General features: G+C 48.0%; 2 protein-coding genes across 2 annotated transcripts; one reads left to right on the top strand and one right to left on the bottom strand.

Moving 5' to 3' along the window:
* Positions 1-18,233: 18,233 nt before the first annotated feature.
* Positions 18,234-20,315, bottom strand: LOC125944834 (uncharacterized). The gene has a single exon (XM_049666206.1). The coding sequence runs from the start codon at positions 20,055-20,057 to the stop codon at positions 18,327-18,329; it is 1,731 nt and encodes a 576-aa protein (XP_049522163.1). The 5' UTR covers positions 20,058-20,315; the 3' UTR covers positions 18,234-18,326.
* Positions 20,316-88,261: 67,946 nt separating this feature from the next.
* On the top strand, positions 88,262-286,862 carry LOC119449029 (uncharacterized). Its single transcript, XM_049666616.1, has 10 exons — positions 88,262-88,384; positions 121,197-121,398; positions 161,972-162,075; positions 175,929-176,131; positions 180,464-180,793; positions 184,104-184,272; positions 234,715-234,792; positions 239,469-239,613; positions 253,493-253,762; positions 286,744-286,862. The coding sequence occupies exons 1-10, from the start codon at positions 88,262-88,264 to the stop codon at positions 286,860-286,862; spliced, it is 1,743 nt and encodes a 580-aa protein (XP_049522573.1).
* Positions 286,863-288,358: the final 1,496 nt, after the last annotated feature.

Here is a 288,358-nt window from a genome sequence, read left to right as displayed (position 1 = left end):
CCCTTCTATATTACTTCCGATCTTCTTGGCAGCGAGGGTTAACCCTGTGTGAGCAGCCAACCGAGGTTATTTCATATTCGGTTATAGTGGTGACGTACGGCTGGCGTCTGCAGGACCTGTGTTTACAGGCCCTGCAGCGTCCCCTTGTTGGGCTCCGTGGTGGGTGGCTGGCGTTGCTGCCGAAAAATCCATATATCCTTATGGCTAGTTCCTTCCCATCACTCCCTGATCGCCGTCTGAAACGAGGGCGCACCGAAGACGTGTTCCAGTTCTTTGGACAACAAAGACAAAACTTCCCACGATTCCATGTAAGTCACTCTGAAAAGCAGGAAAACAGGTACGAACAATCTCTCCTTTTCTAGTCTCTAAATGCCTAACTGAGGCTCTTGGGCCAGGTTATAAGGCATCAAGGATGGCCAGTGGTGATCTCCTCTTGGAGCTCCATGATCAGAAACAATACGAAAAGCTGCCTAATCTAGTGTCCTTTGGGGACATCCAAGTAACTGTAACCCCACACCGCACCATGAACACCACCCGCGGCGTTGTCTCAGACGACGATTTGTTGGAAATGACTGAAGCTGAACTCTTGGAGGGCTTAAGTGAGCAGAATGTCATCAAAGTTAAACGAATTAAAATGAGGCGTGACGGTAACTAAATCCAGACTAAGCACCTGATACTTTCAATTCAAGTGTTCTGCCCGAGTCCATCGAGGCCGGGTACATCAAACTTCATGTTAGGCCATATGTGCCAAATCCTCTGAGATGTTTTAAGTGCCAGCGATTTGGGCACAGCTCACAGAACTGCCGAGGTTGGCAAACTTGTGCGAAATGCAGTGCACACGAACACACTTCTGAATCTTGTGAAAACTCTCTCCACTGTGTAAACTGTGATGGGGAACACGCCGCATACTCGCGGTCCTGCCCATCCTGGAAAAAGGAAAAGGAAATTGTCACAATTAAAGTCAAACAAAACATTTCATTCAAAGAGGCATGTCGGCAGGAGTCCTACCTGCCAAAAACCAGCTTTGCCGAAGTGGTGCGTTAGGGGGCTGCGCCACAACGGCTTTCGGCGGCTGTCTGGCACACGCGTAGTGAGCCAGCGGTGACGCCATCCGCCCCCTTGGCGGCTGCAGCTAGTGCTGCTCCGCCATCTCAGAAGAAGGGGCCATCGACCTCCGGGCTGGTGGCCTCAAGGGTCTCGTCTCTTGAGACGAGGCCTTCAACGCGAGCAAACCGCTCTCAAGAGCGTGTGTCCAGCGCGCCGTAAGAGCCGATGGACACATCTTCTAGCCAGACGGCGCAGGCAGCGCCTAAGGAGCGTCGAGAATCTCTCGACCGCTCCAAAAAAGAGAAATCCCGCATTACAGGGCCTCTAAAAGGTTCTGTAAGCTAACTTTCTTTTCTTAAACACACAGCACAAAACTCTTTTTAATATGGGCACTCAAATAATTCATTGGAACGTCAGAGGTCTCCTTCAAAATTTGACGACGTTAAAGAACTCCTCCCCAAGTTTAGTCCCAGGGTGCTGCGTGTTCAAGAAACACACCTCAAACATACACAAACAAATTTCCTCCGACAATATGCTATTTTTCGCATAGACCGCGAGGACACTGTCGTATCATCCGGTGGTGTAGCTATCATAGTTGACAGAGTTGTTGCCTGCCGGGAAATAAAACTTCGTACGCCCCTAGAGGCAGTTGCTGTCCAAGGGGTGCTGTTTGACAAGCTAGTCACTATCAGCTCTATATACATCCCTGCCAGTTATCACCTTAACAAAACCAAATTTCAAAACTACATCGATGAACTTCCGGCTCCATACATAGTTGTCGGAGATTTGAACGCACACAACACATTGTGGGGAGACTCGCTGCGATGCGAGAGGTCGCCTAATCGAAAACTGTCTCTTTTCCTCAGGAGCATGTATACTCAATAAAAAAGAGCCAACGTACTACAGCGTGGCGCATAGTACATACTCCTCCATAGATTTAAGTATCGCGTCGTGTACACTAATGCCGTACCTGGAGTGGTCCGTTATCAAGAACCCTTTTGGGAGCGACCACTTCGCAATTATATTAAACTTAACAAGATGGATGCTCGCCACACATTCCCCGATGGAAAGTGGACACAGTTAACTGGGAACGTTTCCGAGAACTTACATATTTAAGCACGGACGATATTGCCTCCTTTAATATAGAAGACGCTGTGCTGTATATAACATGCTTTATAATTGACGCTGCCACGAAATGCATCCGTCAAACTAACGGACTTATGAATAAACGTCGCATCCCGTGGTGGAATGAAGAATGTAAACAAGCACGGAAAAATCAAAACAAAGCTTGGGGACGACTTCGCGACTCTCCAACTGCTGAAAATTTGATTAGCTTCAAGCAGACAAAATCCCAGGGTAGAAGGACACGCCGACGTGCTAAAAGAGACAGCTGGGAGAAGTACATCTCCGGTATAAATTCTTACACGGATGAGACAAAAGTGTGGAATCGAGTTAATAAATTAAAAGGCCGGGAGGTACACCCATTACCCTTAGTCAGTACCCATGGTGAGATCCTGAAAGACCAGGCAGATTGTTTGGGCGAACACTTTGAACATGTATCCAGTGCGTGCCATTACGCACAAACATTTCTCAGGTTCAAAGAACATGCAGAGCGAAAGCCCCTTGATCGAAAATGTTCACAAAATGAAGGTTACAACTGCCCATTCAGCCTAGTTGAACTTAAAGCTTCTCTTAGTTGCTGCAACAACTCGGCGCCAGGTGGCGATCGCGTCATGTATGAAATGATTAAGCACCTGCATCCAGAAGCGCTAAAAACACTCCTGTCTCTTTTTAATGCCATGTGGGCGGCTGGGTATATCCCGTCCTCGTGGAAGGAGGCTATAGCCATCCCCGTGCTTAAACAAGGCAAAGACCCGTCCCTAGCCAGCAGCTATAGGCCAATAGCGCTGACAAGCTGTCTGTGCAAACTGTTTGAAAAAATGATCAACAGGCGCTTAATCTGTTTCCTTGAAAATAACTAATTACTAGACCCCTTCCAATGTCGTTTCAGGGAACGTATGTCCACAACAGACCACCTTGTTCGCATTGAGTCTTATATTAGAGACGCTTTTATACATAAGCAGTTCTGTCTTTCAGTGTTCCTCGACCTAGAAAAAGCTTACGACACGACATGGCGCTACGGCATTCTCCGAGATCTCTCTGCGATGGGTGTCCGTGGCAACATGTTAAACACAATCGAAATTTATCTATCTAATCGCACATTCCGCGTAAGAGTGGGTAACGCTTTTTCTAAGTCATTCAGCCAAGACACCGGTGTGCCACAAGGGGGTGTGCTTAGTTGCACACTATTTATTGTAAAAATGCGTTCCCTGCACACAGTCATCCCACGCACTATGTTTTATTCTGTTTATGTCGACGATGTGCAAATAGCCTTCAAGTCATGCAATATTGCCATCTGCGAACGACAAGTGCAGCTGGGAATAAACAGATTGTCCAAATGGGCAGATGAGAACGGTTTTAAAGTAAACGCCCAGAAGAGCACTTGCGTACTCTTTACAAACAAAAGAGGCATAACGCCTGTCCCTAGTATACAAATCAAAGGAGATGGATGCACTCTCTGTGAGCAGCGAGCATAAGTTTCTAGGCATTATTTTAGAATCCAAGCTTACATTTATTCCTCATATTAAGTATCTGAGGGCAAAATGCCTGAAGACAATGAACCTTTTAAAGCTTCTGTCGCGTACGACTTGGGGTAGTGATCGAAAGTGTCTGCTTGACCTTTACAAAAGTATTGTCCGCTCACGCCTCGATTACGGAGCTATAATGTATAATTCCACAACGCCAAGTGCATTAAAAATACTAGACCCCGTTCACCATCTGGGTATCCGCCTCGCGACCGGTGCTTTCCGAACAAGTCCTATCCAGAGCCTCTATGTAGAGTCGAATCAGTGGTCACTCCATCTGCAGCGTTCATATAGCAGTTTCGCGTATTTTCTGACAGTACACGCAAACACTGAACATCCTTCTTATTCAACTATAAATGAGGTGACCGCTACCACACTCTTCCATAATCGACCGGCAGCGAGAAAGCCCTTCTCTTTGCGCGTGAGGAACCTCAGTGAGGAAATGGGTGTTCCAGTTCTTGAACATTGTCTTATGGTTCCAGCGAAACTGTTACCACCGTGGCAGTGGCAACTCATAGATTGCGATACATCATTTGTAGAGGTCACGAAAAACGCACCAGAGGCACACATTAAAATGCACTTCCTAGAGCTTCAATCCAAGTACTCATGCGCAGAGTTTTACACAGACGCTTCTAGGTCACATACCGGCGTGTCGTATGCAGCCGTCGGCCCATTCTTCTCGGAATCCGGTGTACTGCACCCGGAAACGAGTATCTTTACGGCTGAGGCCCATGCACTATTGTCGGCCGTGAACCATATAAGGAAATCGAAACTTCAAAAAGCAATTATATTTACAGATTTCTTAAGCGTCGTGAAAGCCCTGATGCCACTCTGCAAACACAAAAATCCTGTACTAACTGATCTCTATTCCATCCTATGCAGGGCGTATATAGCAAACCGGCATGTAATTGTATGCTGGGTGCCGGGTCATAGAGGCATTGAGGGTATTGTTCGAGCAGATCAAATGGCCACATCTGTTACATCTCAGGCTATTATTAACCCTACAACTGCTGTTCCTGCAACAGATTTGAAGCCTTTCCTGCGAAAGAAGCTGCAAAGCCACTGGCAACGCTTGTGGGACGCTGAAATAAATAATAAGCTTCACTTCATTAAACCACAGTTAGGTTTCTGGCCTCCCATAACGAAAACACGACGAACGGATGTCCTATTCTGTCGTCTCAGAATAGGACATACATATGGCACCCACAATTTTTTGCTTACTGGTGATGAACCACCAACCTGTGGTAGATGTGCTGAGAGGCTGACCGTCCTCCATGTCCTCGTGGAGTGCCGGGAAGCCGAAACAGAAAGAAAGGAATATTTTCCACAAGCGTACCAATATCATGTCCCGCTTCACCCCATTATGTTTCTTGGTGAAGAACCGCTTTTTAATGCCAGAGCAGTCGTCAAATTTTTGAACGATGTGGTCCTGCATGTTATTAGCCCAACTAGTTCGTAGCGCATCCTCTCTCCAGAGGATGCCGCTCTGATAGTAGTTTTTTATAGCACATGCCTCCAGGCCCTTGTGGTTCAAGGGCTCTGTTTAGGCAGTAGTGCTTCTTCCCAATTACTGCATTTTAAATACTTTAAATGTAGTATTCTTCTTTCTCAATGCATTATTCATTTCATAGTACACCTCATTAGTCATTGCCATGATTTTAGTACATGTATATTTTACGCACTATACAGCGATTATTTTAGGCCCCTTTACAGCCACGCCTCATCTACTTCTCAGAATTCATCGCTCCACTGCAAACTCAAAACACTGGCATGGCGCTCTTTGGCCATACTTGGCCCTTGCACCATTAAACACCATACATCATCAATGCTATCCATAAAAGTCTTTTCTGAGCTACTGAAATCTCTATGCACTGAGTTAGTACAAACATATTGTCTTCTAAGCATCTGCCTGGCCTGAACCCATTCTGTAGTTCCCCCAATACATCGTTTTTCTCCACCCACTTAGACAGTTCTAATTTTATGGCTTGCATTGCCATTCTATAAATCACCGACGTTACTGTAACTGGCCTGTACGAGCTCGTCTTATCCTTATCTTTTTCGCCTTTTTAGATGAGATTCATCTTGCTTTCACGCCATCCAACGGGAATTTTCTTTGTTCTAATCACTTGCTCTATGGCATTAGTCAGCAGTGCCTTGCTTTTTGGACCGAGGTTTTTGATTAGCTGTATTGGGATTTCATCGGGTCCTGCTGCCGTGTTGTTAGGGACATTTTCTGCTGCCTTTTTCCAATAAAAGCTTTCTATGCTAAATTTTGATCTCTCTGGCCTCTCCTGTTGCTGGATCTGTTGTCTGAACTATCGAGCGAGCGAGCGCCACCAACGCCATCTAGTGATCACTTCACGAACTAGACGAGGTGGCTACGACCAACGTTACTAGATTAGCTTGCTACGACGGAGGAGAGAGACTGACCCACGGCGTAAGAAGCTTCGCCCCTAAAGGAAAATGAACGTACAGTGCCACTTATCAGGCGGAGATTAGCTGTGTAAGAGCCGACACGGAATGATTCTACAAGATATTTCTTTCTCTAACATTGACTCAGGCAACTAGAACTATTTCAGTACTCGCGTGCACATAAATAGGTGTTATGACACGAGGTTTTACGGCGCGAATTTAAGCGGGACACAGCGAGATACACAAATAATACTCGTAACCAAATAGCCCTCCTTAGCTCCTTCAGCACAGATAGCGATAATGCGCAGCCGCAATATGACGGCGATACGGCCATTGTTGACCAAAAAAGCGAGAGCGTCAAACTACATACACTCGGCCACCAAATATTCCGGGAGGTGCGAGCGCGTGGCGAAGCGGTCCTCCTCTCCTTCTAGCGGCGCACCCCTGGTACACTGTACCCCTGGTGTTGAGACCGACGCTTACGCGCATGCGCGTCCTTCCGTGACTGCAAGCGTGCATGTTTCCGCTACGGTGGCTAGAAGTATTTCCGCGCTTGTTCCTTGGGCGCTGGCGATATCCGAGTTAGAGTGTACTAGAATAGACCATTGTCTAGTACACTCTAATCCGAGTGTAGCCGCTAGGTGCACTGTGGTGACTTCGACAGCCCGTGCCGCTGCGGCCGCTTTTTGTCGAAACACGAGCGCAGATATATATCGCCCGGTCCCAAACGCAACAAGTCATTTTTTTTCTACGCTGCACCTTTACATGGCCAATCTTCTTTCTTTTTAAGAACGGGACGTTCTCCCGCAGAACAGCGTGGCAGAGATCGAAATGAACCTAGTATACGGGCTGGCAAAGACAGCGCTGGCTTCTCGCCCATACGTATGCCTTTAGATGACAGGCGACACAAAAAAGTGCTGATCTCTGTCGTGTTTCGACAAAAAGCGGCCGCAGCGGCGCGGGCTGTCGCGCACCTCACGGCTACAGCGCACCTCACGGCTACACTCGGATATCGCCGGCGCACAAGGAACAAGCGCAGAAACATGCGCGCTTGCAGTCACGAAAGGTCGCGCATGAGCGCAAGCGTCGGTCTCGACACCAGGGGTAGTCACCCTACCAGGGGTGCGCCGCTATATAGAAGGAGAGGAGGACCGCTTCGCCACGCGCTCGCGCTCCCCGCAATATTTTGTGGCCGAGTGTACCACTTCAAATGAACCTAGAATTTCGACCGAGAAATGCCGTTGATAGCGCGCAAAGTTATCAAACATTTTCAGCGCTAGCTGCGCCGTTATACCGACGATATCGGTTTTTAGCTACGATCACAAGACAGCATGCACCGCTGTAGCCATCGCCTCAGCACGCGATTTTCTAAGTAATCCTTCTATATGCTTGATAAATTATCAGATAACGACAACTTTTTCACCTGTCTGAATTACCCGCAGGCAGAGCAGTCAGTGACGATGCGTCCAAGCAGCGGCAAATCTCGTAGAGCTAAACCTGTCAGAAAGAAAAAAGGCTGCCCAAACGAAAACCGAAGTTCGTTTATGAATATAAGCATATCCTTACCGCTCTTGGCTTGTCGTCGTCGAGCCCAGCGTGAACTGAAACCTAGAAATCAGCTGCATGAATAGTACGACATTGCTGGTCGACAAAGCAGACGGAAAGCCTCGCACGAGTGAGAGTTGAAACCGCGCAGAAAAACATGTGCGCCGGGCATGCCACCGCGTCGTCCGTCGAACCGGAAGCTGCCAGCAGACGGCACGCCCCACAATGATTTGCGATTGCTCGTTTTACTGGTCACCTATTGGTACAGTGGATAGAATGGGGAAGTGTGTTGAACGCGCCGGCTCGCGCGTGCCCCTTTAGGAGGAAACCGCCAGGTGGCGCTGACACACGCTTACATCGCAGGCGGGAGGCAAACGTGTAGAGCGAAGGGTCCTAGTGGTGGGGGGCTCCAACGTAGCGAGGGTTGAGGAGGGCGTCCTTACAAAAGTGAAGGCAGACGGGCGGGTGAGGGTGGAGGCCCAGTCAGGGAAGTGCATGGTTGATGCAATGGCAAAAGCTCAGAATGTGGTATGGGACAACATGGAGCACGAAAATCTGGTCGTTATCCAATCTCAACGATGTGCTGAAGGGAAGGAGCCAGAACCTAAACAGTCAGTTAGAGGTTGGGTTGCGTAAACTCAGAGCAGCAACTGCGAGTGTACATGTGACCATATGCACAATCCCAGAGGTCCAGGGCCAGGCTAGCGGGATGGAACGGAGTGCGATTGAGGCTAACGGGGTCATTAGGGGTCTGAGCCGACCCCTTAGGTACGGCGTAATGGACGTAAACCGGGAAGTGTACGAGTCTGGCTGCCACCCTTTTGCACAGGATGGCATTCACTACAGTGGTGCCACGGGCGGGAGGGTAGGCAGTAGGATAGGGTGCCAAGCTAGGGCTTTTTTGGGGGGGACCTAGAGCCCTAAGGCCACCAGTGTAGACGAAGACGGACCCAGAGAAGCCCCGAGATTTAAGAAACGTAGAATCGGTAGGAGAAGAAATAGACGTAAGCACCAGGGGCAAGGTTATTCTGACATAGGGTACATTAACATGCAAGGTGGCAGGAATAGGCTGAAGTGGGAGGAGATAGACGAGCAACTAAGGCAGGAAAAGCTGATGGTATACAGGTTCGTGGAGACACATATTAGGGACATGGAGCAACCACCCAGTAATCCTGACTATGCATGGGAATATTGCAATAGAACAGAGGGCAGCAGAAAAGGGGGTGGAATTGGTGCATTCATTCATAAAAGTATGAAATGACAAAGGGTCAAACAGGAATGCAAGGAGCATTTATGGCTAAAAGGGAAAGTTGCAGGAGAGCAGACACTCCTTGGCTTTGTATACCTGTGGACCGGAGCAAATGCCAAAGACGAAAAAAATGCTGGAATGCATATCAAGTGACATTAATGAGCTAGGAGGAGGGTGCGAGATTAGTATACTAGGAGATATGAACGCACACATAGATGACATGGACGGGTACACAGACTCAACAGGCAACATGATGCTGGATATGTGTGAAATGCATGACTTAGTTGTATGCAACAGTACTGAGAAGTGTGAAGGGCACATAACATGGGACGTAGGGAGCCTGCAGTCAACGATAGATTATGCACTAATGCCACATAGGATGCACGATAGACTAAATGCGATGAACATAGATGAATATGGCTCCAGAAGTCTAGGTAGTGATCACAAACGTATTAAGGTGAGTTTTAGAAGAGAAATGAAAGTAGGTAGGAGGCAAGATGAACAACCAGGTGGGGTATTTTACTCGGAAAAGCAGCTTGAAATAGCAACCCAACAAATTGAGGAAGTAATTTCAGAGGATACAAAAACAGAATGGACATATGCAACTTTAACAGGGCTATTTGAGCTAGAGCTTGCTAAGGTACGAGTCAGGTCAAAAGGGAACAGAAGACGTAAACCCAAGAGCTGGTGGGATGAGGAGGTTAAGATGGCCATAGAGAAACGTCAGGAAGCATCGAGGGAACACAAATATTCAAAGCGGAGGGGTCAACCAGAAGCTGATGTAGGCAGAAAATGGAATGAGTTCTTAAACTGTAGAAGGGAAGCATCCCATTTGATCAATGAGAAGATTAGAAGAAAGGGGAGCCAATGGTTTTCAGAAGTAAACAAAAAGGATAGAAAAGCAGAAAATAAATTTTGGAAACATCTCAACTCCTTGAGTAATAAGACTAGCCTAGAGCAGAGGTTTATAGTTACAGCTCAAGGTGTTCGGCTAGAGGGAGATGAGGCAATGGAACATATAAGAACAATGATGACAGAAAAATTAAAAGAACGAAACATATCATGTGCTCAATCAGGTGAGGATAGACTAGTTAGTGCAGTGGCTCCACTTGCACGAAGCGAGTGGGAAAGGGCAGAGAAGAGGGTTCCTAGTAGCACGTCGACAGGTCCTGATGGCATCCCAATTATGTTGAAAAAGACATTGGGCCCAAAATCTAAGAAAGCATTAAGAGAGGCAGTGAGCAAAATGTTAATGGACGGTAAAGCCCCCGACAGGTGGAGACTGAGCAGGATGAGCATGATATATAAGGGAAAGGGGGACAAAGCCGACATAAACAACTACCGTCCCATAACAGTGACGTCAGTAGTTTACAGGGTGGTTATGCAGATTATGAAGGACAGACTGCAGGCATGGGTGGAGAGCGAGGAGGTGCTGGGGGAACTACAAAATGGGTTCCGGAAGCAAAGAAGGTTAGAAGATAATCTGTTCTCATTGAGGCAGTGTATTGAAATAGCAGAAAAGGAACACAGGCCCCTATGGCTCGCATTTCTGGATATCAAGGGAGCCTATGACAGTGTAATCCAAAAGGATTTGTGGGACATACTGGGCACTCTAGATGTGGAAGATGGAGTAAGTAATCTTTTAAAAGATATCTCTAAAAGTAACAATGTGCTTATAAACTGGGAAAACAAGGTATCTGAACCTATAGAGATACAGCAGGGGCTTAGGCAGGGGTGCCCTCTGTCACCTCTGTTGTTCATGCTGTATTTACAAGGATTACAGAAAAAAATTTGAGAGGAGCGGACTTGGCTTCAACCTTTCCTTTTTCAAGCAAGGAGAATGGATTAAACAGTCATTACCAGGACTGATGTACGCGGATGACATTGTACTTATGGCTGACATCAAGGAAGACTTGCAGAGATTAATGGACATCTGTGGTAATGAGAGAGATAGCTTAGGTTTGAAGTTTAGTAAAGAAAAATCGGCAGTCGTGATTTTTAATGATAATCAGGGCAGCGAGCATAGGATACAGGAGGTTACGCTGGAGGTGGTGGATAAGTACAAACATCTTGGAGTGTGGATAAACAATGGGGCTGAGTACCTAACGGAACATGAAAAATATGTAACGGCTAAAGGTAGCAGAAATGCAGCTGTGATGAAAAATAGGGCACTGTGGAATTACGATAGGTACGAAGTGGTGAGAGGGATTTGGAAAGGGATAATGATGATGATGTGTGGTGTTTTATGGCGCAATGGCCAGGTATGGCCAAAGAGCGCCACGACAAGTGGTAATGTAATCGATGAGCTGTTATGACGCGGGCAATGAATTTCTCATGGTAGATGTGACATGGCTGTAAAGGGGCCTAAAAACTGTCGCTGTAAATGGCGTAAAACGTATAGGTAATAAAATAATGATAGTGACTGAAGTGGCGTATGCTATGAGTATGAAATGTGGAACAGGGTTGTGATAACATGTATTTAAAAATGAAAAGGTGATGCTTGCAAGGAGTAGCACAACAGCCTCACCAGGTACCTTGAGTACAAGGGGCCGGAGGCATGTGCTATAAACAAGGGTTGACATCGCAACAGCGTCCTCTCGCAGGAGGCCGTGTTACGAATTTCTTGGGCAGAATACATTGAGCGTACGAACATCATTTAAGAAGGATAAAACGGACTTCATGCCAAATAGCGGTTCTCTGCCTAGAAACATTGCTAGGTGAAGTGGTATACACTGCTTGTACGCTAAGGGGAAGTGTCTTTCTTCTCGGATTGTGTTTCACGGCATTCCATGAGGACATGCTGAACACTGAGTATTTCCCCACATCTACCACACAATGGATGTTCACCTCCAGTCAACAAAAAGCTATGTCTACCATAAGTGTGCCCTATTCTCAGACGACAGAATAGGACATCACTTCGTCTTGAGTTGGTCAGTGATGGCCAATACCCTAAATGTGGCTTAACCATGTGTGAGCGTATTAAGGATTTCAGCGTCCCACTTATGCTGCCAGTAGGTTCTAAGTTTGGTCCGCAAATATGGCTTTAGGTCTATAACTGGAACAGCTATGGATGTGCTGCAAGATTTTGTATCTAAGGAAGTGGCCATTCGGTCTGCTAGCACGTTACCTTCGATACCTTTGTGTCCAGGCACCCAGCATACCGTTACATGTTGGCCAGAGGCATAAATAGCACATAGGAGAGAGAAAAGATCTCCAATTACTGTATTTCTATGTTTCCAGAGTGACATCAATGTTTTAACAACGCTTAACGAGTCTGTATATATGACCGCCTTGTGTAGTTTTAAGTGCTTGATGTGCTTCGCAGCGCACCATAGTGCATACGCCGCTGCTGTAAAGATGCTTGTATGATGGTGAAGAACATCTGACTCCGAATAGGATGGGCCGACGGCTGCATAAGACACGCCGACATGCGATTTAGATGCATCTGTGTAGTATTCTGGGCACGAGTACTTATATTGTAACTCTAGAAAATGCATACGAATATGGGCCTCTGGAGCGTGCTTCGTTACCTCCACAAATGACGTGTCGCAGTCGATGATGTGCCACAACCACGGCGGTAACGGCTTAGCAGGAGCCATTAAGCGATTTTCAAAAAGCGGAACGTCCATATCTTCGCTCAGCCTCCTCACACGGAGCGAGAATGGCTCTCTCACTGCAGGCTTGTTATGAAAAAGTGTTGCAGAGGCCATATCGTTGATGGTAGGATAACAAGGATGGTATTTATCAGTATGTACTTTCAGAAAGTAGTTAAAAGTAGAATATGATCATTGTAGATCAAGGGACCATTCGTTCGATCCGACATAGAGACATTGAATAGGGCGAAAGCACCAGTGGCGAGGCGGATACCAAGATGATGCACAGGGTCCAGCATCTTGAGAGCACTGGGGGTAGCGGAGTGATACACTACTGCGCCGTAGTTTAACCGCGATCGTACAAGGCTTCCTGTAGAGGTTCATGAGGCATTTCCTGTCGCGACCCCACGTTGAGCGCGACAAAAGTTTAAGAATGTTCATTGTCTTTAAGCATTTGTTCTTAAGATACTTTATGTGTGGGATGAATGTCAGTTTTGAGTCGAGTATAACACCTAAGAATTTATGTTCAGTGTTGATTGGTATGTGTTGTCCGTGGAGCATAATATCAGGATCTTGTATTGAGCCTCTCTTTCTAGAGAAAAGTACACAGGAGCTGTTGAGGGGGTTTAGCTTAAAACCATTTTCATTTGCCCATTTTGAAACTTTGTTCAGTCCGAGCTGAACCTGACGCTCGCATATTGCAAGGTTACAAGACTTAAATCCTATCTCCACATCATCGGCATATACTGACTAAAACATAGAGGATGGTATGGCTTTGTGAAGGGAATTCATTTTCACAATGAAGAGGGTGAGCACGCCCCCTTGTGGCACACCAGTCTCTTGAGTGAAACTTCTGGACAGGACATTGCCCACTCTAACGCGGAATGTGCGGTTAGACAAGTAACTTTCTATCATGTTTAACATGTTGCCGCGTACACCGATTGCAGATAGGTCTCGAAGGATTCCGAATCGCCATGTTGTGTGATAGGCTTTCTCCAAGTCTAGAAATACAGCTAAAAAGAATTGTTTGTGTATATAAACGTCTCTAAAGTTTCCCTCAATGCGAACGAGGTGGTCTATTGTTGACCTACCTTCTCTGAAACCACATTGGAAGGGGTCAAGTAGATGGTTGCTTTCCAGATAATATATTAGACGCCGGTTCACCATTTTTTCATATAACTTCCACATACAGCTTGTTAGTGCTATTGGCCTATAGCTGCTGGCTAATGCAGGGTCCTTGCCTTGTTATAAATTGGGATGATAATGGCTTGTTTCCATGAGGATGGAATATGTCCAGATGACCACATGGTATTGTAAAGACACAGAAGCGTGTTTAATGTTTCTGAGTGCACGTTCTTGATAATTTCGTATATTATACGGTCACCACGTGGTGCTGAGTTGCTGCTGCAAGAACTGAGAGAAGCCTTGAGTTCTGCGAGACTAAACGGACGGTTGTAAGGCATTCTGTTGCGCACTTTCGTTTGAGGCGCTCCCGATCTGCGTGTTCCTTGAACTTTAAGAAAGTTGGCTCATAGTGGGATGTACTAGAAATCCTTTCAAAATGATCGCCCAGGAAATCGGCCTCATCTTTCATACTGTCACCTTTAGTGTTTACTAAGGGAAGTGGTTGTGTTTCCCGGCCTTTTAATTTGTTCACTCTGTTCCACACCTTACTCTCATCCTTGTAACAATTGATGCTACTTATGTACCTTTCCCAACTAGCCCGCTTAGCACGTCGATGTATTCTCCTGCCCTATGATTTTGCCTGCTTGAAATTAGTGAGATTCTCCGCAGTTGGAGAGTCGCGGAGCAGGCCCCAAGCTTTATTTTGTTTTAGGGGCGAAGCTCCTTAGGGTGTGGGTCTGTCCCTCCTCTGTAGTATGTAGTAGTAGTCGTCGTCGTAGTAGGTAGCCACGTCTACATTTATGAAAAAAATTCCGAAAGTTGTGTCCGTAGGGAGGAATCGAACCAGGGACCCCTCGCTTCCGAACGCGCGGCGCTAACCACTACGCCACGAAGCGCACATGGACACAGGCACCACGATGACAATAAATACCCAACATTAACGAAAGACTGCGCGTTTCTAACGCGTTTGTGCTAGCGCGTTACGGCCCGTGTAAGAAGCTGGTGTAAGACGCTGTGGCCTCTCCGCCTTACCCCCGTATTCATAAACGCTCCTCGACTTGATGATGATGATGAAAAAACTTTATTTAATTAACACGGAGGAAGCTTGAGGTGGCCCGGAGGGGGCCACCTCTCACACTCACTAGGTGGGCTCCTCATTACAGGAGCCCATTGGCGGCCGCCGCGGCTTGTGCTCGGTCGACCAGGGCCTTCTGACTCGCCAGGTCGGAGCAGCCGAGCAGGGCTGCCTCCCAGTCCTCCCGGGTCGGGTTTGGTTTTGGGGTGAGGTTCGGGGTTGATTTACATGCCCACACCATGTGGAAGATGTCCGAAGACTTCTCCGCACAATGCGGGCATTTTCCTGTACAGGCAGGATCAAAGTGCTTTAAAACTGCCGGGCACAGCAGTGTTTTGGTGTAAAGGCGGAGGAGTGTACGTTCCTCTGCCTTTGTAAGGCCCTTACAGGGCTTAGGATAAATTGCGTGGCCGAATTGGTATAGTTGAGTAATTTCTCGAAAAGTTAGGGCCGGATTGGGTTCGGGATCCATTTCGGAAGGGTCTGAAGGCGTTGCCCGGAGAGTGAGCGCGCGGGCAGCGGCGTCTGCCGTTTCGTTGCCTTCGAGGCCCATATGAGCAGGAGCCCATACGATCATTCGAGACGCGGGGGCCCCGAGGTAGTCACTGTTTTGAAGGATGCGAGACACAATGAGAGGAATGTACCCCTGTTCAATATTTCTGCAGGCCCCTCTCGAGTCGGTAATGATGACGCGCGAGTCCTGGTCTGCGGCAGCTAGCGCGATGGCAACTTCCTCCGCATGTGTTATGTCTTGAGCTCTGAATGTTAGGCCATTCACCGCGACGTTTTCATGGACGACTGCGGCCGTGTACCACCCCCCATGGTGAGGGCCGGAGGCGTCCACGTAGAAGATTCCATGTTTGTTCCCATAGTGGCGGGCCAGTGCCTCCGCCCGCGCAAGGCGCCTGCCACTGTGGTCGTCACGTGTCATGTTGGCCGGAAGAGGCCGCACGTGCAGGGCGTACCTCCAGACTTCGGGGATGCGTACGCGCTCTTCCGTCAGTGTTGGGTGCTGGATGTGAAGTCGGGCTAATAGGCGGCGTCCCGACGGCGTCTTTGAAAGTCTTGTATATTGATTTGTCAAGTGTGCCTCCCGGAGCTCCGCGAAAGTGTTTACCATCCCCAGGCCCATGAGGCGGTGGTTGGACGTGGTTATCGGGAGATCAAGGGCACGCTTGTACATCTTCCTGAGAATCACCTCGAGGGCGTTCTCGTCATACTTGCGCAGGTGGAGGTAAGGAGTCGAGTAGAGGACTCGACTGGTCACGAATGCATGCGCCAGCCGCAAGGCGTCTTTGCACCGTAACCCCCCGCCTTTGTTGGAAACCCGGCGGACCATCCGGCCCACCTGGTCCCCCACCTTACGCAATTTGGCTGTTGTTGTATCAACTCGTTTGTGTTTGTGGATAAAGAGACCAAGCACTCGAATCTCATCGTGTTCGGGTATCGGGCCGCTGGCCAGGAATAGCTCCATTTTGGTGGTGCACTTAGGCGACGGGCGAATGTGCACAAATTCGGATTTGAATGGGGAGCACTGAAGGCCGCAGCGGCGGGCGTAGACGTCCACGATCTCCGCCGCTTGCTGCAGGTTGGCCTCAATGTCTCCAACCGATCCGTGTTTGGCCCAGATGGTTATGTCGTCGGCGTACAGCGCGTGCTGGACGCCTTCGACCTTCGCCAGCTGAGCCGGAAGCTTCATCATGGCCAGATTAAAAAGTAACGGCGAGAGTACCGCGCCCTGTGGGGTACCTCTCGTTCCCAGTTGATAGGGGCCATGTTCTTCGTCTTGGATTCGGATGAAAGATTGTCGATCCGAGAGAAATTGCTTGACATACAGGAATGTGTTATGTCCACAGTTGGTCTGGGAGAGATGTTGCAGGATAATTTCGTGTGTGACATTGTCGAAAGCCCCCTTCAAGTCTAGGGCGAGTATAGCCTTATCGTTGAGGGGGTATTCGACAGGGTTGAGAATTTCTCGGTCGAGTTGAAGCAGAACATCCTGCGCGGACCGGTGCGGGCGGAAACCAAACATGGTGTCTGCGAATGCATTTTGGGTTTCTAGAAACCCAGACAGCCTGTCCCGCACCATGGTCTCCATCAGCTTTCCCGCACAAGACGTGAGTGAGATGGGGCGGAGGTTGTCTGTGTTTATGGCTTTGCCAGCTTTTGGAATGAAAGTTACCAGAGCGGTCTTCCATTCGATTGGGAGGGGTGCCTCACCAAGCCAGATCGAGTTGATGAAAGCGAGGAGGGTATCGTAGGTGGGGTCGGGAAGATTGGCAAGCAATTTCACGGTTATCTTGTCCCGTCCCGGTGCCGTTCCTCGTTTCATTTTAGCTAGGGCCGCCTTCAGGTCATGCAGCTGGAACGGCTGATCCAGCTCCGCGTTCTCTGAACCTGCATACGAGTACGCGGGCCCTCGGGGGTCCTGTTGAGTGCAAAGGTACTGGTCGCGTAGTTTGTACGCTAATTTTGAGGTATCTCCATCGAAGCTATGAATAGCTCGTTGGAGATGTTTTTGTGTCTCGGCGCGTGTTTGAGTCGGGTCAATTAGGGCGCGGAAGAGGCGCCACGTGCTCCGGCTAGACATTTGTCTGGCCGCCGTGTTACAGCGGTCCACCCAGTTCGAGTCGGCGAGCTGGGCCGCGTACTCTGCCGCTCGCTGGGTGAGCTCGGCAATGCGAATTTTGAGCTTTCTATTATGTTTTTGACGGCGCCATCTGCGGACGAGGCTGTGCCGCGCCTCCCAGAGGTGCAGAAGGTGGTTGTCTACCTCCGGCATTGCCTCCGAGAGTTTAATTTGGGTTTCCGTCGAACGAAGGTGTGTAACCAATTCTTGTGCCCACGCGTGGTATCCTTGTTCGCGGATAGAGGCCGAATTGATGTATGTTTGCCGGAACTTATTCCAGTCGGGGAGCCCAGCTTGTGCGTGTGGTCTTGCCAATGGTTTAGTCATTACGGTGGTAGTGATAAGGCAGTGGTCACTCCCGAGGGTTTCCTCGGTGTTGGCCCATTCTGCGTGTCTAATGTTTTTGGTAAAGGTAAGATCCGGACACGTATCCCGGGTCACGGAGTTACCCACCCGCGTTGGATATGCAGGGTCGGTGTGGAGAGTCAGGCCCAGCGTGGACGAAAGTTCCGCTAGCTTGCGTCCACGCTTCTCCTCACGCACGTACCCCCAGAGAGTACTGTGGGCGTTGAAATCGCCCACAATCATCAGGGGGTCCCTGCCGGCAGCCTTTAGAGCGCGGCTAAAGAGCGCTGCGAACGTTATATTTTTGAGTCTGGGGGAACAGTATATGTTGAGTATGTGGAGTGGTGCATCGTGTTTCTTGAGCGGAAGAAGTGTAACCATCACATGCGAATATTCAGTTTCAAGTTCCAAGTCGACTAGATTAGCTGTATAATTTTTATGCACACAGACGCAGGAAGAGGGGTCCTGCTGGAAGGTGATGTAGCTTGTAAGGGTGGCGCCGCTCCCTGGCTCCTGGAGGGCAACCACCGCCGGAAGCGAGTCGAGAGTTGAAAGGAAATGTCGGAGATTCGCCCGCTTCGCGCGGGACCGGAAGCCCCGACAGTTCCACTGGACAATGTGAACAGGGGTGGCCGAATTGTTTTTGGGGGAGCGCCTGATTTTAGGACGGCTCGCCATGGTCAGTTAGGCTGAGGTTGGGTTGTAGTGACGCTGCTCCGGAGCCAGCACTCACAAGGAGGGCGGAGTCCTCCATACCAGAGAGCGAGCAGCTGTCGTCATCATCTACCTCGGGGGTGCGTCTAGAAGTTTTGAGAGGGCGGCCGGATACGTCCTTGTAGGGACCGCCGGGCCTGCGCGAGGGGCGCGAGGAGTGCGCAATTTGTTGGGCAATCATCGCGGGAATTGTGTCTTGCAATTTTGAGATGGCGGTAACCATCATTGAGATTTGGTTTTCCAAGGCGGCGAATCGGGCGTCTATGGCCCCGAAACGGGCCTCGAAACGGGCGTCGAATGCGGCCTCCGCGCTTGTTGCCGCCTTCGGCTCCACGAGCTCACTTTCCATTACCTCAGTCGCGGGGAGGGAGGGAGGAGAAAGAGGCTGGTTAATTTTGGATTCTAATTCGTTAATTTTTTTTAGCAGCATCTCGTTTTGGGCCCTGAGTGTTGCTATTTGATCTTGCTCGGCGCTCCGCGCGCTTGGGAGGGGAGTAAGAGGGGGGGAAGAAGCAGCCCCGCCCGAATTGCTCACCTGGCGCCCGTTTTTGACGGCATTGACCCACGCCCCGGTTTTGCCGTGCGTCTCCGCCGCTCGTTTCTCCATGCCGCCGTGTGGTGGCAGCTGGTCGTTGGGTTGCCCAAGATGGCGGCTTTTGTTCTTGGGCGTCATTTTCTGTTTCCCGCTCTTTTTGGCGGCCGTCTTGGGTGTGCGGAATTTTGCCGCACAGTCGCGAGAGTTGGTGGCATGGGCACCACCGCACACAGAACAACGGGGAACACAGTTGTGAGGGGCCCGCACTCCCTCCACTAGCGGAGCATGGAGTCCGCAGAGTCCACACGTGTTCGGCTGCAGGTTCGGACATGCATCCCCGCGGTGCCCGACGGCCCCACACTGGCCGCAGGCGGGGATAGTTTTGTAATAGTTTTGCACAGAGACGACCATGTTGTCATAATGCACGTAACGGGGCTTCTCCTTACCCGCGAAGGTGATGCGTGCCTTGTTGGATGTTCCAAATTTTCGGATTTCCACGATGGTGCCAGCACGCCAGCACACTCGGTGTTGAAGAGTTTCCGTGGTGTCCGTGTTACGGACCACGATCACTCCGTGGCACGTGTTGCCGCCGTCTTGTCTCAAGTAACCGTGAAGTGGGACCGATCCCTTCTCGGTATTTACTGCAAAGTCCCCGATGAGCCGGTCGGCCGCCTCGATGTCCGGGGTATGCACGATGATGATGTTTTGGTCTCGCGATGGCAGAACGGAGGTGGCGCGGGCCCGTTCCGGCCCGAGGTACGCCGAGATGGCGGTGCCGTAGCCGGTTTCCGTGAACGCCTCGTGAAGAGAAACACGTTCTCTGGGCTTGATTACTATGACGTAGTCTTCGGGAGCAGGTTTGATCATTGGGCGCGGCTTCCACTTCGTGAACGCCTTGCCCTTGCGTCCCGTGGCGCGCGTCGCGGGAGCGTTCATGTTTCCGACCAATGAGCCGGCGGCCGGGGCGGCGCTGGACGCCGTCATCTTGGCTTTGTCCTGGGAGCGGCGTTCGGCCGCTTGAAGTAAAGCTTGACTCCGAATTTTCGGAAAAACCGTCGAATTTGCGTCACCGGTGGTGGGGACCGTGGTCCACGCCATCGCCTCAGGGTCGTACGCGCGCAATTGGAGCGCGGATTCCGCCATTTTGCCCTCGGAGGGCCGATTCCACCCGGCCGGGCGTCGGCGTCGCTAACGACGGCGCCGACGTGGTCGGTCGAAAAACGGCCGTAAATTTGGAGAAAATGGGCCCACCTGGAAGACTTTGGTATCCAGCTGTTCGGCTCGATGTTCCGGATCGCTCGATGCCAGTTTTGCCTGGGTAGGGTGATTTGGGCCGCGGGCCCAGCCGAAAATCGGCGGAGCCGACACAACACACGTTTGCTGGCGTCGCGCGCTCGCAGCGCCTCCTCTCCTCGACTTGAACTTGACTTGCCACCGCCTTGGGCAGCGCGTTCGAAACGCGTTGAAGGCGGTGGCAAGTCAAGTTCAAATCGAGAAGCGTTTATGAATACGGGGGTTATACTCTCTCAGCAGTCATGTGATGGCGTCGGCAAACGCGGTGCACGTTCCGGCATGTGTAAACGGCTGCGTAAGATGCTGTGGCATCTCCCCCTTACTAGAGAGTACTGCACGTTTTTAACGCGTTTGTGCTAGCGTCCCCATAAGCGGGAGATGGTGCAATTATAATGAAGGGCGCTGTTATAAAATAGTAATGACGTCACATATGGCGCGTGTCATTGGTGGAAGTCAATCGTTCGATTTAGTGCGGCGAGACGGGGCGAATTGCACGGAAGATTCACGGTTTACCGATGATTCCCTCCGGAGCTTCGCCCACTCATCATCATTCACCCCGTGAATATGCGGTGTTTTTTTTCTTCCGTGCCTCTTTACATTCCTCATGCCACCAAGGTATGGGGCGCTTATTAGCAAGTCCGTTAGTTTGTTTTGTGCATTTTTAATGATAAAACCTGTCAATGATAAATTGTTTGTCAATGATAAAACCTGTCAAATATTCCACCAGCTTCATCTATATTAAAAGAAACCAAATCATCCCATTGCAAGTACGTTATCTTTTGAAACAGTTCCCAGTTCGACGAGTCGGTTTTCCATCGGAGAACCTGTGGAGGGCAAGCCAGCTTGTTTTGTTAGATTTAAAACAATAGGGAAGTGGTCACTTCCGTAAGGGTTTTTTATGATCTTCCCGTCAAGGTATGGCATCAGAGTTGGAGAAGCTATGGTTAAATCTATTGCAGAGTATGTCTTATGTGTCGCGCTGTAGAAGGTGGGTTCTTTTTTATTCAGCAGAACCGCACCAGAACATAAAAGGAAGTCTTCTACAGTACGCCCTCTTGCGTCGCAGCGCAAGTCGCCCCACATCGTGTTATGGGCGTTCAGATCCCCTGTTAAAATGAATGGTTCAGGGAGCTGATTAACAAGTGTTTCATGTTATCTCAGTTGCAAACTATGTTCAGGTGGTACGTACAATGAACAGACTGTCACCAACCTGTCAAACAGTATTGCCCTAACTGCTACTGCCTCTAGATTTGTTTGAAGATGGAGGTGTTGGCAAGCAACTGATCTCTGCGTATAATGGCCACGCCGCCAGACGCGGTGTGACCATCATCGCGATCTTTGCGGAATAATGTATAGTGTGTCAGGAAACTTGTATTTGATGTTTTTAAGTGTGTTTCCTGAACACAGAACAGCCTAGGATTAAATTCTTGTATTATTTCCTTGATGTCGTCTAAGTTGTTTAGAATGCCACGGGCATTCCAATGAATAATTTGTACTGCCATCTTATTGAAGACAGGAGTGTTCTGTGTTTAGGTGTGTAGTGTCTTAGGTAACAGGACCGTCGCCCGGCCCTGTTATGGGTTTTTTGTTTGTTTTGGCGCGCTCGAGAGAGCCACGCCGGTTCTTCGGCACCAAAGGTGCCGGTGTTGTTTCCATCGCCTCCTGGGAGGCACTGGATGCCCGCACGTGCGGGCTGCTTGTTCATTTTTCAGACCTCGCCTGCTGAGGCTTGGTCTTGAGACCCGACGTACCTTGGGGTAGCGGGTCTCCGTGGCTGGGTCGGTGGAGCAGATTGGACTGCTGCCACCACTGGGGCGGGGGGCGCCACAGCTGACCGCTCGCTGTGCACGGGCCGGACAAGTGGTGGAGGCCGGTGCGACGCTGCCCCCTGACGCGTCGCATCGGCATACGTTGTGCTGTGGAATGGTGAGCACCTTTTACACGCTTCTTTGAAAGAGATGTTCTCGCGCACTTTGAGAGTGATAATTTCTTTTTCTTTTTTCCAGTTAGGACAGGATCTGGAGTAAGCTGGATGTTCACTATCACAATTTACACAGTGAGGTGTCTCTTCGCAGTTATCAGAGGCGTGACCTTGGACTCCACATTTCGCACATGTGAGTCTACCACGGCAGCTCTGCGAGCCATGGCCAAATCTTTGACATTGGAAACATCGTCTTGGATTAGGTATGTATGGTCTGACAGCTATCTTTGTATATCCGGTTTCTATTGTTTGTGGCAGATCGCAAGTGGCAAAAAAAGATCAGGTGTTTTGTAGCAATTTCTTTATTGTCTCGTCTGATAAGGATACGCTGTACGTTGGTTACATTTTGCTCTTTCCAGCCCTCCAATAGTTCGGTTTCGGACAAGTCAATAAGATCTGCACCAGACACTACTCTGCGTGCTGTATTCATAGAACGGTGAGGTGAAACGGTAACAGGAATGTCTCCAAATGCCACAAGCTTGTTGAGTTTATTGTGCTGCTCTTTATCACGGATCTCAAGCAGGAGGTCCCCGCTCGCCATTTTGGTGACCTTATAACCTGAGCCAAGATCGTCAGTCAAGCCTTTTGCGACTAGAAAAGGGCATACGATTCTTGTTGGTTTTTCGGTTTTTTAACTGTGAACAACTTGGCAACGGGGAAAAATTTCTCTCGGTTTGAATAAGCTTAATAGTTCTTCGGTGCGTCCTCTCTTGTGAGGGTGACGATGAAGTAAACGGGGAAATGCAGGCGTTCCCATAATGGTTTGGTTTATTTCGGCGGCAATGGCGGCCACCCACCACGGAGCCCAACTAGGGGACGCTGCAGCACTTAACGTGTAAGGCTGCAGGCGCCAGCCGTGCATTGGTGCTATAACCCAATATAAGATACCCAAGAGAGGGCACATACACAAGGTTAACCTAAGTCGCCTGTGAAAACTGGGAAGTGACGGAACAGAAGAGATGATAGGAGAGTAAAAGAAAGAAGACAGGAAAGCAAAAGGTTTGAGAGGGGGACTGGAAAAGACGACCACCGATTTCCCCCGGGTGGGTCAGTCCGGGGGTGCCGTCTACGTGAAGCCGAGGCCAAAGAGGTGTGTTGCCTCCGCTGAGGGGCCGTAAAGGTCCGAACACCCGGCATCGGCTCAACCCCCAGGATCCCCTTTTCCCCGGACACGGCTAAGCCGCGCAAAGCTACACGCGGGAGGGTCCAACCCTCATGTGCTCGGGTACGTGGTGTCGCAACGCACCAAACGCCTGCTTACGCAGACGCCCCGTGGGGAGTTTGGAAAGGGGTGATGGTCCCTAGTTTGAATTTCGGCAACGCGGTCCTGTGCATGAGATCAGAGGTTCGAGCTAGGTTGGAAGTTAAGCAGCGAGGGGTAGGTAGACTGGCTCTGGGAGCACACGGAAATACACCAAATCAGGGGGTACAGCGTGACATGGGATGGACGTCATTCGAGGGCAGGGAAGCCAGCAGCAAGATAGAATTTGAGGAGCGATTGAGAGAAATGGCAGAAAAATGGTAGGCAAGGAGAGTTTTCTGTTATTTGTACATGAGGAATGCTGACACAAAATGGGGGAAGCTGACCAGAAAATTGTCAATCAAATATTTGGACTGCAGGAGGGCTGCAAACCAGGAAACAACGGTTAGGAAAAAGGTTAAAGAAACAGAGGGGCCTGTGGAAAACAGGGATGCAGACGAAATCAGCTCTGGGAACATACAGAACTTTCAAGCAAGAAATTGCCAAAGAAAATATCTATGATAATTCTATGGGAAGCTATTTGTTGTTTGAAGCCAGGACGGCAGTATTGCGGACTAAGATGTACCGAGTCAAGTACCAAGGTATAGACACGTTGTGCTGTGCGTATGGAGAAGAGAAGGAAACGGCTGAACACCTCATACTTTTCTGTAAAGGCCTTAACCTTACAGTGAAAAGCAACGGGGCTGATTTTTTCAAAGCATTGGGGTTTAGGGACACTGAAGGCGAAATAGACTTTAAGCGACTAGAAATAACCAAACGGAGGTTATCTGATTGGTGGATAAAATCAAGGCAGGGGTGAAATTTCACCCACCACAAAGTACAAAATATGTTAATAGTCATGGCTAGGTGGCGTATGCCACCGCCCGATTTAAAGGGTTCAGCCTCATCCATCCATCCATCCACGTCGGCCGCGACGGCGGCTAGCAGCCGCTGTGCAAGCGCGCTGCGTGGAATGCGATCGTACGCGCGCACAGCCGAATATGCAATAACAAAAAAAGAAAGCTTCGTAATATATATTCTCGCTCATGCATGGCGGCAAATGGTGATGGATTGGCTATGCTAGCCATTTCGTAATTGAAAGGCACCAATCCGATTGAGCGCGCGTCGATGGTAGAATGTAGCTTGCTTTAGACGATTTACTCCGGCTGACACCTTATCGAACGCAAAGCAAGAAAATTCTCAGTGGTAACTCGGAAGCAAACATTTTATTTTTTTGACGTACTGTTTACGCAAACAACTAATTTTTGAAGAGTGGCTCACAATCCGTTTAAAACAAACCATTCTCCCTCATCGATTATTTTTTGCTACGCGACGCACCTGAGCTGGTGCTTCTTTTCTCACGAGAAAAAAAAATGTTTTAAATTGTTGACAAACAGTTCAAACAGAACGTTGTCAGCCTTATGTTATTCTCTGCTAAGTGACGCGACTGAGCTTCAGGTGCTTCTTTTCACGGGAAGACTCTCTCTTCCCTTCGTGTAGAAGGGAAAACGGATGACCAAAATAATTTTGTAACATGGTTGGTAACGCTGGGGCCATGCGGTGCACAGCCCAATATGACGTCGTTTTTCTGCAGACAGTAGACAAGCTCTTCCAAGCTGTCACTGTGCAGCTCGTTGTAACTGAGCCACATCGAAAACAGTGGTTTCAAGGGCGTCTATACAAATGAGAAGAGCTTCTCCGAAGGGTGAATGAGGCCCCCATTGACGCAGAACTTGGTGAACATCGCCACCTGTTCGATGGCTTTGCCGGTGGCAACAAGGAGCTCGTCAAAACATTTCTTGCACACAGACTACAGGGCACCCTGTCATGCAGAAGACTAGCCGCGAGTCGCTCATCTTTTCAGGGTTATCATGGTCGGGACACATAGCGGATTGAAAACGACAGACTAGTGGGCTAGTTGGTATGACATTATTTACACAGTAGCGCAGAAGCACACGGACGGCGAAAGAAACAGACGGGACACAGCGCTAAGAACTGAGTGTTTGTCGCATTAGGCGCCTTTGTCAGTTGAACTTGCTAGGTTGATTTGTTTGTGGCTCACAAACAAATCAACCTAGCATATATATATATATATATATATATATATATATACATATATATCTGCTCTCGTCCAATAAGCGCTCAGTTGCGCTGTGTTCCCGTCTGTTAGCGCTGTGTTCCGTCTGTTGCTTTCACCGTCCGTGTGCTTCTGCGCTATATACTGCGTAAATAAAGCATTGTGGACTTCTTTATCATGTGAGAAGCTTCTTCAGCCTTCCCACTATCCAGCAGTGCGTCCAGTTCATGTTCTGCATCCTCAATGCTGATGAGAAGTGTCAGAAGGCCATTTCACAGTTGCCACTGCTGGGAGCTTTGACCAAATCGTAGAAACTAAGACAGTTCACGGTGAGCAAAAATCAGGCAGCAGTACGATAGTAGCATCGAGACACGAAACAATGTTTTCGCACCATTAGTACACATATAGACTTGCTGCAGCAGAAAAAGAAACGAACGTAACTTTCTACAGATCAGGGTGGGCGGCGTCACTGACGCAGCAGAGCCGGCGCGACTCGCATCGGGCGACGTGGATGGATGGATGGATGGATGAGGCTGAATCCTTTAAACCGGGCGGTGGCATACGCCACCTAGCCATGACTATTAACATATTTTGTACTTTGTGGTAGGTGAAATTCACCCCTGCCTTGATTTTATCCACCAATCAGATAACCTCTGTTTGGTTATTTCTACCCGCTTAAAGTCTATTTTGCCTTCACTCTCCCTAAACCCCAATGCTTTGAAAAAATCAGCCCCGTTGCTTTGCACTGTAGGGTTAAGGCCTTTACAGAAAAGTATGAGGTGTTCAGCCGTGCCCTCTTCTTCTCCACACGCACAACACAACTTGTTTATACCTTGGTACTTGACTCGGTACATCTTAGTCCGCAATACTCCCGTCCTGGCTTCAAACAACAAAGAGCTTCCCCTAGAATTATCGTAGATATTTTCTTTGGCAATTTCTTGCTTGAAAGTTCGGTATGTTCCCAGTGCTGATTTCGTCTGCATCCCTGTTTTCCACAGACCCCTCTCTGTTTCCTTAACCTTTTTCTTAACCGCTGTTTCCTGGTTTGCACCCTTCCTGCAGTCCAAATATTTGATTGACATTTTTCTGGTCAGCTTCCTCCATTTTGTATCAACATTCCTCATGTACAAATAACTGAAAACTCTCCTTGCCCACCGCTTTTCTGCCATTTCTCTCAATCGCTCCTCAAATTCTATCTTGCTGCTGGCTTCCCTGCCCTCGAATGACGTCCATCCCATGTCACCCTGTTCCCCGTGATTTGGTGACGCGCGCGCTGTCGTTGACGTGTCAACAACAGCGCGCGCCCCCTCGCGGTTCCCTGCTGGCGGCTTCAATGCGCTCCATAGGCGCTGCCTGCCGCTCGGCACACTTCCCCATTCTAGCCACTGTACTAACTGTACTATTGGGGCTATAAGCGCCATTTTGTAAGCGTCACGCCTACGTCACGCCTCGAAGAAAATGGCGGAATGTCCAGAATAGCGGCTCTGGGCCGGTATTTTGTAGCGATGCCTTTCCGGTAATAATGCCTTTTCGCGCTTATCGTGCTTTGTCAGGGGTCAGAGCTCGCGTTATCAACGGGATCAGCCGGCCGTGAGCGGTGGATGATAAGGCTAGTGCAGAATGAGTCATAAGGCATCGCTAAAAACTCGCGGCCCTGTTTCGCGCGCAACGCTATCGATGATGTTCGGCCGCTTCTCAGCCAGACGGGTCGGGCTCAGTCACTTGCGTTTCACGAGATAGCGATGGGCTCTGTTTATACTCCGACGTAACGTCGACGCGCGCGCACGCTGGGCGCAGCGACGCTACGCTAGCAAACGCGAGCGCTCTATAGTCTGACGCGTTGCGCGACCGACGCAACCAGCGTCCGTCGGCGCGGCCCGGCGGCAGCATGCGCGAAATGCAGCATGCTGCATTTCGCGCCGACGACGTTACCCAGACTGCACCGCGTCCGTGTTTCTTTCCACGCGGCGCTCAGAGGCGGATTTGCGCCTTACGGGGCATCGCCGACGTGACGCGACGAAACGAACCCCGGCGCGCGCGCGCGTTGTGAACGCCGGAGTATAAAGGCTCTGTTTACTCCGACGTAACGTCGACGCGCGCACGCTGGGCACAGCGACGCTACGCTAGCAAAACGCGAGAGAGAGAGAGAAAATGACTTTATTGACATTAATCCGGCATGTAGGGGTGGATCAGGCCAGTAGGGCTCCATCAACCCCCTATCTCACTAGACCTCAGCGCGGACCGGTCCGGCGCTAGCTACTAGGAGTTGCCTCCGTTCGCTTTTGCCGGGCCAGGGCCGCGTCGAGCCGCTGGATGGCTTGGAGTTGCGCCTGATGGTCAGGCGAACTGATGTAGTGTTCCATGTCCGGTGGCAGAGAGTCCCGCACGGTTCCCCCCGCACACGCGTCACACCCCCACAGCACGTGGGCTAAGGTTGCCAGTTCTCGCGCACACACACTGCACGTAGCACTTTCAAACAGTCCGGGACACACGTGCCGGGCTAGGGCCGGCGTGAGTACTGTTCCAGTCTGTATCTGTCGTAAGAGGACCCCCTCACGTCGCCCTAGTCTCGGGTGAGGCCCAGGCAACGCTCGGCGGCCCTCTCGGTACCAAGCGAGGATTCCTCCGTAGTCCAGTAGCGGGTCCGGGTCCAGGAAGTCAGCCTCGTCCGCTTCCGAGGGGCGGGGGGGCGCCGCACGGTACGCGAGCTCACGCGCGACGACGTCCGCCTCCTCGTTTCGGTTGGCCGCTCCTCCTGGGATGACTCCGACGTGAGCCGGGAACCATCGTAGATAGGTTGTGGTTGACTTGGTCCTCGGCAACAGGCTCGCCGCCGGCGTCCCGACGCTCCCGCGGCCAAAGTTGGCGATGGCCGTGCGGGAGTCGCTCAGGATCGTGGTCGCCTCCGGTATGCCGCTCAGCGCCAGGGCGATGGCGGCTTCCTCCGCTTGCTCCGCAGACGTCGCTCGGACGCTGCAGGCGTTGAGTACTTTCCCGTCCGTGGCCCGGACAACCGCTGCCACGTACGTTTTCGGCTTGCGTTGGTGTTTGGCTGCGTCCACGTACACCGCCTTTGCGTCGTCGGCGTATGTTTCTGCCAGCGCTCTCGCCCTGGCCACCCTTCGCTCCTTGTTGCGGTCCGGGTGCACGTTGCGCGGGAGCGGCAGGACCACCAGGCGCCTTGCTACTTGCTTGCTCACCTCCTCCCGCTTCGGGGCTTCCTCCCAATAGGATTCGGCCCTTGGCGGGCGCAGGCCGACCCTCTGTAGGATCGCTCTTCCGGCTTTGGTTGTTGCGAGGCGAGTCAGCTGCGTCGTGCGCTGGGCCTCGCTCACCTCCTCCAGGGTATTATGCACTCCTAGTCGAGCCAGGGCATCGTTGCTCGTACTGGCGAGGAGGCCCAGCGCCGTCTTGTGGGCCTTCCTTATTGCAGCGTTGATTTTCTCCCGCTCGTGCCGCAGCCATCCGTGGAACGCGCCGACGTACGAGACGTGGCTCGTCACGAACGACTGCAGCAGTCGCAGGAGATTCGTCTCTCGCATCCCATGTCGTTTGGTGGAGATCTGCTTGACCAGGCGGGTCGCCACTCCCACCTTCGTTAGCAGCCGGCTCAGAGCGGTGTGGTTGCCGTTTCCCGCGTCGAAGTGCATGCCGAGTACTCTGATTCCTCGGACGTGCGGGATGGTGGTGCCGTCTTCGGTCCTCAGCGTGATGTTAGCCGCCTCCTTCTCCGTTGACTTGCGCCAGTGACCAGGAGGTGGCAATACCAGTAGCTCCGACTTCTGCGGAGAGCATCGGAGGCCTGTCCCCCGCAGGCAGTCTTCTATCTGCCAGATTGCCTCTTGCAGTGACTCCTCTATGTGGCCGGTCGTGCCTCCCGTCATCCACAATGTGATGTCATCTGCATATATTGTGTGCTGGACCTGCGGCAATCGGGCAAGGCGCTCGGCCACTGGTATCATGACTATATTAAAAGGAAAGGGGGAGATGACGGCCCCTTGCGGTGTGCCGACGCTGCCCAACCTTCGCTCCTCCAGCTGCAGGTGACCGACGTGGAGGCACGCCGTCCGATTCGAGAGAAAGGCCCGGATGTAATCGTACGTTCGCCGTCCCAGCCCGAGCCTCTCGACCTGTGCCAGGATTGCGGAGTGTAGCACGTTGTCAAAGCACTTTTGAGGTCGAGACCTAGGATCGCCCTGCAGTCGGTCTTGCTGGGGGACTCGAGCAGGTCGTGCTGGATCAGTAGCATTGCGTCCCTGAGTGCTCAGCCGGGCTCGAAAGCCCAGCATCGCCGCAGGGTACGCGTCGTGCTCTTCCATGTAACTCTGCCAACGGTTGTTTAGCACGTGCTCCAGCACCTTGCCCGCGCATGACGTCAGGGAGATCGGGCGGAGATTCTCAATACTGGGCGGCTTGTTGGGTTTAGGGATCAATATCGTTCGGGCGGTCCGCCACTGCTTGGGCAGCGTGCCGGAGCGCCAACAGTCGTTGTAGAAATTCGTAAGGGCCGTGATGGCCACGTCGCCAAGGTTTCGCAGGGTCTTATTTTGGATCAGTCCGGGCCGGCTGCCGACTTGCAGTTCAGCTCTTGCACCGCTCGGCGGACCTCCCATTCTTCTATATCCGCGTCGAGCGCGGGGTTGTCTGTGCCTTCGTAGTCCGGGTGGCGGACTTGTGCGGTGGCCGGGAGATATTGATCGATGAGGCGTTTGCCCACTTCGTCCTCGCCGTGTTCTTTGATTGCCGCGTGCAGGATCTGCGCCAGTCTGTGTTGCTGGAACGATTTGCTCTGCGTCTCGTCACGTAAGTGGCGGAGCAGCTTCCACGTACGGCTGGCGTGCAGCTGCCCGTCGGCTTCGTTACAGATGGCATGCCACTGCTGCACGCAGAGCTGCGTGCTGTATTTTTCGATTTCGCGGCCGAGGTGGGCGATGCGCTTGCGCAGTGTTCTGTTGTGCCGCATGCGCTTCCATCGGCGTTGCCGTGATTGTCGTGCCTCGATCAGGTGGGCCAGTCGAGGGTCCATAGTGGGGATCGATTCGTTCGTCTCCACTTCCGTGCTCACACGCGCCACCGCGTCTACCAGGCTGCGCGTCCACTTTTCGAGGTCCTCAATGGTGGGCGCAATCTCCTGCCGGCGGAAGGCGTTCCAATCCGTCAGCTTGTGCTTGCGAGTCGGGGCCTGCTTGCCCCGGACCCGCAGCGGCAATTCCACTTCTATGATGTAATGGTCACTTCCCAAGTTGAGCCCCGTGTTGCGCCAGCTCACCGGTCTGTCATCCGGGAGGTGCACGAAGGCGAGGTCGGGGGTGGTGTCCCTGGTTGCTGAAGTGCCAATTCGTGACGGCCGCTGCGGGTCCGAGAGCAGCTCAAATTCGGCCTCTTCAGCCTCGTCCAGTAGGCTCCGTCCTTTGGCAGTCGTGCGGGGGTAGCCCAGTTCCCTGTGGACGAGTTGAAGTCACCCGCCACGATGATCGGCATGTCGACGGCTTTTCGCCTGGCTTTCTGGAACAGCGTCCGGAACCGCTGGCTGCGGTGCTTCGGGTTGCTGTAGGCGTTCATCAGACAAACGGACTCTTGCGTCTTCTTACCGACCACGACTTCGGTCGCGCACAACTCCAGGGCCGTGTTGCCATCGAGGAAGCGGTCGAGCTTGATGAGGGTGATGCCCTTGCGTACAAAGGTGCAGACTCCCTGTGCCGCGCCCGTGTTGCTGGTGCGCGCGCTGGGGGGTGATGTGTGAACGTGGTAACCCGGGAGTTTCGGGGTCTCTTCCATATGTGTCTCTTGAATCATGATCACGTCAGGAGGCGCGGCCATGGATTGTACTTGTTGTTGTAGTAGGGCCTTGCGGCACCGGAGGCCGTTGGCGTTCCAGTGCCACACTCTGAGCTTGGCGTTGTTGGCGGCCTTATCCATGGCTGGGCGAGGCTACGGGCGACGTGTGGCTGCCGTGGCCGAGTTTCCCCATCTCCTCCTGCAGTAGTTGGACCATGAAATGTTTCATTTCCTCGAAGCCCGTGTTGATGCGGGCCTCCTCTCGGGCTTCGAGCTTTGCAAAGTCTGCCTTGACGTCGTTTTTGAAATTCTTCATGGCTGACGCCACGTTGTCGACCTTCTGTGAGATCTCTTTTGTGCACTTGTCTTGCCTGTTTAGGCGCGCGTTGATGTGTTTGAACCGGGCCCCGTAGTTAAGGCCGCCTTGGGTATCCGTGTCCCTAGAGTGAAGTGTCGAGATCGATGAGATGGATTCGGTCTCGTCGTCCCCGGTGTTCATGTTCAGGTGTTCGTCCTCGTCCGACTCGATCACCGAGCTACGGCGGGCCTTCTTCTGGCAAGGGGTCTTGCCTTGTTCCAACGATTGCGGCGATGGTGGTGGCGGTGGCATGACCGGCGTCCCCAGCGGGGTGAACGATGCCGTCTGCTGCGCCGTTCCCACACTCCATGGCGTATCTGATTGGTTTCCGTGCTGTTGCGAAGTGAATCTTGCAATCAGCTCCTTCTGCTGTTTCATAGTCTCCTGTTGTTGCTTCACCGTCTCCTGCAACAGCTTAATCGTGCTCTCGAGCTGCATCATTTTGGATGCAAGCGAGTTGTTCTGCGGCTTTCTCGCCGGCGTGCGCGAGCGCTGGCGCTCCTTCGCGTCTTTTCCGCCCTTGGCTCCGCCTCTGGCGATATCTGACCACAACTTCCGGCCGTCACGTGAGCGACTGCGCCGCCTATCGCGACTCTCCGAGCGTCCGCGGCTTGGGGACCGCCCTCGGCTCTTGCTGCGGCTCTTGCGCCGCCCCTCTTGTTTGCTCGGGGAGAGGTCGGGGAATTCGTCTTTTCTAGAAAATCTGGCCTTGCTCTGGCCAGACTTTCCCGCCTTTTCCGCCGCCATCTTGCGCTCGTGTTCGCGCTTCCGAAGCAAGAATGGCGTCTTGAACTTGTTCGCACAGTTTCCCGTGCCGGTGGGATGCGAGCCTCTGCACAGTTTGCAGCGAGGTTTGCAATCCTGCTCGTGATTTTCGCCGGGGTTTGCCTTCCCGCAGGCGAAGCAAACCACCACATTCGGTCGGGGGCACACGTCTCTCCGGTGGCCGACCTGTCCGCATGTTCTGCCACACTTCTTTGTGTTGGCGGTATAGCCGACACCTTATTAGCGCGCCGCAGTATTTAACGTAGGACGGGACTTTGTCCCCCTTAAAGAGCACGATCACTGCGTGCGAGTTTCCGATCCGGTGCGCTTCGAGCGCCGTACCGTTGTAGATATTTACAACTTTCGCTCGGATCATTTCAGGCGTTTCGCTGAGCGGGATGCCTCCGATTACGCCCTTCACCGTATTTTCGGGTGCCGCCGCGTAAGCGCACACTTCGTATGCTTGATTTCCAATCATGAGTGCATGGATGGCCGCGTAGCGGCTGACTCTCTCGCCTTCCGGCGTGCTGATCACGATAATGTTTTGTGCAACGTTTGGACAGATCGTGTCCCTCTGTATGTCTTCGAGACTTATTCTCGCCGCACCCGCAATCGCCTGCACGAGCTCCGGCATCATAATCTTGCCCACCAGCAGTCCCCCGCGGGGCCTGACTATCACCTTGCATTCGTCACGTGGCACGTGAGGCATGCGTGCCGTCTTCGCGAAGTTCGCGTTGACTTTCTTGATAATCTGGGCCCGGGTTGGCTGGGCTGCCTTCTTACCGGGCTGGGGTGCCGAAACTTGCTGCGGACTCTCGGCGTTGTTCAGAGTGGCTTCTTGCCTCGCTGAGTGGCGACCACCCAACCGGCGATGTTTTCTGGGGTCTCGTCGATCGGCGTTCCGGGGACGGCAACCACCATGCGTCCCGAGCTGCGGTCCAAAATGGGCTGCTGGTCCCGGGCCGGACTCGTATCCATGGCTGAGTGACCCGACGCCGACATTTCGCACGAAGCGGGGCCACCGGCGCGGTCCGATGCGGCCGAAGCCGTCGCTAAGCCTAGCTGGCCGGTTAGGCCTAGCTGGCTCGCCACTTTGTCCGGCGCAAAACAGGCGTAAAATCCGCAAAAATGGGCGGACTCACCAAAATTTGGGCTCTACGTGCTCCGGGTGTCAAGCCGAAACCGATCGTACCGTTTTGGACGGGCTGGGGTCGAATGGTCCTCCCAAAATTGGCCTCATCGACGGAGCCGACGCGAAGTACGTCCGCTCGCTCCAAACGCTCCGCCGCAAAACGCGAGCACACTATACTCTGACGCGCGGCGCGACCGACGCGACCAGCGTCCGTCGGCGCGGCCCGGCGGCAGCCGGCGCGAAATGCAACATGCTGCATTTCACGCCGACGACGTTACCCAGACTGCACCGCGTCAGCGTTTCTTTGTGAACGATGGCGGCGTGCAGTGAAGATGGAATTAGCGTGCCAGAAATTTCCGACAACCTCGTCGAGCGCTTTCTGGAGGCCGTCCGAAAGTTCCCGTGCATCTATGACACCAGGAAACTGGAGTATCGGGACGTGTTGAGAAAAGAAAATGCTTGGGAGGCGATTAGAGCTGAGTGTGGTCTTCCCACAGGTAAGCAAAGTTGTGTAGCGCAGAGAGCACGGTGGCAGAGAGCATGTCTTCCTTGCACGGAATTTGTTGTGAACGCAATGTTGGTTACCTCGGCGTTTCAGCTACTGACTGCCAAAAACTGTGGAAGCGGCTGCGCGACCGTTACACCAGAGAACAAAAAGCAATAGAGCTGACACAGAGGAGCGGCAGTGGCTTCGTTGCGCGAAAAACTTGGGAGTTCGCGCAGGCGATGGAGTTCTACAAGCAGTGTGGCCGTCCAAGGAAGTGAGTTTACTAAGTGTTTTTTTTTTTTTTTTTGGATAGAGGAAAGGTTGGTGCTATCTTCTGCAGGCCCTTGAGGAAGTGAGTTTATTTGGGACTCGTGTCTTTTATTTGCACTTGCTGTCTTTATCGGCTGAGATTTTGCTCTTTGTCGGCTGTGCTTTTTCGTCTTCGCGCACTTATGAACCAGATCAAGATTGTTTCGTGATGAGTTTGCGAACTGGAATCTTTAATTTTTGGAATTTATATCTAGCGAGACCTAGCGTTTAATGTATTGCACACTCGTGCCGCGCTGCAACCACTGCATCTGAAAAGCCCTCCGGTACAATGTATTGCAACGCCATGTGCTGCCATCTCTCCGAGAATGAGAGAAACCGGCCGAGCGACGATCCTGCCGGGCACGTTCGAAGAGGGCGCTCATTCCTTCGAGCTCGTTTTACTCGACGCGGCCAGTTAAGTTGCCCCTATTTATTTACCGCCTTGCTAAATGTTCTTGGTTTTTGTAATAGAATGAGTCAGGACTGTGCACGGCTCGTTTTGAGCGCAGCTGCTCTTGAGGCAAGCGCGTAACTTGTCTATGACTTCGGTGAATTGTTTTTGTGTACACTGTTTTGGACACCGCTGCCTACATCCACTGCTTACATCCAGGCTCTCTGTTCACGTCGTTACAAAGCGAGTCAGCAGCGTTTCTAATTTTCTTTGTATCAATGCCTTCCCGATAAGTTTAAAGGATGAGGATCTAAGGTAGATATTAAGTAAGTCCTCATATCAGGTGAATGGAAAGCTAGCCTCAGGTGCGTTATTTCAGTGTTGTGTTTGGTTATTTCGCTAGTTTCGCTGTTGTGTTTGGCGATTGCTGAAAGTTAGTCATTTCTCCTCGCGTTGTGTTCGCGTTCTGTTCTTCTCTTTTGTATTGTTCACGTGATGCTACGACATTGTTTTTTACTGTGTTGCGCGTGATGTTCTCTTGCAGTTTCTTTTTTCTTTCATGACAGTGAGTGAGTCGGTAATGATTTATTTTGGCGCAAATCATTTCGTGCAGCCAAACATTTCCCGTTTACGTAAGCACATTCGCGTGGCCTACCGTGAAATTTCTTACGCTACAGTGTCAGCGCCAAAGTGCGGAGTCCAGGTGCATCAAGCAGTAACTAGACGACTTTAGCTAGGGGCAGTGTTTTGTGAAGCATGATGATTGAAGTGTAGATGCCATTTAATGTTGATTTTTTATATGGAGTGCACAGCTTTCTCACGCTCACTAATTTTTCGTTCATTTAGAACTACGTGCAACTTGGAGCCACAACCATCAGGAGGAAATTGGTCTGACAGCAACGAATCCGGACAAAGTAATTTGAAGACATTGTGAACGCAATGACCGGGAAAATCTCACCGCCATCAGAGTTTTCGACCTATCCTGCTGCAGCATCTCCTAATGATCAAGTTTCCACGCAAGACACAACACGTGACAGTCAACAATTGCAAACAGCGTACAACACACAACAAAATAGTCAAGGACGCACACAGAGCACACGGAAACGCAAAGGGGACGCCTTAGATGAACAAATCGTTTCGCTGCTTGACAAAAAGATAACCGAAAATGAAGCTTTTGGCTTGTCAGTTGGGATGACCCTTGACAGGTGGCCTAAGCAAAAGCGGCGACCTGCAAGGCTAAAATAATGCAGGTCATTGCTGAACTTGATGATTAAGCTCACAAACATCACTTCTTCATCGTGTCTCATTAATTTATTTTTATTTTCAATGTGTTCACCGTGTTGAAATAAACACCAAAGTGCCTTCCCACTGGCTTTTTTTATTTTTGTTCTTCAGAGCTAAAGCTAAAACAACAACAATGCATTAACTGTGCAGCTTGCTATCTGTTATGCAAAAACTAAGTGAAAAGGAACAGCTCAGAAGCTCAAGCCAAATCATAGTGTATGCAAGATGCGTGGTAGCAAGGAAGGCACGCCATCGTGAGCCCAAAATGCCAAAGGCGTTTTCTTCACAGCGTCGTGCCCTTGAAAGCCGATAACTGAACACTTTCTTTTCGTCGTTCAGCAATGGTATGTGACCACTGCGAAAGATTGAACTGCAGTTCATATTAAATGCAGAGAAGAAGTTGAATAAAGAAAACAGTGTTAGAAGTAAACATTATTCAAAATAACAATTGTCAAAGTAATTCTTATAACGCTGAAGAGGTACAAGTTATGCAATACGTCTGAAAAAAGCAACAGCAAAACAAAAATACATATACATTTTTATACATATACACATACAAAAAGTGAAATATGAAATCAATTAATTCAGTCAAAAATTCATTAGCAGCGCCTGACAACCTTCAGCTGCCACGGCAATGAACCTTCTGCAGACATAAAATAGTCTGCTATTTCATCTCTCATTGCCATGGCACCTGAAGTTGGGCGGGTGGTGGATGATTGTGTCTGAGTACCAATTTGGGTTACACTATGGCGCCACTGTCCATCACGCACTGTGTCCCCACATTGCCTATCGCCATAATCATCAGGGAAATACGCAGTGTCTCTCATCAAAAATTGTGGAGGCACACTGCAGCCTTGATCATGTCGGTGGCTAGGTCTTCCTCACTTTCCACTGTGCCAAGGAAAACCCGCCATCGTGAAACTAAAATCCCAAAGGCATTTTCTACGCATCGGCGTGCCCTGGAGAGACGGTAGTTAAATACCTTGTTTTTTTTCGTCTAGTCCCCTCCCCGGATAGGGCCGCAGCAGGTAGGTGCGCAGCGGGAATGCTGCGTCGCCAATCAAGCAAAGTGGCCACTTCGTTGGAGATGTAGAAGGCAGCCCCAACTCTTTCTTCTCAAGCCTTTCCTCAAGTTTACTGCCTTGAAAAACTGCACCATCAGAAAATCGCCCTTGAGCTCCAATGTCCACTGTGATAAACCTGTAGCTGGCATCTGCTACAGCGAGCATAAGGAGTGAGTAAAATGCCTTATAGTTAAAGTTGTCAGATCCACTGAAGGCGGGGCACTTGATGGCGAAGTGCTTCCCATCAAGACTACCGACAGTATTAGGAAAGTTCCACTTCTCCTTGTATCTGCTGCTATTTTCAGCCACTTCTGCTCACTGGGTTGTGCCATCACACGTGGTGACAAGGATTCCCAAATCGCCGGCAGTGTTTCTTTCAATATGTTAGACACTGTTGAACCGTGCATTCGGTAGCTGATTGCAATATCTTGCACCGAGCCTCCTGTAGCCAGGAATCTGGAAATATTAATAAAAGAGTGTCCTAAAATAATGGTAAAATATTTTCATATCTCTGTTTGCACGGAATACAACTGGTACCAACAACGTAAGTTTCAAAGTGTGTGCCACGAGGAAGAGGCGCCATACAAACGCACATTTTAACAAGCCATCTCTTAGAAGTGCGCAAGGTTTGCAGGCAGGAAGCGAGTCGAACCGGAGGCCTCATTATTTGATACGCCCCCCCCCCCCCCCCTTCCGGCTGCATTTCCTTTTTGAATGGCCACCACGCTATTCCACTATACCGCATCAAGAATGTTAAATGGTCAGCTCCACCTCATAGCTTACAATTCGTGTGGCTCAACTTCTTGCAGGTGTGTTAAGATCAGCTAAATAAATGAAAATCACCTTGTACATTTTAAATTATACAGCCTACGTTCAGAGAACGATGTGCGAAAAAATCCAGAACAGCATTATACATTCACATCGTCTCGTCGCAGCATTTAATATCTAGGAAAATATGAATAGCATATAATTTACCCCAATGTCACCGCAAGCCTTTCTGCTGGCGAGATAGGCCTCCTGTGTGTTGGAGCATGGATGAGCTTTTCATACACAAGGCTCAACAGCTGATCAAACGATGCCTTTGTCATCCTGCGTTCAATAAGTGCATGAAAGTTTGGTATAACATATTTCAACGTGGTCTGACAACGCAATCCCGAAAGGAAAACCTGTGTTATCGAATTCGCATTCATTTACCTGAAGTACTTGAAGTGGTATTCAGAATCGCTTTGCCGTAGTTCCTGCACGAGGTGGTGGTACTCCCCGTACTCCGGGCGTCGGTCGAATATCTCTCTAATATAGAGGGACCTCTTCCTCTTGCGCCGCAGGCGATGAATCAACAAAGCGAGCAATATGTTCCATCGCGCGGGGTACGTCCACGCCATCGCAGAAAAAGATTGCGATCAAACGAGAAAGAGCACACAAAAAGACAACACGCGAGATTGGCGCGAACCTGCAACTAGAAATCGTTTCGAATGTAGGCGGCGCGGCGCTCTACTCATTACTGAGCATGCGCTGTTTTGGCTGCGGCCGCTACGTCGGGCCGCGTCGCGTTGGGCAGGCGGATTCGCGCCTGGCGTGGCCTCGCCGACGTGACGCGACGAAACGAACGCCGGCGCGCGCGCGCGTTGTGAACGTCGGAGTATAACAGAGCCCTAATAACGTGCATACATCCTCACTTGCGTTGTCATCGTCCACGGACGTTAAGAAGGCCACAGCTGCGCTTTCACTACGAGCGCAGCAAGCCGCCATTTTGCTTTCTGCGCACTGCCCCTACAGCGCGCAGTGCATTCTGGTCTAGCGGCAGCCGCGTGAAATAGAACATGTTCTATCTCCGCGCCGGCGGCGCTGAGCGCGCCAGACGCAGCTGGGCAGGCTACGCCGTGATGCCGGACTGTAGATTGTGCACTTTTCACCGGCGTTGCGTTGTTTGCAAGATATAAGCCCAGACCACACGTACGCTTGCAAACGCGCGCAAGCTCGCGTCCGCGCGCCCACGCATGCGCAGACGGTGCGGCACGGCTCGTACGCGTCGAAACGCGGCGCGATCTCGGTGATCAGCTCCTCTCAGTTATCGCGCGCCTGGGCTGCCTCGCGTCGGCGTGCCTGGCTACGCAGCGACGGCGCGGTACATTCAACTCTCAGTTAAGCAGAATTATACCATACAAGAAAGTGCTTCTTCTTCACTTTTTGTGCTGATCTAACAGCTCCAAAAAGATAACAATTGCGTTTATAGATATCGAAGCATTTTGAATCACTGCCAACAACGAAATACGAAGTGGCGTCTGTCAAGGTGTAAACAAGTGAGGCCAGTGAGCGCGCGCTGTCGCGCGTATTTGTGGATGCAAACCGCCATTCTACGCTAGGCGCGGCAACCGCAAGGCGCGTAGACGCGAGCTTACGCGCGTCCGCAAGCGTACGTGTAGTCTGGGCTATAGTCCGGCGTAACGCGCGCGCGCGGCTACGCGCGGCGCGGTTAAGCAACGCCGGTGAAAAGTGCACCATCTACAGTCCGGCGTCACGGCGTAGCCGGCGTGCCCAGCTGTGTCTGGCGCGCTCAGCGCCGCCGGCGCGGAGATAGAACATGTTCTATTTTCACGCGGCTGCCGCTAGACCAGAATGCACTGCGCGCTGTAGGGGGCAGTGGGCAGAAAGCAAATGGCGGCTTGCGGCGCTCGTAGTGTAGCCGGCGTGCCCAGCTGCGTCTGGCGCGCTCAGCGCCGCCGGCGCGGAGATAGAACATGTTCTATTTCACGCGGCCGCCGCTAGACCAGAATGCACTGCGCACTGTAGTCTGTAGGGGCAGCAGTTGGTTCTTTATTCTATGGGGGCAGCGGGCAGAAGGCGGAATGGCGGCTTGCGGCGCTCGTAGTGAAAACGCGGCTGTGGCTTTCTCAACGTCCGTGGACGATGACAGCGCAAGTGAGGATGTATGTACATGGTCCGCTTCCGCTTTTGACGTAGCCGACGCGAATCACGCGATCTTCTGGCTGGCAGGACAAGTTACCGCCATGCCGTGAAGGCAGTCAAACAGCACACGGAGCGAGAGCTGTGTATAAGGTAATTTTTTGTGTTTGCGTATGTAAAAAAATCACGATGTGCTTTCTTTTCGAACTTATGTTTATATTTTAAGTATGACTGGCCTCTAGACAAATATATATGTTGGTTGTCTGAAATAAAGTGTCTTGTCATGTCAAAAAAAAAAAAAAAAAAAGTGCGACCAACTCGGATGGCGCGGGCATATGCTGTCAGAAAGTGAGAATGCGCATGCGCCACGGAAATAGATGTTCGCGCGGCCGTTAAGTTGCGCTCCCACACATAGAGATGTCGCTAGCCACGCGCGTCGTGCGCGCCGCACTGTAGAGGAGGCAAATTTCTTCCACAGGCTGCCGTGGCTGGCGTAGCGTATCCGACTTCGCCTGCCGCGGCCTGGCGCGCCGAAAACGCTGGACCATATCTTCGTCCACCACCGGCGGCTTCCGCGCCCGGCGCCGAATTGGCTCCTCACCCATTCGCGCCTCGGTCACGTTCGACTGCGCCGACCCACAAAGCATTTCGCGCGAAGAAATAAAGGCGCCCACGCCGCTTCGCCCCTGCTTCGCCGACGATCGCAAACAGCCGTTCAAAGCGGCGCGCGGGCTTTGGATCGTTCTGCGCAAGCTCCGAAGATAAGAGCCAACGGCGTGCGCGTAGGAGATGGCGTTTCGGCTGGCGCAGCGCAACCGGCGTAGCGTGACTAGAGTGACCTAGAATATGGGAGTGTCCAAAGCGCCGCGCGAATGCATGGGAGGAGCGAGGACCTTTTTGTGTGAACTCCCGCGCCGCGGCGCTGCTGTACCGGACCCGTGGTACTCACCACGGGGGACCCGTGGTGAGTACCCACCACAAAGTACAAATATTCACCCGCGACAAACTACAAAATATGTTAATAGTCATGGCTAGGTGGCGTATGCCACCGCCCAGTTTAAAGGGTTCAGCCTCATCCATCCATCCATCCATCCATCCATCGTGGGCTTTCTCCGCTGCGGAAGCCGCGCCAAGGCGGCGGGCGTCTGCTACGAGCCTGATATTTTGGTTGATATTAGCCAACATCACAATAATTTGGGATATATTAAGTACCACGTCACCGCAAGGTAACACCTCAGTGACTCACCGCACAGACAACGCGTTTGCCGGCTGTGAATACGGGTACTTTGTCTATTTCCTTCTAGCTCGCTTGATCCGCGCTTACGCGGCTGTTTGAGTAACGCATTCTGCGCGCTTACTTCATTTAGTTATGCGTGGAATGAGCAACGTGAACGTGCTGCAGAAGAAAATAGGCTGGAGATCGCGATAATAACCAAGAGAACGTAGCAGATATGGTTTGCTCATGCTAACGCTTTTACACCCTATCGTTTCCTTTCTTTTATTTCATGCATTCGATTTGCTTTACAAGACTGCATCCCGCGTTCTGTTGTTTCTTTATTAAGGTGAAATCCTTAACTGGGCTCTTGGGAAGCGGAATGTGTCTGTTGGCCGATGCCGCAGTACCAAAAATAAATACAAACCGCGTAACTCTCGCGGGTCGTTCACTTGGTATATATACCAAAGTATAGTGTGGAAAGGCACAAATGTGTGACTAAGATGACTGATGGGTTATGGCATTAGTAACTTGACATACTTGCACTCACGTCACGATTAACGAGAACAATATGACGTGTGGTCATATGACGACGGCCAGAAATCCCTCTGCATGATGCTGTGGGTGTGACGATAAAAACGTGTTAAATGCCAATCTCGATCGCAACGTGTCGAACTTACCCATATATCAGGAAGAACTGAGAGCACAGGTAAAGGGTAATAATAGTAATGATAATTTCTGGAGTTTACACCCAAAAATCACAATATGGCTATGAGAGACGCCGCAGTGGAGGGCTCCGTTAATTTCGGCCACCTGGGGGTTCTTGAACGTGCTCCTAAATCTATGTACACGGATGTTTTATGCATTTCGCCTCCATCGAAATGTAAGCCGCCGTGGCCGGGAATCAAACCCGCGTCCTCGAGCTTAGCAGTACAACCTACCAAAGCCACTAAGCTATAGCACGGCGTGTATAGGTAAAGGGTACGCGAGAAATATACGCGGCAAAAAACAAGACAAACCAAAATAAATGAAACGCTAACAGTGCAATATTGTATACGTATGCCTCATTCCATAATTACGAGCAAGCGTCAGAAAACGAACATGATGGATTCCGTATGTGCAACTCGTATTTCACCTTCTTGTGTTGCAAGAGCGCAAACACTAAGCGAATTTTAACATGAAAGTAACTTTAGGAATATTTATTGCATATGCTCGCTGGTTCGTACACAGCAAATATACTTACTGATCAATAACTACGTACTTATATATAGTTACGTAATGAAAGAGGCAATAGATCACCAGAACATAAACTTTTCATTTTTGCTGTTATTGAAGGTAACTATTTTAGGGATATGTAGAATCAATAGCGATATTTGTTGTGCATCAAAGACAATAATTTTCAAGACGATTTTCCACTCAATATAATGCAAGCAAAAACATCGTCACGCGCCATGCATGCTTGTTAGTTCACGTAAAAAATCGCACGTTAGGCAATAACTATGACATTACAAGAAGTTAGATGTTGGTAATTTCAGAGAGTATTCACGGATTATTAAAACAAGGCTATTGCAGTAAGAACTTTTACATAACAAGTTAGTAAATGGCTAGGCCAGCAGTAGCTATCTGTTCATTTCAATGTAGAAAAAAATGTTTTTGTTTAGCTATATTGGCTGGATCGAATGGCTTTTCTTTCGAATGTCTGAATTTGAAAAAAAGCTTTGCTCACGGTGAACCTTCAGGTGCATCAAGCGCGAAGTTTCTATTGAAGAGATAGCGTACAGCAAGAATTGTTTGTGTACGCAATCTTTGAAGCGAAATAAGCCAACAATATTCCGGCGTTAGGTCCGTCTTTGGTCTTTCTCTTGCTTCCCTTGCACCTTCTCACTCTGCTCTGTTCATAATAAAATAATGTCGTGGCTAAAAATATTCGTATAATTACATATGCATATAGCTGTAAACCACTACTGACCGTGAGCGAAAAGCGCGTAATGGTGAGCGAAGCGGTCACTGCACGCACGTAAGTATTTCACTTGACTGCGCGAGTAATTTACTTTTTTTCGTTACTCTTATTCTTGCAAGCATGGTGCTATTGCCCGCGTACCCATCTTTTTTTACGTTCTTTCCTTGCGCGGGCTCATTTAGCGCGTTTCTGCGCAGGCACAGTTACCGTAATACCGTTCCCGAACTCTAGCACCGGAGCTAGGCCGCGCTCTGATGAGTTTGATACGTTAGTTTTTGCATTATCTTGCTGCCCAAGCACAAAGAAACGCTCAAAGATGGGTAAGCTCGATGCAGCACCACACTGTTGAAGTTAAATAGAGTTTAAGTGCTTTGCGTGGAAAATGAACGCAAAAAACTACAGAGCGTAGCAGACGACCCTCGCTTCCCGCGCGCTTCACGAGCGCGAAAAGCCCACGGGTCCGGAGCAGCAGCGGCGCGGCGCGGCAGTTCACAGAAAAAGGCCCTCGCCGGAGCCGGCGCTTTGGACACTCTCCCATATTCTAGGTCACTCTAGCGTGACTGGCCGCAAACGACGCTGGCCCACGCGCCCATAACGTCGGACTATAAACGGGCGTTAACGCGGCCTAGAGTGTGCGCTCATCATCACTGGTAGGTCACGTACGTTGTCTCAAGCTAGAAAGCAAGCGCGTACGTGGGCGCCAATATACGATGACTCATTCCGTTTCCCGACGACACGCATCCTAGGTAATGAAGCAGACGACAGCTTGTGCGCATGCATGCAGACGATGGAATAATCGTACGCTTTGAGCTAGGTGCTTTATTTTTACTGGGGAGTAAAACTGTTTTCCTTTATAAAGAACGCTAGGTTCAATGCCTACATTAGGCCTCATTCACAGAGTCGCCAAACGCTCCGTCACGTCACCGTCACGGCATCCGTTTTCGTCAGGGGAGAGGGTTCCGAAAGGGTTTCCGTCACCGTGCTGGCGACGCCGGCGAGCCGTTTTTGAGGGGAAAACGACTCGGAAACCCTCTCCTCTGACGAAAACGGATGCCGTGACGGTGACGTGACGGAGCGTTTGACGGCTCTGTGAATGACGCCTTACAGTTTCTTAGGCGAAACGTCAAATTTGCGTCACGTTACGAAAGCAAATCAGGGCCATCAGCGCCATTTTGTAAGCGTCGCGTCTACGTCACGCCTCGAAGAAAATGGCGGAATGTCCAGAATAGCGGCTCAGAGGCTCTATTCTCGACACGCATGGCGGCTGCACGACCACCATTATCCGCCATCTTGGCTGTCTCATTGGCTGTCCAGAGGTCACGTGTTTTGAAATTTGTGCCGGAAACGGAAGTTTTGCAAAATGCAATTTCGCGTTTTCACCAGAATGACGAAACGTGACGTGGACCTGCAAATTTTATCGACTAATACTCTTTTGTGGCGCTTGGTACCTATATTGCGACTTTATAGCGCTTTAAAAGAAAGTTGACGGTAGCGTGCAGAAGCCAGTGCAATGCATCTGCAATTCCGCGAATATGTGGCGGCGTTCCAAGATAGCCGGCATGTCAGCTTGCTCATTGGCTGAAGGCATATTCCGTGAAGAGCGTCACTGGAAGGGCTGTTTCGTAAACGTCAATTTGACGTTGCGTCACGTTGCGCTGGGGCCACCATTGCAGAGATTTTCCGCCATAATTTGTGGTGCGACGAGGCGGGCGAATTATGGTAATGAGCGGCCATATGCAATGACAGTCGAGAGGCATGCGTATCGCCGTATTTTCCTTGTCACTTGGGGCCATGAAAATATTTTGTTCACAACGCGTGCTCACAGCATTTGCATCGCTCTCGGGTGGGGTTTGCATTTGTGTTTTGAACCACCATTTTTATTAAAAAAACGTTTATTTGAAATAGTATTGGTTGAAACCAGCAAACTTTCTGCGACATTTTGCACTTTTCACTATTGCGTTTGTATCGTAATGAATATTAACGACTTTTCGCGTCATCAAAGGCTATGGCAACGGTGACCTTTTAATTTTTAAAAACAATTGCACGCAAGGCGGCGCCTTGAAGTTTCCTATCGCTATAGTGAGCTAGAATATACGCATATGTATTCTATATGCGTATATTGAATATATATTCTCTATGCGTATAGTGAACTAGTATACTCTAGTTCACTATACTCTCGCGGTGCGAGTAAGCAGTGAAGTGCACAAGAGATGGCAGTGCCGGCGCTTGCGTCGCGCAAGCGATTACCTGTGGCGCGCGCAACGCTATCGATGATATTCGGCCGCTTCTCAGCCTGACGAGTCGGGGTGAGTCACTTGCGTTTCACGAGATAGCGATAACGCGGCCTAGAGCGCGGGCTCATCACCACTGGCAGGTCGCGCATAGAATAACATACGGATTACAAGAGTGGCTACTCCTGCCTAAAAGCGGCCGAGCTACGCAGCTTCATGCCGCCCGCTAGAGGGCAACACAACACTCCCTGTCTCCAAGGGAACGCGCGTACTAGTTATCTACTTTAGTAACTTTTCTAGTGCACTATACGTGTACTTGTCAATGTGGCTGTAGACGTAGACGTTATTACAGTGTACTAGAAGTATGGGGTAGTGGGTTCAGGGAGCGCCCTCAAGCAAGGCTTCTCACATTGAAGGCGCGAGGTGGCGCCAGCAGAGCATGGGCTGTATGAAACTCGCGGTACGCGTTGCATCGCGGCCTGGAATCGTCGATCTGTATCTCTGTGCATGTCACGTAAGTAATTGCCGCCGCCCACAGGAATTGCCAGGCTTACTGGCTTTTGAACGACCACCACCTAACGCAGGAAACGCTGAGACTGCCAAGCGGCCTACATGGAACAGCCAATTTTCGAATGCGGCCCAGCACGGACTCGCGGCGTCGGTACATGTAATTTATTACTGGGGCGTACCACGAACAAACTGAGAAGATCCTATTTCAACTTTGTTTTTATACCGTTCCGTGCGTGATAACTGTTATCGCAAACGTGACAATTTTAAAGCTTCAACCATGTTCTGTAATTTTGTCGAAAGGTGCGGTCAGGATTTGTTAGAAACCGCCGAAGAAAAGTATTAGGTTAAGCTACATCGTTATGTTTCTCTTTCTGAATAAACCATTTTTATCATTCCCTGTAACTAACGATTCTTTAAGGTTCGCAAAGGCCTGGCGATGCGACCTTGTAGTTGCCTCCAGGTTCTCGTGCCGTCATAGATTTATATTGAGCTCCCTTGATGCATTGAGTTGTTAACGGATTTAACAAATTTCTCTGCCCTCAGAAGAAGTCAAAGCGCTGGCGTGGAAAAAAAATGGGCGTCTGCATGTTTTCTAAACATGGCTGAACGCAAAAAAAGACAACTTTCGAGAACAGAACAATTCTTTATTTGAAGCTATACAGGCGTTGCCAATTCTCAAATGTACATCATTCTATTCTGTTTATACAGCACTTCCTGGTATTCATGCACTGAACATAGGCTAGAGAAACAACTATGAGCACTTACTCATCTTTGCATGAAAGTTCTTTTTCCTATGTGCTTACCGTGACTCATTAAATCCTTTTACATAGAAGTGAAGCCTTGTCAGGACATAAAATATCACTATGCTGGCAGTAAGCACTTCGGAGTGCACGCTGCACCCTACACCATATGAAATCTGAGAGTTGCCCAACAGCATGACATCTACTATGCTGTTGCTACACAGAAGTACTGCGGATTGGGCAAGTTGGTGCATCGTATTCATGACTTCCTTCAGCGCAACTCAGTTTGAGTATGAAGGGAAAAAGGGACAGGTGACAGGGTGAGCGCTAACTTCCAACTGGTTTTTATTTCATGACCCTATTGCACATTATATAGCCAGTTGGAAGTTAGCGCTCACCCTGTCACCTGTCCCTTTTTCCCTTCATACTCAAACTGAGTTGCGCTAAAGGAAAGTCACGAATGTTGCTACACAGCTTTTCCTGACTGAAGAAAGTAGTGAACATATTCTCCAACTCTCTTACTGCTAAGAAACGCACACGTGACGGGTAAAGCAACCCTCCTTTGTCACAAATAGCAATGAACATATCGTCTTCGGCTATCTCATTGGGTCCTTGCAGAAGCAAGTTTTTGCATTCTACACAGTCATTGCGAGCAATAAATTTGCGCGCTACATAACCTGCCATGTAGTGGATGAGCCGGTCATCGCTCTTTTCTATCATGTAGCCACTCTGTTCAAAAGAAATACGATGTAGCTTGCGTTCTGCCAATGACAGGTTACCTGACTCGATGAGTTTATCAATGTCAGTTTCTGCAGTGTGAGCATCACAAGCATTGAGCAAGGAAACTGACTACCTCTTTAGTGTCAGCATAGCCTGAGCTTATTGAGTTCGCCAAATTGTAAAATGAGAGGCAATTCACGACAATCAAAAACTGGGTGGGCGTCGGGTGGTTGTCTGATCCGGAGGATTGTCTTACAATGCCGAAAAAGTTCTCTAAAGGATCCTGGCTTAAGCGAGACGTCATTAAATACTTGAAGCCTTGTGTGCCGAGGTAGTCCAATAGAGCAAGGGTGGCAGTAAGTGTGACCCTGAGACCGCCTGCCGTTGACACACTCAAGTATCCCCCTGCTCCATGTGCATGCTTCTCCCAGTGCGACAGATGCTGAAGGAAGTCCTTCATTCTCTGCACACTGCGGGAGCCTGGATGCTATGCTTGTGCTGTGAAGCGGGACGTCATTGTCCTAATGAGGCAGTTGACAGTTCTGAAACAAGTAAAAATGCACTTTATTGCACACATAGGACCAGGTTATGTCGTTGTTGCAATTCAGCATCAAAGAAGCAAAAGGGCAGGAGTGGAAGCACTCGTATGCATTCATCATCATGAAAGACCTATAGTTGGTGATTTTAATGTCGTCACTTGGCGTCGTCATTTTCCGGATGGAGCGACAGAGTCTTTCATTTATTACACAAACGGCGGCACCGTGTCCACAAGGGCAATAGTTGATACTCTCTCAACAGAAAAAGCAAGTACATTCGACGGAGAATTGTGAGGACTTGGACGCTGTGACGGTGGCGCAGTTCTTGCCTCATGAACTGCGGCGTTTAGTTTTCCTCTTCTGAAGGCATGGAACGACGACGCATTGGGGAGAGAGAGAGCGCCGACGTGGTGACGGAGATCGTCGGTCGAAGGACGCATGACGATCAGGAGCTCTGGGAGGTGATCCTGGAGTGTAGCGGAGCGGTGGCTGGTCGGCATAGCGAGTCGTTGGTTCATAGCCGTATGAGACGGCCAACGGCATGCGGCGGCGACAGTAGCGAGCGATATGTCCGGGGCGGCCACAGGACAAGCAAATTGGTTTGTCGTCAGGAGTACGCCAAGGGTTAGCGGCCATGGGGCCAGCGCAAGGGGCGCGGGGTGGAGTCTGCGTGTGCAATGGTTGAACGCGGTGTGAAAGCAGGGTGCGTTCGAGGCCGTGCGACGACGTCGGCGTACGTGAGAGGAGCAGCTACAGGATGTGACTGAGAGGACACTGGCATAGCGTCGGCAATTTCGGCTTCGATGGCCTGCCGAATAGCGGGTGCTGGGGCTGTTGCTGAGGCAAACTGCACCAGTGAGAGCTGCCGAGCTACTTCCTCGCGTATGAACGCCTGGAGCTGTGGCAGCAGTGTTGACTGGTCCGAGTGGACGGCCAGGCCTGGGAGGCTGTCGTCGTTAGTAACCAGGCGACGAGTCAGGCCCGGTGTTTTCCGGAGTTCATCGTAGCCTGACACAGTTTGATGAGCTCCGCTACGCTGGTCGGGTTTTTTGCAAGAAGCATCTGAAAGACGTCATCGTCAATGCCTTTCATGATGTGCTTGATACTGTCGGATTCGGGCATCGAGGCATTGACGCGCTTCGAGAGGTCGGAGAACGTCCTCAATGTAGCTTGTGAACGACTCGCCCGGCTGCTGAGCGCGTTGGCGCAACCGCTGTTCTGCGCGCAACTGGCGCACGGCGGGGCGTCCGAACACATCTATGAGGGCGGCCTTGAATGCGGACCAGTTGGAAAAATCTTTCTCGTGGTTTTTAAACCACAGATGAGCCACATTTGAAAGGTAGAAGAGGACATTGTTCAGTTTAGCGGTGTCATCCCATCGGTTGTGGACGCTTACCCTATCGTAAGTCGATAGCCAGTCCTCCACATCACTGTCGTCGGTGCCGCTGAAGACCACCGGATCCCTCAGGTAAGGCACCCCGGAGCAGATGACGGGTGGAGGGGGCGTGGACGGAGGGGCCGTGGATGGCGGGGCCGTAGATGGCGGGGCCGTGGACGGTGGGGGCGTGGTTGCGTCTTCGGGCATAGCGGGACGAAGCGTACGGGGACGGAGTTCCAGGATGGAAGCTTGGCAGGTCGTACCCCGCACCTCCACCAATTGAAATGAGGTTTATTGTTACAGGCGTAGACGCAGATTCTTCGGCTATCTGGCACAGAACGGGCGGCTAAACAGTTACGTCGGGCAGCGCTCTTAGCGGTGACTTCGGCGTCGTCTTTTGCGGAGCGATCACGATGCTGCTACTGTTGGCGGTGGCATCATCTGCAGAGCATGTTGCACGTCTTCTTCATTACAGAGATTACACAAGAAACAAACGAAGACAAACGTGCTGTAACAACCCGCCGCACCCAACCACGCCGTACAGATTGTAAAAAAGTATTCCACCAGCAGTTTGTGGTGTTGGTTGTCTAACGTCAATTGTGGTGGTGGCGCTTGTTTCAGCTTCGCTATAGTACATCCAGTTTCACAGGGTGGAATGGAGGTGGAATATTTTTTTAACTTCGTACCTGAAGAATGCAATTGTTGGATCAATGTCGCCCCATGACGATTCCAACTTCTCCTTGTAGAAGCGTAGGCCATTGATGACACGGTTCCCAAATAGTTGGAATGTGAGTGGTCACCTCATTTTCTCAAACCCGTTTGGTTGCAAGTGCGCATATGTCAGGCCAGGCATTGCCTTCAGATAACATGGCTTGAGTCGAGCTTGAAGGCCCGTCTTACAGGTTCGATAGAAACCTGAAATGTTACAATAGTACAAAAACATATTGATTAGTCCATTACAAGGAAAACTTGGGCTGTGAAAAATGTCAGAGTACACTACAGCCTTTTTAAGGTTTGGTGCCAGAAGTGCACTTCGTCACGGTTGGACACTTACCATGCCACCTTCAGTGTTCAGTGGACCTTTCAGAAGAGAATTTCTCAGGCACTTCAATAAATGGGGGAAGTCTGATAAGAAATACAGCTGCCTAGACGATCAACAGGGTGTTGTCGGCTGCACGTAATCTTCCCATTCTTGACACCGACTCCCAATATGTTCCACATGCGGCGATTAAATGATGCTCGGGTCACACGCAATGAAATCAACTACAAGGCCATGGTGTCGGCAAGATTGTGGCTTCTATAAGTATTTTAGCAAGCACTTCAGCCTTAGCATTGCCACTAGTGGCAAAAGCACCAATACCTGCGTCCATTTGCCAGCAAACGGCACAAACATTATGACTATCCCATGGTCACAAGGAAGTCCTGTCCATCAGCTGTAAAAGGGCCGATGTCAACGAATGCCTCAATACGCCAGACAGAATCTGAACATTTAGGTGCTCCGACAATTTAATTCTTTAACCATGTGGCCAGCATGTAGCTCGAAGTACTCATGTGCTGTGTTTTTTGCTTTAGTTGGTGAGCACTTTGTCGCTGAACCCAAATGTGCCTTTGTACGCCCTCAAATAGCGGCTTCAGGGTATCTTGCTTGGGCAGGGATATAAATATTATGTTCGGACATGTTTCATATAATTCGGACTCTTCATTTTCATGAAGATACACTCTAGTATCCAAGCCTTGCTGTATACGTTTCCCTTGCTGCTCTTCCTTTTTGCTGCTGAGAACATTGCCTTACACATTCTGTTGTTTAGGGTCAAGGGCTGAAATCTCTGCCTCAAGTACTTCCTCTGGCTTAAGGGCCTTTTCCTTTTGCATCTTTCTCAGCTGATCTTTCAGATCCCTCACTCGTGATGACATCCTCCGGTTTCTTTGTCGTGCACAACGCAGCTTCTGTGCTGTATTCAGCGGTTTCTAGCCAGCTGATCGTCTCCAGCCATGAGAAACGCGTCAGCGGGACCTTTCTGAGGTAACGGCAGCACACGCATGCTTGTCCTGCAAAGTACAGTAAAATAGAGCAAGACCACAGCGTTTGCGTTCCTAAAGAATTATACATGCATAGCACTGTGACTAATTTCGAAGCAACACTTCCATAATAGTATTATAGTTAGGAAAGTTACATACCTTCTGATGGCTCTTTTCCGGCACACCGTTTACTAAAGTATGTGCCCTCGTGGACTGTCACCTGAACTTCGAGTCCTTTCGTTAGGCTGTTTTTGGTATCATGCTAGTTTGCAATGCATCTCTGCAGAGGCGATATGAGTCCAGCTTTTGAAGTAGTAGGTTCCTTCTTCACAGCTGGCGATACGTCTTGCTTCGACCAAGTGGCCGCATAGGTGCGCGCTATATGCGACACCAGGTCCGTCGCCCTGCGAAAGCACCACCACCTCTCTGACTACATTTTGATTTTCCTATTTTTAACTTGCAATAAACGGTCCCATTGTGATAAGTCATGTGATAGCAGCTCCAGTGTAGTGAAGGAACATCCAGCTTCGCAAGATCGTCCTGTACAGACGTTTCGCTGTCTGCTTGAGAATCTGGCGTGGCCGTCGACACGCTCGCCTGCCTGTCAACCAGACTCGCACTTAAAGGTCGTTTTCGCTTCAACGGCCAAATACTTGCGCTTTTCCTTTTCCTCCTCGGGGGCCTCTGAAGCGGCCCTTTCTTGGATAGATAGCTCGGCGTCTTCGGAAGCCAAGTTGGCACTGCGTTGGGCAGCAATTCCGGCTTTCCTCGAGGATGCGGACCTCTTTCGCCATTAATGATGTGCACAAAGTCTCTTGTAATACATGACGGGTTCGAAATGCAAGTCACAGACGGAGCAGTTTCGTCTAATGTTTTGTCCTTTCGATGTAGGTTCCGTTCCCATTGTTTTCGTAGATTTTCATCCTTCGGCACCGCGAACAGTGACGGCTGCTCGCCTTTCGTCCATTGGTATCGCTGTCTTAACCCTTGGGAGCGAAGCAATGACGTTGACGCCTGCGGCCAGGCATTGCATCTGTCGTACCCCTTTTACAGCGAAGAAAACGTGGTTGCTTCTTTCGGCAAGCGATGTCAGAGAGCGCAGCAGCACAGAACAGCGACGCAAACAAAGCAAAAGCAACGCGCTGCCCGCCGTGCCGGGAATGTCGAGCTTACAACCCACGCTACTGCAGCGCCACCGCATACATCCGGGATCTGTCAACGCTCGCCGCTTCACGCCATCGTATGGCGCGAGCCCTCTCCTGAACCCACTACCCCATACTTCTAGTACACTGTAACGTTATCAACGGGATCAGCCGGCCATGAGCAGTGGATGATAAGACTAGTATATAGAATAAAGCCACATCGCTGCAAAATCTCGGCCATGGTGTGATCAGGCAAGGCGACGCTACAAAAGATGTGCGATAACGTTTGCGTGGTCCTTGCTGGGTTCGTCTGCCAGAACTTCTGTCTGCTTGGCTGATGCTGGTAAGAAGGACTTCATTGCGTTCTTTTTTTCCCTTCATTACTTTGCAAATTGCTTATGTATTTGTCACTTCAGCCATAACTTGACATTTATCGCATTGTGCTGTTCAGCGCAGATAACTTTCTTGTGCTCTTCACTTCGCGCATGATGTTCATGTATTGCTTCACATTATGTAAGAAATAGCAATTTGGAATGCTGCGCAGCACGTTTGCGAGAAAATCGTTTCTTGGCGCGAGAAAGTGAGTCGGCACACGGCGGTATACGTAGTCTGAATTCAATGCACGTGTGTACAATTGTGTGAAAGAATGCAGTTATGCATAGGATCGTTATTCGTGGCGTGCGCAGATTGCTTGAAGCCTTTTTTACGGGCGCAATTAGAGAGAACTTGCGAATTGAGAATATTGTAAGATGTAGCTACGACGTATTCCGAATAAACACTCCTGCCTCAGTAGCGCATGCATGGCACGGAAGGTCGCTTTTTTTTTAGCTGCGACAATTGCACGGGACGCTTTTCGCGAAAGGGCGATCTGAAGTGCGTAGGTGAAAAGTTGTGCGAAGGCGGGAGGAAGACATAACCAATATTTTTTTTCAGGTCATGCCGTCCGTAGTCAAGAACTACGGGAATTACTGCTGTGTTGCGTGGTGCAGTAACAACGACAGGACAGGGAGAGAGCGTGGTTGGCTGACAACTGCAGTGAGCAGCCTTCATTCCTTGTTTGCTATGCAGCCCGAACTACCACCTAATAAGAAGGTTAGGTTTCAAAGGACGAGCGTTTTTTCCTCTTTAATGCTAATGCTGTCTGCTGCAGTTCTACTGTTCTGTGGGGTTTTTCGTAATATCGCCTGTTTATTCCTTTTGTGAAATTTATTCTCACATATGGCACCTGTATTGACATGTCTTGCACTTTGCAGTGCAACCATATTTCTGTACTTGCGTTCATCGAACGTTGCGAAAAAAAGTGTGCATGTGCTACTAAGAATACGACTTGAAAATAAATGTTTCGTCTCTTCCAACACTTGTCATGTTTATTTAAAATGTCTGCATAAAATGTCTGCACACAGTGGCATCGTGTGCCTGCTGCTCTGGCGGTACAGCTTACACGAAGCTACTCGATGCATGCAAGCCACGCGTTAAAAAAATCGAAATATAGCCTCCGGGACGAGTACTCTCACGGAAGTGATCTTGGAGGCCGCGTAATTTTTCTAATCACCAGAAGATAGCCTTCGAGTTAACTTTCCTGCGGTCACAAACTCTGAGTCTGTGTAGATTCCACACACCCGCTAGGCGCGCTGCGAACCAAAATCGGCCGCAGGGGCCTATGGAAGTGTCCTCTCTTATCCTTACGTTACTCTATGGGTCGCGTATGTTGTCTCAAGCTAGAAAGCAAGCGCGTGGGCGCCAATATACGATGACTCATTCCGTTTCCCGACGACACGCATCCTAGCTAATGAAGGAGACGACAGCTTGTGCTCATGCAGACGACGGAAGCGAGAAACGATTTGGATGGAATATCGTACGCTTTGAGCTAGCTGCTTTATTTTTACTGGGGAAGAAAACTGTTTTGCTTTACCAAGAACGCTAGGTTCAATGCCTACATTACAGTTCCGTAGGCGAAACGTCAAATTTGCGTCACGTTACGAAAGCAAATCGCGGCCATCAGCGCCATTTTGTAAGCGTCGCGTCTACGTCACGCCTCGATGAAAATTGCGGAATGTCCAGAATAGCAGCTCAGATGCTCTCTATATTATTAACAGCACAAAGACGTACAGACTTCACGGTGGACATGTACTTAAGTGTTATGCTAACGCTCGCAGTCTCGAAGCTGCTGCTAGAGTGTCCTGTTGATAATATAAAGTCTCTCGCCGTGCTTTCCCTTTCCGTGGAGCCCGTTGACGCGTAAAGGCCGATGCCGGTCCCGAAGGGTCGGCTGACGGCTGGACGACGCACCATGGGCACCACATCATCATGGGATTTGCAGCTGCAGTAGCGACGGTAGCAGACACAGCCATAGTAGCCGTGCAACAGCTCTCGCTACTGCTCTCACCTCCGGCAGTAGGCTGATCGTGGCAGTGGCCCGGGAAGGCGACCACTTCGCCTGGTTCCCTGGACCAGTTGTCGAGCAGGAACACAGGCCCTTGAGGCTCCCTGGTGTTGTATTTAGAATACAGAGAATGATGCATCCGATGCCTGAACATCATCTTCTTTATTTTGTGTCCCCGCGCCACCATCCTCATCTTCTTTCCTATACAACATTTTCCCGGTCAACAAAAAAAAAAAAACACAAAAAAAAACTATCGCTTGCGTAACGCATAGTCCCTGAACTTCAATGGAGTTCTTTTAACTCGTGCGCTCTTCCGTGGGGGTTGGCCGGTCATTCTGTCCTGCAGTGAAGACGGCTGAGTACTTGAGTCACTGCTGGCTTGTGCTGCTATTTCTTGCCGTGACGTAGATGGACAGTCAGCATGTTGTTCACTCACAGGAAATGCACTACCTTGAAGAGACTCGTCAGGTAGTGTAGAGTCCATTCTAGAATACCAGGTCGATTGCCTGTGAACTTCTCCGCAGCTTCAGGGTGCATCGCTTGAAATTTGGAAGCTTTCCACACTCGACCGTCATCCAAAAGAAATGAAGCTGGCCCTCGTTGCTCAATAATCTGCTTCGGTTTCGAAAAGCGCGAAGATATTTTCCCGTGAACTGACGACTTTCTCACGCGGACGTAGTCGCCGACGACGCAAAGTGTCTTGTCCGGGCTCCGCGACGGCAGTCTGTGTAAAGTTTGGAAGATGCTTGGTTTTGTCTGACACGTTGGCGCAGCCATTTCATCGCTTGTGCTGGATTTTCGTGAAATGAAGAATCCGGTAATCCAACAATGCTTAAGCGTGTTCGTGGCAGTCGTCCGTGCAGCAAAACGGCGGGTGCAACTCCCGTTGTGGCGTGAGGTGTGCAACGGTAGACCCCCAAATAGTCTGTCACGGCGACACGGATATCACGCCGCTCGTATACTGCCATCTGGACAACAGATTTGAGGACTCTGTTGAACCTTTCTACAAGCCCGTTTGCTTGCGGGTGATAAACAGAAGAAAAGCAATGGCGTATGCCACGTTCCTGAAGGAATTCTTCAAATTCAGCCGAGCTGAACTGCGGTCCGTGGTCGGAAACTATTTCACTCGGGTAGCCTTCACGAGAAAACACTTGTAGCAGAAAGTTCTTGACTGTCGCCGTAGAAACTTGTCTTGAAAAGAAACTTCTGGCCATTTGCTGTGATAATCAATAAGCGTCACTGCATAACGGCATTTGATGGGAGCTTGCTCAATGGGCCAATAATATCAATGGCAATCTTCTCCCAAGGGTTGTCAGGGAAAGCTATTGGTTGCATAGGTGCTACGGTTGGCCGTGCTGATTTGTCACATGACTGGCAAACACACATGTTTTAACCAGTTGTTCCACGTGGTTATCCATTCGAGGCCACCAGTACAACTCTCGCAAACGGCTTTTCGTACGACTGATCTCCGGGTGTGATTCGTGTGCGACTTCCATCAAACGACGAGTAAGGGTACCTGGAACTACGATCCTGTCACCACGGTAAAGCAAGTCGTGTACAATGGATAGTTCTGCACGTACATGAAATATGGCATTAGCTCCGCTTCCAGAGATTTTTTATCCGGCCAAGAGGACAAAACAAAGTCCATGACTTTTGCGATTGTACTGTCAGATGCACTCTCCGCTTGTAATTCTGCAATGGTTAACATCGGAGAAAGAAGGCAAACAAACTCATCTTCGGCAACCTCATTGGTTTCTCCTTGCAAAGGCAGTAGAGAGAGCGCATCAGCCACCACATTATCGCTTCCCTTACGGTACTCTACGGTGTAGTTGTAACAAAGAAGTCGCGCTGACCAACGTGAAATTCGCAATGGCCGATGTCCAACACCTTTGGTTGACAGCAAGGTGACAAAGCACTGTGGTCGGTTCGCAAGACAAAGGGGCGACCCCAAAGGTACACGTGCCAATGTTCACAGGCCCAAACACATGCTAAGGCTTCACGTTCGCCTGCAGAGTACTTCCTCTCTTGTGGGCTCAAGGTACGGGAGGCAAAGGCAACCGTCTGTAGAATTCCCTTGTTATCCTGTTGCAGCACAGCGCCCAGTCCATACCCGGAGGCATCGGTCGTGACGATGGTGGGTAGGTTCGGGTCAAAGAAATGTAGAACCTTGCAAGTTGTCAGCAGTGATTTCAAACGAACGAAACTCTCTTCGGCAGCTGGCGTCCAAGCAAATGGCTCGTTGCCTCGAAGCAATGCCCGTAAAGGTTCCACAACATCCGAAAAATGGGGAACGAACTTGGAATAAAATCCCGCCAGACCAAGCAGGGAACGAAGTTCATTGATGTTTGAAGGCGCCGGAGCTTCTTTCATCGCTTGGATAGATGACGCTAGTGGAAAGAGTCCTTTGCCGTTCACAACATGTCCCAGAAACGTTAGTTCCGTGACGTCGAAAACGCACTTCTGGTTGAGTTTCAGGCCCGCTTTAGAAAGTCGTTGCAAAACGATGCGAAGATTTGAAAGATAGTCTTCTCGAGAACGACCATATACGATAATGTCGTCGATGTAGAAAAGTACACCTTTGCACCCTTTCAGTATGAAATGCATCATCTTTTGAAATGCTGATGGGGCTGAAGCCAAACCGAAACATACTCTCTTAAAACGAAAAAGCCCGTCGTGCGTGATGAAGGTAGTCAGATCACGACTCTCAGGATCGAGCTCTAGTTGATGGTAGGCAGACGCCAAATCCAGTTTCGAGAATCGCTTGGCGCCAGCTAAGCTGTGCAGCAGCTCGTCTGTCTGTGGTAGTGGAAAGCTTTCAACAATTATAGCTTTATTGGGCTCTCGCAGATCAACACACATTCGTATTGAACCATCCTTCTTGCGAACAACCACTATAGGAGAAACCCACTGAGAGGCGTCAACGCGCTCGATTATGTCTTGGGCTTCAAGTTTCTGCAATTCAGCCGACACTTGTTCCCGAAGGGTAAACGGCAGCCGTCGTAGCTTGCTGGCAACGGGTGGCACGGAATCACGAACCTTAACTTTGTGTTTGAATCCTTTGGCAAGTCCGAGCTGTTTGTCAAAGAGGTGTTCATACTCTGAACGTAGCTCAGCTGGTAATGTAGGAGTGCTGGAGGCTAATGCAAGGCACTGAAGCGATTTACCTTCAATATTCATCTGTAGTGCCGCAATGGCGTCTAAGCCCAGTACAGTGGTGCCTTCAGATACCACATACAGAAGAATACAAGCAGTTCTGTCTTGGAACGCAGCTGAAGCGACAAAACATCCTCGAACTCTTATCTTGGACTTGGAGTAGTCGAAAAGCTGCACTGAGGTAGGTTTCAAAGGGTAAGAGCTTGCAAAAAACTGGTGATAGAGTTCTTCAGTCAGGATAGTGACAGAAGATCCCGTATCAACTAGAAACGAGATAGGGTGACCTTCCACAGCGACGGATGCGTAAATGCCATGCTTGTTTCCATTGACAACACAAACTGTTTTTCCGCTACTCTGGGAGCTAGCGTCGTCGTCGTCATCAACTTGTCGAACTTCAGCTGAATATCCAGACGACCTACACATAAAATCTAAGTGGCCAATCTTCTCGCAGCGACGACATCTGCGCTTGCGGGCCTTACATGCAGGACTGTTTGCAAGATGATCAGTCGCTCCACAACGATAGCAAGCTCGAAGGTTCGTGGCACCTTGTACGGGATGCTCAGATGCTTTGGCTTTGCACTTATTACAAGTTGTGCGTTCATTTGGTTGTTCAGAAGACCGAGAAGAGCTTTGCGCGGTTTTAACGTGATGAACTGAAGCCTCGTCGCAAAATTCCTATAGCATGACTCACGGCTTCTTCGTACTGATTAGCAATTGTTATAGCTCGTGAGAGCGTCAGTGACGCGAGCCCTCAAAAAGTAATCGCTCACGTAAATGATGATTCGTCGTTTCGAGACAAACTGATCTCGTAGCATCTCATCAGCGAGGCTTCCGAAATTACAGTCTGCAATGAGGATTTGTAAAGCAGAGACGTTATTCTTCCGCTGTCTCACCTGCATGCTGAGCACGGCGACTGAAACGTTGTCGAGCCACGATGACGTTGACTGAACGCTTGAAATGATCCGAAAGCAGGGCGATTGCAGAGTCATATGCGTCATTCGTCGACCGTGTCACCTGTGCTCGAAGGACTAGTAGCGGGAGCAGAGCCAGACTGCAAGTCCGCTGGCTTTCAGTGTAGAGAAGATCCGCTGCCCTCCATACCAAGGCATGTGAGCAGGATAGCTTTCGGCGTTCGGCTGGAAGCTCTGAAGCTCCAGAAGCCACCATGTACGTCTGAAAGGCCTGCTTCCACTGGTCCCATGGGACAGCCGGATGACCAGGCGAAGGCAGGAAAGGCGTGGCGGTTGCAATCCGGAATGCTCATTGTGGGATGCAGCAGGAATAACACCAGGACTGTTGCACTTGCATGGGTTGAAATCTCGTCGCAATATGTTGTATTTAGAATACAGAGGAATGATAATCCGATGCACTGAACATCATTCTTTATTTGTGTCCCCGCGCCACCATCCCATCTCTTTTCCTATACAACACCTGGACGGTTCCCCCTCGCCTGGCTCCCTGGACCAGTGCCCACCAGGAACGCAGGTCACTGGCATCCGAGAACGAGTTGTCCCGTTAGCCTGGCTCCCTGGACCGGTTGCCAAGCAGGAACACAGGTCCTTTGCATCCGAGAACGGCGTAGTGGGCGATCTGGGTTCTCTGGACCTGGCGAGAACCCAGATCGAGAACCTGGCTTGCTTGCTTGCTTGATCCTCATCCATGGCGCTTACCCACTGCGGGGGATTGGCCAAGAAGCCGGCGGTTAAAGGTTAAACGGAAGGGGGAGACGAAAAAAATGTAAAAAAAAACTAGACGAAAAAGGAATCAGGTGAAGTATAGTGTTTATGATAATTTGGACAGAGATTTACAGGGCAGAGACAGAATTAAAATGACTGTAATTGTATATAAACAGCAAAAAATTTTTGGTGGTATTAGAATAATTTCGAACCAGCAATTAGTGATTTAATGAGTTATACAATTATTTATTTCGAGAATTAACTGGGTAGTCTTTTTTGTCACAGATATAGTCACAGAGGGCCACGCAGATGTTCCTGTGGCTAAAGCCCATTGAAGAAGCCCCGAAGGAGAGGATATTTTGAGTAGTTAGAGAAATACCCAATTTACGGAATGAAAATTCGAATTTCTTCCTCTGATTCCTAAAGCAACGACAAAATAATAGAAGTGGTCAATGTTTCGGGTTCCTGGCAGGTAGGACACAGAGGGGACGGTGCCAGACCAGAGCTCTGTAGGTAAAATTTAATGGTGGGATTCGGCAGCGTAATTTTGTTATGGAGATTCCTAATTTACGTGTGGGACACCATTTATTGTCCCACGAAAAGGACAAATGATTAAATTCCGACATTTGTATTTTCAGTTTTGTAGAATCTTGTAATAGGAAAATTTCTAAACCTAGCCGCAGTGACATAAGCCGAACTAGCATGACAGACATAACTGGTCCATCAAGAGATATCCGCACAAGTGTGTCAGCCATTTCGTTTAAGAATATACCACGATGACCTGGAACCCACACCAATCGTACCAGACGTAAGTTAGGAGGGGTTAACAATTTAATGTATTGGTTACAATAGTGTTTGCAGATGAAGTGAGCGATGTACATACTGACAGTGAATCAGTCAGTATAACCACTGTTGGGTAATTTGAAGGAAGTTTCCGCAGAGCTAAGGTAATCGCTGCTAGTTCAGCCAAAATATGGGTGTGAAATCCGGAAGGCGTACTGCATAAAACCAGGATAGTGATTCGGAGAAAATACCCACACCCGCTTTCTCTTCATTCATTGACGCGTCAGTCGCGATCACGTGATTTATTCCTAGTTGCGTTATATGATCTTGTAATGCCGTTTAAGTATGTATGGGCAGGAGTTTGGCATTCGATGGAAATATAATCAAATTCATCATTAATTAGGTAAGGGTTTGTCTGAGCAAGCGATCTCGCGTATATTAACATTTACTGGATCGAGCTCAGCTTGTACAAACAAAACTTGAGGTCGAAGTAGCGGGACCAATGCTATCGAAAAATGCCCTCATTTCCCTAATGAATACAAATTGTGATCTTCTCAAAGAAGATGCATAAATGTTAAATTATGTTTTTACCGTTAGAATGCGGAATCTGCAGGGAAGTGTAGGCAGTCGTGCTTCTTGATTAAAACATTGTTAGCTACAAATTTTGGCAAACCGAGACAATTCCGAATTGCCTCCCGCTCTAGAAGAACCAGGGGGTCAATTTTGTACGCTGGCCCACCAGAGAATAGCACGCACCCAAATTCCAACATCGGACGAACATACATACGATAAATCATCATTAAAGTGTCTCTGCGTAGCCCAGAGCGATGTCGGCCAAGTTTGCTTAGCATGCCAACCGCATGTGTCGCCCTAGATTTAACATGATCAATGTGATTTCGCCAGCTCAGGTTGTGTCGTATATTACACCGAGATATTTGATAACGTCAACTTGCGGAATAATTTCCTGATATATTGGAGAGAGATATTAATTGGCACATTAATGGAAACACAATCAAGGCGCTTTTGTTAACATTGAGCGACATTCGAATATTCGCAAACCAGGCTCCAAGTGTTCCCAAGTATGACTGTAGTGTACCCTGTAATGAGTGAATATCACTCGCAGACGCAAAGAATGCTATGTCACGCATAGACATATACTTGTACACTATCACACAACGGGATTGAACTTAGTAAAATGTTAAACAAAATAGGAGAAAGACAGATCCCTGGGGAACTCCTCTTGTTTGACTATATTTTGTCACCAAGCCACGCTGAGAACAATAAAATTTCCTATCCTTTAAATTCATGTATCCATTTAAAATATATCGAGGGAAATCCATGCTATTTAAACGTTTAGGAGTATGACATGTTCTACACTATTATGGCTTTAGCTAAATCAAGGGTCACTAAAGCTGCATACTGCCACCTGTGCCGTGCAAGTTTAATGCGTTCCTGCAAGTTTAATGCGTCGATAATCTCGTGCGCAATCACTATTCCACCATGGACAACCAATGCGCTCTTTGTTGATGATACTACAAATTCAGATTTTTTAATAGTACCCTTCAAAATTGCACAAGGCTCATCGCTTTAATATCTGTTTCCATATCTGTTCTAGAAGCAAAGTTGACTTAAATTATTTTTAAATTTTAAATAGTCCACGAATGTATGCGTATGCTATTTAAAGAAATGAGGGGGTTGTTAATATCAATGACAATCGGACGGTGTCACTACTAGTGGCGGCATCAACCACAGTCCAAGAAGCAATGGAAATGCCTGAGCTAGCAAATGTCAAATATAGGACAGATCGTGACTGCGAACGCACGAAAGTGGCAACCTTAGCATTTAAACATGTAAAATTTTTAACATTAGCCCAATCCCATAAACGTTTTCCAGATGAGTCTGTGCGAAAGCCCCATGACACATGATGTGAGTTGAAGTCACCCGTAAGCAATATGTTCTTTTTGCAGTATGTTACTGCGACATCAAGTGGGCGACGTTTTGCACTCCAGCGGGAAAGTAGGAGTTAATTAGAGAGAGCAGGGCGCAACCCGGAATAGTTATTTCTAATATTAAGATTTCACATTCGGATGATTGGGTATGATGCGAAATTTTTGCTTTATGACAGAATTCAGACGAAATGAAAAAAACTCCTCCACCTCGGGAAGGTCTATCCAATCGAAAACACTTGTAATTGTTCAATGAAAGTCTTGGTCAGCGGACAAGCGTTTCTTGTAATAGTATAACGTCTGGCGATTGTTGGAGATTAAATATAATAAATCTGTAGTTGCAGAAAGTATTGATCGGCAGTTCCACTGCAGTATCCTTAGGCACCCTATGTTGACGGTAGACAAGCAGCCGCAACTGCTTGGTCCAGGACTGCCTTTTAGAAAGTCAGTCCTCGTAAGTGATTCTTTCACACACTTTTTTTGTTTTGGAGTTAGGAGAACGAGGCATTTTGTTGTTAGGCGATCTTGTGCGTTTAAGAACTCGAGTGTCCATATCTACATCTCGATTGCCTAGAGAGTCTGAATCGGAATGGCATCATGATCAACCTGAGCGGAAGTCGAAGGACGTACTGAATGCACACGTTAGGAGGAAGAGGTGTCTGATAGTTAGGTGATGTTGCAAGTAAGACGGCCGTGTTTGTGCACTGTTTGTTAGTGTCTGAGATATCCAGCCATTGCGTTGGTATTACTGTAGTCAAGATTCAGAAAGATTTAGCAAAATTTTTCTAATGCCTTTTCCATCGCTTTTTATTGCTGCTGTAATTGCCTGGGGCAGTGACTGATCCATGCCGAATGACGACGGACTGTACACCCTCATAACTCTGGGTCCTGCTCTGAATTTCTTCAGAGCTTCTCGACGAGAGCACCGTCGCCTGTCCATTATTTCAATTACCTGGATTTCTTGTATCTGGCAGGGCAGTTGGAGTAGTCTGCAGCATGATTCGCATTGCATAAACAGCATGACTGCTCCTGAGACGTGCAATCGTTGGCATCATGTTCTTCTCCGCATAATCGGCATCGAGCACTTGAACGACAGGCATTAGCGCTGTGTCCGTACCGGTAGCACTTGAGACATTGTAGTGGTCGTGGAGCTAAGGATTCAACCCTGTAGATTAATGGCCATGCCTTTATCTTTGATGGGCAAGCCGTCCCAGCAAATGTCGCTATGATTGTTTCTGTAGGACCCTCTTATTGTCTACAAGTCTGGTACAGCGGTACACGGAAACTACACCTGCTGCAGAAAATAGCTCTAGGATTTCTGGTGGAGTTAAGCTTATGTCCACACCGCGGACTAGGCCTTTGCAGCAACTAGATGAGGAGGGATGAAAGATCTCACCGGCTGCGTGGCAAAGTTCGTGCATTTGAGTAGATCCTGTACACAGGTCTGGTCTGGTGAACAGCAAAGGATTCCCCCACGTCCAAACTGCCTGACCTCGATGATTTGCTGAAAGAGAGAGATAGCTCGAAGTTCTGATTGAATAGCCTTGGGGTTCTTCATACGGATAATTCCTCCATTGTTAGGTACCAAAGCCACAGGAACGCTGCTGGCTCCACTGCGAAGAAACCATTCCATCGGTAGATCCTGAGGGGGAATAGAAGCAGACCAGAGGGTATCCTTCTGGCTGGTGCTGAGACAGACATCACCTTATCAATAACCACCACTGTCTCTCAAGGGGAGAAAAACAAAACAATAAAGGATAAGAAAAGTAACCGCCGGCTACTTGTCAGCAAACCCAGATGAGGATCGGATCAGCGCACACCAGGGCAGCGTCCTTCGAACTGGGACGATCACCGAGCGGCCACCCAGCTCCGGCCGACAGCGCAGAACGCTTCTCCTTCAACGCCGAGCAGCTCAGACCACGCGCCACGCGAGCACACCACTTCGTCATCGCCCCCGCACGGCGAACACGGCAATGTCTTTTTTTGTTTTTCGCACGCTTCCGTACATATCATGACAACCCCCGGTTTTAAGAAAGTTGTTCAAACTATTCAAATGGGGAAGAAGGCGAAAACCAAGGCCAACGTGCTGCGCGAAGGTCCACTTTCAAAACGAGTTCACTACATCTACAACTATTCTTTTAAAAGCGAAGTCAGTAAATATCTTCTTGCTCTTCAACACTCCAAAGGTTAAAAATTTAAACTCTAAGGTAATATACGCTTGTTAGCTCAGTGATTAAAACACGGCTAAGGTAATCCGCTCGAACGTTATCCGACCCTTTTATGTAATCAACGGCAAAGGAGTACTCTTGCAAGAGTAAGCTCCATCGCAGAGCTCTGTTGTGGAGATGTTTGGCGGACTGCACGTATTGCAAAGGGTGATCGTCGGATTGTATGACAAATTGTTGCCGTACAAGTACAAATCAAATTTTTGTACTGCCCATACAAGTGCCAAGCATTCCCGTTCAATGGTGCAATACCTTGTTCCTCGAGGCAACAGGTTGCTGCTAGCGTAGGCAACAGGATGCAAGACCTGACCCTTTCTTAGCTGGAGCACTACGGCACCTAGACTAGTGCTTGCGACATCGGTGCGGAGGGCAAATTTCTTTCTCGTATTGGGTGCTTGTAAAATGGGAGCGTCGCCAAGCTTATTCTTCAGAATGGTGAAAGCTTGCTCTTGAGTCGGTCCCCAAGCAAGCAGTTGTTCCGTCCTTTCCGTGTGAGATCAGTCAAATGCTTGGTGATCTCAGCATAGTTAGGGATGAATTTCCTGTAATAGCCAGTTAGACCTAGCGTCGTAGGTCTTTTGACTGCGAGAATCTTGTCTAGGGTCCTTCCGAACAGGTTCAACTTTACCGTCTCCTATTCGATGTCCCAGGAAAAAGATGGTCTGCTCTCCTATCTCACAACTTGCTGCGTTTGATCGTTAACTTGGCCTGTTGGATTCACTCAAACACACGCCGCAGAGTGACCAAATGCTCATTCCGCGTATTGTAGCAATGACAACATCGTCGAAATAGTGGTGAACATTTTCTAGATCACCAAGAACGGCTCGCATGAGGCGTGCGAAAACAGCCGGAGCTGTCTTGAAAACAGCATGAATACAAAGTGATACAGGCCAGATATACTGGAAAATGCTGTTTTTTCTCGACTGTCCACAAACATGGGCACCTGCAAATAGCCTTTGGTAAAATCAAATTTTGAGAAAAACTTGCACTGACCAGCAAGGGCAAGAACCACGTCGATGCGCGGTATGGGCTCACTGTCAGCAGTCAAGGTCTCATTAAGCTCCCAGAAGTCTTTACATAAACGATCGTATTGTCTGGTTTCTGACAACTACGATGGGAGCGTGATAGGGTGACTGAGACTTTTCTATGACGTCCAATTTTTGCATTTCTTGTACTTCTTTCTCGACGCTTTCCCGTAAAGCTAGCGGGATAGGATACTGCGAAACATGGATTGGCCTATGAGCGTCAAGCGTAGTACGCACTGGACGAGTTCAGTCTTTCGTGGTAGGTCAGAAAAGATATTCTTAAATTATTCAAACAAGTCAAGCACCTCTGAACGTTGTTCAGCACTTAGCTTCGTAGATAACTTCTCATCAGCCGCCGTCTGTGTACGGAAGAGACTAGGGGCGCTGGCTCTAATGGGAACCTTCTTCGCTTAAAGGGCAACTCCGTCGATTTTTGATCATGTCAAGCTAATAAATATTTAGGTTCCCGAGACCCTCCTGTGACGCGCCTGATAGGAGAATTGTTCTGCAAATTCGAAAATAATTTTCAATAAGCAAAAAAGCGCAAAAACGAAACCGAAACCTGACCAACCAGCCGAGCGAACCTCTGCGTATGACGTCACCCCGGCGGGGAAGGCACTCAACGCATGCCGGTCTCGCCCGCGGGGCGAACGAAACCGGCGAAGAGCAGACGCTCAGCTCATTCGTGACCGCGCCGGACCTTCGGAGACCTTCGGGTGACATTGTAAGCTGCACCACCCCATTCGGATCTGTCAAAGAGCGACATATTTATGATTCGGACGAATTCATTAGCCACGAATCGCCGTCCGCATTCGACCCGCCACCACTAGAGCCAGCGCCCATGCGCAACATATTGCGCTGGCAACATGAAGACCAAGGGTAGCCCTAAACACTGATTGTGATACGTGCTGCTTGCTATGTTACGTGTTTTACCAATCTCAGGGAACCACTTCAAATGCTCAATGTGGAGCACGATTTTCCGCATTTGTATCCCGCAAGAACGCCGCTGACAGTCCAAAGCACCGACCGGTGCATTTATTTACATCGGCAAGTACAGCGACCACTCGTCGTTCGCTTTAGATAGCCGCTCATCGTGACATCAATGAATGTCAGAAACATATCAAAACACGCAGATTTGTGCATGTAAGCACCGGTTACATCACTCTGGGTCGCGCTGATATGAGCGACCACACACCTTCGAAAATAGCGAGCGGGAGAACTTAGTATAGGGGAGCGTTGTTGTGCAACCTGCTTATCATTCTTCGTATTCTCGCCATGCACACAATTAGTGTTTCCGTAAAGTAGACACAGAATAGGACATTGCGCGTACGATCGTTCATTTAGAGAACGCATAGTTTTCTCGCGGAAACGCCGATGCCGTGAAGTATGACATCGTTGGCAGCTGAACGAGACGGTTGTTTACGCATGCTGTATCGAAGGGGCCTCCGCTTGCTGCCCATTTGGATAGGAGGCAGACAGTGCACCTCGTAAGCTAAATAATGAGTCAGCATAAGAATGAGTAAAAATACACCCATGGATACCCGTAGTCACATTTCCTTTAGGGAAGCGCCGGCCATTGCGACTGGCCGCATTTGAGAACGGCAACGTATACTTATGTTGATTGAGCGTCGTGTCGTCGTTTCTAGCTTTTTGCGTGTGCACTGTACAAAATGAGGAATGGTTTATTCCAAATCCGTATGGTCAAAAACTGCACTACAGAAGCAGCTTTCTTCATCCTAATGGCTTAATTAGCTTCATATCAGTCGCTCAGGTCCCCCATCAGCAGACGCACGAACTGTGATAGGCTTATCCTCGGCTGAACGCGATCGGCATCGGCTCAAACTGTGTTTGCGGATGGCGAGGGCTGAAATTCGTGCAGCCAACAACGCAACACCGCTTGCCACCCCCCATTACTTGCCCGTCTACAGGGAACGCAATTTCTCGCGACAGCAACATCTCGCGCCAAGCGCTAGCTCACGATTGTCGACTCCTGCACGCTCTCGTCCACGGTGGTGCTCTCGTCGCTGTCGTCTGCATGATCCCGGTATGCTCTGCGTGGTACACTCCTGACGTCATACACAACGTGGCCTGTAACTGAGGGGGAGGTAAGGTAAGGTGTTCGAGGCAATAAATTAAATTCGATAGTAAAAAATCTGCGCAACTCTCAAGCCTGCCTTTTTTAGGACATGCCGGAAGTGTTCAGAGGTACATACCCAGCGAATTTCATCGCTATCCCTTGACATCGAAAAATCGCCGGAGTTGCCCTTTTAACGGCTCCTCATTTGCTTCCGACAGGCCTTGGTCGATCTCGGTTATAAAAGAGACCTGCTGCACTGGTAAAGGTTCGCGTTCCTCATATTTCTTGAGCATATTGATATGAATATTTTTCGTTTTCCACTCATGTTCAAACATAGTCGACCTCGTTCTTCCGTTCGATGACTTCAAGTGGACCCTTCCATTGCATTAGCAATTTGTTGAAATCAGTCGGCAGTAGAAGAAGTACTTTATCGCCAACGTTTAACTTGCGAGGGCGGCTCTTCCGGTCAAAGTAGGTTTTTTGCTTTGCGCGTGCCTTCTCCAACTCGTCATGGGCGAGTTTGCATGTCTCCTCAAGGCGATTTCGAAGATCGACAAGATAGGTGTAGATTGTACGAGTTTCGCCGTCGATATCTTCATTGGTCCACAGTTCCTTGAGCACCGTCAGTGGTCCTCGTACGTGTCGACCATAAATCGACTGAAAAGGCGAGAAGCATGGGTTTGCTTGCGGCACCTCTCTGTAGGCGAAGAGCAGTGGAGCAAGGTACCTGTCCCATGACCGAGGTTTGTCCTGGCACATCCTCTTCAGCATGGTCTTCAGGGTCCCGTTGAACTTCTCAACGAGCCCATTGCCATGGCATGATAGGGTGTCGTTCGAAGAAACCTGATGGCGAGTAGACGGCCCACCTCTTCCACGATTTCCGCTGTGAAACTTGCTCCTTGGTTGCTTACGATCCCTCTCGGTAGACCAATGCGAAAAAAAATCTCAATCATTCCCTCTGCCACGTGCACAGCATCAATTGCAGTGAGAACAAAGGCATCCGCTTATCGGGTGGCAAAATCTATGAGGGTGAGAATTTAACGGTTGTCACGGTCCGATTTCGGTGAGAAAGGACCGATTAAATCGACCGCAACGCGCTCAAAAGGTGTACGTATGATAGGCAGTTGCCCAGACGCGCAACACCAATTTGCCTTTTGGTGTTGTTCGTTGGCACTTATCGCAGGACTTGACGAAACGTTTCACGTCGCCATGCAGGTCCGGCCAGTAAAAATCCGCCAAGACTCGATCTGTCGTGCGCCGATGCCTTGGTGTCCGGCCGTAAGACTTTCGTGCGTGACTTGAAGGATAGGTTTTCTAAACACCTTCGGCACGACGAGCTGGTTAAATGTCCTGCCGGTAGCAAGAGAGAACTGTCGGTAGACCGTAGAGAAGCCCACCTTTTTAAGGAACGAGTAGCAGTGGCCTTTTGGTGACTTTCTGTCAACTTCAGCAAACAGATATTTCAACGTTTTGTCTTTCTGCGATTCCTCTGCTATTGATGTTTGGTAACGTCGCACCACTTTATCTTTGGTACACACAATGGAGTCGTCTTATCCTCTTGTGGCTTGACCATGGCGGAAACATAGTGAGGGTGCTCCACTAAACTCCAGTTTTTGCACACTCGAGTTTAGCGGCACAGTGTCTCTTTCATCGACTGAAGCGTGCTTCCAGTTAATATCTGGCTCGTGAGGTCCTCTGACACCGGGTGGGTTTCCGTGCAAAAGATCATAAAGCGGCTTGTTCATACATAAGGCTGTGATTTCTCCAGTAAAGTACGGTGCATTAACGTGGTGTTTGGCCTCTGGTACAACAATTACAGAGCGATCGATAAGCAGGACTCTGCTACTCTTTCCGGTCATACGCTGCTCGCGAACTAAGTCTCTTCGGATAATTGCAGTATTGCTGCCCGTATCACGAAGAACCCTAATTGTTCGACCGAGCACTTGTCCTTGCTTGCCCTTGCTCTCTATTGGCATTCCTCGAGTGAGGAAAAACGGGTTTCTTTCATCCGGTCTTTTATGGAAAGTGTCACGACTTTTCCCTTTCTTGTGTTTTCCAGTTTGGTCACACAAAGGAATATCATAGCGGTTTTCGTTGACCGCGCAGGCTGAACTTTTCTCTTTATGCGCCTTCGTGCTCCAGCAGTCGTCGTTCTTGTGACCAACCTCCCCACAGAACTTGCACTTCGTCATTTCTTTAGCTGGGTTGCGACATTCGAGCTTGATGCCCCAGGAGCTTGCAAAGCACACACCTTGGTGGCTGTTTTCTTGGAGCGTCGGTGGGATTCCTAGTGAAGTCTTTTGCGTCCTCCGAAATCTTCCCGAGATTCGATAAGTTCCGAGCTTCAATGAACCGATCAGCCGCATCAGCTAGCTCTTGGAGTGACTTGCATTCTCGTTCCTTCAGGAACATAGTAAGCTTTGGATGGCAACACCGGATAAACTGTTCGGCGACCATGTGGTCTCGAAGGCTGTCGAACGTTCTGGACACGTTAGCCATGTCAAACCAGTGGTCGAAGTACCCTGAAAACCTAGCAGCTAACTGTCTTCCGGTTTCTCCATCCTCTGCCCGTGCCTTGCAAACTTTCTCTTGGTAACCTTGCGCAGTGAATCGAAACCTCTGCAGCAATGCTTTCTTTACTTTCTCGTAGTCTAAATAATCAGCAGCACTCATACGGCCAACTACTGTTAGCGCTTCAACACTCAAACACATGCTAACAGCTAATGCCCACTTCTCTTGTGGCCAATCTTGTCCTGTTGCTACGCGCGCGAACCTTTGCAAGTATGCATGCAAATCATCGCGTCGCTCATCAAACAATGGAAGAAACTTTTGCGGGTTGAGAACTGAAGAGGCGCCACTCGGAAGAGGCATCGAATCAGTGTTGATTCTTGCGGATTCACATTTCATTTCTTAATACCTTGTGGCTGGCGCAGCATGGCCGTTGTCGCTTTTGCGCCATTAAACCTGAATTAACTAACTTTGAGCTCCTTATAGCTTCAATTTGAGCTCAATTATTTGTCGAGTTCTTTCGTCTGATTCCTTACTTGCTTCTCTCTCAGCAGCTCGTTCCGCTCTTTGTTTTGCCTGTTCGTTCTCAATCCACGTACGCAATTCCACACCTCCCCGTAGGGGTTTCTGCGTAAGCAGGCGTTTGGTGTGTTGCGACACCACGGACCCGAGCACATGAAGGTTGGACCGTCCCACGTTTAACCTTGCGTGGCTTAGCCGTGTCCGGGGAAAATGGGATCCTGGGGGTTGAGTCAATGCAGAGTGCCTGGACCTTTATGGCCCCTCGGTGGAGGCAACACACCCCTTTGGCCTCTGCTTCACGTAGACGGCACCCCTGGGCTGACCCACGCAGGTGCGAAATCGGCGGTCGCCTTTTCCTATCCCCTCTCCAAGCTTTTGCTTTTCTATCTCCTTTCTTTTGCTATCCTATCATCTTTTCTGCCACTTCCTAATTTTCATAGGCGGCTTGGGTTAACCTTGTGTATGTGCCCTCCCTTGGGTATAATAGTGGTAATGTACGGTTGGCGCCTGCAGCCTTACGCGTTGAGCGCTGCAGCGTCCCCTAGTTGGGCTCCGTGGTGGGTGGCCGCCATTGCTGCCGAAATTAATTAAAATACTATGGGAACACCAGCTTTTCCCCGCATACTTGATCGTCATCCTCTAAAGAAGGGACGCACCGATGAACTTAGCCTATCTTTCAACCGACTAAAAGAAAACTATCCAAAATACCATGTTGTAGACAGTGAGAACTCTGAAAAACCGTCCAGATCTATTTCTCCATTCATAGTTGCTAACTCTTTGACCAAGTTTTAGGATCAGGTTATAAAGTAATTAAAATGGCTAGCGGATACCTTCTTCTTGAAGTCCATCAGAAACATCAATATGAGGAACTCGGCAGTCTTGTGACGTTTGGCAACACACCAATTTCTATATCCCCACACCGATCGATGAATAGCTCACGCGGAGTTGAATCAGAAGCAGACCTCCTAGAATTACCGGAAGTCGAACTCCTAGAAGGATGGAAAGATCAAAATGTTCCCAATGTAAAGCGTATTATCATCAGACGGGACATTAAAGAAATCCCCACCAAACATCTTGTCCTCACATTTGGATCTAGCGTTCTGCTGATCCACGTAAACCATCGAAACAGGATACATTAAGTTAACTCTCCGACCATAACTCTCTAGCCCTAGACGGTGCTTCCAATGCCAAAGATTTGGCCATGGCTCGCAGAGCTGTCGTGGTCAAATAATTTGTGCAAGGTGTGGAGTCCAGGGCCACGCCTCCGACAACTGTAGTGGCACTCCTCACTGTGTGAACTGCAGTGGTGACCACGCATCCTACTCACGTTCCTATCCGAACTGGAAAAAATAAAAGGACATAATCACCCTAAAAGTAAAAGAAAATATTTCTTTCAAGGAAGCCCGTAAGAGGTGCTCACTTTTCCACAGCACACCTTATGCTGATGCAGCGCGTCGGGGGGCAGCGTCGCAGCGGCCATTGCCACCTGCGCAGCCCGCACGCAGCGAGCTGTCACTTGTGGCCCCTGCCCCCGGGGTGGTAGGAGCTAAGCCTATTCCACCCAACCAGCAAACAGGCCCGGTTACCCTAGGGTTGCCTGCACCGCAACAGTCCTTGGCGGCAGCCTGCGCTTCGCTTAGCGAACCCGCAGGACCGCCAGCAGCTCCCACGGTGGGTGCAGTCTAGGCTGCCTCACCATCTCCGGCCCCTGCTGGCGTGGCAACAGCCGGTGCAGCTCAGGACCAAAGGCAGCCCCATCGACCTCCGGGCTGGTGGGCGCAAAGGTCTCGTCCTTCGCGGCAAAACTTTCTCGCGAAATTTCTCGCTCGCAAGAGCGCGTGTCCGGCGCCTCACAAGAGGCAATGGCCACTACACCCATCCCGACGGCGCACCAAGCGCCTAAGGAGCGGCGACGCTCCCTCGACTGCTTCAGAAAGGACAAATCCCGCGTTACAGGGCCTGGAAATGGCTCTGTAATTTGAAGCAACACTTCTTTTTTTAGTATACACAGCACCAATTTACTTTCAGTATGGATACACAAATCATACAATGGAACGTCAGAGGCTTTCTTAGGAACCTCGATGATGTGCAAGAATTTTTTCACGAACACAATCCAAAAGTGCTGTGTGTACAGGAAACTCACTTAAAATCGGAACATACAAACTTTCTACGACATTATGTAACGTTTCGTAAAGGCCGCCATGATGCTTTTGCATCTTGAGGCGGTGTTGCCATTATAATTCACAAAAGCATAGCATATCAACGTTTAAAGCTGCAAACGTCACTTGAAGCAGTGGCAGTTCGACTGGTTCTAAACAAACTCGTCACCATTTGCTCGCTTTACATACCCCCACATTATCACTTACACAAACATAAATTTCAGTCCTTTATAGACGAATTGCCAGAACCTTATTTTGTTCTTGGGGATCTCAACGCACGCAGCGGCCTGTGGGGCGACTCTCGCATCGATGCGCGAGGCCGTCTAATCGGAGGCTTTCTTTTCTCATCCGGTGCATGTCTGCTAAACAAAAAAGAACCTACATATTAATGTCATTGCAAACAAAACTTTTTCTTGTATAGATCTCAGCATAGCTTCTCGATCCATATTACCTGAACTTGAATGGGAAGTTATAAACAACCCTTACGGGAGCGACCATTTCCCAATACTGCTGAGAGCAACAAGACAATACGAATCTCCACCACATGCTCCCCGGTGGAAGGTCGATGCAGCGGACTGGGAGAAATTACAAACACTTACCAGTACGATCTCGTGGACTGTCTTCGCTCGGAATTGATGGTGCCGTCGAGTATTTTTCTAACTTTATTATTGATGCAGAATCTAAGTGTACCTCCCAAACAAGCGGACTTTCTAGCAAACGCCGTGTTCCGTGGTGGAATGAACAATGCCGGAACGCGCGTAGGCAGCAGAACAAAGCATGGAGGCAGCTTCGCGATTCTCCTACTGCTGAAAACCTTGTCAATTTCAAGAAAATCAAGTCACAAGGTAGGAGAAGGCGCAGACAAGCCAGGAGAGACAGCTGGCAAATACGCTTATCAAGTATCAACTCATACATAAGGCCAATGTTTGGAACAGGGTCAATAGAGTAAGAGGACGACAAACACATCCGCCTCCTCTGGTACACATGCAGGGAGACAGCCAGAGGACCAAGCGAACCACCTGCATGGGTGCACATTTTGAACATGTGTCCAGTTCATCGCACTATTCTCCAGCATTTACAAGATACATAGCAGCAATAGCAAAACAAAAACTACACCGAAAGAGCGCCGGGAACGAGCCATAAACCTACCTTTCTCTCTAGCACAGCTGCATGCATCACTCACCTGTTGCAACCAATCTGCCCCAGGTTGCAACCAAATGTTGAAAAACCTGCCCTCTGAAACGAAGAAAACCCTTCTCTGTCTGTGTAACTATATGGACCTCCGGCGAGATCCCCTCTGTCTGGAAAGAGGCCATATAGATCCCTATCCTGAAGCAGGGCAATGATCCATCGTCGGTATCCAGTTATCGGCCCATAGCTCTAACAAGCTGCATCTGCAAAGTCTTCGAGAAAATGATAAACCGGCGTCTGATACATTTCCTAGAATCAAACAAGCTGCTTGATCCATAACAGTGTGGGTTTCGCGATGGCCGATCCACCATTGACCATCTGATACGCATAGAGGCTCAGATTCATGAGGCTTTTGTCCACAAGCAATTCTTCTTGTCTGTTTTGCTCGATATGGAAAAAGCATACGACACCACGTGGCGGTTCGGAATACTGAGAGACCTCGCGCACTTTGGAATACGTGGCAATATGCTGAATATTAAAGTTACCTATCCAACCGCAGATTCCGTGTTTGTGTGGGTAATGCCCTATCAAGACGATATGTGCAGAACACTGGAGTAGCACACGGTGGTGTGCTTAGTTGCACCCTCTTTATTGTAAAAATGAACTATCTACGTCTGTACATCCCACGCAACATATTTTATTCAGTATATGCCGACGATGTACAGACAGGGTTAACCTCATGTAACCTTGCAATCTGTGAGCGGCAGGTACAGCTTGGTCTTAACAAACTGTCTAAGTGGGCAGGCGAGAATCGGTTTAGGCTTAACCCACAGAAGTCCACATGCGTCCACAGAAGTCCACGGTTCCATTATATATCACTCCGCGACGCCGAGCGCCTTAAAAATGTCCCTGTCCACCATCTGGGCATCCACCTTTCTACGGGTGCTTTCAGAAGAAGCCCCGTAGAAAGCATCTAAGCTGAATCGAATGAATGGTCGCTCTAGCTGCAGAGAAGTACTTATCTTTTGGTTATTTCCTAAAAGTAAACTCAAGGAATACACACCCTACCTACATAACTATAAACCACCTGTCCAGTGCCCAAAGCTTTCAGAACCGGCCTTCCGTGAGAAAGCCCTACGCACTGCGAGTAAGAAGTCTTGCCGAAGAAATGGATGTGTCGCTCCACGAGCACGATGTCATGCCTCCTCCTGTACAGCTGCCGCCATAGCAGTCGCAGCTGATTGACTGTGATCCGCCCTTCGTTGGTGTTACAAAGCATGAGCCGGTCGCACATATCCTTATGCACTTTTGAAGTTGCAGCACAAATACTCTTGTGCAGAATATTTTACTGACTATTCGCGTGAGTATTCGCGGGCTTCCTTCACATTCGGAAAAACACATTTATGTAGCACGTATTGAGCAAGAGAAAGCTGTATCGGGGGTTTTTCATGTTGCTCTACAATCTTCTCATTGACACTTTGATAATTAGGACAGTACTTCTAAAGTTAGATAATTAATTAAAATTAATTAAATCTCAGTAACGAAAAAATTACTGGCGGCTACTCCACTGTACTGGAAACAATACGCACTAGGTTGGCTTCGCGTAACGCCGTTTCTCTTTTTTTAAATCGTGCTGCTTGATAGCTCGGACACCCTGTATATTCACAGTCAGCCAGGTTACCCTTTGTGATGATTTGCATCATCGAGCACATAACACCATTGCTTGGCGCTGTTTGGCCATTACTGGCCCTTGCGCCATGAAACACCACATACTATCATCGCAACCCAACGGGTGTAAACTTTTTTAGAGTGTTGGCGTTGAAGCAAGAGGCAACACGAAGGTGAATTCGATCGCTGCTTAGGGTACTACCTTGAAAGCGATTGTCTTACGGGACGGACGCACGGACGGTTTTTCTCGTTGTGTAAGCATAGAAATGCTTACGCACTTAAAATGACCGACAGACCAGAGTTGTTTCAAGTGGCAAAGACCATACGTCTGCTGAAAGCGCCAAAACCGGGTACACAACCTAACTTCTACTGCTTCTGTTGCACTTTCACCAATAAAGGGACGTGGCGGTGAAATAGCTTCTAGTACTAATTTGCAGCCTTTGGCGCCCTTCCAAAACCTCGTGCTAGCCAGTCACACTATTTCCAAGTTACCAGCAACGTGAAAACACAACTCAGCATACGATCTTGCCACGCACGCGGCCGCCGTATCTTTCCGTTGCCCCAGAGAAGCGCGCGACGCAGTGAAGTGGACCTACGGGCCGGCGCCCAGGGGCGCGGTGGTCGCTCAGCATAAAAACAATTTGCTCGCCTAAACCAAAGATTACTCAAATTAAGCATTCAGAAATACATCTCTTTTCTATACCATTCCAAATGAATTCGAGCATGCATTTTCACTTGGACCGCATCACCATTCTACATGTGCCTGAACGCGAGGCATTTCGGATATTATTCAATGTTTGCGCCTCTTCCACTTCCAAACTAATCGCCCGTCATCTTCAATACTTGTTTTACACATTTACTACCAGTTATCCAGCCACGTGACGCAGTTGTATTGGGTCGGTAAATCTTGCAGAGTTTTGCAAAAAATAGTCAGATGTGGTACAGAACTGCAGTATTGCTTCGCCAGAAAGAACATATTGAGACAATGTAGCGGCCGCCAATGGGAAAGAATAGGAAATTGCAATTATTTTTCTAGGAACCAGCAGCTTCTTAACCTGCTTCCTGTAGTATTTTGCGGGTGTTTTTTTTTTTTGCAACTTCGGTTTTGCCTGCCACGGCAATATTGAAGTCGATGTAAGAGACAGTAGAAACATTTTCTAGCAAAAATAGTCTACGAGGTCAAATAGTGTATCAAAATGATTGACCACACATTTTTGGAATAGAATCGAACAGGGTCGAGCGCAATATCTGGGACGCTTGGAGTGGAATGACCATTTACGCCCGTCCTGTTTTCGTTCCAGTCATCATCTTGCCTCGCACTGCCGCCCTCAGATTGTTGCACTTATGCGCGGGGTTGTTGCAAAGTGAAAACTATAACGTTGCATAACGAGCACTCCCAATCTATAAAAAAGACTACTCAACGTCTGTTGTATGTCTCTGGCGTTTAACCGCATGCGTTTACACCACGCCTAATCGAAACTTCAGTCGACCCATTCATTCTCGAACAGTATCATCGTCACATGTCGAGGAACACTGATTGGCAGGCCAGCTGCTCTCTCGGGAGGACCACAAGCTGTGCTTTTCCGCGAACCTGACAGCTGCCGCATCACGTACTACACTAAAGTCGAGTACAACTTTAGAAGGCAGCGGCATTTGCCCCTCAAAGGTGATTGCACACGAGCCTCCACCAAGGGGGGCGCACACTAGACTGACGTCATCAGCAGGACGGCCGGTGACCCCGCCAATGGAGAACAAGGCAGCCCGCGCTTGGAACTGGGCCGAGTCGCATCAGCGGGACTATTTTTTTAGTCGCGGAGGCAATCGGCGGCCGCGTTTTGGTCATCTGGGCGGGGCTTCTCTTGCCTTCTTAAGTTGTACCGGACATCGTGCACAGCCTTCGCTCTACTTGCTGCTTAGCCGACTCCGCGACTAGCACACTGGTAAGAGACCTTTTTTGATGCCTATTTCAAACATGTAGGTGCTCAAATGTACTGCGGAAATTATTTAAGCCGATCTTTACGAAAGCGTGGGGACCTGGTGTGATAAGCTATACGTTCTTCGGCTGCGCAATGGGTCACCGTTTCGCTTGCCAGACGCGGCGGCGGCATTCCGATTGGTTCAGAATGGAAAAACGCTCATGCCAGTGATCCTTCGCGCCAGGCTAAACAACTTCGTACGGTCAACCAGCTGCCCACTAATTAAATTCTTACTGTCTCTGGGTTTGCGATAGCACATTCATCCGAATCCCTTGGATAATGCTGATTAAAACACGGGGTTGTTATTTCTAGCAACATCAAATAAATATCGAGGGTCGCGAAAAAAAGGGTACTGGCGGCCTGCTCGTGGTCAAGTCGATGATTTTACTCTACCTTATATAGGAAATATGCGTGTCACGCAACCGTCACGTTCGCGCGTATGGTTAAAACACCGTCCGAGAAGTCCGCACAAAGCTAAGCTTTGATATCATTGTCAATGCTTAGACCTTTGGGACGAAACGCCCAAATGTTTCTGTCACGCACCTTCGTGAATGTTACCGGCATTATATTTCTATAGCCTGATAAATGAAAACAATTTCAGTGTTTGTCAAACAATGTATGAGAAGTTGTAGTGATCTCTCCCAACTGAAACATTCTGTATGCACTCGAATAAATCCACGTTCCGTGTTCCCGTTACGTTACAATGTCAAATGAAACAAGTAAGTTTCGTTCTACTTTCCTTGGTGTCATCTTCTGTTGGTTTCATATGATTGTGACTAACAAACATCGGGCCCCTTGGCTTCCCTTGTTCATTACATATCTAGAGTCTGGACTCCGGTAGCTTTGATGCCTTCCGGCAACATACGAGGGTTCATTGGCCAGATGCCTTCTCCTATGTTCACGTCCTAAGTGACGCCATCTGCAAAAAAGAAAAGGATGTTCTACATGTGCCGCCATGGCCATGAGCCGTGGCACTGGCTAGCATTCGCAGGCCTAGATCTATAGTGCGCACACACTAAAACCCCGGAGAGTGGATATAAAAACGTCGCGGCGCTAGATCAACTGGTAAGAGCATCGCACTCGTAAAGCGAAGGCGTGGATTCAGTTCCCGCCTGCGGCAACTTGTATTTTCGCCCACTTTCATTTCCGTCTATTAATCATTTCTGAATTTCATATAAAGCAAATAGAGTGCCCTATGATTTGCTTGGTTTCATGGTCGATTAGAATATACGATTGCGATTAAGAAAAATCGGGTCCTTCAGGGCTCCTTATTTGTTATTTGTTTCCCGTACGCTTCTTTGCAAATTACACGGAATTTATACTGAAGCCATTTATATTCATTAAGAAATGTACGCAAAGCATACATAATAATGGGAATGACATACGGAAAGTTCCGGTAGGGTACAATTACCTCTGCTGCTTTAGAGCCAACTCGTCAGCAACGGAATATAGCTATAAGTACCTATGAGTACCTTTATACAGAGGGGCATCATAAACCACGCTGGTAACAAGGTTTCACTTTCTTAACAAAGGCCCCGGGTGTGGTGTAGGTTATTACTTGAGGGATGGGTGAATACTGCAGTGAAGGGTGGATTATATGGCAGCCTTGAAATGATGTGCATGAGAGTGGTGTACGGCGTCGGTGAAAAGGTAATTCTAGTTTCAGGCAGTGCTCACAAAAAAAGGACTGAAGTTTCGAGAACTTGCGTGCAATTCTAAGAACAGTGAAGAAAAAAAATCGCAGTTTCGCCTGAAGGGGAAGTAAAGAAAGCTAAACCAAGGCTCGTCGTTGCTCTGATAACGTCCCACCCAGAACGTTGGCGTGATAAGGGGCGCCGGCGTTGCAGGCGTCGCATCTTTACGGTGCACGAGCTGACACCGAGTCGGCGTTCATCGGCGCCCAATGAAAGAATTTGATAAAGCTCTCTTGACTGCCTGCTTCGCTTATGTGAGTGTATGAACGACGGCGTGGTAAACACGCAGCTACTGAATAGGAACGCTAATGTGTGTGCGCACAACGACCATGCCAGCAGAGCAAGCCAGTACTCTGCCATAGCGCTAGCAGAGCCGAGTGAGCGAAGCGTAACGGTGCGCCCTCTTGGCTTTACGGCTGTTGCACCCAAACATACAGCACCTTTGTGGATAATCTAGGAGTGGGCCGCGTATGTTCCTCGATACCGAGATAGCGCGACGGCTGTGCCAACGGTAATGGCGCAAAGGCACCTCGATTGTCCATGTAATGGATATCGCAATAAAGGTGGCTAAATATGGTCGTAAAAGCGTTACTATCCCACGTCCTTTTCGTAAGATCTTACAATTGCAAAAATAAGTTCAGTGGATGTAATAAGATTGCAAAGTTTGGCGATGTGACGAACAAACCTGGAGCCCAATAATATTCTTAAGTTCAAATGCTTAGCAAAATGTATGTCGATGAAAGTGATATACAGGTATCACTTTACGTATTGATCGAATCTGTCAAAAATTGCAAGGATTGCTAGAGTATGTGTGAATATTGGCGCCATAAGGGAATGACTAATGTTCAGTTGGGTGCGTCTAATATATCAGCTGGTCACTGCAGCTGGCGTTTGACGGTGACCCGTGGCAGGAGATGAAAACCGACGGAAGGCATTAACACAAACCACAACTATTTGCAGCGTGTGTTCAATCCTTTGTTTCATTGTTCCCTGCATCGTTTTACCGTTCAAAACCATGTTGCAGGAACTAGCCCAGCCTCGCACGCCGCTGCAGCTGTTTAGGCGGATGCGGACGCTATACTTGATGTCGTTGCTGTCTGGTAAACTTTTGTGACGCCTGCCGAGTAAATAGGTGACCGGTCAAACGAGAAATCGCAGGGAAATGTGGGGCGCGCCGTCTGCTGGCAGCTTCCGGTTCGACGGACGACGCGCCCGTCGCGGCGGCATGCCTGACGCCCATATTTTTCTGCGCGGTTTCGACTGTCGATCGCGCGAAGCTTTCCGCCCTCTTTGTCGACCAGCAATGTCGTACCAATCATGCAGCTCATTTCTAGGTTTCAGTTCACTCTGGGCGCGACGATGACAAGCCAAGAAAGGCAAGGATATGCTTTTATTCATAAACCAACTCTGGTTTTTGTTTCGGCCGCCTTTTTGTTTCTGACAGGTTTAGTTCTACGACACTTGCCGTTGCTTGGGCGCACCGTCACTGATTGTTCTGCCTGCGGGTCAGTCAGACAGGTGAAAAAGTTTTCTTTATCCTATAATTTATCAAGCGCATACAAGCATTACTTAGAAAATCGTGTGCTGAGGCGATGGCTACAGCGGTCTGGTAAATGCATGCTGCTTTGTGATCGTAGCTAAAAGCCGATATCGTCGGTATAACGGCGCAGCTAGCGCTGAAAATGTTCGATAACTTTGCACGCTGTCAACGGCATTTCTCGGTCGAAACTCTAGGTTCATTTGAAGTGGTACGTAGTTAGACGTTTTTGCTTTTTTTTTGTCAACAATGACCCTATCGCCGACGTATAACGGCTGCGCATTATCTATATCTGTGTGGAAGGAGCTAAAGTGGACTAGTTGGTTACGAGTATTATGTATCTCGCTGTGTCCCGCTTAAATTCGCGCCGTAAAACCATGTTTCATGATACCTCTCTATGTAGTACATGCGAGTACTGGAATAGTTCTGGTTGCCCGAGTCAATGTTACAGAAAGAAATATCTTGGGGAATCATTCCGTGTCAGCCCTTACACAGGTAATCGCCGCCTGATAAGTGGCACTGTAAGTTCATTTTCTTTTTGTTCAAGGATGGCCTCTGCCTTGTTACAGTTTTGGGAGTCGCAGCCATGACTATGATGTTTGTGCTCAGCTGACTTAGCAAGGGATGCTGCAAGGTAGTAGTTACATGTGTTTACCTTTAACGCTTGAATTTGAGCAGCCAACGGCTGAACAGCCGACCATGGTTTTGCTAGGCACCTGCAATCGGGTAATCTTCGAGTGTGACAAAGCCGGACTGCAAACGCATCAATAGGCTTCAACGGCGAAGTGGTGGCGGTGGCTGCGCTGCCTCGAACCAGAAACAGCGAGCAGACGACGCATCCTAGAATCCCTCGCTCTTTTACGGGTCACCTATTGTTGCCACCATAATTGGGAAAGCCACCAGAGGTCGTAGTTAAAAAATTAAATTATGGGGTTTTACATGGAAAAACCACGATCTGATTATGAGGCACGCCGTAGTGGGGGATTTCGGAAACTTGGACCACCTGGGGTTCTGTAAGTGCACCTAAATCTAAGTACACGGGTGTTTTCGCATTTCGCCCCGGCCGCCGTGGTCGGGATTCGATCCTGCGACCTCTTGCTCAGCAGCCCAATACCATAGCCACTGAGCAACCACGGCGGGTGCCCCAGAGGTCATAGTGTGATTGCTCTTGTTCATAACATTTTCGCATAATCCAAATCACTGTACTTGTGATCGGTGGCGGGTCAGTAATTGTTGCCGACACAAGCGCATGTTTAAACTCCGTTGTTACATTTTACCTGTTCGTTGAATGCAACTTCAATCTGTGCTCTCATATTGGTGGTGTTTTGGAGCATTCTACTGCTTTATTTCCTACTATTCGTCTAATATGTCCTTTTCTCGAGTAGGAACAACAGGATTCATGTGAGTGCAAGGTGGGTTATTATTTGAAAAGCGCGGCACATTTCCGCCAGCGGATGGTGTTCCGCCGCTGAGCACGAGGGTTCAGTTTACACTGTGGCGACCACATTTTGATGGGGGAGGCACGTAAAAAAACGCGGGTGTACCTTGCACTGGGTGCATGTTAGGTTGGATGGAGGTCGGTCGAAATTGTTTTCCAGGAACTGATATGAAGCACGCCGCAGCGGGGGACTCTGGAATACTTTTCGACTACCTGGGAGTCGTTAACGTGTACACAATGCACGTTCCCAATGTGACGGGTTCGGGCCACCACGTCGACGGCTTAAACGCTGTTTCACATGCTGCGACTGACGCGAAAAAAAAAATCGGTGCAGTCGCACGCGTCGCAATGCGATCAGACGGTTGCGATTTCAACAATGCGGCTGGTGCGACGCCCAGGGTTGCTTGCTGCCAAATTTTGTGGCATGCGCCGCATAATTTTTCAAATGCAATGAAAAAATCTGCATTACGATATTATTGACCAGCCTTTATTTAGAGCAAATTAATACGCGTGTTTTGTACATCAAAAACTCTTCGACGTTTAAATTTGTTTTCGGAATGCGCAACAGCGGTTCCTGAAGTTCAGTGCCAGGAGACATGGCGGCCGTAAACAGCTGTGCGCAGTCGGTCGCTCAGCACTGTGTGTTGTCTTGTGTGCCTTCTGTGTCCGTGTCGTTCTGCCTCGGCTACGACAGATTGCAAGAGGACATATGAACAAGCCCATATAGCTATCCTCATCGCATATATAGTATTTGGAATTCGGCTGCAGCGAAATCATGTCAGCGCAGACAGACCCTCGCGCTACCCGCGTGACTATAGCATCACCTTCTGAAGAAATGATGTGTGTATACTGATGGTAGCTGCGCATGAGCGGTCTCTGCACCTAGCCCTATTCTCGCACCAAACTTGGCAGCGAGCACCAACCCAAAAGCTCACGTCTACCACTGAAGGAAGCCGCAAATTATCTGTGTGTCATTACTGAACGTGCAATGGAATTTGTTTTGTGAAGTTCAATATTAGCATAACCTGGTTTGTCCATCGCGGCGCGTGTGCTGTAATTATGTATAGTAGTCCTCTCTGAATATTTATAAAGCCGTAAAAGCCAACGCCACAAATTTGTTAGGAGCGGCAGTCACTTGTGTATGTCGTCGTTGTTGTTACCTCAAAACAAGGCTCGTACGCACGAGGGGGATCGGCCACGCTGGACTGATTCCAAAGTGCACCCAACTAGAGAGAGACAGAATTTATTTGAAAGGCAGAGAGATCGGCCTCAGCGAGCGTGCTCTGGCCTGCTACTCTGCACAGAGGGAAAAGGAAAGGGACAAAAAAGAGTGATGAAAGCTGATGATGAGGACCGGAAGAAGGTATGCACATATACACCAACACAGTTTTTTCCTTAAAGTCTTGCATCTAGTCTGGTGCTCTTCAGGTAGTCCAGAGCAGCCCTTGTAGCTATTGATGCTACTGTACAGTCACACATTGCGAAAAAAATATTACTTTCGGACATTGTTCGCCTGCCAATGCCTGCTAGAGTTGAAACCAGCATCTTCCGCTGTGATGCGTAGAGAGGGAAGTCGCAAAACCGATGTTGGAGGGTCTCCGACACTTGGCAACGTTCACAGCTCGGGCTTTCCGTACGGCCAATCAGATGTGCATAACGTCGAGTGAAGGCAACGCCCAGGCGAATACGACTTTAGCAGGGAGGCGAAAGGTCCTGTCACAGTCTATTTCCCGCAGGCGCCTGCACCGTTAGTCTGGTTCAGCCCAGTAATGTGCTGCGCAATCTCGAAAGGGCGTAGTCAACAAAGAGTTTATATCGCTCCACGAGTAAGGAATATTTACTTCCACGGCTGAAGGAACAGCGGTTCTTGCTTCCGCATCAGCTAGCTCGTTGCCGGCCAAGCCGCAGTGACCAGGTACCGGGTACATTGGAAGATAATTGAGCAAGATAAAATATTTGTAGGATGTCTAACGCTAGCATGTAATATTGGCCTCTCCTCGAGAGCGAATCAATAGCTTGCAGCGCTGATCTTGCGTCAGTAATAATACTCCATGTACGTGGTGTCAGGTAGGAGACAAAGAAGACAGCTTCCCGTATTGCGACAAGCTCTGCATTTGTTGAGGACGATTAGTGGTCCAAGCACCCAACAAAATACCAGAAGGGGTGAACGCTAGTATTCAAAACGAAGCAATAGGCAACTGAAAGATCGCACATATTTGGAGAGAGCCTATATATAAACTTAGCGGGAAATTTTCAAAAATAAAATAAAGTACGTAGCATCATAGCATTCCAACAGACATGGGTGTCGTCCACTTAGCCGTGCTGTGTTTCGCGCTATTAGTATAATGTGAATCTGTATCAAAAAGCCTAAATAAATATGCTGCAGTACGTAACGCGGCGGCGTAGCCCGATGGCAAACATTAAATACGTTATGAGTACATTTCTTTGTTTAATAATAACAAAGTAGAGCGCTAGAATTTTGCATTCGCAGTGGCAGGCGTAAAGTAGGAAGCTATCGTAACTATCGGCCAATCTCGTTGACAGGCTTGTGCTTCTACCTGCTTCAGCGCATTATCCTAAAGTGGGGCTGAAAACTCCAGATTACCGATAAATCTATGCAACTGGAGCAGATGTTATTGTTCCTTCACTAGAAATTAAAGAAAGCATTCCAATCTCTTAAGCTAGTCATGTACGTACTTAACCTCTATTAGACCAATGTTGGATCATACTAATAGGAGACATTTCAAACTAGATTATTCGACAAAAATAAGAAAGTGCAAGGAAAGCGTCAAGGTACAATCTGGCATTCCCGAACAGATTGTATTGCAACATTTTATGCCTACGTGAATTGCTTCTTGAATTAAACCAATGCTCAATACAGGGGAACCTGATTCCTTGCTGTTGAAAAGCTGCTTTAATGTCAACAACATGCTACATATTGATCTGAGGGAAAGTGTTAAGCATTGACAATATCTACTAGCTTTTATATGAGCTTTCTTCATGAACAACAATGGAATAAACATGTTTACCTTTCCAAGTTTCAGAATTCAAACATCGTGAATTGCTTAAGCAGATTACATTAAATTTTTAATATACAGGCAATAAAATGTGGGCCTACGTACAAGTACAGACTGAACACACTTGAGTAGTAGAGTGGCCGGCTGCGGAATGCAACAGCTTTCGTAGCTGCTACCTCGAGGCAACTGCTAGGTTCCACGCATGTGTCTCGTATAGCTCATACACGCAGGGGCGTCTGCGTCAGGTGTTGGGTATGTTGCGACACCACGTACACGCGCACATGGGCTTGGACCCTCCCGCGTGTAGTCGTCACTGCCTCCCTCTCCACCACATTTGAGGTGGTGTCGTCGGTCGACATCGACACCTTCGCCTCAGAACAGCGCAAGGATCCTTGGGTGGCCTCTCTGTTGCATCTCCTTTATGGCTCGCCTGCATCTCCCAGCTCCCGTTCCCTGCGTTAAAAAAATTAAATTATGGGGTTTTACGTGCCAAACCATGATCTGATTATGAGGCACGCCGTAGTGGGGGACTCCGGAAATTTGGACCACCTGGGGTTCTTTAACGTGCACCTAAATCTAAGTACACGGGCGTTTTTGCATTTTGCCCCCCTGGAAATGCGGCCACCGTGGCCGGGATTCGATCCCGCGACCTCGTGCTCAGCAGCCCAACACCATAGCTACTGAGCAACCACGGCGGGTCGCTCCCTGCACCGCCAAGCTGCCCATTTTTCTGTCCGGGATAACCTCTTGTATCGACGCAACTACCAGCCCGATGATCGCAAGTGGCTCCTAGTTATCCCGAGGACTTTGCGTTCCGCCATGTGCGCGTCTTTCCATACCGACCCGCAATGTGAACACGCAGGCGTTTTGAAGATGTATGAGCGCCTGCAGCACGATTACTACTGGCGAGGAATGTTTAACTTTGTCCAAAAGTTTGTCCGCTCGTGCCCGCAATGCCAAAGCCGCAAATCCTCGCCTCATTCAGCCCACGGTTTATTACAGCCGCTACCGTGACCTGCTCGTGCCTTCGACCATGTGGGAATTGACCTGTACGGGCCGCTACCGCTAACACCTGCTAGAAAACGATGGATTATTGCCGCAGTTGATCACCTTACACGCTATGCTGAAACCGCCGCTCTAACTGTAGCCACCGCCAGTGACGTTGCATCCTTTCTGCTCCATCGCTTCATTCCTGGTCATGGTCCACATCGGGAACTGCTGAGCGATAGAGGCCGTTTGTTTTCGTCGCAGGTGGTTGAAGCTCTGCTTGCTCAATGCCGCGTTGTTCACCAGACCACCACGGCGTACCATCCTCAAACTAAGGGGCTTACGGAGCGTTTCAATCGAACCCTTGATGACATGCTCGCCATGTACGTTTCATCGGATCATACAAACTGGGACATCATCCTCCCATTTCTCACGTACGCATACAATATGGCTACACAAAGTACTACGGGATTTTCCCCATACATTCTCCTCTAGGGTCGCCATCGTTCCCATACCATCGATACGGTTTTACCTTATCAACCAGACGCGTCAGAACGTGCTCCTGTTTCAGCGGTTTCTTGATACGCCGAGGAATGCCGTCAATTATCCCGAAATTTCACCTCCGAAGACCAACAACGACAAAAAGGCAATCGTGATGGCGACGCTACGAACCCGAAATTCGCTACAGGCACACTTGCCTCGTTGTCCGTGCCTTGTACCACGCCTGGGCTTTCGGCACTCGGCTTTCGGCAAAACTTCTCTCGAAGTATGACGGACCATACCGCATCGTCGAGCGCACCTCCCCGGTCAACTATGTCATAGGGCCGCTTACACCGACATCCGGCAAACGCCACCGTAGACGGGATGTTGTCCGCGTTCACCGCCTGAAGCAATACTAGGACCCGCTCGTCTCCACGTCGTAAAGTCGCCACGATGGCACCGCCTTTGCACCGGAGGTAATTGTAATGAAGAAGAAGTGCACATGGACAAGGCCAGCCAGATCGTCTGTTCGATGACTGCAGTGCAACCAGTGGGCCAGCCGGATCACCAGTGCTTAACATGAGTGTAAGCCGCTCGGGCAACCGCCTGTTCCTGCTCTGCGTCACCTGACTTCTCGTTTACGAACAGACGCTACCACCTGAACAGTTTAATACACCCCTTTACAGGGAGAATAAACTGATACGGAGGCGGGGCCCGTGACGTAAGCCTGACATGGTCCCTCGGTGCCGGAGTAGACAGGGAAAGCAACGTCGCTTGGCAGATGCTAAGCGAGGCAACGGGAAAGAGGGTCGAAGTTGATCCAGCAGTCCATGTTGGAGAGACCAGTATAGCAACGCTACGTCTCAATTGCTCCGTTCTCCTGTAATAAAGAACCTATTTGATAGGTTCCAGTGCTAAAACGTTCCCCAGACGACACCATACAACTACCAGTATATAATGAAAATTTCCTGTGAAGCCTGGTGAGAGACCGATTTAACAGCTTCGATGTTACGAGCATTCTATGTGTAAGCCAGAGCAGAAAACGTTTACTACTGGAGGTGTTCTGCGAGTACTGACAAATCTGTGGCTTACAATGCAAAGCTGAAGGCAAGGTTCTCAGCATGGGAGAGCCTAAAACAGTACTAAAGTTGTGAGGGTGGCAAAAGCAGAAATGAGATTGTTCACTTTAGAATAAGGTAAGAAACTGACGCCATGAAATATTTATGCTGGTGGCTCGTGGCGAATTGGCAAAATAAAATGAATGCCAATACAAGTAGATGTAGTGGAGCCGCCATAAATTGATCTGCGGTAATAATATAAAATGTGTTTCTGTATGAAATATGGCGAAATGCATGAGTCAATATAAATGATGATAAAAAGCTATGTAGTGATGGGTTCCATATACATTTCTTTATTGCCTAGGGTGATTGCGTCGACCCTAACCTCGGATATGAAGATTCGCATTGAAGATAACGTTATCTACTCGCCCTACCCAAACTCTGAAATTCCGGTCTGCTCTTTCTACACACTGGCAAGACAGAGACTGCTTGTGGATCCCGACAACATTGCTCTGGTAAGCATGCCGTTCTCTTCTTTTTTATATTATCGAGTAATATCCGCAGTTCTGCTCCTCTCAATGGCCTAGTGTATACGTGCAAAATAAAATGTAGACACCGTTAAGGTATAGCGATATCGCAGTGTTCTAGGGAAAAACGAAAGAAGGTATAAGTTACGATAACTCACAAGCGGAGGTACCAAAACTTCTGCAGCAGGTGTGATTTTACCAAATTCCCCTACCCACTAAAGTAGATTCGCCTAAGTGCGGCAACATGGCAACTTGTTGATTACCTGCGTTGAAGGTAACCATATTCGGGTCAGCCTACTGAAGGCAGGGCAATACACAAGCACAGCTCTATAGGCCAGCGTTAGGATAGGCATAGGTTACAAAATTGGAAACACTTTCACCGTGGTCAACGCCTGCATGACGCTCCTTCGGGGCCAGCCTAGCCCGCACACTCTTCAGAGCAACGACGAAAGAAGGCAACAGACAGCTACACTCGGAAGGAAAGACGAAGGTTATAGAAGGACGAAACGCCCTTTAGCACATCAAACAGAGCCCGGTTAAGAAGCACCAACGATAGGACAAGCGATAGAAATGAAAATGTGCGAAAGTGAATAAATGAATCAATCAATCAGTCTTTCATTTTCTCTAAAATAGAGAAGGAGACAGGACTAAAAGCTCGCAAGCTTGACAGAAGTCCTGCCCACCTTTCAACTTAGCAGTACAGCAGACCAACGACAAAAGGTACTTTTTCACACAAACAAACAAAAAAACGCTAGGTAAGAAACAGCGCTATTCATTACGATAAAAAAATAGCAACATCGCTATGGGAAAGAAAGAAACATTTTATAAATGCATGCGGTATCATCACATAAACTTGTTCAGAAAAAATTGTTTAATAGCCATATTTGAATGCTCTAAAGGGTTAAACATTTCTAGATTTAACTTATTTAATAACACTGGCAGAGTATAAGCGATAGATTACTCGGTGTAATGTGCTGTAGGTGTCAGAACTAACAACATTTTTTTATGTCTGGTCTGCGGAATTTGGGTGTTTTTGCAAGTTCTGCCAGATGACCAATATGATTTTCCTCATTTCGTGAAGAGGATTTGAAGCTCATTAAAAGTCTGTAATTGTATAAAACAGAGACTGGTAATTTTTCATATTTTGAAAACGGTCACGTATTGGGAAACAGTAAGGCACACCAGCAATGCATCTCACAGCACTTTTTTGACGAAGGTGCAACTTGGACAAATTAGTGATACCCGTAGTACCCCAGACGGTACTACAATATTGTAAGAGAGAGAGAATGAAATAGTTATAAACCAGCAGCTTAACTTTAGCAGGAAAAATATCGCGCAGGTGCGACATAACACCGACTGCTGAAGATATTTTTGATCTTATATAATCAACGTGATCATTCCAAGTCAAGTGTTTAGAAAATATGACGCCAAGGATTCTGACAGAATCTACTATCTCTACAAGATCATGGCTTAAGTATACATTGAGCGGCCTGGATATTGCCTTCCCTTTTGGAAAGTATAATACTATATTTGTCTTTTTTTAGAATTGATCTTCAGACTATTTGCGTTCGCCCATTTATTCAACGCATCTAGTGTTCTACTTGCGTTCTCTTCGATATCACTTCCCGATTTCTCGGATAACACTGAAGTGTCATCAGCATCAGACATAAGTTTACTGTCAGTTGCACAATGCGCAATATCATTTAGATAAACTATGAACAAGAGCGGCCCCAAAATGCTTCCCTGAGGGACTCCTGCACTAATGTGTTGTGTTGAAGAGATGGATTTTTTTTAAATCTACATATTGTGCTCTATGTGAGAGGTAGGACTTCATAAGCTCTTGGGCTTTACCGCGGACACCGTAGGATTCAAGTTGATTTAGCAGAATTCCCTGGTTTATTAAATCAAAAGCTTTGGTAAAGTCTATGTATATTCGTGCAACTATTGCCTTAATTTGAAACGTTTCTATTACTATTTCTTTTTTAGTTATTAATGCTGTTTATGTGGATATCAGATATTAATGCTGTTTATGTGCATATCAATATCATATTATAAATGTGTGTGATAGCCGGGCATATGAAATGCAGAACATGTTTAATGGGCGCTATTTGAAGGCCACTTGCATCTACTGACTTACTATCTTTTATAGCAATCAGGCACGAGAAAACTTCTGCGCAGTTGGCGGGACCAAAGAAAAGTGATGTTGGACTGCTGCCTCCTTTTGTCGTGTCATGAGAACTCTCGACGCTTTCCAGAGAGGGCCCCACATACCTGTTGGGACCTCCACCGTTAGGAAGGCTGGGGCGGCTCGCGAGTATGGAAAACAAACATGGCGCAATAATAAACGTATCGTTCATTCTCTTGTAAAACCTGAAGTCTCTGGGTCTTCCTCCAACCCCTCGACAAACACGACATGGTGGCAGCGGTGAACAAGAGGTCGCCTAGCACCCGTTGAGAGCCACGAAACGACCAACATGCCAGACGCAAGGGAAAACGACGCTCAACAAGCAGCTGCAGCGGGCCGGCAAAATGGCGCGAACTTTTTCAACCCGTTCGCTGTCTAACTGCCGAGAAGTTGGATTTCCGAGACCCAAATGACTGGAAACGTTGGGTCGCAAGGTGGGAACACTATCGCATTGTGTTTGGACTTCACCTTCGTGATGTAGAAACACAGGTGAACACGTCCGTAAACGCGATGGGTAAGGAAGCCGAAGACGTATTGGTGTCACTAAGCCTGACAGCCGCCGACCTCGCGAACTGCGCCACAGTGAAAAGCATGTTCGAGGGACACTTCATACCGTGCTCAAACGTCATTTTCGAGAGGGCCAAGTTCAATCGCCGAAAGCAGAAAGCGAACGAGTCGGTCGAATCGTTTATCACAGACCTGCACAAGCTCGCGGAAACGTGTGAATACGGTTCACTGAAAGACGATCTCATTCGTGACCGGTTGGTTGTAGCACTTTTGGACCTCGGTCTAATGGAAAAGCTGCAACTAGACTCGAAACTCACACTTCAGTCGGCAATGAAAAATTGCACGGAACTCCGAAATCGTGAAAAAGCAACAGAACGAGCTACGCGACAGAACGGAACACGGTGCTGCGGTCGAGGAGCTGCGACGGTCACAAGAACGCCGGAACCATGGAGGCGCGCAGCGGAAACCAGCAAAAAAAATATGAGGTTTCACGCGCCAAAACCACGATCTGATTATGAGGCACGCCGTAGTGGGGGACTCCGGAAATTTGGACCACCTGGGGTTCTTTAACGTGCACCTAAATCTAAGTACACGGGTCAACCAACCTCCAGCGGTGCACTTCGCGGGACGAAATTTGAGCAAGTGGTGCGGCAGTACACAGCAGCACTCCAAGAAGCAGTGTCCAGCCTTCGGAAAACTGTGCAACAACTGTGGGAAAACTGGTCACTGTGCAACAGTATGCTTGTCGGGACGCTAGCAACCGACAGGGTAAAGGGCGTTTGGGTCCAGCACCAGGAAATTAGGGACAGTAAACGCGGAGGAAGTGGCTCTTGGTGAGGTCAGCGAGGCAGACACTCTCGAACATTGGTTCATCATTGCACTTGTGAACAGTCGTCCTGTTCGGTTCAAAGTCGACACAGGAGCAGACGTGAGTGCAATACCTGCTTCGCAGTATGACAGCCTCCGCATGCAGACTCTGAAAACTCCCGACAAAAGACTTTTCAGACCTAGCAGAACACCCATCAAAACAAAGGGAATGTTGATGCAACAATTGCATGGCAAGGCAAGTCTGTTCAGCAACAGGTTTTTGTAGTGGAAGGCTTGCAAACAGCTCTATTGGGACGACCAGCCTCTCGTGCCAGTGCTCTCGACATACTGTTACAGCTGGAGGCAGTTGAGGCCAACAAACAAACCGCAGCAAGAACCATGGTGTCCCCCAAGGCAAGACCAGAGTTCTGCCAACTCTTCACAGGACTTGGTAAAATGAAAACTGTCAACAAGGTGACACTCAAAGCAAATTCTACGCCTTATGCAGTGGCAACGCCTCGACGAGTGGCTGTTCCACTCCAGCCTAAAGTCGAACAAGAACTACAGAGAAGGAAGGATCTGGGAGTGATCCAGCAGGTTTACCATGTGACACCCTGGGTGCACCTATGGTCATTGCATTGAAACAGAATGGAGAGATCAGAATCTGCATTGACTACACTGAATTGAACCGCCAGCTGATCCGGGAAAGGGTCATCATGCCTACAGTTGAAGAAAACTTGGCGAAGCTGGCCAATGCAAAAGTTTTCAGAAAGCTCGATGCTAATTGTGGCTACTGGCAGACACCCCTCGCACCAGAGTCCCAGGACTTGACCACATGTTCACGCCGTTTGGGAGATTTCAGTTCCTGCGATTACCTTTTGGCATTGCGACAGCGCCAGAGTTCTTTCAGCGAGAAATGCTTCGAATTCTTAAAGGACTCCCTGGAATACATGTCACCAGGACGATGTCGTCGTTGGTTTTGGGAAGAACCAGGCGGAGCACAACGCAAACCTCACAGCACTGCTTCAGAGTCTCAAGGACGCAGGAATGACTCTAAATTCATGCAAGTGTGAATTCAGAAAAAGAAGAGTCAAGTTTCTCGCGCGCATCTTTAATGAAGCGGGCATCGCTGCTGACCAGGAGAAAACTGAAGCCATCAGAAAGATGCCAGCACCAGAGAACACCACCGAGCTCAGGTCGTTCCTGGGCATGGTCAACCAGCTGGCGAAATTTCTCCCGGGACTGGCCGAGAAGACAAAACCATTGCGAGAGCTGCTGCTGGATAAAGCTGTTTCGGTTTGGCACCAGACTCAACGCGAAGCCTTCGACCCGGTCAAGGATGACCTGACGACAACACCAGTGTTGTGCTACTACGATCCACAAAGGCATCTGACGATATCAGCTGATGCCTCCTCCTATGGCTTCGGGGCTGTTCTGCTCCAAACAAATGACGATGGCAAGCGGCAGCCAGTGGCATACCCTTCCAGGGCAATGACACCGACAGAGCAAAAGTATGCTCAGGTGGAGAAGGAGGCACTTGCCATAACATGGGCATGTAAACGCTTCAGGATGTATGTGCTCGGTCTGCAGTTCAGCATAGAGACTGATCACAAACCCTTGGTGCCTTTGTTCTCAACAAAACGCAATAACGAAATGACACCTCGACTGCAGCGATTTCGCATGCGTGTGCTTCAGTATGACTTCACGATTTCACACATACCAGGAAAGGACATGCACACAGTTGATGTCTTGTCACGTAAATCGCTTCAGTTCTCCGGGAAACACCTTGCAACCGTCATAGAAGATTATGAACTTCTGAACATTGAGCAGCTGCCAGCATCAACTGAGATGCTGAACAGGATCAAGGTCGAGCTGCAAAAAGATGCAACGACATCACTGGTCATGCACCACTGCATTATCAAATGGCCAAAAAACAGAAATGCTGGCACCTTAGGTGCGCAAGTATGCAAGTGTGGCTGATGAACTGTCTGTCGTACAGGGACTCCTACTTCGGGGCACAAGGATAGTCTTTCCCCCTTCATTACGTAAAGAAGTTCTGCAGCGACTACACACAGGACACCAAGGCGTTGTGAGATGCCGAGCAAGAGCACGGGAGTCTTCGTGGTGGCCAGCAATCAGCCAGGACATTGAAACGTACGTGAGTAGATGCCCAACCTGCACAATGCACCGTCCTGTGGCAAATGAACAGTTGCTTCAGACACTGCTCCCAGAACGCCCGTGGCAAGTGGTCGGCACAGACTTGTTCCACCACGAATGGAGGAACTACATAGTAGCTGTTGACTACTACTCAAGATTTTTTGAACTGGAAGGGTTTTGTGGAACACAAACCAAACATGTTGTGAAGTTCCTTAGTAATTTGTTCGCTGCTATGGCATTCCGGACATTTTGAGGTCCGACAATGGCCCGCAGTACAGCTCACTCGAGTTCCTGCAATTTATGAGCAGTTGGGGTGTAAGACATGTGACCTCCAGCCCACATTACGCGCAAAGCAATGGCGAAGCTGAGAGAGCTGTCCAGACTGCCAAGAACATCATCCGCAAATCCACAAATGTTGCGGAAGGCCTTCTTGCCCACAGAGCTACACTTGGACCCGAGGGTTACTCGCCAGCTGAGCTTCTCATGGGCCGCAAGCTCAAAACAAACGTTCCTACTCTGCCTGGAACACTTGAGCCCAAGTGGGAATACCAGAATCAGTTCTGGCAAAAGAATGCGGTCATTCATGAGCGAGAAGCCAAACACTACAACAGGAGGCGTAGAACAAGAGACAGGCCACCGCTACAGCCAGGTACAGTTGTCCAAATCAGACATGGGAGCCAACAACAACGAACCATCGTTGGAGTTTCAAATTCACCGAGATCTTATGTTGTGCAAACGGCCAAAGGAAGCGTTCGTCACACAAAAGCACATCTGCAAGAGGTACCAGAAGTTGCACCATCGAACCAAGCAGGAACGGGCTAGTCAGAAGAAGCCAACCACACCACCCGCAGTGGGCTAGCCATTAAACCACCGCCACGCCTGAACCTATGAGCAAGCTGAGGGCTTGTCTTTTCAAAAGGGGAAGGTGTCGTGTCATGAGAAATCTCGACACTTTCCAGAGAGGGCGCCACATACCTGTTGGGACCCCCACCGCTAGGAAAGCTGAGACGGCTAAAGTCGGGTCGCGAGGATGGAAGACAAACATGGCGTAATAATAAACGTATCTTTCGTTCTCTTGTAAAACATGACGTCTCTCGGTCTTCCTCCGACTCCTCGACAGCACGACACCTTTCATGAATTCAATGTAATTTTGGTCGTTATTTATTTTACATTGAGAAGCTTGTTGAATCAAAAAAGTTGATAAAAGTGTCAGCTAAGCAATTGCCAGAAATTGGCTTTCCCTCATGCTTGCTGAAAGTTATCCAGAGTATCAGGAGTATTTGGCTTCAATAAGGAATTCAATTTCCGCCAAATAACATCCGATCGTTGTTCAGTCGCACTCCAAAATATATTTATAAAGCAAGCATTCCGAGCCCTCTTGAGCTTCGATGTAAGATTATTTCTGTACTTCTTGAATCGGTGAAACAAGTTTTCATCCTTCGATTTTAGGAATTGTGCGTACAAGCTATTCTTATGCTTAACCATTACGAGTAACTCAGACGTCATCCAGGGTGTTCGCGCCCTTGATGGCGTGGTCACTTTGTTCAGTGGAAAGTGTGCGTCATAGATGCTCTTAAATGAGCCCGGTTAAGAAGAATCAACGATAGCTCAAGCGAGAGAAATGAAAATGAGCGGAAGTCACTGCTATAGCTCAAATTGCCACCTTCAAGTCTACATGTGATTAGATTATTCACTTTCTTAGGTGTTTTCTTTATCGATCCCGTTCCTAAGCTTAGGTAGATTTTTTTTACAGCGAAGCTGTTAAGGGCTCACTCTTCGATGGTCGCGTCCGGCAATTGAAAAAATATCGCCGCATATCCGCGAAGTGAATGGTGATGAGTGGGCGAAGCACCGGGGATCATTCGGTAAACCATAGCTACGGACAATAGAGAAAGAGAGCGCGCGTCGGGAACGAACGCCCTTGTGCACCGCAGCGTACCTACCGGTCGCCGTGCAAACTAGAGCTACGGACAATGGACAACGAGGGACAAGGCTCGGCCCTAAGGTGCTTCGCCCCACCAAAATTAGCAGTGGCTTTGCTCGGCTATGCCAGGATATACGTAGCGTGGGCTAAGTCGGCCACATCGTTCAGAACCGGTAGACCTGGTGGCATGGGCGGGCTACGATACCCATTGCTAACGCTAAAGAGTGGAATCTTCTGCTTAACGAGAAAGTTCTTGCACGTTGTACAAACCCGCGCCACGGTTTCACCCCACTCAAGCGGCGCCTCTAAACTCAACGTCTCACGCATGGCACTACTTACCGGCGTCAAGTCTTTTATGTGCCACAGTGTGCCACACACGTCGCACACAGGGGCGCATCCAGGTTTTTTCTGAGGGGAGGGGGGTCAGCTTCTCTCAATGATGATGATGATGATAGTAGCCTTTCTTATTTACCGAAATTCACCGTTTCTGCTCACGATAAACCCGCGTTTTATACGGCTAGAGCAACACCTGTAGCCCACCGTGGTGGCTCAGACAGCGTTGCGCTGCTGAGCACGAGATCGCGGGATTCGCGGCGGTCGCATTTCGATGGCAAAAACGCCCGTGTGCTTGGCACACGGTCGCATTTCGATGCAAAAACGCCCGTGTGCTTGGGTTGTAGTGCACGTTAAAGAACCCCAGGTGGTCAAAATTAATCCGGAGCCCTCCACTACGGCGTGCCTCATAATCAGAACTCATTTTGGCACGTAAAACCCCAGAAAGAAGAAGACCTGTAGCGAAACCAGATATCGGTTTTTCCGAGCTTATAGGAAAAGGACGTTACCCAATACAGCCAGGTGCTTGGCGGCTGTGCCTGATAATACCGGGTGTTCAAAACTAAGCTTTATGGTTTTCTTAAAATTAGGCACTGGGAGGCACACGAAGACCACCTGTGCAAATAAGTTATGTGGTCTGGGGGCACAAAGTGAGATGATAATTATCGCTGTGAGCAGCCCAATTAACTAAAATTGAACAATTATTTTTTTAGACGGCAGTAAGTGGGTATGTTTGTATTGAAAACTTAGAGGCTGTCGTGTTTATTACTGCAGTAAATAAAAGTTAATTATTCAATGTTAGTCAATTCGACTGCTAACAGCGATAATTATGATCTCACTTTGTGCCCCCGTGGCCGCATGACTTATTTGCGCAGGTGGTCTTCACGTGCCTCCCAGTGCCTAATTTTAAGAAAACCATAAAGCTTAATTTTGAACACCTGGTATATCTAGCCTGTATTCTTTCTTAAAATAAAATTTGGGATGATCTGTTGCAGGTTCGTTATAAATGCGTAAGCACGGGTCCGTCTTTGTAGTTCTGTTGGGACACCTTGTTTTATTTAAGGAGATTCTATGTGTTCGGCTGAGACACCTTCGTTTGCTTTGGAGCTCCAACGCGGCAACCACTACGCTGGTTGTTTACAATATGCGAATCACCGCGTATGAAGACTCACGACGCCACCTACAAGAAGAACGATGCGGCGTAGTAGCCGAGAGCGCGAGCCAGCGTCTTCATGTTTTGTTTCTCACGCGACGCCATGCTTTTACACAAGGCGCGCATCTGCTCCCGTTTCTCTAACCACGCGACGCCATCCTAGGCCCGAGCGCTGGCGTTGGCCGTCACGCTCCCCCACTTCGCAGCCGCTGCTCGAGGCTTCGCCCTGCTCCGCAAAAACGCCCACTCAGATAAACGGATCCGGCGGCTTTAACCCTACTATGCCTTATGTACGGCAATAAAACTGCGAAGTTACAATGAAAAACTTGTAGCGTACTGCGCTCGTACTGGATATTGTCAACGTGTAACTGTGATCACAATGAGTGCTACAGTTTAAAAAAAAAGTTGCCCATGCGTAGTTCTTGTTACCCCAAGGGGCAACTAAGTTGATCAGGCGCGAAGGCACTCGCGCGGACATCGACGTGCTTGGCAAAAGGGACGTCTCCTCGTTCATTCGACGCAACCGAAGGGATGAGTAAGGCACCGCCGGCGCCAGGAGGTCGAGGTGTTAATGAGAAAAAATAACTACGGCAACATCGCAACACCACACCCCGACGGAATACAACTAAGCTTGTGAGCGAGCTAGCTTTACTTCCACATGGCTGATATCACTGGTACTCGCGAAAAATACTTTTGAAGAATGCTGGTGGCCATATTTTTTTTGCGACAGGGCCGTCCCCCTGTCAACGAGGGGGCGATGCGGAAATCTGAGGGGGGGGGGGGGGTCAGGACATCCGGACATCCCCCCTGGATCCGCGCCTGGTCGCACACATATCCAAACGGATTCTTTACGAAGTCCGTCTCGAAGGTCCGAGTCGCACTGGCGCTTTCGCCAAGTTCCACCGTATAGTCAGTCAATCGACGAGCCTCGACGTCATCGATGGCGTCTTGTTGTTGCTGCTGCTGAGATGGTCGGGCACGTCGCTCAGCCTCCTGGTGAGGCCGCTTTGCTAGACGTTCCTCCATTTGCTCCGGTGTGTCCGCAGCATGTTTAGCCTTCTTCTGTTCGTTCTTCCTACGCTCAACCGCTAATTGCCAGGCAGCTACTTCGGGATTCGATGAATTAAGCTTCTCCGCTCTTCTGCGCCCCTAAGCAGCAATTTCACTCTCCTTTTCCATGGCTATACCACACTGGCAAATGATCAAACGCCGGGCAAATGCCTGGCGCGCCAGCTGTGCGCCGTGTAACGTCACTGCTCCTCGCGCATGCGCAGCACGTCTCTCCAGGAGTCACGTGAAACTGCTCAACCTCGGCTCGTGTAGCTCACGCTACAAAAACTCTCATTGGCCGTATGCTGTAGGTGCGAGTGAAAGCGCGCGGGGCCGAGAGACGCGCGCTTTCACGGGGCGCGAACGCACGGCGGAGAGCAAACGCGACTTATGTGCGAGTGAAAGCGCGCGAGGGCGAGGGACGCGAGCTATCACGGGAAACGAACGCACGGCGGAGAGCAAACGCGACTTCCCAGTGAAAGGGGAGTGGTGGGCGAGGAGGGCATCGAGGCACCCTTCACTGTGCGTGTGCGTGCCCGCTCTCCCTACCCACTGCGGCGTATGCGCGCAGCCCTGCGGGCGATACGCAATACATTTTTAGGGGCGAAGCTCCTTATAGCGGCACCTGTTCGTCCCCGTCGTAGTAGGTAGCCACGTCTAGTTTTATGAATTGCTCAATAGATGGCGTTGTGTGTCCGTATATGTATGTATACCCATATATACATATATATGTATACGTATAGTATAACCGGAAGCCGACTTCCGCTTCCGGTTCCACTTCCGGTTCCGCTTCCGGCTTCCGGAGAACGCTTCCGGCGTTTGATGAAAAAAAAGTTCCGAAAGTTGTGTCCGTAGCGCGGAATCGAACCAGGGACCCCTCGCTTCCGAACGCGCGGCGCTAACCACTACGCCACGAAGCGCACATAGACACATGCACTACGATGGCAATATATACCCAACATTAACGAAAGGCCGCGTTTCTAGCGCGTTTCTCACGCGTTTGTGCTAGCGCGTTACGGCACGTGTAAGAAGCTGGTGTAAGACGCTGTGGCCTCTCCACCTTACCTTCAACGCGTTTCGAACGCGCTGCCCAAGACCGTGGCAAGTCAAGTTCAAGTCGAGGAGCGTTTATGAATACGGGGGGTATACTCTCTCAGCAGTCATGTGATGGCGTCGGCAAACGCGGTGCACGTGCCGGCATGTGTAAATGGCTGCGTAAGACGCTGTGGTTGCTCCCCCTTACTAGAGAGTACTGCACGTTTCTAACGCGTTTGTGCTATCGTCCCCTTAAGCGGGAGATCCGATGATTCCCTCCGGTGCTTCGCCCACTCATCATCATTCACCCCGTGGATATGCTGTGATTTTTCTCTCTACTCTGTCACTATCTCTCCTTCACCCCTTCCCTGTACAGCGCTGTTGAGGTGCCCTCCCCCGAGAGGCAGTTACGGCGCTGTACTTTTCTCCTATTTCTAAGAATCACTCACACACAGCCCCGCGGGCCTCTGCTGCCTGTGCCGCAGACTCTCTCTGGGCTCTCACCCGCCTCTCCCCTAAGGGCACGTTCACAATGGGGAATTCGGCGTCTACAGCGAACGGATTTCTCCTGCCGCCGAAATTCGCGTCGTTCATACTGCTAGCCTACCGCGCCGCCGGAACGGTGGCCAGACGCCTTGTGGCGTCGCAGACCCTACCCCGCAGCAGCATGGAACGTTGACAGGCGTTTCACTCTGCTGCATCTAGTTTTCATACTCGGTGATAGAAACAGTGATTTTGTCAACAAAATGTAGTCAACTAAATGGAGAAAGCGTGACAGAAACGATGCGAACGACGCAACAAAGACGGTGCGTCGAGCAGACGACAGCTACTCAGCCTGTGAGTTCGCCTCAGCCTATGGGCGCTTGCCAAGGCGTTCGCTGGACTCACTCCGCCTTTCTATACACTCTATTGAAACTACGCACTTATCTCCTCTCGTGTAGAGTTGGCATGTTTTTATTTTGTGGCTCTTCGTCACTGCTTGCAACGACGATGATGCTAAGCCTGCTGGCATACACCTTGCTGGCGATGCACGACGCGTAGAATCATTCGCCAAAGCAACGACGCCAGCGGTGGCGGGGGGTTCTTCCTGCAAGACCGCGAGAAGCTGGGTCACGCCACTTTGTCAGGTCACGTTGTGCTTCACATGGTGCTTGTCGAAAACGATGGGGTGGGCACGCACCTATTCGATGAGCATTTCCGATGTCGCGACGAGCCTTGAAGACTGCGACATGACGAGCGCGTCGGACTTGGCCGCCATCTTTCGAATTTCTCACTCGCACTCCGATTGGCCCGCGGTGAGGGAATCCGGCGGCAGCTGCCGCAAAAATCGGTCCAGGAGTGATCGGCGCGGAAAGGGCTATTCCGGTGGATCTCGCCGCCGCCGAACTGGGTTCCGCGCCGCTCCAGACGCCGAATGTCTCAGTGTGAACGCGCCCTTACAGTGTCGACAACGGCGTTGAGCCGTTAATTCACGTAGCCAGCGTTTTGAGAGCGGTTGTGTGCGGTCACACTAACAACGCGCACAACTGTTGTCGACGGCGGCGGCGTTTTGCCCGTGTTCGCACCGAACGCGCGCGGCGTTGGTGACGTGTGTATGAAAAACGTGCCAATCTTTGCCGTACACCCTATGGCGGTGTACCGTATCGACCATAAGGCCATGGTCCCTGTGGTCACTAAATAAATTAAAACCACCGGATCATGTCTATTTCTCATTCTTTAATAGTTCAAATAACCAATTACACCATTACATCTTAATAGTCATAATTGGAAATACATAATTCCGACCTTAGTACAGCTTCGCTGGTCTTCCATCTCCACCCCAGTGGAAGGACTGACAGTTTTTTTTTTTTTTGAGCAACTTATCTGCGGCTAGATGGGTGTTTAAAAAACAGCGTGGAGATCCTTCTCGTGCAGAAGTTGCACTAGTCGCTTAGTGAACTTATCGTCCTTCGTCCAACGTCCATAAGCGTCGGTTTGACCCATTCTTAGCCTGGTCGCTCTAAGTGTCCTCTGTCCAGTCAGCCTCCTCCTTGAGCAGAGCCACGAGAGGTGGTAAATATCCGCTGTAGATGCTAGAGCAGCACAATTTGTACAGTTCGCGGGGAGTTTAGATGTTGGATAGCAGGCCCAGGTGACGCGATGTGTATTGGTTGCCCCAGCCCGCAGTTCTTGAAGAGATACTTTCTTCACCAGAAAAAGTTACAGAGAAGGGAGCAGACACTCGTAGGCATTAAGTGCGCGGGTCCCTACGGCGAAGTGATTTCGTTCTTAAGAGGGTATAAGTTGGGATTTCCAGCGCAGAAATATAGTGCGCGCATCTGTCTGTTAGGTCGCTGTGCTGGTTCTACGTCCGTGTAGCCAGCGTACATTGAAAATGTATAAAAAGGCCTGTGAAGATTGCGTATGTCTTCACCAATTTGTGACCTCTTGCCAGTGAATCCAACTCGCGGGATTTCTCCCTAGATCTGGTGTTGTTGGCAGAAACTTAAGTATTTGGCGTCTGTATTGTAATATCTAGTGTTTTCGAAAACATTTTGAGAGCTGTTCCCAGCAATGGATCCATGAACTTTGGACCGTAATTTTATTTTGTCAATTTCCACAATTTAGCCCTTCGTCGTTGACTGGGACGTCGTTGTCATCACCGGGATGAGCCACATGGCGCGACGGTTATGATAAGAAACCAAGAATGAACCGTTACAAAACGCAGCCTCTGCAATGGTGCAGGCGTGAATACCAGCCATTTGGAAAACGAAAATAGCTGGTGACTCATTCACATTTTCTTTCTGCCTCTTGTCAAGCACTGCTCTGGACGGAAAGCAACATATGATCACTTTGTCTCACCGGTCAAAGCTAATTTTAAATCCTAAACGCTCTCTGGAAGCCAACGAAGAACGATGTTAGCGGGCTGAAACAGACGTCGTAACCTATAACAAATTTACATAATCTAAGTTTGCATTCCGTCAAAAGTGTTTCTTCAAACCGAAATAAATACAAACAGGCAGCAGACATCAGCGAATCCTTCTAGACTGAACTCATTTACTACGATAACAGCAAAATTACACAGTTAACACAATCTCATTTTCGCTTACCTGCTTTAAAAAGAAAGAAAACGTGGCAGAACTCATCTCACGATTAATGTCGACATTACAGTGATTAGCAATGAAGCAATGTAGCGTCACACTGTATTGCCGCCGCCCAAACTCGCCATGTATGAGGCGTGTATGCAGTCGGGCGGCGGAGTCTTCTTCCTCTTCAAGCTCCCGCTGCTGCTTGTGGCAGTGGCCAGTTCGGCTCATGTACACTTAGTACAGCTGAGCAAAATCTCGTAAATTACTTCTGGGGCACAGCAGATGAACGCGATAAAATGCAATGCTAAGGGCATATATACTCGCTCAATCCGCCCGTGCGCTCCGCACGCCTCCGCTCTCTCGCGGACTGGGGCGGTAGGCCGAAAGGCGGATCATGTCGAAAAAGTCGGTGTACGCTGCATCCGCACGAGCGGATTGCATGCGCACTCCGATTGGACGACGCGCTCTGTTGACAGCTGAAAACCATTGGGCGGAGCAAAGTGTTCAAGGTTGGCAACTATACCTTTGACAGCAGACGACACTGGCACATTTTTGCAGATGGGACTTCAAACTTACGCGTCACGGTGAAAATGCGACTCTCGGCTGTCACATTCTGTTCTGCAGCCGCATGTGTTGCACTGGCGCCGTCATCCTTGTTCGAAACTACCTTTGACCGCAGATGACACTGGCATACTTTTGCAGATGCGGCTTCAAGTTTCCGCGTCACGGCGAAAATGCGACTCTAGGCTGTCACATTCTGTTCTGCAGCCGCATGTGTTGCATTGGCGCCGTCATCGTTGTTCGAAACACCGCACAATCATCCTATCTGCGCCACCTTTTAGAAATGTATTGCAATCGCCTCATGTCGCAACATGGGACGTATTCTAAGATGATCACTGTCAGTGCGCGCTGCATTGGCTTGTTGAGCAAAACCTCTCGAATCATTCAACGTGCCGCGTTCTACGTACGTTACGCGAAAGCAATAATATCGCCGAGTGATTCGACCTAAATCCCCGTGTTCGGTGCGATGGCGCCGTTTCTGTAGTGCTAGTGACAGTTTGCAAGAACACGGAACACACGCACAACTATCGCGGAATACAGCTGCGTAGGTCGACAAGACAGCCCTCCTTACTATTCAGCACGCGTGTGAGGCTCCGAGTACACCTTGCTGATATGCTTGCATTTGCTTGTTCATGCTTTTTTTTTCACTCTGCCAATTTTAAGAGTGTGCTTAAAGCACTGGAATGCATGAAATGCCTTTTCCTTTTTTTTCATATATAAAACCACCAAAGACGAAGTGCGGCATTAAACCTGCCTCTTAGAAATTGAATACTTGCTGCTTGTAAGGATTCCAAACAAAATAAAACCTTAGAAGATGTGCTCAGTCATGAATGAAGTTCTCACCGTGTGTAAAAAGGTTGTGCATGAGTGCTTAACTTTACGCAGCGAAGAATTGAAGGTTAAGCAGCAATTGTACAATTCATTATGACTGGCATAAAAGCAATATGTACGTATATAGTGGTCATCTTATGCAGACACATACTCATGAGATGTTTTCAAGCAGAATATTTATTTGAAAGCAAATAAAAAAATGAATTTGTATTGCTGATAAGACAACTTATTTCGAGTGAAATCAAATAATTACATTCTTTGTTGTCAGCTTGGGTGGCCAATCTGTTGCCCCTTTACTACTTAGAGAGAGAGAGAAAGCTCTTTATTGAAAATGCAGAGTGTTCATTCAGCAAGCATATTTTCGCCTACATGCTACTCGGCAGCGAATAGGACTAAGGAGAAGTATGGCCCTAGAAAAGGGTAAGCAGAAGAAAAATGAAAAAAAAAATGCAGCTCGGGTCATGTTATCAGCAGCAGAGTAAGTGTTCGAGGTGATGAAGGTAGTCGGCCAATGCAAAAGAAAATAAGATCACAGTCTTGATGAGACGATGTGCGTGTCTTAGTTTAGACAGCAAACCTCAATACATTAAAGCAATAAGTCTAGGGCTTTGTGCTGTTTTGATGGGCAAGGCCAGGAACCCAACACCCATGTCAATTTGAGAGGCCTTGGTCGAGCTTTTCCATGTTCATTTTATCTTGGTGTCGCTCGTCTCTTTAAGCTGGGCACTCAAGCAAGATGTGCTCTAGAGATTGTACGGCGCCACTTGTAGTTCTCACAACATGGCTTTGTGGACTGGCCATTGCAAAAAAGACTGTTCATGTATGCAACATTCAGTTGAAGCCGGTGAAACAGGGTCTCCAGATGCCGTGGTAGACATTGTGGTAGCCTTGATTAGAGTTATGTGTTAATGTTGAACAAAAACTTGCAATCGCCTGAAGTTGAAGACCTGCGCTGTTCACCGAGTACATATCGCTTCGCCATAGCTGAAGCCTCACTTTTAGTGAAAAACACTTTTATAAATTTTATGTGATCATGTCCTTTGCGGGCTAGCTAATCCGCTTTTTCATTACTTATTATACTGCAAGTATACCTAATTCAGCATTTGCACAATGTAAAACACATTACCAAAGTGGACAAAAATTAAGCAGTACAATAATAGGCATGCTCCCCGTCTCAGCCAAGGCAGCAAAGATGATAGACTTGAAACCATTTGATACTGTCAGCATCAAACATGCGTGTTCTATTTCAATCACTCTATATATGAAAAAAAAGTTCACACAGGATTCATATGATAAGCTCTACTCGCGTTATTTTACTGAGTTGGGCATTAGCTACACGTTGTCTATGTATTTATGCAGCAACAATCTAGCTAGCAGATGCACCGCCAGATTTTAGGAAAATTAAAAAATACAGACCATAACAAACAGCTGGCCAGTACCTGTACTTTGTTTGACAGCAAACAAAGATCATTAGGTGACTTAGCTTCACAGTGAGCTCAGTGATCGCTCGTGATGTGAAAAGGTTGATGTAGTAAGTGGTTTTTTTGTCTTTCCTAATTAGTAGCTGCTTTAACATGCACATGACAATGAAATGAAGGCTCATATGACGGAAAACAGGCCCGTACAAAAAGTAAGGAAACATTTATTGCCATTTTTTATTTTCATAACAAACCAACGAATAGTTCCTTTGGTTCATCTTTGTGAATAATGCGCGAGGTGTTCTGCATAAAACTGCAAGATTGCTGTGCTCTATTATCTATCTATTCACAATTCAAGTAGCGAAATGAATGGTACCCCTATGAGCACCGTGAAAAAGATCACTGAAATTTGCAGTCAGGAGGCCACAGTGACTCAGCCTCTGTACCAAACGTAAAATTGGTCCAGAAGAGAACAATACTGGTGAATTGGGTATGCATTCACGTGTACTATTCAAATCTGTACATCACAAGTAATCTTTGATTCCTTGCTGCATGGCTCACCATTGTACAGACTTTATTACAGCGCTGTGTGTAGTAAAATAACTTGACAGATCAAAGCTGTGGGTTTTCAGTACACTGAAAGCACCTTTGAATGTGGCTTAGGTAATATAATACTCCTACATATGGGTCAGCTTAGTATCAGTCGATTTCTTTACTAGTTGTTCACTGTTGCGCCTGAACTATACGGTGCCACCAGGCACTGCTGTATTCCTGCAGGCACGCCAGAACAGGTTGGCTATGCACAAACCTCCCTTTCCATCGCGCTTAAATTAAGGTGCAGCAGATTTGCTGGCAGAATGTGCTCATCAGCATAACTGCCTAGCATTAAAAAAAGCGTTTTAAATGTAAGGGTGGATGCTCAGCTTTGCTGGCGTGACATTTTACATTTATAGTACAAAACCACATCATTGAACCTGCAGGACACCACACAAATACTCGTGTTGTGACTTCTCAGTCATAATACAAGTAGTTTCCTGAGGTTTTCTCTGTGGTTTTTAGCTGTAAACATGTGAAGCAACGTGTAAATTCGAAACTTTATTAAGTAAACTGAGAGACCATGCAATGCACCATGGCACTGCACGAAAAGCAATATAACACTCAGGTGTACATAACTTAAAGTTTAAAAATTTAATATGTTTAAAGTAAACACCCAACATAGCACTTGTCTGCTCTTTACAAGCAAAAGAAGCGTAACGCCAGTACAAGCATTGCTGTTAGTCGAGATAAGCTCTCTATGAGCAGTGAACAGAAATTCCTAGCAATCATTTTAAACTCTAACCTTAAGTTAATTCATCAATTATCTGAGGGTAAAATGCCTTAAGTGAACGAACGGTTTAAAACTTCTGTCGCGCACAAATTGGCATAGTGTAGGACATGCATCATGAACTTGCTTAAACATCTTATCAGCTAACACCTTGACTACGGTGCTATTATCTATAATTCCGCAACAGCAATCACATTAACAATTCTAGACACTGTTCGCAATCTAGGCATCCGCCTCGAAACCGGTGCGTTCAGAACAAGTCCAATACAGAGCCTCTACGTATTGACCCTTACGCGGCGCTGCCGTTGGCGCTGCCATGTTTGATCACATGGTGACGAGTCCATTGCTTGCCACAGGTGCCTCAGTTGTCTCCGCGTTTACAATGCAAGCGCGTGGCGCCCGTGCGGCGCAGCAAACCTCCGTTTCGACACATATCGTAGACGTAGGCTTTGAGCACGACACGAAGGACATGCATGTGCTTTCAGAGCTCATTACACCTTGTCCAAACGGCGCGAGTAGCGTATACGGCGCTTGTACTAAAAGCGGGGCTACAAATGTATTCCACGCTGTCCAACCTTTCGGCATGCGAATTAAATCGGGCTTCTTTCTTTATTTGGCAAACATTTTGAAGCAGCGGCTTGTCATGTTTCTGACTCAGTGAAGTTCCTCGGTTCCTCCATGCGGCCATATCTTTTTTCAGCCTAGTCGCTCGTGGGTGTGCTCTGCTGCAATTGATTTGTTCTTGCTGCGCACAAAGCTTGGAATGTAAATGTTCTGTACTTTGCAGTAGCTTGTAGCAAAGACCTATTATCGCTAGTCTCTCGCCTACTCTGTGGACCGTCACGAAACGTTGAGCTTCAAACATTCGTGTCTTGTCGATGTAGTCGCCGTCACTCATGCTTCGGCACATTGATTCAAGTGTTTGCCCATTCATTTATTATTGATACGTTGGCGATAGGGTGGGCGTAAGTTTGCGTGCGAGTAGGCATGGATGTGTGTAGATAACGTGCGAAAAGCTTACTCTGCCAGTAAGTGGCGCTACTTCCTTTTGTAACGAGCGGTACTCCTTAAGTGCCAACGTTCCGGAGTTGGAGTCCTTTCTTTGGAGGTTAGCTATACACCTCTGGCGGATTAATTATATTTTTTGATCCTCGAGGAAAGCCGTGCATCGCGAAGGGCGGAAACACAGGCAGTCCTTATGTAGCAGCGGCGACACAGGTTGATTCCATTCCTTTATATGTGAATCACTATTTTTGCACCGAACTACCGCACACGTCTTCCATTTATCGTTACATATTTTGCAGCATGAATTGGGCACAGTGAATGAGCGAACACCCAGTTTGCATTTCCGACAGCTGATCGCACCGTAGCAGGGGTGCTATGCAGGATGTCCCGAGTTAGGCGAAACTCGGGATCTTCACGAGCTCTGGCGACGCCCCAAGATGAAAGAACTAATGGTAACAAGACAAAGTTTGCCCGTCGGCACACCTCCAGTTTCATTGGTTTATCTAGATTCGCTCTGAGTGGCCATCATCCCTTGGGCGTTGCCATATGGGCGGTCGACAAACTGGGGCTCACGTGATCATACGGTCGGTGCATGGTCGTGCATTCTTTCACTTGTTTGTCGTTCCACCGAGTGCATTAGAGGCACAAGCAAGTTATCAAATAAATGCATTTAGTACAATGATAGTCACATTACCGTAGGGTATAGGTGTTTTAAAGTTTACAAGTTGTACACTGAATGTGTATTAGACTAATGTGTAGTTTAATCGTTTCGCGTTATACCACGAGGGCACGCTCGCCCTCCTCTTTCTTCCTCTGGATTGGATTGGCGCGGCTCGCTACGTGCTTGCGCTAGCATTTTCGAGCACAGATTGGTGTGCGCTTTGTTTTCGCACTGGGCTTTGAACAGATCGCTCGTTGATCTTTCTCTTTCCTCCGGATTGAATTGGTGCGGCTCGCTACGTGCTTGCGGAGCTCCCATTTCCGAGCACAGATTGGTGTGCGCCTGATTAATTACACTGGGCTTTCAACAGATCGCTCGTTGCCCGCGCTAAAGTAAGGCTGCGAGACGAAGGGAGCGTCGGCTAGCGCAGAAGTGCTTTGCCGCGCGCTTACCGTGTAAGCACTCAGGAATGTCGGAAAACACTCATGCAAGGATGAAAAAAAAATTCTCCTTTATTTTCTTTTACATTGTGACGCACCTTCATACTGGCTAGCGCCGAGCGATGGCTTCTAACAACGGCAGGAAAGAGTCTTTATACTGGGTAGCCCCAGCAATCCGTGGCTTCTAACAAACGCAAGAAAGGGTCTTTGCAGCGCACGTGGCCGTTGAGTGCCACCACATTCATCCCAGGTGGGACTCCAGCATCAGTGCAGTTACTCTGTACCCACTGCTGACAAGGTGGCGCTTCACTTTTTGACAATAACTTTCTATTTTTTGCGTGTGAACGCCCGTGTTGGTTTCCACAAAGTGCACGCTGTGTTAAACTGTCTCCCAATGCAGATTGAGGTATAGCCCCGTTAACATCCACTAAATTTGGGATACAGTTGTATGCGGCCAATTCGTCACTATGAATAATGGTCCCCGGTTGAACATTGGCTGCAATAATGGCACCTAGAGTCGCCGCCTTTCGTTGGTCGAACTTGAAAAGTAGCAGCACCCCTCAGGTCGCGCAGACCATGCCGAAGACCCATGGACCACCATCTTTAACACCACCGTAATTTTGGCGGCTCGGCGGAACGTTGTCGCCCGTCATTAGGCGGCCTCTATTGCACTTTTGCTCACCGCGAAGAAGGCACTCGTCAATTTGCGCTGTCTTCCCAGGGCCACCGAGTGGAGCTCGCGCCAGCAGCTCGTCCCTCGCGACCTTACGGGGGTAGCTCCTCCAGTCGGCGATGGCGTGCTCCGATAGAGGAAACAAGTCTATGGTCTCTTTCAACATCTATATGTCTACGCTTTTGCTCACGCAGTATGTGAGCCAAATCATTTGCCGCCTGGAGAGGTGGTCGTTCGGACGGCTGAGGCGGTCCGTGTTGGCGCAGTAACTTCCTTCGCCTCTCTGCCCGTGCACTGCAGCGGTACCGTGTACCTGCGAAAGCTGATTTCAGCACCTGTTGCACCGGAAGGCAGCCCGGCGTCCATTCTGAATTTTCCAATATAATGTGACTACTTCACCTGCGCAGGTTGGTTGGTCCGGGTTGAACCCCAGGTGCTCGCACGTGCTCCAGTAGTCCGATGACGACGCCGGACCTGGCCTGGGGCTGGGGCGCGGTGGACGAGCTTGCTTGAAACAGGAGAGAGCCGAAGCGATCGCACGAACTATTCCTCCGCAGCCTAGTCACACCAGTCTGCGCTGGGAAAGCATCATTTGCCCGCCACCCTATCTCCGCAGACGACGGCCTTCGCCTAACTCGTCACACAGCCAGCGCACTCACGTTTTGGAAAGGCAAAAATGACGCTGAAACTCTACGTCGGACATGTAGGTGAACGGGTCCAGATGGTCATATTGACGCTTGCTGCCGCTGGATGCGATTACACAGGCTGCTGTTGCCGCCACCATGTTCCCGAGTTTAACTCGAGGGGGGTTTCGCGATGTACGAGTTTGGCCCGAGTTCGCGTGTCAATCAAAACCATACGTCACGCCCCGCGCGAGGCATGTAACTCTTGTGCGTGCGCCCGCCACGGTTGGGCCACGCCCAACTTATTTTCCGGCAACAGCGACGTGGTGCGGAACTGAGAGGCATCAACAATCTTGACCGCCGACGGAAAATACGCACAGCACACTGTCATCGGTGATGTACTGAGAACCACTATCAAAAACAAAGCGGCGACTTTCGCTGGCTTATGCATATATTGTCACGCGCTAAGGCAAGATCAATCAACAGTACTAGCAGCCAGACCCGAAGAATGCCAGACACGAAAAGACGGTTCTCCAGCTGGCGCGGGATCTTCGACTTCGTCGTCTTCTTCGCCGTTCTTGCTGGGCACGCAATGCTGATCGTTTGCTGGCTCAAAACACCAGGTGGCATTATTCCCCCTCCCAATGAAGCATCGACTCGATGCTCAACCACAAGACGTACACGGAAAGTACATAAATTAGGTAAGACACACACAAAAAAAATGGAAACGCGCTAGCCCACATACGGACATGAACACGAGGCGAAAAATGCGTTCTGTGGTCGGGAACAAAAAAACAATCGCTTCGCAGTTTTTCGGAGGACGTCGCGACTACAGCAAAAAAAGAAAAAAAGTTTGTTCACCACTACACTGTATGAACATCACCGTGTGAAATACGGCTTGAGGCGGACGACATGTACAATCTCTGGGCGTGGTAATCGGCGCTTGGGTGATGACAGGTCTCCGTCTGGAATCACTTCATAGTTCACGTCACTGACACGCCTTAATACTCTGTACGGTCCGAAGTACTTGCTCAGGAGTTTCTCGCTGAGGCCTCGCCGTCTAATGGGGGTCCAAACCCAAACTTGGTCACCGGGCTCATAGGTAAGTTGTCGATGGTGGAGATTGTACCTTATTGCATCTGTACACTGCTGCTGTCTTATGTGCACACGGGCCAGTTGACGTGCTTCCTCGGCGCGCTGAATGTACTCCTCGACGTCAGGGGCTAACTGGTCGGGCTGATCGATGTCGTCATACGGAATCATGGCGTCGAGCATAGTTTGAACATCTCGACCATAAACGAGGCGAAACGGCGTGAATCGTGTAGTTTCCTGCGTGGAAGTGTTGTACGCAAACGTTACGTACGGCAGGATTTCGTCCCACGTTTTGTGCTGCACATCCACGTACATAGAGATCATGTCTGCCAGTGTTCTGTTTAGTCTTTCTGTCAAGCCGTTAGTCTGAGGGTGGTATGCGGTGGCCTTTCGATGACTCGTGTAACTCAACTTAAAGATGTCGTCCAGAAGCTTCGCCGTAAACGCCGTCCCTCGGTCAGTGATGATGAATGACGGTGCGCCATGCCGAAGCACAATGTGATGCATAAAAAACTGCGCAACCTCAGATGCTATCCCGCGTGGTAGTGCCTTCGTCTCAGCGTAACGCGTCAAGTAATCGGTTGCTACAATGATCCTCTTATTGCCGGAGGAAGACAAGGGAAATGGGCCAAGAAGGTCCATTCCAACTTGATCAAACGGCGTACGCGGGGGGTCGATGGGTTGTAGAAGGCCTGCAGGCTTGAAGGGTGGTGACTTGCGGCGCTGGCATTCACGACATCCTTTCACGTAGCGTTTGACGCAAGCAGTCAGTCTAGGCCAGTAGTACAGTTGTCGTACCCTGTCCAGAGTCCTTGAGTAGCCCAAGTGACCAGATGTCGGCTCGTCGTGGCAGGCTAATAGGATGTCGTCGCGAAGGTCTTGAGGCACTACTAGAAGATGTGGTTTGTCGCCGGCACCTGTGTTTCTTTTGTATAAGATGCCCTCTCGTAGGCAAAATGACGACAACCGTCGCGAAATAGGGCGAGGAATGGACGCGATGTCGCCTTCTAAGTGATCGATGATGGGCCTTAACTCAGCGTCCGATCGCTGTTTAGCGAGCAGATCCGGACGGCTGAGGGCTCCCAGGAAGGCGTTGTCATCTTCCTCGTCAGGATTCTGGGATTCAACAGGTGCTCGTGATAGCGTGTCAGCATCTTCATGTTTTCTGCCAGACTTGTATACGATGGTGATGTTAAATTCCTGGAGTCGCAGACTCCAACGTGCCAATCGTCCAGAAGGGTCTCGGAGGTTGGCCAACCAGCACAAAGCGTGATGATCGGTCACAACTTTAAATGGCCGCCCGTAGAGATACGGCCTAAACTTTGTAGTAGCCCAAATGACCGCGAGGCACTCCTTCTCTGTGGTGGAATAATTGGACTCGGCGCGTGACAGAGTGCGGCTCGCGTAAGCTATAACTCGTTCAGTCCCGTCTTGCCTTTGCACCAGGATAGCTCCGAGACCAATATTGCTGGCGTCAGTGCGTACTTCTGTGTCAGCGTCCTCATCGAAATGACCGAGCACGGGAGGAGAAGACAATCGACGTTGTAGCTCGGCAAAGGCGGTCTGTTGTTCATCAGTCCAGAGGAATGGCGAGTCATCACGCGTAAGGCGAAATAGCGGCTCTGCAATCTTCGAAAAATTTTCAATGAAGCGTCGATAATATGCGCACAAGCCCAAAAATCGTCTGACACTTTTCTTGTCGGTTGGAGCTGGAAAAGCAGCTACGGCAGCAGTCTTCTCGGGATCGGGCCGAACACCTGCTGCGCTCACGACGTGACCGAGAAACTTCAGTTCCTCGTAACCGAAATGGCATTTCTCTGGCTTGAGGGTAAGGTCAGCCGATCGAATGGCTTCGAGTACGTTCCGAAGGCGTCGAAGGTGCTCGTCAAAAGATTCCGAAAAGACAACGACATCATCGAGATAGACGAGGCAGCTTTTCCATTTGAGGTCAGCGAGAACGGTATCCATCATTCGCTGGAATGTGGCTGGAGCGGAACAGAGGCCGAAAGGAAGTACTCTAGAGAGAGAGAGAGAAAAAGGTAAAGGAAAGACAGGGAGGTTAACCAGAGGTTATCTCCGGTTGGCTACCCTGTACCGGGGGAGGGGTAAAGGGATGCGAAAGGAGAGAGAGAGAAAAATAAGTGAAAATAAAGAATAAACAAAAAGGAAGGAAACAACAAAATCACACACGCACACAAAACAGAACTGTTTCTGTGGGCACTGTCATGAAGTCCGCGAAGGCGTTCGCGTGTTGCATTGTCTGAACGTTCCGTCCTAAGTAACACAATGCAGAGTCACAATTTGTCATTGAGTCCGGTGTCTTTCAAGTAACGCAGCAGTGCCTTCAGGGCGGCTCGCGCCGTTGTTTGTGTAGGCCAGTTTCCAAGGATGTTCTTTTCTGTTATTGGTCGTTTGCCCAGTTGATCTATTGTCGCTGAGAGAGCTGCTCTCTGCGGGTTGAAACGAGGGCACTCACAAAGAAGGTGTGCGATTGTTTCGTTACACCCGCAGGATTCACAAAGTGGGCTATTGGCCATTCCGATACGAAAGGAGTACGCATTTGAAAATGCTACTCCAAGCCATAGACGGATTAGAAGTGTGCAGTCCCGTCGTGGAAGGTCGAATGGAATACGAAGCTGTAAATTAGGGTCCAGGGCATGAAGGCGTGCACTTGTGAAATCGGAGGAATTCCATTGCATCAATGTTAGTTCACGCGCAAGCGCGGAAAGTTTTTTCGCTGCGTCGGCTCTCGAAAGAGGAATGGCAACGCAGTTGACAGCGTCATGAGCAGATCGGGCCGCTGCGTCCGCTCGATCATTGCCATGTATGCCACAGTGACTAGGCAACCACTGATATATTATATTGTGCCCTTCATCAATTATGCGATGGTGTACTTGTCTTATCTCTGCGACGAGCTGCTCATGTGATCCATGGCGCAGTACTGAGAGTAAACTCTGTAGGGCTGCCTTGGAGTCACAGAAGATTGACCATGGATGGGGTGGTTCCTCCAGAATGAAATGAAGAGCCGCACGGAGGGCTACCAGTTCAGCAGCTGTTGTTGATGAGACATGTGACGTCTTTAGCTGCATCTTGACGGATCTTGCTGGAATCACCACTGCGGCAGCTGAACTTGTAGGTGTGACTGAGCCATCGACATAAACATGTACGCGGGCACTGTGAACCTCATGTAAAAGTCCTAACGTGGCCTGTTTCAGGGCAGATGACGGCATGTGAGCTTTCTTTGTGATTCCTGGGATGGTGAGGCGTATGTCAGGTTTGTGCAGGCACCATAACGGTGAGGATGGTCTTGCTGCAGGCATGTAGTTCGATGGCAACGAGGTATGATTGGCTGCAATTATACGACTGAAAGTTGTGTGTGGCCTTTCTGTAAGTAAAGATGCAAGATGGTGGGAAGGTAGTCGGGCAACGTGCCGAATATGCGCCCTGAGGGCGTCGGTGGCTAAGTACGTTGTTATTGGGTGGTCTCGCGCAAAGACAATCGTTGCCGCCGTAGACGCACACTTCGGGAGACCGAGACACGTCCTTAGGGCTTGAGCTTGTAGTCCCTGGAGTACACGCAGGTTTGTTTTGCAGGTGTTGCCTAGCACCGGGAGGCTGTATCTTGCGAAACCGAGGAATAAGGCACAATAAAGCTGCAGCATTGACCGCACCGATGTGCCCCATGATTTTCCACCGAGGAATTTAAGGAGGTGTGTTATGGTCGTTAACCTCTTCTTTAGGTATGAAACGTGCGGGCTCCATGAAAGGTCGCGGTCGATAATTACCCCTAAAAAGCGGTGTTTCCGTGCGTTTGCAATTGTTTGCCCATTGACACTTACAGAGTAAGGCCTCATTGCCTTCCGAGTGAATGTAACAAGGCAGCATTTCTCTGAAGACAGCTCCAAGTTCTGTTTTCGTAAGTACAGTGATGTTAACGTAGCTGCCTTTTGTAGCCTTGCTCGTACCTGCAGTCGTGTTACAGCAGACGCCCAGATGCAGATATCGTCAGCATAGATTGATATTCCAACGGTGTTGGGCAAGCATCTGACTAGGCCAACGAGCACTAAGTTGAATAGTGTCGGGCTCAACACCCCACCTTGTGGTACTCCACGGAATGTTTGGTAGTGAGTCGTGGCGCCATCCTCGGTCATCACGAAGAAATGTCTGTCGGTCAGATAGCTGCATAGCCACTGAAAAGTGCGGCCACCAATTCCGGCTGCAATCAGAGCCTCTATAATGGCATAATGTGCTACGTTATCGTAGGCGCCTTTTATGTCAAGGAACAATGCCGCAGTGAGTCGTTTCAGACGTTTTTGATGTTGAACAAATGTGACCAAATCGATGACATTGTCTCTAAATTCGTAAAGGCCGTCCGGAGTCACAAAGGCAGTTTTCTCGCGGTCCCGCTCATCTATTTCAATTTGCCAGTAGCCACTTTTCAGATCGATAGAGGAGAAATACTTCGCGCGCCTCAGCCTGTCCAGAGAATCGTCGACACGAGGCAACGGGTATACGTCTTTCTTTGTGACGTTGTTTAGCTTCCGGTAGTCAACACAAAACCGATGCGTGCCATCTTTCTTTTTAACAAGCACGACAGGCGACGACCAGGGACTGCATGAAGGCTGTATTACGCCGTCTTGAAGCATTTCCTTCACCTGCGTTTGAATGGCATGTCGTTCGGTCGGGGAAACACGATAAGGCTGCTGCCGTATGGGGTGCGCGTCGTCATAGGTGATGATACGGTGTTTAGTAATCGACGTTTGACGTATCTTCGACGACCGTGCAAAGCAAGAGTGGAATTCGAGCAACAGGTCACGCAGGGGTTGTTTGTTGTCTTCAGAAAGCGTTGCACTAATGTCGACGTTGCTTAGAGGTGCTTTAGTAGTGCCGATTGCCTGGGAAGCAAAACATTCAGTGACGTCGGCGATCGGGTCGGCGTAGGCGATGACAGTACCAGGGAAAAGGTGGCGGTGTTCGTAGCTGAAGTTCGTGACAAGAACGTCACAGTGACCATCATGGAGATCAATAAGGCTTCTTGCTACGCAAACACCTTGAGAAAGCAGGAGAGAGTGATTGCTTTCTGCGACCGCTTCACCGTGTAAGAGTCTGTCACATGCCACTTGAACCACGATACTTGCACGCGGTGGTAGCGTGACAGCGTCGTCGATGACACGAAGAGGTGCTCGAGCGTGGATGGTGTTGGTCGTCGCAGCGGCGCTCTTTGTCGAGAAAGTGACGAGGCGTTGTCGAATGTCGATGATAGCTCCGTGCTCCCTGAGAAAGTCCATGCCGGTGATTAGGTCACGAGAACACTGAGGGAGAATGCTCAAGCTGGCAACAAACGTAGAGCCGCGAATCTGTATTCGTGCCGTGCACATGCCGAGTGGTGTGACGATGTGCCCGCCAGCTGTACGAACTGGCGTTTGATTCCAAGGCGTCGTCACTTTCTTCAGAAGGGTGGCCAGTTTTTCGCTGATTATCGAATAATCTGCTCCAGTGTCCACTAAAGCAGTCACGTCACGACCGTCGAGCAATACAGGAATGTCCAAGGAAATTCGTCGTCTGTAATCAGCAGGTACTGTCGTCGTCGATGTATCGTCGGGTCGCGTACGGGTCAGCAGGGGTCCTTGAGTACGTCCAGACAGAGCGGCCTCGCCCCCGAAGGCCGCTGTGGTTAGTTTTCCCGGCGCGGACTGGGCGACCGACCCTGCACCACGCTCGAATACGTACGGCGAGTCGGAGAAAATCGCCGCGGCGAAGGGGAGCGTGACTGGTGTCGAGCTGATGAGGATCCGCGCTGCTGGGCAACGTATTCTTCAATCGCAGGAGGACGCTGGCCGAACCTAGGTCGCGGCGAGTTTGCCGAGAATCCGCGTAATCCGAGCTCTCGATAAGAGCACTGTCGGTAGACATGCCCAGCTTCACCACAGTGAAAGCAAAGCGGACGGCGATCAGGTGCCCGCCACACGTCTGATTTCCTTGGGGCCTGTCGGTGGTCGTGGTAATAAGAGGTCGCTTGGTCGGACTGTAGTATGGCCGGAGACGCGGTCCGAAGCGGGAAGGAAGGTGGGGCAGGTTGCCGCAAAGCTTGCGAATATGACATACGGGTGCTGTCAGTTCTTAGCGGTTGAGCGTCTGTGCTGAAGGGTGGTTCTCTTAACGCATGATGCACTTCGTCACGGACAACGCTGGACAAAGAGCTGAGCGTCGGCTGTGAGGGTACCGACAGTTTCTGCAGTTCTTCGCAGATAACGGACCGGATGAGCTCTCGAAAGAAATCGACGTGGCCCCCGAGAGCTCCGAAGAAGTCCGTAGGTGAGGCAGCGTTCACTTGGCGTTCGTATGATGGTGCCCGCTGCCGAAGAGTCTGTTCCATGGTGACGGCCTCGGAAAGAAATTCTGACACAGTCTTTGGAGGACTGCGCACGAGACCGCCGAACAGCTGCTCTTTCACTCCGCGCATCAGGTACCGCACCTTCTTTTCTTCCGACATGCTGGGGTCGGCTCGTCGAAAGAGACGTGTCATGTCCTCGACGTACATTGCGACACCTTCATTCGGCATTTGTATACGGGACTGGAGATCACGCTCAGCTCGTTCTCGGCGATCAGGGCTCGCATACGTCTCAAAAAGACGGCGTTTGAATTCTTCCCAAGAAGTTAGGGCATCTGCACGGTTCTCATACCAAACACGTGCGCCATCGTTAAGGCTGAAATATACGTTTTTCAGTTTGTCTGCATCGTTCCACTTGTTGTACGAGGCAACACGTTCATAGTGCACCAGCCAATCTTCAACATCCTCATGCATGGCACCGTGGAAAGGATTCGGCGTTCGCGGACTAAGTAGCGTGCAATGAATCGGCGTAGTGCCTTCCATACCGGTTGGGGTGGTCGGAGCTGCCATTGTCTCTGGGAGGAGTCCAAACTCAGGGGCTTGTCCACGGATCCTTCTGCTGGCGCGGTGTACAGGCGTAACCACCGGTACAGGACTGGAGCTCCTGCTGCTCGGAGGGGTTTGGTGCATAGATTAGATTACCCCGCACCTCCACCAGTTTGTCACGCGCTAAGGCAAGATCAATCAACAGTACTAGCAGCCAGACCCGAAGAATGCCAGACACGAAAAGACGGTTCTCCAGCTGGCGCGGGATCTTCGACTTCGTCGTCTTCTTCGCCGTTCTTGCTGGGCACGCAATGCTGATCGTTTGCTGGCTCAAAACACCAGGTGGCAATGTCTTCTTAGGCTGTGATGGCCCCACAACATGGTTCATTGTCTGCATTGTAGCGACGTAGCGCACAGCAAATAATTATCGGCAAGTCACTGTAGCTGCTTGCAAGGCGTCGATGAGCCGTGGTGGATGACGATGCTGAGCAGTGCGTAGTTTTCCAACGTCAAGGTATCGCAGCTGTAGTCTGAGATGGCTGCTCTGTCATCGGTGATGTATCGGATCCGCAGTGTCGCAAACACGGTCAGCGCCGAGAAACGCTCGCTTTTTTAAACCCAGTGCGTTGGCATTTCTCCATCACAAGCACGGCATACTAAATAGTTGCAACCCCTTCCTGCGTTAGAAGTTTAATTTCCTAACTGCACACAGGAGCCATAACTCGCCAAAATGCGATTGCTGCGCTGTCGTTACCGTATCCATCTGCGATCGCTGTTAGCTCAACAGCTGAGGCAATCGGCAAGCACATTGGAGAGAACCACTCAAACTCTGCGTATACATGCGAATGGAGGCACCTTCACTGGGCAAGCGATGACAAGCGGTGAATTGTGTCACTGGGCAGGGCGCTCTTCTTTGCAATGCATCGCGGAGGCTTCCCGCACGCAGATAAACGGGCGCATTTTCACTGTGCTGCGTCACTACGGACCCTAGAATACCGCACAGCCATTTTGCAGTGACAGCCGTTGCTCCTGTCGTTTCAGTTGGTAAAGCGGCGGCCTTAATAGCCGCCTCAGTGAAGCACCTGCGGTGAACAACAATGCCGTAGCGCTGCGTTGCCATTCCCCTAATAGTCAGGGAATGGAACGATGATTGTCATGACTGACTTTAACAAGTATTAGAGTGCCTCGATGCGCGCGGCCCGGCATCAAGGCACCCTATAAAGGATAGCACTGCAGCGCCCCTGGCGACTGCTCACCGTATGAACTCCCTCGTGCGTGCGACCCTCTACAATGTATCCGCTTGTAAGCTTTCGCATCACTGTCGCCACTCGCGACAAAAAAGTGCAAAGTTTAATAATTCGCTCGATCTCTGTTTGTCATCAAACATTTCTAGCATTCCAAAGGAAAAACAGATACTTCAAGAAATAAAGTGTTTCTTATTTTATTTGTTGTATTTTAACGTAATCGATTGAGGGAAAGTGTAGGCGCAACAATGCACCGCATGTGCCCTGTTCGCATTCGATGGAGGATAGAAAGATAATGCTCGAAAGAGGAGGCACGCCCTCTACGCGCCCTAGAAAGGCGTGGCAAGTGCCTCACGGCAAGTGTGCACATAGGCAGCGGTACAGTCATGGTATTGCTAAATGGTGATAATACGTTGATAACAATACGCGGCGCGGCGCTGGCGCGTTTTGCTGTGCAGTCTTGTGTGCTTGAAGCACGGAATCACTGTGCCGCGCAGGGTGCGCTCATGTTGTCATACGCGGCTTTATCTCGACATTTCTTTTTGCCTGCTGTTCTTCCACGTTCCTTGCTATCTCCGTTCACTGACTGCCATCGAGAAAACTCGGGTGAAACTCGTGCGAACGAGAAACTCGGCGCATCCTGCATAGCACCCCAGGACAGAAGCAGTAATGGTTTCGTATTCGTGCGCATTCGCTGAGGCCACGTATGGGGCATCACCGCGCCATACGTGCCATCACTGCGCGAAAGCTCTATCTTTCATTATCAAAAGACGGGCACTACATGAGGATATGCTCGATTGCGTCGGCGTAATCACAAAAGTTGCACGAGGCATTGTCCATCATGCCTACGCAGAAACACTAGGCGTTCGTAAAAGCGCGGCGCCCAGTCACAAATGGCAAAAAGTATGTTGTTTCGCATCGACATAGACCAGGCGGTAGTCCAAAGTGCAATAGCGAGTCAAGAGAGTGCAGTCGCAAGCTGGCATTTACTGCAGAATTCTAATGCATTGAAATTTTAGTGCCTCGCGACGAGAGGCGCAGTTGCCATGCTGGCTGCATCACGATCTGAAAATTATTCATTGGCTTTCAAGGGAAACTTAAGATAAATATAATAATAAATCACAGGTGAACTCCACGTAAGAATTTTAGCGCGGTCTATTATAATTCTTTGCGAGTGTGGCGGTATAGAGGGAGACAAGAATGTGCTCATAAAATTCAATAGCGCTGCACACCAACGTTTTACCGATATCAAAAGCTGGCCTATGCAACAAGTATAAATGCTCGGACAGTGGCGTAATACGGGGCAAATGTTGGTGTTTTATTTCGTTATTTCTTGGGGTGAGGATTGGGGGTTTGTGGAACTTGATTTCAATGAAAGCCAAAAGCGAAACCTTTTTTCTTTTTTTTTTACTTGAGCATCGTATGCGTCAGATAAGTAAGTGAAACTGAGCAAACCACCTCAACGCTTAAGGAGCAGCCGCACTCGTGGTAGCTTAGTGGCTATGGCGTTGTTACACGAGGTCACGAGTTCATCCCTGGCCGCGGTAGCCGCATTTCGATGTGGGAGAAAGACAAAAACGCTGGTGTGCTTTAGGCACAAGTCAAACAACCTCAGGTGGTCAAAATTAATCTGGAGTCTGCAACTATACGGCCAGCCTCGCAACCAGATCGTAGTTTCGGCACGTCAAATCTCAGAAATAAATTTTTCATGAGGGGAAGTGCTATGGCCTAAAATAGAAGTGCCCGAATGGCCGGAAAGAGCCATGGCTTTCACGAAGTCAAGATTGCGCTCAGGTTCACAGCACGTTTGCTTGTGCTGTGTATACTTGCAGTTTAGTGATGTCATCAGCCTCACACGTGCTGAGATGCTGGCGGCCATGGAACGCTACGCCGTGGGTTTCCGGCAGCATGGCGTGCTTTCGGGAGACCGTATCTGCATTCACCTGGACAATAGCGTGGAAAATCTGTTAGCTATGCATGGCTGTGTCCTAGCGGGAGCTACCATTGTCTTGGCCAAGACGTCGCTCACCGAAGGTAAGTAGCGAAATTATTCGGCATAAAGTTTCAGTGTATGGCTTTCACTAGAGCGTTGCTTCTAAAAAGACCTTCATGAGAAGGGTCTGAAAGTGTTTTTGGAAATTGAATTGGTGATGGGCACAGAGAGGAGCGCTTGTACGAAAATTAAATACTGTGATAAATTGCCAGTATTGCCCGAACGGCGAAACGTGAAAAGCGACAGCAAAGCTTAGTGTAGCGCACTAGATCCTTACTCGGTGTTCTAACAATACCCGCAAACGAAATGTTGGCGCGACGCAACACACGAGACAGCTGCTGCAGTGCAGCATAAACACCACGTACAGAGATACCAGGCATCTCAAAACGTTGTCGCGATGTGGAATGCCGGCAGCGGCGTTACAAGCGTCGCACCTCGATGACACACGAGATGGGACAACCGGAAGGCCGTTTATCAGAGCCCAATGATAAGAATTTGGCTTGGTATGCATATAGCTCATCGAGAAAGTTAATGTGTGCGCGCACAACACGCACAACGTACATGTAGTAGTAGCCATGGCGTTGCGCTACTAAGAACGAGGGCGCGGAATCGAATCCCGGCTACGGCGGCCGCATTTCGATAGGGATGAAATGAAAAAAAACGCCCTTGTACCATGCATTGTGGGCACGTCAATGAATCCCAGCTGGTCAGAATTATTCCGGCGTCCCTCACTACGGCGTTCCTCATAATCAAATTGTGGTTTTGGCACGTAAAACCCAGGACATCATTTTAATCTTCTGTATAAGCGGTGTGTTCTCAGTTCAGGCTAAACCACCCCATATAAGCGTATTTCCAAGCGGTAGCGAGCGTGACAAAACGTGGTCATGGCTGCATGCCGCAAATGAGGAAACGCAAGCTTATATGGAACCCTACCAAATTGGCACCAAAACCCCGCCGCCAAACCGGTGTGGTAGTGTAACGAAGCTAAAGCGGCAAGGAGCGGAGAGGGATATGCTATCTACGCTAATGTGTGAGGTCTCAAAAGAGAGAGAGAGAGAGAAAAGAAAATGCAGCAGATCCAACGTGCCCTATTGGAATCTACCACATACAGCGAATTTTTCCGTAAATGCATAAGGAGTGCTGGAACACGTGTTTGTGTTTATTCAATGAAAGTGCAAAGTGAACCGAATGCTTTCATCAGGTATTTTGTGGAAGAAATTCAATGCCTTTAAACGAACCACATATGTGTACTAAAACGATTAATCACATGTGTTTGTAGTGGCCACGTTGGTGTTTTAGATCTGAAGTAGGAGCAAAACTTTCTGCGCCATTTGTTTGGGGTGCCCGACATCCCCTCGGAGGCGCACACGCGACTGTCCACGCGGTTGCAAGGAGGCGCAATGCATGAGCAACGTGAGGCCATCTCCTCCGGTGCCCTCTCTCCTATATCATCGCTGCCTCTTGCCCTCTCCACTAGCGACCAACGACTCGCATGCGCAGGCCTGCTTCCCCGCTCTACCTTCCGCTGCTGCAGGCGAAATATATGTGAGCCGCCGTCCCGCAGCCGAGTGTAAGCTATGCGGCGAGAACGCACAAGCAGCAGCAGCAGCGGCAGGCGACAGCCAGGGTCAGCAAGACAGTCGCAGGGGGGTTCGCAAAGAAATCTTCGCTTTAAAGAGCGAAAGACGAAAGGAGAGGTAGAATAGATTAATAAAAAAAAAGCTGTCGCCTGTGTACGTTGCTTTGAGCGATCATGGGATGGCAGAGAACAGGAAGAGAAGAATTTACTGGCTGGGGGGAGGACCAAAAACATGGTGTGTGCTGCCGGAAGAGCCGATTCTTTTACGGGAAATTACCGTCATTTCTATCTACCGGCAACATTATGTGATTTTATTCGCGTGGTAGATGAATCTGGCCACGTCGATGAACGCTCTTAGTGTTCTTCACTTCAAACGATATTAACGGAAATCGCAACAAGTCAGCGCAACTTTGACAACTAGTTACAGTGCGACGACCCCACTAGGTCGATCAGCGGCGGCGGGCCGGTATCAGGCGGGCGCAGCTGTTCGCTCTGCACAGCTGTGAGCCAGTGTCTATACGCCAAGTCGATATTTATTAAGCTCAGCGTATCCGAAGCACACGCCTAGTTTCCGGCATTGCATTACTGTGAGCCAGCAGGTAACGAATCTCGACGATTTAAATATTTGTGCATCCAATAATGCGGACACGCGCACCGAAGTTTTAGCGTGTGAATTATCTATAGTTACAGGCTTTTAGTTCCGTTTCCTCTTTTCTCCAATAGCATTATTGGTCGTGACTTTTCTTTCTTACGTAGCCAGGTGACCTAATCGTGGGAATTTCAGCCGCGAACTTTTTCTTTGTGCTTGCATTTTGTTGCGCCGGCAGTAAGCCCATGTAGCGTTATAACCATGAAATCTTCAATTTCTTTTATTGCCGCCGTTTACTTTGAGAAAAGAATTCATTGCATTTAGTACTCGAAGTTTGTCGAAGGACAGCAATGTTTTGAACTATTTGTTTGTGTGTTACCCACATTCCTCTCAAAAGTCCGGGCATTTGCGTAGCCTTCCCCCTTCCTTGATAGTGCGTCGAGTTGACTAGAATTTAAAGCCAACATTGGCCCATAGCATGCGTTGACGCGCAAATAATCATTTAACTCCGACGACGCAGTGGCTCCGAGGTGTCCGTTTGCGCTAGAAGCAGAATTTGCCCACAGCATGTCTTGTAGATGAGCAGTGCACTCGTTACTTGTAGAAAAGGCAAAGTTCTGTGCTACTGGCAAACTTTCAATAGTGCAGTATCTCATCTAACAGCGTAACAGATTCAAGCTTATTTGCTGGCTGAGAAATCAGTGGTTTTCAATACTTTTCTAGTCTCCTAGCGCAGTCTAAAAGGAGTGTTGCACAGATAAAAAAAACTACGAGAAAATTTGGGGCAGCTTTACACTAGTGGTACGAAGACTGGGCAAACAGCGAAGCTGGCGACCCCACCTAGCTTTATCTCGGTTTGGCCAAGTTTTTGCGAGCTTATGCTTCGAGATTAGGCCACGTTTTGTGCAAGATCACTCGGGAATCGACAGGTCAAGGAGCAACGAACACTCTGTCATTAAAGTATCGGGAGGCTTCTGGACGCTCAAACGTTTTTGCTCGGTTTCGCGGACTCGTAACTCCGGATCTTCTGCGAATCGCCGACGTTTCGCCGCCCCTTCGGCGGCACAATACTTGGGATCGGACCGAAGTCGCCTCACTCGCTCTCGAGTAGCGGCGCGGCGGCTTTCGCGCGCGCTTCTTTGGGAGTGACGTTCTTCTCCGGCCGCCCCATGTTCGCGGCGATGTGCTCCGCGCGGCTTTTGTGTCGCCGTGACGGCGACGCAGAACTATATGTCCCGTGGGTCGGCGCAGTGACGTCACTGCTTAGCTCCACCTCGACGCAGCCACGGCAACCACTCCGCACGGCGCGGTGGCGCCATGGCTCGGCAAAGCTAAGGCGAAGCGATGCGGTGCGCGCGATGACATCACGGCTCACGCAGCTGTGGCGAGGCTCTGCGCGGTCGGCGCAGCTGGGGCTAAGCGTTGCTAGGAGACGCATGGTGACGTCATCGCCAGGCGGAGGTGAGCGTGACATGCTGCTGAGGGCTCGCGCTGCCGGCGTGGTTGCCTACAACGACGGCGGCCTCGACACCGGCTCTTCCGAGCGCGAAAGCAGGGAGGACTCCAGCAATGCGACGTCGGGCGGCGAAGGTGGTCACCATCTGGACGTGCCATCGCGACTCTCAAGCTGCTAGCAAATTCAAGTGCAAATTTAGCGAGCCAGCAACACCAGCGCAGTGCTACGCGATAACGGAACTACTGAAACTTGAAAACGCGCGCGGCGCAGGGTCGAGCGAAAACGAAACCTTTTGACCGCCCGCGTCGTTATCAAGTGTAACGCCAATAAGGTATATTTTCTAATAATCTAATAGAAGCAGACAAGTAGCATTTTCTTGCGTCTTATAATCCCACGAAATAATCTTTTTAATACGAGTGGTTGAGTACTAGTGACCATTTTTTTGAGGAGTGCCTTCGTCATCGGGTAAGTACTGGAATGTCCCTGGGGGGTCTTTTATCGTGTCCTGCATTTAACTGCATTTCTCGATTACTAAAGCTCTGTTCGCGATTATATTGACCCCTTAGACGTTCTAGAGCATTGTTATATCACTTGAGCTAGACTTGACTTTAGTGTCCCTTTAAACAGCTTCGCTAGTTCACAGGGGTATGTGCCATTGCGATTGGCTCCTTTCTGCACTACCACCAGGATCGGCCACATTTCGGCGTTACACCTGACGGCAAACGCCCAGGTTAAACAGATTCGCTGTTAAAAAAGAAACAATATAACAAGAAGATGGATATAAAGCTTTTCTGATAATCTGCAACGTTGATTTTCAGACATGTGTTGCCAACGAGCACCAAAATAGGCCTAAAGAACATCTTTCGTAACAGCTTATAATTCTCCAATGATAAATTTCTACAAATTCTTCTCACGGTGAAATGATTTTTTTTTCATAACGGAATAACGCTTGAGACGGCAACACTAATAGCAACGCTGCCAAATACAGCAAAACCACCAGTTTTCCAGAGCAGATATAGAGTGGACCACAGGTCCGGCATGCAAAACATTATGCTTATGATGAAGCACAAGAAGAAAAAAAAGCTGTTATTTTGTCAGCACAATTGTGGGGTGGGGTTGAGCAAGCGACACGTATTTACAAAATTGCTCACGTGCATATGGCATGTAAACACGCACGAGCTGTAATATCATCACCGGTGAACTAACATTCGAGAGCCCTCTCACTCATTTGGGCTCATTTCTCGAGAGTGGGTGAGTGGGAATAGAATTTTGTACAGGGGAATGGACATGCACTAGTGCCAAGGAGCGTGATTTTATGTGAGCACTATAGTTTTTCAGATGTATTTTATTACGTGAAAGGCAGAAGTAAAATGGAAGGTAAAGAATATCTATGAATAGATGAGACAATATGCTGATGCATTGCTTTCAAACGTCGCTGCAACAATGCTCGTGCACGTCTAAGTCTTTGTGGACGGGAGCCCATCTCCCTGTGTTAAGATGTTCTCGAGTTAGTTTATGCGAATGGACGTGAGTGCAGATGAATGCAATGCCATCAAGTGTGAGGGACATCAGGAGTGGCCCTGAGTGAATGAAGCTGCCGTTGCACTTCCCTCCTTTCACGATATCTCATTCCCATTGGCGCTGTGCGCAACTCCCCATTGGACGCATAGTCACTTGAGCAGCACGGACAATGCGGACCGCTTTATCGCGCCGCATAGCTCAGTTTCCTCTTACGGTGACCTGCTACATCAAAGAAGGGTCCCCCAGCGAGCCGCACTTCGCAGTCTTAGGTGCATAATGAGGCGAATTCAACAAATAATTTCAAGCTAAATAGTTCGGCTTACATGGCTATTTCGAAAGGTTGATACAAGAAACTAGAAATTCATGACGGTTTACTTTAGCTTTTGCATATAATAATGTGCAGTAATGCTTGTAAAAAGTTATGCAGAAACTTCACTGGAGTTCTCTAAGTATACAAAAGCACACACCTAAATTTCAGTTGGGAAACCCTCACCCACCTCCAAATTTTAAGTTGGCCTACTCCCAAGTTTAAGTTGGCCCACCCCAAATGTCTAGTTATCGCACCCCCAAATTTCAAGTTGGGGCACCACAAGACTTAAGTTCACCCACCTGCAAATTGCAAGTTAGCCAACCCACAGATTTAAAAGTGGCTCATCCCTAATTTCAAGTTGGCCCAGCTTCAAATTTCAAGTTGGCCCACCTCCAAATTTAAGTTGACCCACCCCAAATTTCAAGTAGATCAACGGAGTGTCCAGCAAGATCTGGACAGTGGTTCTCTCCCCCGACATGGTGAAATTAAGCACAGTGGATATTGGTGTTCTAGCCACACCACGATGGTCGCAGTCACAAAATATATCTGATGGTCTTCTCGCAGTATCAGAAGTTTGCGGTAAACATTGATACGTGTCTCGCGTGAAATCATTTTGTTATTGATCCCCCCCCCCCAGGGGCGTCTGTGTCAGCAGACGTTTCATGTTTCCCTACGCCACGTACCCGAGCACATGAGGGTTGGTCCCTGCCGCGTGTAACGGTAAGCGGCTTAGCCGTCTCCAGGGAAAACAATGTTTAGACCTTTATCGCGCCTCGGCGGAGGCAAAACATCTCTTTGGCCTTGGCTTCACGTAGACGGCACCCCCGGAATGACCCAAATGGGGGAAATCGGTATTTGCCTTTTCCTGTCTCTTTTTCTAACCTTCGTTTTTCGCTCTTATTTTCGATCTTTCCTGTCTTCCTTTTACTTCCTATCTTCCGAGCAGCAAGAGTTAACCTTCCGAGGAACAACCAACCATGGCTGTGCATATTTGGTTATAGGGAAAACGTAGAGTTGGCGTCCGCAAGAACTTCATTTAGCAGCGGAGCGAAGGAGGTATACCGAAGGAGCTACAACGCTAACTTAAATGGCCGCCTCATCGCGTAGTTTAGATCAAGGATTGTAATTGTGCTATCTGCCACAGGCTACTTTTAAAGATTTGGTGCAGCTAAAATGAAACACCCTGTATACACTAACACAGTGGTTTTCTTAAAGCTTTGCGTCTAGTCCGGTGGTCTTCAAGTAGTCCAGGGCAGCCCTTGTTGCTATGGACGCTACTGTGCAGTCACACATGGCGGACAAAATATTACTTTCGGACAATGTTCGCCTGTCAATGCCTGCTATCTTCGAAGCCAACATTCCGCTGTGATGCGTAGAGAGGGCAGTCTCAAAACAGATGTTGGAGAGTCTCCGACACTTGACAGCGTTCACAGTTCGGGCTATCCGTACGGCCAATCAGATGTGCATAGCGTCGAGTGAAGGCTACGGCCAGGCGAATGCGGTGTAGCATGCTTGCTTGGCATCGCGTGACTTCAGCTGGGAGGCAAGAAGTCCTGTCACAGTATTTCCAGCAGGCTCAACCAGTCCATGGCCTGGTTGAGCCCAGTAATATGCTGCGCAATCTCGCATGAGCGTAGTCAACAAAGAGTTTATATCGCTCCGCTAGTAAGGAATCTTTACTTCAACGGCTCTCGGAATAGCGGTTCTTGCTTCCGCATCAGCTAGCTCGTTGCCGTCTAAGCCGCAGTGACCAGGTACCCATTGGAAGGTAATTGCGAGACCGTTTCTCTGAGCAAGATCACATATTTGTAGGATGTTTAACGCTAGCATGTAAGATTGGCCTCTCCTCGAGAGAGAATCCGATAGCTTGCAGTGTTGATCTTGCGTCAAAAAGAATAGTCCATTTACGTGGTGTCAGGAAGGCGACAAAACGGACAGCTTCCCGTATTGCGACAAGCTCTGCAGCTGTTGAGGACGATTTGTGTTCCAATTTGTGTTGGCTGGATGTGTCCAGCTGAGGGATCACAAAGGCCGCGGTCGGGGAGCATGAGGTAACCGATCCTTCTGTGTATATGTGCACAGAGCCGTCGCAAAGCCCTGCCAAATGGGCCAAGGTGAGTTGTTTAAGACCAGTGGAAGGGATACGCGACTTCTTCGAAATCCCAGGTATGTTAAGGCGCACGTTTGGTCTATGCAGTATCCACGGCGGCACTTCAGAGATGATGGTAGGTGCGAAGTCTGAGGGTATGATATGCCTGCGAGTAGTGAGACATCGTGAGTAGGTGCAGCTTGGGTGGTTTTCTAGAATTGAAGACAAGGGGTGGTGTGTGTGTCGAGTCAGCAGTCGGAGGTGAACTCGAAGTGGCTGACATGACATGTAAACTTCACTTGGATAGGCCCATGATTCCTCTATAGTGCCGGAAGTCGATGCACACCGCGGCAGGGCTAGGCATGTTCGTAGAGCTTGGGCGTGAGGGCTTTCTAATGAGCGAAGACAAGTTATACGTATATTGGAAAGCACAGGCATGCTGTATCGTAGGTAGCTCACAAACAACGCCTGATATAGCTGCAAAAGACTTTTTCTGAGGGGCCCCACCTAAGTCCAGCTATAACACGAAGAACGTGTATAAAACTAGACAGTAGTTTAGTTCGTAGTGCACTGACATGCTTCGGCCAAGATAGGCTGCGGTCAATGACGACACCTAAGTATCTACAGAGTGTGAAAGCAGGGATCACGGCTCCGTCAACGAATATCGGATACCGTGTCATTGATTTCCTTTTAAACGCCATTGCAGCACATTTTGCTGTGGAAAGTTGCAGGCCTTGATGGCGCTATTTTGATGTTATGTCTGTGGCCCGTTGTAGTCTTGCACGTATTTGCGGACGCGTTACTCCAGATGCCCATATGCATATATTGTACGCGTATATGCTTCCAAACACAACAACTGAGGTATTTTCTTCGCGTTATCATCGCTCGCGTACTTGTACATCAACTGCAGAAATGGAAGCTTGCGCTGTCGCCCGCATTCCGGTGCGCGTGTGGTTGAAGCCAGCGAACGAGCAGGTTGGCAGATAAAAAAAGGACGCGCGTGCGCATTACGCGCTCTCGAACTTAGGCGCACAGCCGTCAGACGGCGCGGCGATGCAGTTTAGTCGCCGCTCTCGTGGTCTCTAGAATTTTGCACTCGACTGTACAGTGTTGTGAACGTTGTTCTAGTGCTCCCTTAAGCGATCACTAAAGCACCTGCCGGTCTGTCCAACATATTAACTCTGCACACTCAAACTCGTTAAACGAGGTATTATAAATTTATTCCTTGTTAATAGCCTCAAGAATCATGCCCGCACGCGATGCAACAGTTTTGCCGCACAGGTTGGTCGCCTTTCTTGTGCTGGATACCCTATGGCCTTAATTTCTGCCATAGCAGAACAGCATCTGAAGCGCACCAAATGTGATGAGCCCGCTCAGTCACGGTGCCAACCGCATGAAAAGCCCGGTTTGCAATGCTCCTGTATATTCATGATGGCTCCCAACGGCTACAAAAGATTGGGCAGCGTGCAGGAATCACTGTGGTTTTCTCAGCCCCGGAAAAGCTGACAAGGCTCTGTAAACGTGTCACTGCGCCTACATCACTTCAGTTTTATTGCGATAGCAATTATATGGACACTCCTAACGCGTTGTGCCGTCGCGGTGAGGTTCCGTATAAAGTCCAAGGCGATAAAATCGTCACCGCGCGCCGTACGCAGTGTGTGCGACTGAAAGCTTACAAGGGTGAGCCGGCAATCGCGGCTCCATCTAGCGCACGCCAGGGAGGGAGGCAAGCCATGGGGGCGGGGTGACGGAGAGGGAAAGAGGGAGGGGGGTGCACTCTGCTCCATCGACTGCCGCTGACAGCGCAGGCGCCGTAGCGATCTGTAATTTGGGCGCAAAGCACGCCCGCGCGGGCCTCATCTTCAAACAGATTTGCGTTGGGGACAAAGTGCGTACGTCGAGTGCCGGTGGCTTCGTATGCCCTGTGCTTTTGACGTTTAGTTCGCGTTGAAGCGAGACGAGAGACAGCGCGAAGGTCAATTTACCCGCTGCTGCTGGCGCGCTTTCTCACTCCGGCGTTTCACAGCGAGTTTCCATGGCCATCGAGCAACGTGAGTTCATGTTTACCTGTGCGCGTGTGACACTGTGCTTGTCTGTTTAGTTAGTAAGCGAATGTTTAATACTTCATACGGCCGATTAAAATACTATCCGTGCTTCACCACCTGCGTCACGTGTTCAAGCCTATCTAGGCGAACAGTCCGAACACATTTTTTTCGTTTTTGCCTGCGAACAAGGCCCCCGTATGGGAGCCAAGACGTTCTTTTCTGTTAAATCCGTACTTTGGTCGGCGTAGCGCCCCGAGGGTTTTCTACCCTTCACAATAATTCATGAGTGAAGCAAAGCACAGTGCCATAAGAGGCGAAAATTCTCTAAAGCCCCGGCAACTATGTCTTCCTATGTGTCCTACTTTATAAAAATAATAGTAAAGTCATTCACATATTATAAAAATGCTAGCTCTCCCGTAATCGAAAGTACATGTAACCATGAAATGGCTACCATATGGCGTCTTTTACTGCCTGTGGTGCCACCGCCTTCAACCGTTTTTATTATTCCAATAGTGCAGCGCGCTCAGCGTCTGTCGCTACTTTTTCTTCTTGTCGTGGACCGCTCGTGACCCACGGACCGCTGGCTTCAAAAGAGCACAGGCAACCCTGTCTCAGCGCCAAAAGATGAATGGTGTCCTCTAATCTGTGTTTTTATCGTCGCTATTTGAAATGACAAATGAAACTTCAGCGTACTAAAAGTTACAACTTGAGTGATATTGTGAACAAACATTAGAAAGAAATTGAAAGCAATATTTTTTGTAACTTGTTTGGGAAGTAACTAGCTTATGTAATGAAGTCCTGTACAAAGGGTTGGGGACCAGAGACCGCATTTTCTTAACTTTTGAATGGTTGCCCGGATGATCTCGTTTTGTTCTCGCGACGATGTCTGGATGTTCTTGTTTGAGTGTCCTGATGCTCTCGTTTTAGTGCCTGGATATTTTCGCATGAGTGCCCGGATAACAGCTCTGGCTTTTGACTCAAGGTCACTTGAAGGTCGCCGACAAAGGGAGCTAAAATCATTTGATGCTTAAAACTCGTATCGCTCTTCCACTCTGTAAGACCGAGGCAAGGGCGTGGTCAACAATTGATAGCAGAATATTACATGAGATGGGAGCGACACATGAACCGATGCAAATTCATTTGCTCAGCAGGTAGAATGTGTTGTCATATCAAAAAAGTAGAGTTCAAATCAAATTCTGATGCTGATCTGGTGCTGCCAGGAATCCTTTTCACTGACAACTATAAATAGCATATTAGCTTTTAGAGCTTTTTCCCGCAGGTATATGGTGCATGTTATGCTTTCAGCAATGAACACGCTCGCCCACCTGTGCCCACGCGTCTGTTACACGCCGTTGTGGATGGAGTTGGAAGACGCTCAAGCTTCGCCTCTAAAAGTGGAACGCGATAGCATTCAAAGATCCCTCACTGCTTCTCACGCTTCCCGGCAACTGCAGCTTATGTAACCGTAATGTTTACCGGGGAACGCTTGCGGCGAATGCTATGCGCGAAGGCGAGCTTTCCGATAGAAACTCGGCCTCTTGCGTGGGCCGATCCCGGTGGTGTGCACAGCTGCGCCCAAAAAGAATTACATCATTTTCAGGTTTCTGGTATTGTTTCTCACTTTTAATATTTAGGTATGAGAAGCTTTAACATAAAAGGCATGCGCTGTGGGTGTTTTGTTTCATGACATTTGTTTGTGGATTGTCATTCTCAAAATTCCGAGGAATAACTTTTCCATGAATGCAAGACAAGGTTTGAGCAACATTAATGATAGAATGGTGTGGCATACCTAAATATATTTGGAGGGCCTGCGTGGTTGGGGATGATTTTCTCGGCGCGGGCGCCAAAGCCGACACCAACGCCGGATTTTCTGCGACAGGGGGCCCTTAACCCTATCGCATTCATATTCGTAGTCCCACAGTACAATGTGTCTCACAATCAGATCGTGGTTTCGGCACGTAAAACACGAGAATTGAGTTTTAATCTGTTATATTCGGAAAACAGCAGACGGCTGAGGCAAAACGTTCTGCTGATTGCCACCGTAGGTGTGGTATATCGTATACCTCTGTCTTCTGGTAAGTCCTTCAGAGGACAAACTGGCCGATGCGCGAATGACCGTGCACTGGAACACGATTTATGAGTCAGAAATAAAGAAGCTGCGCATTTGCCCGTGCACTGTGATTCCTGCAGATGTGGGCCGCTCTTCTCACGCATACATAATATATAAAAACGTAACAACACGATTGCGAGAGAAATATCTTTCCCCATTAACAACAACGCAGATAATGGTAATTAGTGACACATCTGTAGCTTTGTTTCATTCAGAAGCCGCCTTGTTGGAACTTGCAACATGAAACAAATATCTGTTTTCTTTCTTTTTTCAGCTGTGACGCTGCGGTTCCGCGCATTTCTTCAGATTCTGGTGCAGTATAGGCACCCTACGCGCAAGCATTCCGTACCAACCGCTCCGCCAGATCAGCAGCCTAGCGAGCGGGGCAATCACATCTTGCAGGAAATGTTGCGCATTCACGATGCCCTCTAGGCAGCGTTTCTTACGATGCAAGCCCCCGTTTCCACGTTGTCCAGGTATAGGTGCCTACCACAACAGCATCCCCGCAGGGGCGTCTGCGCAAGCAGGCGTTTGGTGAGTTGCGCCACCACGTACCCGAGCACATGGGGGTTGGACCCTCCCGCGTGTAGCCGTGCGCGGCTTAGCCGTGTCTGGGGAAAGGGGGATCCTGGGGGTTGAGCCGATGCCGGGTATTTTGGACCTTTAAGGCCCCCCGGCGGAGGCAACACACCTCTTCGGCGTCTGCTTCACATAGACGGCACCCCTGGGCTGACCCACCCAGGGGAAATCGGCAGTTGCCTTTTCCTGTCCTTCTCTTAAATCTTCGTCTTTCTCTCTCACTTTCAATCTATCCTGTCTTCTTTTCACTTCCTTTTACTTCCGTTTTCCCAGGCAGCTAGGGTTAACCTTGTGTGGGTAGCCAACCTTGGATATTCCATATTTGGTTATAGTAGTGGCGTACAGCTGGCGTTTGCAGGACCAATCTTTTCCAGGTATTGCAGCGTCCCCTAGTTGGGCTCCATAGTGGGTCGCTGGCGTTTCATGCGGTTGGCTGGAGCATTGCCAACCGCATGAAAAGCCCGGTTTGCAATGCTCCTGTATATTCATGATGGCTCCCAACGGCTACAAAAGATTGGGCAGCGTGCAGGAATCACTGTGGTTTTCTCAGCCCCGGAAAAGCTGACAAGGCTCTGTAAACGTGTCACTGCGCCTACATCACTTCAGTTTTATTGCGATAGCAATTATATGGACACTCCTAACGCATTGTGCCGTCGCGGTGAGGTTCCGTATAAAGTCCAAGGCGATAAAATCGTCACCGCGCGCCGTACGCAGTGTGTGCGACTGAAAGCTTACAAGGGTGAGCTGGCAATCGCGGCTCCATCTAGCGCACGCCAGGGAGGGAGGCAAGCCATGGGGGCGGGGCGACGGAGAGGGAAAGAGGGAGGGGGGTGCACTCTGCTCCATCGACTGCCGCTGACAGCGCAGGCGCCGTAGCGATCTGTAATTTGGGCGCAAAGCACGCCCGCGCGGGCCTCATCTTCAAACAGATTTGCGTTGGGGACAAAGTGCGTGCGTCGAGTGCCGGTGGCTTCGTATGCCCGGTGCTTTTGACGTTTAGTTCGCGTTGAAGCGAGACGAGAGACAGCGCGAAGGTCAATTTACCCGCTGCTGCTGGCGCGCTTTCTCACTCCGGCGTTTCACAGCGAGTTTCCATGGCCATCGAGCAACGTGAGTTCATGTTTACCTGTGCGCGTGTGACACTGTGCTTGTCTGTTTAGTTAGTAAGCGAATGTTTAATACTTCATACGGCCGATTAAAATACTATCCGTGCTTCACCACCTGCGTCACGTGTTCAAGCCTATCTAGGCGAACAGTCCGAACACATTTTTTTCGTTTTTGCCTGCGAACAAGGCCCCCGTATGGGAGCCAAGACGTTCTTTTCTGTTAAATCCGTACTTTGGTCGGCGTAGCGCCCCGAGGGTTTTCTACCCTTCACAATAATTCATGAGTGAAGCAAAGCACAGTGCCATAAGAGGCGAAAATTCTCTAAAGCCCCGGCAACTATGTCTTCCTATGTGTCCTACTTTATAAAAATAATAGTAAAGTCATTCACATATTATAAAATGCTAGCTCTCCCGTAATCGAAAGTACATGTAACCATGAAATGGCTACCATATGGCGTCTTTTACTGCCTGTGGTGCCACCGCCTTCAACCGTTTTTCTTATTCCAATAGTGCAGCGCGCTCAGCGTCTGTCGCTACTTTTTCTTCTTGTCGTGGACCGCTCGTGACCCACGGACCGCTGGCTTCAAAAGAGCACAGGCAACCCTGTCTCAGCGCCAAAAGATGAATGGTGTCCTCTAATCTGTGTTTTTATCGTCGCTATTTGAAATGACAAATGAAACTTCAGCGTACTAAAAGTTACAACTTGAGTGATATTGTGAACAAACATTAGAAAGAAATTGAAAGCAATATTTTTTGTAACTTGTTTGGCAAGTAACTAGCTTATGTAATGAAGTCCTGTACAAAGGGTTGGGGACCAGAGACCGCATTTTCTTAACTTTTGAATGGTTGCCCGGATGATCTCGTTTTGTTCTCGCGACGATGTCTGGATGTTCTTGTTTGAGTGCCCTGATGCTCTCGTTTTAGTGCCTGGATATTTTCGCATGAGTGCCCGGATAACAGCTCTGGCTTTTGACTCAAGGTCACTTGAAGGTCGCCGACAAAGGGAGCTAAAATCATTTGATGCTTAAAACTCGTATCGCTCTTCCACTCTGTAAGACCGAGGCAAGGGCGTGGTCAACAATTGATAACAGAATATTACATGAGATGGGAGCGACACATGAACCGATGCAAATTCATTTGCTCAGCAGGTAGAATGTGTTGTCATATCAAAAAAGTAGAGTTCAAATCAAATTCTGATGCTGATCTGGTGCTGCCAGGAATCCTTTTCACTGACAACTATAAATAGCATATGAGCTTTTAGAGCTTTTTCCCGCAGGTATATGGTGCATGTTATGCTTTCAGCAATGAACACACGCTCGCCCACCTGTGCCCACGCGTCTGTTACACGCCGTTGTGGATGGAGTTGGAAGACGCTCAAGCTTCGCCTCTAAAAGTGGAACGCGATAGCATTCAAAGATCCCTCACTGCTTCTCACGCTTCCCGGCAACTGCAGCTTATGTAACCGTAATGTTTACCGGGGAACGCTTGCGGCGAATGCTATGCGCGAAGGCGAGCTTTCCGATAGAAACTCGGCCTCTTGCGTGGGCCGATCCCGGTGGTGTGCACAGCTGCGCCCAAAAAGAATTACATCATTTTCAGGTTTCTGGTATTGTTTCTCACTTTTAATATTTAGGTATGAGAAGCTTTAACATAAAAGGCATGCGCTGTGGGTGTTTTGTTTCATGACATTTGTTTGTGGATTGTCATTCTCAAAATTCCGAGGAATAACTTTTCCATGAATGCAAGACAAGGTTTGAGCAACATTAATGATAGAATGGTGTGGCATACCTAAATATATTTGGAGGGCCTGCGTGGTTGGGGATGATTTTCTCGGCGCGGGCGCCAAAGCCGACACCAACGCCGGATTTTCTGCGACAGGGGGCCCTTAACCCTATCGCATTCATATTCGTAGTCCCACAGTACAATGTGTCTCTCAATCAGATCGTGGTTTCGGCACGTAAAACACGAGAATTGAGTTTTAATCTGTTATATTCGGAAAACAGCAGACGGCTGAGGCAAAACGTTCTGCTGATTGCCACCGTAGGTGTGGTATATCGTATACCTCTGTCTTCTGGTAAGTCCTTCAGAGGACAAACTGGCCGATGCGCGAATGACCGTGCACTGGAACACGATTTATGAGTCAGAAATAAAGAAGCTGCGCATTTGCCCGTGCACTGTGATTCCTGCAGATGTGGGCCGCTCTTCTCACGCATACATAATATATAAAAACGTAACAACACGATTGCGAGAGAAATATCTTTCCCCATTAACAACAACGCAGATAATGGTAATTAGTGACACATCTGTAGCTTTGTTTCATTCAGAAGCCGCCTTGTTGGAACTTGCAACATGAAACAAATATCTGTTTTCTTTCTTTTTTCAGCTGTGACGCTGCGGTTCCGCGCATTTCTTCAGATTCTGGTGCAGTATAGGCACCCTACGCGCAAGCATTCCGTACCAACCGCTCCGCCAGATCAGCAGCCTAGCGAGCGGGGCAATCACATCTTGCAGGAAATGTTGCGCATTCACGATGCCCTCTAGGCAGCGTTTCTTACGATGCAAGCCCCCGTTTCCACGTTGTCCAGGTATAGGTGCCTACCACAACAGCATCCCCGCAGGGGCGTCTGCGCAAGCAGGCGTTTGGTGAGTTGCGCCACCACGTACCCGAGCACATGGGGGTTGGACCCTCCCGCGTGTAGCCGTGCGCGGCTTAGCCGTGTCTGGGGAAAGGGGGATCCTGGGGGTTGAGCCGATGCCGGGTATTTTGGACCTTTAAGGCCCCCCGGCGGAGGCAACACACCTCTTCGGCGTCTGCTTCACATAGACGGCACCCCTGGGCTGACCCACCCAGGGGAAATCGGCAGTTGCCTTTTCCTGTCCTTCTCTTAAATCTTCGTCTTTCTCTCTCACTTTCAATCTATCCTGTCTTCTTTTCACTTCCTTTTACTTCCGTTTTCCCAGGCAGCTAGGGTTAACCTTGTGTGGGTAGCCAACCTTGGATATTCCATATTTGGTTATAGTAGTGGCGTACAGCTGGCGTTTGCAGGACCAATCTTTTCCAGGTATTGCAGCGTCCCCTAGTTGGGCTCCATAGTGGGTCGCTGGCGTTTCATGCGGTTGGCTGGAGCATTGCCAACCGCATGAAAAGCCCGGTTTGCAATGCTCCTGTATATTCATGATGGCTCCCAACGGCTACAAAAGATTGGGCAGCGTGCAGGAATCACTGTGGTTTTCTCAGCCCCGGAAAAGCTGACAAGGCTCTGTAAACGTGTCACTGCGCCTACATCACTTCAGTTTTATTGCGATAGCAATTATATGGACACTCCTAACGCATTGTGCCGTCGCGGTGAGGTTCCGTATAAAGTCCAAGGCGATAAAATCGTCACCGCGCGCCGTACGCAGTGTGTGCGACTGAAAGCTTACAAGGGTGAGCTGGCAATCGCGGCTCCATCTAGCGCACGCCAGGGAGGGAGGCAAGCCATGGGGGCGGGGCGACGGAGAGGGAAAGAGGGAGGGGGGTGCACTCTGCTCCATCGACTGCCGCTGACAGCGCAGGCGCCGTAGCGATCTGTAATTTGGGCGCAAAGCACGCCCGCGCGGGCCTCATCTTCAAACAGATTTGCGTTGGGGACAAAGTGCGTGCGTCGAGTGCCGGTGGCTTCGTATGCCCGGTGCTTTTGACGTTTAGTTCGCGTTGAAGCGAGACGAGAGACAGCGCGAAGGTCAATTTACCCGCTGCTGCTGGCGCGCTTTCTCACTCCGGCGTTTCACAGCGAGTTTCCATGGCCATCGAGCAACGTGAGTTCATGTTTACCTGTGCGCGTGTGACACTGTGCTTGTCTGTTTAGTTAGTAAGCGAATGTTTAATACTTCATACGGCCGATTAAAATACTATCCGTGCTTCACCACCTGCGTCACGTGTTCAAGCCTATCTAGGCGAACAGTCCGAACACATTTTTTTCGTTTTTGCCTGCGAACAAGGCCCCCGTATGGGAGCCAAGACGTTCTTTTCTGTTAAATCCGTACTTTGGTCGGCGTAGCGCCCCGAGGGTTTTCTACCCTTCACAATAATTCATGAGTGAAGCAAAGCACAGTGCCATAAGAGGCGAAAATTCTCTAAAGCCCCGGCAACTATGTCTTCCTATGTGTCCTACTTTATAAAAATAATAGTAAAGTCATTCACATATTATAAAAATGCTAGCTCTCCCGTAATCGAAAGTACATGTAACCATGAAATGGCTACCATATGGCGTCTTTTACTGCCTGTGGTGCCACCGCCTTCAACCGTTTTTCTTATTCCAATAGTGCAGCGCGCTCAGCGTCTGTCGCTACTTTTTCTTCTTGTCGTGGACCGCTCGTGACCCACGGACCGCTGGCTTCAAAAGAGCACAGGCAACCCTGTCTCAGCGCCAAAAGATGAATGGTGTCCTCTAATCTGTGTTTTTATCGTCGCTATTTGAAATGACAAATGAAACTTCAGCGTACTAAAAGTTACAACTTGAGTGATATTGTGAACAAACATTAGAAAGAAATTGAAAGCAATATTTTTTGTAACTTGTTTGGCAAGTAACTAGCTTATGTAATGAAGTCCTGTACAAAGGGTTGGGGACCAGAGACCGCATTTTCTTAACTTTTGAATGGTTGCCCGGATGATCTCGTTTTGTTCTCGCGACGATGTCTGGATGTTCTTGTTTGAGTGCCCTGATGCTCTCGTTTTAGTGCCTGGATATTTTCGCATGAGTGCCCGGATAACAGCTCTGGCTTTTGACTCAAGGTCACTTGAAGGTCGCCGACAAAGGGAGCTAAAATCATTTGATGCTTAAAACTCGTATCGCTCTTCCACTCTGTAAGACCGAGGCAAGGGCGTGGTCAACAATTGATAACAGAATATTACATGAGATGGGAGCGACACATGAACCGATGCAAATTCATTTGCTCAGCAGGTAGAATGTGTTGTCATATCAAAAAAGTAGAGTTCAAATCAAATTCTGATGCTGATCTGGTGCTGCCAGGAATCCTTTTCACTGACAACTATAAATAGCATATGAGCTTTTAGAGCTTTTTCCCGCAGGTATATGGTGCATGTTATGCTTTCAGCAATGAACACACGCTCGCCCACCTGTGCCCACGCGTCTGTTACACGCCGTTGTGGATGGAGTTGGAAGACGCTCAAGCTTCGCCTCTAAAAGTGGAACGCGATAGCATTCAAAGATCCCTCACTGCTTCTCACGCTTCCCGGCAACTGCAGCTTATGTAACCGTAATGTTTACCGGGGAACGCTTGCGGCGAATGCTATGCGCGAAGGCGAGCTTTCCGATAGAAACTCGGCCTCTTGCGTGGGCCGATCCCGGTGGTGTGCACAGCTGCGCCCAAAAAGAATTACATCATTTTCAGGTTTCTGGTATTGTTTCTCACTTTTAATATTTAGGTATGAGAAGCTTTAACATAAAAGGCATGCGCTGTGGGTGTTTTGTTTCATGACATTTGTTTGTGGATTGTCATTCTCAAAATTCCGAGGAATAACTTTTCCATGAATGCAAGACAAGGTTTGAGCAACATTAATGATAGAATGGTGTGGCATACCTAAATATATTTGGAGGGCCTGCGTGGTTGGGGATGATTTTCTCGGCGCGGGCGCCAAAGCCGACACCAACGCCGGATTTTCTGCGACAGGGGGCCCTTAACCCTATCGCATTCATATTCGTAGTCCCACAGTACAATGTGTCTCTCAATCAGATCGTGGTTTCGGCACGTAAAACACGAGAATTGAGTTTTAATCTGTTATATTCGGAAAACAGCAGACGGCTGAGGCAAAACGTTCTGCTGATTGCCACCGTAGGTGTGGTATATCGTATACCTCTGTCTTCTGGTAAGTCCTTCAGAGGACAAACTGGCCGATGCGCGAATGACCGTGCACTGGAACACGATTTATGAGTCAGAAATAAAGAAGCTGCGCATTTGCCCGTGCACTGTGATTCCTGCAGATGTGGGCCGCTCTTCTCACGCATACATAATATATAAAAACGTAACAACACGATTGCGAGAGAAATATCTTTCCCCATTAACAACAACGCAGATAATGGTAATTAGTGACACATCTGTAGCTTTGTTTCATTCAGAAGCCGCCTTGTTGGAACTTGCAACATGAAACAAATATCTGTTTTCTTTCTTTTTTCAGCTGTGACGCTGCGGTTCCGCGCATTTCTTCAGATTCTGGTGCAGTATAGGCACCCTACGCGCAAGCATTCCGTACCAACCGCTCCGCCAGATCAGCAGCCTAGCGAGCGGGGCAATCACATCTTGCAGGAAATGTTGCGCATTCACGATGCCCTCTAGGCAGCGTTTCTTACGATGCAAGCCCCCGTTTCCACGTTGTCCAGGTATAGGTGCCTACCACAACAGCATCCCCGCAGGGGCGTCTGCGCAAGCAGGCGTTTGGTGAGTTGCGCCACCACGTACCCGAGCACATGGGGGTTGGACCCTCCCGCGTGTAGCCGTGCGCGGCTTAGCCGTGTCTGGGGAAAGGGGGATCCTGGGGGTTGAGCCGATGCCGGGTATTTTGGACCTTTAAGGCCCCCCGGCGGAGGCAACACACCTCTTCGGCGTCTGCTTCACATAGACGGCACCCCTGGGCTGACCCACCCAGGGGAAATCGGCAGTTGCCTTTTCCTGTCCTTCTCTTAAATCTTCGTCTTTCTCTCTCACTTTCAATCTATCCTGTCTTCTTTTCACTTCCTTTTACTTCCGTTTTCCCAGGCAGCTAGGGTTAACCTTGTGTGGGTAGCCAACCTTGGATATTCTATATTTGGTTATAGTAGTGGCGTACAGCTGGCGTTTGCAGGACCAATCTTTTCCAGGTATTGCAGCGTCCCCTAGTTGGGCTCCATAGTGGGTCGCTGGCGTTTCATGCGGTTGGCTGGAGCATTGCCAACCACATGAAAAGCCCGGTTTGCAATGCTCCTGTATATTCATGATGGCTCCCAACGGCTACAAAAGATTGGGCAGCGTGCAGGAATCACTGTGGTTTTCTCAGCCCCGGAAAAGCTGACAAGGCTGTGTAAACGTGTCACTGCGCCTACATCACTTCAGTTTTATTGCGATAGCAATTATATGGACACTCCTAACGCATTGTGCCGTCGCGGTGAGGTTCCGTATAAAGTCCAAGGCGATAAAATCGTCACCGCGCGCCGTACGCAGTGTGTGCGACTGAAAGCTTACAAGGGTGAGCCGGCAATCGCGGCTCCATCTAGCGCACGCCAGGGAGGGAGGCAAGCCATGGGGGCGGGGCGACGGAGAGGGAAAGAGGGAGGGGGGTGCACTCTGCTCCATCGACTGCCGCTGACAGCGCAGGCGCCGTAGCGATCTGTAATTTGGGCGCAAAGCACGCCCGCGCGGGCCTCATCTTCAAACAGATTGGCGTTGGGGACAAAGTGCGTGCGTCGAGTGCCGGTGGCTTCGTATGCCCGGTGCTTTTGACGTTTAGTTCGCGTTGAAGCGAGACGAGAGACAGCGCGAAGGTCAATTTACCCGCTGCTGCTGGCGCGCTTTCTCACTCCGGCGTTTCACAGCGAGTTTCCATGGCCATCGAGCAACGTGAGTTCATGTTTACCTGTGCGCGTGTGACACTGTGCTTGTCTGTTTAGTTAGTAAGCGAATGTTTAATACTTCATACGGCCGATTAAAATACTATCCGTGCTTCACCACCTGCGTCACGTGTTCAAGCCTATCTAGGCGAACAGTCCGAACACATTTTTTTCGTTTTTGCCTGCGAACAAGGCCCCCGTATGGGAGCCAAGACGTTCTTTTCTGTTAAATCCGTACTTTGGTCGGCGTAGCGCCCCGAGGGTTTTCTACCCTTCACAATAATTCATGAGTGAAGCAAAGCACAGTGCCATAAGAGGCGAAAATTCTCTAAAGCCCCGGCAACTATGTCTTCCTATGTGTCCTACTTTATAAAAATAATAGTAAAGTCATTCACATATTATAAAAATGCTAGCTCTCCCGTAATCGAAAGTACATGTAACCATGAAATGGCTACCATATGGCGTCTTTTACTGCCTGTGGTGCCACCGCCTTCAACCGTTTTTCTTATTCCAACAGTGCAGCGCGCTCAGCGTCTGTCGCTACTTTTTCTTCTTGTCGTGGACCGCTCGTGACCCACGGACCGCTGGCTTCAAAAGAGCACAGGCAACCCTGTCTCAGCGCCAAAAGATGAATGGTGTCCTCTAATCTGTGTTTTTTATCGTCGCTATTTGAAATGACAAATGAAACTTCAGCGTACTAAAAGTTACAACTTGAGTGATATTGTGAACAAACATTAGAAAAAAATTGAAAGCAATATTTTTTGTAACTTGTTTGGGAAGTAACTAGCTTATGTAATGAAGTCCTGTACAAAGGGTTGGGGACCAGAGACCGCATTTTCTTAACTTTTGAATGGTTGCCCGGATGATCTCGTTTTGTTCTCGCGACGATGTCTGGATGTTCTTGTTTGAGTGCCCTGATGCTCTCGTTTTAGTGCCTGGATATTTTCGCATGAGTGCCCGGATAACAGCTCTGGCTTTTGACTCAAGGTCACTTGAAGGTCGCCGACAAAGGGAGCTAAAATCATTTGATGCTTAAAACTCGTATCGCTCTTCCACTCTGTAGACCGAGGCAAGGGCGTGGTCAACAATTGATAACAGAATATTACATGAGATGGGAGCGACACATGAACCGATGCAAATTCATTTGCTCAGCAGGTAGAATGTGTTGTCATATCAAAAAAGTAGAGTTCAAATCAAATTCTGATGCTGATCTGGTGCTGCCAGGAATCCTTTTCACTGACAACTATAAATAGCATATTAGCTTTTAGAGCTTTTTCCCGCAGGTATATGGTGCATGTTATGCTTTCAGCAATGAACACGCTTCGCCCACCTGTGCCCACGCGTCTGTTACACGCCGTTGTGGATGGAGTTGGAAGACGCTCAAGCTTCGCCTCTAAAAGTGGAACGCGATAGCATTCAAAGATCCCTCACTGCTTCTCACGCTTCCCGGCAACTGCAGCTTATGTAACCGTAATGTTTACCGGGGAACGCTTGCGGCGAATGCTATGCGCGAAGGCGAGCTTTCCGATAGAAACTCGGCCTCTTGCGTGGGCCGATCCCGGTGGTGTGCACAGCTGCGCCCAAAAAGAATTACATCATTTTCAGGTTTCTGGTATTGTTTCTCACTTTTAATATTTAGGTATGAGAAGCTTTAACATAAAAGGCATGCGCTGTGGGTGTTTTGTTTCATGACATTTGTTTGTGGATTGTCATTCTCAAAATTCCGAGGAATAAATTTGCCATGAATGCAAGACAAGGTTTGAGCAACATTAATGATAGAATGGTGTGGCATACCTAAATATATTTGGAGGGCCTGCGTGGTTGGGGATGATTTTCTCGGCGCGGGCGCCAAAGCCGACACCAACGCCGGATTTTCTGCGACAGGGGGCCCTTAACCCTATCGCATTCATATTCGTAGTCCCACAGTACAATGTGTCTCACAATCAGATCGTGGTTTCGGCACGTAAAACACGAGAATTGAGTTTTAATCTGTTATATTCGGAAAACAGCAGACGGTTGAGGCAAAACGTTCTGCTGATTGCCACCGTAGGTGTGGTATATCGTATACCTCTGTCTTCTGGTAAGTCCTTCAGAGGACAAACTGGCCGATGCGCGAATGACCGTGCACTGGAACACGATTTATGAGTCAGAAATAAAGAAGCTGCGCATTTGCCCGTGCACTGTGATTCCTGCAGATGTGGGCCGCTCTTCTCACGCATACATAATATATAAAAACGTAACAACACGATTGCGAGAGAAATATCTTTCCCCATTAACAACAACGCAGATAATGGTAATTAGTGACACATCTGTAGCTTTGTTTCATTCAGAAGCCGCCTTGTTGGAACTTGCAACATGAACAAATATCTGTTTTCTTTCTTTTTTCAGCTGTGACGCTGCGGTTCCGCGCATTTCTTCAGATTCTGGTGCAGTATAGGCACCCTACGCGCAAGCATTCCGTACCAACCGCTCCGCCAGATCAGCAGCCTAGCGAGCGGGGCAATCACATCTTGCAGGAAATGTTGCGCATTCACGATGCCCTCTAGGCAGCGTTTCTTACGATGCAAGCCCCCGTTTCCACGTTGTCCAGGTATAGGTGCCTACCACAACAGCATCCCCGCAGGGGCGTCTGCGCAAGCAGGCGTTTGGTGAGTTGCGCCACCACGTACCCGAGCACATGGGGGTTGGACCCTCCCGCGTGTAGCCGTGCGCGGCTTAGCCGTGTCTGGGGAAAGGGGGATCCTGGGGGTTGAGCCGATGCCGGGTATTTTGGACCTTTAAGGCCCCCCGGCGGAGGCAACACACCTCTTCGCGTCTGCTTCACATAGACGGCACCCCTGGGCTGACCCACCCAGGGGAAATCGGCAGTTGCCTTTTCCTGTCCTTCTCTTAAATCTTCGTCTTTCTCTCTCACTTTCAATCTATCCTGTCTTCTTTTCACTTCCTTTTACTTCCGTTTTCCCAGGCAGCTAGGGTTAACCTTGTGTGGGTAGCCAACCTTGGATATTCCATATATTGGTTATAGTAGTGGCGTACAGCTGGCGTTTGCAGGACCAATCTTTTCCAGGTATTGCAGCGTCCCCTAGTTGGGCTCCATAGTGGGTCGCTGGCGTTTCATGCGGTTGGCTGGAGCATTGCCAACCGCATGAAAAGCCCGGTTTGCAATGCTCCTGTATATTCATGATGGCTCCCAACGGCTACAAAAGATTGGGCAGCGTGCAGGAATCACTGTGGTTTTCTCAGCCCCGGAAAAGCTGACAAGGCTCTGTAAACGTGTCACTGCGCCTACATCACTTCAGTTTTATTGCGATAGCAATTATATGGACACTCCTAACGCATTGTGCCGTCGCGGTGAGGTTCCGTATAAAGTCCAAGGCGATAAAATCGTCACCGCGCGCCGTACGCAGTGTGTGCGACTGAAAGCTTACAAGGGTGAGCCGGCAATCGCGGCTCCATCTAGCGCACGCCAGGGAGGGAGGCAAGCCATGGGGGCGGGGCGACGGAGAGGGAAAGAGGGAGGGGGGTGCACTCTGCTCCATCGACTGCCGCTGACAGCGCAGGCGCCGTAGCGATCTGTAATTTGGGCGCAAAGCATGCCCGCGCGGGCCTCTTCTTCAAACAGATTTGCGTTGGGGACAAAGTGCGTGCGTCGAGTGCCGGTGGCTTCGTATGCCCTGTGCTTTTGACGTTTAGTTCGCGTTGAAGCGAGACGAGAGACAGCGCGAAGGTCAATTTACCCGCTGCTGCTGGCGCGCTTTCTCACTCCGGCGTTTCACAGCGAGTTTCCATGGCCATCGAGCAACGTGAGTTCATGTTTACCTGTGCGCGTGTGACACTGTGCTTGTCTGTTTAGTTAGTAAGCGAATGTTTAATACTTCATACGGCCGATTAAAATACTATCCGTGCTTCACCACCTGCGTCACGTGTTCAAGCCTATCTAGGCGAACAGTCCGAACACATTTTTTTCGTTTTTGCCTGCGAACAAGGCCCCCGTATGGGAGCCAAGACGTTCTTTTTTGTTAAATCCGTACTTTGGTCGGCGTAGCGCCCCGAGGGTTTTCTACCCTTCACAATAATTCATGAGTGAAGCAAAGCACAGTGCCATAAGAGGCGAAAATTCTCTAAAGCCCCGGCAACTATGTCTTCCTATGTGTCCTACTTTATAAAAATAATAGTAAAGTCATTCACATATTATAAAAATGCTAGCTCTCCCGTAATCGAAAGTACATGTAACCATGAAATGGCTACCATATGGCGTCTTTTACTGCCTGTGGTGCCACCGCCTTCAATCGTTTTTCTTATTCCAACAGTGCAGCGCGCTCAGCGTCTGTCGCTACTTTTTCTTCTTGTCGTGGACCGCTCGTGACCCACGGACCGCTGGCTTCAAAAGAGCACAGGCAACCCTGTCTCAGCGCCAAAAGATGAATGGTGTCCTCTAATCTGTGTTTTTATCGTCGCTATTTGAAATGACAAATGAAACTTCAGCGTACTAAAAGTTACAACTTGAGTGATATTGTGAACAAACATTAGAAAGAAATTGAAAGCAATATTTTTTGTAACTTGTTTGGCAAGTAACTAGCTTATGTAATGAAGTCCTGTACAAAGGGTTGGGGACCAGAGACCGCATTTTCTTAACTTTTGAATGGTTGCCCGGATGATCTCGTTTTGTTCTCGCGACGATGTCTGGATGTTCTTGTTTGAGTGCCCTGATGCTCTCGTTTTAGTGCCTGGATATTTTCGCATGAGTGCCCGGATAACAGCTCTGGCTTTTGACTCAAGGTCACTTGAAGGTCGCCGACAAAGGGAGCTAAAATCATTTGATGCTTAAAACTCGTATCGCTCTTCCACTCTGTAAGACCGAGGCAAGGGCGTGGTCAACAATTGATAACAGAATATTACATGAGATGGGAGCGACACATGAACCGATGCAAATTCATTTGCTCAGCAGGTAGAATGTGTTGTCATATCAAAAAAGTAGAGTTCAAATCAAATTCTGATGCTGATCTGGTGCTGCCAGGAATCCTTTTCACTGACAACTATAAATAACATATTAGCTTTTAGAGCTTTTTCCCGCAGGTATATGGTGCATGTTATGCTTTCAGCAATGAACACGCTCGCCCACCTGTGCCCACGCGTCTGTTACACGCCGTTGTGGATGGAGTTGGAAGACGCTCAAGCTTCGCCTCTAAAAGTGGAACGCGATAGCATTCAAAGATCCCTCACTGCTTCTCACGCTTCCCGGCAACTGCAGCTTATGTAACCGTAATGTTTACCGGGGAACGCTTGCGGCGAATGCTATGCGCGAAGGCGAGCTTTCCGATAGAAACTCGGCCTCTTGCGTGGGCCGATCCCGGTGGTGTGCACAGCTGCGCCCAAAAAGAATTACATCATTTTCAGGTTTCTGGTATTGTTTCTCACTTTTAATATTTAGGTATGAGAAGCTTTAACATAAAAGGCATGCGCTGTGGGTGTTTTGTTTCATGACATTTGTTTGTGGATTGTCATTCTCAAAATTCCGAGGAATAACTTTGCCATGAATGCAAGACAAGGTTTGAGCAACGTTAATGATAGAATGGTGTGGCATACCTAAATATATTTGGAGGGCCTGCGTGGTTGGGGATGATTTTCTCGGCGCGGGCGCCAAAGCCGACACCAACGCCGGATTTTCTGCGACAGGGGGCCCTTAACCCTATCGCATTCATATTCGTAGTCCCACAGTACAATGTGTCTCACAATCAGATCGTGGTTTCGGCACGTAAAACACGAGAATTGAGTTTTAATCTGTTATATTCGGAAAACAGCAGACGGTTGAGGCAAAACGTTGTGCTGATTGCCACCGTAGGTGTGGTATATCGTATACCTCTGTCTTCTGGTAAGTCCTTCAGAGGACAAACTGGCCGATGCGCGAATGACCGTGCACTGGAACACGATTTATGAGTCAGAAATAAAGAAGCTGCGCATTTGCCCGTGCACTGTGATTCCTGCAGATGTGGGCCGCTCTTCTCACGCATACATAATATATAAAAACGTAACAACACGATTGCGAGAGAAATATCTTTCCCCATTAACAACAACGCAGATAATGGTAATTAGTGACACATCTGTAGCTTTGTTTCATTCAGAAGCCGCCTTGTTGGAACTTGCAACATGAAACAAATATCTGTTTTCTTTCTTTTTTCAGCTGTGACGCTGCGGTTCCGCGCATTTCTTCAGATTCTGGTGCAGTATAGGCACCCTACGCGCAAGCATTCTTTACCAACCGCTCCGCCAGATCAGCAGCCTAGCGAGCGGGGCAATCACATCTTGCAGGAAATGTTGCGCATTCACGATGCCCTCTAGGCAGCGTTTCTTACGATGCAAGACCCCGTTTCCACGTTGTCCAGGTATAGGTGCCTACCACAACAGCATCCCCGCAGGGGCGTCTGCGCAAGCAGGCGTTTGGTGAGTTGCGCCACCACGTACCCGAGCACATGGGGGTTGGACCCTCCCGCGTGTAGCCGTGCGCGGCTTAGCCGTGTCTGGGGAAAGGGGGATCCTGGGGGTTGAGCCGATGCCGGGTATTTTGGACCTTTAAGGCCCCCTGGCGGAGGCAACACACCTCTTCGGCGTCTGCTTCACATAGACGGCACCCCTGGGCTGACCCACCCAGGGGAAATCGGCAGTTGCCTTTTCCTGTCCTTCTCTTAAATCTTCGTCTTTCTCTCTCACTTTCAATCTATCCTGTCTTCTTTTCACTTCCTTTTACTTCCGTTTTCCCAGGCAGCTAGGGTTAACCTTGTGTGGGTAGCCAACCTTGGATATTCCATATTTGGTTATAGTAGTGGCGTACAGCTGGCGTTTGCAGGACCAATCTTTTCCGGGTATTGCAGCGTCCCCTAGTTGGGCTCCATAGTGGGTCGCTGGCGCTGCTGCCGAATATTCACCTATACTTATGGCAAGTTCTTTTCCCCCACTCACTGATCGCCGTCTGAAACGAGGGCGCACCGAAGATGTTTTCCAGTTTTTTGGACGTCAAACACAGAACTTTCTTGGATTTCATGCGATCCACTCAGAAAAAACAGACACATCAGTACAAACAATCTCACCTTTCCTTGTGTCAAAGACTCGGACTGATATTTTTGGACCAGGCTATAAAGCATCCAGGAAGGCAAGCGGGGATCTCCTCTTGGAGCTCCGTGATCTGAAACAATACGAGAAACTGCCCAATCTAGTGTCATTTGGACATGCCCGACTAACAGTAACCCCACACCGTACCATGAATACCACCCGTGGCGCTGTCTCAGATGATGACCTGTTGCAGCTGAGTGAGGCTGAACTCCTCGAGGGTTTCAGTGACCAGAATGTCATCAATGTGAAACGGATTAAAATGAGGCGGGATGGCAAAGAACTCCAGACCAAGCACTTAATACTTACATTCAATTCAAGTGTTCTGCCCGAGTCTATCGAGGCCGGGTACATCAAACTTCGTGTAAGGCCATACGTGCCAAATCCTTTGAGATGTTTTAAGTGCCAGCGGTTCGGCCATAGTTCCCAGAACTGCCGAGGCCGCCAAACTTGTGCAAAATGCAGTGCTCCTGAACATTCATCCGAGTCTTGCGAAAGCTATCTACATTGTGTTAACTGTAATGGAGACCTCGACGCCTACTCGCGGTCGTGCCCATCCTGGAAAAAATAAAAATAAATAGTAACTATTAAAGTAAAGGAAAACATAACTTTCAAAGAGGCACGCAGGCGGGTATCGTACCTGCCGAAAACCAGCTTTGCCAAAGTGGTGCGTCAGGGGGCAGCGCCACAACGGCTTCCGGCGGCTGTCTGGCACACGCATAGTGAGCCGGCGGTGACGCCATCCGCCCCCTCGGCGGCTGCAGCTAGCGCTGCTCCGCCATCTCAGAACAAGGGGCCATCGACCTTCGGGCTGGTGGCCTCCAAGGTCCCGTCCCTCAAGACGAGGCCTTCACGTCAAACTAACCGCTCGCAAGAGCGTGTGTCCAGCGCGTCGCAAGATGCAATGGACACAACAACCGGCCAGACGGCGCCACCAGCGCCTAAGTAGCGGCGCAATTCTATCGATCGCTCCAAAAAAATGTCACAGTTTCGCCCTAAGGGCGAAGCAATGAATGCGATAGCAACACAGCAATGTCATACGAAGTAAGGTGAGCGGCCTTGGTAGCAATATGAATTGTAGTAAACATGAGCTGATTAAGTAAGCAGGTGTGCTGCGGCGTAAGTAGACCGACATGAAGAGAGACTCGATGACCACGAGAAGGCGCGCGTGAAACGGTGGTGTTGATGAGAAGCGCTTACCGTGGGCAGCGCGTGCGAAGGGACACACCTGTAGTGCTGCACTGCCGATGTGGGCAGCATTGCATGTGTAGCGTGCGTTGGAAAATGTGGCCCGACTATTACTAACTGAATGAACAAGCGTGGTGTGAGCGCGCACAAACAAACATGAATAGATCACACTGAATGACTGCAGCCAACGACTGTCAAAACGCTGGCAGCGCAACGTACCTTCGCCCGCTGCGGTCTATCAACGGAAACTGAGCGGCATAAAGGTCAGAGCCGTGTGGAGATAAGAGACGGTGCGGTCGAACGAACGAAGAGCGCGGTTGTTGAAAGCGTAGAAGTGCCCCCCCCCCCCCCCCCCTATGCTCCCTCCGGCGCTGGCTTCCCGCTTCCTGGCTTGCGCGTGGGAGAGATAAGAGACTGTGCGGACGAGCGACGAGCGCGGTTGTTGGCAGAGAAGTGCCCCCCCCCTGCTCCCTCCGGCGCTGGCTTTCCGCTTCCTTGCTTGCGCGTGGGAGATTGAGTGCGTTCGCTCTCCGTGACAGCGCGCGTCCCCCCACGCTTCCGCTGGGGCATACGGCGCGCGGCGAAGATTTTATCTATACGGAACCTCACGGCGACGGCGACGGCGACGGCGACGACGACGGCGACGGCGACGGCGACGCCGACGGCAGAAATCCGGTTGAAGTGTCCATATAATTGCTATCGCAATAAAAAGAAAAATCTCGTGTCACGCCGCCTGGAAAAGGCCCGTGAGCCAACATGGCATTCTTGAACATACAGCTTAAAACACTATTCAAATGGTCACCCAAATCCTACAATGGAATGTGAGAGGACTTCACCATAACCTCGACGAGATCACAGAACTCCTCCATAAATATAAGCCAAAAGTTCTGTGTGTTCAGGAAACGCATTTAAAACCCCAACAAACAAACTTCCTCAGACATTATGCTATCTTCCGGAGGGACCGTGACGACGCTGTCACCCCGTCCGGTGGAGTAGCAATAATAGTAGATAAGTCTGTTGCTTGTCATAACCTTTCTCTTCAGACGTCCCTTGAGGCGGTATCTGTGCGAGCAATTCTCTATAAAAAAATTAGTAGCCATCTGTTGCATTTACATACCGCCTCATCACCAACTTAGCAAAACAGAGTTCTACAAGCTGACTGACCAGCTCCCGGAGCCCTATATTATAACCGGTGATTTTAACGCTCACAGTACTTTGTGGGGAGACTCCCGGTGTGATGCCAGGGGTCGACTTATTGAAAACCTTTATTGCGATAGCAATTATATGGACACTTCAACCGGATTTCTGCCGTCGGCGTCGTCGTCGCCGTCGCCGTCGCCGTGAGGTTCCGTATAGATAAAATCTTCGCCGCGCGCCGTATGCCCCAGAGGCAGCGTGCGGGGACGCGCGCTATCACGGAGAGCGAACGCACTCAATCTCCCACGCGCAAGCAAGGAAGCGGAAAGCCAGCGCCGGAGGGAGCAGGGGGGGGGGGGGGGCACTTCTCTGCCAACAACAACAACCGCGCTCGTCGCCCGTCCGCACAGTCTCTTATCTCTCCCACGCGCAAGCAAGGAAGCGGGAAGCCAGCGCCGCCGGAAAGAGCGGGGGGGGGGGGGGGGGGGGGGGGGGGGGGGGGGGGGGGGCGCACTTCTACGCTGCCAAGAACCGCGCTCGTCGTTCGTTCGACCGCACCGTCTCTTATCTCCACACGGCTCTGACCTTTATGCGCCGTCCATTCGCTGCTCAGTTTCCGTTGAAACGATAGACCGCACGTACCTTCGCCCGCTGCTGCGGCGTATATATGCGCTTGCTGCCAGCGTTTTGACAGTCGTTGTCTGCAGTCATTCAGTGTGATCTATTCATGTTTGTTTGTGCGCGCTCACACCACGCTTGTTCAATCAGTTAGTAATAGTCGGGCCACATTTTCCAACGCACGCTACGCATGCAATGCTACCCGGGTCGGCAGTGCAGCACTACAGGTGTGTCCCTTCGCACGCGCTGCCCACGGGAAGCGCTTCTCATCAACACCACCGTTTCACAAGCGCCTTCTCGTGGTCATCGAGTCTCTCCATGTCGGTCTACTTGCGCCGCAGCACACCTGCTTACTTAATCAGCTCATGTTTACTACAATTCATATTGCTACCAAAGCCACTCACCTTACTTCGTATGACATTGCTGTGTTGCTATCGCATTCATTGCTTCGCCCTCAGGGCGAAACTGTGACATTTTTTGGTAACATCTGGTGTGTGCCTCTTTAATAAAAAAGAGCCCACGTATTATAATATCCACAATAATTCATATTCTTCTATAGATTTAGCGATTGGCACTGCGAGCCTCCTTCCTTACATAGACTGGAATGTTGTCAAGAACCCATTTGGGAGCGACCACTTTCCTGTAATGCTTAACTTAATACAGGAACATGATAGTCCACCCCACGCCCCCGTTGGAAAATACCGTCCGCTGATTGGAAAAGTTTTAAAGAGTCAACATACTTATCAGAAGATTTTATGAACAATTTTAATATTGAAGACGCAGTAGCGTATTTTACTGGTTTTATAATCGACGCAGCGAAAAAATTCATACCACAAACAAAAGGTCTCTCAGGTAAAAGACAGGTCCCCTGGTGGAATGAGGAGTGCCGACTGGCACGAAAGAAACAGAACAGAGCGTGGGGTGTACTCCATCGCTCCCCGACTGCGGAAAATCTCATAGAATTTAAACTGGCAAAATCACAGGGAAGACGGACGCGGCGACAAGCAAAGAGGGTGGGAGAGCTTTCTGTCTGGCATAACATCTTACACACAAGAGTCTAAAGTATGGAATGGCCTTAGAAGGCTAAAGGGGCAGGAAACCCACCCATTACCGCTTGTCAATGAACAAGGGAACGGCTTGGAGGGCCAGGCGAATGCTCTCGGTGAACACTTTGAGCGTGTGTCGAGCTCGACCCAGTACTCCGAATCATTTCTTAAGCACAAACAGATAGCTGAACGCAAGGCACTCGACCGCAAGTGCACAAAGAACAACGCTTATAACCTTCCTTTTAGTATCGCTGAGTTAAAAGCTTCTTTGAACATGTGTGAAAGCTCTGCCCCGGGGGCCGACAGAATCATGTATGACATGATTAAAAACCTCCACACAGACACATTAAGTACGCTCCTAGTACTTTTTAATAAAATTTTTACTGCCGGGTACCTTCCAGCTGCATGGAAAGAAGCTGTTGTTATTTCAGTTCTGAAGCAGGGTAAAGATCCCTCCTCTGTAACAAGCTACCGCCCAATAGCGCTTACGAGTTGCCTTTGTAAGCTTTTCGAAAAGATGGTTAATCGCCGTCTTATACATTTTCTGGAATCGAACAAACTGCTTGATGCGTGCAAGTGTGGCTTTAGGGAAGGCCGGTCGACGACTGACCATCTCGTACGCATTGAGGGCATTATTCGTGATGCCTTCATTCGTAAACAATTCTTTCTATCGGTATTCCTCGATATGGAAAAAGCATACGATACTACCTGGCGTTACGGAATATTAAGAGACCTTTCCGAAATGGGAATCCGTGGAAACATGTTTAGCTTAATTGAAAGCTACCTTTCTAACCGGACATTCCATGTTAGAATTGGAAACATTTTGTCTAGGCAATTTGTCCAGGAAACTGGAGTGCCTCAGGGTGGCGTCCTTAGTTGCACCCTTTTTATTGTCAAAATGAATTCATTGCGCTCCTGTATTCCGCGAAGTTTATTTTATTGCGCATATGTTGATGACGTGCAGATAGGATTCAAGCCTTGTAACCTGTCCATCTTTGAGCGACAAGTTCAGCTAGGCGTGAACAAACTGTCTAAGTGGGCTAATGAGAATGGATTTAAGCTCAATCCCCAAAAGAGCTCCTGTGTCCTGTTTACACGAAAAAGATGCTTGGTCCCAGAGCCCATTATTAAACTCCATGGAGAACGCGTTCCTGTGAATACAGAACACAAATTCTTAGGCGTCATACTAGATTCAAAGCTTACCTGTATTTCTCACATAAAGCACATTAAAGGTAAATGCCTAAGAACGCTAAATATCCTTAAAATCCTGTCGCACACAACGTGGGGTAGTAACAGGAAGTGCCTCATGACTCTGCACAAAAGCCTTATATGGTCGCGGTTAGACTATGGTGCTATAGTCTACCAATCCGCTTCACCCAGCGCTCTGAAGATGCTAGATCCTGTGCACCATCTAGGTATCCGCCTCGCGACCGGTGCCTTCAGAACAAGTCCCATACAGAGCCTGTATGTAGAATCAGATGTGTGGTCTCTTGAACTGCAGAGGACATACTCTAGTTTCTTATACTTTCTGAAAGTAAGTTCCAACTGTGAACATCCATGCTATTCAACGATAAACGATACAACGTCTAGTATACTTTTTCAAAACCGACCTTCAGTGAGACAGCCCTTTTCACTGCGTGTAAGGAAACTGAGTGAGGACATGGGTATTCCGCTCCCTACACATGTAATAATGGCTCCAGCAAAGCCGCTTTCGCCATGGCTGTGGCAGGAGATAGTCTGCGACTTGTCATTTGAAGAGATCACTAAACACGCTTCAGAAGTACACATTCGTATGCACTTCCTTGAGCTCCAGAGCAAGTACTCTTGCCCACAATTCTACACAGACGCATCGAAGACACACTCCGGCGTCTCATATGCAGCTGCTGGTCCATCATTTTCAGAATCCGACGTCCTGCACCGCGAAACCAGCATCTTCACTGCAGAAGCCTATGCAGTGATGGCGGCTGTGAAACATATTAGAAAAGCACGCCTTCCAAAAGCGATTATATTCACAGACTCCCTAAGTGTAGTGAAAGCTTTAAAATCACTACAGAAATGCAAAAATCCTATAATAAATGACCTTTACGCGCTGCTATGCACAACCTATATGTCTAACCAACATGTTGTATTATGCTGGGTGCCTGGGCACAGAGGCATCGAGGGAAATGTGCTAGTAGATGAAATGGCAAAAGCCATGGTAACGAAAGTTAGCAGTTTCTCCATAGCAGTCCCAGCCACAGACCTAAAGCCATTCCTTCGTAAAAAGCTCAGGAGCCATTGGCAACACTTGTGGGATACCGAAACCTTGAATAAGCTGCATGCAATCAAACCCCAGTTAGGGAATTGGTCGCCACTATCCAAATCACGACGATGTGATGTGCTCTTTTGCCGACTGAGAATAGGGCACACCTATGGTACCCATTCTTATCTTTTAACTGGTGCTGAACCTCCTAGCTGTGGTAGATGTGGCGAGAGGCTGACCGTCCTCCACGTCTTGGTGGAGTGTCGGGAAGCGGAACCTGAACGAAAAAAGCATTTTCCTCAAGCTTACCAGCAGTGTATCCCCCTTCATCCCGCACTATTTCTTGGCGCAGAACCACTCTTCGGGTCTAAAGCGGTGCTTAATTTCTTAAACGATGTTGTGTTGCACGTTATTAGCCCAAGAGATTCCTAGCACGCCCTCACTATAGAGGGTGCAGCTGCGATAGTAGTACTGTAAGGCACAAGCCTCTGGGCCCTTGCGCTCAAGGGCACTGGTGAGGCAGCTGTGCCATTGGGTTGTCAAATTTTATTGTATTATTCAGACATAGAGTATGTTTTATGATCATAGCCCATATCACTTGTCATTCTCATTATTTTAGTGTCTATATATTTTACGCCGTTTACATCGTAGGTTTTAGGCCCCTATACAGCCCATGTGCAATCACCATCTGCCATTTACCACTTCATGGACTGCTTCATACTACCTTTCTTGGCGCTCTTTGGTCATCCCTGGCCCTTGCGCCAATAAAATCCATACATCATCATCATCATTACCACAACAGCATATGCCGTATTATGACCAGTCTGCAGTGCGCGTATGGTGTCTGGGCAGGCACGCGCTCCATACTGACAGAGGCCGTATGCTTTCGAATACTGACGTTGACTGGCCAATTGTGTTGCTTATCAAGTTCCAGCAAGCATAGAGTTAAACCAAGGCATTAAACAGGCGCGCGTCTGTTGCTGCTCAAAAAATAGCTTCGTTTCCGTGGTAGCCCAAGTGGCTGGCGTTGGTAGATCTTGTACGAAGCTGAAACAGAAGCAACGTCATCTGGCCAGCGCCTGGTCCTGTATAGATAGACAATTTTTAAAGCTAATAAAAATAGTTGGTGTTAGAGTACGTGGCACACGGAACAGCCGACAAAAACTCTAGACCCAGAGAAGCGTTTATTAGCGTCCGCCTCCGCCCAGAACGTCCAAGAACGCAGGCTCTTTCCTTCGAACGCGCTCACGCGCTCCCTGGTCCGATCCTTGTCCTCTTCTTTCTTGTAAGAAGAACGCGGGAAATTCAACACATTCCCGGCCCCGAAGTGCGGTCATGCCTGTAGTTCAAGCGGAAACAGTCTTTGGATGGCCCTTGTCGTCACGAGGCCGTCTTGTCGCTTTATCTTGCAAGAGCGAACGTGTCCATCTTCTCCTGCGTAGACTTCAATCACCCTTGCGAGTTGCCACATTTGGCGTGGAAGGTTTTCCGCATGTACAAGTACAACGTCGCCTTCTTTAACACTGTTCTTGCTCCGTGTGTCACAGAAGTGTGCAGATCTAAGTTGGAGCAAGTACTCTTTGGTCCATCGTTTCCAAAAGTTTTCCGTCAGGCGCCTCAAGTGCCCAGAAATATGATTGTTGACAGTTTGTTCTTTGGCGAGCTGGTCCTGAAGCGATTCCACTAGCTCGACGAGCCTTGCGCGCATGTCTGAGCTCTTCTGAAGTTCCTCCTTCAGCCGACTTCCCTCGGCAGCGCTGTGCTGCAAGGACTCTTGCAAGGCTACCATATAGTTGCTCCCAGTGAAGCCAGCTTCTGCTTCTCCTCTGTCGTCACACTCATGTGTCGCGCAAATTGCTGACGCAGGCTATTGAGTGTGGCATCACTGCTGTCTTGTTCTTTCTGGCTCTGCTCGGCCTGAATCAGCAGATCAGCGTTGGCCGAGATAAGGGACCGGTACTGGTCCAAAATATCTTCCCTCTCTCGATCCCTTGTACGCAGGAGCTCTTCTATTTTGGCCACTTTCATCACATACTCCTGGATTTGAAGTTCAAATTCTTTCTTCTGTGGTACAGCATTCTCCAAGTCAGATACCATGTTCTTGTGCTCTTTCGCCACAAGTGTAAAGTTCTCATGAAGCCTCTGGTTTACTTGCAGGAGGTGGGAATGGGACTCGGCTCCTGATGCAGCTTCTGTTTCCAACTCTCTCACTCGACATGTGAGTCTCACGACATCACTCTCCTTGCTGTTTAGGTTGTCTTGCAGCTTGTCAATGTGTGATTCTGTAGCTCGGCATGTGAAGTGGGCAGTCTGTGTATCTTTATCCTTTTCCTTGAGTTTTTCAGTGAGCAGGGCAATCTGGCGAGCCTGGCTGTCCCTCTCCACAAGCAAGTGATCATGCTGCTTGGACAGGTTCTCCACTGTGGCTGTCAGCTTGTCGACTTCCCTCTGGAGCAACTCCAGCCGAATCAACAACTGCTTATCTTCTGCAGACGGTTGGCTTGCTTGCAGATTCATGACTCGTGAGTTGACTGGCTTTGACGACATGTGCTCGGTGCTCCCTTGAAAGATCCATCCGAACTTTGAGTTCATAGCGATGAGTGTTTCCTCGTTTCCCGGTCTGGAGAGTTCACCTGTCATCACCGCCCACATCTGGTCTGAGCCAATTAGTACACTTACTCCGTTTTCTCTTTCAATAGACGGGTGGATCAGTTCATCGGCGATATCGTGGCCGGTTCCTTTGAAGGATGTGACGAACGAAGGAGTCATCGTGTTGGCTGATATGTCTCGGCTAATGTGGGGTATCTCGATGGCTCTCAATGCCACTTCAACGTCGGAATGCTGACTTCGGAGGTGAAGCTCGACGATGCGAAATCTTTTCGGTGTGCAACTGCTCACACTGGCGAAAGTGTTTATTGCTATGGTATCAAAGCCAAGACACCTCAACTTTAACCGCCTTGAAAGAGATTCTGTTACGAACGTACGTTCACTTCCTCCATCGAACACGCCTCTGATGTAACGGCATGAATAATCTGTCACTGCCCATGCTCGGAAAGTCTGTAGGAGCACGCACGTCAAAGTGTCACTTCTTTCGTTGCTCTTAGTTGTAGCTGCGCATAAAGTCGTACTGCTGCTTTTCACGTCTTCATGGGCCTTTCTGTTTAGTTTGTCTGGGTCGCAAATACTAGACGCATGACGACCTCTGCAGCCGGAGCACGCAATTCTCCGTCTGCAATCCTTTGCACGGTGGCCTTTAAGGGTGCATCGAAAGCACCGCATGTCGGCGGTGAGAAGTTTCTTCTTCTCTGACAGCGATAGGTCTGTACGGCAAGACTCCGTCAAATGCTGCGTTGACTTGCAGAAAATGCAGCCCGTATCCGGCGGTGTTTTTGAAGCTTGGTTATGAAGCACTGATGACGTTGGGATCGCACTGTCAAACTGGCGGTTCTTATTGTCTCTAGGATGAGTCGCCTCGTCGTATACTTTTTTCTCCCCAAAGTCACTCTTTTCAAGGCTTTCCAGTTCAATAGAGACGAACTGCAGCAGTCGCTCTAGCTCCGTGGCTTGCTGAACGTTGTCATTGGCGGAACTTGCAGCTTGTGTAGCGCAAGATCTGTGATACGCTACGACAATGTCATGTGGCAGTGCCCTGAGCAGAACGTCGCATAGCATCGACGAGAAAGACGACTTGCTCACGCCAAGCGCCTCTAGTCCCCGCGTGTTAATGAGCACCTGGTCGTACAACTTGCGAAGTTTCGTTACTTCATTAGAAGAACGCACAGGAGTGAGCCTTCGAAGCCTTGAGAAATACTCCTGCTCCAATCGCTTTTTGTCCCCGAAACGTCTTTTTAGCATGTCCAAGGCGTCAACGTAACACGCTTCGGTGGTAGGCAGCCCCGCGATAGCTGTCGCCGCGTCTCCTTTCAGAAATAACCTCAGGTAGTTGAATTTGTCGGTAGCTGTAAGAGTTCCATTCTGGTTGATGATCTGGTCGAATTGCTCCCTGAACGCGTTCCATTTGCTCAGATCACCGTCGAAAGCATTAATTACCAGCTTCGGCAACTTGACTCCTGGTCTTTCAGAATGCCCCGTGGCCACCGGCATGTCGCGAACCTCGACTGGCGATGACAATGAAGTGGTTTCGGACTGCTGGCGGCGTTTGCTCTGGAGCTCGGCTAAGATGCGGGTCGCGTTGTCCTCATACTCAATTACGGTTGTGTAATCCGCCTCGAATGCCTCTTCACTTATGTGGCTTTCTAATTCATCATTGATCTTCTTCAATTCATCGTTATTGGTCTTGAGCCGCTCGTAAATACAGTCGATCTGTCGCAATGTCGCGGCATTGTTTTCTAGCACTGCACTTGCCTCTTGAATGATCCTGGTGTTTTGGGCCCTCCTTGTGGCTCGCTTCAACTTGAGCTTATCCATGGCGGTCCGCTGATCCGTATACCTCCGTGGTTCGTAGCAGTGGTTCCAGTCGGTAGCCACCAGCGAAGTCCCTTGACGGTAGCTCCCGGCTGTCGCCTCCCGGGTTTTTCGGCACCAAATGTTAGAGTACGTGGCACACGGAACAGCCGACAAAAACTCTAGACCCAGAGAAGCGTTTATTAGCGTCCGCCTGCGCCCAGAACGTCCAAGAACGCAGGCTCTTTCCTTCGAACGCGCTCACGCGCTCCCTGGTCCGATCCTTGTCCTCTTCTTTCTTGTAAGAAGAACGCGGGAAATTCAACAGTTGGTAGTAGCGCTCGTCCTGTGCTCTTCGTCTCTGTACGTGGCAATGTGCGCCCCTCTTCTTATAGTTGTGCACACGCGTTGCTGCAATGTTACTTCCACGCCGTTTCTGCTCAAAGAGCACTGCAAAAGCTATGCGGTGACGTGCAACAGCCAGGAGAGGCGCTCTCTCCGTCCGATGGAAAGTTAAGAAGTGCTGCGACTCGGGCCAGTTAGTTGTACGTTCCTTGTTATCTATATGTTAGGCTTTTGGTTTTGACAAACGAAGATGAATACATGAGCCAACCATTCCTAAATCTAAGCACGAGTGAAATCCAACTAATGTGTACCAGCGAAAAAAAAAATAAGCGCAGGCGATGCGTACGCTTGATGCCTGGGGTAAGGGTTCTTCCGTTACTTACGTATTCATATAAATGTAAAGCTAACGTGTCCGAAATAATACAGTTGCGAGTTTACGCTCCTGTCTGTATCCTGTCGGTGTTCAGTGTTCCTAAACAGCGCGGCAAGTAACTAACGATGGAAAGGTCTTACCCGGACGTTTGTCTTATTTACGGCTTGATATTTTCTCTATGATATGATGTAATAGTAGAGGTTCACGCCTTTATAGGTTGCACGGGTCTGGTCGCTCGAGAATGAAGAATATTATCGCAAAATGTGTAACAATATATGGCACAACTATATCACACACAAACACACACACACAAAAAGAAATACGGTAAGTCAGCGATAACACAAAGCTCACGAGTCCGGGAACCCACAGAAGACAAACATGTGTAACGCACAGTTACATATGTAAGCAGAAGTACTTCGAAGTGTGTCAGCACATATGCAGAATTTCACCGTTACACAGCCGAGTGAAATAAAATTCTTCATACCATATATATATATATATATATATATATATATATATATATATATATATATACAGACGAGTATGTAGACCGTAAGTAAAACGATACATACCATATTACGTAAACCTTTTGACAACATACCAAGCTTCGACTTACATGACAGGTATACTTTCGTAGGACACTAAAATTTAGTATACACATGAGATCCTGTTTTCTGTGACAGCTTTTCAAGCGACATGCTTTTTTTTTGTCTGAAGCCCCGCTGTTGGCCATTAGCCAAGTATTTTTTAATCAAAATTCCACACTGTCTCGCTGAACTGTGGACGGTTGGCACCCTTAGTCGGCGCCCCTTTTGTGGCCCTGAAGAGGAAGTGTTCAAGTAAATAATTTCGAAATTGCTTTTAGGTGTCCGTTGTTACCTTGCATGGGCGATGATCGCTGGCGAGACTGTCGTATCAATAAATGCGCCGGTTTTCCAAATAAAGAGCCTTGCAAATACAGCACTCTTCCTGTTTCGCTCCCACCAGCAAATTGCTCTGATTTTTGAACATTTAGCTGTACCGCAGCAGCAACAAGAACCTCTATTGTTTTATTTTGCACCGCAATCACAATGCAGCCGCCGTACCCAGCACTTCTTAGCCGATGAACAATTACGGCAGCTTGCTTGTAAACGCAACATTGTTGGACCAAACTACTGAACACGGGGTTGCTGGCATACTTGTTCTTGCAGGAGAACTACGCTACCAGGCAGAAGACGGTGATTGCACGCATATCATCACTGGCGAGAAATATGCCGTGAAAGTCAAGGCAGTAGCTGCAAGCTTGAACATGAAGGTAAGCAGCCACGTCTACGCGCGCTTGCTGAGAGTTCTTATTTTCGGAACATGTGCATAAATGTCCCTCTATTATTTATGAATTAGAACCAATAATTTAATTAGGCGGAATGCGAAATATAGTCTGAGTATTTCCAAGCGATGACAAACAACATTACTTTGGTTCTGTGCAGCTACGTAGCATTTGCATATTTTTAAAGTTTGGCCCAAGTTAACTGAAACAGCCTTTATAGGAATGGCACCCATACGCTTGCGTGTAACTCGCGTTCACGAAGTGAAACTTCACTAACTTTTTTCTTGGTTTTCATTGTTCCTTATTGCTTCTAAAGCTACTAATCATCTACATTAAAGCTATCAAAGCGATTAAAGCTCTAATTTCGCAAATTACGCATTTTTGTGCAGATAGAAGGAATTGCACTTTTCGCGTCCCAGACCGATCTTGCTCGGGCACTCGCCAAAGAATGTGTACGCATTAATAATCCGAACGCCAAAGAAACAATTTCATTCTGATACTATTTGTACCTTAACATTTAATGTTAGCACTAATCCCAGCTTACTGCCAAGTGCTCGCACCCCGGGGCGTCTGCGCAAGCAGGCGTTTGGTGGGTTGCGACACCACGGACCCGAGCACACGGGGGTTGGACCCTCCCTCGCGTAACCATGCGTGGCTTAGCCGTGTCTGGGGAAAGGGGGATCCTGGAGGCTGAGCTAATGCTGGGTGTTTGGACCTTTAAGGCCCCCCGGCGGAGGCAACACACCTCTTCGGCCTCTAGCTGCTTCACATAGACGGCACCTCCAGACTGACCCACCTGGAGGAAATCGGCAGCCGCCTTTTCCTGTCCCCGTCTACAATCTTTTGTCTTTCTCTCTCACTTTTCCATCTGTCCTGTCCTGTCGTCTAGTCACTTCTTCTCACATCCGAATTTCTCAGCGGCAAGGGTTAACCTGGTGTAGCTATCCAACCTTGCGTATTTTATATTAGGTTATAGCGGCGAGGCTGGCGTCTGCAAGCATTCCATCCTTGTAGCGTCCCCTTGTTGGGCTCAGTGGTGGGTGGCTACTATCGCCGCCGAATTTGGCAATTTTATATGGCAAATCCTTTTCCCCCCCTTCCTGATCGCTCCCTGGAAAGGGGGCGCACCGATGACACTTTCAACTTTTTCATGAAACCCAAAGAAATATTTCCCAAGTACCATGTCATTCTTAGCCAACACGAATCGAAGACAGTCCGTACTATTTCTCCATTTGTTGTAGCAAATTGCCTGACGGGAGCAATCGGCCCAGGTTACAAAGTAACTAAGATGGGAAGCGGAGACCTTCTTCTGGAAGTGCGTGATAAGCCCCAGTATAACAAATTGTCGAAACTTGTTGCATTTGGTGACATCCCCGTCTCAGTAGGCCCCCACAGGTCAATGAACACTGTACGCGGTGTTATCTCTGATGACGACCTCCTAGAACTAAGTGAAAGCGAGCTGTTGGATGGATGGCAAGACCAAAACGTAGTAAAGGTTCAAAGAATTAAGTTAAGGGGTGACGACAAGGAAATTCCCACAAAGCATGTAATTATTACGTTTGGAACAAGTGACCTTCCAGGTTCAATCGAGACCGGATATTGTAAGCTGCGTGTACGACCGTACATACCCAATCCGCGCCGATGCTTCAAGTGTCAGCGTTTCGGACATGGGTCTCAGAGCAGCGGAGGGCGCGCTACTTGTGCAAAATGTGCTTCTAAAGAACACGCCTCAGACAACTGCACTTCCACAACCCATTGTGCCAACTGTGACGGAGACCACCCCGCCTATTCGCGATCGTGCCCGTCATGGAAGAAAGAAAAAGAAATAATACAACTCAAAGTCAAGCTAAACATTTCCTGCCCAGAGGCGCGCAAGCGTTTTTCTGCCCACAAGTAGTCCAGTCCTTCGTACACCGATGTGGCGTGCTGGGGGGCAGCGTCACATCCTGCGGCGGCCGCCCGAGTCACACGGAGTGTGACGGCGGTTACGCCATCAGCTCCCCTGGCAGGAGCAGCCAGTGCTGTTCCGCCCATTACAACGCCGGGCCAGCAGTCCTCCGGCCCTGCCGGTCCCAGGGCAGACCGGCCCCAAAACCCCCCTAGTGTGCCCGCGAAGCGGGCAGCATACAGCGCCTCTGTCGAGGCAATCGATGCAAGCATCACTACTCCGGCGTCCCAGGCTCCGAAGGAACGGCGTAGCTCCGTGGAGTGCGTCGGGAGAAAAGAAAAATCCCGTATCACGGGGCCTGGAAAGGTCTCGTGAGCCACCTTATTTCCTCTTGACACACACCCAAAAACACTTCCAATATGGCTACACAGATCATGCATTGGAATGTGAGAGGTCTACTCCACAATCTGGATGACATAAAGGAACTCCTACGCAAGTTTAATCCACGAGTGCTTGGTGTGCAAGAGACACACCTCAACCATACACAAACTTTCTGCGACAATACGCCATTTACCGTAAGGACCGCAACGATGCTTTTGTCTCATCGGGCGGTGTCGCCATAATAGTTGATAAGTGTGTCGCCTGTCAGCATGTGCAGCTGCAAACGCCCCTTGAGGCAGTTGCAGTCAGAGCAGTGCTTTTATTGCGATAGCAATTATATGGACAATTCAAACGGATTTCTGCCGTCGGCGTCGCCGTCGCCGTGTGGTTCCCTATAGATAAAATCTTCGCCACGCGCCGTATACCGGAGCGGAAGCGTGCGGGGACGCGCGCTATCACGGAGAGCGAACGCACTCAATCTCCCACGCGCAAGCAAGGAAGCCGGAAGCCACCGCCGGAGGAAGCGGGGGGGGGGGGAGGGGGGCACTTCTACTCTGCCAACAACCGCGCTCGTCGCTCGTGCGCACCGTCTCTTATCTCCACACGGCTCTGACCTTTATGCGCCGTGCATTCGCCGCTCAGTTTCCGTTGTAGCGATAGACCGCACGTACCTTGGCGCCCGCAGCGGCGTATGCGCTCGCTGCCAGCGTTTTGACAGTCGTTGTCTGCAGTCATTCAGTGTGTCATCTATTCATGTTTGTTTGTGCGCGCTCACACCACGCTTGTTCATTCAGTTAGTAATAGTCGGGCCACATTTTCCAACGCACGCTACACATGCAATGCTGCCCGGATCGGCAGTGCAGCGCTACAGGTGTGTCCCTTCGCACGCGCTGCCCACGGGAAGCGCTTCTCATAAACACCACCGTTTCACACGCGCCTTCTCGTCGTCATCGAGTCTCTCTTCATGTCGGTCTACTTACGCCGCAGCACACCTGCTTACTTAATCAGCTCATGTTTACTACAATTCATATTGCTACCAAAACCGCTCACCTTACTTCGTATGACATTGCTGTGTTGCTATCGCATTCATTGCTTCACCCTTAGGGCGAAACTGTGACATTTTTTAGTAAACTGCTGACAATTACATCTTTATACATCGCGCCCAGCTATCAACTCTCGAAAGCAGAATTTGAAAGCCTTATGGCACAACTTCTGGAGCCATATATTCTCGTTGGAGACCTAAATACGCATAATTCCCTGTGGGGTGACTCTCGATGTGATGCCAGAGGGCGCCTGATAGAAAACTTCTTGTTATCTACAGGGTCATGTTTATTAAATAAGAAAGAACCAACATTCTACAGTGCCGGAAACAAAACCTTTTCATACATAGATTTAAGCATTGCATCGAGTACAGTCGTGCCATACTTGGAAGAATGGAAGGTGGTTAAGGATCTATACGGGAGCGACCATTTTTCAATTATCTTAAGATTAACAAAACAGGACGAATGCTCACCACATGTGCCCCAGTGGAAAGTCGACTCAGCGGACTGGCAGCGATACTGAGCCCTTACATATTTGACCTGGGATAACATTGGTATGCTAAGTATTGACGATGCAGTTGCATATTTAACAGCATTTATTGTGGATTCACCGTCAATATGTATACCGCAAACAAATGGATCGCCTTCTAAACGATGTGTTCCCTGGTGGAACGATGAATGTAGGGAAGCGCGAAATAAACAAAATAAGGCTTGGATTAACCTCCGTGACTCGCCGACTGCAGAACACCTCATCCTCTTCAAGAAAATAAAGTCGGAAGGTAGAAGAACGCGTCGCGGTGCCAAAAGGGAAAGCTGGCAGAAATACATCTCCAGCATTAATTCTTATACAGACAAAAGGAAAGTCTGGAACAGGGTTAAGAAATTAGAAGGCCGCGAAACCCATCCTCTACCTTTAGTAAACACACAAGGAGACACACTTGAGGACCAGGCTGATTGTCTAGGAGCACATTTCGAGCACATTTCCAGTACATCCCATTACACAGATACATTCCTAAGATACCAGCGACAAGCAGAGCGACAACCTCTGGGTCGGAAAGGCACAGCCAATGAAGCATACAATCGTCCATTTAGCATGGCGGAGTTTCAGGCTTCACTCAAGTGTTGTAACAAGTGTGCTCCAGGAAGTGATAGAATACTTTACGAAATGATAAAACACTTACACCATGAAACCCACAGAACATTACTGTCACTCTAACTCCATGTTATCTGCCGGCTACATTCCGTCCGCCTGGAAAGAAGCAATCGTAATTCCTATTCTCAAAGAAGGCAAGGACCCTTCCTCGGCCAGTAACTATAGGCCAATAGGTCTGACAAGTTGTATATGCAAACTCTTTGAAAAAAATGATTAACAGGCGCCTCATCCATTTTCTTGAAAGCAACAAAATACTAGATCCCTTACAATGCGGTTTCAGGGAAGGTAGATCCACAATAGATCACCTCGTCCGCATCGAGACCAATATCCGTGATGCCTTTGTAGACAAACAGTTTTTCTTATCAGTATTTTTAGACATGGAGAAGGCATGCGACACAACTTGGCGTTTTGGAATTCTCCGTGACCTGGCTGGAATGGGAGTCCGAGGCAATTTGTTAAATGTGATTCAGAGCTACCTGTCTGATCGCACGTTCTGTGTTAGAGTTGGTAACGTCCTGTCTCGACAATTCACGCAGGAGGCTGGTGTACCACAGGGTGGTTTGCTGAGCTGTACTTTATTTTTTCTCAAAATAAACTCGCTCCAAACTGTCATACCACGTACAATGTTTTATTCTGTATATGTGGATGACATCCAAATGGGTTTCAAATCATGTAATCTTAGTATCTGCGAGCGACAAGTACAGCTTGCCTTAAATAGTCTAAGTGGGCGGACGAGAATGGTTTCAAGCTAAACCCGCGAAAAAGTACATGCGTACTCTTCTCCAACAAGAAATGTGTACTACCAGACCCCGCTATAGACCTTCATGAAGAACGACTATCTATAAGCTCCGAACATAAATTCTTAGGTATAATCTTAGACAATAAACTAACCTTTATTTCCCATCTGAAGTACCTTAAAGCGAAGTGCCTCAAGACTATGAACTTATTCAAGCTCCTGTCGCGCACATCCTGGGGAAGCGACAGCAGATGCCTCCTAAGCTTGTATAAAAGTCTAATATGGTCACGCCTTGACTACGGAGCCATAGTCTATAATTCTGCTACACCTAGTGCTTTGAAAATGTTAGATACTATCCACCACTTGGGTATCCGCCTTGCTACAGGCGCCTTCAGGACAAGTCCTGTACAAAGCCTGTACGTTGAATGTAATGAATGGTCTCTACACTTCCAAAGGACATCTCCTACGCCTTGAAGGCGAAATCAGATGTATATCATCCGTGACATTCAATTGCTCGCGATTTGTCCACGACCAGGCTGTTCCATAACTGCCCAGCCACTAGGCCTCCTCTGTCCCTCCGGTTGGAAGCACTGTCCGAAGAAACAGACGTCCCTCTTCTGGAGAATGTCCTAATGGTTCCTACTCGGCTTCCACCGCCTTGGGAGTGGCAGACTATCGAATGTGACATCTCTTTCGTAGAAATATCAAAAGGAGCACCTGAGGCACATATACATTCACATTTCCTTGAGCTTCAGGAGAAATATTCCTGTGCTGAGTTTTATACAGACGCTTCAAAGTCTCCTGCTGGTGTTGCTTACGCAGCTCTAGGACCATGGCTATCCATGTAATATCCGGTACACTTAACCCATATACCAGTATTTTTACGGCTGACGCATACGCGATCCTCTCTGCAGTAAAACACATAACGCAAACAAATCTCACTAGGGCTACTGTGTTCACGGACTCATTGAGCGTAGTACGAGCCCTAATGAGTTTACGAAAACATAAAAACACTGTCTTTAACGAACTCTGTGCATTGCTATGCTCAGCTTATATGGGCAAACAGTAATCATCCTATGCTGGGTACCTGGACACAGTGGTATAAAATGCAACGAAGATGCTGACGAGAACGCTACCTCGATAGCTTTTAGCGACACTGACATGAACATACCCATTCCGGCCACAGACATTAAACCATACTTACGGCATAAGGTAAAGAAGCACTGGCAGAAAGAGTTGGATACCCAGGTATCCAATAAACTGCACTTGATCAAACCTAAATTAGGGCACTGGATATCCGAAAAAACAGCACGATACAAAGAAGTGCTCCTTTGTCGATTAAGAATAGGTCACAACTTCGGCACCCACTCTTACCTATTGACTGGAAGTGATCATCATGTCGAAGGGATGCACTTTTTATTTTGTCATAAATCATTGTCATTATATTTTACGCAGTTTAAAGCGACCCGTCCTTAGGCCTCTTTACAGCCACACTACATTTACATTTGTAACTGAATTCAATGCCTTCATTTATAATACATAAACAATTCATTACCATTTGTCATGGCGCTCTTTGGCCATAGTTGGCAATTGCGCCTAGAGCACTGCACGGGCCGATTTTTACGTTGGGCTGCCCGCCCGAGCCCGATCAAAACTTTTATGGCGAGACCCGGGCCCGGCCCGGGCCCGGAAATAATTTACGTTACCCGCCCGGCACGGCCCGCCACCCCTTTACCTTAGGCCCGAGCCCGGCCCGAGCCCGACTCGAAACCGGCCCAAACCCGGCCCGAGACCGAAAAATAATGTTTTTCAGTGTTGAGACGCCCGAGAATAACTCGCTGCACGTTACATGCACACCACCAGAAAGCCCGAGCCCGGCCCGGGCCCGCGTAAAAAAAACCCGAGCCCGGCCCGGGCCTGGGTCAAAAAGCACACGCCGTGCCTGAGCCCGGCCCGAGCCCGTGAAAAAAACTGTTCTACCCGGCCCGGCCCGTGGGCCGGGCCGGGCCCGGTAGAACAGTTTTTAGAACAGGGCCGGGTAGAACAGAACCCGGGCTTTTGGGCAAGCCCGAGCCCGTGCAGTGCTCTAATTGCGCCATTAAACGCCACACATCAGATCTGCCATGTGCTCGCAGATGACAATAAGACGTTGTCCCAGTTCGTCTACTATAAATGTTTGCCAGAACGCGATCAGCCTCCTATATAATGAGCCGAAATCCTGTGACAGCCAAGAATTATTGAACTGACGACTGCAGCGTGCTTCAATAAAACATTACCAGGTGCACTTTCAGCCTTCATTCAGCCTGTGAACACGTAAGTATGCAATTTTTTCACATCCTAACATTTTACACCAAATGTATATCTGTCAATATTTGACTGTCATCTACATGCCAAATACTGGGGTCATTTATTTCAGATATGTTAGCAGGGACCACGTAGATTAACACTGTCATCTACCGGTAACATTATTTCGGCAGTTCACCAGTTTTGACAATGTTTTTTTCTTGCATGGTTTAAATTCACTAGCACTTGGATTACAGCTCCAAGCGCCCTACATAAGGCATATAGGCACATGGATTAAATTAGCAGGAGCGCGGCATATTTGTGCTTGCACTGGGATTAAATATCTTGGCCCTAGGATTAAATGTTTGGCCCTTGGAACAAATATTGTGGCGTTCAGATTATTTATTCGGCCCTCGCTTTATTTCATCAGGCACTTGGGTTAAAGTGAGCAGGAAAACATGTTGGCGGTGGGCAATGAACGCGCCGCTCAAATCGGTTGCGCGAGTGCAAGGGCGTCAGCGGAGAGTATAGAAACATCGTGAAAAACGCAACGAAGACTATTCGTTTTAAAACGGGAGACATAACCGAAGAAATCAATACGGTTTATTAAAGAAATGATGCGGGGGCTTGACCGCGTATATTTTTTGCAATGGGAATATTTCGGCAGCGTTTTTGTTTTTTCGCGTGATTCGCGAAACAGCGAACCTGGGCGCATTTTCCGAAAGTGCGCGTGAACTGTTCATCTTATTACTCGTGATGATGATAACCTATTTTCGCGCATCTCGGACTTACGGCCGTCAGTGCGCGTTGCATAGCGCAGCTTGCAACACTGACACCGCGTTCCACCGTGTTGCAATGCCGACAACGCGTTCCAGCAGACCCGCTCCGGTAATGCGTGTCTCTCTCTCTCGCTCTCATAGCGCGCAAAACGTCTTCACCTCGCACAGCACGAGCGTGCTAACGAGCCAGTTGTGGACGAAGACGACTACGCTCGAACGCAATCATATCAAGCGCATAAATGCATGTTCTGCAAGCGTGGCCATTTGTACCACGCTTGAGCCATTTGTGGCTAGTAACATGCGTTAATGGCATCGCGAAACAGAAACTTGTCGACAAAGGCGAGCTGCTGGTGAAGGGCCTGATGTGTCTTGTCATAGACCAATATCAAGATGAAGCTTCTTTGGCTTCCCCCACACCTCGAACAGAGACGGATTGTTGAAGCGCTAGAACCTTATGGAACAGTGCAGTCTATCACGAGAGAAATGTGCCGGTGTGACGGCATGGAGGGCTGGCAAATTTCTAATCGCGACGTGGCGTTTACACTGAAGGATGGAGTCTCTGCCAGTAATCTGCCTCACCTATTGAAAATATACGGACACCAGTGCCTCGTCTTGGTTCCTGGCCGACCACCACTTTGCCTACGGCGCAACAGTCGGGCATATCCGGCGACAATGTAGGATACCACGCTGCAGTAACTGTCACCACTCCGGTCACATTTCAGATGCATGCATCGGAACCTACGCTGACAAGCTTCGTGGAAATAGACCAGCTGAGGATGAGACCATCACCGATCAATGTAATGGATGTGAGTGAGGTTGTGGATGCAACCGGTGAAACACCCGCTGAAGCTCATCGACAGGAAGAGACAAAGCCTTCATCGGCTGACGATAGCATTAGCCCGAAGCCTGCCGCTGTGGAGGATACTAAGTTGCCTGACGACGAATCAACTATGTCATGGGCAGAATTGCCACCAGTTCAAGACCGCCCGCTATTAGTGGAATCTGGATCGATGTGTGAGGCTACTAAGAAGCGTCCAGCACCAGCTGACAACCCATCGCCTGCGGGAAAGGAGGCCCGGGTTGCCAAGTGTGTCAAAGTTGACAAAACCGCTCCGGGGAACGCCTGCTCCCGCAGATGTCTCTTTTGTTGAAGTGCAGCAAAAGGTTGCCAGTGCATCACCTCATCAAGAAATGAGTGATGCACCCCTAGAGCAGCGTGTAAACGCTGCACCAAAATAGGTAATCATGGCGGGCGCTCTTCTCTTCCACTTTAGTACTTTAAATGTCCGTGGCTTACGCAGTAAGCGACGGCAAGTTCAACTCCTTCGTTTGCTACGCAATGGGAAATTAGATATTGCTGCTATCGAAGAAACAAAGATTTAATCCGATGAAAGCAGAGAAGTAGCTCTAACTCCATTTCTATCTGACTATGATGTTTGTGTAAGCCATGCAATTGGAGTTTCCGCTGGTTGTATGTTATTCGTTAGAAGACAATTACAATGTGATGTGCTGCATTTGTTTACAGATAGGGAAGGGCGCATAATATGGTGTGACATTGATATCAGTGGTATTAGCTTTAGATTTGTGTGTGTTTATGCCCCGAACAAGCTACGTGAACGAGAGTGTTTCTTTTTATCTCTAGAACATCATTTCTCTACAGATCGTGCATTGGTCCTTTTGGAGACTTTAATTGTGTATGTGATGTGCAAGATCGTACGTCATTGAAGCTGAGACGTGATCCAGGTAGTGATACGTTGCAACGTCTGATGTGTGATTATCAGCTTGTGGACATTGGGGAACATGAAAAAGCAGAGTGTCGCTACACGCATGTCCAAGGTACCTCGCATGCAAGGCTTGATCGAATTTACGTTTCGCTTAGCGCCCTATCTCTTATTCATGGTTACACTGTGCACCCGGTGTTCTTTAGTGACCATTGCCTAGTCTCAGTATCTTTTGGTAGCCGTCGACACCAAAGCCGGCGTATGTGCTTGCAGTTGTGGAAATTTAATAACCAACTACTGTCGCGTGAGTGCTTCCTGAAGCGTGTTACTGAGCTTATAGCTCATCTGTCATGCCGCAAGGACTTGCCTCTTTTTGCTGTGTGGAAATTAATCAAGCAGGAAGGTAAAATGATAGCTATCGAAGAATCATTAATATCGGCCTTTGCAAAAAAGAATAATTATAAAGAATTGTATAGACTTCTGAGTGAGTTACTTGAGCTTGAATGTCTACATCCGGGTGAATATATTGGTGATATTCAAAATACCAAGGCGCAGTTACACGCTTTGTACACAGAAAAATACAGAGCTGCACTAGTGCGTGCGCGAGCACAGCGTTTTCTGGAAGAACAGCCATGCAGTAGGTCCCTGGGTGATAAGCGCCGACACGCGCTGTCTAAACAAATTCTAGATATAGAGTATGGTGGAATCGTTGTTAATGAGCCGGCCGTAATAACTAAAGCGTTTTTTGAACATTACCAAAAATTTTTTCGTAGCCATAAGGCATTAGATACGGGTGTGTTTGCCACCAGATTTGTATGGTTGCTGCCCCAGTCAAATCAGGACGATTATGATTATACAAATGATAACATTGATATTAATGAGATAACTGCATGCATAGATTCATTAGGTAAAGGCAAGGCGTACGGCCCGGAGGGCCTTACTGCGGAATTTTAACAGTGTTTTCGTTCCCTGTTGTCCCCATTATTACTTCACGTGTACCGTGAGTCCTTGGAGGTAGGGTACCTACCTGCCACAATGTAGGAAGGGCACACTGTCCTCATAGCCAAAAGCAATGATGAAACTAAATCGCAAAAATTGGACGGATACCAGCCTATTTCCTTATGCAATGTGGATTATAAATTTTTGTGCAAAAGTATTAGCTAACCGTTTACAAGTCGTCATAAGATCTGTGGTAGGTGAACATCAAACATGTGGCATCAGAGGTCGGTCCATTCAGACCAACATTCATGTTGCGAGATCAGTGCTAGAGTGTGTAGCTGAGGGGATTGGACAGGTAGCAATGCTACAGCTAGATCTGGCTAAGGCGTTCGACAGGGTGAATCACTCGTTCCTGTTTAGTGTACTCGAGCGTATAAATATAGGATCGCAGCTCCTTAAAGGTGTCAAAATATTTTATGCTAATGGCTCAACGAGGTTGATAGTGAATGGCTCTCTCTCCGATCCGATTAGGCTTTTATCATCAATAAGACAAGGATTCCCTTTGTCACCGCTTCTCTTCTGCCTCTATTTGGAGCCACTTTGTATGAGCATCCTGAAAGAAAATTTCCAAGGGTTTAAACTGCCGTCGAGTGAGATTCAGGTTCTTGCATATGCAGATGACGTAGCCTTCTTTTCCACTGATAAAAAGAGTGTAAAGACTGCTCTTGCAATTACAGAAGAATTTTGTGCGGCTTCTGGCACTAGCATTAACTTTGTAGAAAGTTCAGGTTTTTGGTTTGGACTATGGGCCACAATGCCATCACATTACGCAGGCATTCAATGGAGAAAAGATCTGCGCTATTTAGGTGTACAGTATAGAAATAGCAACAGTCATTGGTCGGGAGAAGTAGGAAAAATTCAAAGTAAATTCACGGCGAGGACGGAATTTGTCAATGTTCAGTCGTGCTGAAGTGTGCAACGTGTTCATAGTTTCCCGTCTCATGTATGTGCTGCAAGTACTGTACTGCTCAAGTCTTCGCATTCAGGCACTGCATCGCGTATTTGCAACATTTATTTGGAGCTCGAGTTGCGAATCGATGCGGCGCGATAATCTGTTCGTCCCTCTCGAACGAGGTAGTCTAGGATTAGTCCATCTCGTCGCCAGGCAAATTGTTTCTCACCTGTTTTTCTTTCGAGACAGTGACCATCCTTTTTTGCGTGAAATGTTACAGCTCCAATTAGATCATCTTCCTGATATAGTAGTGTCATCAGATGCCAAAGATGTCACACAGACTCCTTTGGGCTTTCTCAAGGAGGTTGTTGATTCGTTCCTTTTCTTGAAAGTTAGATTCAGTCATTCAGTACAGCTTCACTGCGAGTCAAAAAGCAATTTCTGCTGCACTGGTGGATTCGATTTTCCCAGATTCTTTGTATCGTGCACCTTATTTAAATCGGCCTTATCAGGATGTACTTAGGCGGGTCCGTAAAATGTGTATACCTCCTGGAGCTAAAACAATTTTCTTTAAATTGCATACGGAAACACTTCCTGTCAAAACCTGGTTGAGCGCGAGGGGCTGCTTAGTACCGCGGTTCACGAACTGTCGACTGTGTCCACTTGCCGAAACCATATATCACTGTTTTATAGACTGTACGGATGCTATATTTTTCTGGGACAGTCTCCAACGGACGCTTAAAAAGGACATTGACATCACTACATACGCAATTAGGTTTCAACGTTTAAGATGACTGGCGGTCCTGCCTATGACATGTTCATAGTACTGGGTTTGTATAGCCTATTGTGAGCTAGAATGTGTGATCGCCATGCCGAAAGCCCGCGATATACAAGATCATTCTTTCAAAAAAGTGCAGCTTATGTAAGAAGTGTGTACGCTGCGCAGGAACCTCCGCCTGACTGGATACACTTGTCGGGCGCATGTGTGTGTTTGCCCGAATTTTAAGTGTGTAGCTATGTCCGCACTGGAATATACCTTCAGTTTTATTTTCCATGTATTAAAGAAAAAAGTGGCTCTATAGCGTAGTGCTTACGACGCTCGCCTTTGGACCGGTGGTACGCGGGTTTGAATCCCGCCTCGGCAAGAAAGTTTTATTTCTTGATAGTTTCTTGATACGAACCACAAATTACGCTGGCTTAAACAGCTTCGCTGTTAAAAATTCATAAGCTATTCCACTATGTGAAGTTGGATGACCCGCGAAGCTGTTTACCGCACGGCACAGAGGTGACAGAGAATGTTGAACAAAGATACAAACATATTTATTGTCCTGATCGGTGGTCAGCGCGACGATAGGTACACACAGACATTAGCGTATCTCCTCTGTTATTGAATCTGTCCGTCACGTAAGACAATAATTAGCTGATACCCCCTTAAGCAATGGCTCATTCCCCAAGACTATATGCCAAAGTGTTTTTATCACTTATATATTCGCGAGAAGCGAATATTCGACATGAAATAGTAAATTCGATGTGAATCAAATGCGAATCTAATGCGAATCGAATCGAAGTGACTATTCGGTTTTTATTCGATATGTCTGATTGCCGGCATAGAGCGGTATTTAGCGCATTTTCGTTGTGGAGGTGACACGTCCCTGCATGCAGCATTATTATGTGGTCTTCATCAGCTGGATTACTCTGAGTGTTGGCCGCAGAGACAAGTAATCTTGCCTTTTTCCTGGACAGATCGAGTTTTGTTTCTCTTTGCTCATTGTTACGACTGCACCTTGGATCAGCGGTGGCGGTAATCGGGGCAAAAATGGCATTCCAGCAGCAATTCCTGCAAATGGCCAGCGAAAGGAGTCTTGTAATGATAGCTGCAAGATATATTCCCGGCGTTAGAGTGTCGCGGCTCTAAGTCTAACTTGTTTTCGATGCCTTACATACGCGAAACGTTCGCAAATCTTCGCAGGCCCTCTTCTGCATGGGTCGTACCACTGGCTTCGTGAATGCTTCCGAGTTTTCGCAGCTGGACGAGCATGACTTCCGCGAGTGTCCCATTGCCGACCCTCGTAGCGCCGTTCTAGCTGTGTGCTACACGTCGGGAACCACGGGGATGCCGAAGGGCGCTGAGATCACGCACTACAATTACGTGGCCTGCTACTACATGATGAGGTAAGGGACGCAGCTGTACTTAAAACAGGGAACCGGCCTATTTGTGTACATGCCGGCAGAAAATAATGACTAACCTTATTTTTAGGGTCTGTTCAATTTTATTCATTTCTTATGCTCCGTTCAACAGAGTGGGCCACCTCTGCAAAAGTTGGGACGCTACATTGGTCGAGCGAATAAGGAGAGAATGAAATAATGCAAAATGTTCGGAATGTGTACAAATACGGATCCAGATTTCAAATTAAAGGGTGTGTTGAGCCTGCTGGCAAGTTATTGTAGCGGTTTCTGTTATGGTAAATAAAGAGAGGGGCGTTATACCGAACTTTACAAAAAATAACGGAACCCATCTGACGACGACTGTCAACGGTAATGCAATTAGAACCCAATAAACGTAACGACGCACCGTATTGCTGAGTTCACGTTTATTTAAAAGCTGTAGTGGTCATACTGAGCCTTCTGTCAATTCGACTATATGCGACGTACACTGTCTCCGGTATCAGCCCACTTTGTTATTGCACTCGCTTGGCAAGGCTGCCCATCCGCCCGCATGTCGGCATAACGAAGACTGCGAGGACCACGAAGCGACGACGATGAAGGAATGACGTCGTGGGAAGGGCGAAGGCGGTATGACAACGACAGCATGGCTCAATGCGATTACAATTCTGAAATAGTAACGATAGTATGACAACTACGGCATGAGGACAACGGGATCACGACGACTGCATGTCGACGATTGCGTAACGAAGACGGTACGACAATATGACAGCGAATGTACGGCGACTGTATGACGACAACGCAATGAGGAGAATCACATGACAGCCGTGGGATGGCGACCTGTGTATGAGGACGATGTCGTGACGAGAGTCGGAGGACGAGGATGGAGTGAACACGATGACACGAAACGACGGTATCACGATGACGGCAAGAATCTATGGATTTGGACAGGCCGCCAATGAAAACTGAATTAGGAAACATTTAACACGCGAACCCTTTCGAGTGAGGCTACCTGAGCAGGGCTCTGTGAGGAATTATCAGGCATTGACTGGGATCTTATTAGCCTTAGTGAGGTTACACTAACTGTTGAGCGTATACAGTTCTGACTAAAGGCCACGTCCTCTGCTACAAAGGTCTTTCAGATAAGGGACAATACAGGGTGCAACCTCTAATCTGTAAGGACATAGAGGGCAACATTGATGAATTCTACAACATCAATGAGACTATAGCAGTCGGCGCAATAAAGCTGCACAGGAGGTATAGAATGAAGGTAGTGCAAGCCCACGCCCCAACCTCCAGTCACGATGATAAAGAAATAGAACAGTTTTACGAAGATGTTGAATTAGCAATGAGAAAGGTGCAAACTCAGTATACTGTAGTCATGGACGACTTCTATGCAAAAGTGGTGCGAAAAACAGGCTGGGCAACAAGCAATTGGCAACTACGGCCTCGATTTTAGGAACACTAGAGGAGAGATGTTAGTAGAATTCGCGGAAATAAATAGGTACCGAATACTGAATACCTTCTTCAGGAAGCGCAGTAGTAGGAAGTGGAACTGGGAAAGCCCTATAGAAAAACAAACAAAGTAAATAGATTTCATCTCTCTGTCGATCCCAGCATACTGTAGAATGTCGAGGTGTTAGATAAGGTAAAGTTCAATGACCGTAGGCTAGTGAGGGCTAGGATGTCGCTCAATTTAAAGAGAGAAATAGTAAAATTAGTCAAAAAGAAACAGGCCAACCTAGACGCAGAAAAAGCAGACGAATTCAGGCTGGTGATCTTAAACAGGTATACATCTTTAAAACACAAAGTTGAAGATACCATAGAGGTCATGAATGCAATCCCCACCTAGGCTGACCTCAGAAGCAGCAATTGAAGTGGGAGGTAAGACACCAAGGCAACCAGTAGGTAAGCTCTCCGAAGTAACACAGGACCTAATAAAGAAACGACAAAACATGAAAGTGTCAAACTCGCGAGACCAGATATAATCCGCTGAACTGTCAAAACTGATCAACAAGAAGAAAGTAAAGGATATTCTAAATTATAACATGGAAAATATTGAGAAAGCAGTACAATATGGCTGCAGCATGAAATCAGTGAGAAGTAAACTTGGCATAGGCTAAGGCAAGATCTATGCAGTGAAAGTAATGTCTTCAGCAATTTCGATGATATTGTTGCAGGAAGAAAGCACGCCCACGAGGGTAGAGGAATGTATATTTACAAGCGAAGTATATGGCCTTCAGGCAACGGCCAGAGTCTTCGTCTTCCTCTCGTTGGTGTCCCCTTCTTCTTTCCCTTCACCGTAACATCACCCTCCCGGTGGGGTTAGCTCCGTCCTGGTGCAGGTGATAGAGCGTCGTTTAATGGGGGGACATAGGGCATGAGTCTGGCGACGTGAACAACATCGCTGGTGACGTTGGGAGGCACTGAAGGCTGACCGACTGAGGCGATCTCGTATGTCACGTCGGACAGCTGTCGTAAGATCTGGTAGGGACCAGAATGGACCTCCACCAAATTGCTACAGGAAGAATTACAGGAATTTTTACAGGCCCACGAGTATAGAAGAATGCATATTTACAAGCAACGTATATGGCGTTCAGGCAACGGCCAGAGTCTTCGTCTTCCTCTCGTTAGTGTCCCCTTTTCTTTCCCTTCACTGTAACAATGTAGTAAAAGGAGTAGAATAATTCTATATTGACCTATACAGTACCCAGAGCAGCCACGGTATTTTTATTTCGCTTAATGAGGAACAAGATACAGAGGTTTCCTTCTATAACTAGCGATGAAGTTAGAAGGGCCTTGCAAGAGATGACCCGGGGCAAACTGCAGCAAAAAAATTGAATAGTCTATTTAATGAAAGATGGAGGATATATTATGCTGGAAAAGCTTGCGACCCTTTATACGCAATGCCTCACGACTTATGGTGTGGCACAGAGTTGGCAGAATGCCAACATTATACTAATCCATTAGAAATGATAGGTTAAAGAATTGAATCACAGGCACATTAGGTTGCTTTCAGTATTGTATAAAATATTCACCAAGCCAATTTCCTATAGAATCAGGGAAACAGTTGACTTCAATCAACCAAGAGAAGAGGCTGGCTTCGGGAAGGGATATTCTGCAATGGATCACATCCATGTCATCAATCAGGTAATCGAGAAATTTGCGGAGTACAATCAATCTCTCTATATGGCTTTCATAGATTATGAAAAGGAATTTGCTTCAGTAGAGGTACCAGCAGTCATATAGCCATTGTCTAATCAAGGAGTACCAGAGGCATACGTGAACATTTTGGCAAATATCTACAAACATTCCACAGCTACCTTGGTTCCCCACAATAAAAGTAGAAACTTACCTATCAAGAAAGGGGTCAAGCAAGGAGACACAATCTCACCAATGCTATCCACTGCATTAGAAGTATTCAAGTTCTTAGACTGGGAAGGCTTAGGAGTGAGGATCGACTCACATATTTATAGCAGAAACATTTTTTCAGTATAATTAGGTATGGCGCTTGTAGTGATTATTGCAAAAAATACACAGCCTATCACGGATAATTAGCGTCAGTTTGAAACACAGCGTCACTAATTGACCACGCTCTAGTTTAGGGTAGCAGTTTTTAAATCGAAGCTATCTTTGACGCTTCCCCTGGGTTTGGCGTTCATCGTCGTTTCTTTTCCTAGTAGAACTAGACAAGTAGCCTTTCAATATCTTCAAAGCCTCACTGGAAACAAGCTTATCAAGAATGAATCGCTGCTATATGTCTGGCTTTCAAAAAACGCTAAATCAGTGGTGATGTTTTTGCGCGCGGTTAGAGCGAAGGGCAGACTGGGACTCTGTGACAAGCAACGAGCGAGTGTATTCGAGCGTCACCGGCCGACCACGGCGGAATAAATGGTGATGTTTGATTGATGTGAGTCCAGTACCATCGCTCGCGTAACAACACTCGGCTAGGACATGGTAGCAGCGGTGTAGTGAATCACACAGAAGACATGAATCGACCAAGCATTCAGCCTCCACGCATTAATCAGCTTTTAGCATGCCCGACGAAAGGAAAGGCGACGCCATACAAAGGGCCGCCGCAGCGCAGCAGCGAAATAGCGAGAACTTCAATCCTTTCGCCGTCGAGCTGCCCAAGAAGCTTGTTTTCTGGGACCAAGCGGATTGGAAGCACTGGAGTTCTAGATGGGAACGTTACCGACTTGTGTCTTCATTGCGTCTCCGTGACGAAGCAATGCAAGTAAACACGTTTTTATATGTCTTGGCAAAGGCGGCTGAAGATATCTTGCCGTCACTGAAGTTGACAGGCGCTGAAATGGCGAACTATGCTACTCCTAAACGCAGGTTCGAGGAGCCTTGCATACCATGCATGAACATAATCTACGAGAGGACAATCTGCAACTGTCGTGTTCAACAACCCAGCGAGCCGATCCATGCGCTCATCACGGACCTGCACAAACTGGCAGATACTTGCGAATACGGCGAACTCAAGGACGAGCTCATGCGCGACCGTCTCGTTAAGGGCGTCTGGCTCAGCGAGAAGATACAGCTGGATCCCAAGATGACAGTGCAGTCAGCGACGAAAATGGCGCGGAACTTCAAAGTAGTGAAGCAGCAACAAACGAAGATTCGCCGCAAGGCACACTCGACCGTTGCTGTCGACGAGATCAGAAAGTTAGGCCACGGAATGAGCAGCCATAAACAAACAAAAACACTGTCTCGAGCGCCTCTGGGTCAAAGCCTCGTGGAAAGGAAAGACGTTGAACGCTGTCGGTGGTGAGGAGGAGCTCGCAATCACAGGAACGCGCAGTGCCCAGCCACGGGCAAGATATGCAACAACTGTGGGATGAAAGGCCACTACGCAGTAGTCTGCCTCTCAAGTGCACGCAACGGTGACACGCTAAACCGTTCGTCCGAGCGAAGACAGTGCATGGAAGAAGTGCATCTCGGTGAGGTTCGAAGCACGACGACCAAAGAGCCATAGAGAGTGAAAGCAAAGTTGAACGGCACAACTCTCGTGTTCAAAGTTGACACAGGCGTCGACGTCACGGCAGTGACACTGACAAATCAATACAATCAGACAAATCAAGTGTCAATCGCCGCGGCAGGCGACTTCACAGTCATGATAGAATGGCGGCACACAAGAGTGCAAGAGAAGGTCTTTGTGATCGAAAGGCTGAGAGAATATCTTCTAAGTCGTCCAGCAATAGAGTCACTGGGCATTGTGCAGCGGCCGCTGGAGCTTGCAGAAACACAAGAGAGTGGCGTCTCGGACATTCTAGCCCAGTACCCTAAGCGGACGTCAGGACTTGCACAGATGGTGACCATGTACCACATCAAAATAATCAGCAAGGCTAAGCCCTATGCAGTAACCCAAGGCGGGTGCCTCTTCCTCTGATTCCTCTCGTCAAGACAGAACTCAAAATGATAGAAGACGTTTGTGGCATACAAAAGGTGGAACAAGCACCTGAGTGGTGCTAACCTATGGTGGTAGCTAGGAACAGGAACAGCGAACTGAGGATATATGTTCACTAAAGCCAGCTAAACCAGCAGATTGTTTGTGAACGCAAACTTACGCCTATAGTCGATGAATGTCTTGCCAAACTAGCCGGGGCAAAAGTATTCAGCCGCTTAGAGGCGCGTGCAGGCTACTGTCAAGTTCCTCTCTCCAAGTGAGTTTACAACATTCATTACTCTATTTGGACGGTTCTAGTTACGCAGACTGCCATTGGCACATCTGCGGCACCCGAATTCTACCATAGTGAGGTGCCCAGAGTCCTAGAGGGACTAGACGGACTGACATGCAGGCAAGATGACATCATCGTGCCTGACGGAACATGATGCAAGGTCGCTATAACGTAAAATGATTCCAAACTGTTTATTCCAATTTCCGCAAATAGCCTGCACGGTTGGTGAAAACATTTTCGGGCCACTCCCAACTTCACCTGTTTGTCACGCGAAGTCAGGAAAACCGCGACAGCTCCCCATCTGATATAACGTGTACACACTGATTATTCATGATTAAACCGCACAAAAGAAAAATAATCATTCCTGATTCGACGCATTTTCACCATTAGCCCTCCGCTATTGGTTCAATGTTGTCTGGCTACGTGGGCCCACTTCGCCTGTCACGCGACGTCACAAAACCACGAAAACTCACCACGTCGAAGTGACGTGTACGCAAAAAATTCATTAATATGCCGAACAAAACTGAATTTTTTTGTGAATAGCCACAGACTGCCCCGTTCCGAAAGGAGTAGAAGATGGCTGCCAGCCGTCGCTCAGGCCCTCGCTACTCGCACCTGCCGGTGAGCATGTATTTATTTACGCATGATGAACCTTTTTGCGTGGTAGTAAAACGTTATCGAGCCATTTCGGCATGCATACGACATCGCTCTGCCAACTCTTCCTTGCCGAGGATCCGTTTTAGCGGCATTCTTATCCTTCCGTTGCACGCCACCGCGATTTTCAACCAGCCACCGCAAGCTAAGTAAGGCGAAGCGGACCAATCGGAGAAGGCGGCACCATCCTCTTCATACGGTTATCTATTTTCAATGTGCTGGCTCGGCCCCATCGAAACCCTCTCCACTAGAGCGTGCTCCTCACCTCTTTTCAGCCAATTAGATAAGAAAAACCGCTGAGTGTAGACAATGTTATTGGCTTTGAAAGCGAACAAAGGTGACCTCCTATAAACGAGGAGAGTGTTTGATTGGGTTGTTCAGACAACGCTGCGGGTCACCATCCGATGCTTGCGTCGGTGGTCACGTAAATTTGACGTCAGAAATTTGAAATCAAAACAGTTTGGAATCCTTTTACATTATAGCACCCCAAATCTTCACAAAGTGCTGAGTCGGCTTGCAAAGGCAGGCGTCACGTTCAACATCAACAAATGTGCATTTCAACACAGTGAGGTCAAGTTTCTAGGACACATAAGCCATTGGGAGACCTCATGCGCGCAGATGTTGAGTGGTACTGCGGCGCGGCACAACAACAAAGCTTTGAGGTTGTGAAGCAGGCGCTAAATGCAACACCAGTTCTCGTGCGTTACGACACAAGATGGCCACACACGCTGTCAGTAGATGCATCGTCCTATGGCTTAGGTGTAATTCTCCTCCAGAAGTCACAAGAAAGACTGCTACCAGTCGCATATGCATCACGTTCACTGTCGGAGACGGAACCGAGGTATGCACTAATCGAGAAGGAAGCCGTAGACATCACTTGGGCATGTGAGCATGCACTACCGCAACTACCTTCTTGGATCATCATTTAACATCGAAACACATCACAAGCCCCTGGTTCCTCTGCTGACAAGCAAGCGCATGGATGAACCGAGTCCGAGATTCCAGCGTTTTCGCATGCGCCTTCTTCTCATGGCAGTTGAACGGGGGATTTGCCATTGTTATAGAGGACAACGCTAAACCACGCTGAAGCATTACCAGTTACTGGTAATCTCGGTGTTTCCTCCTCACCTAATACGTGCGGGTGCATGCCAACGTTTCCTTCGAAGCAGAAATGGTGAACTGAGGCTCAGTGCTCGCACTTGCGCACCCGATTGATTGATTTCTTTTATAGATCTGACTACTCTTCATCTATGGGCTTCATCTAAGTGCCATTTATGAGCCATAATTCAGTCAGCGTATGCGAGATTTTCGATATACTCAAATTCGCTATAGCTTATTTTTGCGAAGTAGTGTATGAAGTTCTGGTATTTGAAGCTTCGTGAACAACTGCTGGTTAAAATAAGCATAAATCCCAGCAATTCCACTATTGTGCAACCGCTCTCCATTTAGGTGTTGGTTATGGTGTAGATTGCTTTCATAAAAACGACCATCTGTGAATCAGAAAGAAATATGCAGTGCTAGGTAAAGACCATTCAGACGGTTACTTAAGCCTTGAAATTTGTACAAACACCAATTTATTTATTTTTGGCGGGGAAAAGAGGGCACGGTTCTGGCTACAAGGCTCAGTGCCGATCTTCACGCAGGGGACATGTACCATGGGGTGAAGGAGACGTCCTTTTTGACACAATGCCGATTACAAATGTGTCGGGTATGGCTTTCGCTATGGCAGCTTTGCTGGATGGCACTTGTTGTGCTGTCGTGTCGGCCAAGCTGACTCCTACAGAAATCCTGGACTCTGTCGACAAGTACAAGGTACAAAGTTTTTTCAACATCTTCTTAACGAAGCACTAAATTCTCAGTTTGCATCACTTTGGTGTGCCATCAAATTGTTGCCTTCTGAATGGGCGGGAAGTTGAACTTGTTGGTACATATTTATTTCTGTAGTTCTCAAAAGACGCAAAAGCTGAGACAAGGCCGGGAAACAAAGCTGTTATGCTGTCTGCTATCGTACCTTTATTGACGCTGCCTTTATGTATTCACATAGATTTTAAGTTTTTTCAAGTTTTTTGTAAGAAATAAGAAACAAGCCGATCAAGAAATAAAGCACATGTAAGTAGGCAAAGGAAATGTGCCTACTCACATGAAGTAAGTAGTGAAGCAACGGTTTTGCGCACATCAGTGAGAGAAAAATGAAGTGTCATATGCTGTGGAGGCATTTCGGTCCAACAAAAGAATCAAGAAACAGATACTACGCCGAAATTATTTTCCGGAATTGAGGTTTTAATAGAAAAGGGCCAGTGAGAGCAAATTTATGCGCGCAACTACTACCCACGCCTGCTTCCCAAGAATTCGTTACCTTGCGCTTACTTGAAATTAAACGTTTATCATCCACTGCGAAGAAAATGAGAACCGCTGAAGATAAGGGGGGGGGGGGGGGAGGTATTCGGGGGAGTGTTGTTGTGGGTCCTTCCAATCTTCGCGCAGTGGTCTCCACGGTGAAGTTCACTGTGACGTGGGGGCGTAGTTGTAGTGTTATTATGTGTTTTTATATATAAAAGGATAGTGAAGGCAAATATAGGGAAGGAAATTTATGACTGACTGCAGTAAATATCGTGCAGACTGCTAACACCTGAAGAGAGGTCAGCAGTGGGGTCCTATCTTCCTGGTCTTTTATTCTCCTGTATTATTCGTAGGAGCCCTATAGCCGCATGATGATACCAATCAAGTTTCGTTCCGTTTTATTGCGATAGCAATTATATGGACACTCCAAGCACATTTCTTCTGTCGCCGTGATGTTCCGTATAAAGTGCAATGGCGATAAAATGGTCGCCGCGCGCCGTACGCTATGTGTGCGAGTGAAAGCCTACGAGGGTGAGCCGGCAATCGCGGGTCAGTGTAGCGCACGCGAGGGAGGAAGGAAGGCCGGAAGCGCGCGGTCGTCTTTCGCGCGCGCAGAAAGGGGACGAGGCGACGGAGAGGGAGGCGACGGGGTACGTTCTGTTCCTTCGGCTGCTGCTCACAGCGCGGGCGCGCGGGCGCCGTATCTTGAAGCGATCTGCGATGTGGGCGAAGTGCGCGCCCGCGCGGGCCTCATCTTCGAAGGGATTTGCGATGGGGACAAAGTGCATTCGCCGAGTGCCGGTAGCTTCATATGCGCTGTGCTTTTGGCGTTTAGTTCGCGTTGAAGCGAGACGAGAGACAGCGCGAAGGTCAATTTGCCCGCTGCTGCTGGCGCGCTTTCGCACTCTGACGTTTTCACAGCGAGTTTCCGGGTCATCGAGTGAGATGTTATCATGTTTACCTGTGCGCGCGTGACACCGTGCTTGTCTATTTAGTTATAGTCGGATACAACTTTAGAAGACAGTGGCATTTGCCGCTCAAAGGCGGATGCATACCAGCCGACACCAATAGGCGCGCACTTCAGGTGACGTCATGAGCCGGACGGCCGGTGTCCCCGCCGACGGAGAACATGCCTAACATGGCCGCCCTCGCTTCGAACTGGGCCGAGTCGCGTCAGCTCTGTGCGTCTCCCTTCGGCAGAGTGAATTGAATTGTTTGTGGTGGTCTGTCATGCCGGAAATATTATTGTGAGCTTACGATGCACAATTTGTGCCGCGTGCGTTTGTTCTGAGCCGTGAGCCGGCGAAGAAAGATTGCAGCGAACATCGGTGACGCTGCGCTGCGCTTCGTGTGGAAACAGGATCCCGCGGCGACATACCGCTGCAAATAAGCATCGTACGTGTTTGTTCCGTGGTGTTTTCTTTTGCTCCTAAGTGAAGTTACGACGACGAGAGTTCGCCAAACTCTGGTGCCTACTGTGAGCGGCGGGTGTGTTTGTGTACTGTGCCCCTGCGTTTCTCGTCGGACGTGGTGAAGTGATGGAGCAAAACCATAATCAGGATAAATGAGAAAAGCGTGCGCGGATGAAACCAACCTGCGTGTTTCTCAACAGAAAAGATTTGTGAAAGCAACCTCCAACACAAAGATTCTTTGCTGCCAGCTCAGCGTACAAACGACCGATCGTTGGCAGCAGTGTGATGAGATAGCCGAGCGTCTAGCAGCGTCGTTCGAGTGTTGTGTAGCACCGTCGATTGATTGCTTTCCACCAATGCTAACAATCAGTGACTAACACGCGCTGCTTGAGCGAATGTCATTGGATTGTTAACGGTCAGGCTTTTGGAAGCAGTGTTTGTTTCCTTAATGTCAGCCTGAATGCTAATATAAAATTATGACTGATACACTGGTGCCGTTGCTAGGGAGCTTGGCATGAATTCGCGTCGCTGTGTGGCTTAGAACTCTTCGCTCACTGCACGCGCCAGCTGTAGAAAGCCTGCTGTGACAGAATCGCGCATAAGTTGTGCTGCCAGCGCTCGACTTGCTTTCCCACAACACAGCTTTGCGCTTTGTCGTGATATGTCGCTACTAAAAAATTTCTATGACAGTGAAGGCAACAGAGCCAATATGTACATTTAAAAAAAAGTACGACAAAGTAGGCACAGCTGCTTGTGAACTGACTCCTAATAGTTCTACTCGCGTCTGCGTTAAATGTGTGTGCATGTTTTCTTGTGCGTTTATGTATATTTGTTATTTTGCCCTTTTTTGTATTTTTGATCTTAGTTTTCGTGCTCGCGTTTGTGTTCATGTGTGTGAATATGTGAGTTCTTCCGTGCGTGTATGTATTTATTCCTATTTCTATCCTTTTATCTTTGCTTTTGTTCTTGTAAGCATGCTGCAGCCACGACTTTCTTTACAATTCCATTAACTAGTCTCATTCAAAGCACCAAGTCCAGTGAATAGCAGGGCTGGCCTCTTCGATGTCATTAAAGCGATTCTCTCTTGTCTACCTTGCCTCCTGAGTCTGTCACCTTGCTTTGTTTTCTCCTACTATTCTGACCTTGCTTATTGCGCTGTTGCCGCAACGTGATTAACCAACTTGAACCGAAGAAAGTTCTATCAGCTGTGACAACAGAAACATTGACAGTTACAAAATGTTAAAAGCATCACGTGGCTTGCACAGTTACTTCGTCTCTTACCGCTGTTAATGTGTTTATGCATCAGTGCATACGGTAGCTTGCCAGAAGTGCACATGAAAGGGTGCCATATTGTGAAACAGCACGTTGCGATGTTGCTGCATTCAGTCTTAATAAACAGATGGTTTTGCTGCCCGTCAAATGTTGTGGTACACATATATAACACTGTGCAGTGGGGTATCATTTCCTGTCTTGACGCTTTCATCATTACAAATGCATTTTTCTAGTGGATGGAGTCCAGCAAAGCAGTGCTGTGAGAGCTTTTGCAACTTTCACCATTTATTACTTCCCCAATTTCACTGTCTGAATCTGTCCGTCACTTTGCCTACGGCTTGCAATGAACAAAGTGACTCACTAAAACACGTTCAACTTTATTGAGCATTTTTCCGGTACGTAAATATGACAAAAAATTCTAGCAAAGTTAATCACGTTAATAACTGTGCTTGCATTCGCATTACTTGCTCGAGTCGGATTACTAAATTGAAAATTGGCTATGACAACACTTCAATTTTCAGTGCAGACTGCTAACGGAGCCATAAAGCGTGCTCCGACTCTTGCTATTTCACTATGGGGTGCGTCAAACTCGACGGTGGCTGCCTGAATGAGCATTTTGGGCCTCACTAAGCTAATGATGTCTTATATTTGTTCTCTTATTCGCATTACTTGTGTGAGCCAGATAACAAAATAAACATTGCAACCACATGAATGTGCTTTGGCATTCAAGCTTCTGAGAGTGGCTGTCACTTTCGTGTTGTCTGCTGCTATTTCACCACCACTCGCTATGACATAACTGTGATTACCAGTGCAGACTAGAGCACTGCACGGGCTCGGGCTTACCCGAAAGCCCGGGCCCGGCCCGGCCCGTGGGCCGGGCCGGGTAGAGCAGTTTTTTCACGGGCTCGGGCCGGGCCCGGCTCAGGTTTTTTGACGCGGGCCCGGGCCGGGCTCGGGCTTTCTGCGAGTTATTCTCGGGCTTCTCAACTCTGAAAAACATGTATTTTTCGGTCTCGGGCCGGGTTCGGGCCGGTTTCGAGCCGGGCTCGGGCCGGGCTCGGGCTTAAGGTAAAGGGGTGGCGGGCCGGGCCGGGTGGGTAACATAGATTATTTCCGGGCCCGGGCCGGGCCCGGGTCTCGCCATAAATGTTTTGATCGGGCTCGGGCGGGCCGCCCAATTTAAAAACGGGCCCGGGCCGGGCCCGGGCCGCAAAAATCGGCCCTTGCAGTGCACTAAAGCAGACTGCAAACAGAACCATAAAGCGTGCTCTGACTTCTGCTATTTCACTATGGGGCGCGTCAAACGCGACGGTGGCTGCCTGAATGACCATTTTGGGCCTCACTTAGCTAATGCTGTCTTATATTTGTTCTCTTATTCGCATTACTTGTGTGAGCCAGATAACAAAATCAACAATGCAACCACATGAATGTGCTTTGGCATTCGAGCTGCTGACAGTGGCTGTCAGTTTCGTGCTGTTTGCTGTTATTTCACCACCACTCACTATGACATGACTGATTTCCGGTGCGGACTGCTAACAGAACCATAAAGCGTGCTCTGACTAATGCTATTTCACTATGGGGCGCGTCAAACTCGACGGTGGCTGCCTGAATCAGCATTTTGGGCCTCACTTAGCTAATGATGTCTTATATTTGTTCTCTTATTCGCATTACTTGTGTGAGCCAGATAACAAAATAAACAATGCAACCACATGAATGTGCTTTGGCATTCAAGCTGCTGACAGTGGCTGTCAGTTTCGTGTTGTCTGCTGCTATTTCACCACCACTCGCTATGACATGACTGTGATTTGCAGTGCAGACTGCTAACAGAACCATAAAGCGTGCTCTGACTACTGCTATTTCACTATGGGGCGCGTCAAATTCGACGGTGGCTGCCCGAATGAGCATTTTGAGCCCACCAACGATAACCAGGGTTAACAATAGTGTTTCAATTCAGATATGCCAGCATTTAAATGTGTTTCTATGCCACTTCTTAAATCGAGCACAATGTGTGCAGGTCGTTGCTTATCAGAATTGAGCTTCTATTATAAGGAATATGCCATAAATGGAACTGCTTAATTATTTGAGAGGTCACGGAATGGATGGTTGGCTGTTGCGAACCCACCGGCAAAATTTTGATAGCCGTAATAAGGGCTCTTCTTTTGTTAATAAGAAGCCTTTATGCTTCGTCGAGTGGCTCAATGCCAGAAAGCTCGCAGTCGGAGTCGCTTTCTTCAGTGTCACCTTCACCCAGCTGGATGATGATGGGTTGAATGTGCTCACTCGCAGACGTGTAAAGTCTGAACTTTGCCTCCAAGTCCATCGCATGCTGAATGCTCTTCCTCCAGTCTTCCGCCGTAACCTGCTTTATTTTCTCCCTCAAGATGACGTCAGCCGTGGACAGCTTGAAGTCTCTGTTGTCCGCAGCGATGCCATTTTTGACCTTGGCCCACACAAGCTCAATGGGATTAAATTCGCAGTGGTACGGCGGGAGCCTGAGTACAATGCAATCGGCCCTTATAGCTGTGTTGTCTACGATGTAGCTCAGAAAGCGTGACTTTACATGCTTCTTTATCATCCTTTCACCGTAGGTGATGTTCTTGCTTGTGAGCCACTCCTGTATCTTTTCCTTCTTCCAGGCCGTCGTCGGCAATTTCTCTTCTCGCCGGCTATGGTAAGGTGCATTGTCTAAAACAATGACGCTACCAGCTGGCAACTTCTGCAGAACGTCATTGAACCAGCCCTCAAAGCGATTGCCATCCATTTCTTCGTGGTAGTCGCCTGTCTTTTGGCCTCTGAATACATCCTCGCTGCCGTCGACGAAACCATCCTCGCTGCCGATGTGCGTCACGATCAGGCGCTGACCTTTCCCAGAAGGTTGTTTTAGACCCGTCGTCAGGCCATTTGCTCGAGCGAACAGGCGTCCGCGCTTCTGCACCACGGTGTCTGTCCACACGATCGACCGAGTGTGTCCCGCCGTCACCCATGTCTCGTCCAGGTAGAGGATCTTTCGGCCTTCCGCCCGGTAGCGCTCCACGTCACGGAGGTAGCGATTCCGCCAATTGGTGATGTCATCCCGGTCGATAAGCAGCGAGTTGCGGCTTCTCTTTTCCTGCTTGAAGCCGACCTCGGCAAGCAGGCGACGCACAGTACACCGCCTTAGTGATGGGAGTTACATACGCTCCGAGAACTCGGTAGTTATCTTCTCGACCGTCGGTATCTCGTTGCGGCGAAACAAATCGTGCACACATGACCTCAGCGCGCACAACGTGAAGCTGTCAAACTTCGCGCTGCGTCTTCTCTTCTCCGAATTGCGCGGGCGCTTTCGCGAGGGCGTCGTCAGTTTGCCACCCGAAAAATGCGAAGCTTTAACTTCCTCGCTCACCCTGAAGACAGTCCTTTCGCTGACACCGAGCATGTCGGCGACAAACTTGCTCGTGTCCTCCACGCTGCGTTCAGGCTGCCTGTTACGCCAAAACGTGTAGCAGTGGAAGATCATGTTGCGTGAATCGCTGTTCAGGATGTGGCCGCTCTTGTTCTTGCCGAGGCTCCTTGGTGGTGGGGCCATCGAGACGACACAAGGCTCGTTCGGCAACAAAGGATCGCGTTCCGATGTCACCTCGCTGGGCTCCATGGCTGAAAACTGGCACGGAATGCCGCACGCGATCGTGCGCGAACTCACGAGATCGCAGGTTCACAACCGCGAAAAAAAAGAAAAAAAATATTAATTAAAAATAAGCCCAACACATTATGAAAATAAGGTTGTGCAAACACACAAAAAGTATATATGAATCTTATGCTATTAAGCCAGCGACTACTACGCCCGGTGCCGTCGATCTTGCTCCGTAGCAGACGACGCACAGCGTTGTAGAAGGCACGGAGTTATTTTTTTCCGCACATGCGATCCGGCATGTGCGGTAGCATTTCCATCATTATAGTTTTACCAAACCACTCGTCAAGATACACAAATCTTCTTTATACCGACAAATACGCGTTTTAGAAGCAGTCACAATTTTTTGAGCGGGACTATTTCTTGAGTCGCGGAGGAATTGGCTGCTGCGCTTCGGTCAACTGGGCGGGGCCTCCTCCTGTCTTCTAAAGTTCTACCCGACTATAGTAAGCGAATGTTTACAACTTTATAGGGCCCATTAAACTATCCTTGCTTCGTATAGCTCTCTACTAATTAGCTATCGCAATCGATGATTCGCCTTTCGGGCGAAACTGCAACTTTTTGTTGAAATACCAAGTGTACTTACTCTGAATTTCTGGATTTCTCCATGTGGAGTTGTGGCGTTGCTTAGTGCTTCTCGAAAACATTGTTATTCTCTGAGAGTGCTGTCTCTTGGGAGAGTTGGAATTGCACACTGGAATGGGTTGCACTTTCATGACACGGACACAGTGAGGCACAGAGACAAACAAACGGGAGCGCTCTAGTCTCCGCCATTTATTGACAATTGTTGTCTTCGTATATATATATTGTGGGACGACGCCCGGGACGAAGGAAGAGCTCTTCTATTGTCACACAGCGCGAGACAGCCCACGTACACCAACCCGACACAATGATGATGATTATGAGGATGGGTATGTACACATGAAGACACAGTTAGCGCTCACACTAACTTCCCCCCCTTACGAAAGCGGCCGGTAAGGCAGCGAGTCCGAAACGGTCGGAACGCCGAAGATACGGCTTCAGGCGAGAGACGTGAGCAATTTCAGTGCTGCGGCAACGGCGGTCAGTAACCAAGGTAACAGGAGCTACGCGATAGTTCACGGCAGATGTTCTTTCAAGCACGGTATATGGGCCGCGATACCTGTGAATAAAGGTTTCACAGAGCCCTGGCACTCGAGCAGGTGTCCACAGGAGCACTTCGTCGCCTGGTCGGAACGAAATGACACGACGGGTCGCATCACAACGGACTCTTGTCTTGAATGGTCGTGGTGTGGGCTCGCGCAATTTCGCGGCAGTGGGCGACGCGGGCGGCGAACTGCTCTGGTAGAGATGTGGATGGAACAGAAGGCGTAGAGAGAAAGGTGGTGTCCAAAACAAAAGACGGTGCACGGCCGTACACGAGGAAAAAGGGGCTCTAGTTTGTTGTGCGTTGAACGGCCGTATTATATGCAAACGTGACGAAAGGAAGTATAGTGTACCAGTTTGTGTGGTCGGGTTTCATATACATGGAGATCATGTCGGACAAAGTTCGATGGAAACGCTCGGTAAAACCATTGGTCTGGGGGTGGCATGCAGAGGTGGCCTTATGAATGGTGTTTGAGGCTTGCAGGACTTCAGCAAGAACATGGTCACTTAGAAGAACACGGTCACTTAGAAGAACACGAGGCGCACCGTGGCGTAAGATAATGGCTTGCAGGACAAACTCGGCGACCTCAGAGGCCCCACCAGAAGGAAGAGCTGCCGTCTCAGCGTAGCGAGTGAGATGGTCCACGGCGGTGACAATCCAGCGGTGACCCGCGGTTGTAAGCGGAAGGGGTCCGTATAAGTCGATGCCCACGAATTCAAAAGGAACGGACGGGCACGGCAATGGTTGTAAAGGGCCGGCGGGAAGAGAGGTTGAACGTTTTCGATGTTGGTATGACGTACACGAACTTACGTACTTGGCAACACTAGTAGACAGGCCAGGCCATAAACAGCGAGTCTTAATGCGGGCGTAGGTCTTATGAAATCCTAAGTGGCCAGCCGTTGCGTCGTCGTGAAAAGCTTGTAAAATTTGCAGTCGAAGTGAGCGAGGGACGACTGGAACCCATCGGTGACCGGTAGGGTGGTAAACTTGCCGCAATAATGAGCCATCATGAAGTTTAAACCGTGCCAGTTGTCTTAAGCGGCTGTTGGGAGGACGGGATAAGCCAGTGAGGCGGTCGATAATTGTGCGGCAGCACGTATCTGCACGTTGGAGGGAGGCGAGGTCTTCTGCGGACAGAATGTCGACCCAGGTCACGAAACGTACCGGGGCCATGGTTGTGGTCGGTTGGCTGGGCGGTGCCAAACGGAGGGAAGGTGAGACAGGGGCATTTGGTGACAGCGGGCAACGAGATAAAGCGTCAGCATCTTGATGTTGCCTGCCAGACCTATATGTGACAGTGTAGTCGTACTCTTGCAAACGCAGAACCCAACGGCCGAGGGGTCCGGACAGATTCAGGGAGGACAACCAACACAGAGCATGGTGGTCAGTCACAATTGTGAATTGGCGGCCATATAAATAAATAGGGGCGAAACCTTTGTATGGACCATACGATGGCGAGACATTCCTGTTCGGTGATGGTATAGTTTCGCTCAGCAGGAGAAAGAGTACGACTCGCGTAGGCCACGACTTGCTCTTCAGACGCGTGATTCCGCTGCAGCACGACAGCGCCTATTCCATGCCCACTTGCGTCAGTGTGGAGGATAGTAGAGGCTGTGGGATCAAAGTGACGAAGCACTGGTCCTGATGTGAGACATCGCTTGAGGGTCTGAAAGGCGGATTCGCATTCATCCGTCCAGGTAAAGGGTGTGGTCGTGGTCAGGAGTTTATGCAGAGGAGCTGCGATAGTCGCGAAGACACGGACAAAGCGGCGGAAGTACGACGCTAATCCGAGAAAGCTGCGAAGGTCTTTAGGTGTGGTTGGTGTTGGGAAATGCTGTACAGCAGCGACCTTGTCGCGGCCTGGCTCAATGCCGTGCTTGCTGACCACGTGGCCTAATACATTGATGCTGTGGCTCGCAAATCGACACTTCTTAGTATTGAGCCGGAGACCGGCCTTGGCTAGACACGTGAGAACGTCGTCTAAACGTTCTAGGTGCTGGGGGAAGCTGGACGAAAAGATGACAATGTCGTCCAGGTAACATAGGCAGGTTTTCCATTTGAGGCCGCGTGGTACGGTGTCGATCATTCGTTCAAATGTGGCTGGCGCATTGCACAGACCAAAAGGCATTACGTTGAATTCGAAAAGGCCATCAGGTGTTGCAAACGCCGTCTTCTCTTTCTCGGGCTCATGCATCGGGATCTCTCAATATCCAGAACGCAAGTCGAGGCTCGAAAAGTGTTCGGCACCTTGTAAGGTATCCAAAGCATCGTCAATACATCCTTACCGGTAATTTTGTTTAGTGCCCTATAATCGACGCAAAAGCGTACTGAACCGTCCTTTTTTTAACTAGGACAACAGGGTACATCCAAGGGCTTTGCTGAAGGCCTTATAACGTTCCGTGCGAGCATGTCGTTGACTTGGTCTTCTATAACTTTCCGTTCAGCAGACGATACACAGTAAGGGCGGCGACGAATGATGCGGGATCCGTCGGTTTCGATGTGATGAGTGGCCACGGTCGTTTTACTCAAGCCATCCGAACACACGTCAAAGCAAGGTTGGTGTTTCCTTAAGATGGTCAGCAAGGCATCAGTCTGAGTTGGGCTCAGATCTGAACTCACAGTGGCCCTGAGAGCACTGGGTGAATCGTCCGTGGGCGTACACTCGGCGAAGGAGGAAACAGGCGAAGCAGTGACGACACATACTGGTGCTGCGTCGATAAGCATGGCAACAGTGGACCCCTCCGGCAGCAGAAGTGGCTCTGACGGCGTGTTGTAGGCGGTCAGACTGGCGCAGCCGCGTGAGAAACGCACTAGACATGAAGCGATGACGATTCCCAGAAAAATGCAGCGCTGAGAAGGGGAAACCACTGCGTCACCGTCGATATTTTCGCTAGATCTAATGGTGAGAATGCGGGCTTGGCTGGGTGGCAGAACAAAATCTGCCGCTGTGACAAGGAGGGGCGGCGAGGAATCGGCAGCGTCACAGAGCTCGTTGTCCGTAATATGTATAAGTGGCTGTCCGCACGAAATGACAGCAGATGTAGCTGACAAGATATCCCAGCCTAAGATGATCGGATGAGCGCACGACGGAAGCACAGCAAACTGTATATGATGGCGAATTCCGTCGATGAGGACACGAGCAGTACACTGTCTGGTAGGGTAAATCGGACTGTCATTGGCGCCACATAAGACCGGACCAACATAGGAGTTTGCACTTTTCGTAGACGGAAGCATAGTGCGCGATGAATAACAGAAATGGCGGCGCCAGTGTCAATAAGAGCGTCGACAGAAACACCTTCCACACAAACAGCGAGTAAATTAGTCGGGCGAGCAGGAGGAATTGGGACAGTTCGCAAACAAGCAGTTTCTCCGCCAAAAACTGCAGCGTCTAGTTTTCCGGATGGTTGTCGAAGGAAGTGGAGGCAGGACGCAGGGGCGATGAAGTGCGGCGGAACGGAGACGGGGAACGACGACGGGGTGAGCGAGAAGACCGGGACATGTTTTGGGACAACGAAGGTGAGGGCGAGCGACGTGACGAGGATATATAGGGTCCTGGAACGTAGGCGTCCGATCTGGGCACATAGTCTCTCTCATAGGCGGAATAGCCACGTCGTTCATCATGCTGGCGCCGGCGGCAGAAACGAGGGTTATGACCGCCACAGTAGAAACATACTGGGCGGGAAGGGCGCCAGGTAGAATCCTATGGTTGCACGGGGGCCTTCGCTGCTATCGAGGCCAGGTAGTCGCAGACAACGGTGGCAGGTGCAGATGGAACTGAGACCGCAGGCCGCGAAGCAATCTCGGCGTAAAGGGGTGCACAAACAGGCGCAGGGGACCGGGCATTTGTGACACTGCATGGATGCCAGTTCTTCTTTGATGATCTCGCGCAAATTGGGAGGAGGAGCGCGCAGAGACGCAATGGCAGTGTTGGCTGGACCATGGCCGTGAAGCTCATCTCACACAATGATGCGGATGAGCGCTCGCAACTCGTCGTTGTCAATAAGGTGAGCTTCGCAGGAGGCACGTGCAAGACGAAAGGCGCAGATCGTGGCAAGGCGTTGGCATGTCGTGATGATGTCAGTAACTGAGGCAATGGAGTTGATGCCCTTCAGGATATGGCGGATACGTTCCTCTTCGGGCATGTCACTCTGAGCGCGACGGCAGAGAGCCAGAACGTCTTCAATGTAAGAGGCATAAGATTCGTTGGCTCCCTGGGTGCGGGTAGCGAGCTTCTGTTTCACTACTTCGGAGCGCCCAGCAGATGTGCCAAATATGTGTCGCAGCTGCGCAGTAAATGCTGGCCAATCAGGGAAGTCGCGCTCATGGTTTAAAAACCAAGTTTGGGCGACCTGCCTTAGGTAGAATGCAACGTTGCGGAGCTTGTTTGACCCGTCCCAATGGTTGCATGCGCTCACCCTGTCGTACTGTTCAAGCCAGTCTTCCACGTCTACGCCGCGAAGGCCAGAAAAAACCTGAGGGTCGCGTTGCGGTGCGGTGACGCACCAAATAGGCCCAGGTGGCGGAGCCGAGGTGGTAGCAGCAGTGGATGCGGTGCTTTGTGCCATGACTGGTGTTGGCGAGCACAACCGTCGACCAGAGCGGAGCTCCAGGGGTGACCGGTAGAACAAGAGGATGAGGATATCAACGCACGCTCCACCACTTGTGAGACGACGCCCAGGACGAAGGAAGAACTCTTCTATTGTCACACAGCGCGAGACAGCCCACGAACACCAACCCGACAAAATGATGATGATTATGAGGATGGGTATATACACATGAAGACGATGATGAACTACACAGTTAGCGCTCACAATATATATATATATATATATATATATATATATATATATTATAAGGGTGTTTATTAGATGGCACTTAAAGCAGCACAAGAGCGACAGTCCAAAAAGCGCAGCACGGACTCTCCGCACGAGCGGCGCTCGAGAGCCGAAGAAAACGACCCACTAGAAGGCGCTGGAGCGGACGACCCGCTTCAGAGTGCCAACGCTTCGCTACAATTACCCCGGGTGTGAAAAGGGAGCCGCCCGGTGACTTACAGGTTGTCACCATGAGTGGGTCATGGTATATCTTGAGGCGCTCCACATTGACGACGTCGCGCCCTCGACGGCGCATGTCCGAAGATGGTTCAACAGGTTCGATAAGGTAATTTACTGGAGAAGTGCGTTCGACGACACGGTAGGGGCCTTCGTATTTGGGCAGGAGTTTCGAAGAGAGTCCAGTTGCGGTGGTAGGGACTATGCGCCAGACGAGTGCCCCAGGGGAAAACGTGGGCGCAGAAGTGGTGCTGTCACCGCGGATGCTCTTCTGCCGCTCTTGTTCGTTTGCAGTAAAGATCCGGGCAAGGTCGCGACACTCTTCAGCATGTCTGGCTGTGGCAGATATAGGCGTATACTCAGACGTGTCTGGCCTGTATGGAAGGATCGTGTCGATCGTGTGCGACGGGTGGCGGCCGTACAATAAGAACGGTGAGAAGCCAGTAGTACTCTGAGGGGCGGTATTGTAGGCGTAGGTGACGAAGGGCAGAATGGCATCCCAATTTGTGTGGTCGGCGGCGATGTACGTACATTGAGAGCATGTCGCCTAGTGTGCGGTTAAATCGCTCTGTGAGACCGTTTGTCTGTGGGTGGTAAGAAGTAGTTTTGCGGTGAACGACGTGACACTCTTTGAGAATGGCTTCGACGGCTTCCGACAAGAAGACACGGCCTCGGTCACTGAATAGCTCCTGGGGTGGACCGTGTCGTAGTATGAATCGGTGGAGCAGGAAAGAGGCAACATCTCGTGCTGTAGCCGCTGGAAGGGCGGCTGTTTCGGCGTATTGCGTGAGATGGTCAACAGCGACGATGGCCCAGCGGTTACCAGCCGACGTCAGAGGAAGAGGTCCGTATAAATCGATGTCAATGCGCCCAAACGGCCGGTTAGGACAAGGTAAAGGTTGTAGACCTGCTGGCGAGAGGTTCGGCGAAGACTTCCGGCGCTGACAATCGAGGCAGGAGCGAACACATTTCTGCACGTACCGGTACATTCCCCTCCAAAAGTACCGTTGTCGAATTCGGTGGTAAGTTTTGTATGCCCCAGAGTGTGCACACTGCGGATCACAGTGGAACAATTCACATATTTGAGAACGGAGACTGCGGGGTACTACCAGTAACCACTGGCGGCTGTCGGCGCTGTAATTGCGTCGGTGAAGTAGCTCGTCGCGAATGGCGAAATGGTGGGCTTGACGACGCAATGTGCGAGTGGGTGGTGTGGCCGACGGATCAGTGAGCAAGTCTATCAGCGCGACAATCCATTGGTCCTTGCGCTGTTCTGTAGCGATGGTGTGAAGGTCGATGGAAGAAACGGCCAGTTGAGTTCCGGAGCAGAGGGCGTTGTCATTGGGTAAGGGGGAGCGCGAGAGGGCGTCGGCGTCGGCATGTTGGCGTTCGTTGCGGTATAGCACGCGGATGTCGTAGTCTTGCAGACGAAGTGCCCAACGGGCGAGACGGCCTGAGGGATCCATGAATGACGACAGCCAGCAGAGTGCATGGTGGTCAGTAACGACATCGAACGGGCGGCCATACAAATAAGGGCGAAACTTCGTAAGGGCCCAGATGATCGCCGTGCATTCTTTTTCGGAGACGGTGTAGTTGGCCTTGGCTTTAGTAAGCGTATGACTTGCGTACGCCACGACATATTCAGGAAACCCTGACTTGCGCTGTGCAAGGCAGCGCCAAGGCCAACACCGCTGGCGTCCGTGTGTATCTCTGTAGGGGCCGTAGGGTCGTAGTGGTGTAGTATGGGCGGAGACGTCAACAAACGACGGAGCTTTGCGAACGCGTCCTCGCACACTGACGACCACGAGTCGAGGGGCCCCTTACTGCCAAGGAGCTTCGTCAGTGGCGATATAATAGTGGCGAAGTTTCGAATGAAACGTCGAAAGTAGGAACATAGACCTACGAAACTGCGCAGTTCTTTGACGGACGTAGGTCTGGGGAACTCGGCTACGGCCCGAAGCTTGGCTGGATCTGGGAGAATGCCATCCTTGGACACGACGTAGCCCAGTATTGTCAGCTGCCGTGCTGCAAATCGGCACTTCTTTAGGTTCAACTGTAGGACGGCGTTGCTCAAACGCGTCATAACTTGCCGGAGGCGTTGAAGATGCGTGGAGGAGTCCGGAGCGAAAAAGACGACGTCGTCGAGGTAGCACAAGCACGTGTGCCATTTCAGGTTGCGCAAGACGGTATCCACCATGCGCTCGAAGGTCGCGGGCGCATTACACAGTCCGAACGGCATGACGTTGAATTCGTACAAGCCATCGGGCGTGACGAAGGCTGTCTTCGGTCGAGCGTCCTCAGCGAGAGGGACTTGTTAGTACCCTGAGCGCAAATCGAGCGATGAAAAGAATTCAGCTCCTTGGAGGCTGTCAATCGCGTCGTCTATTCGTGGCAGCGGATAGACGTCCTTGCGGGTTATCTTGTTGAGCCGTCAGTAGTCCACACAGAACCGTGCGGAACCGTCCGTCTTCGCAACAAGAACGACCGGAAACGCCCAGGGACTGTTTGATGGTCGAATAACATCCCGTCGAAGCATGTCGTCGACTTGCTCGTTAATTACACGACGCTCTGCAGGAGAGACGCGATATGGACGTTGCCGCATTGGCGGTTGGGAGCCAGTGTCGATGCCATGCGTGACAGTGGACGTGCGGCCCAGGGAGGTCTGCGCGACATCGAAAGATGGGCGAAATTTTTCCAACAGGCACAGAAGCTGTGAACGCTGGACCGGCGTAAGGTTTTCATCGATGGAGGAGCCAAATACATCTTCGGGCGATGAATCCGAACTTCGAAACAACACTGAGTGTACAGGAGCTGGGCCAGTGTGTGTCATCGGGTGCGTCGACAACTTGTGCGTCTTCGAGGGGTTGCACTCTGCCGAGACATTCCCCTCGCAGCAATGTGACAGTATATGGGGATGGATTGCTAACAAAAATAGCGCTGTCACCGTGAGTGATGCACTGTCGCAAACGGCACCAACAATCCTTTCTTACTGCGAATGCGGTCAGATGGCGAAAGGAGTGCAATTGCGTCGCGGAGACCGTCGCAGTACACTGACACAGCCGCTGACGCGTTCGGAGGCACTTGGGTATCATCTGTGACGAATATCTTGTGCGAAAGCGATGGCCTGTCTGCCGGCGTCATCTCTGAGAATAGCGAGAGTTCTATTTCGGCGGGTGTGCAATGAATGACGGCGTTGTGGCGGGAGAGAAAATCCCATCCCAGGAGGATGTCGTGCGAGCATGCAGGAATGATGATGAATTCGACGGCATACATGTCGTCCCGAATGACGACGCGAGCTGTGCATACTGCTGTTGGGTGAATATTTTGGGCGCTAGCCGTACGAAGGGATAGCCCCGAAAGTTGCGTCGTCACTTTTCGTAGGAAACGGCTAAGTTTGGCGTCCATAACGGATACGGCGGCTCCAGTGTCAATAAGGGCAGATGCGCGAACACCGTCTACAAACACGTCTATTATGTTCGATGGTCTCTCCTGAGCGCTTTCACAGTTCGATAGCGTCGCAGCCCTTGCCTCGTGGGCTGCGACGACTAGTTTTCCCGATCTCGTGCGACCTGACGTGGCCGCATCGGCGACAATGAGCGACGTCGTGGAGACGGCGAACGGTGGGTAGAATGAGCTGGGCGGAACGTCGGTGACACAGGCCGCGGTGGTTCGTAATTAGGGCGGCTGAGCTGGCTCGTGAGTGGTGATGCGACTCGAGGCGACTGCACGCTATTGCAAAAACGTGCAACATGGCCGGCGTAACCACACGCAAAGCATATGGGACGGTTGTCGGAAATGCGCCAACGGTTTGCCGGAGAGGGTCCCACCCATGGTTCATGACGCGATAGACGTAGCGGCTGCTGGTATGGCTGCATGGTGGGCTGCAGACGGAGCCTAGTGACATCGGCGTACGTAGGCGGCACAAGCGCTTCGAACGACCGAGGTCCAGCGACGGCTTCGGCGTAACTAAACGGAGCAGCCGCAGTGATTGGTTGGGCTGGCCTGGCGACAACTTGAGCGTAGCTAAGTGACGCTGGTGCCGGAGGGCGCTGGTGATATTCGGGCATGACTTCGGCGATTTCCTGCTCAATCACTCGGCGGAGGGGAGGCGGGAGTGGGGTTGATGGCTGTTCCACATGCTGCGGGTGAGCAAAGGGCAGCAGAGAGAGCTGGCGTGCAATTTCTTCGCGCAGAAATGTCTTCATTTCTGCCATCAAGGTGGCGTGGTCAGAAACGGTTGACAATCCAGCGAGATCTGCGTCCCGTGCTGGCGGCCGACGGGTCAACGACCCCTGCCGGCGTAGCTCCTCATAACTCTGGCACAGAGTTATTAGCTCTGCCACCGTGCGAGGATTTTTGGCGAGGAGCATGGTGAAGGCGTCGTCGTCGATGCCCTTCATGACATGTTTGATCTTATCCAACTCGGACATGGTCGCGTTTGTTTTCTTGCACGAGTCTAGAATGTCCTCTATGTAACTGGTGAAAGATTCCCCGGCCTGCTGAGCGCGTTCGCGCAAACGCCATTCTGCTTGCAGCTTACGAACAGCAGGGCGGCCAAACACGTCGATAATGGCAGTCTCCAAAGCGGACCAGGTCGGGAAATCGGATTCGTGGTTGTTGCACCACAGACTTGCTAAGCCCGCCAGGTAAAAGACAAGGTTGCTCAATTTGGCTGCCTCGTCCCATTTGTTGGGTACAATGACGCGCTCGTAGATAGCGAGCCAGTCCTCCACGTCGATGCCATCCGCGCCAGTGAAAATAGGTGGGTCGCGTTGACGAGGGACACCGGGACAGGCGGGGGGTGCGGGGGGAGGCGTTTGCTGGGAGGTGTCTTGCGGCATTACAGATGGTAAAGCACGCGATCGAAACTCCAAGGGTATCGAAGGGGTTTCGGACCGGTTTTGAGGGTACAGTACTCTCCACCAAATTATAAGGGTGTTTATTAGACGGCACTTAAAGCAGCACAAGCGCGACAGTCCAAAAAGCGCAACACGGACTCTCAGCACGAGCGGCGCTCGAGACCCGAAGAAAACGACACACTAGAAGGCGCTGGAGCGGACGAACCACTTCAGAGTTCTAACTCTTCGCTACAATATATATATATATATATATATATATATATATATATATATATATAATCGAAAGCCACGTGATGCTTCATGTCCCACTGAGGGATTAAAAAAGCTTTCTTTGTCTGACAGCACTATCGAGTGACGCATTTCGCCCCTTCGCTGATTATGGTTCTCGGCTCTATAATTTCCGGCGTACATTTATGTTCGTGGTAGCCTATCATGCAGCAGTTTGAAAATATTGGTGAGTAACCACAGTCATTGCAATGTGTGGACAGGTGCCATTGTTATTCAGTTTATGCACTACAATTTCTGTGTTGAAGACCAGAATCTGCGTCGCACAACACGTTCTAGCATCATCACAATTAGTGAGACAGATATGTCCCTCCACGCCGAAAAAGTGAAATAAAAGAACTACAACAGTAACGTTAACACGTAAGACTATCCACCGAAAGGCGCCGGTGAATCTTTATGCGTAAAAACGTATTCACGAAAAAATATGAAATTTTCGGGTGGAAATAAAAGACGGAAACGCGGAAATCTACATGTAAAGAATATAGCAAATAAGGAAGCATGTACAGCCGTTTTACGTTATAGAGAATACGTAGCAGTAGCGAGCAAAGGCTAGTGTACTGCAGTTACCTCGTAGTGCATCCTAAACGTTTAACATCCTTATGGGTGAATAAGGGCGATCACATTTTTCGAGTCCGAGACAACACCTCTAGCTTACTCTTTTTTCGTAATGTAAGATGTTTGCAAAATAAAACACCTCATATCTATATTTTCGGAGGTTCTATGATTTTTTGAACAATAATGTCGTTAAGGAACCTAATATAACGTTATTTGAATATATTGTATTATTATTGCAATAGCGTTATACGGACAAAAACTGGGCCGCCAGCGTTGTACCCACGATTGTAAGATATGCTTATCGCCGGAGGTAGTGTATGATCGAAGGCTGTATAGGCCGATCAAGACATGGATAAGCTGAACAAGAAACCTGGCGTACACTGTAAAAAATTTCCGTCAATATACGGAGGATTTCCGTCATTATACGGAAAAATTGCAGTAAGAATACGGAAAATATCTCATTTTCAGAAATACAGCAAAATTTCCGTTAAAATACGGAAAGTGCTCCCCGTTTTCAGTTTTACGGACATTTTTCCGTAATAAATACGGAAAAATTGCAGTAAGAATACGGAAAGTATCTCATTTTCGGAAATACAGCAAAATTTCCGTTAAAATACGGAAAGTGCTCCCCGTTTTAAGCTTTACGGTCATTTTTCCGTAATAATACGGTGACTACACTGTTCTGTACGAAACAGACAGAATTCCGTATTTTTGTTATGCGATAATCCGTATTTTTGCAAGGAAAACTATACACGCTGTCTGCGTGAACGCTTGTACTCACAAAGTTTCCTCTAAGAATATTTTATTGCAATGCAAATGGCGCCTGTGTTTGTACTGACGTTTATTTGGTGTCAGCACTATATATATATATATATATATATATATATATATATATATATATATATATATATATAAGTTTTAGTGAACGAAGAGCGGTGGCCATACATGACAACGTAAACAAACCTGCGCCGTTCAGGTGCTGGTGCATTGGCAATTACATTGGTGCGCTATGCAAAAATTGTGCGCACTCTAAATCAGTACCGAAACGCAGTATAATGACCACGATTGCGTTTACATTTAACAAGAAATGGCCGCGAAAAGAACTGGCGGCCTATAAATCCAAGTACGGCGGCTATAGATGAAATTTTAGACGGAGAGAAAGAATTAACTCAGGAGTGGAAGGGTTTTACTGAACTGTACAGTATTTGGTTTCAATCGCCCCATAGTATTTGCAAAATATCTCATCTCTGTCAACTGCCATTCATTGACACACCCCCATTACGCATATTCTGCACTGTTCAATTGTTGACAGTGTTGTCAATTTTTGCGGTAAGATGTAATCGCAAGCATTCATTCTTATTTATTTATTTAGATACCCTAAGGGCCCACAGGGGCATTACATAGGGGGGGGGGGGGGGGGACATAAAGCAGAACACAAGTTTCACAAATGAAGGAGCATCGCAGGTGGTAAATACAGCACTTTGGGGTACAGCAAGTCGTGAAACATATTAACAAGGTAAATATTCTTACAAAATTCACACTCAACGAAGCAAGAACAAAATAGCGAAAGCGACTAAGTGCTCTGGGAGAGAAAAATGTTACTAAAAGTGCTAGGATTGTAAATGCGTTAGTAATGCTGAATAAATTAAGGAAGACCGTGTGTTATCGTGGCAATTCTGGAGGGTAACTGATTCTATTCTTTTATTGATAAGGTTAACGGCGAATTGTTGGACTTTTCCGTCCGGGCAAAGATAGGGTTAACTTTGTAGGCATGATCGATGCGATGTGATGTATGAGGTGACGGTAAAATGTGTGACCGGGCAAATGATGTGTTGCTGTGATACAGTGTGTGAAAAAAGCATAATCTGGCGAATTTTCTGCGCAGTGCGAGTGGCAGCATGTTGAGTGTTTGCATCAAAGATGAAACGCTTTGAAATCGGGAGTAGGATGACACGATGAATCGCGCTGTTTTATTCTGGACGGCTTCGAGTAGATTGGTAAGGGCGATCTGGTAGGGATGCCAAATGACTGATGCATATTCCAGGGAGGGACGCACGAAGAAAGTGTACGCTTGAAGCCTGGTGTCCCTGTCGGCCAGATGCAAGCATCCCTTCAGAAAGCCAAGTTTCTTTTGCGCTTTAGTTGTGATATATTTTACATGGTCAGTCCATGTTAAGCTAGAATTTATGTAGACACCGAGGTATTTAGCCGATGTAACCGAGTTTACTATGCTATTGTTTAAAATATAAGTATTAGTTTGAGACTTTGGAACGGAAGTGAAGTTCAGGTGATTGGTCTTTTCTGTGTTAATTTGCATCTGCCATTTGCAGCACCATTCCGTTAGTTTATTAAGGTCAGATTGCAGTGTTATAATGTCGTTAGGGCTAGCCATATATCTCTCTGTAAATCACACAATCATCGGCAAAAAGGCGAACTGTTGAATTAATCTTTAATGCTATGTCATTAATGTATATCATCATGTATCATTTAGCGCTTCATCTTGAAACAAGACCGGCGAGCGCACACTTTCTTGTACGGAATTCTGCTGTACAATAACAGATGGGCGCATTGTGAGTGAAGAACAGAAACGATGGATGGTTAGGCTGCTTGACTCTCGGCATGTTTGAATGGGCAAAGTTCCGAATTTGTCGCTGTGTGGTGTATGTTTATGTGCTCGTCATCTGCCGTCATAGCGCGGGTATACTTGCGCGGAATGTGTTTCACTCGGCTGCAAAACTTTGCACGCTGCGGCATCGAACACGCACCAATACGTGTGCAAACTACGGGAAGGTGATCGAAGATGAGGGATATAGCACTGTGTGTACTGTCAAAAGGAAAGAAAGAAAGAAAAAGAAAAAAAACACCCTGTCCCGAGTTGGCATAATGATTCAACCTTTATTTCTTCTTTAACCCGACATGTAACACCATTTATTACATGAGCTTTATCCGTGGGTAAAAGTAATGGCACAACTCATTATTTGCCCGTTCATTACATGCACCAGCCAGTCCAAATTAACACTATACTAGAGCTTATTGACGCATCGCATTACACTCTAGCACGGCATTGCAACGCTCACCGGACTCTCGTCTGGTTGACTTCTCTGCCTTTCTCTCCTTGCTTTCTCTATCTCTTTGTATACAATGTATACAATGCCCTGTCGCAGAGAAAGCGATCTCCTCTTCCAGAGTTCAATTATTTGTCAAGCAATCATTTTACTCTTCCAACAACTACTGCATAAATGGGAAAACGAATCCGATTTTGTTTTGTTCTCCGCGCTCCCAGCACCAGGTGGAACCACGCGCGGCGCTTCCGATCTCGGAGGATGTAACAAGACGAGCGGTTGACGAAGCTGCATTGTGTAGCCAGCCGGTTTATCTTTTTATGTTGTACAGTTTGTTAGTTTACCGTAAATATGTCTTGATTTGTACTCAAGAGTGGAGCAAGGCCCTATGGAACAGAGATTGACGCATCGTGAGCGAAGAACAGACGCGATGGATGGTTAGGCTGCTTGACTCTCGGCTGTATGACTCTCGGCATGTTAGGACTGGCAAAGTTCCGAATTTGTCGCGGTGTGGTGTACGCTTCTGTGCTCGTCAAGTGCCGTCAGAGCGCGGGGATGTTTGAACGGAATGTGTCCCTTCGTCTACAAAACTCTGCACGCTGCGGCATCGAAGTCCTGTGTACGGGTGCACGTATGCGCTTGGATACGGGATAGCCTGCCCTCAACGGATGTTCAACAGTAGTGTACGCACGCTGCGCGTACGCGTACGTATGAGGTAAGCCCGTTGTAATTCTATTTGTTCGGTTTGCATAGTGTAGCTGTTTAGATGATGTGTGGTAAGCTGGCGTCGCGAACAGAACTATTTGTTTTTCAAAAGGCCAGTAAACAGCGTCACAGGGCAAAAATGGCGCGTGAATGGGAAAAATGATCACATAATTTCACATCGATCTCCTTGGTAGCGCGATCGAAATTTTTTGTGTGGCGCGTGTAACCTATTGCTCATGCGCGTTAAAAACTTAGAATAAGAGTGCATTCAGTTGCGCACATAATTCCTATTGACGCTTGTACTGTCACTATACGTGCGATAGTTGCCTCCTTGTTTGCATGCATTTTCATTCTAGTTACAAAAAAAAACAATTGTTAGCTCTGGGGCCGTATTCTGAAACGTTCGCCTAGGCGAAATCGGTGTGCGCGCTGATTGGCTGGTTGAACAAAATTGAATGACGTGGGCTCAACCACCCAATCAGCTCATCCAATTTTGCTAAAACAGCCAATCAGCGCACGCCTGAAAGCGAAAAAAGAAATTTCGCCTAGGCGAACGTTTCAGAATACGGCCCCTACTGTGCCTTTCCTTGGTGCAACTGCTTGTGATGCAGCAAGACGTTTTGCTTCTAATGATGTCTGGGCAATGCAAGCGTTCGTGTCGTGTAGCTAGCTGTAAATGTATCAGTTGCAAAAAAAATTGTACATGCCAGAGAAGCAAATGCAATCAATATAGACTGTATTTTATAAATCCTTCAGTTGAACTGCTGAAGCAGAAAGTAGATATTCGTGAAAATCAGATGATTGTGCTGATGCTTAGCAAGAGCAAGGTAACATAACATTACTGATTCAATATTTTCTTTTACTGAAAGACTAGTTGCTGGTGTCCTGCTGGAGCTGAGAAGAGATCTGCTGCCTGCCATGAGGCCATGTCTCTCAAGTTACCGCAATATTGTTGCCTTCAAAGTAAGTGGATTTGTTTCTCTCAGCATTTTACTACCAACCTGCATCATGGCAATCCACTTAGCTGTGTAGGTGATCACTGTTAGTGACATTGGAGTGCTGGTGGACAAGCACTCTTTGAATGTTACAACACACAGCTGTAGCAATATGTGAAGCTGTTAATATACAGAGTGTCCCAACTATGATGTATGAATATTTTTTTAAATAAAGATGCCACGTGGCTGCACAAAAGCAAGTTATTATTACGTTTGCCATTGCTCGGAGATACTGAGAATATTCTTTATTCTGCCAAATTAGATCATTAGTCTTAATTAATCAACCTCTCAATTACTCTAATCAGATGAAAAGTGTAAATGAGGAAATTGTAGAACACCATGAACTCCCGATACAGCATCCTGTTGTGCAAAAAGTGCTACATAAAAGTGTTCTTCCGAGCGGGAAAGAAGCTCGCGAATACACATAAAATTGCCGCATGAATGGCCGCTCGAGGCTCTTTGCGTGTATTCGTGGCTTTCTTTCACGCTCAGAAAAACTTTCATGTAGCACGTATTTCATGTAATTATAATATTTGAGAAGTTGATAAAATAATTTACACTTAATTATGCAATTAGGCAGAATGCAAAAAAAGTGAGTATCTCCAGGTGATGGCAAACTTTACCTTGGTTGTGTCCAGATACGTAGCATTTGCATATTTTCAAACCTTTGTGTGTTGGGACGCCCCGTATAAGCCAGATTTGTTTCTCCGAGTTACTATACTGATGACATTCGATTGTGGTCTAGCAGGCAAAAATGCTAAACAGGAAGAAATTTTAATTTGCTCTTGATAGGTTGTTCAAGCAAATCAACCAAGTTGTTACGCATGAAATGCGGCATTTGTAGGTGTGTTCTACAACACTGCAGCCCTGCAGCCCTAAATAACTTTTGAGTAAAGTGCTACTACTATAATTTCTCTAAAGCATGCAGCAAGGTTCAGGATTCCAGGAGGCTGGCATCAAGAGAGATCTATTTGTGTGAATTTCATATGTGAAAATGAAGTGTTATTGTTTGGATGACTGTATAAACTTATGCTTTAATTCCAGTCTTGCATGAGGCAGACTTGGACGGGAAAATTGATTTCTTTTGGGCGATGTGGTACAAATGCATGGGGTAATGCTTGTATGCATACACATTACATCCCTATTGCTTAGCCAAGGGGTGCCCCTGCGTGTTAAAATTTACAGGGCTCAGATTGAAGAATGTCAACTTTTGTAAAATCAGCTACACCTTTTAGATTATGAGATTACAATTATTGCATGCCGTCATAGTGTGGTATATGGGCTGAATGTTTTTCACTTTGTCTATAATACCCTGCACACTGCGGTATCATGAAAATTTATTCTATGTAAAACAAGCCATGCTGCTTGCCGATTTAAGCAAATATAACGCAACATTTCTAGGAATGTTTCTGGCCTTGTAATGTACTTCATGTTATATTCTTTAAGACTATAAAGCAGATTGTTCTTCTGTACATTTTCTGGAAACTTAAACTGCGGCGATCTAAACCACTTGGCAACAATGCTGTGATCGCTACTGCGTGTGGAGCAAACGCAGCTTTGCCTTGTTCAATTGTGTCGTGGGCACTTCTGAAGCGCTGCCTATTTAGTAAATAACCTTGGTGGCATGGAAGCGCCATCTGCTTCTATGCATTGCTTTGTTTTCCTGTGGCATCACGTCACATTATAATCGTAATATTTTTTTTCGTTTTCTGAGAGTCTCATATTGCCCCCCCTCATCATGCTGTAATTGTGGTTGCATTATTTATGTGCAAATATTTATGTATAGATGACCACTGCTCCAAGTTCCATTTTATCGCAAAGTAAGCTACGAATACCCAAGGAATTATGTATAGCAAAATAGTAAAATCAAATTGCCGAACACAACCAAGCAGACTCAGTGCACAGTCTCTCACCAGATTGCATTGGTCATGGAAAGGTGCACAGCATACCTCTTTATTACTTGCTGAACAAGCTGTGAGAAAACTGAATATTTATGTAGCTTCAATTAAGTGCTGTCAGCCATTACTTCTGCCCTCAGCAATTGTGGACTATTATCGCGGCTTTTCTTTTTCTAACTCATTTTGCTTATTATAGAGGGATTACTGCCTGTGTTCATAGGAAATAAATCACATGGGCAATCAAACGCCAAGAATGTATAAACTTGGAACATTGATTGTGCAGTTTGATGGTTCAGAATAAGTAGAAATACAGCATAAACACTTAACTTTTACTTGAAACAACAATAGAGCATACAGTAACAATACTTGCCTGCTGTAGCCCCTGTGCCAAGTAAATTTCAATTCTGCTTTTTGCATCCTATCAGAGCGCTGGTAACATGTTTCACATTTCTGTCAGCCAACTAACCTGTCTTGTAACAGTAAAAATGTGCCAACTATATTTTTTAACAACATGCTAGAATATGCAGGCAGTTCGCTTAGAAAACTAAAGCCATAGAATCAATACAGTGATGCGACTTTCGGTTTGCATGTTGAGAAAAGTAAGGTGGGAACTGTTTCCAATGTTCCGACTAGATAGCAAAGCTAGTATAAAAAGTTGCACACCACTGAGCTCTACTATGGGGGGCTGGATAGCGCATTGAGCGCCTTCGACTGAAGCCAACCTTGTCCCAGAAGTTGGTACCTCACGACTTTGCTGTGGCATTTCACCTGCACAGGAGTGCGGCATTTCTTCTGCTATAATGCTTGCCCTTTGTGCCGCAAGCTACCGAAGCAGTCCAGAGAAGTATTTCGAGAAGACGTCCAGAATTTTCCATCACAGCACTGACAGCATCGCTAACATGAGTGGCGCGTGCTGAAAACACTTGTCAATCAGAAAATGCTTTCTGTAAGAAAAACTTATCACGTATGGGTTCAGAACATTGTAACAGCTCTCACCAGACATGTGGAGACATCGCCTAGATGTGGAAAACCACAAAGAAAAATTTTTATGGCAGCAATATTGTGCAACGGCACACACTAGTAAGTGCAGCGTATGCCCTACTTTTGGGACAAGCCGCTGCACGACACTGCATTTCTGCTGGCTTCATCTACCCCTGGCTCTGTGGGCAGCGAAGCGGCATCCAGCAAAACATAGTAGAGATCAGTGGTGCACATAGTATTTTATGTCCCCTTTCTCGATGCCAGCTGAACACATGGTAACTGTTTCCAAAGCAGAAAAACTAAGGGCAAGGGCTCTGTACACATTGCATCGTAAAGTGGCTGATGCTTGGGCAACGCAAATACTGTGCATGGTAGATTTGTGTGAGGCAAGCTAGGAGTCAAAAAGCCTGCTGCATACTAGGAAATGACCAACATATTGTTGCATGTTGAAATTCTTTTTTTTATTCCTCATCACTCATTTGTGTAGGGGAGACGGCTCTCACAACTGGAGAAGCCTGGGAAGCATGCAGTACTCCACAAAACCGGTTTCAACGTAAAATGTGTCTGCATTATAATTTCATGGCTACAAGAGTGAGCCCAATGGCAACCACATCTGAGTGTTCATGATGTCATGCATTATCCACTTTATCTGCACGTCATACCTATCTTGACAAAGCTGATATTGCCTTTAGAGAAATTGTAGATGTTGTGGGCTTGCATTTCAGAACGCACAACAAGCTTAACACGTACAACACCAGAACAATTTGTTGAGAATTTCGGATCAGGAATCTTCGAAGCACGATTTGTTTAGTGGTGTTAAGATTCTGCTTAAGGTTGTTGATTATTACATTCATATAGTGTTCAAGCATTGCTGTAACAACATTCTTCGCTTGGAGTACATAGTAAGGGTGTACTCCACATAAGCTGGTGGCATTTTGCTCCATATTCAAAAACTAGTTCCTTCTTGAGTTGAGATTTTCAAGTTTGCATTCTTTATTAGCTGTTGTATGTAACCTATCCTAAATGTTTGAATAGTGAATACGTGACCTTTTTGATTGATTTTGTGGATTGTACACCCTTGCTGCAAACAATTTGAGATAACTGTTTCCGCCTTAATGAAAAATAATTGCTTGAAGCAGCCATAGCCACCAATAATACTAGCATGACACGATTATGAAAATTGTGGTATTGTCTTTGATTTATAATGTTTTTAAACATATGGAGCTCTGCCTGTGGTGTAAATGGGTTCCTGATATCCATTCGTGATGCAAGAATTTGAAGAATAAACTGAAGCAAGAATGTTTCCTAACTTTTCAAGAGAAGCTCATGGCAATTTCCTCATGAAAAGTAAAATAACTAGAAATAACTTTACTGAGCTGAGAAGAGTGCTAAAATTGTCTCATTCGAATAGTGCCATATGCAGAAGCTACAACAAATGTTTACTATTTTGGTTGCATCTGTATATATGGTCTTGTCACGTGTTGCAAGCTGTATTCAGAATGGCCACAGCTCAGTCATGATTGTGGCATTGTGCAATGAAGTACCGCTAGCATCACCCGGAAAGTGTCGCAAAGTTACAAATACAACTTTAAATGGGTTCGTTTTGGAAAAAAGACTTAGCTCAGAAAATTATCCTTTTTTATGCAGCCTGTCGAGACAAGGTTTCTTTACATGGCCATGGCGCTCAAGGAAGAAACCGAGACTGTAGACTGCCAACGTTCATTACTGTTCCGGCAAAGACGGGCCAGCAGTAACCAGCAGGATTTTACAAAGTGAACTCATCACAGCTTGAGCCACTCCATGCCACAAGCAGTTGCTCCTCGAGCCACCGTGCAAAGGTTCCTTGGGGCACAAGTCCAACTCAGCGCCACAACCTTCTGCAGTTTTTCTACCTACTTAGCTAACCAGGTGGGTCAAAGATGGCAGAGGGAAAGGGAATCACAGCTTTAAGCATAGAACCTGCTCAAGCTTAATGCAGTTTGAGAGTGAACAGTGAACGAGAAATAGGTAGAGAGAAATAGGACACCTCTTCTCCCTCAGAGAATTGGCAGTGAAAAAAAAAACTGCTTATGAAGGCTTGAATATTGGTCGGAATAATTTGGCATAGGTAGGATAATGACTATGAATGTTTCTGGCTAAGGTAGTGGTAGTAGGCTGAATAATCAAGGAGTTTAGATATAGATTAGAAAACAAATTTTATTACACTGCCAGAATTTTAAATCATCCCAATAATTCTTTTAATTGACGGTTTATGCGTGTTGAGCGACAATGCTTCTTGATGCCTGCTTCTTGCTGAGATCATTCTTATGCTGCATAATTCACCTGTTCAAGTTCCATGTTTCTCCTGTCCAAGCAAATTTACATTCATCACAAGAAAACTTATAGATGATTTCCAGAAACTTGCTGATTAAATGACAGAGCAGCATGCACCCCAGGCTTTCTTAGATGTGCGTTCAAGAGCCTCAGATCTCGTGAATGTTAGACATACTCCTGCTGAGCAAGTTCTTGGTATCATCTACAAGGTCATTTCAGAATATGAGTTTGCTTAAGTTGGAGAAACAGTCAATCAAAGACATGTCAAGCGATATCGCTGTCGATGCATCTACATTCCAACTGAAATAAAAGTAAATATAGCACCAAATGCAAGAATTATTGGGATGATGCCATTCTTGTAGTGGAATGAAATCCTTCTTCTAATCTAAATATGCAATCCATAATAATTCGGACTATTAAATACTTCTAAAGGGGTTGCGTCGTGAATTATGCATGTTGTATTCCGTATTTTCTTACTATAAGACCCAACGATGCTTAAACAGCAGAGAAAACATTAAGAGCTGAGTCCTTAATACATTATATTGCTCCATAAATCAGTTTCCCTGCCAACTTCAGCGTCCCGCGCTAATAATGTTTGGGAGAATGTGTGAAACAAGCCACCTGACCCATAGGGTAGTGCTGTTCACTTTGTTTGGGAATGAAGGTCATACTGTACATGTATGTGATAGCCATATGTGTCATTACCTTTAACAAAAAGGAAGCAAAACTGCGAGTCTGCCTAAGTGGAACAGATTCATTTTAAAAAAAATGTTTTGTGCAAAAACAAACAAGGACGAAGAAAAGGAGCAACACAAGCACGATCGCGTTCTAACAACTGGTTTTATTTTCGAAGAACCATTTACTTAAGAACCCACATCTGTGCTATCCAGTCAACACAACACATCAGTAGCGTATATAACAACACTTGTGATAAAATGCCACGGATAAGCGCGACCCGGTCAACATAAAAACAGCAATGCGCATTAAACAAGCACTTAAGATGAAAAGACAGGAGCGAATATAGCAATCAAACAGAAGGATGACTGATGCATTTTTCCTTTAGTTTTGCAATCCAGTGCGCTTCCACAATTTCTCTCGCGATTTGATTTCGATGCCTAAACAATATGCCGGTGCTTCTAAGTCAAGGTGAGCACGCATGTTCTTGACAAAGCATAGCCAAATGCTTACTAGGGCCAGCTTTCAGACTGGACAAGTGTTCCCTTAGTCTCGTGTTAACGCATATTGCAGTCTGCACTACGTACACATGACCTCATGTCATAGGAACCTGATACACAACTTTCTTCGCACAATGAAGAAATTGGCTCTCACGTGGATTTTTAATACTGCATTCTTTCTTTGCATCACCCTTACTTTCGAACTTGCTTTTTATCCTAGAACACACACTAACTCTTGTTTTTAGCCGAAAGCACCACTTTTACTTCGTAACTCCCAGCCACCTTTTTAAGTCTGTGTGAAAGGCCATGCACATACGGAATCACTAAAACCTTGGAAGCTAATTCTTTCTGGCTTTGTTTTCTTGTGCGTAGTTCTTTATCCTGTTTAAGTTTTTCATAAGTCTAGCACATGACGCCAGCATCACAGCGAGCAGGCACCTACCCGGCCTCTCTCAACCGATCAACTTGCTCAAGAAAGGCAATGTTTACTGTGCGGTAACACGACTTCAACAATGCTGACCGGCAACATGATATGACTATGCCATTCTTCACAAGCCTGGAATGGTTTGAGGCATAGTTCATTAGCAGTTTTCCAGCTCGGGGCGTGAATGACCAACACACATGTTCTGGTAGAATTTCTAACTTGTTATAAAGGAACTGTAGCTTGTTATCTACCGGTACTTCCGAAGTAAAAGTCAAGCCTTCAATAATAGTAGAAGCCTTTGACTCTAGGCAAGGGCTTAAATTTTACTTTGCAAGTACTGGTAGATAAAAAGCTACAGTTTCTTGTTAACAAGCTACATGAACTATGCCTCAAGCAATTCCAGGCTTGTAAAGAATGGCACAGTCATTTCATGTTGCCACTCAGCATTGTTGAAGTCGTGTTACCGCACTGTAAACATTGCCTTTCTTGAGCAAGTTGATCAGTTGAGAGAGGCTGGGTACCTGCTCGCTGTGATGCTGGTGTCATGCGCTAGACTAATGAAAAAAACTTGAACAGGATAAGGAACTATGCACAAAAATTTAAGGCAGAAAGAATTAGCTTTCAAGGTTTCAGTGATTCCATATGTACATGGCCTTTCACACAGACTTAAAAAGGTGGCTGGGAGTTATGAAGTAAACGTGGTGTTTTCGGCTAAAAACAAAAGAGGTAATGTGTGTTCTAGAGTAAAAAGTAAGTTCGAAAGTAAGGGTGATGCAAAGAAAGAATGTAGTATTAAACATCCGCATAAGAACCAATTTCTTGATTGTGCGAAGAATGTTGAGTATCAGGCTTCTATGACATGTGGTCATGTGTACGTAGGGCAGACTGCAAGATGCATTAACACAAGACTAAGGGAACACTTGTCCAGTCTGAAAGGTGGCCCTAGTAAGCATTTGGCCAAGCATTGTCAAGAACATGCGTGCTCACCTTGTCTTAGAAGCATCGGCACATTGTTTAGGCAACGAAATCAAACCGCGAGGGAAATTGTGGAAGTGCACTGGATTGCAAAACTAAAGTAAAAATGCATCAGTCATCCTTCTGTTTCATTGCTAGATAAAGAGAATCCGCTCCTGTCATCTTTAACATAGTTTCAACTTAAGTGCTCGTTTTATGGGCAGTGCTGTTTTCATGTTGACGGGGTCGCGCTGATTCGTGGCATTTTTATCACGTGTTGTTATATGCACTGTTGATGTGTCCTGTTGATTGGATTGAGCAGATCTCTGGGTTCCTAAGCAAATGGTTCTTCGTCCTTGTTTGTTTGCGCGCAGAATTTTTTTTAATAAAAAGAGTTTTTCAAAACTGTAAGGAGGTTTTTACTGTGTGCAGTTTAAAAAATGAAAAAAGCTTCACAGCTGTTACTAAATGCACTCTCCAGAGCTTTACACTATGCAGCTGTACTAGTTTACACAGAATACACTTCACGTCTCGTCACGTCCCAGGTGGCTATTCAGGTTTTTCAAAGGTGTTTCATTGTATGGGACGGCACATACAGCATCACTTATTTGCAAGATATTGCATTCCAATTCTGTCATATGAGATAAATTCATTAGAGAGTTTTAAATTGCCTTAAATGTATTACAGCTGTGGACCAGTACACTGGCAGTAGGTTGCAGTAACTATAGCTTGTGGAAATATAATTGCAACTGCCATGTTATGTGTACCTGCTAGTGCACAGGCATCGGCCACAGAAATCTTTAGGGTACTCTAGTTTCTTCTATTTTGGAGTACGCATCCTCCACCAGATTAAAATGTGAAGTGGATTGTCATTTGCGGCGTATACTCCTGCGTAAACTTTATAACCATTTCTCCTCATCTGCTCTACAAATCATTGTTGCTACAACTGCAAAAGCAGGGTGCCTGTTTACAGCACCTGTAGAGAGCAAAGTCGGCGAATCTTGAATGAATAATCATATAATTTTAGTATTTTTCAGCAAAGTTAACACTTTGTGTCTTCCGCTGTGGTGTTTTTTCAAATTCTAAGGTTGGCACATGTGCACAAGGTTTCACTACAGTATGTCATTTTGCAGGAAAATGTGTATTTGCGCGTGATGTTCTGCTGCACAGAATGTCATGAGTTTTCTTATGTGTCGGTCACCATCTCGCAAACTGCTCCTTTCGGAGTTGGAAGGCAACATTAATGCAAAGCACATTTAATGTTCGAAAAAAAAGGATGTGCCCTCTGATCCCCTTATTTCGATGGGGGCGAAATGCGAAAACACCCGTCTACTTAGATTTAGGTGCACGTTAAAGAATCCCAGGTGGTCCAAATTTCCGGAATCCCCCACTATGGCGTGCCTCATAATCAGATCGTGGTTTTGGCACGTAAAATCCCACAATTTAATTTTTTAATCTCCTTATTCTCCTCACTTGATGCCTAGTGTTCTAATAGCATGATCGACACGATGAGCATCAATGTGATGTGCAATTATTGTGGATTGGGGGCCAGGGTACATTCATTTTACCAGATTTTTCGGTTGACTTGAATCAGTATTGTAGAATGCTGTTTGCTTCTTTTACTCATTGTTACCAAATATCACTTTTGACTGCAGCAACAAGTATAATGTTGTTTGCTAGCACTCCTGCCAACCGATATAAATTGAAGGCATCTGTGATAAAAAAGAACAGCTAATGATTTCCCAAGAGCTAAGGTCCAGTGAGACCAATAAATTTTAAGCTAATACCTGTGGATGGTACTGCTGAATGAGTGCCCATCTAGTAGGACTGTCCATACCATTTTCTTCCATAAAATTACAGTGATGATTTGAACAGAATCTGAACGTAGACTTGTCTGCAAAGTGATCCATTTCCTTATCCAAGTAATACAGCTTCAGCAGGAAGACTGAAACTTCAAGTCGTCAGTAGTGGCATGAACATACAGTAAACAGTGCTAAACTTTTCCCTATCTTGCACCTTTTATCATTTCCCGTCCCATTTTTTTTTCACAGGCTGTTCTTTACTATTTATGGTCATACCCAGTTAAATTTGGTGTCCTTACTTATTTAATATTTGACCAATATCTTTTTTATTTATCGGATCTTGATGAAATGTTTATTGATAACGTACCTTCATTTGCCATTTCCACTGATCTTAACCAGACACATCATGTTACAAAGTTTATTTTGCCTAATTCTTCATTGCTTTTTTTGCCAAATGTCCAAACAGTTTATTTTAATTCTTATGATGATTTCTGGGAAGAATAGGTCTACTAGGTCTACACATCGTTTTCTGTTTAGGTCATCCCTACTCATTGTAACAACTTACAGCAGTGCCCCTACACACTCCATCACAATCACTGCGAAACACACCCTTCCTACCTTTATTTTAACACTTTAGTTTTTCTTGACCTACTATATGCACCAGATGAGGGTAGGGGCGAGTGAGCTATGCACATCCAAAACCGCTGCCAAGGAAAACAGTTGCTGCCCTGATGACACGTATCTGTCGAAATGTTGGCTACAGCAACATCCCTTGTTTTGACAATGTTGAACCACGTTCATGGTTTTTTAATACTTCAGTTACCGCTTTGTTGTGTTCTGTGATTGTCTTTTGTTGCCACTTCCTTTAGGATGGAAATTCACCAATATTATTTGTTTCTCCTAACAGCAGCAAGTTTATCCTTGCAAGGCATGTGCGAACAGCTTTCACCAGGAAACAGTGCAAGACGAGTGGTCGAAGAAAATAAAATTGCTTCTGTGATCTAAAGTACTTGACGAATAAAATTTTGTACTTATTTGTATATATGTCGTGCAATTCATTCATATCACAAAAAGCAAAGTGTTTGATCTTTTGAGCTATTTCAATGTGTTGGCCAGACAGTTTTCTCCATAGCGACCTGCTGCTTCTGCAATGAGCTGCATTCATGACATTTGCATTAAAGGATATGTACTATCGGGGACAAAAGTGCCCAGCACGTGCGAGTGTCGACCAAATTGCATCTCGCACTATCAGCCGCTATCATCTGCGTTGCAGACCACTTTCCGAATGCAAATGTTAGCGTGGCTGATCCCAGCAGAAAATGCACCAATAAAATTCGGTTGTCATTCGCACATTTTGGGCACTTCTGTCCCCGATAGTACATTCTCTAAATAATCAATATGCTCTGTAAAACATAATGCATGAAACACCTCTATGTTAACGATTGGACCGTATAGTACAGATTTAGCATACGGAGCCTTTTTATTTCTGAGTACGGAAACACCTGTATGTTAACGGTTGGACCGTATAGTAGAGATTCAGCATACAGAGTCGTTTGTTTTCTGGATACAGAAACACCTGTATTTTAACGGTTGGACCGTATAGTACAAATTCAGCATACGGAGCCTTTCGTTTCCTGGATACGAAAACACCTGTATTTTAACGGTTGGACCGTATACTACAGATTCAATATACAGCGCCTTCCGTTTTCTGAATACGGAAAGCACCTGTACATTAACGGTAGAACCATACGATTCAGCATACAGAGTCTTCCGTTTTCTGAATACATAAGCACTCGTATTTTGTAATACGGTCTCTATTTTTACGGTTGTCTGTTCTACGGAAATGACCGTTCTTTACTTACGGAAAGTGTTCGGTCACAAATTACCAGCAGATTTGCCGTAAAACCAAAGCAATTTTTTTTACAGTGTAGCTTCCTGAGATTTCCGTTCTTGCTCGCACTTCGCAAGACCGTGGACATGAGCCTTGTCGCATATATACTTAGGTGAATCTGTGCCCTCTCCTAATGGGTATAGAGTGGCCCAGTTGGGCGCGAGGCACCAGAGCGTCGTTTTGCGAGTAGGTTGTCACGGCTTTTGCCCAAAATTTTGATGCCTCGGAAATTTGGTACACACATGCAAAGCCGGACGTGCGCAGGCAAATGCGCATTCTCATTATTTTTAATCGACAGCTCATATTCCCTTGCACGAACGTTGACGCACTGGCCAGTTTGCCCTACGTACGTCTTTCCACATGATAGCGGAATTTCGTACACAACGCCAACCGCGCATTTTACGTAGGGCGGCTCGTGCTTTTTGCCACATCCTCCATGATTCTTCTTCTTAGCAGCACAAATCCTCGGGCAGAGCCCAGCGAGCTTACGCGGAGCTGAAAAAACAATTGGCACAGCGTGCCTACTCGCAACCTATACGCAACGATGCGGTACTTCGTGGCGACGGCCGCGTGTTCTCTATGTATTCGGAGGTGACGCCTACTCGCCTGAATTTCCTTGCCTACTTGACCAGGCTGAGGAGGCAACGAAAAAAGAAGACATTGGAATGCGTAGGTGCTACACCTTGGCTTCCGTTTCAGTTTTTCTTAAACGCCGTCGTACAAACAGGTTAGCGACCTTGGTGCGACGACACTGTGCTCAGTGACTCGCTGTGAATCGCTTGCTGTTTTATTCTGACACCGATACTATCTTGCTGGTTAAAATGGACGGTGCAAGCGCCTCCTGGCGTTTAGATTATTAGATTATTTAATAATAATAGATTATTAGATTATTTAGAGACAATTTATTATTTTTCTATACCTGGGAGGACGTGAGAGGGCGAGGAAATGTTTTACTACACACGACAGCAGTTCCGGACTAACAGGATAAATTTAGGTTCATGGTATGGTACGGAACGTTGCTGCTATTTCTGAAAAATAAACTCCGTGCAAATTTGTCCAGCGGACAAATGACGCAGGGCGTGCAGACGCAAAGCCGCATTCAAGTACCGTAGCGTGTAGGCGACAATACGGAAGCCGGCCGTACATCAAATCAACACTTCAGTGCCCGCCGCGGTAGCTTTGCGGCCATGACGTTGCTAGAGGTCGCGGATTCAATCCCGACCACGGCAGCCGCATTTTGACAAGGGCGAAATGCAAAAACGCTCGTGTACTTAGATTTAGGTGCACGTTAAAGAATGCCAGTGAGTCAAAATTAATCCGGAGTCCGCCACTACGGCGTGCCTCATAATCCGACTGCGGTTTTGGCACGTACAGATACATTATTTAATTAAAGTTTAACGCTTCTGACACGATGTGATACGCCGTGTGGGGCAATGACAATGGTAACCTGCTCAGAGGTTATGCATGGAGACCGGATTGTAGGCAAATTCTTATTCGTTCCGCGCGTTAGGGCCGCGTCGGTTTCGGTTATGAGCACGAAATACGTGTGGGTTCGGCAGTCGTTCAGCACTGACTCTATAGTGGTTCTAAATGACTATCTCCGTCTTCTGTGCCCATATATGCCTATTTCAGCCCTGTGTGCCCATATTTGCAGATTTGTGCTCTTAGCTTCTGAAAGAACTTATTTGGGGAGCTCATTTTCTTTTGAAAACGCATTCTTGGCAGATACTGTTGCATGGGCAGAAACTGTTGTTAATAACAATGCACCTGGCAATGTGATCTAGCAAATAAGGGCTTACGTTGCAACTCTTACTGATATCTTGAGGGTATCTCACTATCTGCTTCACACTTGTTAGTAATGGTAGAAAGAAAAAATCAGGCAAATTTTTTTATTCACCAGCGGATACGCCACTCCACATTACACTGACCACAGGGATTACAGAGAAAAATGCACAGCATGCTAAAATACGCCTACTGCTGGCTGTAGCTTGGAAAGAGTGCTAACTGCAGGGTACACTGTGCGTATTATACGCGGGAGCGGTAAAAGTTTGCTACAAGCGTTATGGACTGCACAGTTACGCTATACCATCTTTCAGCGCATGAGCTCTTTCATGTTCGTGCAGTTGATCTAAAGCACTAAGCTATGCCCTTCGCCCCACCCTTTTATTCCGATAACAATTATATGGGCACTCCAGGCACATTTCCACCGCTGGCGTCAGCGTAAAGTCAACTGCGATAATATCGCGGCGGCGCGCCGTGTGCTGTATGTGCGAGTGAAAGCGTGCGAGTGTGAGCCGACGATGGTGGCTTGATCTCGCGGGCGGCAGAAAGGCGGGGAGGAAGTGCGCCGTCTTCCATCGCGCGCAAGTCACGGCTGGGCCATAGAGAAAGAAATTCAAGAAGAGGGGACACTCCCATAGGGCCCAGCGGCCGAATTGACTGCAGCGTGCCAAGCGGTCGGTGTCGATCACTTGCATCACTTCCGGTTTCGGTTTTGGGCGCGCGTATTTTGAACGCAAGCTAGCACGCCGACTGCGCACCCCCCCCCCCTTTCCCCCCCCCCCTTTTTTTTTTGCTCTTCGTGCAGAATCGGTTTATGATTTAGTAAAATTGATTGCGAACGATCTCGTAAAGTCCCATCGAATCTGTGCCACGTGCAATTTCACAAAGTCGACGCAAGACCTTTTGTGCAATGAGGAAATATTTATTTGGCTCTATATAAAAGCTCGTTCCGCGCTTTTTGTGCGCTCATCCAACGTTGTGACACCAGCAGGTAAGGCAGTATATATAGTTCCTGTATGAAGCTCCACCGGACGGTACCAGCTGAAAAATAAGTAAATTACAAGCATGTTACATTTGCAAGCACGTAACAGCATGTTACAAGCATGAGTCATTTGGTATTTAGACATAGGAATACTGCGAGGCGAAACGTGCGAAAGCGGTGAATGGGCGGCATTACAAACAAAAGCAATTCGCTTTTACATACATGGCGTAGAAAATACCCGACTCATCCCAAGCATATATGAAAACATCTGATTTCCAAGCGTTCCCCAATTTCCGGGCATTATTTCCTGCACTTAGGCAGCACAAATACACGAGCGACTTCGCGTTTCCAAAACTTGGCCTCGGGCGACGCGACGGTACGCGACATACACAGAGACGGACGCAACAGGCACTCAAGACAAATGCGTGGGTGCAATGCCTTTTTTTCAGTCCTTTAGAAGACGTAATTTTCGAATTACAAGTTTCTGATATGTTCGTCGTTCGCGCGTTCTGCCGCCGCCAGCAGCACACCCCATGTTATCACTCTTGGCAATCGCCCATCGCGTTTTCAACAGGCGTGAGTATCGAAAGAAAGTATATGTTGTTGCGGAGCTACAAAAAACGTCACAGACTTGTCCCTCTAAGATTCATTACACGCCAAACTAACTTTATCACCACGGCCGAGCTGCTTATCGCTAACTGCGTCACAGCGCGCTGTGCGGCCAGCGTGCCTCAAAAGTACCCCAGAAAGTAACGAAATTACTTTTCAGTAATGTCTGGCGTCAGAGAAAGCGGCACAAACTTCTCCTAGCAAGATGCACTAGACTACACACCACGGCTGAGTTCTCGCTAACTGCGACACGGCGCCCTGTGCGGCCAGTGTGGCTCAAAAACCGAAATAAGTTACAATAGTTCCCTAGAAAGCGTCGGAAACATGTCTCAGCACGATTCATTTACCCAAATTAACTGCGCCAGGGTGGCCGAGCTGTTTTCGCTAACTGCGTCTTAAGTCTCGGTCCCGTGCTGTAAGCCTAATTGCGTCGTAGACTGTGAAACAAGATTTCTCACCTTGCCGTAGTCCAATAGTGCAGTGGTGTCTTGTCACAGTGCAGAAGGAACGCAAGAATACGCCGAGAGCCCAATAAACCAGGTTACATTTAAAAAAGAAAGAAAGAATGAGACAGACGCGGTCGCCGCGCGCGAGCGCTCAAAACGCGCGCTCCAGCCATCCTCGCTGGCTTCGGGGGAGTGTCTTGCGGATGACGCATGTATCTGGCGCGACATTGACCTGCGGCTAGGTAAGGCAAGGAAAATAAAGTCGCAAAGCTTAAGTTCATTATACGCAAAACGTTTTAGTTTTCGCGGCAAAGAATTAAAAAAAATAAATGAATGCCTGTTAACTTAAGTTCACTTTCTTTTTTTTCGATGCTCGCGGCAGCTAACGTTCGGTGTCAAAAGTATAGCGTGACGTATGGTGACGTGGTTTCCTGTTGCCAGTTTTTACCGAGTGTCCCCTCTTGTTGAATTCTTTCTCTATGGCTGGGCGTTCTACTCCTGCGGCGCCTGCGTACGGCGCGGCCAAGCGCAGCCGCGCTATCTCGAAGGGGATCTGCGATGGGGACAAAGTTCGCAGAGTGCTGATAGCTTCGTGTGCGCTGTGGTCTCGCCCCTTTGTTCTCGCTGAAGCGAGAGGCAGCACGAAGGTCGATGGCTCGCTGCGGCTGCGCGCATTCTCACGCCAGCGTCTGGACAGCAACTGGCCGCGGTCTTCGAGTGAGATGTGTTCACGTTTGCTTGTGCGCGCGTGACACCGTGTTTTGTTAATTTATTTGCCAGCGAATGCCCTGAAAGTTTATACCGCTGATAAAACTACTATCTCTACTTCGTGTAGCTATCTAATAATTCGCTGTCGGAATCGATGCTTCGGGGTGAAACTGCTACTTTATTGAAATAAATTAATGTAAAGAGGGTACGCATTGTTGCGCTCTAACGTGCAATAATAACACAAAACAAAAAAGGCAGCGAGGAATCAAGTGATAACAATACAGAGAAAACCCTTGGGGAAGAATTGTTCACGAGGCTTCACACAGCTTACCGCACCACAGCACGAGTTTCGTGAATACCATGTGAATTGCGGCAGCTGTCGAAAAACTTCCTGCAAATTTCAGTTGTTGTAAACAGGAAACAGACGTTTTTTTCCGCCACAAAGAAATTTCCGAGGTTCTCAAATGAGAAACACTTAAGAATCCTAGGGACGTTGTCCCTCAAAAAAACTAAGAAAAATACAGAAACGCTCATTCGCCTCTATCAAAATTTTGTGCTTTTTTCTCTCATCTTATAAAGGTTTATCTCGAGTGAGACGAGGCTCATCTTGAATACACAATATATGAGAAACAGCTTCTTACTGTGATAGGTTCTGAGAAAACTTCTCAACGTACAGTGCTTATCGCTTCGGTTCAACTAGAACTTTGTTGCCTTCACTTCATTTACGCACAAAATTTAGATTCTGGTAGTAAACATATAGCGGCGCTCCTGGCTTATTTTGTGTTTTTCCGAGTTTGCTACACTTTATATGCGTCAGTGTGAGCAGGAAGTTTGCTAGCGAATGTACCTACCTGTTCATTGCGTCAGAACAGATGTACTAAATATGGGTTTGACAAAAACGTGGCTTCTAGTGTGCCCAACAAAGCACTGGTAATCGATGGCTTGCACAATAAGCTTGCTACCTGAAAAAGTGGGCGCTCCTTCAGGTTCTCACCATGAAAATTGGCAATAAACATTCAATACGGTACAAGTCCCGGTTTGTGAACAATTTATAGTGCCATTTCCGGCCCCTATAGCGCCTAAAACGAGGATTTAGCTACCTGTTTAACACATCTAAACCCACATTTTTAGCGCCTAAAATCCGGCCTGTAGTTACGAATAATGACGCTCAACAAACGCCTCAAGGAAACCCGTCTCGCTTCGGGTGCTGTGTGGCTACGCAACCAGCACTGGTTAACGCAAGGTAACATTTATCATCAGTTCACCACTCTAGTATCGCACTAAACGCTGAGAAAGAAATTAAACATTCGCCGTCAGCGGTCACCATTGATTATCGTCGATGAAATCAAATAGCACACAAAGCTTCGCTTACATCGATTCCCACAGTGCGTGGCATTCGCATTATTTCTTTTGATCCCATGGCCAACCATTGTAATTCTATAAGCAGCTATGTAATATTCCGTTTCCAAGACAGCTGGGCCACGTAATTTGTTAACATAGCACTGCAGCCTAACACTACCACTTTTGTCCATTCCCCTCTCTCCTCATTATTCTGATTCCTGCGCAGCCGACGGCGGCGTGTTCTTCCCGTCTCAGCTTCAGCAATCGTGCGTGAGATGAGACGCACTGGACGGGGAATGCCCAGCATGCGAAGAATCGCCGTGGGTGGCAGTGCGATCTCGTCTTTCACAGCGGAGGCAGCGCGTGGATCTTTCGGTGATCGCAACCTCCTGCGGAATGTATACGGAATGACGGAATCGTGCGGCCTAATCACCAGTCAGCCGAAGACAGGAGAGACCCAAACTGCTACTGATGTAGGCGTGCCCTTAGCCGGTGTTCAGATAAAGGTAGGCTAGTCTTTAAATATTTTCAGAAAAAAAAGCCTTCTTGCTGCATTCGGCATTCATAGTCTATAGAAAGCGGTCATTTAAATAAAAGCAGCCCTGGCACCCATCGCTAAATATAACAACCTTCGCTTATTGCGAAACATTTCCACAACTTTGCGACGATGTGGTTTTCATCAGGCAGTCCACAACGATTTATTCTGGCATAGTTGGTTTATGTATTGTGCGTAAGGCCTGAACTACGAACAGGACCAAAGGAGACAGCACGACACCGTCCTATGTGTTATGTTGCCTCGGTCATGTCATTTCTATAAATATATGGCTGTTCGCTTCAATACGTATTTATCAGTCAAGGTCAGTAGTTATGCGAGTTGGATTAGTTGGATTATTTGAACGTCCGAAGCAGCGAAGGCAGACGTAGCTATCATGATAACCAACGGTACGCTTACAACGTACGGTTGTAGTGCAAACACACACAATTTGCATGAAGTTCTCGTTCGATCTACTTTCAGCGCTAGGGTGTAGGGATTTTTAAGACGCAATCTTTCTGTCTAAAATTCGAAATCTCTTAATTAAGCGTTACATATTCTGTAATGCGAGAATATAGAACAATTTGTACTAGGTAGTGATTAGTACTAATTGCGTAGCCGCGTCCTAACCATTCCCCGACAGTGGAAACACGCGGTCATCGTACAAAACCCTGTTTTGTTAGCAGCAGCTAATATGCATGGTTGAGTATTCTATGTCGAAAATAAGAGCAATCAAGACTATGTTTGCATCCAATAAGACATAGCGGGGAGTTAAGCGAGTAGGTTGCCGCCATTGTGGCACTGTATACATTTGGTGAGGCGAATATTCAATTTAAGGGGTGTCTAAACTTATGCCTATTCTATTTGTTATGGACATTTTAGGCATTCGTAAAGCGAATACGTCTTCAAACATAGCTTTGCATTGTTAACTTAGAATTTAACTTAGAAGAAAGAATTACTTGTACTTACCTGCACAAACATATAATATAGATGAGAGAGGAAGGTTGTCCTTTTGTAGGTAAGTACAATACCAATCAGACCTCGTACAATATATTAATGGAGAGTTTACGTAAAATATTAACTTATTTACCTGCAATGAAGCGGAATGACGCCAGATAGATGGATCATGTATATTGTGATAAAGGCTCATCCAATTTTATAAGCGCGCATTCTTATACTGGAACAGCCTTCCAGAGTTTAATTCCATATAATCTATAAAAGCCGACCACCACAATGCTTGTTTCATACAACCCATTCGCATATACATTATTCGACCGTCAATGTATATTCGAATGTATCTACGTGAGGCGCCGTAAAGCAGAATGAAATCATGCGGTGATTTCTAAAACATATCACTAGCGCTTTCGCTTTTGCAATTTGATATCATGGTAACTCCAATATTATCTTAAAAACTACGAAAATTGATAAATGTCTGTTCCTTAATTCTTGGGCATTCCTGCAAAACATGCCTTACAAAAATATAGTGCTCTGCATTTACCTCCATATTATGAATCTCCTATCTGCAGTATGTCTGGCGAGACGCTGACTGCACCTTATGTATTTATTGATAGAGTGCTAGGAATTAGAACCTCGGAGAAAAAAACTTGGAGTACGCTTAAGCTTCACCATTAAGAGTGGAACTCGATGGTATTCAAAGACCCCTGGCTGCTTATCATGATTTTTTCTCTTATATTCAAATTACAATCCGACGCTATTACCATCTGTACGTTGTGTTTAAGTCGTGCTTTACGATTTTTCCTGACGGATTTTACTTTGAGAAATGAAATTTTTGGTCACTAACGCCTTGCGCCACTCGGAGGGCCCACCCGGTGGGGGTGCTTCGGGGTAATGTGGTCACCAGGCGCCGATGTTTAACGCCGACGCCGGGTTTTCTGCGACACGGGGCCCCTAACGCTATCGCGTTAAAATGCTTCCCCTTAGCATATAAACAACACGTTCCTTTCCATCCAGCAATGTTTTTGGCATAGAACCGTTTTTGACCACAGGGTAGACTTAAAGTTTCTTCAAGATGCCGGCATATTGCTGGTCATCAGCCCCCTACACTCGCAGCGCATCCTCTCTCAGGAGGCTGATGCTGCGCTAGCATTTTCGCAGAGCACATGCATCCCAGCCCTTGGGTTCAAAGGACGCTGTTGATGCATCAGTTGCTACTTTCTCCTACACGTCTTATTACATTATCCCTTCATAACAAAAGATTTCTTGTCATAGCTCACATCTCTAGTCGTTGTCATTATTTTATTACTTATTCTTACGCAAGTTACAGCGACTTATTTTAGACCTTTTACAGTCGTGTTACATGAAGCATTCACACTACATTACTCCATTTCATAAACGATTTATTGAAAACTCATGACAACGTGTGCGCCACTCTCGGGCCATATCAGGCCGTTGCGCCATAAAACCCCACACATCATCATCATCATTGCCTTTTCCCCGCGGCTTCCTTGCTGTGTTAAATTGTGTGACAAGTTGAGTATCCGTTTGCATTGCTGCTCTGTTGTATTTTTACGCTCTTACCATTGATGTTTTCCACTAATTGTTCGATAACATCGGCAATAACCTAAATTTTGCTAACCCCTGTGGTGCTTTTCATCCATTCCTTGTTGAATCAATCTTGGCACATTAACATAATTAATTGTATTCTGAACACTTTTGTTATATTATCCCCCTCGGCCATTAACTTTGTCAACTTCTACCGATATAGCTGAAAATATTTCTTGAAGCATGCCCTATTTTTCAACCTCCCCCCCCCCCCCCCAGTTACCGTACTTCACAGAACCGTACTCCTTCACATACGCTTTAGTCCCAAGTGTGCTTGCCATTGTTAAGGTTTGCACGTGTTCTGTTTGTTTACTACATCTTGTGCTTACTTTCATCACCATATTTTACGTATCGTGGTCTTCCTTATGGAACCAAGCTCATGTTTCAGCTGATATATAAAAGGAGTTTAACATCGTCGTTCATAATTTGCATTCAGACCTGCGTGCTAACATATAAACCGGCGCAATTTTCCGCCATTTCACATAAGCCATTGAATAAGAAGCTCATCAACGCTTTCTTTTCAAACTTTCGCATCTTCCGGGGGCGTCTGGTGTCTTGCGACACCACAGACCGGAGCGCATGGGGGTTTGGCCTTTCCGCGTGTACCGTGCGCGGCTTCGCTGTGACTGGGGATAAGGTGGTCCGGGGGGTTGAGCCGATGCTAAGTGCTTGAAACCTTATGGTCCCTCGGCGGAGGTAACACGCCCCTCTGGCCTCTGCTTTACGTAGACGGCAGCCCCGAACTGGCCTACCCGGGGGAAATCGGTAGTTGCCTTTCCTATCCTCCTCTCCAATCTTCGTGTTTCTATCTCACTTCCAATCTTTCCTATATTCTCGTCTCTTCCTTTCTGATTTTCCAGGCAACGACGGTTAACCTTGTGTGGGTAGCCAACCATGGTATACCATGTTTGGTTATGGCAGTAACATATAGCTGACATTTTCCAGACCTGTTTTACTCATTCTGCCGCATTCCCTTGTTGGGCTGAGTAACTTTTTGTTGTCGGTTCTTATTTTTGCTTCTCCGTGCTTCGTTGGAACGTGAATTTTCCCGGATGATCGGCAGTGATGACCAAAATAGACATGAAGCGATGTAGACATGAAATGTTATAGGCAAACATTTCTATGCTGATACATGACAGATAAAGCAAATGAGTTACAACTTGAATAATAGAGAAACAGTGTCTCACTCTTTGCCCGCCTCAATGACTGTTAAAGTGCAGACTCATTTAACGTACATTGTACGGAGCCTCATGATCTATCAGCAATTCTGATTTCAGCCCAGTCTGAGGGACAGATTATAGTATTGATTAATATAGCTCGAACAGACAAAGTAAAAGGGCAGTAGTGCCGTTGGCCCGTTGCACAACAAATGCAGTTGCCAATGCGAACTAAAGGTTTGGTAGGCCACAATCCAAAGGCATGGGCCTACTCTTCAAAGTAAATGTACTGTAAAACAAAACTTTTTTTTCGTTTTTACTACTACTACGTTTCCCTTTCTTATTTCCACGTAATCATCATCATCAGCCTATATTGTATGTCCACAGCAGGACGAAGGCCTCTCCCTGCGATCTCCAATTACCCCTGTCTTGCGCTAGAGTATTCCAACTTGCGCCTGCAAATTCTTAACTTCATCGCCCCATCTGGTTTTCTGCCGACCTCGACTGCGCTTCGCTTCTCTTGGTATCTATTCTGTAACCCTAATGGTGCATTGGTTATCCATCCTACGCATTACATGGCCTGCCCAGCTCCATTTCTTCCGCTTAATGTTAACTAGAATATCGGCTATCCCCGTTTGTTCTCTGATCCACACCACTCTCTTCCTATATCTTACCGTTCGACCTAAGATTTTTCGTTCCATTGCTCTTTGTGCGGTCCTTAACTTGTCCTCGAGCTTCTTTGTTAACCTCAAAGTTTCTGCCCCATATGTTAGCACCGGTAATTCTACCGGTGCTAACATATGGGGCAGAAACTTGGAGCAATGATTGTACACTTTTCTTTTCAACGACAGTGGTAAGCTCCCAGTCAGGATTTGGCAAAGCCCGCCGTATGCAGTCCAACCCAATTTTATTCTTCTGTAAATTTCTTTCTCATGATCAGGGTCCCCTGTAATTGACCTAGATAACGTACTCCTTTACAGACTCTAGAGGCTGGCTGGCGATCCTGAATTCTTGTTTCCTTGCCAGGCTATCGAACATTATCTTTGTCTTCTGGATATTCATCTTCAACCCAATTCTTACATTTTTTTTATTAAGGTCCTCAATCATTTGATGTAATTCGTCTCCATTGTTGCTTAATAGGACAATGTCATCTGCAAACCGAAGGTTGCTGAGATATTCGCCGTTGATCCTCACTCCTAAGCCTTCCCAGCCTAAGAGCTTGAATACTTCTTCTAGGCATGCAGTGAATAGCATTGGAGAGATTGTGTCTCCTTGTCTGACCCCTTTCTTGATAGGTAACGTTCTACTTTTCTTGTGGAGAACCAAGGTAGCTGTGGAATCCTTGTAGACATTTGCTAAGATATTTACGTATGCCTCCTGTACTCCTTGATTACGCAATGCCTCTATGACTGCTGGTATCTCTACTGAATCAAATGCCTTTTCATAATCTATGAAAGCCATATGGAGAGGTTTATTGTACTCCGCAAACTTCTCGATTGCCTGATTGATGACATGGATATGATCAATCGTAGAATATCCCTTCCTGAAGCCAGCCTGTTCTCTTGGTTGGCTGAAGTCAAGTGTTGCCCTGATTCTATTGGAAATTATCTTGGTGAATATTTCATACAATACTGAAAGCAAGCTAATTGGTCTATAATTCTTCAATTCTTTAACGTCTCTCTTCTTATGGATTAGTATAATGTTGGCGTTCTTCCAGCTCTCTGGTACACTTGAAGTTGTGAGGCATTGCGTATAAAGGGCCGCAAGCTTTTCAAGTATGAGATCTCCTCCATCTTTGAATAAATCTACTGTTATTCCATCTTCTCCAGCAGCTTTTCCCCTGATCATGTCTTTCAAGGCCCTTCTAACTTCATCGTTAGTTATAGAAGTAGCCTCTGTATCCGGTTCATCACTATTTCGAATGAAAATAGCTTAGCTGTTTTGGGCACTGTACAGGTGAGTATAGAATTTTTCCGCTGCTTTTACTATGTCATCGAAATTGTTGATGGTATTACCATGCTTATCTTTCAGCGCATACATCTTGCCTTGTCCTATGCCAAGCTTTCTTCTTACTGATTTAATGCTGCGTCCATATTTTACGGCTTCCTCAATCTTTCCCACGTTATAATTTCGAATATACCTTACTCTCTTCTTGTTGATCAGTTTTCACAGTTCAGCGATTTCCATCTGATCTCTTGAGTTGGACACTTTCATGTTTTGTCGTTTCTTTATTAGGTCCTTTGTTTCTTGGGAGAGCTTACCTACTGGTTGCCTTGGTGCCTTACCTCCCACTTCAATTGCTGCTTCTGAGACCAACCTAGTTATGGTTTCATTCATTACCTCTATGTTGTATTTATCTTTATTTTCTAAAGCTGCATATTTGGTTGCGAGCACCAGCCTGAATTGGTCTGCTTTTACCCTTACTGCCTCTAGGGTGGCCTGTTTCCTCTTTACTAATTTCACTCTTTCTCTCCTCAAATTGAGAGAAATCCTAGACCTCACTAACCTATGGTCTCTGCACTTTACCTTACCTAACACTTCTACATTCTGCACTATGCTTAGATGGGCAGAAAATATGAAATCTATTTCATTCCTTGTTTCTCCATTAGGGCTTTTCCAGGTCCATTTCCTGTTGCTGCGCTTCCTGAAGGAGGTATTCATTATTCGGAGCCCATTCCTTTCCACGAATTCTACTAACATCTCTTGCATTCCTAGAATCGATGTCGTAGTTGCCAATTGCTTGCTCACCAACTTGCTTTTTTCCCCCCTTTTGCATTGCATTGAAGTCGCACATGACTACAGTATACTGAGTTTGCACCTTTCTCATTGCTAATTCAACATCTTCAAAAAACTGTTCTATTTCTTCATCATCGTGACCAGAGGTTGGGGCGTAGGCTTGTACTACCTTCATTTTGTACTTCCTATTCAGCTTTATTAAGACGACTGCAACCTTCTCATTAATGCTGTAGTATTAATCAATGTTGCCCGCTATGTTGTTATAGACTAGAAATCCTACCCCGGATTCTCTCTTATCTGGAAGACCTCTGTAGCAGAGGACGTGGCCGTTAGTCAGCACTGTGTAAGTCTCACCAGTTCTTCTAACCTCACTAAGGCTAATAATATCCCAGGCAATGCCTGATAATTCTTCAAACAGTCCTGCTAAGCTAGTTTCACTCGAGAGGGTGCGCGTGTTGAACGTTGCCAGGTTCAGTTTCCATTGGCGGCCTGTCGTAATCAGTGACGGCCGAAGCGAAAAGCGCTGAGGCCGTCAACAGAATTTATTGCCAGGCCATCTGAAACCTCGGCAGCGTCAATAGGTGACCCGTAAAAGAGCGAGGGATTCTGGGATGCGCCGTCTGCTCGCTGTTTCCGGTTCGAGGCAGCGCAGCCGCCGGCACCGCTTCGCCGTTGAAGCCTGTTGATGCGCTTGCAGTCCGGCTTTGTCGCACTCACAGAATACCCGGTTGCAGGCGCCTAGCAAAACCATGGTCGACTGTTCAGCCGTTGGCTGCTTAAATTCAAGCGTTAACTCATGTAACTACTGCCTTGCAGCGTCCCTTGCTGAGTCAGCTGTGCACAAGCATCAGAGGCATGGATGCCACTTCCAAAACTGAACCATCAGTGAACAAAAAGAAAATGAACGTATGTCAGTGGCACTTATTTTCAGGCGACGATGAGCTTTGTGGAATTTTTCCTCAAGATATTATTTTCTCTGACATTGACTCAAGCAACAATAACTATTTCAGTACACGCATGCACATATAGAGGTAATATGGAACGTGGTTTTACGGCGCAAAATTAACTGGACACAGCGAGATACATACATAATATTCGTAACCAACTACTCCACCTTAGTTCCTTGAACACCGATAGAGATGATGCGCAGCCGTAATATGTCGGCAATATGGTCATTTCCCCATCTTGATGACAAAAAAGCGAAAACTTCCAACTACGTACTACTTGAGATGAACCTCGAGTTTCGACGAAGAAATTCCGTTGACAGCGCGCAGTTTTCAAAGATTTTCAGCACTTAATTTTTAATTACGCTAGCTGCGTCGTTACTGACGATATCGGTTGCAGCTACGATCACAGGGCAGTATTTACCAGGCTGCTATTTAGCCATCGCTCCAACACCCGATTTTTTAAGTAATGCTTCTATACACCTCATAAATTATATGACAAGATAGCTTTTTCATCTGTCTGACTGACCCGCAGGCATAGCAGTCGGTGACGGTGCGTCCAAGCAGCGGCAAATGTCGTAGAGCTAGACCTGGCAGAAACAAAAAAGGCTGCCGAAACGAAAACCAGAGTTCGTTTATGAATAAAAGCGTATCCTTGCCTTCTTGGCTCGTCATCGTTGCGCCCAGAGTGAACTGAAACCTATGGTGAATTCCAATGGCAGATTCGGAGTGGCCGACGAACTCTGCGCCGGAGCACTCCACTCCGGCGGAGGGTAACCGAAGGAAATCTGCCAATGGAACACAGGCGCTCCCTCCGGAGCAAATGGTAGGGGGCGCTAGCGCACATCCGCTTCCGGAAGCGCCCAGCATTCCTTGCGTTTCGCGCTGTTTTCCCCAACCTGTTCGGCATGAACGCGCGCGCGAGGTGTACGTGAAAAGAAGTTCCGTTTTGAATTTTTGCTTCCTTTTTGAATTTTTGCTTCCTGTGTTCCGATGGAAGTCACACCGCGTGCAAGTGTCCTCCTCTTGTCGATGGTGAACCGGGCACGTACCGACGCGGAAGGTGAGTGGATTGGCTATCGTTAAAAACGTTCCGTACACGTGGCCTGCTGTGCACGGGCTGACGCAATGTTTCTCATTGCTTTTTGCCACAGTGTGAGTGAAGTTTGTGGAACGGTAGCACGGATGCGTCTTATGTTACATTTAAGCCCCTTTTACGTCGTTTGTTGAATAACAGCTAGAAACATGATCTAACGCCATAACTTAAGTTTTATTTTCTTTCCTTGGATGTGTACCCTGTAATTCGCTGGTAACAATACTCTTGCGCAAGCCATTTTGTTATTTTATTTGCAGGTGCCTGCAAAAACAGCCGATGCAATAATGAATATTCATGAGTCGGTTACCTTGCTTGATATCCCAGTGAAAAATAGAGTTTGTTAAAAAAAAGGATGCTGTATTCTTTGTCGTTCACGTTCGATCAAATTCGTTCACGTTCTTCAGGTTCCTACTAAACTGCTTAATTATTAACATTAAAAAGAAGAGTGGCGTTAGTGCGGTGAATTCGCAGTTTCTCGGCACGGAAGCCGTTTTGCGATTGCAGCCGTCACGGTGTCGTCTCTCCTGCCGCGGTGGCTCAGCGCTGTACAGCCAAGCCCTCATTCTCATCCATTTTCAATGTCAATTTTCAGTCTCAGATCCTGGAAGCAGTGTGGACGATCTACAGCAGCATGGAGCCACGGGACCAAGCCAGAGGACCAGCCGCCGCAGTAAGCCCATTTACCGCTAATTTTCATATGACGTATCTAATTGTGGTTTTAACTTTTTCAGGTGCAGCTTGCGAATGGACGGAGGGCGAAACGAAATTGATGCTTGATTATTATGAGCAATATTTCCCCCAGGTGGGACCCATGAAGAAATTTAGAAATAAAAAGGAAATGTTTGGCCGCATCGCGGTAAACCTCAATAAAACAATGGGCATAACGAGGACCGGAGAACAATGCTGCAGTCGCTTTAAGACTGTAATTAGGCGCAAAACGTCTGCAACTACCCAAAATAAGAAGTCGGGAAATTCGCCCAGCGATGTGCCATACGACGAGGAGCTGGCCAAGATAGCTGCTCTAGACGACAGCGTTGAACCAGAGGAGTTGCGAGATGGCTACGGCGTTGTGTCTAGAAGAGATACTGGGAGTGTGTCCAGCAAAAAAGGTAGTTATAGTTCGTCAGAGGAGGCGGAGGAGACGCCGGAATTTGAAGAATCTCAAAGCTCGCAGAGTACTCAGAGTAGTTCATCGACAGGGCAGACAAACACCGCTGAAAGACAAAAAACCAGGTCCCCGCGTGTTTCCACATCAAGACTGCAAGATATGAAATTTTTTCTTGAAGAAATGAAGGAGCTGCATGCGCAGAAGGAAGCACAGAGAGCAGCACGACACGAGGAAAGAAAAAAGCAGAAAGAAGAAAGCCGGGAAGAGAAGGCGAGACAGCACAAGGAGAAAATGGCAATGCTGAGCCGTCTCCTTGGAATAACTGCGACGAGTGAAAGAGAAAATAAATAAACTGATTTTATTAACCATTTGTTTGTTCACTTCCATATAAACTTGCGAGTTTCACACGTAATGCGGTATATACATTCATACACAGTACTTGCACAGCCATATAGATATAGAAAAATAAAAACGAAAGTAACGAGGGTGGAAATGAATATCAAAAGAAGCGATCAGATTGTACACACGAATGAAATCAGCAAGGCTAGTTTTTTTTTTTTTTTTTCCACAGGACAAGTGCCTATATCAATGAAGCACTGCAGCTATGCTGCTGGAACTGGCATGCCATGAAAGCAGCAAAAGTCTCTTGTGGATTTTTTTATTGTCGCCCAAACATTTTCGCAAACACTTTATCTCGCTTCAATTCTCCGAGCTTACGCAGCGCTGAGTACTGCAGAACGACGTCGTCGACAAAACTCGCAACTTTCGCTTTCTTCTCCGGCGGCCGAAACATGACGTCGAAAACCTTTTCGTATATTCTAGCTTCTTCATCGCTTGAGTCCTCACTGGTCGATTCGGAACTAGAGCTAGAATCGTCGCTCTCCGCAAGCAGTAAAAGCGCGAGCTGACGCTGCGATGCACCACTCATGATTGCTTCCGAGCTGCGACAGGGCACGCCCGGGCTTGCCCGCGCAGCGCGAAGCGTTGGTCACGCGGTGCGCCACGTTCTGCGCACGCGCCGGGCGCTTGCGACTTCCGGTCGAATCCGCCGCGTTTCGCGGAGTAAAGAGAGCTGCTCCGTGGAGTGGATTTCGCGGCGGAGCTGCTCCAGATCTGCCAATGAAACATAGAGGGAGCACTCTCAATCTGCCAATGGAACAGACTTGCTCCGCGTGGAGCAGAAAAACTGCTACCGGAAGTGCTCCGAATCTGCCAATGGAATTCACCACTAGAAATCAGCTGCATGAATGGTACGACATTTCTGGTCGACAAAGTGGACGGAAAGCTTCGCACGACTGACAGTTGAAACCGCGTAGAAAAACACGTGCGCTAGCCGGACAAGCCGCCGATGCCGCCGCGTCGTCCGTCGAACCGGAAGCTGCTAGCAGACGGCGCGCCCCACAATTTCCTGCGATTGCGCGGCCTTTACGGGTCACTTATTAGGTGGGAGGACTTACGGAGTCGCCATCTGTCGGAAGCGACTCGCTTGAGTAGTATAAGGGATAGCGCGGCGCGCTCCTCGTAGGTTTGGCTGTTGGCGCTCAATAAAAACACCACATGGGAGTCCTCCCGGCCATCTCTGTTAGTACTCTCCAAACGAGGGAAGTTTTTTGCAGACAAAATAATAATCTTCGGTAAACAGAAAGAGCAGAATAGTTTACAGGCGCTGTCTCTTGACCGAATACGTACAGAGAACATCCACTGCGCGCGGTCGCCGTGATGGAGTCGCCCTAATCAGCTTCTTGCGCGAAAAGTAGGCAGTCGCACTATGTCAAATATGTTCTTATAGTGCATAGTCTGTATAACCAAATGCAGCATAACAGAATGAAGCTTCAATGCAGCCATCGCACGGGTTCGCATCAACCGACTGCACCTCTGCATGGATGTCTGCGCGCACAATGTCCCGCTTTCGCTGCGAGCGCGTTTTCGCAGCACAGTGCCGTGAGCTTTAGGCCGCAGCATATGAGCATTTGACAGTACACAAGCAACCATTGCTTGATGAACGCTATCAGAGCTGTTTGAAAATATTTTCGTTATAACTAGGGACTTGGACACTATATACGGCGATACGTGATGTGCCATCGCGACGATTCAATCACTTTTTTACTAAATTCCTGGACGTTTCAATATCGTGATTTCTCAAGTTGCGTCGCACTGTATGTTCCTCCCAGCGAGGCGTTTCGCGTGGCTTCTTTTTGTTAAGCCAGTACAGTCATCGTTTGGTGCTAACACTAACATGAGCATATGCCATGCATTTTTTAAATGTGCTTCTTACCGTTCCCTTTCCATTCTGGTGAACTTGCCACTATCTAGCATCAACAAGTTCATAGACCAAATCTGCATGACATGAACCGGGCAGCGTGCGCTTTCTGCTACCCACCGAACGTCGCAGCCTCAACGCCGTAGCAGAAATCCTCCTCCCGAAAGTGCTTGCTACACACCCGAGTTGTAACCGATGGCTGCTTGCCGGATCTAAGTTTGGCAATACAAGCTACACGCAGCTTCGTGGCCTGCGAGTACGTGTGAAGGCTGACACCGGGCTTCGTTGCGTACGCGTCCGGCCCTACGGTACCGGGCAATAGCCTAAGATGTCGGACGCCTTCAAAGGCAGTCACCACCTATTATAGCGCTTTAGTGTAGTAGAGCAGACACCCTAAACGGGAAAACATCCCCACTTAATCAGAACTGTAGCGCAGGTCGGACTAAACGTTCGTTTTCAGCTCGCTTCGGCGCTTCCGAAGGAGACGACGCGCGTCCTCTGTGTCCACGTGATCCCTCATACCACGTCACGCCGACGGTGGCGCCAGCTTTTCCAGCAGTGGAACTCGCCCCCAATTGGCCGGCGCTCCATGACTGTCTGCTCCGAAAGCGGCCAGTCGTCAAGACGCGCCAGCGCGGTTGCGAGCGACTGCCTGTCTGCGCTGTATCGGGGACAATGACAAAGTACGTGTTCAATAGTTCGCTCGTCGTCGCAGTGGTCACACGCAGCACTGTCCTCCCATCCGATGCGGAAACCAAACGACTTCGTAAATGCGACACCAAGCCATAATTGGCAATGTACCGTTGTCTCGGGTGGGGATAGTCCATGTGGAGGTCCAAGTCGAAGACAGGAGTCGAGTCGATGTAGACATGTGTGCCGCAAACTAGGTGCGTTCCACAACGATTGTGTGGCATCGTTAGCAAGCACTCGAAGTTTCGCTGCTGCATTTGTTCTGGACAGCGAGATTGGTTTCGCCTTCTTCATGAGCAGATCGAGCATCTTCATCGGCACGTTCGTTGTCCATTACGAGTGGCTAGGGAGCCACTGAAATGTGACGTCGTGCTCTCACTCGGCGAGGCGATGAAGGAGCTCTCGGATTTTTAGGTCTAGTCATTCGTAGGCTCAACGGCCTAAGGCGGAAAGCAAGCAAAGTAGAGCTGCCTTGGAATCACTGAATACACTTCATTTTTGAGGCGGTTCCTCACGAATTATGCGAACTGCGCTACTAAGAGCAGCAAGCTCCGCGGCTGTCGATGTCGTCTGCTGTGATGCCTTGAACGTCAAGGTGGTGATCAGTAGTTACAGAATGGGCGCGAAGGAAAGGGAAGCGCAGTCGAGGACGGCAGAAAACTAGGTGTGGTGATCAAATTAAGAAATTTGCAGGCGCAAGTTGGAATCAACTAGCGCAAGACAGGGGTAATTGGAAATCGGAGGGAGAGGCCTTCGTCCTGCAGTGTACGTAAAAAGAAAAGTGCTGCTGCTGATGACGATGTTGTTAAATAAACGTGAAATCAGGATTATGGTCTCTCGCTACATTGCTCGATGGTTATTCGCATTGACATCGACCGTCATCGTGGATTTGTTATGCCGTAATTTTTTCACATACTATTCTAATGTCCTTCTCGCACACGCAGCTTACATTTCACCAACGGCACGGATATCACCTGGCACCACTGGTAAGGCATTAAGTGTCGCTCGCCTAAATGTGCGTACTTCCACATTTTTATCTCCTTTTTCCGGTCACTTAGTTGTAGAACGAAATAGCTTTACCTACGACGTAGCTCCCATCACTCGTTTATGCGCATTCACTGAAGTATCGGTGTATCTCACTCATTAAGTATTATTATTTTGTTTAAGATTTGCTACAATCCTAACCATAATGTGTGTGGGGTCTTTGAGGAAATAAAGTGAAAGTGGATGTCTCTATTCAGTTTCCTTTCACATACTCAGCATAATTAAATGCGTTTTTTATTCACAGGTTGTGGATGTGCACACACGCCAAAAACTAAGTGCCCACCAGACAGGTGAGATCTGCTACCGCGCGCTGTCTATGGTGAGGGGCTATTACAAACGACCAAAGGAAACTGCCGAGCTTTTCGACGAAGAAGGATGGTGTTTGTCAGGTATGCCCACTGTTACGAATAACTCTGTACTTTTCACTCCCTGTAAGCATTTTCCAAAGAAGATGACTGCCTGTGCGTATTTTCATCGGGTGAAGAGGAAAGGAGACGCGGCGTGCCTTTCCTCCTCTCTAGCTTGTGCGAGCCGGCACGGCGCTGCTTGAATGTGTCGCCGTCGTGTACGGCGGAACGATTTTCGAAATTTTTTAGCTGATTGAATGTGAAATTTATGTGATGTTGTCATTTCATCCAAGTTCGTCGCGGAACTACGGCGCAGGCTCTCGGTGCAGCTTTAACTACAATATGTGGAAATTTCTCTTGTGCGCGCAAACACGCGACGTTAATGAACAGCCGCGGTGTGTGTACGTGTTAACTATTTTTGCGGTATCGGTTTTTCACTTGACGAAGAGAACCGGCGTCTGTGAATTTCAAGCGTGAATTGGAAAATCTTATATCTGATCGTTTGGCGTGGGAACTAAAACATAACAGAGTACATGCTCTTCCACGGCCAAACCAAAGCAACACCAAAACATCTAAGCACCAATCGTTATAAAATACTTGCGTCAGCGACCGGCCCGGTTCTCACGCATTTCAAGTCTAGCACATTTTAAATCACTGTATTCTAGCCTCCTGTGTGAGGCTGATGAGGTTGCTCAACACAGCGATCAGTGCGGTTGGTAAACCAGCATGATTGATACACGTAGGCTTTGTGCTACGCCATTGCCTTTTTGCCGTGTAAAGTAGTAATTAATATCGGAAGGGGATCGCATAAAAAAGTTACATAGGCACTTAAGTCTCCTGACGTGCATTGAATGCGGAAGTATTCTTGGCGTATAGACTATATCGATGTTCATGTCACGTGAAACTGTCAAATGACGTCACTACTTAGTCATGTGACCTTGCAACTTAAGGTTCTTGGTCACGTGACCATGTCACATGACGTGATCACTTGGCCAAGTGCTCCCGTTGGGCAGTCAGTTTTCTCGTTGAGCCACCCATTTTTTGTGGGTGGGCCAAGTCGATTTTGGTCGTGGGCCAGGTCAGTTTTTAATGTGGGCCAATTGACTTTTCGAATTATGCTAAGTCATTTTGGGGGGTGGGCAAAGTCAACCGTGGGAGTGGGTCTCGTCTATTTTAAACGTGGGTCACCTCAATTTTCCGGTTGGACAAAGTCAATTATATTGGGGGTGGGCCACCTAAATTTTGGGGGTGGCCAAGTCAATTTTGGTAGTGGACAAGGTTTTGAATGTGGGTCAACTCAACTTTCGGATTCGGCAATGTCAGTTTTGGGGGTGGCCGACTAAATTTTGGGGGCGAGTAAGAAAAACGTTATTTCGAATCAGAACGATTCGTGTACGGCGAGTTAGTGGGTTGGGGCACCCGCCGAGGTTACGGTCAAGAGTTGTCTCCCGGCGGCTTCCTTGGCTCGCTGGACTGCCCAGTTAGTCTTCCAGGTTCGAGCTGAGCAGCGCGAACCTGGGGTGGCCCAAGTAAAATTTGGCTTTCGACGAGGTCGGTTTTGAGCGTGAGTCAAGCGAATTTTCGAATTAGGTAGAGTCAAATTTGTGTGTGTAGGCCAGGGGGGTTTTCATTGACATTCAAACGCGACATCATCACTTGGTCACGCTTGTTTTTGGTACCATCGGATGTTAACGCCGAACGCCAGATTTTCCGCTTCATGGGGCACATAATGCTTTCGCGTTAATAATCCGACGGCTATTTGTGAGGACACAAACACAGCAAGACGGGTGAGTGCGTTGTATAGAGTACGGGACGAACAAGACAAAAAAAAACCGGCAGAGCTCGTCTCACGATGTCTATCGATGGTATTGCGAATAGCTATCGGCATTTAACACATCTACGCATTTAACATGGGTAGTTCTCATTCTCATCCTTTCGTTGCTTCGGCTATTTGCGACATACTCAGGTATCGTCCCACTTTGGTGGGGCACTCGCTTGCCAAGGTAGCCCATGGAGGCATGACGTTGACTTAATGACTCTGCCACAATGACGATCGAACGATGAAGAATGTATGATATCGATGTCACTAGGACGGCGTATGACGACCACCGCGTGACAACATCGAGATGTCGCGCCTTAAATTATGACGATGGTGTATGACGACAACTTGACGACGACGGTATGACGACAACCGGATGACGAAGCGGGAATGATGACGATGAAACGACCAGGACGGCATCACGAGGACGGTATGACAACGGATGCATGATAGCGCCTGTGTGAAGACGAAGCAATAACGACGGTGGTAGACAATGGAGGCATAATAAACGATTGAATGACGGCTGCATGATTGCGATAAAATGACGAACAAGGAGTGACGTCGATGCATTGACAGAGGTGGTACAGACAGCTCGCTGGCAGCCAGCTAGTTCCTGTCCTGATAGGAAGTCACGTGGGCTGGGATCCCAAGAGAACCCGAAGCTGCCCGAAGTTCGCAAAATCGAACGCAGGGACAACTGGCCGCGGAATAAACGTAAACATGCTACTAGCATGGCAGCGCAGGGAGTCCGGAGAGCGGTAGGTGCAGGCGGCTCATTTATGCGTTGTCAGCTTGAAAATGTTTGGTTGCATTCGGGGGTACGGTCACTATCGCAAGATTTCACGCGACTTTATATACTTATCATGTAATTATACCGCTTTTGTATTGAATAAACTGATTCCGATTCTGCACAGGACGCTCACTGGGCCCGTTAATTTTTGCACAGCGCCACAAACGGCCTCCGACGCATCCGATGCCAAGTCGCAAAATCGCGCAGAAGTGACTTATCCCCGAAAGCCATCGCTCGAGGGTACCTGTGTGCACAGATCACGTCGCCCACGGGCGACATCGATGAGTTGTCGTTATGAGAACACCCTTAAAAGCAGGGATATCGGGTACGTCTTATACGCATAACATTTCGTGCCGACCTGCTTGGTATTCGATTTCAGAAAGACTGTTCCGGCTGATTGTGCTTCCCTTCTGCCCCCGTGCTGAAGCGGCTTGCGCATGAAAGTGCACGCCACCTGCCACCAGCGAGAAGTTTAGCCCCAAAAACTATATCGGTCGCCATCATTAGAGCAATAAGGTAATGTTCCTCTGGCGCCATTACTCAACCGTTCATTCTTTTAACATCAACGGCCTAGTTAGAATACATCGGTTTCGAGCTGCCACCCAAACATACTACGAAGAGATGGAGAGAACGCTGGCTAGCTGCGGTGCTTCGCAAAGTGCACAAAAAGGAGATATCATTGGATATGCGCGAGAGGTGTGAAAAGGGACACAACAAGAGAAAGATGAACCGGAAAGGCACCGCAATGTGGTTGAATTGAGCGTCTACAACTTGCGCGGAACACGATGCAGATAGCATGCACGCGTGAGAGCGCGGCGAGCTGTTCAGGGCCAAGAAAAGGACTTCACGGGACGCAGACACACATAAAAAAATATCCGGCGATTACAATAATCCATAATGCGAAATTTTTGCGCAGCTGTATACCTGTTTACAATTCGCGAAATATTGAGGCAACGAATTTGAGACCGAAATCACCGCAAAATCGAAGAGGCCCGGTGAACCAACAGCGTGACAACGATGGCATGACTACAACGATACGACGACGACGGCTGCATGACGACAGTCTGATGTGGAAGTTACAATGATGACGACGGAGCGAACATTACGTCATCCGACGAAGCTATGACATCAAATGCATGACAGCGACTGTATGACCACGACGGCATGACAACAGCATGAGTGCAATAGCATAGCAACTGTATAATGACAATGGCGTGCCGATGAGTGTATCACGAAAGCTGTATGACGACGATGTGACGACGACAGCATGACGACCGTCAGATCACGAAGCTGAAATGACGTAGATGGAACGATCACTACGGCATCACTACGGTGGTGTGACAGCCAATGTATGACGACGATGGCGTCACGTGACGACGAAGGCATGACGAGTGGTTGGATGACAAAGCTGGAATGACGGTCAAGCAACGACTACAACGGCGTCACGACGCCGAACACATACCTAGTGAGCCAAGATATTAAACAACTTTAGCAACTGGGTCGGGGTGGAAGGTGTGACGAGGACGCATGACGAGACTAAAATCACGGAGCTGGAATGACAACAATACAACGACCACGATGGCATCACCGCCATGAGCCTAGTGGCCCAAGCAGGAAGGCAACAAGGGCCACTGGGTCGGCGTGAGAGGCTTGATAGATAGATATATCGATAGATTCGCATTAAAAAAAGAAAAATTGTTTCCCATTCGTACTTTTCCAGAAGAAAAAACTTGGAGTACGCTTAAGCTACGCCTTTAAGAGCGGAACGCGATAGCATTCAAAGATCCCTGGATGCTTATCAGGCTTTTTAAAGACAATAGTCTTTCTTGGCCTACCTAAACGCGAAAAAGTCTGTCTGTTACTTGATTCAACCGCCCGGCCAAAACCAAGCATGAGGAGAGGAGGTGCACAGAGAGAAAGAAAGAGAGATAGACACGCAAAAAGCGAGAGTAACAAATAAATAAATCAAACTTTCTTTGCGAGGCGGGATTCGAACCCGGGTACCCACGGTCCGAGGGTCATAACCACTAGGCCCCATAACCACCCATGCTTGTAACAGAACTTGCTATGGGCGAGAGAAAGAGAAAATGAGAGCGAGAGACATTTAAAGAAAGAGAGAGAGAAAGAAACACAGATAGAGAGAAAGAGAGAGACAGAAAGAAATTAAAAATGAAACGCTGCAAATGAAAAAAATCAACGCTTTAGAAATGGTGTCAAAGAGACGCTGCGTGTTAAAGTGACACTAAGAGAAACAGGAAGTCCAGCTGGAATAAAAGAGGGAGCTTCCGGAAAGCATGCAGTTTTTGTTGGGTGCAAAGATATGAGTTATTAGCGGAGAAATTCGTAAACAAAGACCAAATATCTCTTCCTCAATTTCTCTCACCCCAGAATCGGCGCTGAAGCAATGTCTTCACGAATTTCATTGCACTCAGCGAATCAGAGGGCGTCATGATACGTCACCGCTTGCGTAAGCGGCCGAGGGGCTCGCTCCATCATATGTAGGCAGCATGGCCGCTGCGTTTGCGTTCGCTGCGACTTTTGCTAAGGTGTTCTGTCGCCGCGATGGATACCGTTGCTGACGCTGAACCTACCAACGAAGAGCTCGCCAGGCAAGCAGGGCTGCATTTGAGCGACTTCAGTGAAACAGAGTCCGAAATGATCCTCCGTACTCGCGCGGTAGATGTTTCCGGGTACGATGGCGCTGAGCAACCGGGCGCGCCGACGGAAAGCGAAGCCTCGTTTTCGTCGACGGAAGGTGAGGCGGCCGGTCCGCCGGCGACCATGTTCCCCACAGAACAAGCGTAGAAAGTTGCGCGCGTACTCGGTATGGTTTTTTGTGTGTCTTTTTTAAAGACATTCAGCACTCACCGAGCCGCCAGTTTGCTGCTGCAGGGGCATCAGTAGGAGATTCGATGAAGGCGACAATGATGGGACAGCTGCTCCAGAAAGGACTGGCCTCTGCGGCACGCCAAGATACTTTCCGAGGGCAGGATTATATACATAATCCGAGGGCGGCAAATGCAGAGAGCACACCATCGGTTTCTCTGGCTCTTTTGCCGTTTCATCATCGGCAGAGCACTGAGCCATTGCGAACGCCGGCGCTCATCGTGCGGCACCACATGAAAGGACTCAGTCGGGTCAACACTGTCGTTGCCCCTGAGCAAGCGCCTTGCGCCGTTGATACAGCCCTCAACACTACACACACGAGGCATTTTCTGGCTGTTTCCCGCGAAGTCAACGTTTTTCGAGCCACGCAACACGCAACCAAACACTGCAACACTGAAGAGCGGAACAGGCGCGCGCAATGATGCATGGAGCAAAAACGAAAATACGAAACTATCACGACCGCATGTAGCCGCCACGCCATTTATTCTGATTACTTATTTAATTTTGCGCTATACTTGTACGTCCTAGCTTGAAACAGCTTTAAAAGTTGGCAAATGCTGTTTATGTACGTTTAAGGTGTATTTCATCTTGCGTTTTATTACCAGCGATAAATCGCTCTCGACCAATCCCGGCTGGGCTGCGTTTGTGATCTCCGACAGCACGACCGTGTAGTGCAGGAAATTCGAACGGAAGTCAGCACCTATCCTTTAGTCATTCGCGATTTTCTCGCTTATTAAGCCTCTGTTCGCAGTAAGAATGGTATGTCTGTGATCGTGATAGGGTAATCTACCACTAAAGCTGAACTTGCGGTTTTTCTTTAGTGTCGCTTTAAAAACAAGCAGACTGAATCCGCGGCTCTGTAGCCGGCTTTAAGCAGGGCGAACGCGGGAAACTTGAATTGAATTCCGCAAAACCTCCATCGCCTCCATCAAGGGAGGAGTGAGAGGGGAGAGGAAGGGCGTAAGGGGTGGGAAGGGGGAGAAGAGAGGGTGTCACGTATCAGGGGTGGCAGAAGACTATCGTCTTTCGTCGTCTTTTGCAAGCGGATTTGAAAGCAAGCGGATTTGTGGCCAATTTTTTCTCGTATATTCAAATTACAATCCGACGTCTGTAAGTTGTGATTAAGTCGTACGTTACAATTTTTCTGGCAGATTTTACTTTAAGAAATTCAATTTTTGCTCACTAACGCCTTGCGCCACGGGGTAGTGCGGGATGATGTCGTTCGGTATGATTATTTCCGCCAGACGCCGGTGCTTACGCCGACGCCGGATTTTCTGCGATAAGGGGCCCTTAACGCTATCGAGTGAAAATTTCGCCTGATCCTGGTGCATGCTTCGGCCATGCGCTGTATAGAACAAAAAGATTTATAACCCAGCATCTACGACTGCTTCAGACGCTCACGCGGTCCGCAAAATGTGGCTGGACCACTCGAATAGTGTGATTCATACTGTGTGGTGTGCTGTTATTGCTAACCAAAACTAATTTCTACTTGAGCGGAAGCCTTGCCCAACAAACGCAGTAGTCGGGCAATGTGTCCACAGATAACATTTCGAATGCTTCTCATAGTAAACAGCACAACGTATTCCGTAGCGGAATGGTACCCACGCTGTTGGGATCGTCATATGCTTCGTAACTAATCATTGCAGCTAAACGACAGCTTAAGGCTACAGTGAGAATTCTGCAATAAATTCATATTAGTAAAACTCATTCTCAGGGACGCACAACTGATCCCGAGGCTCATTGTAGGCAAAGAAAAAATTAAATTATGGGGTTTTACGTGCCAAAACCACGATCTGATTATGAGGCACGCCGTAGTGGGGGGACTCCGGAAATTTGGACCACCTGACGTTCTTTAACGTGCACCTAAATCTAAGCACACGGGTGTTTTCGCAATTTGCCCCTATCGAAATGCGGCCGCCGTAGCCGGGATTCGATCCCGCGACCTCGTGCTCAGCAGCCCAACACCATAGCCACTGAGCAACCACGGCGGGTTCGTTGTAGGCACAAACACGCCCGCACACATCGCGCTGGGTGCTTGCACACGCCTAAATACCGCAAGATCTCCGTCCACGCTGACTTAAATTACTTCAGTACGTCCTACAGTGCCATTTTCTACGCAGAAGACGCCACTGCGTAATTGACCGCGCGATGCCAGAACAACCACCAGAAACAACCGCCGAGCGTATACTTAGTTACTTTCAGATATAGCGCGGAAAAGCACACACACACACTCACAGCAGCGCCCGTCCGTGTGTGTGTGTGTGTGTGTGTGTGTGTGTGTGTGTGTGTGTGTGTGTGTGTGTGTGTGTGTGTGTGTGTGTGTGTGTGTGTGTGTGTGTGTGTGTGTGTGTGTGTGTGTGTGTGTGTGTGTGTGTGTGTGTGTGTGTGTGTGTGTGTGTGTGTGTGTGTGTGTGTGTGTGTGTGTGTGTGTGTGTGTGTGTGTGTGTGTGTGCTTTTCTGCGCTATATTTGAAAGTAACTATGTTAGACCAACTAGCCCAACAGGCGGTCCTTCTGGAGCGTATACATACAATACCGAACGCTCGCTCACGCCAGCATGCCGACTGTTTCGCGTTTCACGTTTAGCATCAAAACCATGAAGTACATGAAAAAAATGGGCTATCCTTCTGTCTCCTATTATTTGCTCCGTTCGTTTTAACCGTGCGCCGCACATCCTTCTTAAGCTATGCACCAACTAGCGCAAACATAGTGTCCTGCTAAAAGAAGCATTTACCACCGAAAACTTCGAGCACTTTAGACTTTCATGAATGCTGCGAACTTCGAGCTTTTGGACTCCACTCACGCGACTGTTGTGCCCTTTTGCAGTACGATCTGCGCCCACAAATGTAAATAAGGAACACATTTACCGCAGCAAAACAAATGCCACAATTAGGGGTGTGAGAATATTCGAAACTTTCGAATAACAAATAGAATAGTTTCGTATTCGATTGTTATTTATTTATTTATTTATTTATTTATTTATTTATTTATTTATTTATTTATTTATTTATTTATTTACACAATACTGCCGGCCAGTAATTTGGCTCTAGAAGAAGGGACTACAAAGGATACATACAATGTAACGAAGATAAACAACAACAAAAATCAAGGGAACACAAAGACTGTAACAATTTTCAACCAACGAAGTTTACAATGTGAGACTCGAGTGCATTCATGAAATCAGCGGATTCAAAAATCTTTCGGGGCAAAGAATTACATTCAGACACCGTTCGTGGGAAAAAAAAGAGTACTTGTGTGCATCTGTTCTAGCGAAAATTAGCGACAAAGAGTATTCATGGCTATGTCTAGTTGTCCTTGTAGTTAAAGGTTTTATACAATTGGGAAGTATTCATTTAGTTTTCCCTGCAAGACAATTGTGAAGAAAACGAAGACGACTAATTTTCCGGCGAACCTCGAGAGTCGGTACATGATACTTCTGCATCAATAGGGATGGCGAATCGTAGATTCTATATTTCCCCCAAAATAAATCTCATTGCCTTTCTTTGGACTCTTTCGAGTTGCAAAACATTCTTCTTATAATGAGAATCCCAAACTTCAGCAGCATACTCTAGTTCTGACCGAATACATGTATTGTAAGCTAACATGTTGGTACTAACTAGAGTATGTTTATGTTTTCTTTTAAGGAACCATAGCTTCCGCAGGGCTGATAAAGCAATGTCCAATATATATATATATATGCTCTGACCAAGCAAGCTTATTAGTTAGTCACACCTAGTACTTATATTAGGAAACTTCTACTACAGGCTGGTTATGGAGTTGATAAGAAAAAGAACTAGGACATTTTTTCTTTGTGACACGTAAAAGTACAGTTTTCTCCGAATTCAGTGCCACGCCCCAGCACATACACCAATCATCGATTGCCAAAAGAGTTTTTTGCAACAAGAAATGATCATTTGTGGATGATATTTTTTAGAAAAACAGCACAATCATCAGCAAACATTCTTATGGATACATCATGAGGCACTACGTCCACCAAATCATTAACATAAATAAGAAACAATAGTGGACCTAAAACACCCCCCGTGGAACGCCCGAGGTAACAAATAGCGCTCTAGATGGACAATGATCAATTTCCACAAACTCCTTTCCATCGAATAGGTACGAGGCAGTCCACTGAATAATGTACAAAAGTAACCCTATACACTTTAATTTATTCAATAATTTTCCATGAGGCACTCTATCGAAGGCATTCGATAAGCCTAAAAACAGAATGTCGATTTGATCGGACTGGTCAAGTACACTCGATATCTCGTGTAGCATCGAAATAAGCTGTGTGGTTGTAGATAGACCCTTTCGAAAGCCGTGCTGATGGGGAGACAAAATATTGTTTTTAATAACGAATTCCTGAATAAAACTCAAGACAATATGTTCCAAAACCTTGCAACAACTACTACTAACAGAAACAGGACGGTAATTTTTAGGAAGTGGCCGATCACCGGCTTTATCGACAGGCGCCACACGGGCCATACGCCAGTCAGCTGATACGACACCAGAAGTTGACAAGTTAAACATTGTGGTAAAAAATTTTGAGATTTGTTGAGTGTACGCCTTATAAATGCATTTGACAGCAGGTCCGGGCCAGTGGACTTCTTATCATCTAGCTTCAATAGCATGGCAAGAACCCCCTCACTTGTTATATGCAACTCATTTTCTAATACAGCAGAAACATTTGGCAGGTTATATTTGTCACGTATTGAAAAAACAGATTGAAAGTACTGATTAAACGTCTCTGCAATAGAAGTTGGGTCATCCAGAATATCATTGGCTCTTCTAATGAAATATTCAATATTCGTAAATGCCAATATTTTTCGAATACTTTTCGAAAACTTCAGAATGTGACCTGCGCCCAAATAAACATAAAATTGGAGCAAAGGTACAGTAAACTTTCCCCCCCGCGGGTATACTATAAAAATAAATCATAAGAGCTTGCGTAGTGGAGCAGGCTAAGTAACTTAGGTAGCCATACTTTACAGGCTGTACAGCAATGTACAGTAATCACTCCCGCTCTCTAAAGAGCCAAATGTATGCGTAGAAACTATCCGATTGCTCCGAATGCTCCATTTGTGCTTTTAATAAACAACGCTTCATGACGTACTATGTAATCACAGCAACGTGCAAACTTTAACAACACTGGGATGTCAACATGATTTGATATTAATTGTAATAACCGCTATACATTATTCGAAAACTATTCGAATACTATTCGATATTCGATTCGCGTCTTGTACTATTCGATTCGGTCTCAAAAATCACTATTCGCACACCTCTACAAAAAAAATCGTCAGAACCCACCTTACGATTACTATCGACGGTAATCCGGTTAGCATTGAATCAATACAGCGACACAACGTATTGCCACCGTCGAAAAGAATTATATATGAGGCATGCGCTGCAGCTGGACTGCTCTTTCGCGCTTCCCTAAGAAAACTCGGGGATATCTAGCGGTGCCGCCGGGAAGCCTGCGCTTGGCGTCCGAAATGCATGGCGCGCCGGCGCGTGAGAACGCCGAGAAATGCGAAATGCAGTAACCGTGCTCCCCTCGCGCGCTTCTTTCTGGGCACACTGCGCCATCTGGTGGTGCTGCAGCGAAGTCCACTCGCGGCCTCAGAGACAAGAAGCGCGACGCACCGGGGCGCGATGTTCATTTCGCGAGATGTTCATCGATGGGCATTCATGGTACAACTCGCTAAAGCGTCGCCGTCAAAGACGTTCGTTGAAAAGCGTCACATACCCACCGCATTTGTGGCATGACCTGCGAATGCGTTACGATGCTGTCCTTGGGTACCCCTTGTGACGTGGTTGCGATTCGACCCAGCATCGTATAAATTTAATCGATCTTTTTTCTCACTGTAGCGCGGCACATACCTAATTTCCCAAGTTAGTGACAAAGATGTTCATCGAAAATCGGCACACAACTACTCGCACATAACCAGTACCGCAAGTAGTAATCAAAGACGTTCATTGGAGAGCTGCACAGACTGAATGGCACACTGCTTCAAGTCGACGTCAAAGAGTCTTCGAACAGGGGTACCTACCCAGTCCTGCGTCTATGCCGCCAATGTCGGCATGAAAGAAGTTCATTGAAGATCACCACGTATGTACACGTTGTCATGTACTTAGTGACGTAACTTGTTCAGATGGTTGTTTCGAACCCTGTTACCTAAGCGCAGAGGCTCGGTGAGCTACCCGTTCGACCACGAACTACCCAGTGACCCAGGCAGGTAGGAAAGCGGATAGGTACAAACATACATAGGCTCATATCCCCGTAACGTGCGTAACGAAGCCTAAGAAAAGTATCCAAGGCAAAACCACAAATCAGGCAGTGACATGGGTTCGGCCTCGTTTGAAGTCAGAGAAGAGCAGAGTAAAAATAATTTTGAAGAGACTCAGGAACATGGACCAAAATAAATGGGCGGCTAAAGTGCACAAGCATCTGCACTTGATATGCGTGGGCACAGAATGGAGGAAGAGGTCAAGAAAGTTGGCTACCAGGTAGCGGGTACTTGAAAGTGTAAATAGAAAACCAGGAGTTATCAAAAAGAAAGTGAGAGAAATAGAGACAGTGAATTGGATGCAAAGAGTGGAAACAAAATGAAACATGGAGATTTACAAGAATGAGAAGAAAGAAATTAGAAGAGAAAATCTGCACGATAGCACGAAGGGAAGTGCCTTGCTATTTGAGGCTCGAGCTCGTTGCCCAAGGACAGAAACATACCCGAGCAAATATTCCTAACAAGATGAGGCATGTGTATGCTGCAGTAAAAATCCGGAGACAACTCAGCACATCCTAATGGAATGCGAAGGCATTCACCCCACGAGACCCGTAGGTAACGTATACCTTCCAGAAGCGCTCGGATTTAAATTGAATTGAAATTGAATTGAATTTTATTTCTCGTTCATTCAAACGAGGGTAGGCTGAGAGTAAAGGCATAAAGCAAAGCCTGCCAAAGGTCTCAGCCCCCACGAACGACAGGGTTGACAGCAGATCACACATATATGCACCATTTTGCGCGTTACAACAGCGTTGGTTACAGTGAAAGTTCATGGTTGCACTGTCGATGGTCATTAGACTCTTCAAATTTATATATAAAAAAGTACAGCAACAGCTAAGTACAACTAGGCATTTCAGATTCTAATGGTGCACAAAATAAACGTCAGCGAATTTATAGAGTAATATAGAGTAACGACATGCGCAAGAAAAAAAAAGAAACACATCCTGATTGTGTGCCAAAAAAATAAAACATAAATAAAAAGTGGAAACGGACGGAAGCGTCAACCGGTCAACAATCGAGATAAGCTCGAGACGTTTTAGAGTATTGGTGGAAGAAAAGCAGGGAAGAGATTGATACGACCAGATCCTTTGCAGGCATAAGCAGCGGTACAAGGTATAATAATAGAGAAGTTTTGAGGAAGAGAAAAACGTTAAAGAGATGTATAGAAAAATGGTAGAATGAAAAGCATGTATAGCATATCGGATATCCTCAATCAGGCAAGATCATTATTTGTGACCGACCTGTTTCAAAGGGGATGACAATAAATTATCATCGTCATCGTCATCGAAGCGCGACAGGGGTAACTGGTTGCCTCATGACGCGTCCGCCACGCAGCGGCCCCTCATGATTTTCAGAGGCCGCTCGCAGGCTTCGCGGCGGCAGCGCTAGATGGCGTCGAGGACTCTTGGGGAAGCGCGAAAGAGCATAATCCCGCTGTAGTACACGCCTGATACATAATTCCTTTCAACGGTGGCAATGCGTTGTGTCGGTACATTGATTCAATGCTAAATGTATTACCGTCTACAGTCATCGTGAGACGGGTTCTGCCCAATTTTTTGCATTTCTCCCAAACCAAAATTTCGCCGCCATCGGCCGGGGTTGAGTCCGCGACCTCGAGGTCAGTAGCGCCGTCATATCCATTAGGCTACCGTCGCGGGTGAGGCGAAGTAAGAGTTTATTTGATGCACTCCTATAATCTTTTGGCTGGGGAATTCTTCCAGAAGTTTTCTTTGAAATCCATACTGTAGGCAATATTTAGCTGCAAAGAAGGGTACGCGATGCTGCTGCTTACCACTGGCCGGCGGCTCCACCTTGATTTAGTTGATTCGTGGAAGCCAGCTGCCAATAAAATCCCCGTGCAAACACACGTGTACGCACATCCAGTAAAATGAACTGCTTCCGCACTGACTTCTGAGCTGAGGATATGAAACCATCCTAAATTCTCTGCCCAACAGTGAACGACATTGACTTCCACTGACGTGACGCATAGAGGAGACGGGTGCTGATGAACTATTCGCACAAAATGCGTACGTGCGGTAAGGAAATCGAGGCCTTGTGATGAAGCAGAGAAAACTGAATAAAATGTGCACGCTTAGAATTAGCGCTTATGAATGTCATCATGATTGTGACGCAGGTGACGCAGGTTACTACGATGATGACGGCCGCCTGTACATCCTCGACCGCCTGAAACAGATGATCAAGTGCATGGGTAATCAGGTCGTCCCCGCAGAGTTGGAAGAGTTGCTGCTCCGACAGCATGCGGACGAGATCGCCGAGGTTTCTGTGGTCGGCCTTCCGCACTCCGACTACGGCGAGGCAGCTGCGGCCGCCATCGTACTAACGGAAAAAGGCCGCATGCAGGACCTACCGACTCTCGCCGAGAGGATAAAGGTCACGGTTGCCAGTAAGTTGTTTTTACAAACAAACGACGGTTATATTAATTTCTGGAGGTCGAGACCACTCTGAGCACTATGTGTGCCCCGAGGGAACATAAAAGGACATTCAGTTGTTAATGCCCTAAGATTCCTAAAGACATTTTTTTAGCGAAGCTGCTACGCATCCTAATTTATTGAGATTGGACAAGATGATGTCGATGACAACGTCTTCTGTAGTATGCATAATTAGGGTACTATCCAAAATCTGCCTTCATGAATAATGATACGTAAAAATAAGCATAATATGGTGCCGTTATCTTGAGTTTGGTTACAACATTATAAAAGACAGCTACAATCTTTCCAACTTCGCCATTAAGTGTCCAATCCGATGTTAAGAAAAATTGACGCCTGCCGAGTTGAAGCCGTTGCAGCGCCGACCTGCGGAAATTCGTCGAGTTTAGGCTCTGGCAGGAGCGTTGTAGTTGAAAGTCGTGTATTTTTTTTATCTTATAGACGCTGTCCCGAATCCAAGGTGCCGAACCGAAATCTTTTTGGATTCAGTTCAGGTTCTTATTCATTCTTTTCCGTTCGGTACAGGTTCAGCTCCAGAGAGAAAATTATAACACTTCGAACCGCTTCAGAGCTTCCTGAACCGGATCATTTGGGTTCAGGAAACACATGTTCGAAGAAGGCAATAAAGAAGAAAAAAAAACGTTCGTGTACCTTCGTTTGAAAAACGCAAGATGCTTTTGGAGAAATATAGAAGTTCCCTTTGGGGGGGCGGGTACTAGCTGTGTAAAAATACTGCAGACCATCTTCTTTCGCGTGCGCGTTAGATTTAAAGGAATTTATGACGAAAATGACACCCCAATACAGTTCTGTCTGCGGGTCAGATTTTTTACATTCAGTGAGATTCGTTGCGCCCCTCGCGCCTATGCAAAGCTTTACGGCATTAACCTCCCTCAAGTTTCCTCCTTCAGTGAATTTGAATTTTTAAAGTTGCCCGGCGCTCGGTGCCTCTGATAAATAAATTGAGCTAAATACCTAGTCTACTGTTAGCCTCCCATGCATTGCGTGTTCATTTTAAAATTTTGAAAGAAGGCACCTAGTTCTCAGGGAACATGCAATAAGTAAAATGGGCTCCTCGACTAGTTGGCAAATGCGCCTAGATAAAAACTAAGTACGAAAACAAGACAGGACGAGAGAGGCGACAAGGCAGGTGTTCTGGACTCACAGGTATGCATCCCGAACAAGTTCTGCGGAGCGTACATACCTGTCATGCTAGACAGTTTTAGTTTAGCGTTTGCAACCAAACGTAAACACATTACGTACGTGGAAATAGCGTCGTCCTCACTGCGCATGCTCCGAACGTTACTGGGTTGCTCTGGTTTACGTGCGCTATGTAACGTAGGTTATTTGGTCAGTTTAACGTTCGTAATGTATACGGACGCTAAGAAATAGCGTTGTCGAACGTGGCGGCACCAACGGCTCCCGCTTCAGCGTGAATTCGCATGATGGCTGCGCTCTCACTCATGTTCAGGGCCAGTAACTATTAAAATGGGCTTTCGCTTTCTCTAAACTCATCTGAAATGTTAGTTATGAGCGCATAGCGCGTCCAATTTTTGAGACTATTCGGCGATTTCGCCGCCAGTAGGCCTAACGAGACGCGCCCGCATAGCGACAACAGGATTGTTGTTAATGCATTGTCTTGCCTTGAATACGTTCGGCACGATCCACCAGACGGCTCCCTGTTTTACAACGTCTTCCTTACGTTTGCGTTCCCGTACGGTAAACTTAAAGTCTTGAAAGAACGCGCACCATAACGTCCCGCAACCGTGCTTACATTTAACGTACACCCGTGAGCAAAAGTATACGGACAACAGGGTCGCCGAAAAAAACTGAATTTCTTCGTAATTATTAAGCATAAACAGCAATTAATCGGTACACTGAAAAGTTCGCAATGCCAAGTTTGGACTGCAGTACTCAATTTTAAGTTGCGTTCACAGGCAGAGGGAAAAATCGGCTTTACCGCGCAACCCCTGGTCCGTATACTTTTGCTGACAGGTGTACGTAAGCCGACAAACGCTATTCTAAAACTGTGTGCTGAGCCGGGACACTATAACGTAAAGCTACTCCAAACTGATTCTGTTTCATTTTTGCAATCAGCCCTCTATGATGGGTCAAAATTTTATCGGGCCACCTACACTTCGCCTGTCTATCACGCGACTCCCGGATACCGCGAAAACTGACGACGTCAAAGTGATGTGTACGCATTAAATATGACATTATTATGCCGCGCAAAATTGAACTTATTTCGTAATAGCTGGAGACTTCTCCGTTTTAAAACATTGCATCTTAGTTCCACACGTTGCGTTTTTCCGACGGCTGAGAGCACCGAAGCAAGGTAGAAGCGGTAATGGTTTCGTAATCGTGCCGCTGAAGCCACGTGGGGCGCGCCGCCGAAAGCGCCATCTCATTTCTCTAGAACAAACTGCTGCGCGAAACGGGTCAATAGACCCTTTTCGCGGAGCAGTTTGTTCTAGAGAAACGAGATGGCGCTACCGGCGGCGCGCCGCGCGTTACAGGTAAAAGCTTGTGAAAGCGTGCAAAAGTGCGAAACCATTACCCCATTACCGCTTCTGCCCTGCTACTCTTCGATCAGCTGTCGGAAATGTAACTTGGTGACCGCTGACGCACTGTGCTTTATGCATGCTGCAAAATGTGTAACGGAATAGGGGATACACGTGGAGGCTGCAAGAATAGTGACTGGCCTATAGAAGAATGAAATTAAACTTTGTGGCGAAGTTCACGCACCGCTGCTAAACGAGGACTGCCTGTCTCGCCGATCCTTCGCGATGCACAGCTTTCTTCGAGGATAACAAAATTCACTCATCCGCTAGCGTTGTATTGCTCACTTCCAGAGAAAGGACTTCAAACCCGTAATGTAGGCAAGGGTGAGTACCACTCGTTACATAGTGACAAAGTTATATTGCCGTTTCCTGGCATAGTAAGTTCCTCGCACGTTATCTATACACTCACACCACAACACACACTCAAACTTACGCCCACTCTATGGCCCACGTATCAAGAGTAAGTAAATGGAATGAAGGCGCTAAAGCGTGGGGTACGACAAAACCAGCTGTACATGAATGTTCGAAGTTGAACGTTTTGTGACGGTCCAAAGAGTTAGCTAGTGATTAGCAAAAATGCGCCTTTGCCACAAGCTATCTGCAACAAATCTACCGTGACTGACCACACCCGCGTCCGATTACACAGAATTCATATTGACGTTCTGCCACGCGGCAACCCAAGCGAAAAACAAAAACAATCAGATAGCGACCGCACCGATGCACGTTACTGAGTCAGAAACATCACAAGCCATTGCTTCAGAGTGATTGACAAATAGAAAACGAAGAGCAAAATACACCATAATCCCGATTTACTTCAAAAGAGAAACGTTTGGACAGCTTAGCATGTAGGTATTTCTAGCTCCGCTTCTAGTATATATACGCAGCTTTCTACGTTTCGACAAGGCGTAATAAACTCAGAACGCGCTTACATGTGCTCTAAAGCTGCGGCCAAAGCTTCGTGTCTTCCACCCAGTCACCGTCTACGACAAAACAGAGGTTTGCTGAGCCGCGCCAAGCGTCATGTACATCCATTGTAAGCACGGAGGCAAAGAAGGAAGCGCAGGAAACCAGTGAACGCATTACCACGTCATAAAACATGGTGGCGCCCATGGGATGTCTGTGAAAAGGGGGGATGCTTGTGTTTTCATAACACATCCGTGCAGGGGCGGGGCCTCGCCTCGATGACGTATGACCATTTTCTTTTTTTTTTCTTCCTCTCTGTTTCGCGGCGTTGGTTGGAACGAAGAACACGCTGGGCTGTTGGTGACTAGGCACAACTGTGGCTGCTGTTAAGGGCTCGATGGTATTCCTAAATAAAGGCATCACTGTTTTGATGATTCAAATATAATCCCACTATCAGGGAGGGAGCAGTCTACATCACTGGAGCAGTGTTTTTTTTTATTTGGGGTGTTGAGGAGCGCAACGTAGCAACACCCTACGCAACACCCTAACGACCTCCGCTTCGCGTCGGCGCCCGGCACCGCGGCTTCCGCCGCGGCACTAGGGAGCCTACATGCAAGCTCTGTTTTAGGGTGGTGACAACACCAAAATTTTGAGCGTTATTTACCGCCAAATTTGGTGAGTAGCCATTTTGATTCCCAATTTCACTAGAAGTCGCGGCGCATTCCTGCGTTCTTTTTGTCACGCTCTGGGCCGGTATTTTGTAGCGATGCCTTATGACTTATTCTATACTAGTCCTATCATCCACCGCTCACGGCCGGCTGATCCCGTTGCTAACGCGAGCGGACCGTCGCTCTGACCACTGACAAAGCGCGATAAGCGCGAAAAGGCATTAGCACCGCAAAGGCATCGCTACAAAATACCGGCCCTGATGTACCTATTTTGACACGCGACCTATTAAATTTCTTTAATTTAGTTTTGCACCAATGCGCACACGAAACCTGCATACATCTGTAATGTACTAGTTGCCTTTTCCTTTTATATTAACACATCAAACTTTTTTTTCATAGCATACAAAGCAACAAGTTATAAGAAATGGTGGCGTGCTCGTGGTAGTATTTCTCACGCCAATAATGTGAACTGCATTCAAAATTGTCGTTGCCTTCCACTTGTTCACGCTATATAAAGGTTTTTTTTTTCGAAGTGTGCTGTAATAAAAACTGTGCTTACAAGTCTGTTTACTAAAACGTAGACGTGCCATGCACTGCTCTCAGACACGCTATGGGTCTCTGGCTGCTGAGACCAAAGTTTATTTTAAAAATTGAATTAGTTTCCCGGCACCAACAATTGCGAGAAACGTGGTCTATCGGCTGGTCGTTTCGTCATTTTAATTCCCAGATGCTTTATTTGGCGGAAAATTTTACCCGCCAATTTAGCTGGCGGCGGCAAGTACGCTTACAAAGGTTGTCACCACCCTAAAAAAGCGCTTGCATGTAGGCTCCCTTCGCGGCACCAGGGCACAACCGACCGCGCCGCCAAAAAGAGAGGGAAAAAAAGAAGGAAATGGTGATACCAAGAAAGAAAATAAACTTCTTGCCGAGGCGGGATTCGAACCCGCGTACCCCCGGCCCCAAGATGAGCATCGTAACCACTAGGCCATATAGTTTTTCCTTTCCTTATTACCTTCTTCGCAACAATACATACACCCGTACAAATACAAAGCAGGTCACTTGGTGCTACACAATATTATTACATAATTTGGCTAGACTGTACCAATGTAAACGTCAAGCTCCTGAAACCACTCTGGTGGTTCAATCATGTGCTTTAGGGCATCCCGCGTGTACGTGAGACTCTCAATTAGGTGTTGCCTTGCCGACCTTTCATCTACGCGAGCATTCTGGACATCTATGCGCGTTTTCCACACACTGTTCATACACAAAAGCGTTATGTCTGCCGGCACTCCCTCTGCGTCTGCGCATGGCAAGAAACGAATACCGAAAGGGCTTATCGGCAGTTCTTTTTTCAGAGTTCGTTTGAGAACGTCCCAAAAGAAAACGGAGTCATGGCAATCCATGAAGATGTGCTCGATAATTTCAGATTTGTTACATATGATGCAGTTAACAGACCACGGAACAAATAAGCCTTTACTTTGTAGCCATTGCTTCACAGGGAGAGTACAAGAATGCAAGAAAAAAGAATGTTTTCGCTGGAGGTCTAACAGGCATTTTTTTCACGCGTTTCAACACGTTGCATTCAGGCCTTAGTTGCATATCGTACGATACACAGGAAGCGGTAAGAAAACATCTACAAGATCCCGATAAAGTTTCTTTCGCGTCACAAAAGACAAAAATTCATTCGAGAAATGTGCCTTCAGTAATGAAAAGGAGATAATTTCCTTCAGAAAACCAATTGGCGTTGGTGTTCGTTCATTTCTTGATGAGACAACCCACTCAGGCAAGAAAGAACTTAATTTCACTTGAATAACAGTACGCAGAAATATATCACTTTGATCCCGTAAAAAAATAACCTACTTACGATCTGTTTCAAAAACAAATGTGTTAGCCCCAGTGCCCCATTCTTCAACGAATGAAACAAGTTACATCGGCTAGTTCTTTCCCAAGTAGATCCCCATATACATACTGCAAACACTCTATGAAATTTGTGCACCGAAACTCTTGCCATGCATAACACTTGTAGTACATAATACACTTTTGTAACAAAAAACAAATTGCACACACTTAGCTTTTGAAAACATCAAAAAATTATGCCCACCCCATTTTCTGTCTGGCCTTTAACTCTTTTTATTTCTCCGATCCAATACTCTGCACGGTCACGATAATGTTGCAATGACACCCCAAGGTATTTTGCAGGGATAACGCTCCAATTTATGTTGCAAAAATAGCCGGGTGTCTGTGGTCAGCTGCCGTGCCATAAGCCTAGGCACTTAGTCTAGCTGACAGCACTTCCAGTTGCGGCATAAAATAGAAACAACCTCTTTCATAGTTTCATCCAAACTCTCTCTATCTCTGCACACAATTGCCACATCATCCGCATAAGCCAGAACTCTAGTCTCAATTCCTGCATAGATAAATCCACGAATAGATTGGCTTCTGATTATTTTCAAACAAAGCGGCTCTAAATACAATGCAAACAGAAGAGGCGACAAGCAGCATCCCTGTTCTACTAATGACTCCACTTTTATAGTGGCGCTTAATTTTCTATTAATTATTAGTTTTCCAGTGCAATCGTTGTACACCATTCTCACTCCATCTGTTATCACTGAACCGGCTTTAACATGTTCTAAAAGCAAGAAAATGACATCATGGACGATTCTATCAAAAGCCTTTTCAAGATCAATTTGTATCATGGCAACTCGCCCTCCTTTTCGTCACAACATTTTAGTATGGCCCTTGCATTATGTATAATCGAAAATATTGATCTCCCTTTGATACCGCAGGTTTGATGGGGGCCCACAAGTTCTTTTATCACAGTTTGAAATCGTCTCACTAGTACTTTAGTGTAAACTTTATAGTCCGTATTTGTCAAGCTTATTAGTCTATAGGCTTCCGCAAAAAGCTCGCTGGGTCTTTCGCTTTATGAATTAAAATAACGTGGGATGTCTGAAAAAAAGGAGGCGCTTCCTTGCTCTCGTACATCTCACTTATCACGCGGTGTAATGCTACAGCTATTTCACGTTTAAAGTTCTTATAGAAAGCCCCTCGGAGACCATCAGGCCCTGGCGACTTGCCGGGATGGAGATCGTCAATCGCATCCTCAACTTCCGAAAGGCCTATTGCTCTCTCCAGCGCTTCACAGACTTCATCTGATACTGTTGGAATTAAGAGCAAGAATTGAGTCTTAGAACGTTCGATATCACAGGTCTTTTTCCCCAACAAACTTTCATAATGAGACTGAAATGCGTGCTCTATCATTCCAACATTATTAGTGACTTCGCCTTGATATCTTATTTCCGTTATTTCTTTGGAAGCCGCGTGTTTTTTCTCATCACTCATTGCTCGCTTGGTTGGCGTCTCTCCCATCTATAAGCGCCGTGCCCGTGCCCTTAATATCGCACCCTTGTACTTTTCTTCATCCATAACTTCAAGCTCAGACTGTGTTTGATTTCTTCCGTAAATAATCCCGGCGAAGAGCTTTCTGCGCAGTGCATGTACTTTAACCCGAGATGCAATTCCTTTTCACGTTCTTTTTCTTTATGCTGGACTACGCATGCTTTATCAATTGCGGTAAATTCAACGTCTGTCTTGAAGAGTTCCCATTCTGCAATGAAAAACGCTGACGTAGTTGTGCTGAGCAAATTTTCGAGCTTATCTTGAACTTCCTTTCTAAAAACTTCGTCTTGCAAAAGCTTATCATTTAGATTCCATAAATCCCAGTTGAATTTTGATGATCTTTGTTACTTTCCTATAGTTGACATAACCAGGCAATGTTCGCTAAAGCTAGCATGTATCACTTGATAATTTGGGAATAAAGGTACAAAGGTTAATGGGGCATAAATTCTGTCTAACCTGCTATGACATTCACCTTGGTAGTGCGTATACACGGCATTATTTTCACTTGACACCACATAACCAATGTCTTCAAGGTCTTCTTCCCTTACAATTAAACTTAAAAGCAAGGCACTTTTATAGCGAACGCTGGGCAACTTTGATATATCTTTTGGAAAGCAAACACAGTTAAAAACACCCAGTAAAATGAGATACCTTTCACAATTTATGTGCTGCTGAACTTGACAAAAAATGTGGTTGATCCCTCTTATATAGGAATCGGTATAGAACACGAAAGTGAAACGTGTCTTCACAGAAGTAGTGTAATGTTTATTGCACATTGATATATAATGTCTATTGGTGTTTTGTGGCTAAAGCGCCCTTAGGCGTTGATGCACCCACGCTGACGCCTGGTGGCACGTCTCCTCCATCATGACTACCAACGTCGATGACCATGAGCAACCGTCGTGCATATGGAAGCTGCACTACGCTGCACACGCTAGCACAACGCGAAAGACGAAGCACGTAACTGACACACTAATACAACGCGCAAGACAAAGCACGTAACTGAATCGTCACCGAGTCAAATCAGCGCGTACAGCGCGTCGTAATTGCAGCCTCCGCGATCAACTTCAGAAACATTTTCAGAGCTAATTGCGGAGGCCACGCTCCGCTGTGCTGAGTACGGTGAACGCCACCTAGTAGTGCTTCTGCGAGAACGCGTTGGTAGTGCTTCTTGATGCCAGCCTCCCTTCGAATGCTGGCATCGAGGCGTCGTAGTGCTGAGACCACCGAAGCGTTCACTGTCGGTGCGCGTTAGTGTCATAATGCAGTACTTCTCTTTTCTGCTCGTAGGCGGCGGCACCGCCCCGAGCAAGAGCGCGGGTACACGGAGGAGTGTTAAATATATAAGGCGCGTCTGTGTAGCTCTCTGCAAATGCGTTTGTGGCGCAATGGGTTAAACGCTCGGCGATCTATCGTCGCGGACCGAGAGGTCGTGGGTTCAATTTCCAAATTTTGCATGTTTGTGGAACTTTTTCTTCTGGTTTCTTTCTTTGTATTCTGTTCGTGTATGTTCGTGTGACGTATTTCCGTGACGGAAATACGTCAGTGAAGTCTTGGTGGACCCCGGCATAGAACACTTTCGTGTTAAAAAAAAACTTCCGTGACCCTCTTGTCGAGATGGCACGCCGCCCTGCGCAGCTCCCAACTCGACGACCAACTCTGGGCTACCCAGCAAGCCTGCGAGGCGGCGAAGAGGCAAGACCTCGATGTCCCCACGTGGGAGGCCTAGGCCCAGCCAACTAAACTGCTGGTTTAAATAAAAGTTTATTCCTCCTCCTCCGCTCCCGTGCTACGTTAGGAGCGTACACGCATATGGCCCTCCAAGGCATCTCTGTGATTTTACTTTTTCGGAGGACCAATCTACCATCTACCACGGCAATGCTGCTATGCAATAAAATAAGGCAGCCCCCAGACCTCCCCGCCGCGTGACACACGCATACGCTATATCTGGGGCGGAAAATGTTAACTATTCGCTCTGTGTGTCCAATACTCCCAATTTTTGTTTCTTGAACGGGTAATACGTCAATATTATTTTCAACAAGGATACGATTAACTTGACATTGCCTTCCACGCGCGCCTAGTCCACGCACGTTCAACGTCGCGACACAAAGACCATTCGAAATGATACCTGCCATTTTAAATAAAACATAATCTACAGCAGTTACCACACATCGTCCGTCTCACATCTCCTGCTTCGTTGACACGGTGGTCTAGCCAGGCGGACCATGGTTTTCGGGGCTTCAAACAGCAATGACGACGGCCAACGCACATCCCACCCACAAACCCTAGTGCCAAGACCACAACGCTCTTGCTCTCCTAGAAACGCCTCCGCGTTAGCGGTGGCGTCGGGGTTGTAGTGCGGCGTTTGGCTTGAACGCCGGGCTTAGGCTTGAACGCCGGTCGGAGTCCGGGTGGAGCCTTCGGAGGAGGCTCGTGACTACTCCCTTTCTCTTGATCCTTTTCCTCCTGCTCATCCGTCTCATCGTGCAGCCTCTTAGCAGTTGCACTGCTAGACGCAGGCATCACGGTATCGTAAGTGTCCTGCGTTTCCCCGGTCGTCGCTTCTGCTAAGGTGCAAGTTTCCTTACCGTCTTTGTCCTCGATCTCAACCGAGGTATTTGGCTCTGCCGTATCATCCCATGGGCCTTTCCAGCCGTCCGATGGCTTGGCCTGGTCAGCAAGTGTTGCCTTCTTCAGGGGCGTCAACACCAAGGGCTGGGCATCACTCCCTTCACCAGCTGCTTCCACTGCGTCTACCACGTTCATCAGGTGATCAGTGAGTGAATAAACTTTTTATTGGGTCCAGCAAAACGCGATAAAACGCGCATCCGCCTAATCCCATGACGGGACTGACAGGTCTAGCCTGCCAGCCCGATCACGGGCGCGCTGGACGGCCAGGATTTGGTCTTCAAAGAGGGGACTTCGCAAGAGTGCGTCCCACTCTTCCTTGCTGAACTTCGGGCCCAACGACTCGCACTCCCGGAGCATGTGAGCCAAAGTAGCAGCCTCACCACAGGCCGCGCAACAACAATTCGGATAAATATCAGGATATATGCTGTTAAGAGACACCGGATTTGGGTAGGAGTTAGTTTGCAGGAGTCTGAGCGTGACCGCCTGCGCCCTGCTTAGCTTAGAATGAGGCGGCGGGAAGACCCTTCCTGCTAAGTAAAAGAATTAGGTGACTTCATTGTGCGTGATAGGCGAGTCCGAGAGTCGTCTGATCCGAGGTGATCAGTCGGGTCCTCTTGCAATGCCGGGCCTGTCACTGCTGCGTAGGTTCGCACGCACTGGGTCTCGTCGTGGCCGTAACGACGACAAAGCCCGCATCGTGGTACGCGGCACTCGCGTCGTATGTGCCCGATGCCCCGGCACCGGAGGGAGAGAGGAGCTCTGCCTGGAACGTGCACGAGCGCGACATCTTCCGCTATTCGCAGCTGCTGGGGCAAGTCTTCAGTGGTGACGCCAGCCTTCAGGTTCAGTGTCACAGAACGGGTCGTTGACCCTTTGTCAACACATCCTTGCACCCGCCGCTTGTCCCTGGTGATTTCAGTCGCCTTCCCAAAAGGCGACAAAGCAGTACGAACGTCTTCGTCGGGTACTCCGTGAAGAAGCCAGTAGCGCTTGATTCGGACGTCTGGGTCACAGGGGTCGACGACCGCACAACAGTGGTCCTTGACATCAAATGCGTCTGCAGGGAGAATCTTCTTTTTCCCTTCTTCGTCCTTGAAAGTTACCGCCCACAGATGGTTCATCTGATATGCACCCAGGGCAACCACTTCCGGCATGAGCGACAGTCGTATAAGAGCGTAGCGAAAATGTTCCACTTTGTAAGGCCTTGCCTTGACATCACCGTGCAAAAAAAAAAAACTGCGTGCAAAACGGACACACCTGTTGAAAATGATGGCAAAATCAGTTGGTAGTCATGGCCTGGTATTTCTGTTGACCTGATACCGCGGCCCTTGTGAGCCGCTCAAACCGCTCCTTCGGAGCTCATTCTACGCACGACCGTTCACCACGGACGCAAGAAAGCAACTAATTACTAACTAGGCCATACAACCACGCTTCCGGACATATGCATTCATGCGAACCACATGATTTCGTTCGAACGTCGTCGTCTTCGTCGAAAAAAAGAAGAAAATGTTGATACGTCATCGAGGCGAGGCTCCATCCCTGCACGGATTTGTTGTGAAAACAGTCTCACCAGAAAAAGGGTCTATAAATGAGGAGATTGTACGATTGGGTGGTATCCCGCCGTGGTTGCTTAGTGGCTATGGTGTTGGACTGGTAAGCACGAGGTCGCGGGATCAAATCGCGGCCACGGCGGCTGCATTTCGATGAGGGCAAAATACGAAAACACCCATGTATTTAGATTTAGGTGCACTTTTAACAACCCCAGGTGGTCCAAATTATTCCGGAGTCCCCCACTACGGCGTACTGGGGTCCAAATTATTCCGGAGTCCCCCACTACGGCGTGCCTCATAATCAGATCGTGGTTTTGGCATGTAAAACCCCATAATTGATTGGGTGGTTCAAACAACACTGCGTATCACCACCCAATCGTTTCTTCGGCGGTTACGTCAATTTGACGTCAGAAGACTGGAATAAAAGCATATTGGAGTAGTTTTGGTTAAAGGGCCCTAGGAGTGTGCGTTGTGTGGAGGTCAGTTTTGAAGTACACTGAGAGATCAGAACCGCTAAACATGTCATACACATGATATGAAACGCTTGTGTCAATTGGGGATACTGAGTAGTGCATCCCCGCCCCCCGAAAAAAAATAAAGATGGGCGTAGACGGGACAAAAAATTCGACAGAAACTCCACTGGAAACTCCACTGAAGTTGTGTAAGTAGGCATAAGTATTGTGCCACTTGCTCATCTCCACGCAGCCCGGTGTCATTATCAATGTTACAAAATTTGTTCTGACTAGTATAAACCCTGATCAGAACTTATCGGTCCTTATCGGACTTGACCCGACCCTTATAAGCCCTTATCGCTATTCCGCACTTTATCTATCCGCGTCCAACCATTATCAACCGTTATGAGACCGATATAACCCATCATCGCTCCTTATCAACTCAGTGAATGCTTATCTGTCTGTGCTACGCTACGCGAAGCGCATGAGCCTTCAGAGATCGGTGGCATTTCGGTTGGTGAAGGAACGCCCCACGCAACCACTGAAACGCATCGGGGGTGTAGCGCGTTTGCCACTAAATGTTCGCAAAATTGTAATCTTCCTCATGTCTACAATGCTCCAAGTCGGGCCTACATGTGGTCCTAGAGATAGCTTTTAATTACCATCACCAAATCTTTCATAGAAACTGTTCTCCTTTGACATTTGTTTTGTACCGCCGGTACCGCACATTCATATGGTACAGATATATTCACCTTCTGCAAGAGTGGATGTCTGCTCATAATTCCATGCAATAATAAAAAAAAGAAAAAGTAGGTGTTTAGCCCAGTGGGTAAAACACTCGGCTTCTGCGCATGAGGTCGTAGGTTCGAAATTCAATACCACCGTTTTTCCTTTCGAATTCAGTCTGTTTTCTTTTAGGGGCGAAGCTCCTTAGGGTGTGGGTCTGTCCCTCCTCTGTAGTATGTAGTAGTAGTCGTCGTAGTAGGTAGCCACGTCTACTTTTATGAAAAAAAAATTCCCACAATTGTGTCCGTAGCGCGGAATCGAACCAGGGACCCCTCGTTTCCGAACGCGCGGCGCTAACCATTTCGCCACGAAGTTTTTTTTTTCCTTTATTGCCTGGCTTTGACACACAACATTTCACAAAAGGAACAGTACAATATACAATTCCCATATACAGTAGGGGAAGGCGTATTCAACCACCATCGTGCTGGCTGCGTCTATTTAGAATTCGCGCAGATCCACAAGCGGCTCTACTCTTGAGAGCCACTCGGGGGGTTCCGCTAATGCCTTATTGATTTCAACAAACCAGTGCATGCTCCCACGAAAATAAATTCGTGCAGGCCGTGCATCCTTATCAACGTAGTATCCTGCCATTCTGGACCGTCAAATACAGTGGAGGCCCATAAGCATAATTAAATCAAAAGGCGCCCCATCCTCGTTATCTACGCTTAAGTACCGAATGCCATACGGGTCAAGTGGAAATTCTTTCCGTACTGTTCTCTGTAAGCCATCCCAAAAATAAACGCCTTCCCAACATTGTAAAAAAACATGATCGATTGTCTCTGGCTGCTTGCAAATTAAACAGTGTGTTCCCCAAGGTAAAAACAATTCCTTTCCCTCCAAAAACTTTATGACTGGTAATGTTCCGGTGTGTAATTTAAAAAAGAAAGTTTTCATTCCTGGCGGCACCTGTCCAATACCGGAACAATTAAAACAGATGGGTCTGTCATCCGCTGTGCGCCAGTCAGCGGGGTTGCGGCGGAGTGGCGGAAAGCTTTGCGTCTGGGAGCGAGCGGCCGGAGAAATCTGGTAGGTGTTCGTATGGCGGACCGAGCAGAGACACGGAATGCCCAAACTCGCTATTTTCTCCCGAACGACCGCTTGTACAAGCGAGATAGCGGGTACGCTTTCCCGACAGTCGGAACGAATTGGAGCCGGAGCCATGGCCTGAAGCTCACGGCGAACGATACGGGTTATATCTTCCGGTCCTGTCGGCTGAACGAACCGCGGCGGGTCTTCGCACGAAGATGTCGCGGCGGTGTCGAAATTTCGAGGGACGCGGCGGCCTTTCGCTTGTTCGAAGCGCCGGCACTCCTTTATAATTGCATCCACAGTAGCACAATCCTTACACATCAGAAGATTGAAGGCGTCGTCTGCAATACCTTTTAGTATGTGACCAATCTTGCCCGCCTCGGTCATGTTGTTATCAGCCTTGCAGCAGAGAGCCAGCACATTCTGTAGGTACACGACATAGGATTCTGTGGACGTCTGAGCGCGGCAAACAAGTTCTTTTTTCGCTGCCAACTGACGACCGACAGGTCTGCCAAACAGGTCTCGCATTTTTCTTTGCAGACATCCCAGCTTGTTAGGTCAGCTTCATGCGTATCGTACCATTGCTTCGCAGTTCCTCGCAGATAAAACATCAGGTTTGCTAGCATCATTGTTGGATTCCACCTGTTATTGTCGCACACTCGCTCGTACATCGCAAGCCAGTCCTCCACGTCGGCGTTGTCCGTGCCACAAAATGTCCCCGGGTCCCGCGGATGAGTGAGGATGACCGTTGGCATGGACTGCTGAGGCGTTGTCGGTTGTGTCGGTTGATCTGCCATTGCGGCGGCAGAGAGATGACGTCCGCTGCGAAGTTCCGTGATTGTACCCAGTACCTTCCACCAAAATGTTACAGGAAAAAAGCGGGCCCACGAGTGTAGAAGGATGTATATTTACAAGCGAAGTATATGGCTTGGTTTGGTTTGGATTGGCGTTCAGGCAACGGCCAGAGTCTTCGTCTTCCTCTCGTTAGTGTTCCCTTCTTCTTTCCCTTCACCGTAACAATATATTTCGCTTTTTTGTCGACGCACAAAGCCACTTGAGGCTGTTGTTTTAGCAAGATCAATGAGCACTTTATTAGTGGCAATAACATCGTATTATCCAGATTTGTAAATGTCGCCGAGTTGCGGTTGTGTTGTTTTTTGAAAACGCATACCCATTCCTCTCATGCGTTTTGCGTTCTACTGTCAAATCTGGCGTCCACAGGAACTGCTCCCGTCTGGTCGCGGCAGAACAGTTCGTAAATACGTTTTACGCATGCGCTTGGAAATAATATAAACTTAATAATTATACATTCTAGAGCTTCCTTTGAATCAAGGGGAGTTTGTTGAACCAATGGGAAGCAAGTACAGAGCGATTTCAAACTGTTCCTTGTTCGAAATGTTGTAAGGCATTTTAGCTTACGCTTCTTTTACAGAAAATTGGTATAGAATGTTTTTTGGTCAGCGTTTGCAAATCGCTAATGAACTAATCACAACCGTACAAGGCGAGAGCAAGTGATGGTAGCGTGCTATTCCTCCAGCTGTGCGCAACGTGTGATTAAAAGTGTAACTTGGAATTGAGGGTTATTAGGTACTACGATATCATTGGCGGGCATCAATTGTAGTGACTGCGCACCACCTCGTATCTCCCTGAACCGGGCCCCAAGGTTAGTATTTAGCATGGAAGTAGGCCGGCAATAATTTACATGTGAGGGCGTGATATGAGATTGTAAGTGATGCAAACTTGGATTTTCCCCAGCATTCTTATTGCAGTGCAGCATGAAACGGTACATACAAATATGCCGCATGAATTCACGGGTGCCAAGTGGGTTAGACAGGAAGTGCCGACAATGCGTACAGGTGGGTCAGACAAAGATCACTGTGGCGAGCCACATGCATGTTACAGCGGTAACTGCGCAGCTACATGCACGGTCGTCGAATTTCAACAAAATGACCCTGGGCTGAAACTGTGGTCGAACCAGTTCGCAACGGTTCCTCAAAAATGTTCCGGTTCGGCGTTGGTTCCAAGATGGCAGAAAACATATCTGTTCTGTTCGGTTCCGCTGTGACTGAAAATAACGATTCAACTTCGATTTTCATTCGAGTTCCGGTTCGATTCAATGCCTGCTTCAATCATTCTGCACTGTTCAAGCTATGGCGTCGAGTGTACGCATTTATTCGTCGGCAAACGCATTAAATAGCGCATTATATTAACGCAAATTGAATTAAAATTTAGTACAGTAGGAAGGTGATGTCATTTTCTCTGCCCGCGTTGCAGCGGTGTAAGAAGGCAGAGGTTCTATAGGTGTTCAGAATATTCCATGCATTCTGAACGCTGGTCTGCGGTGTCTAATAATCAGGCAGGTCGGCAAAGAATCATCATAGAAATAACAAGACAATACATTTACGTTCACCTACGTGCGTCTTTTTCTTCTTTATCCGTTTTCATTTTGCGCTGTAAACTTGTTTGTGCTCGTTCGTAGCAAGATGCCTATTGGGAAAGCTACAATCACACCTTTAAATTCGCGCCTTCATTCCTGTGCTTCAATAATCTAAGTCAATGTTGCCTTTCTAGTGAAAGTAATATCCGCAACCGCTAAGCAACCTCCGTTGTCAGTTCGTTCTTTTGTGGTCACAAGCGCACAAACCGTTCCACACTCAATCACACCGTATCAAATGATCATTTCGTGCCTCATTTAAAGGCTTGGTTGTGGCTTTAAAATGCTCGTAATTAGCGACTCCAGCAATTCATGCGACACCTAGCGTCGAGCTCCGGAAACCTCGTACGGAGGTCGGAGCGTCGGAGCAAACGCTCAGTCCGTAGCCTTCGCACTGCGATCGGGTGCGCGCCACCATCTACGAAACTCCGCACGGCCGTGGAATTATGCTGTGTTGTGCAGTTTTGCGGCGCCGAAGAGTCACAAGGATTGCGAATCTTATAAGCTGCGACAACGGCATTTGTTGCGTTCTCTACATCTTGCTCGAGAAAGTTCTCTTTTCTTTCAGGCGAGGGTCGGTTTGTTGTTTGTGTGAAGAGAACGAGATCCAGTTGCTTGTACTACGTTTGCAGTAAAGCGCTACAGCGAACTTCAGGAAGTTTGCGTTGAGGTTGTTACTGCCATCGTGATAAGGTTTAGCGCATGCGTTCTGCAACATGCAGTTTCATGTGATAGCTGGCGTGGTAATGCAGTTTATGATGCAAATGTCGCCGCGGTACGCAAACTTTCCTTGATTAAAGCTGTTCTATCGGACGCATGCGGCGCACAACGTGGAACTACCGAGTATAGTACATCAGCGAAAATTGATTAATGGGTTTTCATGGCGCAAGGGCCACTTCTGGCCAAAGAGCGCCAAACGCATGGTGTAATGAAGTATTAATGGGATGAAAGAATGCAACACGGCTGTAAAAGGGGGCTAAGATAAGTCTCTGTAAATTGCTTAAAATATAGATGCACTAATATTAATGGGATCAAAGAATGTAACACGGCTGTAAAGGGGCCTAAGATAAGTCTCTGTAAATTGCTTAAAATATAAATGTACTAAAACAATGGCAATGATTAGTTGCGTGTGCTTTGATCATAAAATGTTAGCAGCGATGGATGATTAGGCGAGGCGTATAGTAGATGGTAGCACTAGTACCTCAACAGGACCCTTGGAGGCAAGGGTTGCGAGGCACGTACGGGCTCTACAAATATGCTTACATTGCAGCTACAACCTCCAAGGGGGAGGCAGTGCTACAAATAACCTGGCCAAATTATTTTTAAGGTGTTGGTTTCTTTCAAAAAGTTTAAGACCGTGTTAAAATTGAAAAGCGGTTCATTGCTGAGAAAAAATGCTGGGTGGAGAGGTACATGCTCACGATACAGGGAGGGGAAGTACTTTTTCCTCTCTGCTTCTATTTCAGGGCACTGAAGGAGAACGTGTATAACTGTAAGGCTATTGCCGCATCTGCCACATGTTGGAGGTTCGCTTCCAGTCAGTGGTGAGCGTGGGTACCGTAGGTATGGCCTATCCTTAATCTGCAAAGAAGCACTTCCTTGTGTCTTTCTGTCGTTTCGTATCTCCAGTTCCCTAATTTTGGCTTTATGATGTGTAGCTTATTTAGTACTTCAGTATCCCACTGGCTTTGCCAATACTTCCTCAACTGATGTCGTATCAAGGGTTTGAGGTCTGTGACTCCTATGGGCATATTTATATCTGTATCACTAAGGCTACTGACGTAGCATTTTCGTCGGCGGCTACATTGCCTGTTATGCCTCTGTGGCCCGGTACCCAGCAAAGAACAATGACTTGGTTGCACATGTAAGCTGCACATAACAATGAGTACAGTTCATTAAAAACAGGGTTCTTAAGTTTTTGTAAGCTCATTAGGCCTCTGACGACGCTCAATGAATCCGTGAACACAATAGCTTTAGTGGTATGTGTCTCCTTTATATGTTTTACGACCGTGAGTATGGCGAATGCTTCTGCAGTGAATATACTGGTGTGTGGATTTAATGCACCCGATTTTAAAAACGATGCTCCGAGAGCTGCATAAGCCACACCAGACGGAGACTTTGAAGCATCTGTGTAAAATTCTTCACAGCAGTACTTTGCTTGAAGTTCAAGGAAGTGAGAACGTATATGAGCTTCAGGGGCATGTTTTGATACTTGCGTAAAAGAGATATCACACTCGATAGTCTGCCATTCCCAGGGTGGAGGAAAACGAGTAGGAGCCATTAGTAGGCTTTCTCTAAGTGGGACACCCGTTTCCTCTGCCATTGCTTCCAAACGCAGGAACAGAGGGGTCCTCAAAGCTGAACGGTTACGAGAAAGCCTGGCAGTAGATACGTCGCAAGTAATTGAGTTACATGGGTGTTCAACATTTGATTCTACCTTCAGGTAGTACGAGAAAGCTAAGTATGTCCTTTGGAGATGTAGGGACCATTCATTGGACTCAACATACAGGCTTTCTACAGGACTAGTCCTGAAGGCTCCTGTAGCCAGGCGGATACCCAGATGGTGAACGGGATCGAGAATCTTTAAAGCACTAGGCGTAGCAGAGTGAAAAACTATTGCGCCGCAGTCAAGGCGCGATCGTATCAGACTCTTATATAAGTTCAAGAGGCATCGCCTGTCACTTCCCCATGATGTGCGTGACAGAAGCTTCAGTAGGTTCATCGTTTTGAGACATTTCTCTTTAAGAGGTTTCAGGTGAGGGATAAAAGTGAGTTTGGAATCTAAGATTATACCTAAATATTTATGCTGAGAGCTTACAGATGATGATGATGTGTGGTGTTTTATGGCGCAAGGGCCAGTTATGACCAAAGAGCGCCATGCCAGTGTTTGTGAGTGTGCAGTGGAACGATGAATTCTGAGAAGTACATGAAGCATGGCTGTAAAGGGGCCTAAAAATAATCGCTGTAAAGTGCGTAAAATATACATGTACTAAAATCATGGCAATGACTCATGAGGTGTACTATGAAATGAAGAATGCACTGAGAAAGAATGACACGGTATTTAAAATATTTAAAATGCAGTAATTGGCAAATAGCACTACTGTCTAAACAGAGCCCTTGAACCACAAGGGCCTGGAGGCATGTGCTATAAAAAACTGCTATCACAGCGACATCCTCTGGAAAGAGGATGCGCTACGACCTTAATGGGCTAATAACGTGCAGGACCACATCGTTCAAGAAATCGACGACTGCTTTGGCGCTATAAAGCGGTTCTTCACCAAGAAACATGATGGGATGAAGAGGCACATGATACCGGTACGCCTGAGGAAAATATTTCTTTCTTTCTGTTTCGGCTTCCCGACACTCCACGAGGACATGGAGGACGGTCAGCCTCTCACCACATCTACCACAGGTTGGCGGTTCATCACCAGTAAGCAAAAAATTGTGGGTGCCATATGTATGTCCTATTCTTAGACGACAGAACAGGACATCAGTTCGTCGTGTTTTCGTTACGGGGGGCCAGAAACCTAATTGTGGTTTTATCAAGTGAAGCTTGTTATTTATTTCAGCATCCCACAAGCGTTGCCAGTGGCTTCGCAGTTTCTTTCGCAGGAAAGGCTTCAAATCTGTTGCAGGAACAGCAGCTGTAGGGAGATGTAATGCCTGAGATGTAACTGATGTGGCCATTTGGTCTGCTCGAACATTACCCTCAATGCCTCTATGGCCCGGCACCCAGCATATAATGACATGCTGGTTAGATATATACGCTTTACACAGAATGGAATAGAGCTCATTAAGTACCGGGTTTTTGTGTTTACAGAGTGATTGCAATGCTTTCACAACACTTTGCGAGTCTGTAAATATGATAGTCTTTTTAAGTTTTGATTTCATTATATACTTTACAGCCGATAATATTGCATAGGCCTCAGCCGTAAAGATACATGTCTCCGGATGCAGTACACCGGAGCTTACAGATAGACGTTCTCCATTCAGAGAAATATCGGGATCCGGTAATATTCCTCTTTTGTTAGAGAAAAGCATACAGGTACTTTTCTGTGGGTTTAAACTAAACCCATTCTCATCCGCCCACTTACACAGTTTGTTTAGGCAAAGCTGTACCTGTCGCTCGCAGATTGCCACATTACATGATTTGAATACAATCTGCACATCGTCCACATATACAGAATAAAACATTGTGCGCGGTATAACGGTATGCAAAGAATTCATTTTAACGATGAAGAGAGTACAGCTCAGCACTCCACCTTGAGGTACACCTGTCTCCTGAGTGAATGGCCGGGATAGGACGTTGCCAACTCTCACACGGAATGTTCTATTATATAGATAATTTTCAATAACGCTCAGCAAGTTACCGCGGATACCCATTCCAGACAAATCTCGGAGAATTCCAAAGCGCCACGTAGTATCGTAGGCCTTCTCCATGTCAAGAAATACTGATAGGAAGAATTGCTTGTGTATGAAGGCATCCCGGATGTTTGCCTCCATACGGACAAGGTGGTCTATAGTAGATCTACCTTCCCTGAATCCACATTGCAGAGGATCTAGTATTTTGTTGCTTTCAAGATAATGAATCAAGCGCCGATTTACCATTTTCTCAAAGAGTTTGCACAAACAGCTTGTCAACGCTATGGGTCTGTAGCTGACAGCTAAAGAAGGGTCCTTGTTCTCTTTGAGAATTGGAATTACGATGGCTTGTTTCCAAGCGGACGGGATGTGACCTGTAGACCACATGGCATTAAAAAGCGACAGGAGTGTTTTGTGAGTTTCATGGTTTATGTGATTAATCATGTCATATACTATTCCATCGGCTCCTGGCGCAGACTTGTTGCAACATTTCAGTGCAGCCTGAAATTCAGCCATGCTAAATGGGCGATTGTAAAGTTCTTTTCCGTGCTTTTCCGATCTAGGGGCAGTCGCTCTGCTTGTCGTTGATATCTTAAGAATGTGTCGGAATAGTGGGATGAACTGGAAACATGTTCGAAGTGTGCACCTAGATAATCAGCTTGATCTTTAAGGGTACCTCCCTGGATATTTACTAGCGGCAGAGGATGAGTTTGTCGGCCTTTTAATTTGTTGACTCTGTTCCATGCTTTTCTTTCATCTGTATAAGAATTGATGCTACCGATGTATTTTTGCCAACTTTCCCGTTTTGCACGGCGGCGTGTTCTTCTTCCTTGTGACTTAATCAGTTTGAAATTAATGAGGTTTTCTGTGGTGGGGGAGTTACGTAAGAGATTCCAAGCCTTGTTCTGCTTCTTCCGCGCTTCCTTACACTCCTCATTCCACCATGGTAAACGCCGTTTCGAAGGAGTCCCGTTTGTTTGGGGAATGCATATTGATGCAGCATCAATTACAAACGCTGTAAAGTATGCTACTGCATCGTCAATGCCAAGTGCACGGATATTGTCCCAGGGCAAATGTGTTATTTGACGAAACTGCGTCCAGTCAGCTGAATCGACTTTCCATCGAGGGACGTATGTACGGCATTCATCCTGCTTTGTAAGATTTAAAGCGATAGGAAAGTGGTCACTACCATACGGCTTATTAATGACTTCCCACTCCAGATACGGCACAAGTGTGCCGGACACTATACTAAGATCTATGGAGGAAAATGTTTTGTGTGTAGTGCTGTAGTATGTTGGTTCCTTCTTGTTCAGCAAGCAGGCACTTGAGGAGAACAGAAAGTTTTCTATTAACCGTCCTCTCGCATCACAACGAGAGTCGCCCCCACAGTGTACTATGCGCGTTTAGATCTCCGACGACTACGTAAGGATGGGGAAGCTCCTCTATAAAGCTCTGAAATGTTGCCCTAGAGAGCTGATAATTCGGGGGAATGTATACAGACGTAATGGTCACCAATTTATCAAACAGCACTGCTTGAATAGCAACTGCCTCAAGGGGGGTTCGGAGGAGTAGTTGCCGACAGGCCACCCCTCTGTCGACTATTATAGCCACACCACCGGACGACGCCACTGCGTCCTCTCGGTCTCTCCGGAAAATGGCGTATTGCCGGAGGAAGTTTGTGTGTGTAGATTTAAGGTGTGTCTCTTGCACACACAGCACCTTTGGATTAAACTTATGTAAAAGTTCTTTAACGTCATCGAGGTTCCGGAAAAGACCTCTGACGTTCCAGTGTATAATTGCCGTATCCATGTTAAAGTAATATGTGCTGTGTGGCTAAGACACGAAGTTCAAGGTAGTTTAGCTTACAGGGCCCTTTCCGGGCCCCGTAATGCGGGGTTTGTCTTTCTTGCCACGGTCCTGAGACTCGCGGCGGTCCTTCGGCGCTGGCTGCGCCGGCTGGCTAGGGCTAGCGTCCATTGCCTCTTGCGAGGTGCTGGACGTCCGCTCTTGTGAGCGCTGTGTACGTCGTGAAGCCCTCGCCTCGTGAGACGGGGCCTTGGAGCCTACCAACCTGGAGGTCGACGGGCCCTGCTTCAGGGAAGGCGAAGCAGCGCTGGCTGCTTTCGCCAAGGGGGCTGGTGGCATAGCCGCAGCCACACTGTTTGTGGGACGGGCCGGTGCCATAGTCTGCTGCGACGCTGCCCCCTTGCGCACCGCATCAGCATACCCTGAGGTATAAAGGAATGAAACACGCCTCCGTGCTTCTTGGAAAGAAATGTTCTCTTTTATCTTGATAGTTATTATTTCCTTTTCCTTTTTCCACGTGGGACATGCTCGTGAGTATGATGCATGTTCACCGTCGCAGTTAGGACAGTGGAGTGTACCAGTACAATTGTCAGAGTTGTGTTCATTCTGTCCACATTTCGCACAGGTCAGTCGGCCTCGGCAGTTTTGCGAGCCGTGGCCGAATCTTTGGCACTTAAAGCATCTACGTGGGTTGGGAATGTATGCTCTTACTCGTGTCTTTGTGTAGCCGGTTTCAAGAGAATCTGGCAGTACACTCGTTGCAAAGGTGAGGATCAAGTGCTTCGTTGGGATTTCTTTGTTTTCACGCTTGATGATTATTCGCTGCACTTTGATTACATTTTGGTCCTTCCAGCCATCTAGAAGTTCTTCTTCACTCAGGCTTAAGAGATCTTCATCTGAAATGACTCCTCTGGATGTGTTCATCGATCGATGAGCTGTCACTGTGACTGGGTTGTCACCAAATGTCACGAGCTTTGAGATATTTCCGTACTGAAGCTTGTCGCGAACCTCAAGCAAGAGGTCACCGCTAGCCATTTTTGTGACTTTGTAGCCGGGGCCGAGTGAGTCAGTGAGACACTTAGCAACGACAAATGGGGAAACGGTCCGGACAGTCTTTTCGGGGTTTTCGCTATGTATTACATGGTAGCGGGGAAAGGTTTCTTTACGTTGGACGAAAAAGTTCATTGTTTCCTCGGTGCGTCCTCTTTTGAAAAGAGGACGATCAGGTAGTTTGGGGAATGCAGCTGATGCCATAAATCCTTACTTAATTTCGGCAGCGATGCCAGCCGCCCACCACCGAGCCCAACAAGGGGACGTGACAGGAGCTCCTGCAAGGTAAGTCCTGCCGACGCCAGCTGTACACCACTGCTATAACCAAATACGACATAACCAAGACAGGTTAGCCACACAAGGTTAACCCTTGCCACCAAGAAAAATGGGAAGTAAATAGAAGGTAAAAGAAGACAGGACAGTAATGAAAGAGAAGTATAAAGAAAAAGAGTGTGGAGATGAGGACAGGAAAAGGTGACTGCCGATTTCCCCCGGATGGGTCAGTCCGGGGGTGCCGTCTACGTGAAGCGGAGGCCAAAGGAGTGTGTCGCCTCTGCCGAGGAGCCATAAAGGTCCAAACACCCGGCTTCGGCTCAACTCCCAGGATCCCCTTTTCCCCGGACACGGCTAAGCCGCGCACGGCTACACGCGGGAGGGTCCAACCCTCGTGTGCTCGGGTCCGTGGTGTCGCCACACACCAAACGCCTGCTGACGCAGACGCCCCTGCGGGGACATCAGCGAAAATCGGTACATCGGAGTTTCAGGTACTCCTGGGTAACGTCGGTAAATCGTTCCATGTAAGCACAACATGTACGCGAAAGCGTGCAAAATAACTATGGGGTGGCATAGCGGTACGCCTTCCTTGCGACCTGGATACGCTACCCGTGTAACTAGTGCAAATTAGTAGGCGCTCATTTGAAATGCGTAATTATCAAAGCAATTGTATCTCTTATCAGTGTCTGAAGGAAATTGTCAGTTCAGAGGCGAACACACTTTTGGCCACTTAAAGTGCAGGATACGTAAATTATAGAATAACATGGAAAATTAATTAGATTCATAATGCAGTAGCTTAGTTAACATTAATTTACACAGAAACATTTGTTTTCTTTCATTAGTTTACACAGCAGTCATAAGCGACATGATCGTAGACAGCGGAGAGTAATCAGTCATGGTCAGACCACGCAGCACAAGCCATACATGTACATGGTGTGTGCAAATGTGTTTTTATTTTATTAAGCAGATCTTTCGGTTTCTTATTTATTTTATTGTTCTCTACGAGGTAAACAATGCGTCACCTACTGCAATAACTACAGCTAAGCGACCCCGCAGGGGCGTCTGCGTCAGCAGGCGTTTGGTGTGTGGCGACACCACGGACCCGAGCACACGAGGGTGGGACCCTCCCGCGTTAAGCCGTGCGCGGCTTAGCCGTGTCTGGGGAAAGGGGGATCCTGGGGGTTGAGCCGATGCCGGGTGTTTGGACCTTTAAGGCCCCCCGGCGGAGGCAACACACCTCTTCGGCCTCTGCTTCACATAGACGGCACCTCCAGACTGACCCACCTGGAGGAAATCGGCAGTCGCCTTTTCCTGTCACCCTCTCCACACTTTTTCTTTATCTTTCCCTCTTTCTTCTTTCCTGTCTTTTATTATCTTCTCCTCACTTCCAAATTTCCAGGTGGCAAGGGTTAACCTTGTGTGGCTAGCCAGTCTTGGTTATGCTGTGTTTGGTTATAGCAGTGATGTACAACTGGCGTTGGCAGGACTTCCATTACAGGAACTCCTGTCACGTCCCCGTGTTGGGCTCGTTGGTGGGTGGTTGGCATCGCTGCCGAAAATCCCAGCTAAACTCATGGACAGCGCTTTCCCTAAACTCCCTCATCGCCCTCAGAAACGAGGGCGCACCGAAGATGTGTTTCAATTTTTTGGCAACAGAACACAAAACTTTCCACGATTTCACGTAATCCACTCTGATAAGTCTGAAAAGACAGTGAAAATGGTCTCACCGTTCCTTGTCTCGAAGTCTCTGACTGAAGTTCTTGGCCCAGGTTACAAAGCATAGAAAATGGCAAGCGGTGATCTGCTTCTGGAGCTCCGCGATAAGATACAATACGAAAAACTGCCGAAATTAGTGTCATTTGGGGACATCCCAATAACATTGACCCCACACCGTACTATGAACACCACTCGCGGCGTTGTCTCAGATGATGATTTAATGGAGCTAACCGAGGCTGAACTCTTGGAGGGCTTCAGTGAGCAGAATGTGATAAACGTTAAAAGAATTAAGATGAGGCGCGATGGCAAAGAAATCAAGACTAAGCACCTAGTGTTCACTTTCGGCTCAAGTGTCCTGCCCGAGTCCATCGAGGCTGGATACATCAAACTTCGTGTCAGGGCATACGTGCAAAATCCTCTCAGATGCTTTAAATGCCAGCGATTCGGCCACAGCTCTCAGAACTGCCGAGGCCGCCAAACGTGTGCGAAATGCAGTGCTCATGAACACTCATCTGAGTCTTGTGAAAACTCGCTACATTGTGTGAACTGTGATGGAGAGCACGCCGCATATTCGCGGTCGTGCCCATCTTGGAAAAAAGAAAAGGAAATTGTAACAATTAAAGTAAAGGAAAATCTAACATTCAAGGAGGCACGCAGGCGGGTATCCTACCTGCCCAAAAACACCTTTGCCGATGTGACGCGTCAGGGGGCCGCGACACAACGGCTTCCGGCGGCTGTCCGGCCCGCACACAGTGAGCCGACAGTGACTCGATCCGCCCCCTCGGCGGCTGCAGCTAGCGCTGCTCCGCCAACTCACAAGAAGGGGAGATCGACCTCCGGGCTGGTGGCCTCCAGGGCCTCGTCCCTCGAGGCGAGGCCTTCTCGTCAAACCAACCGCTCGCAAGAGCGCGTGTCCAGCGCCTAGCAAGAGGCGATGTACACAACAACCTGCCAGACAGCGCCGCAAGCGCCAAAGGAGCCGCGAGAATCTCGCGATCGCTCCAAAAAAGAAAAAGCCCGCATCACAGGGCCCGACAAGGGCTCTGTAGGTTAAATTAGTCTTTTTTAAACACACAGCACAAAAAACACTTCCAACATGAATACACAAATAATACAATGGAACGTCAGAGGACTCCTACACAACCTCGATGACGTCAAAGAAATCCTACACAGGTTTAATCCTAAGGTGCTGTGTGTTCAAGAGACACACCTTAAATCTACACAATCAAACTTTCGCCGGCAATACGCCATTTTTCGTAAAGACCGCGATGACACAGTCGTGTCTTCCGGTGGTGTGGCTATTGTAGTCGATAGAGGTATTGCCTGCCGGAAACTAAAACTTCGTACGCCCCTAGAGGCAGTTGCTGTCCGAGGGGTGTTGTTTGACAAGCTGATCACTATCAGCTCTATATACATCCCACCTAATTCTCAACTACATAAAACTGAATTTCAAAACTACATAAATGAACTTCCGGAGCCATACATAGTTCTCGGAGATTTAAACGCACATAACACTTTGCGGGGAGACTCTCGGTGCGATGCGAGAGGTCGCCTAATTGAAAACTTTCTCTTTTCCTCAGGAGCATGTTTGTTGAATAAGAAAGAGCCAACGTACTACAGCGTGGCGCATAACACATACTCGTCCATAGATCGGCGCATAACACACACTCGTCCATAGATCTAACTATAGTATCCAGTACATTAATTCCGTATCTGGAGTGGTCTGTTCTCGAGAACCCCTTTGGAAGCGAACACTTTCCAATTATGATAAGCTTAACAAAACAAGATGAATGCTCCCCACACGTTCCCCGTTGGAAGGTTGACTCTGCTAATTGGGAACTTCTCCGAGAACTAACATATTTAAGCAAAGATGATATTGCCTCTTTTAATATAGACAACGCTGTGGCATATTTAACAGGTTTTATTATTGACGCTGCAAAGAAATGTATTAAACAAACTAACGGATTGACTAATAAGCGTCTTATCCCATGGTGGAATGAAGAATGCCGGAAAGCACGCCAAAATCAGAACAAAGCTTGGGGATTGCTTCGCAATTCTCCAACAGCCGAAAATCTTATTAATTTCAAACAGGTCAAATCACAAGGCAGGAGAACACGTCGACGTGCGAAAAGTGAGTTGGGAGAGATACCTTTCTGGTATAAATTCTTACATAGACGAGGCGAAAGTATGGAATAGAGTGAATAAATTAAAAGGCCGTGAGACGAACCCGCTGCCCTTAGTGAGTACCCAAGGAGATGGCCTGGAAGATCAGGCAGATTGTCTGGGCAAACACTTTGAATACATCTCCAGTACATCTTATTACACACAGACATTCTTGAGATTCAAAGAACGAGAAGAGCGGCAGCCCCTTAACCGCAAAGGTTCTTCGAGTGAGGCTTACAATCAACCATTTAGCTTAGCTGAACTTAAGGCATCTCTAGCTTGTTGCAACAACACGGCACCAGGTAGCGATCATATCATTTACGAAATGATTAGGCAACTACACTCTGAAACACTGAAAACACTCCTCTCTCTCTACAATGCCACGTGGGATGCTGGGTATATTCCATCTGATGGAAAGAAGCTATAGTCATCCCGTTACTTAAACAAGCCAAAGACCCGTCCTTAGCCAGCAGCTACAGGCCAATAGCGCTGACAAGCTGTCTGTGCAAAGTATTTGAAAAAAATGATAAATCGGCGCTTAATTTGTTTCCTAGAAGATAACAACCTACTAGACCCCCTTCAATGTGCTTTCAGAGAGGGAAGGTCGACAATAGACCACCTTGTTCGCATTGAGTCCTATATTAGAGATGCTTTTATACATAAGCAGTTTTTACTCTCGGTCTTTCTAGATTTAGAGAAAGCATACGACACTACATGGCGCTTCGGGATTCTGCGAGATCTTGCCGCGATGGGGGTCTGTGGAAATATGTTAAACACAGTCGAAAGCTACCTGTCTCATCGCACGTTTCGTGTAAGAGTGGGCAATGTTTTATCTAGAACATTCACCCAGGAGGCTGGTGTGCCACAAGGGGTGTGCTTAGTTGCACACTCTTTATGGTAAAAATGAACTCGCTGTGTACAGTCATTCCACATAGCATGTTTTATTCTGTGTATGTCGATGATGTGCAGATAGGTTTCAAATCATGTAACATCGCTATCTGTGAACGACAGGTACAGCTTGGATTAAACAAATTGTCTAAATGGGCGGATGTAAATGGGTTTAAAATAAATGTACAGAAAAGTACGTGCATTCTCTTCTCGAACAAAAGAGGTGTGACACCAGTGCCAAATCTCACGATCAATCGAGAGAAACTATCCGTGAGCAGTGAACATAAATTCCTGGGAATAATTCTACACTCTAAGCTTACCTTCATCCCCCAACTTAAATATCTGAAGGCAAAGTGTCTGAAGACGATGAACCTTTTAAAGATTCTCTCGCGCACAACCTGGGGTAGTGATCGAAAATGCCTCCTGAACTTGTACAACAGACTCGTCCGTTCGCGCCTTGATTACGGGTCTATAATTTATAATTCTGCAACGCCAAGTGCATTAAAAATCCTAGACCCCGTCCACCACTTGGGTATCCGTCTCGCAACCGGTGTTTTCAGAACAAGTCCAATCCAGAGCCTGTACGTAGAGCCGAATCAGTGGTCGCTTCATCTGCAGCGGTCATACAACAGTTTCACATATTTTCTGAAAGTACAAGCGAACATTGAACACCCTTCTTATTTAACTATAAGTGACGTGACCGCTGCCACACTCTTCCATAATCGACCTGCAGCTAGAAAGCCGTTCTCTTTGCGTGTGAGGAACCTCAGTGAGGAAATGGGTGTTCCGCTGCTTGATCATCGTCCTATGGCTCCAGCGAAACTGTTACCGCCGTGGGAGTGGCAACTCATAGATTGCGACACATCGTTTGTAGAGGTCACTAAACACGCGCCAGAGGCACACATTCAAATACATTTCTTAGAACTCCAGTTCAAGTACTCGTGTACAGAGTTTTACATAGACGCTTCCAGGTCACATGCCGGGGTGTCTTATGCAGCCGTCAGCCCCTCCTTCTCGGAATTCGGTGCACTCCACCCGGAAACCAGTATCTTTACTGCTGAGGCCCGTGCACTGTTGTCGGCTGTTAATCATATAAGGAAATCAAAACTTCAAAAAGCAATTGTATTTACGGACTCCCTAAGCGTCGTGAAAGCCCTGGTGTCACTAAACCAGCATGTCATTATATGCTGGGTGCCTGGCCATAGAAGCATCGAGGGCAATGTTCTAGCAGACCAGTTGGCCAAATCAACTACTTCGCAAGCTATTAATCCTGCCGCTGCTATTCCGTCCACAGATCTGAAGGCTTTTTTGCGAAGGAAACTGCGAGGACCACTGGCAGCACCTGTGGGACACTGAAACAAATAATAAGCTTCACATGATAAAGCCACAGATAGGTTTCTGGCCCTCCGCAACAAAAACACGGCGAACTGATGTCCTATTCTGTAGGCTCAGAATAGGACATACATATGGTACCCACAGTTTTTTACTGACCGGTGATGAACCACCAACTTGTGGTAGATGTGGTGAGAGGCTGACCGTCCTCCACGTCCTTCTGGAGTGTCGGAAAGCCGAAACAGAGAGACAGAAATATTTTCCACAAGCGTACCGATATCATGTCCCTCTTCATCCCATTATGTTTCTTGGTGAAGAACCACTGTTTAACACCAAAGCAGTCCTCGGTTTCTTGAACGAAGTTGTGTTGCATGTTTTAGCCCAATACATTCGTAGCGCATCCTCTCTCCACAGGATGCCGCTGTGATAGTAGTTCTGTATAGCACATCCCTCCAGGCCCTTGTGTTTCAAGGGCTCTGTTCAGGTAGTAGTGCTTCTTGCATATGCATATCTTGCATATATTATCATTCTTTAGCAATGTACTTTTATGTCCATAGCACACTTCACTAGTCATTGCCATTATCTTACTATATGTTGATTTTACGCACTTTACAGCGACTATTTTAGGCCCCTTTACAGCCCCGTCACATCTACTTCTCAGAATTCATCACTTCACTGCGAACTAACAAACATTGGGACGGCGCTCTTTGGCCATACCTGGCCCTTGCGCCACTAAACCACACACATTCATTCATTCATTCACAGCTAAGCGAAGCAGCAGTCACATTGCGCAAATCTTAAATGTAAAATAGATAACAGTCCCCGGCGCGGCCTAGACCCAGGCCATCAATTTGCAGGATATTTACTAAATTTGTCACACACACACACACACACAAGAGGAACGCAAAAGTAGCGGGAAAGGTTCGCCACAGATTCGTAGTGCATGCTCGCAATAATGTGCAAAGCTTGACTTTAGGTTCGCTTGCTCTCTGGACTGAAAAGAGCGTTCAGAGTTTGCGCCTTCGCCGAACGAAAATGTGTTAAGGCAACAACAATGAGAAAGTGCGCGCTGACTGTGCATTTATCCGCATGTACAGCGGCAACCGCTGATCGAGCAAGTCGGTGCGCTGCTGCGGGTCATGTTAAACGTGCCAAATTACGCAGGTTGTAAGATTTCGACAATCCTGGCGAGGCCAGCGTGACGTATCCAACTTGGCCGGCCGCTGTCTCGCACGCTCGAAACACCGGACTATCTACAAGCGCTTAACAGTGAATCAAAGCAGCAGAAACGTGCTTGTACTTTTCCGACCATCCAACAGTGCACGAGTACTTCGGTTCCACGACCAATGAGTTCAAGAATACATCGGTGATTTTCATCAGAATCTCGTGCGGGTCCGCTGTCACGCCCGATGTTTGCACACACCATGTGACCACTTCAGCTTCATTACCCACTGTGCCTCTCTCAGATCGGCTAAAATGATTTGGTCGGCGTAAGCTACTCGCTTTCCTTCCACAAAACAGCGCAAACCGGCATCGCACCGCACGAAAATCATCAAACTACAGTGTACATCAAACATCAAACACAGCGGTTGCGGCGACGCGGGGACCTCCGTATATCCGCCATGTTGCTCAGTGTAGCCAGACGCGGCCAGTTTTCGCAGCGCCCCCTGCAGTTCATTTGAGTTGCGAATAGCGCTCGTTTGGTTGTCACCTGAACCCGTGCCTCTAAGCAGGTTGTCTCCGACGGTACAGACGTCCCATAACGGGTACACAAAGCGCATATTGACGATTCCTGGAAATATTCTCTTTTTCTAATATATTGCTCACACTCCTTTACGGCGTTGTTCTTATGTTGCGTTCACAAGCTTACGACATGAAATTCGCACATGATGAAAATACAGCCAGTTGCGCCAGTAAAATTGGATTTTCTTCGTCATCTTGCCAATCGTATAAAGCTAGCACAGGCATTTCGGTCTAAAGAAAACGTCACAGCGACAACCACCTGTCCTGGACGCTTAATTGACGAAAACTGCCTATAATTATGCACAAGGGCACTCACAGATTTGACCCCGATGACGCCTCCCGAACAGCAGATAAATTGGTGGGTGTAATCTACAAAAGAAAGGTGCGCCAAAGCAACACCTCACCTGTCTTCTGTCAAATAATCATTTGTGAACATTGTTCGGTAATGAAGGCCGTTATACAACATGGATAATTTATCAAGCAGAGATGGACGTCGAAAGTAGGATACTTCTTTGCATAACCAAACTCATCCTGTATATTTAAATGTAGGCTCTCATTTCTGCATTGCGTAAAACAAGAGAGAAAGATAAAAAAAGAAAAAGGAGGCAAGTTAACCAAACGAAGAATCTTTTTCGCTACTCTACAAGCGGACGGGTAGGTAAAACATTGTCAGCATTCGTGTAATGCAGAAATATTATTCCTATTGACGTGGGGGTATTAGCTATTGGCTTTCTAATGTTTCTTAATCCCTAATACACAGCGGGAACACTATTCTGTATACTCTTCCAACGTAATGAAGCGTCATAGATTAGTTCCGCTATTAGCCTTGTGTGTCAAATTTCAGAGTGATTGGAAAGGCCGAAGGTCAATTTTTTATGAGGAAAGGATTTGCAGTCACACAGAAGCCTCTTCGTTCCGAAACTGTGATGCTGGCGGCTGTCGACAAGCGCATCATTCGCAACTGCTTCCGGTAGTCTAAGCTGTGCTACACTGGTACTTCTAAAGTGGACTGAAAATTGGAATAATTTGTAACGTGGATTAGAACATTCACCAGCTGCCTGCAAATTTCGCTTGGCTCATGTATGACCTACCTGTAGAAGCAAGGCGCTGTTTGCAGTGCTTAGAATTTCCCAATTTCAAGGGACATTTTATGACGAACAACGGGCTATGAGTAATTGCGGGATTTGCTTTTCAGGTAACCTTGCTGTGCACAAGCATCTGCATGGGGGTGTTTATTTTGTAGACTCTTTCCCGAAGACGGAGACAGCAAAAGCCGACAAACCAGCACTGGCTCGCTCTCTTCTAGGAGTTTAGCTGTGCCCTCTAGTCTAGCTTAGAAATATTTCGTTTTCCTTGTTAATAAACGTTTTTGTGTCAGAAATGATGTTGTGTGGTGCTCTATATATATAGTACACATGCTAAGCGTTCAAGTTTTCTACTTATTCAGAATTTGACTATTAAGTGTCTGAGTTTCCCACTCATATCAGAAATAATTGTCCCTACAAATTAGAATCGAGAAAAAATTGGGAACAATTATGTAAATGAATATAGCATGTTCCACTTAGATACATGTATGCGCTTGCACGTTACGCCTCCCCCCCCCCCTCCCCCACTGTACAATATTTCCGTAATTATACAGGTAAAACCTACGTAGAAATTACGTAGACCGTTCTGTTTTATTAAAAACCGCGGGATTCTGCGTAAAAAAGACGGACGTGAGCTGTTTATGAAATACGGAGAGCCATCCGTAATTTCTTGTGGAGGGCAACTGAACACGTTATATACGAGTGAAAATTTAACACGCAAAGAATATAGGGAAAAAACACTGTCTACTCTCACCGCCAGATACATATCACCATAGATAACGCCGTTTGAACATTATTCGCAGGTAAATAGTAAACGCATACAGAAAAAAAGGATATATATTTGAGCGGTGGTGCTGCTTACCACCCTTTATTGCGCCTACACGACGGGTTGCATTTTTCGGCACAACAGTAAGAGCGGCAGCGGCTGCAAATGGCGGTGGGCGAAAGTGGTATTCCTGTCGCATTTGGGATGTCAATCTGATTAGGAAGGGATCGGCGCTGGATTATTACACAGGTAAGCGATTGAAGTGTCCTTTTTTCGCTGTTGTGGCACGTCGCGCGCGCGTATTGCACCGCGATGGCCGGTGATGGGCTCAATTGTGTTTTGTAAGCACGCTCTATTGGCTCTTTTCCCGGCGTTCCTGTGGGCGCTGCCATGTTTCATCACGTGGTGACGCACCCATTGCTTGCCTCAGCTGCCTCCGTGTTTACAACGCAAGCGCGTGACGCCGGTGCGGCGCAGCAAACCTCCGTTTCGACGAATATCGTAGACGGTGAGTGTGTGGACGACACTAAGCTTTGGGCACAGCTTTAGAGGACATGTAAGTGCTTTCAGAGCTCATTACGCCTTCTCCAAACGGCGCGAGCAGCGCATGCCGTGCTTGTACTAAAAGCGGTGCTAGAAATGTATTCCGAGCTGTCCAAACTTTCCGCTTATGAACTGAATCAGGATCAGTGTGCTCTTCCTTCTTTATTTGGCAAACATTTTGAATGTTTGAACATTTTGAGTGTATAGTGTGTTGCGTTGTACTATGCCATGGCTGGTCCATGCCGGAGGTTTGTGGCGAGCCTCTGTAACCTATTGCCTGGGGGCACGGTGTTGATCAGCGCTCACACGAATGATGCCGGATGAATTCGAGTACTCCCGGCTTGCATTCAAGGAAGAGTAACATCTATGCTCACAAGGGTTACCGCGTGAGCAGGAACCATACCGATTTGGCTGGG

This window comes from Dermacentor silvarum, chromosome 4 (genome assembly GCF_013339745.2).
Source record: "Dermacentor silvarum isolate Dsil-2018 chromosome 4, BIME_Dsil_1.4, whole genome shotgun sequence".
NCBI classification, from domain to species: domain Eukaryota; kingdom Metazoa; phylum Arthropoda; class Arachnida; order Ixodida; family Ixodidae; genus Dermacentor; species Dermacentor silvarum.
Note: the sequence above shows the minus strand (reverse complement) of the source record. Positions and strands in the feature narration are given on the sequence as shown.

What these genes read in the sequence shown, in the direction of transcription:
- LOC119449029 (XM_049666616.1), top strand. Translation starts at nt 88,262, where the DNA reads ATGAAGATTCGCATTGAAGATAACGTTATCTACTCGCCCTACCCAAAC. An exon ending in ATCCCGACAACATTGCTCTG is followed by an intron (nt 88,385 to 121,196) that starts GTAAGCATGCCG and finishes GTATACTTGCAG; the next exon opens with TTTAGTGATGTCATCAGCCT. An exon ending in AGAAGGATGGTGTTTGTCAG is followed by an intron (nt 239,614 to 253,492) that starts GTATGCCCACTG and finishes ATTGTGACGCAG; the next exon opens with GTGACGCAGGTTACTACGAT.
- LOC125944834 (XM_049666206.1), bottom strand. Translation starts at nt 20,057, where the DNA reads ATGGCGGAATCCGCGCTCCAATTGCGCGCGTACGACCCTGAGGCGATG.